This window comes from Festucalex cinctus, chromosome 3, assembly GCF_051991245.1.
Source record: "Festucalex cinctus isolate MCC-2025b chromosome 3, RoL_Fcin_1.0, whole genome shotgun sequence".
Lineage (NCBI taxonomy): Eukaryota > Metazoa > Chordata > Actinopteri > Syngnathiformes > Syngnathidae > Festucalex > Festucalex cinctus.
In genome coordinates this window covers 12,495,240-12,704,932 of record NC_135413.1, presented here as the reverse complement: position 1 = coordinate 12,704,932, position 209,693 = coordinate 12,495,240, and the positions used below count along the sequence as shown (strand labels likewise).

The 209,693-nt window shown below is 40.6% G+C and overlaps 6 protein-coding genes and 1 long non-coding RNA gene across 14 annotated transcripts; 2 read left to right on the top strand and 5 right to left on the bottom strand.

The window, feature by feature from the left end:
* Window positions 1-18,391: 18,391 nt before the first annotated feature.
* LOC144016207 (uncharacterized) lies at window positions 18,392-19,812 on the bottom strand. Its single transcript, XR_013282860.1, has 3 exons — window positions 19,672-19,812; window positions 19,412-19,595; window positions 18,392-18,681 (listed from the first exon to the last, which is right to left on the bottom strand). It is a non-coding gene; the product is annotated as an uncharacterized LOC144016207 (long non-coding RNA).
* A 9,037-nt stretch (window positions 19,813-28,849) lies between these two features.
* Window positions 28,850-143,098, top strand: reln (reelin). 5 transcript variants are annotated; one of them, XM_077515881.1, is made up of 65 exons: window positions 28,850-29,361; window positions 53,151-53,258; window positions 74,578-74,716; window positions 88,539-88,609; window positions 97,863-97,895; window positions 97,997-98,075; window positions 98,150-98,246; window positions 98,675-98,726; window positions 100,416-100,521; window positions 100,635-100,875; window positions 102,106-102,251; window positions 103,793-103,944; window positions 104,030-104,145; window positions 105,385-105,593; window positions 105,769-105,897; window positions 106,898-107,007; window positions 107,170-107,236; window positions 107,358-107,591; window positions 109,042-109,203; window positions 109,558-109,794; window positions 109,894-110,086; window positions 110,728-110,840; window positions 112,043-112,180; window positions 112,259-112,445; window positions 113,872-114,077; window positions 114,156-114,327; window positions 114,395-114,601; window positions 114,678-114,913; window positions 115,949-116,106; window positions 116,192-116,399; window positions 116,482-116,558; window positions 116,639-116,797; window positions 116,886-117,080; window positions 117,487-117,760; window positions 117,846-117,986; window positions 118,069-118,246; window positions 118,324-118,408; window positions 119,342-119,524; window positions 120,792-120,960; window positions 121,118-121,223; window positions 121,332-121,558; window positions 122,560-122,783; window positions 122,869-123,019; window positions 123,124-123,382; window positions 123,476-123,725; window positions 123,816-123,984; window positions 125,601-125,741; window positions 126,052-126,229; window positions 126,302-126,495; window positions 126,581-126,831; window positions 126,932-127,086; window positions 128,270-128,484; window positions 128,692-128,869; window positions 129,572-129,747; window positions 129,850-129,956; window positions 130,039-130,281; window positions 130,357-130,532; window positions 130,622-130,695; window positions 130,765-130,926; window positions 132,674-132,831; window positions 132,995-133,214; window positions 134,852-135,049; window positions 135,958-136,056; window positions 138,403-138,529; window positions 141,812-143,098. In XM_077515881.1, the coding sequence occupies exons 1-64, from the start codon at window positions 29,109-29,111 to the stop codon at window positions 138,521-138,523; spliced, it is 10,452 nt and encodes a 3,483-aa protein (XP_077372007.1). In that variant the 5' UTR covers window positions 28,850-29,108; the 3' UTR covers window positions 138,524-138,529; window positions 141,812-143,098. The 5 variants fall into 5 exon arrangements, with proteins under 5 accessions (XP_077372007.1, XP_077372006.1, XP_077372009.1 ...); XM_077515880.1 differs by having other exon boundaries at window positions 132,995-133,220; XM_077515883.1 differs by lacking the exon at window positions 138,403-138,529.
* Window positions 143,099-143,614: 516 nt separating this feature from the next.
* Window positions 143,615-146,702, bottom strand: LOC144015673 (H/ACA ribonucleoprotein complex subunit 3). 2 transcript variants are annotated; one of them, XM_077515886.1, is made up of 4 exons: window positions 146,572-146,702; window positions 145,321-145,628; window positions 144,379-144,444; window positions 143,615-143,901 (listed from the first exon to the last, which is right to left on the bottom strand). In XM_077515886.1, exons 1-4 carry the CDS (start codon window positions 146,580-146,582, stop codon window positions 143,888-143,890), a joined length of 399 nt encoding a protein of 132 aa, XP_077372012.1. In that variant the 5' UTR covers window positions 146,583-146,702; the 3' UTR covers window positions 143,615-143,887. The 2 variants fall into 2 exon arrangements, with proteins under 2 accessions (XP_077372012.1, XP_077372013.1); XM_077515887.1 differs by lacking the exon at window positions 146,572-146,702 and having other exon boundaries at window positions 145,321-145,469.
* Window positions 146,703-147,562: 860 nt separating this feature from the next.
* LOC144015670 (uncharacterized) lies at window positions 147,563-148,469 on the bottom strand. Its single transcript, XM_077515876.1, has 2 exons — window positions 148,356-148,469; window positions 147,563-148,211 (listed from the first exon to the last, which is right to left on the bottom strand). Exons 1-2 carry the CDS (start codon window positions 148,418-148,420, stop codon window positions 147,761-147,763), a joined length of 516 nt encoding a protein of 171 aa, XP_077372002.1. The 5' UTR covers window positions 148,421-148,469; the 3' UTR covers window positions 147,563-147,760.
* Window positions 148,433-151,345, bottom strand: LOC144015671 (small integral membrane protein 29-like). Of its 3 annotated transcripts, none has more exons than XM_077515878.1 (4): window positions 150,936-151,345; window positions 150,839-150,864; window positions 150,642-150,747; window positions 148,433-148,472 (listed from the first exon to the last, which is right to left on the bottom strand). In XM_077515878.1, the coding sequence occupies exons 1-4, from the start codon at window positions 151,050-151,052 to the stop codon at window positions 148,464-148,466; spliced, it is 258 nt and encodes an 85-aa protein (XP_077372004.1). In that variant the 5' UTR covers window positions 151,053-151,345; the 3' UTR covers window positions 148,433-148,463. The 3 variants fall into 3 exon arrangements, with proteins under 3 accessions (XP_077372004.1, XP_077372005.1, XP_077372003.1); XM_077515879.1 differs by having other exon boundaries at window positions 148,442-148,469; XM_077515877.1 differs by lacking the exon at window positions 148,433-148,472 and adding an exon at window positions 149,645-149,874.
* Window positions 151,346-152,703: 1,358 nt separating this feature from the next.
* On the top strand, window positions 152,704-172,487 carry pik3c2g (phosphatidylinositol-4-phosphate 3-kinase catalytic subunit type 2 gamma). Its single transcript, XM_077515874.1, has 34 exons — window positions 152,704-152,802; window positions 153,183-153,322; window positions 153,873-154,317; window positions 154,393-154,472; window positions 155,197-155,354; window positions 157,203-157,317; window positions 157,399-157,510; window positions 157,975-158,045; window positions 158,190-158,253; window positions 158,330-158,455; window positions 158,591-158,621; window positions 159,212-159,395; window positions 159,495-159,617; window positions 160,310-160,438; window positions 160,532-160,646; window positions 160,716-160,849; window positions 161,025-161,213; window positions 161,316-161,409; window positions 161,496-161,590; window positions 162,619-162,799; window positions 162,874-162,981; window positions 163,061-163,153; window positions 163,318-163,447; window positions 165,601-165,737; window positions 165,831-166,000; window positions 166,088-166,244; window positions 166,533-166,642; window positions 168,625-168,793; window positions 168,924-169,042; window positions 169,116-169,212; window positions 169,317-169,380; window positions 169,699-169,778; window positions 169,872-169,997; window positions 170,429-172,487. The coding sequence occupies exons 3-34, from the start codon at window positions 153,931-153,933 to the stop codon at window positions 170,579-170,581; spliced, it is 4,101 nt and encodes a 1,366-aa protein (XP_077372000.1). The 5' UTR covers window positions 152,704-152,802; window positions 153,183-153,322; window positions 153,873-153,930; the 3' UTR covers window positions 170,582-172,487.
* On the bottom strand, window positions 169,991-188,506 carry LOC144015668 (1-phosphatidylinositol 4,5-bisphosphate phosphodiesterase zeta-1-like). Its single transcript, XM_077515873.1, has 13 exons — window positions 188,364-188,506; window positions 188,208-188,268; window positions 187,464-187,659; window positions 186,541-186,742; window positions 184,829-184,973; window positions 183,002-183,154; window positions 180,268-180,471; window positions 179,979-180,135; window positions 178,899-179,015; window positions 177,157-177,329; window positions 175,119-175,245; window positions 174,468-174,617; window positions 169,991-172,687 (listed from the first exon to the last, which is right to left on the bottom strand). Exons 3-13 carry the CDS (start codon window positions 187,651-187,653, stop codon window positions 172,605-172,607), a joined length of 1,701 nt encoding a protein of 566 aa, XP_077371999.1. The 5' UTR covers window positions 187,654-187,659; window positions 188,208-188,268; window positions 188,364-188,506; the 3' UTR covers window positions 169,991-172,604.
* Between the last annotated feature and the right edge of the window lie 21,187 nt (window positions 188,507-209,693).

Genomic DNA, 209,693 nt, shown 5'->3' with positions numbered 1-209,693 from the left:
CTTTACGTTATGTTTACGTGTCCAATTACTTTTGAGCCCCTGGAATAAGGAGCATTTGCATAAAAATAGCTACAATATCTACATGCTTAAACATATATTTCTGATCAACCTCTTGAATTAAAGCTTAAAGTCTGCACTTCAATTGCATTGCAGTTGTTTCTGTTTAAATCCAATGTGGTGGTATGAACATTGTGTCACTTTCCAAATACTTTTGGGCCTAACTCTAACATCACACGGCAATAAACAGTTACTGTATATAGTATGTGACCAGCAGAGGGTAGCCTACTACAAGTCAATTGTATAGGCACCATCACATTCTGCAGTTAGTTATACAATCATTATTTCGCACAATGGAATTTAAATTAAATCTTGATTGAAGAGTAGAGTTTTAGCTTTAATTCAAAGGGTATTAACACACGTATCACAAAACTCATTTTGGGGGCTTTACAGACAATGCCAAGTCAGCTGCATTGTCCTAAATTTGCTCCTTTCGCGAATTGCCTCTCATGGTTTAACATTTGGATTTATAGAGAGCATTCAAGCAAAGATATATTGGGAGTCTTTTCTCCTGAAACTTCCCACATATACTTGAAATAATCTTATTAAAAGAGCAACTATCTGCAGGGAAAGACTGATCTGAACAATTGAACAAGCATGAATGCACCACTGCACATCAACAGTCAAATTGTACGAGCATGAATAGGCTATAGTGCTGTCCACAGTCCATCCATAATCCATTCATTCTCTATACAGCTTGTTCTCATTAGGGTCATGAGTGAGCTGGAGCATATCTTAACTTTCGGCGCACACACCCTGGTTACCACCGCATAGAAACAAACAAACAAACAAACAAACAAAAGAAACAAACAAACACCTGTTTACATAGGAAATTGGACAATTTAATGTTCAATTAACCTGACAAGCATGTTTTGAAATATGGAAGAAAGTTTGAAAAAACCTGCACAAGGAGGCGAGAACATGCAAACTTTACAAAGGGCCCTGAAACTAGCCACTAGTCCAGCATGCTAACACTCGGATTCCTTTTTTAAACTCCACACAGGAAGGCATGCTTTGAGATTCAAACCCAGAACCTCAGGACTGTGCGGCAGACCTGCTCGCCACTATTACTCCTTTTAGGTGGATCATTATTAAATAGGGGATTTGACTCAAGGCTATAAACTGTGCACGGTTTACAGATTATCCTCATGAGTTTAAAGTGCAAGACATTTGCATTAAACCCATATTAGCTGTTATGGCAGATGGAAAATACTTTTTCTACCTCAATGCGGATGTTTTCACAGGAAACACAGGCATTACTAATGGTATTAATAGTCTGTCTATAGTGGAAAAGCCTTCATTATGTGATTAGCAATGCATATTTCTTTCCTCATTTTGTGTCTTAAATGACTGAGAGCAAGCGTGTTTTGGTACGAAAAAGATAATAAGCCTGTGAAACATAAACTGAAGTCTTTCCAATCAGCTTTTCCCGCCAGTTACTTGACCACGCCCATTTATTTCTTTTCAGACTATCAGGAACCATTCTATTTGATTACTTGACTGTCACTTAACAAGTACTGTACTGTTACCACTCAATTTATCTTGGAACACCTTTTCCTCACTCCATTGGTAAATGTATTTTTATATAGTTTCTGCCAATTTGATGCCAGTATTTGTATCGCATTCTCATGTAATGTCGTCAAACCGTCTCGTAACAGGCCAAATGGGGTGCAAAACATCTTGTCTCATGTTGTAGTAATGCAGTTGGGCAACAGGGGTCAGTGTAAGATAATCTTAAACAGAGCCGTATGTAGAGTCTGGCCAACTGAAAACATGGACGCCATATTGTTACCCTCGGCCGCATAACCCTCAGAAAGAAGGGAGTTGCTATTACTAGTAGGTATATTTTTACTGGACAAGGATTATGATTTTCAACGTTGTGAATGCTGGAAATGTATCAGTGTGTTCATATATAATAAATCACATGTTAAAATAAGAGATCTGATTCCATATATTTGCTTTATTTACATCCATCCATCCATCCATCCATTTTCTTGACCGCTCACTCCTCACAAGGGTCGCGGGGGTGCTGGAGCCTATCCCAGTGGGCTTCGGGCAGTAGGCAGAGTACACCCTGAACTGGTTGCCAGCCAATCGCAGGGCACACAGAGACGAACAACCATCCACACTCACAAAAACACGTAGGGACAATTCAGAGCGCCCAATTAACCTGCCATGCATATCTTTGGAACGTGGGAGGAGACCGGAGTACCCGAAGAAGACCCACACAGGCACGGGGAGAACATGCAAACTCCACCCAGGAAGGCCAGAGCTCGGACTCGAACTTGCGTCCTCAGCACTGGGAGGCGGACATGAAACATGGAACATGAAAATGGAAACACTTATTGCAAAACATTATGAAATCCCAGCAGCAGGGTAACAACCATATGTCACGTGACCAGCAGTTGACAAATCACAGCGGTCTGAAACCAAACTCTCTACGGCTCTCATCTTAAAACTAAGGCTAGATGAAAGTTTCCACTCAAAGAGATACTGTACATACAGGTTGCCGATTCAAGACCATCATTGGAATGAACGTCGCAAAATACGTCACTACGGGACACAAGAAGGCAGGCTAAATTACTGCAGTATAGCATTCGGTTTCTCGAGTGTCATGACTGTGTTTTGTTTGTGTTTTGTTTGGGGCAAGGTTTATTTTCGGGTCATGACTGTGTGGTCAGGTTTTGAACTGATGCAATCAGCATGTAACCAGCATCTAGTTTCAACTGGTAAGAAGCTATGTGAAGTCAGAAGCTATGTGATGTCAGGAATCTTTAGTCTCTTTATCTGGTCAGAAGCCAATCAGAGAAATCCATGTCAGTCCTGTTACCCACATGTCTGACCACAGCCAATCTGATCCATTCGCTGTCTATATAAGTCTGACCGAGAAGTGTGTTTTTGTCGGATTATTCTTCTGCTCCTCTGTGCACCTCCACAACCCAAGTTAGCTTCGCGTCTCTTGATTCTTGATACATTCTTGTTGTTTCTGGTCTAGTCAAGTTAGTTCCACGCCTCTCGACGTTATGCGAATAAAGAGTTAAAATATTATTTGTGTCTGCGTTTTTGGGATCCAATTCCAGAGCGTAACAGAGAGTGCGTCTCCGAGAGATAGTGGTCACTATAGGGTTGTTGTTGTTAACCTCAGAACTGAAAAGCTTTTTAGATTGAATATGAAACATCTTTCACAAATAAGAGGAGTCCAATTGCCTCGCTACAGTCCTTAAAGGTGTGCTGAGCAAGTGTCATGTTTGTGCATACAGCATAATGTCATCTAAACTGTTGCACTTGCAAAGACATGAGGGGAAAATCACAAACACCTTGGGAATTTTAGGCCTTTTACATTGGTGCCTAAATTCCTTCCTTCCTTCCATCCATCCATCCATCCATCCATCCATCCATCCATCCATCCATCCATCCATCCATCCATCCATCCATCCATCCATCCATCCATCCATCCATCCATCCATCCATCCATGTCTAACCAAATGAAGTCAGCAAATGAACGTACCCCAACCAAGTTTTTAATAACATTGATGATAGTTTCTCCCTCATTCGTAAATATGCATTCATAACACACTGCCTCGTGAAGGCCACTGACTTTGCATGGCTAAATGTGAATCGAACGTATTTTGTTGTCTTTATTTTAGAAAAGGAGACTGGACAAAGTCGCAAAGCGGAACTGCTCTGTTTTTGCCAGACTGGAGATTTCAGAGGCCGTGTTGGGACCGAGGAGGGAACAGTGGCTCGAAGAGTTGAAGAGGAAAGAATGGTTGGGAGAGGATGAGAGAGATTTGCCTTCATGAATTTGGAGATGAAAGACAGGCCTGTGTGTATGTGTGTGTGAATGCCAAAGAGAGAAGGGCTGCATGTGTTGAGATAAGCATGGTTTGTTGTGATTTTTCAAATGGACATAATGTGTGTTTATGTGCATGTGTCAGTAATAATTGTCTTTTTGTAGTACGCCAAATGTTTCTGGCAAGTCGAAGTTTGCTGAGTTACACTAATAATCACATTTCTTTTTTTTTTTTTTTTTTTTTTTCTTTTTTTTTTCTTTTTTTTTTTCTACCTCTCTACCTCTCTTAGAAAAAAGAAAAATAATCACATTTCATACCAACTTTACAATAGTTTACTGACTAATCTACAAAGTTTAGAGATTGAAATCATCATATTTTAGAAAAATGACACAGTGCTATATAGTAGCTGGGGCGAGTTTTACTCCACTGCAGAGACTACCAGGACTGTATTTTTGGTAAGGAATTTACCCAATGGGGTAGGTACTTTGTATAATCCTATTTTTATGCATTTTAATAATAATGTAGAACAAATAGTCTTTCCATAAAGAAATAATATTCTGTATTGAATTGCATCTACTGACAGTCATTGGTTAGAGCTCTGTCACTTTGTTCATCTTTCTTTTATTTTTGTTGACATTACTCAGTTTAATGAGGTAAGATGTCAATCAGAGCAGAGGTCACTATTTGTGGAAATGAATTTTTTTCTTTAAAAACAAAACAAAACAAAAGCCTTAGATAAACGTAATAAATGTACTGTACTTCAATCACTAGCACAAGGCCTATCAATTGTTCTGCCATTTTTTCTGTAACAAGCCAATTTCCAACTGATTAACAATAAAATCATACTTAATTACATTCCTAATGTATTATTCATTCATTTCATTGCAACCAATGAATAAACGGACAAACAGCTTGTCATTTTGCTGAACAAAGAAAGCTTTCTCGGTGTATTAGTCGCCATCTATCAGCATCAAAATTGTGTTGACACAAAACCAACCTGCTGAGTGTCCCCTCACAGCCCGACTGTCTGAAAGGGCTTATTTAGATTGTGAGGAAGTTTCCGGACTTTTTGTTCCCCAGTTGGCACTCGATTTTGTCTTTTGTGGTGCTGAGTCCAGCTGTGACCCACAAATATCGCAGGATTCGTCACAATGTGAACACTGACTCTCAGTCTCGTTGTCAGGAAGCCTTGTAATTATGTATTTTCATTGTAATTACACTGGCATCTATTTCCAAAATGCCCTTGTTTATCCCCTGATGGTGCTTTTGTTCCACCACTGGGAATCAAACAGAGCTTCTGCCAACAATTAGTTTCCCTAAATCATGGAAAATAAAACCCATCATGACACAGAATCCAAATAGTCAAATGAAAGCACAACAAAAATGATTTTGCAGTTGTTGAATGAATAGTTGGTTAGTGGTTTGCTTGCATGGGTAAATGTTTACATGTGTTACCTCTTGTTAATGAGAGTAAGGCAGTGTACATGCATACAGACTGTTCACTGATTTTTAAAACGTGATAGACCCACACACGTATATTCCTTCTGCTCTAATAGTTTGTGGTCTACTGTACTTAAGATTACAGAGACAGTAAACTACACACATTATAGGCCCACTGACAATTCCTTCCTGAACCAGAAGTCTGGTGTAAAACCAAGAATGACTTTTTTTTTTTTTTTTATTTTTTTTGTTAAGGTAGGGCAATGACAGGTACTCTGCCTCTGCTTTCCCCATTTTGATGATGTGCTTTCTCCCTCAAGAGGACTAAGGCCCTGCTTTACACTAATGAGCTTCCTAACAACTTGCAATTGTTTATTGATTGAATGAATGTAAACACGAGTTCATTAATACTGATGATTAGCATTAATAATCATGTTTGCCCTAAAATAATGCAGGCCATACGGTGCTCAGTGCATTTATTCTTCTAAAATAATTAAATATTTTATATGATGAAGTACATAGTGAATTGTCATAAAAATGATTGGAATGGTGTGAATGAGTAGCCTGCTTTCGAGGATTCATTGAAAGGTTTGGCTCTAGTGAGTCTTAGGTAAACACCATATCTACTGAATGTCTTATAAATCTGCCACTAGGTGGCACCATGAGAGAGGACGAAGCCTTCCTCACTTGGGATACATCGAGTGATACATTTAAAAATGAAATAATTTCTATTAGACCTCCTATAACATAGATGTTTTCAGTAACTTGAAATGACTTTAGTCTAAAGGCAAAGACCTTTGAATGTAGAATATGCGGAATTTCAGCAGATGATTGAGATTGATGAATGTTCTTTTACAGCGGCAAATATATACACTGTGTTGTGTGAAGTGTGTGTATGTGTGTGCAATGTTTGCCTTTGTGAGCGGGACAAGCCAGGTTCCGTTTGCTGTGCGTGACTATGAACAGTTATGCGTGTACACATGGGCCAGACGTGTGGAAATGTTTCACACCATGCAAGACCACCTTTGCTCTCTTACGGCATGCCTCTACTTGTATAACCTTTAAGTCGGCAACTCCTAATCCCTAACTTTTTGTTTCTCCATTCATCTATTCCATCTGTCCATACAGGCGTCACCTTTTCTGTCAGTTGTACAGTGCTGACTCTTTTCTGAGCAAATCTCTCATTTATTATTGAGGCTTGTTTTTTCCCCCATTTCAGAATAAAGAAGGGGAACGGTTCTTTTGAATGATTAATACCGTACATGAAAAATGTATCATGAGTCATTTTCAACAATATGAACTAGTGAAAATTTAGCAAGTCAGTAGATGGGACAGAAAAGTGGTTGTTGGGTCCCGATAGGGAAAAGAACAGTTGTAGCATTCTTAAGATGAGAAACAGTAGGTGTGCTAACAAGGCAATGCTACATGCACACCCTGGGCTACAACCTGAAACTATAAATTGTCATAGAAGGGACAAAATAATGTGAACACTATATGACTTCTTAGTCAAGCCCAACAACTGAATACTGTATGTATATTCTTTAATAGTCTAACTGCTCTATATTTCTGACCCACCTGAAGCAAAGATTGTGCTCCCCAGCCCTTCAAACTGCAGCCAGGCCACAACCTTTATTCTGAAATGCTTATAACATTTAATTAAAACAGTACTTAAGTCTTGTTTGCACATCCTTTCACAGTGAAACATTTCATACATTTAACATTTAAGTACATGGAACATTGTTAAGATGTGGCAGACTGTGTTTGTGTCCATCTTGTGATCATGATCACAAATCGGACTCTAAAACGCTTCAGCATAACACCTTCATGTTTGATCCATGCATATATTTGAGCTCCAAGCGGGAGAAGAAACAGAAATGGATCGATAGCCGGAGGAGGTCATACAATATATTCATGCCACGGGCATGCAGCATGGCATTTATATTTATGCACTCATTTAGTTGCTTGTATCTGCAATTAGGCAATAGCTTGTCACAGCGCAAGAGAACTACCAAGACAAATTTATGCAATAATAAATAATGTCATACATACTGTAGCTCCACGTACACAGTCTTGAATAGATGTATGGCCAAAATAAATGACTTCTTGAGGGAGCCTTGGAGAAATTGTACTGTTAATCTTTTATAGCACTCTGTAATCATCATGAAAGATACACTGCACTCAATGGTTGGTTTGAAACCATTTTCAATGTGTAAGGGAGGGTTGTATTAATTTTAGTGCTGTCAAAGTTAAAGCATTTACTAATTAACTCATTTGCTCCCAATAACGTGTAAATACGTTTTTGTTTTTTATTGTTGTTTTTTTATGTTCTAAGTGTCCCAAAGACGTATTTACATGTTTTTGTTGTAGTTGTTTTTTTTATGCTAGAGCATACAGAAGGCTTTGATGCAGCCTCTCAACTGCAAAGAACGGTTGCAGAAATGGTAGTTATTACACAAACGGGTTCCATGCTTTTGTAGCAATAGAACACAATATTCTGTGGGCCTTGCAAAATCAGTCAAAATCCAGTAAAACAGCCGGCAGCGAACGGGACTGCTTCTATGAAATGGCTGGGAGTGAATGAGTTTTAATTAATCACAAAAAAAATTAACACATTGATCATGTATTAACGCAGATTAATCACATTATTAATTTTGACTGCAGATGATCCTATAGCTGACAGCGGATGTTATGTTAAAAATAGCACAGGTTGTGTTTGAGCAATAAACATAATTACGTGCATTAAAGTAAAGCATTTAATAAATGTTTGTGTATGACATTTAGAATATTTGTTCATGTCAAACTATTGCAGTCTTTTTTTTTTTTCATTTTAAATTACACCAGTAATGAACTGATAAGAAAAAGAGGAGGATGAGCATGTGCAGTGGATCAAAAAATGTTGAAGATGTCCTCATAACATTAAATGTCGAAAAAAATTAACACATAACAGGTGCTCTTAAAATTTGGCAGGCAAAAAAATGTTGATTAAAAAAAAAGAAGCCTTTTTAATTAAGCGATTAATCGTGATTAATCTACATTATAAGATGTGATTAATCTGATTAAAAAATGTAATGGTTTGACAGCTGTATTTAATTTGTAACCGGTGTTTATATGATGTTCATTTACATCAACAGTGGTTTGCTTTTAATGCAAAAGATCATGTAATATCGCCTTGGCCTTCTTCTTTGTGACTTATAGAGTGCGAGAGGCAGAGACATAGATGTTGTTCAGGACAGGGACAGGATGGGACCAACTGCCCTAGTTTCATGGAATAGCAATGTTTATGTCACACAAACCTTGGCTACTTGTGATCGGCAGGCGGATGCATGAAGGACCTGCCCTCATCTAGTATATGGTCACCTCTCTGTGAACCCCGCTTAGCTTGAGGCGGTGTACTTGGAACCGGCAGCAACATTTGAAGGACATCATCAATGAGTTCACAATGAAGACTTGTGGTAGTCTCAAGTACTATCTTTGCCAGTTGAAAGCATTTATGTTGTGGTCTTCAAGAACAAATGACATATTCTATGAAAACTAATGCTGGATGATTTATATTTTTTCCCCAGTTTGAGCCCTTTTAATTGAAAAATGTTGGCCATACCACTTGCTGAGTATCCAATTAAATGATGATTTTAATGATACTAATATATACTGTAGCACTTACTATCAATTTAGATTACTACTGCAAACACTGACTTAGATTTATAATAGGAGTGACAGGCATTTTTTTTAAATTATAATTAATTGTATGACTTCAATAGTTAACTCACAATTAATTGCAAAATGTATATATTTTCTGAACGTACAATAAAACATTTTTTTTCTAAGTTTTGTACTCTTGTTAACACAAGTGGAAAAAATGTTAAACAAATAGAAATATGGCTGAATCTTTTAGTCATTGATACAGTAATTTCATAATAACTCATAAAATTGAGTTAAAATGAAAAAGATGTACTAAAGGCCTACTGTAAAAAAATGAGTGTAATATTGATTTGTGTTGAGGTCATTTTTTTGCCACTAGATGGCATAATTGCATTTGTAAGATGGTGACAGCTCTGTGCATTTTCTTTTCATATTAAGGTCTAGCCAATCTTTATCATGAAGTAACTTGTGAAATTCTGCACATTTATAAAATTGTAAAGTACAACTTGACCGCAAATATATGCATTGTTATAAAATTTAATACTGCTACATTTTGACGTGGACATGTCTGCTGCGTTGCAAATGGAATTCCCCCAGTACAGGCTTTCCAAGTAAGGGGCGTTAAAAAAAGTGAGTGGCGCTAAAAGAACTTTAAATGAACTCAAAATTAATGCACTAATTTTGACACCCCTAATTTATATACTGCCTTTCAAGGGATGCTGGTACACCCGGCTCTATTCTAATGTCATTCCCATGCTACTAAAAGTCCCAGTATATAGTACTGTATGTACATAACCAACATTATAGTCTTCAATGTTTTCATTTATCTGTTTTTTGACATGATACCAGCATTAATAAACCTTTGCACAAAATTTGGCAAATTTACCAATTTCAAATCAAAATCTTCATGTAGCCTAGAAAGAACTAGTGCAATAGCTGTGTATTAAAAAAAAGTCCTATTTTACAGTGTGTAAAGCAAGCAGGTGTTGCGAATGTGGGTTTCATGTACAATATGCAGAATGTATAGCCCACGGCGATAGACAGAAATAGAAGCAACAGCCTGTCAAATGAAGTGTCAAGAGAACAAGGAGCAAGAAGTTCAAATGAGGAGGAGGAAGAAGAACGGTGCAGGAGCATCTAATGAGAGAAGGACTGAACCTGTGAAATTCCTCCATAACAACAGGAGGCAAATGAGCCATAATTCATAATCATACCTGACAAAGGTGAATGTCTTCCATCTTCATTTAAATGCTATTCTGCTCCTCCTCCAACAGTGATGACGTTTTAATAAGGAATTGATTTTTTTTTTTTTTTTTAAAGCATGACCTTCTGACCTAATCGCTCATTGGAGGCTGGTACCCATCTCTGAAAATCGATGCAGCGGACCTTTAAAAAGCACGCCTCCCCCTTGGCTGATTTCACAAGCCCAAATGTGTCATTAATGTGTCATTGAGTACATGTCTTCGCCGGGGGCGACAGGATGTTCCTCACCCAGCCCCTCGTCGGATGAGAGGGCGGAGAGAGCCCCCCAATTCTGTGAAATGGTGCAGAAAACAGGAGAAGGGACACGCCTCACGGTGTCTATCAATCCTGACCTCCTGTGAAACTTCATCCCGCTGCCCTCATCTGTCAGAGAAGGGGCTAAAAGAGGAGGGGGTGCTTCAGGGATGCATAATTCAGTGTTTCTCTCACAACAGCCTGAGCTTGGTCGGCTCAGCTCCCCCAGCCATGATGCTGGCAAGTCTGTTCATATGAAAGAGGCTCACAAGCCGCTGTGTTGTTCCTTCAGGCTTTCTGGCTCCTCACACTCCCAGTTATACTAGCATGATTTATTCTGCCTCTTCATCCATGGCGTGTGGCTCGGACCCCAAGGGGATGACTTGGAAAACATTTTTGTCCTTGTCAGGATACAGTTGCAAAAATTTGGCACAAGTCATGTGCCAGCATCACCGTGGGCTGTTGCAGTGACACTGCAGGAGGCCGCCGCTCGGCCAGTGAGCAGCAGCCTTTGGCCTCAATAAGCAACAGCGGAAAGAACTGCAGCGGGTACATACGGGGCATCTACATTTAGGAACAGTCAGTGGCTTAAAGCTCGGGATGGTCCAATGCTATCCACTGGATCAGTATCAGATCGGTATATTTTTTTTGAGAACCAGTCCAATCCATTCTATGAACATCCATCCATTTTCTTGACTGCTTATTCCTCACAAGAGTCGTGGGGGGTGCTGGAGCCTATCTCAGCTGGCTCTGGGCAGTAGGCGGGGGACACCCTGGACTGGTTGCCAGCCAATCGCAGGGCACACAGAGACGAACAACCATCCACACTCACACGCACACCTAGGGACAATTCGGAGCGCCCAATTCACCTGCCATGCATGTCTTTGGAATGTGGGAGGAGACCGGAGTACCCGGAGAAGACCCACGCGGGCACGGGGAGAACATGCAAACTCCACCCAGGAAGGCCGAAGCCTGGACTCAAACCCGAGTCCTCAGAACTGGGAGGTGGACATGCTGCTAACCAGTCAGCCACCGTGCCGCCCAATCTATGAACAGTCCCAGATTATTATTGTGGAGAACTCCATTGAGTGATTCATGTGATCCAATCTGGTTCTTGCCAGGCTAATAAGCAACATTTAGAGAGACAAAAAGAATCAGATCAACAAGCCATATAACTGAACACGACATGCCGCTGCCACTCTTTGTTTTCTCCACCCAATGAGAAATATGCTGACTGTAGCCAGAGTATTTTCCTGTATGATGGCATCAGGTCATTTGTGGTTCAATAAAATGATATAGGCACTGTAGTGACAAACTTTGTTTCCCGATAGAAATGCCAGTTGTCACTTTATTAATGGGATGATTTGATGTGTGCTTGGAGGGTAAAGTGCTTTGAGGACTTGTGCTATACTGTTGTGATCTACAGGCATCAAATGGCCAAACCTCGTTTTATTTGTTTGGTTTGGCCTAAGGCGTGTCAGTCTGTGGTTGTTCCCCTTGTGCCAGGTTTTATTTGTGCTTCCTAATGATGTCAGCAAACTTCACAATCTAGTCTAGCTTGAACCCAAAAGGCTATGTCCTCGTGACCACCTTACCCACGTCATGAGACAGCATGATGACTTGTTAAATAGCTTGGCGGGAAATGGTGGTGAGCAGAAGGGTGGGAGAGGTGAAATACAGGCCTGCTGTTGAAAACGAGTGCGGGCTCATGACCATAATGTGTCAGCTTCTGCTGATGAGGAGAGAGATGCCCAGTTGACATCCATGATTAAAATTGCTACTCAATTGCATGGAACGTTTCCATCTCACATGAAACTGATTTGAGCTCATACTGAACAATTTAGATCAACCCTGGTGATCCCTCAATTTTTTCCTGCTAAATATAAAGTGTATTAAAGGGAACAGCTGAACTCATTTTGGCATGGCAAAACATGCCTCTAAAATCTGTGGATGACTTTAGAATCACAGCCAAAAACCTAAAAAAGTTTTTAATGGCAATTCAAGAATATTGTCACCTACTAAGTAATTGATATATCTCAGCCCTGTAGCAGCAGATATAACATAATTGCCAAAACATTTGAGAGATTACACTGGCTTTCACACGAATCTGAGTTTATAATTGTAAACATACATATATAATTAAAAAAAATCTAACTTTACACAAGAAAAGCCAACCAAACAAATAATATGTGAATAATACAGATTTCTCAGTGAAAACAATTCACAAGAGGTTGGCAATCAAGTGCCACTTTCCAAATCCTGCGCATGCTTCAGTCTTAAATGTAAACAACTGTAAAAGAAGACCATCATTATTTTCAACATAAAAAAACAAAATTGTCTGTACAAGAGCTGCATGTTGTGACTGTAACAATTTGTTGAGTTCACTTCCTGTTTCAGTAAAAAAAAAATAAATAGAAATAAAGTGTCAGTACAAGAAAAGCACTATTTTCTCTTAGGGATGTAAAAAAAAAAAAAAGAAAAAAAAGTCAATGTTGCGATATTGTGTTATTAAAATTGCCACAATATTGTCCACGATATTAAAAACAGAACATCGATTAAAAAGGCCAGGTTGTATTCCATTTGTGTAGTTCTAGCACCCTCTAGTGGTTAGTTTATGAATGCAGTTTCGTTTTAATTAGGAATGTTTCGGCCACTGTGGCGGGTATCACACCCATAAATCAGTTATTCCAACAAATATTTTTCAACATCTCTGTCAAAAACATTACTTTTTGCCTGCTTCAGTACAAACACAGCATTGTGAACTACATAGACCAGGATTCTTTGTGTCGCTGAGCCAATAGGAGGAACATATGCCATTGACATGTGACATGACATGGCGTTACTCATTTTCAATTAATACACTTCGACTTTTTACTCATCCAAATCTTTCCAACTGTTCTCAATTTGTGTCTTTTTTCAATTTACGCTAAACATTTTGATTTGATTTTGGCTAAAAAGGATGATATCGTCAACATTTGAAATACATGTCGAAGCACTGACAAATCAGTGATACACCCATGTTCAAGTATTTGCAGAAGGTTTTGTTGTGTATTCACCATCACTGAGCTGCAATCATTAGCTGGCAGTCATTAGCGTCTTGTCTAATTGAACATCATTTACAGGCTGCGATGATCTCCTGAGGTGACCTTGATCCAACATCTGTGTAATGGTTATGCCAGTGCAACAGAGTGTGCTTCTCCCGTTTATGCCGTTATGAACACAAATTACAGTCAGGCCCATGTTTGGCCATAAAAGTCTGCACTTCATTAGTCATAATTACACAGCTGTTGCCAGGAGTGTCGATGAGTTTCTTTGCTGTTTGTCGAACGACACCAAGAGAAGGAAACTCATCAGAAATGGCGCCAGAGGAGCAGAGACCTAAAAAGTCCTGGTTCTCCTCTTAGTTTTTCATTCCTCTTATAATTGCTCACTACATGAACGTCGCCTCCAATCTGATGGTGAGAAGGGCATCTGTAAATCTGAGGTACTCGGGTGAGACAAGTAGCAAATGCATGCTGGAAAAGGAGAGTGGAGGGGGTGATGCTTGTTGCTGTGATGAATTAATGAGGCATGGCTTGTCCGTGTGGGCTTTGTGGTTTCTGAATACAGGATATGTTCCTGTGACTGATCCAAGGTTTTGGGCGTCTGTTGTTCATTTAATTTAAGACACTTTTGCTTACATTAGGGTGGATGCTGTGAAAGTGTATGTTTGATACAGGACTGGTGTATAGTGAATTAGAAGAAGCAGAATCAGAAGCTATTTGAAATTAGAGAGAGTCCTTTTGACATAAGGGGTACAAGTGCACCCCCCCCCCCCCCAAAAAAAAAATAAAATCAAAATTAGAACAAATATGAAGCAAATGTGTGTTTCTGTAAAAGGTGTTAATTTGTGGAATAATTTTGGTACTGACTTGAAAAGATCCAAGTCAACTGTTGAGTTTAAAAAAATGTTTAAAAGGAAAGTCCAAGAGCATTATTGAAATCAGACATGAGCTAGTAAAATTGCAGAAATGTAATCTCTCTTTTTTTTTTTTGATGTGCCATTATGAGTGTAATGAAAATTGTATATGTGAGTATGAGGATGTATTATTATTGTGTATGCCTATGAAATTCATGTACATACACTATTGACAAATGCACGTATGTTAAAGTGTAATTGTTTACACGAGCAGGATTACACATTTTCTTTTATTGTAATGTATTGACCTATTGTATCAATAATGAAATAAGTTAAAAGATACAAAGAATAAGGGGTAGGACTAGATATGTTTGTAACTTTTTCCTACTCCCTTTGGACATGTAAACTATCATGAATGATTGCTGAGTTTATTCTTTTTTTAAATTTATATCTGCTACTCGTTTATGTTTATATATTTATATGTTCAATAAACAAACGAACAAAACAAACAAACCAACAATTACACTGCATTGATAAAACAGTGATACACAGTAAATTCTGTAGTGTAAATTTGACTCTATTTGGAGTAAATTTGTCTATTTAAATAGAGACCATATAGACTCAGTTTTAGCTTAAACTAAGATTTACACTAGTAAGAGAGTAAAAAAAAAAAAAAAAAAAAAGAAAATAAATAAATAAAATAAAACTCACTTAAGGGTTGAGGTATGAACTCACAACCTTCAGCTTGAGAGACTGCCACTCTACCACCTGAGCTATGCCCCTCCTACTGTTTGCGTTTCTTCAAGAGACCAAAGACATCATTTTTGGTCTCGGAGGAAGATTCCATGCAATCATGGAATCAGCTGCAGCAGACATGAGCGATATACTAGCAGGATGCAGGATATGCGTAGCTTAGCGAGTAGATTGGCTGTCTGCCAAGCTGAAGGTCGTGAGTTCATTCCTACCTTGAGTCTCTTTTATTTTTCACGTTTTCCAATTCTTTATTTTACTCTCTTCCAAGTGTAAATATTTCTCTAAAACTGAGTCTATTTGGTCCCACGCTAAATAGAGTCATATTTACTCAACAGAATTTACTGTGTACACGTACTTGCAACAAAGGCCGCATGATATTTTTCCTCAGCAATTTTATCCTGTCGAGGAGGAGAGCTCCCCCCCGGCTTCAGACTTTCATCATGCGATGTGAGCGTCTGAGGAGTCAAGGTGAGAGAGCATTGGAACAACAGTGGATGAGCGTAGGAGAGTGCCTGGAGAGGTGGGCAACCATTGAAAAAGGCCAACTGCTGAGATGTGTGGTCATCAGATGAACAACACTAGCAGAAAAGATATGTTATAAACATTTTGGAGAAAAAAACCCCCTACTCATTTAGTCCGATAAAAGTCAAAGATTAGCTTCTCTTATTTGTAGAGTCACTCTGAGCAGGCTCGTGAACATACAAAGGCACGTGATTGGCAGACACATTTGTGATGGATACGGACAATGAGCTCAAGCTGGATGAGCACACTCAATGGCTATTTAGAGGAGATGAAGTGAGAAATGACAGCTGAGCAAAAGGGTGTGAAGGCGATGAGTGAAAGAGCAAAATGCTAGGAGGATGGGGGAAGAGAGTGGGAGGTCCTATTGTTGATAGTGCTAGGTAGGTCTGTCTTGTGACCTTTGACCTGTAATTGGGTCGATGAATGTGTGAAGTAAGGTTTTGCCATATTGTAGTGTCCACGAGAATACAGCTATCATTTTTGACACTACAGAAAACCGTATAAGATGCCTAATCGATCTAAATAGGAAAAGTCTTGCAGTATTTGCATCAAGGAAATGTGCTTAGCCAGGGAAGCTACGAAAAGGTTTTTGCCGCATAGAGTGTGTCCATTACTCATGTTCCCCCCCCCCTGTATTATTTGCAGGAAGGATCGGTCCGAATACTTATACAGCCAGAAATCAACAGAGCATCGCTGGAGGGCTCACATTTCAGTTCACGTATGAAAAGCAAAGCAAACGATAGAATATTGATGTAGTTACATATTGTTTCCACCCTGAGGCAGGATGGCCATAGATCAATACAGTAGTGCTTATGTTTGCGGAGTTTATGACTTTATTTTCCTCTTTGTCCCTGTTATCTTCATATATTTAATCATTATAGATATGGTAGAGATAGGCTGATATGTTTTTTGTTTGTTTGTTTGTTTGTTTGTTTTTTTTCCAGGGCCGATACAGATTTTTAGTAGTCAGCTGATATTAGCTGAAATTAATTTTCACTAAAAGGGAAAATATTGACGTCAAAATTGAAAAAAGAAAATCCAAACACCAACACCGACATTTTTTTTTTTCCTGACAAAAAGTTCAGAGACGCTTCCTGGGTCATTAGTATGTCTTAAAAAGGTAAATACAAACTTAAACAAGTCTGCAGTAAATAAAGTTTTACAAAATTTCAAATATCTGAAATCTTACAGTACATTTTTACTTATCTTAGTTTTAATTTCAAACAAATACAGAAGGTGCAGAGACAAGGGCCAGCCAGCCGCATCTGTTATAAAGTTAACAGAAAATTTCAGTAGTTAACACAGTATTATCAGTCGTATGATTCTTCAAAAAGGCAGATATCGATGTTCATAAAAATGCTGAATATCGGCGCCATTAATCTGTCTATCCCTAATATATGGGGTGATCCTCATCGATCCACAATTTAATCCAGAAATGTCTGTGTGTGTCTGTGCATTTGTTTGACTGTTTGAACCATGTCAGAACATTAGTAAGAACCTTGCGTGCTGACCCATGTAATTAAGTCCACCCTCCATTTCTTTGTTGCTCCAAAGATGAAGGTCACATTATCATTTGTATCATCTGTCTGTCTGTCGTTACTACGGCTCCCCCACGTGTGTGCTTTTAGTTTCATGTTAGGCATGATGCTCATCTGTCTGTCTGACTTTTCATACCAAAGCATCCATGATTCCATGTTTCTCTCTCGCAAACCCAAACCACATGACACTCATCCATATAGCCATTTTAGCTATTATGTTTTGGGTCTCGAGGACCCAATTTCAAGTGAGAGAACAAATGTTAGCTTTGCACCCTCAAACTTGGAGCCAATAAACAATTAAAAAAAATAAATAAAATGTTTTGGTTATTTGCAAGTAACACCAAGCACATAGTCAAAATGACCCAACATTCTCATCAACAGATTAGAAGAAATGGATAATTTCGACGTATGTGCAATGAAAATGGTTACTAATAAGCTATAACAATGTTAAATGTGTTGGATTTGGAATGGGAAACATTACGGGTCAAATTGACCCGTAGTATATTTTTTTGCGATGAAATATCTCATCAACAGAGAATTAAAATTGCTCCCATGGACATTTTCAATTAAATGTTAATTGGAATGCTTTTCGAACATTAAACAGCCTGGGTCAAACTGACCCATTTTAACACTGAAAATTATAAATTTGTTTTTTGTTTTTTTGTTTTTGTTTTTGCAATGAAACCTCTCACTTAAAATTATTCGCTTTGACATTTTTTTAATTAAATGTCATTAAATGTAATTAAATATTTACGGTAATTAAATTTAATTAAACGTTTAGTTGGAATACTTTTAGAACATTGAACATAGTCCGGTCAAATTGGCCCATTTTAAAATTAGTAGTTTTTCGCAATGGAACTTCATCAACACACAATTAATATGGCTGATTTTGATATATTTGCATTCAAAACTGTTATTCATGAGCTATAATTCATTATTGGGGCACTTTTGGAACAGCCCCGGTCAAACTGACCCATTTGAATGTTAACCCGTGGGTAGTATTTTATTTTTGAAATAGTCGGGTCAGAACCATCAAACAGCCCAAAACAGGTGCCAATACAGACCAAGAACTACAAATAGTATTCCATGATGAAACTTGTTAAAAATGTTTCATTAAAAATATTTGCAATGAAAGCAGTTAATGTTTATTAGGATACTTTTTTTTTTTTTTTTCATCATCAAATATAGCCTGGGTCAAATTGACCCGGGAACATTATTGCAGATCCTGAGAAACCAACTTACCAGGAGGGTCAACATCATAATTATTATATAGATCCAGCACCAATCAAAATTGAAAATGAAGCAGTTCGTGGTTAAAAACGTGGTCATAAATAAAAAGTGAAAGGTGCCAAATGTCTTTCAGCTGCATTGCCGCACTTGTGGTTTTCTCTCTGGAATTATTTTCCCCAAATATTTCCAGACTCCAGCGCAACGGTGGAATGAGAACTGAACCTGTATGAATTCCAGGTCCCACTGTCGGCTGACTGTCATGTGTCACTTTGTGATGTGGTCAGCTCCTTTCTTCAGGAATGCGTCCCTGTCTCTGGAGGAATACGATAGGTGAGATGGAAAGAGATGAAGAGATGGATACTGGGCTAGCTTTTCTTTGTGCTTCTCTAGAATGAAACATGGGCACATGGGAGGGAGGCAAGGGGGGGGGGGGGGGGGTTGGGGGGCTCTGAGCCATGGGTTCAATATGAGATTTTCACTTATTTACAGTATATATTTAGTTGGTTTTCCAGCTCGAGGCTGTATGCTTGCTTTTTGTTTTGTATGTTCTTTGGACTCACTGGCCTCCTTTCTCCTCCCTCCTTCTTCCTGCGTTTCGATCAGTGTGTGAGTGAAAATGTGTGCACAGGCTCATTTACGCTTCTTCCACTATGACTTGTGATTCTTTTAGTTTCTATACATTTGAACCATGGGTGTCAGTGTGTATCTGCATGTGCCCTCCAGTGCGGCTGAATGGTAATCTTTGAGTTGGACTTGTTTTTATTTTGCATGTGCCAAACATGCTGTGCATCATTACTGAGGACAATGCCTGAAAGCAGACAGAAACCACTGTTTTGTCACATATTCATGAATGCACCAACCACAGTAAAATCAATATTGTATTCATAAGGTTAAAAAACACCATATGAGACCTATCCATATCATTTCTTGTATATAAATTCAAAAAGAACCCTTTCATTGCTTATGATAGAGAAGTACTTTGTAAAAGAACACATAAAAAAACATTTAGGAGAGATTTTCACACATTCTGTTCTTATACTTACTACAATTGTTTGCATGCTGGAAGCTAAAAAAAAAAAAGAAAAAGAAAAGGTTGCTGGAAAACCACAGAGCACTCGGTCCGCCTGCGCGACAATGTGGCCTTGTGTCGGTCATTTTCCGCGTTCATATTTCTCATCTTGTTCTTTCACAGCTCTTGTTACCATGACGGCCATGTGAGAGGGGGTGCTGTGGTGACAGGGAAGTGAAAATGTGGAATTTAGCATTCTGTCTCTAACAAATGCAAAAGAAGCACGAGGCCAACCGTCTGTGCATGCTGTAGCAGCCCCGAGCGGCGCACTTTGTGATGCTCGGAGCTCGCGACGGTGACTCACAGCTGTTGAAAAATGTATCACGCTTAAATGGTGCCAGGCCATGTGTCTTCCCCATTTAAACGCATCTGCTGTAGGCTCTGTAGACAAAAAGGCCTTGCTATTTGACTGATGTTAGAAAGCACATTTTTAGTTACACCAATCAAGTGATTGCGGTGATTATTTTCCACATGGACTGTTAACTGCAGAGCAATAAGCGTGAGCCAAGAGCGTGTAAAAGACACAAAATGTATTGGCTCATTTCACACCTAAAAAGAAAAATCAGTAGGCCTATAAATGTGCCAAAGTATAACTAGGAGACGCCAATCTAGCTGTGTAAGGTTTCGGTGGATCCCCAAATCAAGGACAAGTGAATTTACAAAAAGATTTATTTACAAAAAAAAAACAAAAAACCTAAGCACACAGGCAAAAGTCCAACATAAAGAGTTTGTAATGGCAAGAGTAAATTTAATAAAAAACGCACGCAACAGTACGTGGAACCAAAAACACAGTTGAGCCAATCCAAAAGCGCAACAAGGCAAAGTAGTAAGTACAAACGGAAATCTTCAAGAACTTACAAGAATCAATATTTGTAAGGCAAGATTTCGGTCGAGGTCGCAAAACGATGTCTAGGAGTTAAAAGGACTCTACACTGTCAAAAGGCAGGAGCAGAAGCTGCCGCTTGAATACATAAGACATAATTGCTAATGAGCAGCAGCTGTGCAGAGTCTCATGGGCGCCACCGCAGGTCAAGCTCAAACTGGAATTACAACAATAAAACAAGACTGAGAACAAAGCTTAGAGTCGGACAATGTTTAGCATTTTATGCAAAATCGGTGAATGCAATGTCTTAATTTGCCCGATTCATCAATGATGTAATTCATCGGCTCCATGAAATAAGACATTCCATGTTACAATTTATCTATATCAACATTGTTTTGAAAGTTATTTTTTCCTCTACGCATTTCAATTGACGTTCATTATGCTTGGGTGGGTTGTTTTCACTAGTCGTGGGCCGGGTCAGCCACTCTATCCCGCAAATGGTGGCGTTCGACTGCAGAGTAAATAAAAACATTTTCTCATAGATACAGTATATTGCACCATTTTCTGATCAAATCAGTTATTGTTGTTTTTTTTTTCCAAACTCATTGGTCTCTGTTTATGTTAGACTAATTAGCTCTTTTCATATAGCCTAGCACTGCTAGCTAGAACAAATTGTAACCCCCACCCCCATCACTTCACTGAACATCATGGCTCTCAGGTTCATCCCCACCAAAGTCATTCCAACATGACTTCATGGCCCTTGCTTTGTTCAGGGATTCAGTCATGCTGGAACAGAAAAGGGCCTTCCTAAAACGGTTCCCGCAAAGTTGGAAGTTAGTCACTTTGGAAGTTACAATTGTCCAGAATGTCTTGGTAAAATGAAAAACGACTGAAACAATGCATAATGTGATGTTCAGCATTCATTAACTAAATTACAGGTTTCTAAGCAGGCCTGACCACAAAAACAATTCTTATTTTCAAATATTTGAGTGTCTAATTTAGTTAGAAACCACAAGTGTGAAGAAAAACATCATCGCTTGTGCTCGCTGCCGGTCTGACAACCAAACCGCGTGGTTCCTTGCATGCCACCAGCACCTCTATGTGAGCAAACATTGCGTTTTTAGGGGGCTACTAGGCATGTTTATTCACATATGACGAGCACCCTTCTCCTTATACATCTTTTTTTGGGGTGGGTGGGCAAATTTCTTTTCATGGGACTAATTGAAGTGTGCAAACCATCACAGCTGAAGTGCTCCCGCAGGGCCTCTCTTTTCTTTTTACTTGTTTCCTCCCCTCCTCCAACACCAGTTTTTATTATCATTTGCCATATCTAGTAAACAACCTGTTAGTGGAAATTAGGGTCCAGTGAGTGATGAAGCGACACATCATACCTCTCCGGCCTCCTCATCCTCTCTATCTCTTTCTCTCTTTCTCTCACTGTCATACTCCATGCATCCCTTTCAGCTCTTTCCACTTTTGTGCCCCCACCCTCTGTTCTGCCTTGTTTGGCACGCAGCCTGTATTAAGAGTGGTGGTGATGGTGGTGCGTGTGTGTATATGGATGCAGGCGGGGGGTCTGAAATGAAGATTGAAGTGGACAAAAAAGCCCTGGCGCAACCTGGAGGTGGAAATTAATAATGATAAAAATAATTACTGCCCCATTCCTCCCTGACCTAGTTTTTATAATGGAGAACGATCGCCCCCAGTTGCACACTATGTATGTGTGTTTAAGTATTGGTGTGTGTCTGTGTGTGAGTGCATGGCCAAGAGAATGGCCCTGGTGTAATCGGAATGGATGTAGGACAGGACCTACATGGAGACAATCATCACCAAAACCTGGCACACGCGCGCGCGCACGACCGGGAAGTCGGTCTCCGCGTGCCTGCTCCACAGCTGCCGACTTGACATCATCTGCAAGTGGAGATCTTCTTGCACTTCCTTTTTAATGTACTCTTGCATCTACATGCCATGTTCACCGCACGCTTCTCTCTGCTCTGAATTGAAAGAGAATGAGAGAGCCGCTTCCTTTGGACAGCAAACAAGTCGGACAACCGCGCAAACACCCCCTTCTAGCTGCGCCCGTCTAGGAAAAATACCAAAAGAAAGAAAACTCTCCCAAAGCACGACTACAATTTGTACTTGACTTGCGCTGAGCATGAAAATAAGGCCCAACGTCTTGAGCTGGTTTGCTAATTCCTTTTTGCCGGTCAAAACAGGGTAACTATAAATTTGCATTTCAGTACAGAACTATATTGATTTCAGATTTTGTTACTCATGAGGCAGTTTTATTGTTTATGGTACACGTGGTTGTCATATGACAGCAATCATTGCTGTTTCAATTAAAAAGATCCGTTCGGTCTGGGTCCATGTAAAAAGGCATCTGATCATGGACCTGAACAAGCCTATTATTATGTAGAGTAATCAAATAATGTAATGCATATTCTAGATGGTCAACTCTAAGTTTAGTCTTTTAAGCACCACTTTTTCCATTAAAGGAAGGCTCCTTTAATTTTACATGTATGGCTTGATTGGCAGTAAATAGTTAGTATAGCTACGAAACATGCATAAGAGCTGAAGAATACACTCCTATATTGATTTATTTAACTTTTTTCAACATAGAAGTACTTCCGTGTTGCAACGCCCCCAAGTGGTGACGTCACTAGTGTGTATACTCGCTTGGGGAACAGTAGTTCACGCAGACATAACAACGAGGAGGACACAAACTGTCACTTATGCCTTACTGTATTGCAAAATTTTGCAAGGCGTCGGCAAGGAAAAACCCGCGAGACCCCCCCCAAAAAAAAAAAAAAAAAAAAAAAAAAAGCTACTTGAGTAGACAATGGTTTGTTTGCTAAGTGCTGTCAACCTCCCGAAGGACAAGCAGGCGTGCGCGCAGCGAACATTTCAGGCATGAGGACTTCGAATATATGTTACAATTTGAGATGGGGTACGCCACACGCCTAATACTAAAGCCCAACGCAGTACCGAGTATCTTTAAAGAACCAGACGTGGGAAATAATCAAGCCGATGGAGGAGCCGCAACTGCTAGCAACACGGAGCCTTCACTCTCACAACAGCCGGCACAAATCGAGGTCTTACTACGGCCACTGAAAGATCTCGGAGAAGCGAAGCAAATTTAAAGCGAAAGGTAGGCATGTTTCGGGGGTGGGGGGGGCATTGGTTATTATACTGCACGGACTGTTTTATTTCATAATTCATTTGAAGGTGGCCAACGCAGGGGCACGTCGGCACGTTACCGTAATGCACAGTATTAACAATCGTTGGGGCGGCTGGCTTGACTTCGTCTTTTCGAGTGGCGGCTGGCCTGACCGCAGTGGGACGCTACGCAAAAAAGAAAAAAAAAAACAGCTAGGGGAGGTTGGGTGCTGTAACGACGATACATTTAATTTTACTATTTTTTCTTTTTCCTGAAATATTTCGTCAGTTCCACACGTTTTGCATTGCTCGTACTGTGTGTCACTTTACCTGTTGGATATTTGCTCCTCCAAGACTTTTCTTCTTCACATCTTTCATCGCAACCAAAGCTATCCTGAGAATGTCTATTTAGTATTGCCATGTTGAATGTCTGATGTTCCAGGATGCAGTTGAGATTGTCCGCAAGGAACCGATCCTCGAGTTCTTTCATTTCCAGACAGCACACATTCATTAGCGGATTGTCCATTCCTGCAGCTCCCGCACGAGCACCACTCACCCCCCGCCTGATTCACTCGTTCGTCAAAGTTTATTTTGTGCCCGAAAAGACCATCTGGCGCCACAACTTTCACATCCAAGGCAGACTTTCCTTCGGTAGTGTTATTTTGTCGTGTTGGCTCGAAGCGATAAGGTTTAATCCTTCCGGGTTTGACGCTAGATGCACGGCTGCGTTGCATAGTGCTTCCATAGTGTAGCGTTTACACACTAGTGACGTAAACATCCGGGTTATTTAGTCACGTGTAACAAACATGCCGGCGTTCGATTCATTTTAACAATGGTTTAAAAGTTATTAAATGTACATAAAAAAATAATCACGTCACCAAATTAATTATTGAAAAAGTAGCAACTTTTTGCTGCTAAAAATGGATCAATAAGTAAAGTGTCCCTTTAAGCTTATCAATTGACTTGCTTATCAATCTTCGTGGAAAAAACAAGCCTCAAAACAGCCCATAATATTACCAAAATAAAAAAACAAACAAACTAAAAACTGGGAGGGAGGGTGTTATGTGTGTGTGTGCCATCATTTTGTCTCATCCAGTTTTCATCTGGGTTCTGCTCAAGTTCCAAAAGTCCATGGTAGCAAATATGTTGTTGTTGTCAACTTTTTTATTACACAGCACAAGTCATACTTATGACTCCATTATTTTTGGGGCTTTTGTATCAGAATCTTGACATTGTCTATTTATTTCTCTCAAACTCAATGCAGGCTACCGGTAGTATTTTTGCAGCAAACCAGGGCAGCAGTAAAAATGAGTGAAACATTTCATGTATTCTTTTTAAATGTGCTGCTTATCATGGCAAATTTGAAACATAAAAGTACTCTAAAACGAGGCAAGCAATATCCCGTTCTATCAACGGAATACGTTCCAGACCCACCCACCATAGTTGAAAAACCACAATACAGAGACACCATATAACACATTTTTTATGTAATTTTAACCCTCCCAATCACGTTCAACACATTTAAACAGACTTCCTAAAGTATTCCTTTGCTCCTGTTCCCACTCTCTTTCTCTCAAGAAATATTTGAGAAAAACTAAAAAACGTGAAACTAAACTGAAGGCGTGCAACCCTAAATTGCCTGAATACAATAGAAATATGAAGGATTGTTTATAAATGTGCGATATATTGCATCAGCTGCAGTGGCCTCACAACAATAGACCTTGAATGATGTGTGTGTGCAAATGTGCAGCGAGATATTTAAAAACTTCTGTCAAATGTATGCTCCTAGTAATTGGCACTTCACACTGAATCTTGCTGATAAGAAAAGTCTAAAACTAAATTCTATTTTACATGGTGTTCTGTTCTCCATCCTGCTATGGAGCATGGCAACATGACAGAAAGGAAGAAAGTGCATTCAAAACTTCCAGCCTGAGCTCTTTAAGAAGTTTGCCAGCAAGTTAATTAAAAGTACTAAATGATAAAGAGCTTTAGAGCTGGTTGTGACTGAGATAACCATTCACCTCTCTCCTCAATCTCGGCACACTGGTCCTCTAACTGACCTTGTAGGACCTCTGGGAGTATATACATCCTTGGAAAAGTTAACGCCTTGCTAACATATGCTGCTTGTCGCTTTATCATCACAGCAAGCAATGCAGTGTTCATGGTTAACATGGACATAGTAAAACAAACTTGTGAAATAGTCGCACACCTGCCACTTATCATGCTTCTTTGCATCGCTTCATTTAGTCTGCTGATGTCATGCAGCAAGGGCCTGGATTGAGTCTGAACTTCATGTACAAATGACATGTTAAATGATCCTCCAATACCTGAAAGAATTCACCTGCTCACTATATGTGACTCCTGCAGCCAATCTATCACAGTTGTGAACGCGCCATGCAGAGCAGCTTTCTGTCATTCAGAAAGATTGGAAAAGTTATGTGCCTTGTTCAAGGGCTCCTAAGCTATGCTTGGAGGACCATTTTCTTAAAACCAATCCAACATTTGTATTTTTTCACAACATATTGACTTATTTCATAATAAGTGAACTCCATGTTAGAATAGAAAGACAGACGAAGTGAAGCTTTTATAAATATTTTCCTGCCTGCCAATCTTCCTGTGTGTGTGTACACATACGCTAGCTTGTGTTGGTGTTGGAGAAGCAGCTCGTCTGGCAGGTGAATTGCTTCACTTGAACCGAAAAAACAAAACAAAAAACACACCATTCATGCTGTCAAACGAAAAGAAGCAGACATGGGCAAGGTTACAGTGTGTGGTTTGTTTGAGATTACATATGCATTTAACCTCTGTTTGTCTGTGTGGTATGCGGGGGTTTAGCCATGTGAAAGCATCTGGCCTGAATGTGCTCCTGCTGAGATTCAGGCCGTCTGTTTGGACACGACACAGCCAGTCAGAGTGTGAGTCCAGCTTGATGTTTTGTGGGCGTGTGCGTGCGTGTGCGCGCGTTTAACCACATCGTACAGAATCAGCACACACCGACCTGATCTCACACATAGTTTACAGGTTATCCAAGCTAACATTAGGCAGTGTAACTTGTTTGTAAACAAACGTATTCTTTGGCGTCTTGGAAAACCTTGGATAGCTTTTCTTCGAGGAATTTTCCCGGCCATTCGGGTTTTACATAATCGATCGAGTTGGACCTATGTGCAAATGTCCATGGCAATGAGCTTTAAACAAAAGGTGTGAGTAAGAAGTGTGTGCAATACATACATACATACATACATATACATATATATATATATATATATATATATATATATATATATATATATATATATATATATATATATATATATATATATATATATATATATATATATATATATATATATATATATATATATATATATATATATGGGCGGCACGGTAGTCGAGTGGTTAGCACGTCCGCTTCCCAGTTCTGAGGTCTCCGGTTCGAGTCCAGGCTCGGACCTTCCTGGGTGGAGTTTGCATGTTCTCCCCGTGCCTGCGTGGGTCTTCTCCGGGTACTCCGGTCTCCTCCCACATTCCAAAGACATGCATGGCAGGTTAATTGGGCGCTCCGAATTGTCCCTAGGTGTGCGTGTGAGTGTGGATGGTTGTTCGTCTCTGTGTGCCCTGCAATTGGTTGGCAACCAGTTCAGGGTGTCCCCCGCCTACTGCCCAGAGCCAGCTGAGATAGGCGCCAGCAGCCCCCGCGACCCTTGTGAGGAATAAGCGGTCAAGAAAATGGATGGATGGATGGATATATATATATATATATATATATGTATATATATATATATATATTTTTTTTTTAAGTGCGTGTTATAAAACTTTAGACCCTTCACCTTAACCGGATACTTCAGAGTCCCTCCAGTGTCATGAAGTTGTTGGGAGGACGGAGGGAGGATCAAAGGAAGGAAAGATGAAGCAAAGTGAAGTCCATCACCAACCAGGCACTACCCTCCACCCACAGAGTTACAAATTTAGAATCTTTCACCAACCCCAGATACGTCTGAATTCAGGATTAGGAAGACATCAAGAGACCAGAGCAAAGACTAAAGGAAGGAAGGAAGGAAGGAAGGAAGGAAGGAAGGAAGGAAGGAAGGAAGGAAGGAAGGAAGGAAGGAAGGATACCTCCCCTGATTCAGTGACCAGTGGGAGAAGAAAATTATTTTTGAATTTCAGTAGATGCTGGTGTGGTGGATCCTGCATGCATGAGAACCTCCACCAGAGGGTGGAAACGTCGACCTCAGCCTGAGTAATATATCAATTTAAACAACTTTTATATTTGATATTTACTCTACAGCCTGCTTGCCTGCACTTTCACCTTGTCAAATCCACAAAAATCACGTTACACCAGCGCCACAACTTAGACCTGCTGTCACTCCTTTGACTCTTTGGAATGCCTAGCAGGGGGCAGCGTAGTCTGCCAAATTCCTAAACACGCTAAACCAGACTTATAGATACTCCGTACAGTTTGTACGCTGTCTCCAAAAATATGGCCCTTGGAGTCTTGTCTAAAACCGCAACCCCCATTTGGGAAAGGTCGGAAATAAAAAGACACTTTTGCCTCTCTCAACTTCCATTTGAAAATTTTACATCTTTATTTTACTTAATAATTCTTATTTTTCGGTTGAGCCAGAATACATGAAATCCAACAATGTAGCCATTCAAGCAATGATTTCGTTGACTGACTTTATTCTTGGCATAGGCTGTTTGAGTGCTTATTGCCGTGACTCTGATGTCTGTGCATGGCCTTGAAGTGAGCAGATCCTCATTTGGGAACATGCGTGTAAGGATTAAAAAGAGGAAGGGGAGATGCATTGGGTGTGTACAGTGTGCATGTGAAATGCTCATCTCTCATCCAGACCCAGTGGGGGTTACAAAGCGACATAATGGCTGGTGTCTGTGCTGGAGCGATGGGAGGGGGGAAAAAAAGTTGGAGAATCCCGTGGAAAAGGAGATTCTGATGGAAAGACGCAACAGAAGGGGGAAAGGAAAAACAAACTGTAGCGTTGCCGAAGAAGGGAGGAGATATGGAGAGGTTGCAAAAGCGGGAGATTGAAAATGGGGAGGGATTGTGGGAGGAAAAGAGGTGTGATAGAGGCTGGGAGAGGAGCAGGCAATCTGGTGGATGGGCAAAAAGACAAAGGCAAAAGAGAGGAGAGTGGGATCTATCAGGGGGGCTGGTTCGACTTGCACACACTAAGCTGCATGCAGATTTCAGGTTTTAAGAGAGAGTTACCAGGCTGCCAAAGCGGTGCTTTTGAGCCTTGAAGACGCCGTGGAGAACGCAGAACCAGGAAGAGCTTAAGGACAAGCCAGATTGATAGACAGTGAGGAGAAGGAGGAGAGGGGGAGGCCGTCTCGGAGCTGGTGGTGAGCGCAGAGAGGGAGGAGAGAGGGAGCCGCGCCACGGGGAGGGGGTGAGGTATTTAAACGCTGGAGCAGGACAGCGCAGCCGAAGCGCTCAACTCCCTGAGTGAAGGTAGGACAGGGAGAGGAAGCAACAGAAGAACCCAGCTTCTTCCACACTTTTTCATACTTTGACTCCATATCACAACACACACAAACACGCACTTTTGGACTTTTTGCTCATCAGTGGACTCTCAAAGCTTCTCCCTGGAATCCTGCTACCTGTATCCTCTTTGCTCGTTCATTCAGCACTCCCCTCCAATCTACTCTCTTGCCCTCACGCTTTGAGGGCAAGATGGCAGCGGCGCGGGCCTCTCTCTGGGGCGCCTTCGGCTGTGCCCTGCTGGCCCTGGTTTTGGGGAGCGGCAGCATGGACTTCGGGGTGCCCCCTGCGAGTTTTTACCCCCGGTTCAACCCCTTTTTCTTCCTGTGCACACATCACGCAGAGCTGGATGGAGTTGGGGTGGCTGAAGGTGGAGGCGAGGTGCTGCTCACCCTTCAGATTATGGGCAACCCCACCGCCTACACGCCAGGACAGGAATACCAAGGTGTGTTCATCTTCTTTTTTTGAAGTGTAATAAAACATACGTTTTAATGTTTGTAGTTCAGGCTTCACCGATTCTGGTCCTTGAGGTCTGGAGTCCTGCAGGTGTTAGATGCTTCCGCCCACTACCAGCTCATCAGCATGCCTGATAACCATCCTAATCTTTCGTATCAGGTGTGTTGGTTGGAAGAAACTAAAATCTACAGGACTGCGGACCTCGAAGACCGGAATGGTGAACCCTGTTGTAGTTTGGATGTACTATATTCTCTTTTTTTGATTGTGAATTTTACTTTTTTTATTTAATATGAATTCATGTTTTCTCTATTTTTTTAATACTGAATTTCATTTGAAAAACACCATGATCAATTTAAAAAAGAACAAAAAAATCATTGGAGGAGTGAAGAAGTAACATCAACAAACCTACATGTCAAATTACACTTATTTGTGTTTATAGTCCAAAACACATATTTCAATCAAGTAACTTGCACTTTTCTGTGTGCGAAAGTGCAGTTTAGATCATGTTTTTATTATTTGGAAGTGTTGTTTATGTAACTGTTTAAAAAAATAGTGATACTGATTTGAGCAGCTTTAGTGTTTGACTAACCTGTGATCCGGATGCTCCGTGCGTAGGCAGCTTCTCCAAAGCATCAGAGAACTGAACGAGAGAAGTAGAGAGAGAGAGAGTGTGCAAAAACTGTGAGTGGCAATAGACAAAGAGAGAAAGGATCCGTCAAAAAAAAACATTTTGGTTTAATTAAACCGTGGTTGGAGTGCGAGACTGATTAATTGGGCTTTTCCCACGCTGATGCACTTGCACCTGGTTGTGGAAAAGTGATCCCCCACGATCGCTGCAACTGTGTCGCCTTTCACTGGCTCTCGTAACTTACTTAACACTGCGGACAGTGACCCTCGCGGGCCAGCACGCTTCTACAGAGGTCACGTTCCCATGCTACTCTCCTCTCCTCAAGAGTCGTGTATACAACTTTGATTTATATTACGGAGTTGATCTCACTCTCAAAGTAAAACAATATACATCATTTGTGTGTTCTTCTCCGGTTTCATTTCATTTTATGTGGCTGAGTTCTAACACTCGTCCTCTCTTGATTAGCAATGTTGTGTTATCTGAACAAATAAACTTCTTGAATTCAAATAGCATCTGGTCAGCTCAGTTTATTGTGAAAGAAATGATGAAGGCCAAGAAAAGCCAGTAGTTTGGAAGAATCAGTTTGAGCCTTTTTCTGGAAATTACCTAAGGATCAAGGCTTGAGTCAAGCACCTTTTAACTGAGGCCGGGCTTCGAGGGGAAGATTTGAATAACTGGCTGCTGGATGGGAGGGATGGCGCGCACTGAGCGGTTTAGATAATTAGCATTAGAAACGTGGTGGACTGGGAGGAGGGAGAGATTTAAATACGACCACGGAGTGAGGGGGAGATTTGAATGACGATGAGAGGATTGAGCCGATAAGATAGGAGCGGCGTGGCTTACACGGAAAAACGACAGGCTTCCAAGCTGCTCACTTTTCTTTTTCCGCCTGTGTTTTGGCCCATGATGGCGACTCATTGTTACATTTCTGCGGGTTTGACTAGGGAGGGTGGAAGACTGAATGGCAAGTGAACAAGTGAAACATGGCAGGCTTTATACCAAGTCAAGCAATATTTTTGCTTCTTCTTACTTACACATCTGTGCACATTCGCGCTTCCAAATGGAAGAGTGGAAGAAATATTGTGGTTTGAGAGCGGGGATAGAGTGATTATCGGCACTGGTATTTGGCTTTTTGACGAATAGCGGCATCAGCCTTTTTTTTTTTTTTTTTTTTTTTAACAAATAGGAAAGACGATCAAGCTGATTTAGCAGTTTTTATTTGTTGCAAACAATTTTTCTTGTCGAAAGAAATTTTGAACACGGTCAGACAGTTTTTCACTGTCTACATATATCTTTGCAAATAAAGTTGACTTGAGTAAATATTAATTATCTGCGATTGGCTGGCAACCAGTCCAGGGTGTACCCCACCTACTTCCCAAAGCCAGCTGAGATAGGCTCCAGAACCCCCCGCGACCCTTGTGAGGAATAAGTGGTCAAGAAGATAGATGCATGGATGGAAATATTAATTATTAATTAAATTAAAAATGTATTTCAGCATTTCCTGTAAACACATTACACAGAAAAAAACGAGTAGTACATTAAAGTATACCTAATGTTTTTAATTAACTGCAAATAAATGAAAAAAAAAAGTAAATATAATTATGAAACCAAGGTCATACTGTAATTACAAGGGCAAAAAGTCATATTTATCAGTGTGCTCTCAAACCACAATATTACTTCCACATTATATTTGGTAGCGAGCAAGCACAGATGTGACCTGTTAAATAAGAAGATGCAAAAATCTTGCTAGACTTCAAATACATCATGTTCCACTTGTCCATTTGCCATTTAGCCTTCGCGTCCTGACTCGTCAAAACTGCAGAAATGTTTGGTGCCATAATGAGGCAAAACACTGGACGGGGGAAAAAGTGATCAGCTTAGTGAGATAGCAGCTTAAGAGGTCAATTTAAAACTGGCCTTACTTCACATAGCTTTTCATTTATGTATTTATTTAAATTGTCACTAAATTTCATAAAATATGCCGCTGACATTGGGAACAGTGCACTTTTTGTATTTTGTTTGAAATTAAAAATAAGTGAAAGTTTAACATTTCAGTTATGTATAAACATTTTGGAAACTTGATTGACTGCATATAGAAAATGTGGGCATTTCAACAGTTTTTAATTTTTTTATTTTGACACTAGTATTTTCTCCTTTACTGCAAATAAATATTGGCTAGAAATAGCGGTTATTAGCCGTGAAAAAGATACTTTAGTCAATCACTATTTGAGCGTTTCATCCAGGTGTTATTCACACATGCACAATGAGCCCCATTGCCTAACTTAATATTTGTTAATTTCTAGAAGAATAACTGTCATTTATTTGGCTTGGCTTGATCTAAATTGCTTTTACGAGATCAGTGGCCCTCACTTTTGGTAAACGTGGTTTAATTAATCTCCCAAAAGCAACATGTGATCTAACCAGAGAGCGAGCTCCATGAGGAAATGGTGGGTGGCAGGCATCAGAGATGTCGGCCATGTGTTTGGCAAAGGTTTGTACAACAGAATGTCGAAGAAATGCGATCCCAGCATGTTTACAGAGGATGTTTGATAGCCACACTGAAATGGTGAAGCATTTAAAGGAAGATGGAAAGAGGTGAAAGCCTAACAAAACATCCAAGCTTTCAACACCAAGCAGAAGTAAGATTCTGCACGGCCCGTTTGCTTTACAGTAATTGAGTTTCTGACCTGACCTCACTGCCTCCTCCAGTGTTGCTGCGAAGCGATAAGACTGGGATGTGTGGGCAGTGCACTGTGTGTGCGTGCTGTAGATTACTGTATTAAGTTATCAGAATGCAATGGTCAAGAAAGGTTACTGCTAGCGCCGCAACTGCTGCCAGAATTGTGGTGGGAAAACAAAATGCGGAGAGAAATAGAGTTTTTGGAAACGAAAGAGAAGGAGCAATGAAAAGATTGTGTGCTCTTCAGGTCTGCGCGAGACAAAAGCAGGTGTCACTCACACGAACAATCACGCTGCCCACGTCTGCACTTATCTTCAGGAGGGTAGCGCAGGAAGGTCACGTTGGGATCGGAACTGTCCTCAAAATAACCAACAGGTCATTTGCAACACTTGGGAAACAGATTTCTTGGTTGGTTAATGAATTTCCAGCCAAATGGATGGACCAAGGGACGAGATCTGGATGAAGGTTCCCATTGAGAAATTTACATTTTTATTTTTTTTTTACGTCATGAGGGCACTGTGGCATGAACTGAAAAGACAACCATTTAGTCACTGTACTAAAGATCAATCTACGTTATCTCTTGTTGACTATGATATCATCACTGTAAAAATGTTCCCTATACAGCAACATGTTTGGAAAAAAACAAAAACAAAAAAAGCTCAAATTTATTTGATAGTAATTACATTAGATAACATTGCCCAACTGATTTTCATAAGTCATGCAGTACAATTTGAAAGCCCATTGGAAACATTTGTGGGGAAGAGGTGTCCTGTAAGTCAGTAGTGAATAAGCTGGAAAAATGGATGTGCTGGAGCAAGAATGGGGCCAGATGCTTTTTGTTACGTTGATGGATTTGCTGCAGTTTGTTGATTGCACCCTTGTTTGACATGATGTGTTCAGTTGTTGTGAAAGTCATAGTTGTGTCAGCTTCTTCAAAGCCGGGTTATGTCAGCCCAGTGCGCCAATATGACGTCATTTTTGTCTAAAGTGGTTTTGGTCTTTTGTTTAAAATGTCACTTGGCATATGATGTTGGCCTATTTTGTACTCATTATCCATCATGCATAATAATGACATCAAAATTTGTTTCTACACACAATTTAACTTTGTCACCCACTGGGGAAACATATTGGATTCATCGTTTTCAATTTCAGTTGGCTGTCTCTCACTCCAGAAATTTCATTTTGTCCGCACGGCACAGATCACAGTTTTTTTTGTTTTGTTTTTTCCTCAAGATACTCAAATATTGTGGGTTTGTAATAGAATCCAAGGTCTTAAAGGCCAAAAATGTGATCCCTTTCTCCAATTCTGGTGAAGTTAGTTTTTCCTCATCGTATGAATGTCATTGAAAAGACAGTTAATAGTTTCAATTGAGCTGACCCTAATATTGAAACCTGATTTGGTTTCACAACTTGTAAGGTACAGTACATGCTATATCATAAACAATGTAAGAATGTCTGGAGTTATAGTACATTGTTGTCTTGTGCGATCAGACATTCATTTCAAGCTAGTCAGCAATGCGTCTTTAATATAGAGCATCTCAGAAGATATTCCTTGGGCATAACTACTCTATTGCTGCTTTCAAACATATGTTCAAAAATGATAACTGGAGGAGTCGCATGTTTCAACAAATGCTGGAAACAGCAAAAGACTCTATTGTTTGTGTCCAAATCATAAACAGACCGGGTGACCACAGAATAAATTAGTGCTTACCCTGACGACGCCTTGCAAATACAACAAACATACAATTTCTGGTGTGTGAGAACATGTCTGGCATGGACATTCTCCTGATTTGTGCTAAATATCTGAAAGGGACAACAACGCTGGCCCAGATTTTCAGTCTCAAATGAGAAAGTTGCTGGTCAATGGTTTCTGAAGGGATCCAGAGTAAGTTAATAGACTAAATTCAGGATTAGAGGAGTCTTTTCTTTTTTTTCCTTTTTTCGTTAATTAAACAAGTTATTAAACCAAAACAGGTGTACAGTGTTTTCTCCACTTGTAAAACCAGCTTCCGATGATTACCTGTCAGATGATAGTAAATCTTTTCGGCTGTTCACAAGCCCGCCACCTTCATTACAAGTCTTTTCCAATTTTTTTTTTCTGCAAACACTGTTGATTTATTTCTGTAGAAGAACACGGCAGCCATGTTGAAGCAAAGGTCAGCAGCACAAGGCCTTGTTTAGGCTTTGGAAAAGCCGATGTTATCAGACCAGGCACTTGGCCTTATCAGTAAAGCAACACAGAGATGTCATGGAAGCACTGCTCCCATCTTCAAGTTGTTAGTTGCTACATGCCAAAATGGCACTAGTGTCGTCTGTTGTCACTTTAGTTTCGTGTCTGATGTCATGCTCACCCAACAGCACCTCACAATCTTGAGAGCTGTTAAGGGTTTGACTTCGGACCCTTTTTTATTTTTTTATTTTTTTATTTTTGGTCAGTTTTTTCCATCTTTTTTCTCCCTCCAGCTTCTCACTTCTCTGTAGCGCATGCTTACTTAAAAGAGTTGTTGCAAGAATTGGTCTGTGAACCAACAAAAGGCTGGCCTAGTTTGTATGCAGTCATCCAATTTTGGGGAACAGGGGAGACTGAAAGGGAGGCAAGAGAGACACAAGTGGAGAGGGGACAGGGGCTAATGGTTTAATGGGGCTCTCCTGTGAGCAAAGTAAAACCAACATGCGGCGCGTAGTTGCACTTTAAAGTGTACCGAACCCTTTGAATTCATTAACTTCGCAGCTCTTCAGTCACTCAGCCTCCCGCTGCTTTGTCTGAATAGGTCACTTCACTGAGTTGAGGGAAATGTGTCAAGTGCAGTATGTTTGCATGGGCGTGCTACGTGTGTTTGGGTGTTCCGTCGATGTGGACAATGAATGGCGATGAAGCATTTAAAGAGCATTGTGTTATCTGAGATATGTCCGTTTCTATTGTGTGGAGGAGCAGATGGGCAAGAAATGAGAATGGATATGCACTTGGAATCTCCCCTTTGTCACACATGCGTGCTTGGCCATGCACGCAGCTCTCAGCTCATAGTGGGTGATCCATCATTATAAAGAGACAGGTCAGATGTTTTGCGAACTAAACAGATATGCCCTGATTATCAGAATTTAGAATTCGTTAGATCAGTGTATAGCAGGAAAATGACTCGGCTTTTATTCCCCCCTTTCCCAATAATTGGCAGGTGATTGACATTTACTGTATGTAAAGTGGCAGTCTGTAGGTTCTGCTGTGAAAAGGTTTGAGAACTGAATGTTGCATTGCTGAAAGAATCTTCCCCAATCATCCTTTTTTTTTTTTTTTTTTTTTTTTTTAAACCAGCTTGTGTGCTGCAGGTTTGCTTGAAAAGCAAGAAGCCATCGAGTGCATCTCTGTGATGAGGTGTGTTCCTCTTCCTGTCTTATTTAGGCAAGCGGCACTGAGCTCTGCCTCTTACATTTTTTATTGTCCGTTTCCTCAATGGACTCTTTTTTTCCTTTTTTCTTTCAAGCCAAAGCATGCAAGCTCTTAACAAGCAAATGCAAATTGTGTTTTCAGTAACTTTCATTAGTGGGCAGATGAGTGGGTGTAAGTACTTTCAGGATGCGGAAGAGCATGCGTGTCTGTTGATTTACAAACTGGGCTGCACACATAGACGCAAGGCTGCTGCGGTTCAAGCATGCACTTGCTTCCCCTGTGCCTCTTTGTGGTTCGTGAAGGATTATGTTTCAGGCAGCATAAGCATCCACAAAAATTTCACTAAACAACCCATCCAAAATATTATTTTCCGCACTTTGCAGCACAAAAGCATTGCTGTTTTTTTTTTTTTTTTTTTTTTTTTTTTTTTAAGAACATCATTCACATCTTCATATACCCAAGGTCATTACTTTTCAGGAAATAATACCAAAATGTTAACCAAACAACACATCATTCAAGTGAAATGGACATCAACAGAACACCAGCCCAAAATTATGTTGAATTGCTAACTTAAAAAAAAAAGAAAAAAAAAAAGGCAAACTTATTGCAGTCATTGATCACAGTCTGCACTCACACCGACCTCTGCCAAGACAAAAAGCAGCTTTCACTACATCACAAAGGCAAAAGACTGTGGTTACATGTTTTCAAATCATCTTCCAAAACTCTTTTGCACAACTCTTAGAGCAATGAATGATGCAATAAATAAAATGATGAGTTGTCTAAAGCTTAAATGAATCTGCACGCACTTACTTTCATGGTTGACAAGTTCCTTCTGCACCAAAGTTTTAGGGTTATCCATTTTTAATGGCATACTCAATTGTAACTAACATCGCTATCTTTACTCATTATCATCTAAAATACATTTAGATGTAAAATCTTGAGGCAACATAATGTCACAGTGATGAAGGAGGCAGAGTTTTACGACACTTCACAAAGAGTGGAGTTAATTAGTTTTCAAGGTTTTTCAGTTTAAACAGTTTTGAATTGTTTAACAATGTGTATAATAAACGTAGTGGGGACATACCATTGGTATTGATTTGTGGAAATTCAAATTTATCATATATGGACATGAGAGGCTTCAGAATGTGAACAGAATGTATGTACACCACCACTCACACAAATTCAGCTGCGATCGGCTCCAGTCAATGAGAACAAGTAAAAAAAAAAATAAAAAAAAAATAAAAGGTTGATTGATTGATTGATTTATTGATTGGTTGAATGATTGATTGATACAACTTTACAGTGAAAACTTGAATTTAAAATTTTGGTGCTAAATCTGTCAAATAATTGCCATTTCTGATTTGCATTTTTACAGTTTCTTGAATAAAAAAAAAAGATAACTACACGTACACTATATGAACAAAGGTGCTCTGACTATATAAAATCTGAAAACAGGGTGCTGAACCCCACCTGTTTCCTATTATGCACATTCATAAAATCCTTCCTTATTGTGAAATAAAATGGGTTTTGTTTTTTTGTTTTTTTAATTCAAAACATAATGTAGGTATAGGGATTACTGGTGGGCAAAATGAACAGGAATAGTAGCCTTTTCATGATATCTGGTTCTCTTCACCTTGAATTAAAAAAAGAGTTGTAGTCATTGTTATTGTATTCTTACGGAGCCCCTAAGGTGACATGGTAGAAAAAACAACAACTTTGCGTTCCCTCGCAAAACATTTTGCGTTCCCTCGCAATCTCAGCATCTAATGTACACTTGAGGTCATTCTTTGTGAATCATCATAAAGCACGTGCACAATACAATTAATAGTAAAATTAAGAAAAATTAAAGCTATATTACGGCAAGAAATTTGAGTCCCCAACGTTTGGTTTAAGATAGAACCCAAATACTGTGATGACTCGATTGAGTCGATAAAGAATTGATCCCAAAAACGCAGGCTCAGAGGAGGAAAACAATCTCGTTTTATTCCTTTGGATGAACCGAGGGAACAAAGCTTGCTCGCAGGCAAGACCACGAGGTTAACAGAAGTGCTCTTGCACACAGGCAAGGAACACGGAGGTAACACAAAACACTTGCAAAAGGCAAGGACGGAATAGAGAACACAAAACACTTGCAAACGGCAAGGAACGCGAACGGAACAAAAAACACTTGCGACAGCAAGGAGGAATAACATAACCAAAACACTTGCAAACGGCAAGGATAACTAACGTAACGAAAAACACTTGCAAAAGGCAAGGACTAGAAAAACTCAAAACACTTGCAACCGGCAAGGACTACTCGAAATGCACACGGAATCAATCAACACGGAAATACAAACAAAAGGCGACGCGGATATACACACGTGAATACAAACTAAACTAAGGACGACAGCAGATTCAAAACTTTACCAAACAGGAGAACGCGGAGAACACTTGGACACAATGGTGAGCAAATAATAATCCGACAGCGTGCAGTGCTGCTCGGAGTCCTTTTAAAGTCTTGATTGCCAACTTGATGCAGGTGTGGGGCTGGGAAACGCCCCCCTCGTAATTGGCACTGAAAACACACACACAAGAGCACAACAGGGCTGAGAACCGAACCATGACAAATACAGCAAAACAATGAAAAAACCAGAGGCCCCAGAAATGAACCTTGTGGAACACCAGACGTTCTGTTATACAAGTGACCTGATATTGCACATATTTGTCCGACCACTTTCTTGTTCTGCTCGACATATTATGAAAGGATTACAACAATAAAGGATGCACACAACGTACCATCACAACAGTCAAAAGTCGACTAGTGAGTCCACCAAATTCCCTGCAGCACAGATAGGCCAACCAAGTAAGCGTGATCAACTGCAGCCGGTGATGGCCAAGTGGGGCCTATCATCACAAAAATATTAGTTTTGACCTCCGCTGAACCCCTGGGACTAATTCATTGAACCCAAGTTAAGAACCAGTCATTGCGTCATAGTGTATCATCGATGACATCATCATGACAGCAAAATTGGTGCATCTTTCAGATAGTCAAAGAAAAGCGAGTTTTTCTACATATTAGTGCAACATTTAACATTTTTTTTGTTGCACACATAACCTCCCCTTTTCCTCCACACCATTGTTTTGTCATTTCTCAGCACACGTACGCACTACTGTGTGTTTATGCAAAGTCATGCTAATGCCTCCCTCATAACAATGGCCCTGTATTCATTTTCCTGGTGGCCAACTAAGTGTCCTTTGGGTGCACTTTGAACCATCTCCTCCTTCCTCGTCACCCCGAGTGATTGCCATGTTTTTTTATGCAGTAGTTTCCCAGTCGCTGCTGATTAGTGTGTCAACCATACCCACAGCCTCTTCCTCTCAGAGAATGGAGCTTCTGTTGGTGGATGGTCCACCTCCCTTTGCCACTTCTTCTCCCACTCAGGAACCTGGAACCTCCCCCTGGTGCCTGACAGCTCAGTAATCCCTACTAGGGGGGGCAACGTGTCGTCTGTGGTGATAGCATTCAGCGGGTCTTGTCGCGCCTCAGGAGACTCACTACACAGTAGGCGACGTGGTGCAACTAGCAGGGTGCTGGTGACTCGGCGCGTGGCGCTCGCGGATTAGCCTTAGCCTCACACCCCCCTTTTTTTCCAGCACCGGCCCCCTTCAAAAAGCCTGGCCCACTAGTGCTCGAATTGGCAGGCTGGCAGAGGCAGATTACACAGCCCCTCGCATGCACAGCTCAAACATCCTCCTGTCCAAAGTGACAGCATGGGTGAGGGGGTTGGTGTTTACAGGGGTCTGAAAATATCTAATTCTCCTAATACTCTGTGTGAAATATCCACCATCCCCACATAAATGCTATATAACTTCAGACCCCACAGATTTGTGTCATCAGTTAGCTTCATACAGTTTGGTTTAACTTTAATTGCCTGTATTACATTTCTGAGGTTGGTGGCTCGAATCCGTGCTCCGGCATTCATGTTTGGAGTATGCTTGTTCTCCCCATACTAGCGTGAATTACCCCAGGTTTCTTCCTACAGTCAAAAAACATAAATGTACAAATGACTAAATATGAATGGAAAATTACCTCTGAATAGTGAAAAGAAAAAGACAAGCGATGATGATGATGATGATATGTTGACTCAGAAAGGCTGCTAAATGAATAACACTGAGCTCTAAATAAAAAACAAACAAACAAACAAACAAACAAACAAACAAACAAACAATGGCCTACATCTGTGGCGGTGGCATGAACACTACAATTTGTTTGTTGTTTCTTTCGCAAAGCACAAAATTCCATATGTCTTTGCTATATAAACAAAGGAGTTTGTTTAAACACGTTAACGTATTTTAAAGTGAAACATTTTATTTAGTTGCACAAGTTTAAGTAGAGTTGCAAATCATCGACACTTCCTCATTGACTCAAGATGTACTTTCTACATTGATTCTGCTGACGTATTGTTTAGTAATAGACAGCGTGAAACTCGATTAAACCATAATATGCTGTATTTACATTCTGCCAGTTTATTAGTAACAACCGTTTTTGAAATGGGTGCATTTTAAGCATATAAAGGGCTCTGTTTATATGGGAGCGCCGTCATGTCATGAACACAACAGACATATATATATATATATATATATATATATATATATATATATATATATATATATATATATATATATATATATATATATATATATATATATATATATATATATATATTTGCAGTATATATACAATATTGCAAATAGTCAAATGAAATCTGATGAATTATTTAAAAAAAAAAAAAAGACTCTTAAACTAGGTTCGCAGCCATTTTACTTACTTTATCAGAACCACCCATACTGTAAGTAAGTATGTGCAACTGTCTCGTTCTTAATTTTGAAATGATGCATTATTTTCTGAATTTACTTCTCTGGAAGAGAAAATACAAACTAGTTTAGAATGTATAGTTCTTAACTAAACTGTACAGTTGCTACTTGGTTCACTGTAGCGAATAATCCAGATTCTTGCTTCTTGCTCTATTTTACTAAGTGTGTTTATAGAGATGATCTTACATGGTCTGGCTTGAAGAAAAAAGGCTGGGAATTAAATAGGCCTATGTTAATTACCACCACACTTTTCTAATTATCCATCCATCAATTTCCTTGATTGCTTATTCCCCACAAGGGTCGCGGGGGGTGCTGGCGCCTATCTCAGCTGGCTCTGGGCAGCAGGCGGGGGACACCCTGGACTGGTTGCCAACCAATTGCAGGGCACACAGAGACGAACAACCATCCACACTCACACGCACACCTAGGGACAATTCGGAGCGCCCAATTAACCTGCCATGCATGTCTTTGGAATGTGGGAGGAGACCGGAGTACCCGGAGAAGACCCACGCGGGCACGGGGAGAACATGCAAACTCCACCCAGGAAGGTCCAAGCCTGGACTCGAACCGGAGACCTCAGAACTGGGAAGCGGACGTGCTAACCACTCGACTACCGTGCCGCCACTTTTCTAATTGGTTCAATTAAATTAGAAATAAAGGAAAAGGCTTTTAAAAGGATCCAGCATCAGAAAAAAGTACCTTGTTGTCTTTAATTACTCCAATTAGTGCTTGTAATTACAAATCAATCCCTCCCCTCTAATTTATGCACCACATCTCCCTTCACATTGCTCACTTCAGCTTTTCTTCATTCAACTCAATTGTTTTATACCTAAGGGCTATGGAGGCACATTTACTCATGTCAATAGTTCACCAAGCTGGCTATGATCTGTAACCTTGACGCCAGAAGGAGCAAGGAGAAGAGAGGGGAAAAGAGATGCAAAATATTGCTTCTTCCTTTCCAACAAGCAGGATGTCTTCCACTTCCATTAAGAGCCAATCTCCTGTTGAGCTTCAAGATTGAGCAAATAAATTAGAGTCATCATTTAAGGCTGAATGACATCTGTGCACTGTCTCGAAGATGTGAAAATATTCATTGTTCTGACTAACCACTATTGAAACAGTCACATCATTATTGGCGGAGTTGTTTTTAATGGATAGTTAGATGACATCTGTTATTTGAGTTGCTGAGCTAAATGATTCATTGACTGTACAGAACTATAAATTACGCTATTTCCCCCACTGTGCTTGATTCAAGATGGAATACAAATTTCAAAATAAGAAAGTAATCTATACTGACTTACTGTGTAATGTTGAAAAGCCAGATACTGTATCGTGCCAGTTCTTTGTAGTTTAGACAAATGTAAAGTAAGCAAAACATCCTCATTAATTCTTTGATGGTGTCACTTCTCACTTAATTATTTGGAAAAGAACATATAGTTATGTCATTTACTAACATTAAAAAGAGCATTTAGATGTCTCATCCAATAAGGATGTGTAAATAGTTAACGCAAGTGCAGACAATGCTAAACTTTTCTGTTAAGCCTCAGTGAGCTGGACAGGGCTGCAAATACAGGCAAACGCAGTAAAAAGTAATACCCCAGGGATGTGTCTGAGAAAGATTTGGAAGTATTTAATGGCTTGGATTGATTGTTATAAACAATTGGAAGATACCTTGGGGATATATTTGTGGTCAACTCCAACCATGCATTTCTAGTTAACGTGTTTAACATTTCACTAATGACATGGACTGTGGTCTTCCCCCACACATGATTTAATGTATAATGTGATGTTGCAAAAGGGAATATCTCTTAAAACAATGGTGGCGTGAACCGAAGGGTTACAGTAAATAAACAGCCAGAAGTCATTCTTGCCATATCCACTAAACTGGAAACCTCAAGAATGTTTGTAGTACCAAAACACATACTGTATATTTAGTGAGTGTTGCAGTGGTGTCGATCTTTTCTGATAAATTTGGACTCAGATTCCCTACATTTGAGCACCAATACCGGTACTTTCTATTCCTTTGTCAAAACAGTGTTGTAACCTCTGTGGATGATGACACCAGGTAAAGTTGGCCCTGGATAAGCTCGTGATTGATTAATTGACTTCAGGCAAGAAAACAGACATAAAGCATTAACAATGATGACACAACAGATTCGGGGGAGAAACATATCCCTGGTGACGGGCTAAAACCTCATAAGTCGCAATGTGGAAAATCTATTTTTTACTTTATTTTTTTAAATCTATACTTTCAGTCAGTCCATATGCACGGGTGACTTTACGAATTATTGACCAATCAAATGTGTTTAAAATGGCTTGCTCTGCTTGATGATGCAATGTTACTGGTTGAACAAATATGCCATTTTTGGAGTCTACTGAAAAGTGATGGTTTCGGAGGTACAACGATTTGGCCCGACAACATTGATATTCCCCATCCATGGCTTCGAGAATATTTTGCATCTGGCACCAGTCATAAAAACCACATGCTCCTGGAATTAAAACGTTGTAGCTAATCTTTAGATTAGCTTGGAAAACTAGTGCTGTAGTCAAGACCACACCAACCATTCCACAAGCATTCAGCTTTCAAGCATTCCTACACAATTTCTCCAGAAATGGCACTTTATCTAGTTGTTTATCATTAGCCTAACTAATCATTAGCATTTTTTGCTAGTCAATTTACATTAGCAAAGGAAGGGGAACACTTTGTTTTGATACCAAAAAAAAAAACTTATGTCAATGCCAAAAAAGAAAAAAAAAAGCGGACTTTTTTCATTATGCTGAGTTAGCAAAACGGGTATTGTCTCCTGTTAATACCTGAGCTGAGTCATAATACAGTTTCCCATTCAGTATGCCAACTCCTCACTGTCGGGAGTTGTGCGGTCACGGCTCGCTAAGTTGTGAGGCAGCACTGGGGTAATGGAAGTTGGGGACAGTCCAACTGTGGGAAATAAAGAAAAGGAGGTCAAGTTGTTTAGCGTGGCCAAAGTGGGATTGCTGGGTTTGCCCCTTGGTGTGAGAGAGGCAATGAGGTTGTACGGTTGACAAGTTGGCCCAGATTACCTTCTTCTTGTTTCCTATTAGGGAGGCTCCCAGTGGAGCAGGTCATACGGGAAGGAGGAACACTTGGGTGTTTATCCATTTCTGTTTGTTTTGTACTTGTACAACTGTGCCAGCTTTTCATTGATCTTGAGGTTTTGCTTGCAATTGTACGCTTTGGTGTGCGGTACCTGATTTACACTAAAACTACTTAACTGATTTCACCAAACTTGGAGGAAGAGTGGGTTATAAACCAAGAAGATAAAACTTGAAATTTAGACAGATATCGCTGATGCTTGAAGCTTGAAAAATGAAAATTCATGAATGTGTACAAGTCGGTGTCGATCCAAATTCTAAATAAGGATTATCCCACCACAGCAGAAGTTTGTGCTCCAATGAGTATTATTCCAGTTTGAATGTTCATTTTATTTGTGGTATTTCCTCATTTGTGCTGAAATCAGTATTTCCACAGAATTTGTACAGGATTGTGGTTTAGTGTCTTAAGCCAATTTGCTACTTGACTGTGTTTGAGCATCCCTTCGGATTTTGTCTTGCTGCTGGTAATTTCAACTTCTACAGTATGTACAGTATGTACGTATACTGTTTGTTTTTTCAGTTTGTTTCCTGACGATGTCGCTTTTTGCAGTCATTTGACCAGTTCATTATTGCTTACATACAGTAAGTGAAGGGTGCTGGACAAGCTGCAATCTGAGGCTGTGTCTTGGTCTGCAGAACACATGGTGTTGATCATGAGGACAGCTCACTCTCCAGTCCTGGCAGTCACCAAGCGACAGAGGGAACAAATCATTGCGTTCCTGAACCCTAATCCAATATAACCATTTGCAACAACCGCTAATACTGCATCTATTGCTGAATAATATGCTGATTGTGTTTTGTTTCATGTGCAGGATATTAATACAGCAAATCTATGATCTTTTGTTGCCTTTTGGTTCTTACATGCCCTCTGCCCCTAATTTCCATGTCATCCTATCAGGATTTAAAGCGGGCATATGTAGAATTTCTTTTTCACAATTTCAAACTGTTTTCTGGTGTTTTAATACCATGTCAGTGACGTGTTTTTGTCAAAATACCCCAAGGATAAGAAATGACTGCACACTTTATACCAGATTTCTTTAAGCCTCTCAGAACTCATCCTATGCCACAGTTTTGTATACAATCATGACTGGGAAGTGGAGCAATGGGGTTGAATGAGGCTTAGGACATCGGACCCCGTAGTGTGAATGTAAAGGATAAACATGAGTGACCATTAAGAGAAAAGCATTTTCCCTCGTGGAGACACCACTTCAATAGACTCCATGCAGAGTCAATTTGTGTGTGGATCCATGATGTAGCAGACATGTCACAATCATGAATATAATTTAAGCTAATGCTAATATGTGCTTAACAAAATCTATGTCAGCTCTGCTTGACCTTGGGTTAAGTCAATTTTAAGCAGAAATGCAAAGAACTGTTAAAACCGCTATAACTTTCTACCAAGTCTTTGTAGCAGAATGATGTTAAACACTTGTGCTTACTCATGTCTGATATTTTGTTGCACAGCCTTATATGAATGCAGACAGACTTATGCATTTGCATTGTAGCACAACGAAGTGTGATTGTGACACATATTATGTGTGAAGAACAGAAGGCTTGTGACTTCACGGCTGTTGCAAGGGTGAAGCGAAGCCAAGTTAAGGAAGACGGGAACCTTGTTAGAGATACAGTAATGATGCACTTTGGAATCTCTGGCTACTGTTGCAAGAGCTTTTGTAAACTGGTCCTCTGGGATAAACTGTTTGGAGCCTTATGCAAAAAGTGTTGGACATGTTGTCATTAAGCAGACCTGTAGAAACTCGGTGTCCAATAGGTTGCTTTTGATTGAGTATCTCACAGCAGATGGCAGTGCCAGCAGGCCAAGATGGTGCCAGAAGGTTACGCAATGGAATGATGCCTCTAAGACCTGACTGGAACACCGCATGACACATACATGCAGGGAAACACTTCCCACGCAGGCCCTTGATAATATCACAGATACAGTACATCCATACTTAATAATGGATTTTATGGAAGTTGCTAAATACTATTTAGATCCTTCCATATGCTTAATGGTGCCGTGCACCGGTGAGTGACAGTTTGAAGCATTTGAGGAAGCTTATGGTGAAGTGCATGGCACCCTGACCCTGCTGCCATGGTCACACAAACAGATGGAATTGTAGCTTCCCCATGGCCCGGTCTTCATTTCCGGGTCCTCTCTGGGCACGTGCGGGTCTGCCTGTGGGATATGGGTCAGATGGTCAGCTATCTTTATCGAAAGCTTTGCCAAGAAAAGATCCATTCATTTGGAAAGGAAAAGGGTGTTCTCTTGGCTTCTCGCTTTTTTTGTGGTTTTTCTGTCTGAGAATATTTGGGTTACTATGCGGCTTGCTCTACATTGCCATCGCAGAACCTTTAGCGCGGCGACTGCGGTGGAGCTTATGAAAGTGGGCGTGTTTGTACACAAGAGCATTTAAAAAAGGAACCATTCAGGCCCCGCCAACCACGCCAGGAGGACTTCACTGAAAGCAAGCAAGGTTGAAACGTAAATCAGTTTTTCTTACTTTCCAGCGCCGCTCTAATCCTCCTCCATGCTGATTCCTAAGAATGAGCCCATGCCAGCAGGCTTTGCCAACCACGGTGGCGAGCAAGCTTTTCAACGCCGTCAGGAGACATTATTGTTGTTTTAACTTGCAAGTGGGCGCTGTTAAACTGGAGCCTAAAAATGATTGCTTACCCAGCATACAGTGATCCATTCACATTAGTAAAACACTCTGAATATATTTATTTTGTATATATATTTTGTCTTTGTATATTCCTATGCTCAGGTACATTCGTTAGTGGATTCATAACCACAGCTCTTATGAATGAGCTGGAGTCTATGATATTTGCTGCATTACTCTTTTAAAAGCGTCTTCCAAAGGAAGTATGCACATGCATTGCAAAAAGACATGGGATGAATTTGTTAAAAAAAAAAAAAAATGAAGTCATCCGTCACATCCATTATTTTAGCTTAGACTGATTTAAATAATTCATTCAGAACAACCTGAAATTTTGAACTTTATCAAAACCAATTTATTAAGGTGAAGCAAACGATTACTTCAATTGGGTGATCGAATTTAAAATGATTGAGTTTGCTTCATTATTTGCTGCAAATAAACATTTCCAGTTTAACTTGAAAATCTTGGATTTGAACCTGCAATTTATGAAACTAAATAATGCATTAAATTCAATTGTATGTGTTGGATCAGTGGCATGGTGACTGCCACGTGTTCACAGATTTTTTGGTGCAAATCCAAGATTTCAGGTTGATGTTTTGGTATGTATAAGCGAACATAATAATTTCAGCCACTTTACTTCCCCTTATTAAATTTCTTGATAGAATTACAATCCAAAATACTGAGTGAATTATTTCCATCAGTCCAAGCTAAATGATGTGACGGATTACTTCCATTTTTTAAAGACGTTCTGTGTGACATACAAATACATATTGAATTAGCATTAATATGTTATGCACCGTTGTGTAATGTGCTGGCTGGTATTTTATGCCGTAACATTACTCCAGGTGGTGTTGAAGAAATTTCAAGGCCCATCAATACTTGAGCAGCGGCACGGTTGTGCATGTCGGTAATGAGGCATACCACATCGCATCATCAATATTACATGCTAGCTTAGGGCCACTGGCTTTGCACTGTGCTGTGTTCAAATATAAAATAATACTTGCTGACCAGCATATATCCATCTCTGAGATTAAACTTTAACATTAAAGGAGACATATGCCTTTATAACAGCTCCCAGTTTTTTTTTTTTTTGTTTTTTTTTACTTTCTTCAGTCAAAAGATTCAAATTACTCAGTTCTGGTGAGCGGTGCTGTCTTTTGTTGTTGTCCCATCCCCTTTTCTCTGGGGGCAATCGGCTTTCATTACCATGATGATGATTAGAGGCTGGGCTAGTGCTTTTCTGACTAGGATACCTGTTCCACAGACTTGTATATGAATGGACCCTCGTGGCTGAGGCCAGAGGGCAGCCATCTTACGTTGCCACTGTTATTGACATTTTCTGTTATTTTTTTCCCCACTAAAATCACTAGTATAGTATTTTACGCTGCATCCCTGTTGAAGTCATGAGAGCCTCTCCAAGAGCGAACTTCACCGCTTGCATCAACTGTTAAGATTATCTTATCTCAATATCGTGAATAGTGACTCACAGAGGTTAGGTTTACATTTCATAGTGATTTTTTTGCTGATGGCCTAACTTTCATGTGATGGTACTTTACAAGAGAAAATTAAAATCTTTTTCTTAGCAATTAAATGTACATGTAACACTTCTCCCAGACTTATTGGTATAACCGAATGTTATGCAAAGTGGCATTTGAGCCCTAGAGGTAGAAAATTGTGCGAAAACGCCGCAGAAAAATTAATGTACTCAAGTTAGGCAAGCAAGTGAGTGGCGACGTAAGATGGCCACCGGTGGCTTCACTTCTCCAAACGGCAAGTAAACAGCATTGAAAGTCCAGTCATACTGTATACTAGGGGTGGGAGAAAAAAAACGATATCGCAATATATTGTTGCGCTCTCTGTTGCAATAAATTATCGATACACTGACGGTAGATCTCGATATAATGTGTCCAATTGTGCAGTGTTATGTTATAAACGTTTATGCACTTTAATTTGTCTCACTTTACAATGTTTACAGTTAAAAGGCTCAGAGGCAGTGAGGAACTATGCAGAACTTGTTGTTGTACATTGTTCAAAATTTTGGCATTGAATAAATGCATAATTAGGCATTTTCCTTTTTATGGGCATTTGTTGGCTTTTTCAGCCACATATCGTGATATATTGCTAAAATATTTTGACACTTTATAAAAAATCGAAGATATTGTGATATTATCGATATCGTGAGCCAAATATTGTCACAGTATCGAATCGTGGTTTACCCGTATCGTCCCACCCCTACTGTATATATAAGTATGTGACCTTCTCTCAAACATCCCAGAATCTGAAGTGAACGATGAGCAGAAAAAGAGCAGCAAAAGAGACATTTTCATTGGTGGAGGCCGTACTTCAGCACCAAACTTTGGAACACTCGCATATGCAAACTATCCAAGTTGGGTAGTAATGCGGTACATTTATTTGAGTAACTTTTTGGAAAAATTGCACTTGTTAGAATAGTTCAAATGCGACATGATTTTTACTTGTTTTGAGTATTTTCATACAATTTTAATTTTAACTTTTTATTTTTTAACAATTTTAACATTTTATACAATTTTTATACAATTTTGAATTTACAATGTACAGGTCTCTGTGCCGTGTTTAAATAAATAAGGGTGAGAAATTTCCCTTCCAGATTTCTGGTTGCTATGAGTGAGTCCAATGATTCTTTGTTGAAATCCCCCACTGCTCCAACACACACGTACTCACATAACTTGCCTCCTGTGTTGAATGAAAGTGTTAGCTCACATTCCTCCATTATGGCTCCTCCTTCCCTTCGGCCAAGTGAGCAGTAGTCAAAAATAAAAGTATGGTGAGAATGATAAAAGCAACCATCAAAGGCCGCCAGTGAAGATTTGTGTGTGCGTTTGTGTGCGTGTGTGAATGAATCATACCCCCTCAAGTACTGTAACTGGACTTGATCAGATTGGCTCATTTGATCGGCTACAAGTGTGAGTTGAGTGTTGATGAGGGTACGTATAAATAATTTATTTAGTTCTTGCATTTGTATTGATCAGGTAGCTCTGCTCTGCAAAGGTATCAATTCAACACTTTTCGTGGCTTTTGCCCCCACTCTCATTTTTTTCCTCGATGGTAACCTTGGTAACCCTGACACCTCCACATCAAACGGAGCAGGTACTCTGTTACATAGGAAAGGAAAGTGCAGAAGGGAGGGTTTTTTTTTTGGCCATGATTTCTCAAATGGGAAATGGCTGGTGGAAAGAGGGCAAATAGAGAGAAACTGTAGGGGTAAAAATCCTGTGTATGTGTCTATAGAGTAATGGAGTGTGTGTAACCTTGATGATGCAGGTCAATGGAAATGGAGATAAGCGTATTGTGTGTGTAGTGAGGCTGGTGAAGCCAGGGCTGACAGCGCATTATCTATTCTACCACGCCATTAAATACAACATACATGGCCTTGGATCAATATGTGAAATGTAAACACTGCCAATGTGTCTCAGTGCACTGTGGATTGCATCTGTTGAATGGATAATGTGTTTTGGGAAGCAAAAATAGCGCAACAAAATAAACACATATTCACAGTGCAAACACTAACATTGTGTATATGAATGAGGAGGCCGTTTTCTCTCATTTAGTGGATATAGCTCGAGAGTCACTAATAGGATGCGGCAGTTGCCAAGCAAAATGGACTGCACCTTTCTTTGTGCTATTCATTTTGATAACTAGTCCACATTCATTCTAACAAGAATGAGAGATCTGAGAAAACAAGAGTAGTAGAAAATCAGAAGCCATTTACAGAGTGTGACTGAAAAGTTCAGGATTGATGAAAGAAAAGATATGCAAATACACAGTACAAGCTACGAATTTTAGGCTTTTGTAATGTTGGCGTTCTCTGTCGCACCTTCATATACTTCAAGAAAGGTTCTTCTGGGATCTGTGCAGAGGTGCATAGCAACCAGTTTGATGTCGTCCTTGTCTTCAAAATTGGTCCCCTTAAGATAGATAAAAGGGGGGGTAAATCACACTGAGCCAGGTCAGGTGAGTACAGGTTACTCAAAAGTGCAGCTTTCTTGGCCAAAAACTGCCAGATGTTCAGTGTACAGTTGAAACAACTACAAGTTGCCACAACTTTGGCCTCTTCTTACACACTGAACAAAGCAAATACATGGTGATCATCTGGCTTGTATCGAAGGGGAAAACTTGTAGTGTGGGTTTGAAATAAAACGTTGGTGACACCAGCCCTGGAACTTTTCTGAAACTACATGAATATAAGCAGAGGTAAACGAGAGAACAGTTTGCGAGTCAAAATATTGTACCTCATGAGTTAAACAGCAAAACTGAGAATTCTGAAATATGGATACTGTTCCAAAAAGATTGGCTGGGCTGGACGCACGCTCGTTAACACTACCACAACGCGCTTACATCACCTACACATGGAAAGTAGTTAGTCAAACTTATGCCAGATCCAATTAGCTAGCAAGGAACTTAGACTGACTACAAGTATGGCTAAACCCGTTGCAAAGTCGGTCCCGAGTCAGTAATTGTCATCTCCACTTCTGAAAAAGCATCATTCTCATGAAGGATTGTGATTAACTGAAGACAGAGAAGCCATGCTAGTGATTGCTAAGATAATCTAAGATTGACGTAATCGTGAAAAACTGGAATTAAGTGCTTGCGTTAGGGTTAGTGCATTTTTTTTTATTTTTTTTTTATTTTTATTTTTTTTATAGGTCTGGCTGGAATCGCGCTAAACTGTATCCATCTTTGATCAGTTTTGTTGAAAAACTTCACAGAAAAGCGAGCCCTTTTGTTCGTCCTGTTTCATATTTCATTTTATAATTATTCACATTTGTATTCAATTTAGAAAAAATAGGCACATTTCTTCCAAATACGGGGCATATGAACTCTAGCATCATTAATGTATTAGGACAGAAAAAGAAGAAGAGCATTTGACATGTCTGCATAGAGCAGAATGAGTTGTGAGCTAAATTATTGAGGCTTTCATATAAAGGAGCGATGAGCTGACTCGACTCTTAAAAAGGGATGTAGTACATCAGACATTCACAAAAAACGTAGGACACACATTCAAAGCCACACACATATATACAAACATTAGGCGCCTTGTGTGTGCAAGTCTTAATGGAGTCACCCAGACGCACAGACAGGCAGGCAGGGTGGGAGACTGGGCCACATAGTCTGCTCCCACATCCAAACTCAGCAAGCCTCAAAAGAAGAAGCGCCTTGAGACCAAACTGACATGTTGCCATTCAATAAATGAAAACACATCGCCGCCGCGGGCGTCACTGCATTTTCTCATTCCCCGAAAGGCAGGAGGGGGATTCCAGGGTCCGTCATTGCTAACTGCAGGTTATTTATTTATTTATTTTTACTCCTCCTTGTGTATAAGTGTATTTTTGGGGAGTGGGTTCTTCTCGAGGTCAGACTTCTCCCCCGTGTTCGGCTCCGTCTGGCTGGAAGAAGTCCAGCGGCGGTGCTGCCGGCTCTGTGGTCCCATCACTCAGGGTCTTGGTTTACTGGGTGGATCAATAGTTAACTTGCTGCGGGTTACACTCAGCTGTAGATCTCAACCGCTGCATAAAAGACCTCTGGCAGATTTCTGCCCCGATGCCGAATTACGGTGACCCGAAAATGACTTCAGGCCCAACTCAACAGTCGGGGTCACCAAGCCAATGACTTTATCAGTGCTTTTGCTCTTAGGCAATGACCAAAGCACAGTTTATTTATGATATTTTTTTCTTGCTGTATTGCTTCAAGAAACCTATGTTTTTATGAAGGGGATTTTTTTTTCTTTCTTTCTTCTTGGTCTGTATTTACTCATGTTTCCACCCCACAGTACTTTTTTTTTTTTTTTGCTCAGTCAGGCCCTAATCTTTATTTGTTTTTATGGAGGGTTGTGTAGGTGGTTGTGGCAAATAGTTTGACACAGCGTAACCAGCTAATTAAATCAACAAAGAGGAGGCCTATTCAAAAGGACAAAAATAGATTACATCCATTTGTGAAATAAAGAACATTTTGTGTTCTTACAGTTCAAACTAGATAGGACAACTCTTTGTTGACTGATGATTTATTAGTAATGTCTTTGTCATGCTACACAAATCTACTTTAAATGGCTCCCAAATGACAAGGCATGAAAACCTATGAGTAATTAAGAATCCGAAGATCGAAGAAAAGAAAAAAAAAGAAGTAAAAATCGACATGCATATTTAGTTCTCCACTCTTGAGCCTGTAGGTTATGTTAGTTACTTGAAATGTTACCTAGTTAGCATGTGTGCTCATGAATAGCAGGATCCACAATCCGTGGTCAGTCAACCAGTTAACACTACACTATCTGTCATCAAGTGTCTGCCACACATATAATTATCTACATTGTGTAATCAGTTAACAAAGTCTTATACTTGATCAGTGGAATGTCAATGAAGAATTGGAATTTAAAATGAAACCAAATAATGCAATGCTCTTGTCTTCCCAGTGACCATCTCTACCAGTGTGTCATTCGATGGTCTGTTGGTGACGGGCCTGTACACCTCCACACCCGTCCAGTCTGCTCCCATCCCTGCGCCGGCTGCTTTTGGCTTCGGTAAGTCTGAGATGTATCCCGCAGTGTGATGTCCTCAGCGGTGATCTGAAGGCCAACATAAGCTCTTCATTGCATGCTCAACTGAGCAGACCCTCACTGATGACTGGAATGACAAAGTTTCACAGGCCGCACAACCCAGCTCAGTGATCCACATCCGTTCCCAGAATGAGTAGACCACTTCCTCACATATGTTGTGACAGAGTATGATAGATGAAGAGTGGGAAAAGCTGAACAAGAAGTCTGGACTTTTGAGAATTGAAGCATAGTGTAACTACTAGTGGTTAGCATGTTTACCTCACAGTTCTGAGGTTCCAGGTTCCAATTGTCAGTCTTGAGCATGTGATACGGTAACAAATTGGGCCCACAGGCTAAAAACTAAAAACTATATGTGTTTGAAGAGGTTTCTCTAAAAGGGGAACAGACCAAGTAATGAAAAAAGAAAAAGAAAAGAAAAGATGACCCCAAAATTGGGCCATTTAAGGGGTTAAGAGAGCCTAGCGCAGCGCTCCCACTAATTACAGCAATTGCATTCAGCATAATGGTGAGGGTTATTTTTAATCATTTGTTTGTCTTTCTTGAATATGTGGAAACATATGGTTCATCCATCCATCCATCCATCCATCCATTTTCTGAACCGCTTCTTCCTTACAAGTTTCGCGGGGGGTGCTGGAGCCTATCTCAGCTGGCTATGGGCAGTAGGCGGGGTACACCTGAACTGGTTGCCAGCCAATCGCAGGGCACACCAAGACGAACAACCACTCACACTCACAAGCACACCTAGGGACAATTCGGAGCGCCCAATTAACCTGCCATGCATGTCTTTGGAATGTGGGAGGAGACCGGAGTACCCGGAGAAGACCCACGCGGGCACGGGGAGAACATGCAAACTCCAACCAGGAAGGTCGAAGCCCGAACTCAAACTTGCGTCCTCAGTACTGGGAGGCAGATGTGCTAACCACTCGTCCACCGTGCCGCCCACATATGGTTCATTGATACTTAAATTATTGAATCATGTTTTTTGATAACTCATTTTGTATAGCCAGATTTCTACATTAAATCAGACTTACTACAATACATATTCAAAAATACTCGTCACTAGAGGAATTCGAATTGTTAGGCACAATAACCTTCACGTTTTTTTTTGTGTTTTTTTACCAAGCTTGATGTGTGTTAAAATTTTCAGTAATTTTCACACATTTAGACCACCAAAACCAGCATTTCATGGCAAACAGAACATCGCCATGTTAAAAGCATTCGAAAATATAAAGCTACAGCTCCCCAAAACTTTTTTTTTTTCTGTAGGTCTTGGCCTGTTCGTGTTACATATGTTTCAGACTTCTCCTACAACTGGGGCTGTATCGTTAAAACATTCTGGGGGCGCTACTAAGCCTTTTTTTTTTTTTTTTTTTAAAGCTAATAGAATATTGAATATTTTGCCAGGTTTTTGACAGTCAAAATCAGCTTCATTTTTCTTGGTAAACCGTGCGTCGCCACAGCAACAGTATTTGGTGGTCTCTGCTCGAAATCTCAATTATGGGTGGGAGCAGTCAACATTCTCATTTGGTGGCGTTGAGGTCACGAATCATAAGTTCTTCCACAATAAATTCATCCTAACATGCTTTTTAGGGTCATTGCATATTCATACTGGAATAGAAAAGACCCTTCTCCAAACATTCCAACCAAAAATTGGAGACAAAGAATTTGGCAAAATGCTTTGGTGAGATATGCACAACTAAAAAAAAAATCTGAACTAAAACGTCTCGCACTACCCTTGACTGATTGATCATTCGATTGAAGGGGTATTTTTTTTTTAAGGGTTTACGGATACTCTAACTGACTTTCTTGCAGCTAGCCTGATCCATCTGTATTCCTTGTCAATTCCCTATTGACAACAATGTTGTGATGGACGACTGACTAGTCTGCCCCAATCGCTAATTCAGCGAGGCAAACATCTTGTAGGGATGCACGAGAATATCGGTGGCTGCTAATTATCAGCAATTATCGACCAATTTGACGTCATACAAAGAAACCAGATAATAATTAATCCGCTAATAATTATCTGCAATTATCGGCCAATTGGATGACATACAGGTAAACCAGATAATAAAGAATTTTGCCGATAATAATAGACATGCCACATTGATCCATCTGTTGTGGTGGTGGCTAAGTTGTGCCCAACTCTGCAAATTATGGTAGCGTTGCATATTTGTGATGTCATATTGCACACGATCCCATGTTCACATAAGATGCATCATGGCGACATGACAGTTGCCGGTGTGGGCTTTTTTTTTTTTTTTTCAACACAAAACGAGTTACTAAAATTCAGCTTCATGGTGCTTTACACAATGTTTCAATGTATTTAACATGTTAGACCTATAGTAGGACTTGAAAGTATATTTGTCTTCAAGTTCATTTTGCAAACAATCGGCTTACTTATCAGGTATCGACATCGGCGCGTTCTAAATTATTGGTTTATCAGTATCCATGGAAAATAGCATTATCGTGCATCCCTAATTTCGTGATTTAGATGCAGTGCTGCTAACATGTTCACTTACTAAAATGTATTCTGCATTTAGTCTTGAGTATAAATGCATGTAATATATTTACACAGCCATAAAGCAGCTATATAAGTTGAAGCCCACCTTGACCTATTTCTGGATAAACAGAGAATGTTTAAAGTCCATCAAGTGTGAATAGATGAAGCCCTTGAGTGCAGTGGAGATTTCTCGAGGCCATTGACCAGCGAAGAAGTCCTTGGAGAAGAGGCCTACTGGCCCAGAATAGCTGCCCGTCGGGCTCCCTGCACTCAGAGGATGATTTTTACTCTGGCAAGTGCAATGTTTACTTCTTGGCGGCAATATGTTCTGGAAATGCATTAACTTGAGGCACCTTCACTCGCTAATTAAAAAAAAAAAAAAAGCCTATACATAATAGAAGTTTCCAAAAGTCCTGTTAGAATTTTTATTATTATTTTTTTTTATAATCATAATAAAGAGGGATTTTAGCTGTGTGCAATTTGGGTAGGTGTCACATCTTGGGGTGGGGTGGGGGGGTGTCAATATTCCTCAAAGCTTCATCTGTTTGCTCAAAGAAAGCTTCTGATGCATAAGAGAGCCAGAGACACTTTGAAGAGCAAGATGTGGACCGGGGGCCCGTGAGGGTCATGCAACTCAACAAGGGAATTTTACAATCCTGGTGTTTAGTGTCTCGGAAGGGGTGTGGCTCTAATCCCTCACAATGGAGGCATGTGAGGAACACAACTACACGGACATGCACACAGAATTCAATAGAGAAACGCACATCCACACTCCAGCTGTGTACAGCTGTTTGAGAGACGACTGGCAGGGGAGCATGTGGCTGACAGATGTATCAGCGCAGGAAGCAACATGAACCTTTCGGCACCGGCATTGGCACCATTTATAATGGTTCTGCATTTTTGTTTTTTTAATGGCTTGACTGTTTTAAGGTAAAAGTAAATCTATTACATCTGTTTACCACAGATGCACTTGAAAAACCAATGACATCCCAAGTAGACAACATGACGGACTTGTGGTTAGCAAGCCTCACAGTTGAGAGGCTCATCGCATGCTTGCAAGGGTTTCCTCCTGGTATCATGCTGAATTCCATAAACATCCATGCTAGGTTCATTGAAGACTCTAAATTGACCGATGGTGTAAATGATGGTTTATGTTCATATATTATCAAGCAGTCCGGGGTGTACGGAACCTCTCGCTCTGGCTCACCTGCAACTCTAATGAGGACATGCATCATAGAAAATAGATGAAATTAATACTCTGCAATTGGCTGGCTGGCCTTTTGCCCAATGACAGCTGGGATAGGCATCCAGCACGCCTGCGACACTTGTGAAGTTAAGTGGTTCAGAGAATGCATGAAATTAATAAGTGGAGACAAATGCCTGTCACCAAGTTCTTACTGATACCGAATGTAGCTGAACAATAGAATCAAAATATTAGAAACACGTTTCAGTATGACACAGTGTAGTTCAAATACAACTAGAAACAAAAAACCTCAAGAATAAACAAATTATTAGCATTATACAGAGGCAATTTCTGATTCTGCTCTTTGATTAGATTTCATTAGATTATGTACAGTCGGTAGGTAGGTACCTAATATTGTAGACTGAGTGTAGTGTAGTACATGGCAGACAGCAAGGCAAGGTTATTATAGTTCATGAAAAGTAAAAAAAATAAAATAAAAACAAGAATGCTTTAAAAAAAAAAAAATTCAGAAACTATATTTATGGTGAAAATATCCTTTGTTTTAATATTTTGTCAATTAATATTATACATGAGCTTTCGGGCTTAATTTTCAATGTCTTTCTTTCAGTGGTGCTGTACATCCAAAGCTACAGCACAAGTAAGGGCAGTTGTTTACTTTACTACACAATTCTTGGCGACCTTTTTTATTCTTGCAGTCATGTAATACTTAATATGTTAAAGAGAAACCTAAAACTAATACGAAAACTAATGAAAAGAAAAACAAAGCATTTTTAAAAAAAGTTAAATTAAAGTTAAATTAAACTAATAAAAACTGCTAGGTTTTGTGGGTGGTTTGGACCAAAATGCAGGGAAGCAATGAGGCAAAAATAAATAAATAAATAAATAAATAAATAAACCAAAATGAAAAGACAAACACAGTATTCAGGTATTCTAAAATAAACTCACACAAAAAACAGTAAAATGTGGGGTGAAAAGGTTGGGTCAAAATCTCGTCAAATTAACAAACACACAAGAAACAAGATGTGGCAAGCACATGACATTGACAATGTCTAAACGAAAGAACCGAAAGAAAGCAAGGAACTAAGGCTGTAATCGAGGCAGGTGGGAAGTCGGATATATCCCACTTTGGTTCTCCCCGTTCCAACCTCAGAGCGTTCGAGCAAATGTGAACAACAAAGATGGCTGAAAGAGGTAAATTATATGGTGTTCTGGTTAACAGAGTTCAAGGTTTTTTTTCCCGTGTTCACTTCCTTGTACGAATTTGGAAAAGACTGGCTTCCCGCTTTCCTAAAATGCAGCATAAATAGACACCAACCGACAAGACAACAAGAGACACCTGGACATGGCACACGTGACTGAGCGAGCTGATTGGATGACACAAGGGACCGTGATGACAAGCACAGGTGGACATGATAAAACATGATGAGACATTGACAAAGGGAGACAAGGAAAACATGACAACAAAAATCCAACCAAAACCAAACCAAACAAAACAAAACACAGATTATGACACTAACAAACTTTTTCTAATCGCTACAACTAAAACTAACTGAATATAACAGCAAAAGTCAAAACAACTAACTAAAATGAAAAATTCAAAATTATTGTAACGCTGCTCAGGAGGCGGCCATTTTGCCGCTTGTTGACTGTAAATGACATCACTGTACCTAATGCTGCATTCGAGCAGAAGTGGGAAGTCGAACTTTTCTGACTTGATACCAGTAAGTATTCATGGGAACGCCCCTTTGAATTTGGCAATCTGAGTTGCAAAGTAGGAAAAAAACACCCCGACTTCAATCGACAATGGTGACATAAAGATCACAGACCGTGAATGGCAAAACATAACTTACAAGATTTTAAACACGTATTTGTTCATCTTTATTGTTAATTTAATTTAGTTGTTTGACATAATATCACGTAACACAATGTAATTTGGAAAGAATTGCTGTATGAATCAGAACAGCAAACAATTTATCGGAATCAGCCAACTTTGTTTACATTTTCTTGAATGCTTTGGGGTCGGAACTGCAACACTCCAAGTGGAATAAATCCAGCTTCCCACCTTACTTGAATGCAGCATAAGGGCTCATCTTGTGAAAATGACGACCAAACCCACAAAACAGGTGCGTCGTGACGCTAGTTACCTGAGCCCTGTGTTGTCATTTCCAGTCAACAGCAAGTGGCAAAATGGCCACCCCCCTGAAATGGATAAATGATAAATGCGGGTGGATTTTGGTGCTTAATTCACACACACAGTATTAATCAAAATGCCATGTTTAAGACCTGTGGGGGCGAATAGAACATATGAAGAAAATTTTGAGCTTGAGTTCCCCTTTCAACAGACGAGAAAGGGTGTGTTGAGACTTGTGTTAAACTGTTGTTTAGTGGTTGGTGTGGTCAGACAAGTCATTCCCCAATCAACTCCTTAAACCAGTGCAGCATGTTGCACTGCTCTTCTTCTGTGTGCCTTTTATGTTTTTTTTATTGGCGGCTTCGCGGGCTCTGTCACATCGAATGGTAGAGAGACACACATCCAGACGCCACTGCATGGAGACAGTGAAGGGAACATTTTATTGGCTTTCTTTCGTTCGGAATAACAAGGCCCTTCACACTGCATTTGTAATAAAAGTGTGAGGCTTTGGGGGGTTGTCTTTTTACCGTGTCAGAAGAACTCTACGCCCACTCATTGTCAAATTAGCCCAATGGAGCAACTGGGCTGTTAGTCAGGGTAATGAGAACAATGTCACATTTTTCTGCTTCGAGCCAAGAGATTCACCACGAGCCGTCGGGTGGCTCACCACAGACCTTTTAGGCCGGTGTTATTACTCAACTATGGCGAGTGCGGAATCAGTCAAGCTGGAGATAAAAACATTGTGGGAGCCAGACATGGTTAAGAAAGGAGTGAGGAAGGAGAAAGGAGGAATTACTTTTTTTTTAAAAAAAAACAAAAACATGCCACCTCATAAAATTTGCTGACACAGCAGTTACATTCACAACATGCACTTGTTATGTGGCTTAGTGTGTAAAGCGGTTCATTTGGGTCTATTGTGAGATGAGATGCTGTTTCAAGAACAACGTCAGTGTGGCCTGACTCAGCTGCTGGAGAATTCCGTCCGACTGCTTCATGTTTTTCCCCTTTTGACATTTATTCCATTTAGAGCGCTTTGTTTCCATTCCAGTCTTTTGGCTTTCCCGAACGAAATTCACACAGTTGTCTAACCATTATCCTATGGGGATTTCTGTTGAGGACACCGGCAAATTGGTATGTTTTTCTTAAATCTGCATTTTACACACCAACTGTTAGCTGTAGTGCTGCACTGCAATGATGAGGTGATTACACCTCAGAGGCAGGAACCTTGATGGAAATAAACGTGTCCTGGTCCAACTGCTCCCGTAATTGCCAAATGTTTTCCGTCACGTTAAAAAAAGGCAAGAGTGCATGTCCCTTGTAAAAGTCTCTCTCAATGATAAAATTATGGGTATGAATCAGTCTTTATTGCAGAGATAGCTAAAATTGATGCGCAGAAAAGCAACGCAAAGTGGTGAGATTAAAGCGGGAGGGGGAATTTGGACAAAGTGTGCATGAAAAGTGGCAAATGGCGAGCAATGAGCAATGAAAAGGAGAGAGTGAAAGGGGTGTGGGGTGCGAGAAAGTGGATGGGATCATGATGGGATGGCGTTCCATCACGGCCGGTGTCTGGGTGGCTGATTAGTGTTGCCGTGCCGATGCTAAGCTTCTCAGAACACGGTCATTGATGGATGGCTCACTCGCGGGGTGATGTTTATTTTGTCTTTCATTTGCATATTTGTATGCATTTGCGACACTGCTCTCTTTTAAGGCCAGTCCTCATTTGGATATGATGGAACTGGCTGGCTGACAAACCGACAGCTTAGTGACAGGGACATCCAGCCCCCAGTCTGTCCTCATGACGGATGGCTTCCTGCTCGCACACGAGCTATTAGAGATGAAATTCGGTTGCACCTTGACCTGCAGTGGAGGGGGGCAACTAGGGTGTGTGTGGTCAAAATTGCAATCACTTCTGCATGAAAACAAGCAGAGAAAAATAGACACTCATAAGTAGTGGCCTTCATTTGTCATTACAGTGAACCTCAGTTTCCCATCTAAAGTTATTAAAAACAACTTTTTAAAGTATTCCATAAAAGAGCGACAGCTTGAAGCTTTAAAATTACATATTAACATACAATGGTCAACAACACATACAAACAAAGTACTGTGGTGGCTTGAGGTACAAGTGACCCAACTTTTTCCCCCCAGAACTTTCCAGAACAGAACATTCTTTATTTGAAACAACCACATAACCTCCACCATACATACTAACATACTACTGCAAACTCCATAGGCACACAGATTAACAATTCGCATCTGCGTGGGAGTGTTAAATGTTAAATGTTACCCTTTAAACCAGTGGTGTCCAAACTACGGCCCGGGGGTCATTTGCGGCCTGCCATCTATTTTTTAGCGGCCCTCAGCATATACAAAAAATTACTTTTGACACAGCCTGTTTTTCAAGATATGCACAGAAACTATTTAAATCTAAACCAGATTTTTTTTTTTTTTTGTAATTTAATTAATCAAGTCAGTGATTTCAGTTCCAGAAGCAAAACTTTTTCCTCCATGTTCCGTTGTCTGTGTCAAGGTCTAATTTGTGAACACATCACATTAATGATTAACTAAGATCCTCAAGTGATTTCAAATTTGTCATTTTATTACCGACTACTCTTAATTGGATTCTGAATGTTGAGATTGGTTCAGAGATGGGGCGGATCTATTCTTGTGGGATACAGGGGTGTGGGCCACCACAAAATCAAGAAAATTTCCAAACTGTCCTGTTTTAAAAATAACTAGCTAAACTATAGTACATTATTATAAGGGTTAGTTTTAGCGTGTTTAATAAAGTTAGACAATTTCAAAATGGCCCTAGCATCCTTCGATTATTCTGTATGCGGCCTTCAAAGGAAAAAGTTTGGACACCCCTGCTTTAAACAATGCATATCTGAAAATAAATGGTGAATGTATTTTTTTATCCTCTGCGAAGAAAGTCACAAGAGTTTGGTTTAGTTTGTTTTATTCATTTTTTCCTTTCGGACACCTTACAGCTTACATCGATCACATCACATCATTTGCAACATTGACATCCGAAAGAAGGGCTGGCGGGTAGAAGCCGAAGCTTATTCGAGACCCGTCCCCATCGACCCATTACTACAACGCATCAGTCATATACATTATTTAGAATGGTCATTAATTTTTATCGTTATCCATCCCATACTATCCCAGACACTGCTCGCTCAGTTCATCATGAATGTCCGTGCGTAGATTGTGGCTAGTCCCAGTCATTTGGAACTGCTGAGTGGGTTCCCAGACGCCACCAGCAAGCCCACCCCGCCAGGCGAGCAGCCAAACCAAGCGCAATTCTTCTCTTTCACCAGTAGCGTCTTCGCTAACTTCGGATCAGCTTACACACGTTGTGGCTTCCAGAAGAGTAGATCGGCTTGCATTCTGCCAATTGCTTTCAAGCAATTTTTGCCTCGATTTTGGCTCATCTCAGCACACCACTGTTGCTAGCACTTTGTAGTTCTTGATGACTCCTGAGCGCTACCCAGCCTAGCTCACCCAAAAGAGTAGAGAGCATATGATTGCCTTATACTGATCCAGGTGGCCGATAGTGTACATAAGACAACAACAATAAGTAGCACAATGAGCATTGAAGTGTGATAAAATAATAATAATAGATTAATGATGGTTTCCACCATCATCCATCTTATGACTGAAGGTCATCTGCATTCGCCCTCTCAAAAAAGTGATTGAATGTGGACTGATGAAAGATGGCAGCTCATCATGTCGCTGTTTACGCAAACACACAAACCTGCATTTTGCAGCCTCTACCTAGTCTCACGCGTATCTCCCCTGAGAGTGCAAGTGTGTTTCCTCATACGCAACATACCACCCCTACTAATACACCTCTCATCATCCAGCTCCCTGCTGCGTGTGTGTGTGCGTACATGGGGAAAGAGGAATGCTGTAGTGGAAGGGTGTTGCAGGGCGAAGGAAGGCGTTCCCATGGGGGAGTGAAGTTGTCAGTCCCTGGGAGACTTCAAACACATTGCCTCCCTGTGATCAGACAGCTTCCTGGTTCTCTGCTGACAGCTCCCTGACTGCGCCACTTACACTTCTTCGCACACACACATGCGATGTAGTAGATACACACCACCACGAGAGCGCCGCGCTCTCTGACTTATCTATTCATTCCACAACACATTCTCGCATTCAAGATGCACACATCTGCTCAGGCATCCTTCACTACAATAACCTTGAACGCTGACACCCGCTCTTGAGAGTCCCAAACTGTTGATGCTTGGCTCGCAGTTGAAGAGAGGGGAAGCAAGTTGGTGTTGGCAGCAGCAGCAGCAGCAGCAGCAGAGGTGGTGAGGATGTTAATAATGATGATGATGACTTATCTAAGCCATTACTCCTTCCCCGCTCAGGGCTGCGACTTTGCAAGGCGCAAGGCTCCTTGTGATGGATTCATTAGTGCAGAAGATGAAATGAGTTGTCAGGAACAGGAGTTATTTGTGTTCTCTGAGGCACAAACTTGAGAGTGGGAGATCGACTGGGATGGCTTGTTGTAATGCTTGCTGCTTTTCTGGCCCGCTCCTCATGAGTCTTCTTTCCGTCTCCTTTACGATGACAAGAGGCTGATAACAGGTGGATAAACATTGGGCACCTTTTCTGAATCCCAAGGACGCTTGGGTGATGATGTATTACAAGTCAAGTGTGTCCGTGTGCTCAGCTCCCTTGCCTGCGAGTTAAAAGCAAACCTACCTTCAAAGAATTCAGAGAACCGTCAGCATTATTAATTCAAACGATATCAAGAGCAGAGTCCAGACTAGTGCATTAGTGATGGCCATACCTCCCAGCACAATTGTACTCACCTCTCAGGTGTGATTGTCTTTGTCTGGTCCTGCGAGCTTGACCACAAACATGTATAAAGGAAAGTCAACCCACATTTTCTTTACAATGTTCTATGCCACCCCAAGTTCTCAACTAATCTAAACACGATATTACATTATTATTATTATTATTATTGGAGGACAGCCATTTTGACACTTGCTGTCAACTGAAAATGCCATCACCGCTCAGAGCTCAGGTAACGACCAATCACGGATCACCTACTTTATGAAGATGAGCCGTGATTGGTTGTTACCTGAGCCCATTGGCGTTCTGGTCCCTGGACAAGTCGATATACTTTAAATTACACCAGAAAAACGTCCTGTTTTAAAAACGGTGAGATGTAAGAAAAATCCGTTATCTACTTGCTCATAATAATAAAATGATCATAACTTAACTGCGATTGGTTGGCAACCAGTCCAGGTGTCCCCCGCCTACTGCCCAGAGCCAGCTGAGATAGGCGCCAGCACCCCCCGCGACCCTTGTGAGGAATAAGCGGTCAAGAAATTGGATGGATGGATGGATGGATGGATGGATGGATGGATGGATGGATGGATGGATGGATGGATGGATGGATGGATGACTTGATTAGAAGCAGTTTGTAGTTATTACTGGTAACACAAGCAGCTTGAATTAATGTAAAATGTATTTATGATGAGACAAACATACAATATAAATAATGTTACAAGATAGTCTACTTGAGCTGTCAAACGATTATTTTTTTAATCAAATTAATCACAGCTTACAATTTTGATTAATCACGATTAATCGCCAAATTTAAAGAGCACCTGTTATGTGTTAATTTTTTAGACATTTCATGTTGTGAGGATGACTTCAACATTTTTTTGATCCACTCTACTCTCATCCTCTTCTTTTTCTATTAAAATAATTACTTGCATAATTTAAAATGAAAAAAAAAATGTTTATTGCTCAAACTCAACCTGTGGTACCTTTAACATGATCATCTGCTCTCAAGCTAAAGGATCACCTGCAGTCACAATTAATAGTGTGATTAATCTGCGTTAATACATGATTAATTCTTTTTTTTGTGTGATTAATCAATGAGTTAACGCTTTAACTCTGACAGCACTGGTTTTAACTACCAGCCCAGATACTAAAAAATTAAAACTAGATCATGTTGGCTAGTGTGTCCACCCTGAGGATTGAACCCACATCATGAGCAAGTCTTCAGTGTATGACCGCAGAGCACATTCTGCAAACTGAAATTCGGGGCTGCCTTCAGAGCTCAGGACAATATCTGAATGATTTTTTTTAGTTCGGCAAGACTGCCTCTGGCTCATCAGTCCTCCTCATGCCTAAAGTTAGCCAATATAATCAGTGAAGACCAAGCACTACCAGACAGTCAAATGCAGAGAACGGTGGGTCTTGAAAAAAAAAAAAAGTGTTATCTGTATCACAGATACAGTATTACTGAATGGTGCGTATCAGTGGGGATTTACAAGTGGGTAATTGAGAGAACGGGTGGAATTTGCTGCTTACTCAAATTACACAAACACAATATGCTGTGTTTGAATGTTAACACAGAATACAGACACAGAATGTTGTCTAAACACAGAATGTGTTTAGACTAGTGGGGAAACATATAGCATATCATTCAGAACATTTTTTTTTGTGTTCTTCTCCTTTAAATATGTAAGGACATTTTAAACTTTACTGTGTATCCTGTGCGTAAACAAGGCAGAAGATGGAGTGCCTGCAATCGATTTCAAAGCAGTGTCTACGTGTGTAGTGTCCATTTTCTAATCTGCATTATTCCATTTCATTTCTTCTCCTGCTGGAAAGCAGCAGGCGTAGGCCGTGGCTGCAATGTGTGGTCTCACTTGAGCTGGAGTTATTTTCTGCCACACTGAGAGATTGGTTCCATGCCAGAAAGCAGGCGAGGTAGAAATATAGATGGCATTTGACTCCAAGACTCGTATTTCTATGCACACTGTCGAGTTTGCGTCAGTTTCAGCACAAAAGGCAAGTTGACTTTGAAGTGTGTCTTCTGTGGCGTCATGTTCCATACCTCCACAGGCACCTTTCAAAGTGAGTGGGCAGCCGTGGGCTCGGCGTGCAAACGCGGGAAAAGTGATTTTTACAAAGCCTTCTCGGCCTCTGAGCTCTATTCATATTTAAAGTTCCCTTCCAGGGAGTCTTAAAACAGTTGAAGTGGTCTTTGCTGCTGCGCGATGAGGATGTGTAGTGATTCTACAGATTTCTTCACCCCAAAAGGACTGGATCGAATCGGATCATCCATTCTTTGAAAGCCTGAAAGAACCTCTCTTCTCATCCAGATTCAATCTGACCCATATTTTGACAGTAAAAATAGTTTTTAACCTCTTCTGTTTTTCACTCTCCTTCAAAGCCAGGACGTAGTCATGATTAGTCCGCTTCCTCTCAGCTCCAAATCTCGTTCATATTCACAATTCATCACATTAAACCGCAATTAGCATGTCACATACATGCTGCGGTGGAAGGGCGACATGCTTTGCTTCCCCTTGGCTGTCCACTGGCCCATCACCTGTCGCCGTGGGTGTCATTCATTCTCAACATGTATGTCAGGACACAGCCTGCGAGAGTGCAGCCCCACCAGTTTGTTTATTTGCTGTCTGGCAGTGCGCGGACGTGGGTGCTAGAAATTAGCACAAGTCAAATCAGATTAATTAATCCCCGGCTCAAACTATTAGTCGAGGAGTCGCGTTGAATTAAAAATCAAATTAGCCTTGGCGCCTGCCGGTAAAGCTGCTGTGATGTGTGCCTGCCAAGCCACGGTGACACACATCTACAGAAGGCTCGTGGCTGTCACTGATGGATGGACGTGTAGCGGGATGGAGGAAAAGTGGGTGCACAAGGACAAGAGGAATGGTAACTTGGTGACTTTGCCACCCTGTGTGGAAAGTTTCTCCTCAGGCTCACAGTTGGCTGACCTCCCATGGGTGCTCCACAGGCTCCAGTCAGTCCACTAGCACCAAGTCATGTCACTCCAAGGTGGCCTTTTAAGTTACACTTCATCCTGATTGATTATATAATGTCCTTATCTTGAGCTTGACCTTGTCCAATGTAATAGTAGACTTTATTACACAATAAAATCAGAGTTCAAGCTAAGAATTAAAATAAGTTAAAATAGAGTATGACCTATGAGAAAGAATTCTACACTAACCTCACTGTTTGGGGGAGCAAGAGCGAACCATGTTTTTACACAGTGGTGGGCATTCCGTCGATACGGGCGGAAGGTCCGTCAATCCACCTGTTTTCTTGATGATTGACGGGAATCTTCTAAAATTGTGGGTTTTCATACATAACGTAATCAGTACCGACTGAAGGACTGTTTTGTGTTTATTGGTACAACCGTATGACGCGGTGGAGAGACAGAAAACGTAGGAAAAAACTAAACATCGGAAAAATCAGTGTATTCAAGGTAGGCGAGCTTAGTGAGTGGCAACGTAAGATGGCCACCAGTGGCTTTACTTCTCACTACGGCAGCATTATTAGTCCGGACAGTCTGTGCTGAAATACATGTCATTGTATTTCCCAATTCTTTGTTTTTATTTAAAAGTATGTAGACTGTTCACCCCAAACTGTTCTTGTTGAAAATTTATTGAAAAATAAATAAATTGTTTTCTACTTCTATTGCGGTGAAGTGTTGTTCATATGCGGTAGATGCTCTCTGCTGCCTCCTAAGGTCTGAGAGAATATAGAGCACGGCATGGACTAGCCGTGGGTCGAGAATGAAACACTGCAATCCGCGAAGAATGAGATGAAGATGAAGGAAAAAAAGAAGAATAACAAGAAGAACTCCCCCAGAATTGTGAAATATAAGACAATCTCAGTTTTAATACTTTGTCACTTAATAGTTTGATTATTGGAAAAAAAAAAAGAAAAAAAAAAGAAACGTATTTCAAACTTGCCAGTTTATAATAATGAGGGAGTGGCAGACTGGCGGACTGGTGAAAATATACTGCCGTCCTAAAATAGCAGCTATAATTTAGCGATGACAGAAGCACGGTTAAAATAACGTTGACGGATAGACAATTACAGTTTGGTTCGGCTTGAAATAATGACAGACTGACAATGATGGACTGGTGTCCTGGTCTAACGAATAACGAACCGTCAGAATTCATTGACACGGGCACCTCTGTTTTCACATTTGTGAAATTTCAGCTCTCAGATTAACATTACATGTAGAACTAATCACTGTAAAAAAAATTTCATTGGAAACTGAAGTTGGACTAAATCCTTTTCTGGGACACCAGTCACCCTTGCAATTGTACAATCTTTATGAACCGTGCAGGCAATGTTTTAAGTAACATTGTCATCTGAGGGTGGGAGATCACCAAAGTGCTTTGGAGATGATTCATATCAAAGACTATTTTGCAACTCAGTTTCCGATCTTCACTCCATCCTTTTATTAATATTGTTGACTTAGCTCCATTTTGCACATCTGCATTGTGAGCAGCCAGTGCACAGACTTATACCACTTTGCTGTCATAGCACATGATATATTTTCCAGTTCTGTTTTTTTCTCCCTATCCTTGTTTCTTTTGTTGGCCCTCTGTGGCAGCATCAAATAACGGAGATTATCTTACAACTGTAGAGGAATATTTTGCCCTCAAATTTTGGTAATCAGACTTCCACATTTTAATTCCTGTTTATCGAGCAGTAAAAGTGGAATGTTAGTGTATCTACTTGCATAAACACATATAAATATGCAACACATAACTTATTTGCAAGTGTGTTTGGGAAAATGCCTGGTGAGATGGATGGTAATGGCTGCACAGAGAGGTGAAAGTGTCATTCATCAAACAGGGTGCAGCTCCAAAACAACACTTTGATTCATTCAGAACAACATTAATTTCAATGATGACACATGAGTTCAGGGGGAATATTATTAAGCCTCACCTCGCTCCATTCATCATTTATGCTCGTAAGACTTGTAGCTCTTAAAAGAACACACCACAGAGTGGTGATAAGTATAAACGCTTGTTTAGACTATACATTTTTTTTTTTTTAGTTTGGTTTTGTTTAGTATATGGCAGTATGTTGGAAGAAAACTTGAAAAGGTTCAACTATCTATGGCTATGTTTGTATTGTGTACATGAATGACGTTGTGTTCAGGAATCTGTAAGACATGGAAGCCTCAATAAAAGTATTGACTTAGACTATTGTCCTTTCAAAATGTGTGCATATTAAGATAAAAGAACATTTTAGTATTTTTTTTTAATGTCTTAGACTAGATGATGCACAGTTAGCATATCACCCCCAGGTGTCCTTTTCTCTTGCCCCTCCGTTCACATTTTCCCACAATGTGCCATATCCCCTCTTTGGTGGACCACTGGCATCTTTCGCCACCCACATTAATGCACAGCTTCTTCCTGGCAACATTGCACCTCGCCACACCAGTGGCGAACCTTCTCCATGGTACAAAAAAGAAGGATGCCCGTTCCAGCCAATGGCACAGCAGAATCAAGTTCCCGGCCATGAGACTAAAGAATGGCTGAATGCCGCACAACGCACAAAGCCATACACATATCACATGGGCTCATTCAGCAGCACAAAAAGCATATGGGGACCCTACTGGAGCTGCCAGGGCTTGTGTGATGTATCATTTATGTCACCATTGTGTGGCCTTCTCGTCAAAATGTTGACAGGAGCCTTGTGCCTCCATGTTGGAGGATTCCCACACATACACAGTCCTTTTATGTATTAGAATGATCCATCAGGTTTTAAAGATTACCACATTAATTGTGAGTTGATAATGGGGTGCCCTGTACTTCAAGTTACCTGGGATTTTGTAGATTCAATCAGTGTGATCTTGCATAGACGCACATCATAAACGCACAAAGTGACCCTGGAGATATACATTTGCATCACAAAGATTAATCTTGGATTTTAAAACGAGCCTCTCACTGTTTAATCAAGGAGGGATTTCTATTAAAGAACTCAACTAATCTAATCTCCTCACAGCACATTTAATTTCTGTTTTTGAGAATGTGCATCTATGGTTATGAAAGCGCTCCTGGTTGTATCTACTTGTGTCCCATGTGATAACGTGTAAACAACTCAAACGTTTCATAATGATGACCTCTTAATATTAAGCTATTTAGAAATTATAAATACTTCACATTTTGGAGTTTACCTTTTCTCTATAACATCAGTGTGGGACAGGAGTTCTCCAAGTTCGGTCCTCGAGAGCCCCTATCCAACCTGTTTTCCATGTCTCCGTCCTTCAGCACAGCTGAATCTATCCATCCATTCATCCATCTTCTTGACCACTTATTCCACACGAGGGTCGCAGGGGGTGCTGGAGCCTCAGAACTGGGAGGCGGACGTGCTAACCAGTCATCCACCGTGCCGCCCAGCTGAATCTAATGATCAGCTAATCAGCAAGCTTAGCAGAAGCCTGATCATGAATCAGGTGTGTTAGTGGAGAGAAACATGGAAAACAAGCTAAATAGGGGCTCTTGAGGACCGAACTTGGAGTCCCTGGTGTAGGACCTTATAAGCTATTAGCTCCTAGCCAGATTCTGAATGGTACTTACTGATATAAATTGCATTTTTGCACATTGATTTGAACGTTGCCTCGACTCTAATGATGATTCCTTGTGCCAGTGCGCAAGCTCCTGCTGCTCTTGCAGCGTGAAAGTGCCAGGCTGAGCTACCATTCGCCCATCTGCTCCATTGGGAGATTCTCACTCCATTTAGTTGACTTGATTTGCGCTTGGCTGTGGGAAGCTTATTAGCGTTGCAAAGGGACACATTTAACACATTTAAAGGGAATGAATGAATTCATTTTAAGGCGGCTGTGACCACACCCACACTGGCGCAGACCCACCCCTCGCAGCTCCGCCAGCCTGTGCTTGTCTGCAAAATTACCAACGTTGGGTCTAACCCGCCTGCACAGGATCTATGCCAGTCACGGAAATAATTCCCAAGGTCTTAAACTGACCAAGGTGGTCTTACAAACTCTAAAAACATGTCCAATTTAACTCCCTAAGGCCAGCAGACATCCACGAATGTTCAGCAACGCTTACGCATGCCTGCATTTGGCAATGTGATTAATGCATTATTTATGAAGTGAGAAATGACGGAACATCCTCTTTGAATGTTGACCAAACAATCCTGTGTCAGCATCTTTGTCTGTGTCACACTTCCAGTAAATGAGTAGTTTACAGAAAAGTTGAAAGATTTCAACATCAGTTGTTGAAATTTGTTACTCTGTTATTGAATAGAATGAACAAGGGTATGGTCACAGGGGCTTAGCACTTTGTTATATATTTGCATTTCACAGTGATGAAAGCGCCAGTGTCTCCTCCTTTGCTCATCCGCCTGTGCAGAGCCAAGAGTGTCAGCTCTCCAAAGCGCATATTGTTGAACTGAAACATTTGCTGTTTGGATTTCATTGAATAACAGTGATCTTTTCTCCCACTCGCTCCTCAACATGAAAGAGGAATAGTTTGGTTATTTGCATTTTATGCCCGAGTGTGTTTTTCCAATGGGAAAAGACATTTTCTGAGTTGTCCTGGAGTGCATCAGTCTTCCTTTTCATCTTCACCTCACTTCTCTGCAACCATTTCTTGTTCTTTCTTTTCAATATATCTCCTCACCCGCTGGTGCTCATGTAAAGCTTTAACTATTGGCATTTGATCTTTTTAAAACCACACTTTATTTGTGTGCAACTCGTCCAGTGATTTTTCTCTGACTGGTACTTGTTACTTAAGATATATCATGCATGTGTTTGTGGATTTGTTTGTGACCGTTTTTTAAAATCCTCACTGTCTTAAATGTGACTTCTTTCTGGTTTGTAAAATACAACGTTGGAGTTTTTGTCTCTCAGGTGGAAGTCTCCACTACAGCATGTTTTCTAAAAGACATAATTTAATTCTGGGCTTCAGCTTCTCTTTATGCGCAACTACAATTTTGTTATTTTTCCAAATAGGGTTTGTGTTGAAAGCAAGTTCTTCTATAAAGTTCTCCAAAAATTGTAATGTTCCACAGCCAGTTTAAAAGTAAGAAGCATACAGGTACTTGTGTTTATGCACTATAAGCTTCCTAGAATGCTTGTTGTCATGGGTCGTAAATCACACATTGCATGTGCTTGCATAACATCACATATGGTAAATGGCACTCCATTTATATAGCACTTTTACACCTTACAAGTCACTCAAAGGCTTTACATTCGACAACTCATTCATCTGACGCAGTATCAGGAGCAACTGGGGCTTCATTATCTTGCTCAAGGATACTTTGACGTTGTCACAATAGTCAGGGTTCCATCCAATTGTTTTGAATTTTGGAAACAAATGTACTGAAAATGCGCAAAACAGACATGCGACATCTGCCCTTTTCCATCTGTTCTTCTTTTGCGAATATTGAGAGACTCCACCACTGTAGATGGCTGTATACACCATAGAGATGCAATCCCCATCAGTTATTTAAAAGAAGAAGAAGAACAGGAAGCGACTGTGCTGTGCGATGACGTCGTATGAGTTAGCTTTTGTAATTCTTGATAAACCGTAGCATTTCTTTGCTGTTATCCATCAAAAATTGCTTTAATATTTGCTTTTTTGAATAATTCCAAAAAGATTTCTGTTTCGTCATCTCCCCAAACATACTTTACATTATCATTCGCCATTGCTTTGTGACTACAAATGTACGCATGACGTAATAACTGGTCAAAATGTGCGACGTGTATCCGGTCTTGTGGTGTTTATTCACAAAACCTGTTTCCATCACCAAAATTCCCATATTCCTTTTTTTGATACACTTCAAAATCCACCTCCTTCAAGCGTAAAAACTTTTTTTTTGTGTGTGCTGATTTTGGGCCCTTTTTCGAATTTCTAGCATTTCCAGTCAGTTTTATTTTCGCATTTCTTGAAAATTTGAATAAAAATGGGTGGATGGAAACCCAACTAATGTCATGGGATCAAACCCATAACCTCCGGGTTGGGAGACAACCACTCTACCGCTGAGTCACACAGCCCCCAAATTTGTTAGTTATTATCACATGAACAATGGCATAAATCAAGTTTTGTGTGACCAGGAATATTTTGACACCAAATATTTGTACATAATCCATTTCAGAGTTGGTTCCTTTTTATACAGAAAAATTTCCAAGTTAGCGAATGAACTAAATGAATGCGAGGCACACGAGTAGAAGCAGCTGGTAGAGTTGAATTAGAACATTTGTAGTGCTGTCAACATAGCATTATTTACGTATATAAAGTGTGGGGGTCAATATTATTACAGGAAGCAAGGGATGGAGTGATTTCCCTTGAAGTCATTTGTTTGGAGTCGCACATGCAATTTTGCATAATGATTTGCACAGTGATTCGGGGTATATTACAGCTTCAGCGTTATTAATCATTTCATGATCATGATTATGTTCTCAGTGTGTTGAGTTACGACTGAGGGGTGCAATGGGGAAGGGCCGGGCCGCATGTGCAGGTGATGCAGTTCACAGTACGTTTTAACACTTTTTTTTTTTTAACCATCCTGTTTGCTGTGCACAAATGCTGACCTCCAAATGGCGACTTTGTGTTGTAGGAAGATGATGAATTCGCAGAATTATCACTGAATTATCTTTGCAGATGAATTATTTACAGCAGCTGTGTATTTACTGCAAGGACTCTCCGCTGACACTAGAAAGCCATTTAGTTTCGGTAAAATATTAACGCTCTCTAAATGTCTGCATCACCACTGATGAATCATCCAGTATCGCGCCTTTGCCCTGCGATATGAAGATTATGTGCATGATGTAATTTCTCTGGTGGAATCACAGGCAAACATGGACGCTCATAAACAAGAGCATTGTTATGTCAAGTGGCGCAAAAGGGGGAGAAAGGTTACGGCTCAATGAATGAGAAACGGACAAAGAAAGATAGAGACGAAAATATTAATTATCTGCAAGGGCGTATGAAAACATTTTAATAAAACATTGGGATACCAGAGGATGGGAAAACATCACTAAGTGTAGGTCAAAGACATCACCTGAGAGCAATAAAAGATAAAAAGAACAACTTTCCACATTCATTCTATGAGACTACCGCTTGTCTCATTCCGCACAACTGCTCAGTCGAGAACAAAAAGTGTAGTTGGAAGTTTAATTTTGATACTGATTATTATACATTCTTTCTGCTACAGTACATACTTGTTTCACATACATTAGTATATTGACAAAAAGCATGTTTGGCAAGGACTTTTGGCGGACATTTGCATACTTTTTTCTCTTTGCTATTGTGCTATAAATATATAACAATAAAAAATAAAAGAGCAGGTATGGCAGTACGGCATCTTTTTGTGCTGCATGATAAGGTACCTTTTTAACCCTGCTGCACACACAAATTGACTTTGTGCTGCAAATATGTTGAAACTTGTAAACCAGGACTGCATGTACACTGCTATGTTTGAGATGTGTAGTACTGTATTTGTTCTTCCTTTTGTTTTCCAACTATTGTTTGGGTAATATCCAGCTATGCTGGCCTTAAAATACAAATAATAATTTAAAAAAAAGTGCAACATGGCACTGATGGCACAATGAAAGGCTACAGGTGCACAGATCATCACACAGTGGTACATTAATGTGATGACTGTATTCATGTGTTTTTTCCAGGTGTGATGCCAGAGCGTCAGTTTAGTGGCACTCAGTTTGTTTGCAGTGTGGTCGCTTCCCATGTGAGCCACCAGCCCTCCACCAGTTTCAGCTTTGTCTGGATCGCACCACCTCCTGGCACTGGCTGCGTCAACTTCTTGTAAGTCACTTTTTTGTGTACTGTACTGTTTTGGTGTGTGTGTGTGTGTTTTCAATGGCTGAGCGAGGTTTGGCAAATGAATACACAGGTTTGTTCAGACATGCGTACAGTACACAAACCAAGACAGGCAGACTGTACTATTCATCGCAGCAGTGTGGCCTTTCTTTGACCCAGCAGCTGTGGGAATACTTTATGAGCTGACAGTTCTTTCCTCAGTTGGAGCACAGACGGGATGCTAAAGAGGCTATACAGTCAGTTGGAGGGCACTGGACTAAAAAGCACCTCTAATAATGATGTATATAGTAGGTTTGCCAACTCCCTGTATTTTGGACTAAATTGTTAGTTCCGTTCCGTACGGGACCTCAAAAGTCCCATAAAATAATTCTCAATTCTTACACGAAATTCAGCAAACGGCAAAGTGACAAGGAAGTTGCTCGTAGCCAATAAAATGAGTCGCTGGGTGTGACGTTATGTGGAGATCTCGCAAGGTAAGAGAGGCAACTAGAGAGAGAGAGAGAAAGAGAGAGAGAGGCACTTCCTGGTTTCGTCACAGCTTCATGTCGCTTACACTCTAAACGCCGATCTTAATATGTCGGCTGCGAACGTATCAGTGGGAGCAATACAAGATGTATTCTCATACTATTTATGAACAAATACTGTGAGAATTTAGCTTGCTGGCAAGTTTCGCAATCAGCGCTTAACACAGCAAACCACACTCTCCAGGTCCTAGATCAGCTAAAACGGCAATGTCACAAAGCACCTGTCAGCCAATCACAGGCATCAGGCATCGTCACGTGCATTTGTTGTAGCGGTTTATACTGCGGAAGTGGCTAGAAAATAATAATAATAATAATAATAATAATAATAATAATAATAATAATAATAATAATAATAATAATAATAATAATAATAATATTATGTAGTGTTGCCCGGTCGGTTAGGAAGAGAGAATGGATAAACCTGTAAGAAAGAAAAGACTGTGCTGTTACAACATGGAAAAAGTAAATTTGGTGAGTCACACTCTCCTCTTTTGCATTTTTTTTTTTACCTGTTTTTTTTTTTTTTTTTTTTTTTTAAAGGGGCTGTCTGCTGGATTCACTCAGGAAAATGCACCTTTTAAATACAGGATGTACACACTAACTTTCTCTCAGTCTACACATCTGTGTTTTTGTTAATCTTTTGTGGTAATTTCGTCCTAAATCCCCACCGCCCCAGCCTGTATTTTGCCATTTTTGTTTGTTTTGTAAACAGCGGGACGATTCTGTGAAATGACAGTGTTTACAACTCTCCAGCCAATCGCAGAGCGGGGGTTGGCGTGTCGCAAACATGTCAGCTGCGTGACGTCACTCCCGCGGCAATTTGAAAGCACGCATGGATTTTTTTTTCTTCTTCTTCTTTTTTTTTTCTTCTTTTTTTTTCTTCACTCACTCATTCACACACATAAGCTTCTGTGCAGTACAGTTAATCCGCTAATATCAGTTTTATGCTTAACATAATGCCTGTTCACAATTACAGATAAAGTGCAATTTGCAGTCATATGTATTTATAACATTTATGCATCACTGATTAAATTTAAAACATGTAATAAATTGGCTAATAGGAAAGTAGTACACGTGTCAGATGGGTGGGTTTGCATGGTGGAGTTGGTGGCAAAAGGTGGAGTAGTCAATTGCTTTTGTTACTACCACAAAGAAAAAACAAAAAAAACAAAAAATACAAAGTATCCATCCTGGACTGGTAGCCAGCCAATCGCAGCAAAATACAAAGCATTAAAGAAAAAAATAAATAAATAAATAAAAATAAAATATAATAATAATAATAATAATAATAATAATAATAATAATAATAATAATAATAATAATAATAATAATAATAATAATAATAATAATAATAATTAATACTGAATGAAAATATTGCGATTGTGAATGAAATATTATCTTTCACCTTTGGTGCACATGCAGTCTTCTCTCATGGTAAACACATGTGTACTGTATTCCATTCAGTAGGCCTTTCAAGCCACTTGTCTTTTGATAGTCAGAGGGATTTAACTGCTAGTGCTGGAAAAAGTGTGGAATGAAAAGATTAGGACCAGACAAGTACTTCGTCCAAAGTGCATTCTATCAAATAACAAAGATGTACTTGCTCAGATGAGAGAAATTCCGTACAAAGAAAAATTCAAAAATGTCACTTGAGCCTGTTTGAGCCTTCATAAACTATGGCGCAATAAATCCCTGATTTGTTTTTCTTTTGTCTTTCCTCAGCAGTTGTCCTCTTGAAAGAAAGAAAAACAAGCCAATTGCAAATCAGTGTTTCACAAAAAACTCAACAGAATGAAGCATTTTGGCATTAATAGAAAAAAAGCCCAAATGAATGCAGACTCTCTGACAGAGACTTTTATGGTCAGACTGACAAAAAAACAAAAAAAACAACAAAAAAAATTCCACGAGGGAAATTGGTGAAGCGGAGCTTCTATTTAAACAATATTTACAAAGCCAAACAGATTTACTGGATTTCTCTGTCTGCCAGCAAACACATTTACTATTGAGCACGTCAGCTTATGAGGATGATGCATTTCCAAGTATTTTTGTGTTGGTGTGTATTGTTTGCTCCGTGTCAGTATATATGACAACGCAGCGGCGTGTCACTGCTGATGACAGAGGGCCACGACTGTGTGACGGCAGGGGCCCCCTGCAGTTGACCTTATCAAAGTCAGCCTGTCACACTCTAACCCAGTGTTTCTCAACCCCCGTCCTCGGGGCACACAATCCTGCCTGTTTTTCCATGTCTCCCGATTCAAACGCAGGTGAGGATCGTTATCAGGCTTCTCCAGAGCTTGCTGATGAGCTGTCATTGGAATCACCTGCATTGAGAATAGGGAGAAAAGGATAGTGTGCCCCGAGGACCAGGGTTGAGAAACACTGCACCAACACACACCCAAGTTCCAGTTCATAACGTCCATCTTTCTCCCACTATGACGTGTCCCTGGTGTGCATTGATGCGACTCTTGGGAGGAAATCAACAGGCGACCTTGGCGACCGCGTCGTAATTTCCAATTCTGAAATGACAAATTTTCAGGTTTGTTTGATCTACGAATGTGGCAACCTGGTCACAAGACACCTCTCTCAGACTTTATGACCATTTTAATCAAACTTGAATTTGATTTGTCAATGTGTAGAATCCTGAAAGTTTCTATGGCCGTATAGGCGCTGTATTTTTTTTGTTTTTTTTTTAAAGGAGGCATACAAATGGTGAATTTTTGTAATTTGTTCTTGAAACACACAACTATCCATCCATCCATCCATTTTCTTGACCGCTTATTGCTCACAAGGGTCACGGGGGCTGCTGGCGCCTATCTCAGCTGGCTCTGGGCAGTAGGCGGGGACACCCTGGACTGGTTGCCAACCAATCGCAGGGCACACAGAGACGAACAACCATCCACACTCACAAGCACACCTAGGGACAATTCGGAGTGCCCGATTAACCTGCCATGCATGTCTTTGGAATGTGGGAGGAGACCGGAGTACCCGGAGAAGACCCACGTGGCACGGGGAGAACATGCAAACTCCACCCAGGAAGGCCCGAACCGGAGTCCTCAGAACTCCGTCCAGGAGAAATGAAATGATGAGGAATACATTTATAAATAATGAGCCATGTTGTACTTAATGTTGTAAACTTAAATTGTTAAAAAAAAATGGAATTTGCGTTACAATTTTTTTTAATTAATTATATATATATATATATATATAAAATTGTTTGACATTGAAAAATTGATGTGCACAAAAATAATGAGGAATTCATTCATTAAAAAATGAGAAAATGAATCACACATTCTCAACCACTATTAATCATCATAACTGCAAACAAATCTTACGTTAAAGTCACATTTACAAGCAAAGTAAATGCAAATGAAAATGAGATGCGCAAAATAATCACTCAAAAATTATTTGAAAAAAATCAATGATACAATCATTTACATTTTAATAAGTTTTCATATATAGCTACTGTGAATAAAAAGTTACACCAAATATTGAAGAATAAATTAATTTTAAAATATGTTGGGAATTTTAATACATTTATTGATTATTTGTATTTTAGAATTTTCCTTTCATTACAAAAAAATTGTTGAAAAAAAATGACGTGAGAGATAGAGGAAAATCAGATCACCAATATATTTAACGGGGAAAAATGTTGTAGCCACTATATAATATTGTGTGATATAAAAACATAGTAACAGCATCATTCAGTTTAATGTAAAGAATTTTATATTTTACAGTCATAATTAATTCATTGCAACAACACCTTTTGATGTTCACGACGTCCGGGTGACACAAACTAAGCAGTTTCACAACTTCCGTAAGCAACTCATTAAACTAAAGTAATATTTGTCAACAAAGCAGAGGACAAAGAATATATGCCAATGAGTATTGTTATGCTGGGGTCAAATGCGTGTTTCCATGGTGATAAATAAAAGGTAATTCAAGGGTTCGTTTAAGTTTATTGCGTCAGTGAGAAGCAAGGAGATTTGTACGTCTGTTCAGACACAGAATGTGAAAAGCCTTGTCGAGTGCACACCTGGGATGAGAATGAGCTCAAATTGTTTAAAAAAAAAAAAAAAGTCCTCTGGATGTAACACAAATTACACTTGATCATGTCCTGCCCTTGCCTGTAGCGCTTGGGTTGTGATTGAGTGTCCACGCAAGCGTCCGTGAGTCTTTGAATTAAAGCCACAGACACCCAGCGTCCTTCAAAAGGCCAAAGCCGGTCTGTCACTGCATTAAAATGTGGCTGCCGAGCAATTTTATGGCCGATATTGTGGGAAGGTTGGTGGCAACACATCACTGTGAGGAGCATGATGGAGTGCATGGACGTGGACATCCAGAAGAACTCATTTTCTACGGGGCTGTAAATTATCTACGGAAGGCCTTGGAGGAGAGGGGGAAGATGAACAAGGTGTTCGCATACACAAAGATCACTACACAACTCACACTACTGGAACTCAAACTACTTTTACAAGTCAAATGTATATATCACCTGATTTTTAAGACAGATGCCAGCATTATAGTTTTGCTTGAGTTTAAAGCTTGGACAATAAGAAGTTGTAATCAATGTGTCTGTCCATGGCAGCACAAGAAAGCACAGCTGTGATCCATATTTGATCCTTTGTGCTCAGATGTGACAGCCCACACCTCTTTATATTGTGGCGAATGCTTGGCTGAACACCACAAAGGTGAAAATGGTTCATAGTTTCTTCTGTTGAATGTTGCGACATCTGCTGTGTCTCCTCCTGTCTGTGCCGCTTTATTCTGCTTCACTTGCAGCCCGCAGGCAATCACCACTGTGTCTCAATGTATACATGTGTGTCAGTATAAAATCTCATAATCTGACATTATAGCATCTTAATCCACCATCCAATGATCAATTCTTTGGCTAGAATTCATTTGGCCTTTCATTAAAGAATTTAATGTAACAATCTCCTCTATCTGTTGCGCCCATGAACACACGGCCAGATTGATAATAGAGTCTCATGTCATTCAGGGGTCAGAGTTCAGGCCTCAAACTGACATATGACCTATTGCACACTTAATTGCTGCTGGTGATAGCCCGGTTATTGATTTCGTATGCATTCAAATCAATAACCTAGTCCATATTAACAGGAAATCAGTGGTTAGGGAGCTCCCCTCTTCATTAAAGCTCCTGGCTTGTCGTCACGTAACAAATCCACTGAAAACAATTTGATGGTTAAAAGAATCACATTAAAGATGCAGAAAATCGGATCTTCTGTTTTTTGAATCTCTCATATAATCAGCACCTACTATAGATGTCACATAGTTATGAAATTAAATTAAACGTTTAGGCTTCATCTTCCAATTTTCCTACAGGAAATACATTCATTGAATCCATTTTAGGGTCAAAGTGTCACATATCAATCCTGTGATCTGTACAAAATTGTCTTTACAATAAGCAATATTTCAAAACATACTAATAAGGATGGGCGAGTAGCGATACCGGATATCATTATCGGAGACTGTGTGAAGTATGCCGATGTCTTGCTCGATATACAGCACTGATGTTTTTACATCACATTAGGGAAATTCAGTTTTATATGACCTCGGGGAATTTCTATTTCCCAAAGGTGCTGATCCATGACCCCAGTAATTGTACATAAACATCCGAGACACACGCACATAGATCCACGCATATGACATCTCCGTGCTGTGATCAATACTGTTGCAAACCTCATCCACACTGCACCAACATCACACAATCTCGCCAGGGGGTCGCCTCCCCACCTGCTGGGAACTATGAATTCCAGATGAAATAGAGCATGGAGATGGGGAATAAGAACCCCACTTCATTTTAAATGCAACAAAGTGACACACGGGATGACGAGTCGGCTCCAGCTGAATTTTGTGTGAAATGATCCATTGTGGGATGCGTGCTGCCGCAAAATGTTGCCCTATTCGGAGTGACAAGATCAATAGCAGATGTGACATGTTTCTGTTGACACTGCGGAGAGGCACTTCTTTTCCCCACTTGTCCAAATCTAATTTTCAAGCAAATTGTGAGGCTGAGGAGGAACCCTTCTTGGAAACATATTTGTAATATTTACTTGCACCTTTCCCCAATCCTGATTATTACTCAGACGGGAAAGTTGGTGGTGCTTATTGCGGCCTCGTTGGAGCTGCGACTCTCTATGACCTATGTTAACAAGCAAGTAATGGGCCAAATAGCTCCCAAAGCTTTTCCTCTGTTGAGCTCCATTACATTTACAGTAGAGTAGATGGGCTCCTGGAGCCTTCACAATTAATTTAGTTGCATCGGGACGGGAGGAGAGGCCAAATTCGGCTCCACTGTGCCCACTGCACCTTCTCAAGGATTTCTCCAAATATCGTGGTAGTGATGAAATTACAGGAAACCCACTGCAATTTTCAAGTGACTGAACTCTTATTTCCTGAATATTAATAAGAACATGAAGTTGAAATGCCAAACACACGGAAATATTCTCAACAAAATATGGGGTGTCCTAAAATATATTTGAAATATGAATATCTGAGTAAAAGTGTCAAAGGTAAGAGAAATTTAAAAGGTTTAATGTTGATAATTATAAGATTCATTAATCACAGCAACATTATTCAAACATGTAGTCATAACCAGTTTCCCCAAGTTACTGATTTACTTGAAAGTAGCTGCTATGTACTGCGATTTTGTCTTCAGAAAACATGAAGCTTTAAAGGCAAACTACTGCCAGCCCTTGTGAAAACATTGTAGCCTACTCTAAATAAGACTGCATTCTGAAATAAACAAACTATTTGAGCAATCTCTGCCTCCTTGTTATGTGATATTGTGCTCCAGAAGTGACGTCACAACTCTATTAACACTTTTTCCTACTACACAGTTTAGCAAGCCTGGTTTGTTGAAAAAAATTGATTGGTAGGAAATGGAAATGTGTCAGGTGGTACCGTGGTTAGCATCAAGGGTGCAGATTAATTTTAAACTGCCTTCTAAAAGTATTCTGCCGACTGGTACGAGTCTACCAGGCACTCAGTGCTAGCAGATAGCTGCTAACCACTAGCGATAACATTGACAACTGCCACTACAATTATACAACTGATGATAGCATCATTAATTAGCATTTTTTTTTTCAAGGTGACTAGAGCTTTTGGACATGACTTTGGGATGGTGTTGTGTTGATGTTGGTGGCATCATTACAGTTGTGTTCATCAGTTTATATACCCTAAGGGGCATATTCACTAAAGGTTTGCGTCGTCTTTGCACGGCGCTAACCGGTAAAAATGGATCAATCTGGGAGCGCCTAATTCACTAAATACGCGCAGATGGGGAAATCCTTCACGAAGTGTTCTGCCAACCATATTGCGCCCCGGTGCGCCATTGTTATTTGTGCGTATGTATATTAGGTCATTTGCATACATATGATGCAAAATATGCCCACCCCAATGCAAATGAGACTCATTGATTTGCGCTAATAGCCACACGTGACGCAAATAACGTTTATGGAAAGGATGTATAAACCTTCCGCAACCTCGATCCCGGGATCATGACGGCAGTGCATGGAGACGCATGTTGCACGTCTCTCTCTGGCTGATCAGAGAGAGAGAGAGAGAGAGAGAGAGAGGAAGAGAGGGAGAGGTACATTTTCTATGTTGGTTTAGGACACATAACGTAACCCGAGCTGATCGGCAATGGCGGGGAGGCATTTTACGATCATTTTTATATCCCAATGCATACTGTACGCCCGCGCCAACCTCTGAAAATATATTTTCAAAAAACGATCGCACCAATAATTTGTACTTTATGATTAAATGACGTCGTTGTCGTCCTCTCTGCTCTGTACAGCTTAATGGCGCTCTAAACGCTTACCCTGGCTTTCTGATAATGTCATCTTTCTTGCAACTGTTACTATATAACAACCATTTTCTTGGCGCAAATCCATTGCCATGTGTGGTAAATCAGGTGCAAATTTGCTCCAAGCTGTCAGTTTTGTGGGCGTGTTTGTGCCGGTATATGATTAGAGCAATATCCTTAGTGAATAGGTGGGTCACTGGTTGCAGACTGCGGGTGCAGTTGAGGTGCAATATTTCGTGCTATTACCGGACGCAGCACATTCTTAGTGAATATACACCTAAGTTTTGACTGCTCGGGTTTAGTTCACCCCATTACATTAGGGTTAATTTTTACACACCTAATTATGAATGAGAATTACAGAAAGACTTTGAAATTATGTCAATTTTTTGGGCACATAAATGTTTATTTCAAAGTAGGGCATTACATAAATGTAATATTGACTTTAGACTAACAACTGCTGTCAATTTTGGACTTTGAACGTCACGAGTTTTGATTGGACTTGGATTAAATCATAAATTAAACGGTACAACTCCAATACAGTAGCCCACTGTCTATTTGGATCGAAGCCCGTACTATCTGTGTTGTGCTCCATATAATTCCACTCCCTTGTTTTGTTTTGGTGCCATAACCACAGCTGGTCCCCAGCATGAGAGATAAATAAATCAACCAGTTAGGGTGTATTATTTTGCTAGAGTTAGTCCAAATGCACTTAATTCTTGTTTTAATCAACATAGCTAACAGCTTTGGGAATATGATTGTGATAATGAACAATAGTCAAGTAGAATTGTGATGAATGGAGGGAGGATTAGGGAATTTGCATGCATGGTCTGTATGTTCTTGTGCAATGTTTACCTGCATGTGCGTCTTGAGAATAATCTGGCTGTCATCGGCACATCAAATGGCTAGCGTGTGCGCACATATATGCGGGTGTGCGCGTGTGCGTGTGTGTGTATAGCTGACAAAGTGGGTCCTGTGGGATGCTTATGGCCGACAGCAACATGTAATCTAACATGGAAGACATGCTTCGTAATTACCCACTACAGGCGCTTTTGGGAGCTCTTTGAGCGACAGGCTGTCCATCTGCATACATGTTAAAGCTCATATATGCCTTGGAGTCTGTGTGTGCGTATGTGTGTCAGTTAATTCCCAGATTTTATATATGCTATACATATTTGACATTTTTCTATCTAATCTAAATCCCAAACATTCTCTCTCATGCTCCTTTGTTATCCTTTCCCCCTTGCATATTCCGTGTTTTCTCTTTACCCGTCTCCCTTTTCATCTCTGACAATCTCCTTTCGTCTAATGAGAGAGGGAGAAGATGACACTTATTTTCACAAGATGAATGATGCCCCCGTTTAAGGATGAAAAGGAAACATTTAGGCCCCTAATTGCTTTTTTCTCCCCAGCAAAAGTCCAATTAACATTTAAATGTTCAATACATGTGTGTGTGAAATGAGGGACACACACACCCCCGCACGCAACACAGGGGCCCGCTGGACTCTGATAGCAGGGCAGATGCCAGTGTCACACTGAAACAATCACACACATTTGTCAACTAAATGTTCTCCTTTTTAGTAACGCTTTAATGAAACACATGACATTAATTCCGTATCACACTCCAATTAATATCAATTTAATAAATATGTCAGGTGATGGTTTTAAACTAACCAGTGTTGGTTTTGTATGTCGGCAAAGTAGCACAAGTATTTTGGCAAGCAAAGATTATCATTAGCTTCTGACAATTAAGTCGGGGTATTTGTGTTGGCCGATATACACAGTTTAGTATGGCGCAGAAGTGGGTAATTAATTTTCTGATGGGGCCATATATATACATATATATATTTTTTAAATGATTGCTACTTATATGACTGAACTCATGCTTTTTAATAATTTTTTTATTGTGCCAAGCCAAACCTGATCCTAGCAGACTCTCTGACTATGAGAACACCATTGCCATCTACTGTAGTGGATGCGCAATTACACTTTATTCTCGAAAATAAAGGATAGTGTTATGGTTCGTGGAGTATGGATGGACCCAAAGGCAGAGAAACCAGGCAGGGAGAAAGGCAGGAAGAAGAATAACTTTATTGACTGAATAAAGGACTGGACTGAATGTGGACAGACTGGTCAAGACATGGACAGACTTGGCAGGACTGACTTGGCAGAACGTGGACAGACTTGGTGTCACGTGGAGACACTTGGCTAGACGTGGAGACACTTGAGGTGACATGGAGACACTTGAGTTGACGTGGAGACACTTGAGGTGACATGGAGACACTTGAGTTGACGTGGAGACACTTGAGTAAATGTGGAAACTTGAGTAGACGTGGAGACACATTAGTAGACGTGGAGACACTTGAGTAGATGTGGAGACATTTTAGTCGACGTGGAGACACTTGAGTTGACGTGGAGACACTTGAGTAGACGTGGAAACTTGAGTAGACGTGGAGACACTTGAGTAGACGTGGAGACACTTGAGTAGACATGGAGACGTGAGTAGACGTGGAGACACTTGAGTAGATGTGGAGACTTGAGTAGAGGTGGAGACTTGAGTAGACGTGGAGACACTTGAGTAAACGTGGAAACTTGAGTAGACGTGTAGACACTTGAGTAGACGTGGAGACACTTGAGTAGACATGGAGACGTGAGTAGACGTGGAGACACTTGAGTAGATGTGGAGACTTGAGTAGAGGTGGAGACTTGAGTAGACGTGGAGACACTTGAGTAAACGTGGAAACTTGAGTAGACGTGGAGACACTTGAGTAGACGTGGAGACACTTGAGTAGACGTGGAGACACTTGAGTTGACATGGAGACACTTGAGTAAACGTGGAGACTTGAGTTGACGTGGAAACTTGAGTAGACGTGGAGACAGATGAGTAGACGTGGAAACACTTGAGTAGACGTGGAGACACTTGAGTAGACGTGGAGACACTTGAGTTGACATGGAGACACTTGAGTAAACGTGGAGACTTGAGTAGACGTGGAAACTTGAGTAGACGTGGAGACAGATGAGTAGACGTGGAAACACTTGAGTAGACGTGGAGACACTTGAGTAGACATGGAGACGTGAGTAGACGTGGAGACACTTGAGTAGATGTGGAGACTTGAGTAGAGGTGGAGACTTGAGTAGACGTGGAAACTTGAGTAGACGTGGAAACACATGAGTAGACGTGGAGACACTTGAGTAGACGTGGAGACACTTGAGTAGACGTGGAGACTTGAGTAGAGGTGGAAACTTGAGTAGACGTGGAGACGTGAGTAGACGTGGACGAGAGAATACTTGAGAGAACACTTGGCGTGGACGAGAGAACACTTCACCTGACGTTGAGAAACTACTAACACAACAAAGCACCCTTAACTGGACAAGACAAGACAGGACACGACAATGCCCCCACGACGCATGAACAAACACCACTCACTAAATACAACACCAATGAGACACTAACAAGACACACCTGGGAAACATAGCAGGCAGAGGGCACTAATTAGCAACACATACGGGGAGGGGCGACACACACAGGTGGACGAGGTTAACTATGACGAGACTAGGGGAGACAAAACCGGACAAAAGCCAACATAAACACCCAAAACTAAATCAAAACCCAATCCCCCCAAAACTGAAACATGACACATAGGGCATAAAAATTAAGCGTAACTAAAGAATAGCTATTAGCCCATCCCTAAACCTAACCCTGTTTCTACAATGCTTCCAACAAGCTTTCGTGCTTTCATATTTAGCGAACCTCTGGTAAAAATAAATATTTAAGAGGCTCGTTCCTACATTGCAACCTACTGTTGGAAATGCATCATCTTTTATTCATAGATACCAAACTCAAATTAGTTCTTAACCAATTCTGAAATATGACTATAATTAAGTATGTTTCCCCCACCTGGCTCTGCTCCGGCACAAGAGCTATTACTAAGTAATGAGGGCTGTATTCATTATTCATCAGTGAAGACAAACGTAGCCATAAAAGGTTTGCGTGCTGGGCCAGGTGAACATGTTGCAAAATTCCTTACAGAACATAAGAGGCTGCTGAAATACGAGCATTAACTAAATTTAGCAGGATATCAATGATTCCTGACTGTTTTTTCGCTTCGTAACCACAAGTGGGAACTTTTTCTATTCTGCCTGCGTGATGTATGCCAAAAAAGAATGTTGCAGCCAAAACCATGAAACAGCTGCCACTGGAGGTTGCATTAAAGGATGGCTATAATAATAGTTATTATTTAAGATATATAATTACGAGACTAAAATGCTTTCTTGATGTCTGATGGACAACTGAGTCAAATTTGAACTTTTTCACTGACAAAAAAAGAAATAGTGCTAATTTATAGTAGTAAAATAATATTATCTCTGGCACAAGCAAGACTTTTACAAAAGTTTGCAAAATTGCCTGTTTAGTTTCTGCAAGTAAAGACATCAATTCACCCATTCACTGACTCCACCGTGAAGAATATTGCAGAACTGGATTTTATTTAACTTTTGAGAGAGTTGACAGTAGTCACTGATGAATTTTTAAGTAGTAACCCTATTAAAACAGCAATGGGCTTGTAACACATTGCAAAAGTCAGTGGTACTACTTTTTGTTTTAGTCTAGGGTGAGGCATTCCATTTTGATAGTATTACACTCATTATTACATTACATATGTATTTTTCCTTTCTTCCGTAGCTTACGTTTCTGTTTAATTCACTTCTTTGTTCACGATCTGACTGTCCTGGAATTTTTTTTTTAAGATGCAGCTCTTGCAATCCTTGAGCATGTCAATTATTTAATATGTACAAGATAACATTATGTTACACAACATTACACTGTGTATGAGTTCATGTGTTTACAGTAGAACATAGCAGCTGACAAGTAAATAGTATAAACATTTTCTGTTTGTTTTGGTACAATGAATGAAAAATGAAAAATAATTCCTAAAGACAGGATGCGGCGTCAAAGTAGACCAATAGACCAGGATAAACTCTTCAATGACTTGTAAATGTTAATGAGTTTTGCTGTTTGTAGCTACAGTGCACTAGGACTTACAGTATGTATGTAAAAAGATCTTTACATCTTATTATAAATAATGCACTTAATGTCTGGGGATTCATTTTGTATTCCATACATGCAAAATATGTAGTGTACAGTTAGCTTTCTCTCTCATGCAACAATTCAACAATGTGGTGCTGGAAATTTGACACCAGAAAATGTTTTATCTTCTGCACTTTTTTTCAATTGAAGTACCACAGGTACATTGCAATTACTTAATCATTAAAGACAACATTACAATGTCACAGCTTGTATTTTTTATTTATTTATTTTTAATAGTTGCACAGAAAAAAATTGACTAGACTTTTGGGGAAATTATGCTTGATGACTACATAAACATAATAGGTGACCACAAAATTAAACCATTTTAGTTTAACCCAATTCATTCCTGCCATTTCTTCCCTTCCAATCCCTTAGAGCGACTGCCACACACCGAGGACAGATCCTCTTCAAGGATGCTCTGGCCCAGCAGCTCTGTGAACAGGGAGGTGAGTACGCACACACACAATCATGCACACGCACGTGCACGCGATTCTCGGACGGTACATTTTAAAGTGGAGTGATTTGATTCGGTTCAATTCAAGTGATGGATGTTAATAACTTCCATCCATCCATCCATTTTCTTGACCGCTTATTCCTCACAAGGGTTGCGGGGGCTGCTGGCGCCTATCTCAGCTGGCTCTGGGCAGTAGGCGGGGGACACCCTGGACTGGTTGCCAACCAATCGCAGGGCACACAGAGACGAACAACCATCCACACTCACACGCACACCTAGGGACAATTCGGAGCGCCCAATTAACCTGCCATGCATGTCTTTGGAATGTGGGAGGAGACCGGAGTACCCGGAGAAGACCCACGCGGGCACGGGGAGAACATGCAAACTCCACCCAGGAAGGTCCGAGCCTGGACTCGAACCGGAGACCTCAGAACTGGGAAGCGGACGTGCTAACCACTTGTTAATAACTTAATACCTATAATTTTCATTCTGTAGACTAATTAAAAAATAAAGATTATTTACTTTCAATATATGCCAAAACAAAACATAAAGGTATACTGATTTTCTTTAGCCAATGTAATTATATGTACATAGGTATAATGCTTCAAGGGGATCGAGCTCAAAAGCTCAAGTCCCGTGTAAATGTTTAAATAATGAGTGCATTTTCTTTCACTGTCATCCTTGAATCTTGTGCGAACAGGTCTCCCAGCCGTAACATTTCTCTCATGAGCACATATTGTTAAAGGATATAAGGATTCCACTTCTTCATTCCAGTGGCACAACATCACAGCTGTAGCTCAAGATACTTAGAGGCCCTATATTTCCAGCTTAATTTCAGCTTATGCTCAAGTCAGCTTTTTAACCCGCTCCCTTGTTCTCTCTTGCTGTCAGATTTATACTTTATGGCAGATACTACTTGTATCCACTTTCGGTGACAGCCTTAAGTAGCAATTGACAGACAGCGCAGTCCAATTCTGCATGCTGAGTGAGTATAATCGCTTGTTTACAGGAATGAAGCCCCTCGCTTACGTGCAGTCTCCTCCTCAGTTTAAATTGGACTTTCAAATAATTTGAGAGGTGTAGACATTTCACTCTTAATGTCTTTTTCTGTGCAGGTTGGGGTGGTAAATGAAAGAATATTGTATACAGTAGTGTCTAAATGACATGCCTACTGAAGCACTTCATCTTATGTGTGTTAGTTAACTCCTTGCCCAAGAGATTTATCACCTCACCATCTAATCACCAATTAGAAATAGCAACATTTTGAATCTGTCCAAATATGTCTGGGAAAAATCTATCTCAAAAGCCACATCAGTTTTTGACTTCAAAACAATATCATATTTGATGCCAGGTTTTAACAGTAAAAACACAAATGATGCATTGAGAAGAGTGGATCAGCTTCTGAGTTTTTTGAGATATGAGCCATTGTGCGGATATTTTTTTGCTTTGGCTTGCGAGCAAAAACTTGACACACGAGCGTTCAACTCAACTCAACTCAAGTTTATTTATATAGCACTTTCAAACAGCCTCAGCTGTCACAAAGCGCTTTACAGAAACACAAAACAACAACAACAACAACAACAAAAACTCAATTCACTTCACAAAAAGTGGCGTTTCTAACATCTTAAATTGAAAAAAGTGTTTCATTTGAAAATAATTGCTGCAAACACTGACCTACTTAATACAGTAAATATTACCCATTAAAAATATTTACCAATACATGTATGTGATAATATACTACTAAAAAATTATAACCTCATCCCCATCACAATAACCGACTAAATAACTAACTAAATAAATAAATACCAGTTCCATATAATACTACCTATTTTTTAATTAAATAAAAAATTGACAAAAAAAACCTATTTATTTATGTATTTATTTTATTTTAATCAAGCCTGGCCACCACAGAAAGATACCAGTTATCTATCCATCCATCAATCTATGCATCCATCCATCCATCCATCCATCCATCCATCCATCCATCCATCCACCATCCATCCATCCATCCGTCCGTCCGTCCGTCCGTCCGTCCGTCCGTCCATCCATCCAGCCAGCCAGCCATTTTCTTAACCGCTTATTCCTCACAAGGGTCAGAGGGGTGCTGGAGCCTATCCCAGCTGGCTTTGGGCAGTAGGCGGGGTACACCCTGAACTGGTTGCCAGCCAATCGCAGGGTGTACCAGTTATTGCAAATATAAAAGATCTCATGATGAACAAAGGACTAGTTTTACACTTTCATGGCAGTTGAGAATGGTAAAATGTTACTTAAAACATCACCTGCAGAGTTTTATGCTAATGTATTATTATGGCGATAGGTTGAATTTGCATAATATCCTATTGATAACACGAGTTTTGACACGAGTTTTGAATGAATTGGAAGTCAACCAAGATCATAGTCGTGGATTACATCTGACTTTGGAAGTTACTCTGTATCTAAAGCGAACATCCATCACTTTAGTGCCAAGGCCTGCAGCATCCCACTAATGAAAAGCAGAGTGGACAGGCAGGGTACAAAGATTTAAACCTCGAGGTCTGTAAATGTTCTAAGTGGCAGCAGAGCAACAAGCAGTGATGTATACAGGGTGATCTGTAATAAACAAATATAAGTGTGACACTGGTAAAAAGGTGGATGGGGGCATGAAGAAGGAATGCGGAGCTGGAAATGACCGCTAACACTGATGACAGCTTTTCTCAAGAGGAACGATGACAAAGTATACATGCGTACAATTCGGAGAGTGTGCTAGCATTTCAGTGATGACCTCTCACTTCTTGATAGGATCATATTTTCAACCACTTCGACAGTGGGTGTCCTGACAGTGTGAGCTGCTTAAAGCCAGAAGTTACTTGAAATATCAAGATTAGCATTCAAAGTGGAATAATAATTAAAAAAAAAAAAAAAAAAAAGTACAAGGCCAGCACGAGCATCTTCATACGCTTAAGACTGACGCTTTGAAGAGCCGCAGAAACGAAAGCTATCTAAAGGGCTATGATCCGTGCAAGTGGAAAGAAAAGTTGCAGGGAGCCAAGCCTGCCTTGAGAGGTAATTAGCCAGGGTGACAACTTAAAGAACACATATTCAGATTAGTCAGGTGAAAAGTTGTAGAGAAAGCAAAGAGGTATCAAAGAGTTCCAAAACAGTACCGACATAAAGAGCGGTGTTTGTTTGTGTGTAAAATAATGCTGTTTATTAAGCCGGTAGTTCTCAACCCCAATCCTCGAGTACCCCTATCCAGCTTGTTTTTCATGTCTCCCTAAACCAACACAGCTGAGGATAGTTGCCAGACTTCATGCAGAGCTTGCTGATTGTTTGAAATACCTGTGTAGGCTAACTCATTTTAAAATGGGTCAATTTGACCAGGGCTCTATTAAATGTTCCAAATGCATTCCAACAAACATTTAACATTTAATTACAAATATGTCAGTGAAACACATTAATTGAGAAGTTTGGTCGCAAAAAAACTACTATTTTTTTGCGACCAAACTTCTCAATATTTGTAATTTACAATGTTACGATGGGTCAGTTTGACCCAGGCTATGTTTAATGTTCCAAAAGCATTCCGATAAAAGGTAATTGAAAATGTCAACGTGTACAATTTTATTTGTCCGTTGATGGGACTTTTCAAAGCAAAACAAAACAAAAAACAACTAATTATTATACGACAGGTCAATTTGACCCAGAATGTTTTATATTCCAAAACCAACGCAAGAAACATTGTTTTAGCTTATTAGCAACCATTGTCATTGCACATACGTCAAAATTAACCAATTGTAATCGTCTGTTGATGTGAATTTTGGGTAATTTTGACCCAGTTTATACTCAATGTTCCTTGCAAATATCTCAAAACGTTTTTTATTCTTTTTTGTCTGTTGGTGCCAAGTTTAATAGTGCAAAGCTCACATTTGTTTGTTAACTTGCTTGTTAACTAAAAATCTTGTTCAGTTCAAATCTTTAGTGAAGCACACATGGTCATCTTGCTTAAAACCACTTGTGTTTATTTATGTCTTACGGTAAGATTGTCAGTTTTTGTTTCCCTTTGTAGTTTATTTATATAATCTAAATGTTTTGCTCTCAAGGCCGAATTTTAATGTACAGTCAACTGAGTCGCTGTTCACAGGTTCACATATTTCACTTTTTTTCTGTGGAGCTGATCCTCAATTATTCAACTCAACTAAAACATTCTCAGTTTTGTGTACTCAGAAACACTCTTTAAATGCCAAAATATGGCACAAAGGAGCCTTGGCTAATCGAAAACTTGTACTTTGGGTCTTGGTAGTATTTTGAAAAGATTTTCTGTAGCAGATATGCATAGAAATATTATGAGCATATTAGAGTAGTTCAGTAGGATATTTGAAGAAATATTGTATTAAAAAGTAGGGATGTAACGATAATGGCAATATTGTGATATTGCAATATTAAAACTGCCACAATATATCATTGTCGTCATGTCACGATATTAAATGCATCACATCTGTTATAAAAAAAAAAAAGTCAGGTTGATTTCCATTTGTGCAATTCTAGCACCCTCTGGTGGCTAGTTTTTTTTAAAGTGCAGTTTAATTTTCACAAGGCATGTTTTGCCCCTTCTTTGTTTAAAATCCACACTAATGGTCAGATGAAGGGGCACGTAATATGCTTGTGAACCGAGTCAATATGTGGAGGAACTCAGTGTGTGCTTGCATTAAGTGCCGATTGTAGGTTGTTTTGCATTGTTTTTTGCATTGTTGTAATGTACAAAAGCACAATATTGTGTGTTTTTTTAGTATGAGCTCTTTTTTTTTTTTTTTTTACAATATTGTGATTTTTTTTTTTTTTTTTTTTGCATCGCCAACCTCCCCACAATGTTGTGATAATCATCGTATTGTGACCTTCATATCGTGCTAATATCGTATTGTGATGTTTGGATATCGTTTACATCCCTATATTAAAAAGCAGGAAGCTAGCTGAAAGAAGTCCACCCCCACTGATTTCATACTAAGTAATCCAGATGAGAGAAGTCTATGTCAGGGGACATGGAGGACTGTGGTGTAGTCTGAAGGTTCGAGCGGTTGTGCCTGCAGAGCCAGCAGGCCGTCCATCAGCTCTACCTCCTGACAACCGGCCCAGCAGTCCCGGCGTTCTGCCCAGCGTTGTTGGGTCCTCATTTCCAGTAGGGAAATAAATCTGCACTTTATGAGCCCGGACCAGTACACTGCAACCCAGATGGATTATCACGGGGACTTATAACTCATAGAGGTCACTGCTCCCAGAGGGATGCTTGATCACGGTGCAAAAGAGAAGTGATGGAGGGCCTCGTCTCTCGCGTCACCTCACTCATACCCGCCCTGCGTGTTCACCTTCAGAAGAGCTGAAGTGATCCTTGTCCGTTATTTGTCGCTGAAATCCTTCAAAATGAGTATTCAAACTTTCTCAGCTCAAGACCAAAATGCAAACTTGTTTCCTCCTGGGAACTTGGACAATCTGAAATGCCTTTCCTTAATTTAAGACGTTCACCCCCTTCAATACCCAAGCACAAATAGTCCTATATCCTGCACCAACACTCAAAAAGTAAAAAAAAGCCAATTTAAAGGCCTAATGTGACAAAATAATAATTAAAAAAATGAGCAAGACAGCGCAAACCCAGATAAAGAACCAATGCTGCAGACACTTTAATTATCCTGAGGGAAATTCACAAAACAGTCCTGGCAACAATGAGATTCAAACTCACGCCACTGAAGAGACTGGAGCCTTAATCCAACAGCCACCCTACCGGTATGCAGTTGCTAACATGTGAAGAAATCCAAATGCATTGCTGGAGGACAATCTTTGTTTCCACCTGAAAATTAGGATAGAACTGGAAAATATTATCATCTTCTCGTGGCTTCTGCACCTCCACTCACATGTGTGATTACTGTAATGATGCCAATTGAAACCCACTCAGAGGCCCCGCTTTTCGCAGAGTGGGGTGGAGAGGTTACAATCTGACCCTGGAGAATCATCTCATCTCAGTAATTCATCGAAGCTAAAACAACAGCATCCTGACTCCTGGGGTGAGCATAATTGTGACCGCCAGTTAGCGCGACTTCAAACGTGGCTCGCCTTGTCGAGGATGTGAGTCAGACGAAGTTAAAAAGTGGAGGGGGCGAGTAGGGCGGATGGCATTTACAGAGTGGCGAGGAAAAGCCAAGAGAGAGGGGAGATTAAAGTGTGGATTGGACTTAGAGTGGAATAGGGGGAGAAGATTCAGGACGCAAGTCATCTATCTGTGCACAGATGTCAGTATGCCAAAGCTTTTGCTCGCTACCATCATTCAACCTCAAAAATACTCATTAGCACTACTTCGCTTTTAATTCTAATGCAACATCCCCTCCCAAATTTCTATGTATTTTCCTGTTTATGTGTGCTTGTGCAAATCATCAAAAAATAAAAAATAAAAAAGCAAAAAGGATTGGGCGTGTGTGCCGCTGTGTGTGCATGCTCGATTATAAGCCCTGGCTCGGAAGATACAGGCATTAGCAGAGATGAGCTGCTAATAGAGGAGGCAGTAATTGAAGTCTTTAAGGAAGTGAGTGGGGATTAATCCCAGTGAAATGAGCTCCACTGTCTGGTCCGGAAGCGCTGAGGGTGAAGCGGCTCTGCGTGATATAGGACAGCCAAAGAGAGTTTGATGAAGCATGGAGAAAGAAAACAGTAAATGAGCCCATTTTTTTCAAGAGAGAAAGGATTTACCCCCCCAAAAAAATTCTCGGCTTCACTGCAGCCAATTGAACTAAGTAGCAAGACCAAAGGCAATTTGGAAGGGTTGTTAAAGAGAGCAGAGTATCAACCGAACATGTGCTTGACAGGACTTTCAGTGGATGGATTAGTAGGAATCTCTCTTTGCATGCTTTTGTAAACTGTTTACACAACTATTTATTCCCTTTTTATAACAGTTAAGGACGGACGTAAACAAGGCGCACCAAGAATGCACGGATTGCACATATTAGGAATCTGACGTAGATGCTTTGAGTGTGTTTAGAATTAGGAGACGTTGCAGGATTAGAAGCAGAGAACAAGTAGTGCCCGGGGATGGCTTTGATCTGCTTTTAATAGGCTTCTATGTAGAAAGTGTGTTGTCACTGTGAAGCTGAGCAGCAAACAAATGGCAGGAGCAGCACTTCCTTAACTACTCTGCATCAAATTTTAGGACCACTGGGTGATTGTGTAAATCCTTTTCTAATTGGAAATAAAAAAATAAAAAAAAATATAAAAGAGGCCTAAACCAAATATATACCAAATATACTTGCTGAGCGGTACATTGTTTGTCTCACTCATTTTGGACTCAGTTGATTATGACCAGTTTTGAATCACTGTGTCATGTAACATAGTTATTTAGCTTTAGATTCCTCATTTGCGTCTCTGCACGTGTTTTATCAGAGGGGTAAGATAATCTTGGATTGAAATATAGGGAAGATTATCCTTCTCTTCAGTCTTAAGAATGATGGATTTATATCAGAGCAGAGCAAAGAAGCTCAACTGGTTTCAAGCCTGGCATTGTTCATCGAGATCAAAATTACTGTCACACTTAAAAGTTCCCGAGAGCTTACTTTTTGGGCCCTAAATTTCAAGTATATAATGTATAGATAGAGATCTGTTATTTGCACAAATTCTTCTCAGTTTCCTCAAGAAAGACAGACTAAAGACATGGTTTACTTGACACATGTCCTGTGGTCTGATGAGACCAAGATACACTTACTTGGTTCAAAGAATGTGTGGCGATAACCAGGTGAGGAGCACAAAGACAAGTGTGTTTTACCCGCAGTCAAGCATGGTGATGAGAGTGTCATAGTGAGGCCTGCCGGCACTGGGAAGCTACAGTTCATTGAGGGAGGCTTTGACTATGTTTATATGCAGTCAGCATTTGGGTTAAGGTCAACATTCCGGATGCTGCCCTACTAAATGTCTGGTTAGACATAATTTAATGCCCGTACATGTAACTACATTAAGTAGCACAAGTCAACGATTCTTCCGCCTTGGAAATTGCAAAGTAAAGTAAATTATTTTGAATCTTATATAAACCGGTCAAATATCAATCCTGAATTCTACACACACAAACTTTTCCATCCCATTATTTACAACCGCTTCAGCTTTGAAACACAAAGGACGCATATATGCTCTGTAACTTCAAGACGTCACAAAGTGGAAACGATATATTTAAAGCTGTTTCTAAATAATCATATTTAATTCATTAAGTCTTAATATTTATAGTAGAGTGATTCTTTAGAGTGTTAGCTTGGCCCGGGCCACGGATTGCAGCTTTAGAGCACGCAGACACCTCGAGGGAGGACAGCAGTTAATTGGCAGTGAACTGTTAATCATGTCCGCCCGGCCCTTCAGGACTGAAATGAATTAACATCAGTGGCCAGGAGACCACAGCTGCGGCCGGCCAGGACATCACCAAAGTTTGTTCTGCCACCACATGATTGACGACGAGGCCCACAAAAATGTATGCACTTAGTGACTTCTTGGACACGGAGTATGTTTGCCTGCCTGCAGCATTAAGCAGCATGAAGCATTTCAAAGACGATTGTTGAGCAACTTGAAGTAGACCAGAACAATATATTAAATACATATATCTTAAATATAGTACATTATTGTATCCCGTTGTGGGAACCCTGGAGATACTATAGTTCATCGCCGTCATCTGTCTGGATTTTTGCATGTGTCACAGTTTGATTTGGATCAAGTTCAAATTTTGTTACGGTGCTTGAACAGTACATCTTTCTTCAGTTTTTTTTTTTTTTTTTTTTTTTTTAAAGTTATGACTTTTTTCCTCACTGACATTGACAATATTTCTCTTGAATTGTTAGTAGTAGTGTTGTTAAAGCCCTGGCCCAAGATAAAAGCAAATCAGCTTTGCTAAACAACTTTGTGACATACTGAATGCAGTATGATACATTACAAATGCCATGTGGTCTGATGAGACCAAATAGAATAATTTGTGATAGACGAGGCAAACCTGCAAACATTTTTAACGTGTCTTTATGAATAATCTACTTCCTTCCGAGTGCGTGAACCCCATGCATTTAATCTATACACAACCTATCAGTAATTATTTAACTAGAATGAGTATCAGCCTCTTTCATATTGATTACATGTGGACAGTGCTAACTGCAACAGTGTGTAGGCCTAGAGTGTGTGAATGGGGCAACAATGTTAACAGTTTACAGGAAGAAACATACTTTTTTATTTCTTATGTTTGGATTCTGATATTGACTCCGTTTCAGCTCCAACAGAGTCCCCACTGAGACCAAGTCTATGTGAGTCTGAATTGTTTTTTCTTGTCTTTAAAGTTGCAAACCTTCAGAGTAGTGCAAATAGTGTCTAACGTTGAGGAAATGCTATGTGTACGCATGTGTAGTGGAGGTCCACGCCAACCATGCTGTGCTGCGTGACGACTTTGATTCAAACCTGCAAGGAGAGCTTGACCCAAGCATCTGGTATGTAATTGGTCCTCTTGCAAAATTCATGTACTTTTTTGATCGTATTTGTCTTTGTTATGATTCTTTTGCAGGTCTGAGTGCACAAACTGTGAACTGGGTGAGCAGTGTGGGGTTCTGATGCATGGCAGAGCGGTCATGTTCTGTGAGCCCCTTGGAGAGCGTGAGTTGGTAAGTGATTTGTGAATGCTACTGGACAGTTTTGGACCCATTTGTTGCTGTTATTTGCATTTTATTTTATTTTTTAAATGTGTTTTTTCAGCTCAAGCCTTCCTCTGTGAAGTTTGAATGTTATCCCCGTGTTTAAGTGGGTTGCTCCCAATTCTGTGGGGACCTACCACATTCTGAAAACATGCATGTTAAATTGTCCATTGGTGTGAATGGTTACTTGTTTAAGTGCACTTTGACCCCCATCTCTCGCCCAAAGTTAGCTGGGATAGGCTCCAGATCACCCACAAATCTAAAAAAGACGTGCTATAGAATGGATGAATAGATGTTTTGGTAGTAGAATGGGAAACAAAAGGAATTTAGAAATTCATAGTGTTCATTTGACAGTGATGCTATAATGTCCTAAACCCCCGTTTCTCTATGTCCGACAGACAACTGTCCCTCTCAACACCAGCACAGCATCTGTCCTTCAGTTTGCCCTGGGTGAGTATTAAGTGCAATCGGGGGATTCCACCAAAGATATGGGGCCCCTGTAAAAAAAAAAATAAAAAAAATAAAAACTCTGGGCTTCAATATCACAAGTTGATACTAGCGTTGTTCCGATACTGTTTTTTGGCTCCCGATACCGATACCGATACCCAGCTTTGCAGTATTGGCCGATACCGATACCATACCGATACTTAAGGTATTTTTTTCCTCAACATGAAAAAGCTGTCCTGCCATTGGTTCAGAGCATTCAAGGGCCAATAGGATATCTTAGATGGGCATGCAGTGAACATGTCACATACCAGTGAATGCCGTGCACGAGCAAGACACAAGATGCTGCATCCAAAACCCTATATTAGCGTTGGAATTAATGGTATCGGCATGTTACTTGTGAGTAGTCACCGATACCGATACCACTGTTTTAATGCAGTATCGGCACCTCTGCCGATACCAGTATCGGTATCGGAACAACACTAGTTGATACTTCAATGAATTTGCTTTGGCCCCTTTCAGTCATAGGCCCTTGGCCCTTACATTGGTCTGCACACATTTTTGGTGTCAAGAAAATTTCGACAGTTAGGGTTGCTGAATCTGTAAATAGCATTGGTTTTACCTACTTGGGTCTGTTATTGCGTTATTCCATATTTATAACATATGTAATAATAATAATAATAATAATAATAATAATAATAATAATAATAATAATAATACAATCAAGATTTTGGAATATTTTGTATTTATAACAAGAAGTTTTATATCATGTGTAATATATATGTTATAAATATGTTATAATATATTTAAAACATATATAAATATGTTATGAATATGTAATATCTCATTAACTAGAGCCAATTCTCAGCAGTCCAAAATTACCCAGAAACCTTTAAAATTAAATAATTATCATCAGTTTTCTACCTCTTACTGGACCCCTGCATGCATATTCAACAAAATACTACCCAAAATCACATTTCATTTTGAAAAAGCTTGTGTGCAAATCCTTTTAACATTGTCCAAACACCGGACACACTGCGTGCGTCAGTCTTATCCAGTCTGGAACAATAAGTGCCTGTGTAGCTCCAGGAAATAGACATCTTTTGCGCTCACCTGTCACTCCGCCAGTTTGTACACAGTACGGTTCTGCTCATTTCACGCTCTCTCTGGTCCGCGTCACTTATGAATCTTTTATATGAGGCCCCCAGTAGGCCATGGTAGAGTTTTTAGAGGTGTTCTATTTTTCATGACCATTATATGCATTTGGAGGTTCTCATAGGAAGGTGCGGCTGAACACACCGTTCCCATTCTCCTCTTCCTTTCTCGAGTCGTATTGTCTTATTTACAAATGTTTTGTCATACATGTGAATTCATACAGTCAAACTTTTGCAGTTAAGTGATGGTTGATTCATGCTCGGCTGTATCCAAGCGAGGAGGGCGCAGCTCAGTACTTATACACATTGACAAAACATGCAGACTACACTATCGGGAGTAAACAGTTGGGGATGCAGGCACTGGCATGCTCCATTAACGACCTTTGAACCCACATATCTCAAAGCATCCATGCAAACACATTATAAACGCACAGTGGTCTCACGCAAAGCTTTGGAAGATGGAAAGCTATTTCATGATGAAAAAGCACTTTCAAAATACATTTACACAAAATGGTCACTATTTGTTGTTTGTGTTCCCCAGGTTCAGGCTCCTGCCGTTTCAGTTACTCAGACCCCAGCATCATCGTATCATACAGCCTCAATGGAAACGCCAACACCTCTGACTGGATCACACTCGAGAAGATCAGGTCTCTCTCAGTCCCTTCCCTCTTCTCATAATCCCTCCCCAATAGTTCTGTGAACTGAATTTGCAAATATAGCCGCCACACACAAATCTATCAAAACCGCTTTATCCTTCTAGAGCTCCTACCAACAGCAGCACCTTCGTCCACCTTCTTCCAATGCCACTGAGGTCCAGGGCCGAGAATGTTCACCTCCGCTGGTCTCAGGAGGCACCTCAAGGCCCGGAAGGCTACGAGTCCTGCTGGGGGGTGGACAATGTGCTGCTTCTCAATGCTGCTCATAAAACTCCTCTGATGGAGGACAACCTGGACCCCCCGGACACTGCCAATTGGCTGTTTTTCCCCGGTGCTACAGTCAAGGTATGTTAACATTGACACCACTTTTATTTCAGACCGATACCAGTATGAGTACTCAACCAGGGTTTCTGCGGGTCATTAACCATTAAGTCATTTAATGGATTTTGCTAAAATTAAGGCCTTTAATGGCATTAAATGTGATATTCAGAGGCATTAAATTTTTTAAACTCTTTTACCGCCACACGTTATCCAAAAAACAACCCTGACTTCGAGCATTTTAACTCATCTTTCAAGCCAAACAGAATATTGTGTGCTACATAAACATGGTGGGTACCACATTAAAGATCACGTTCCATTCTTTCATTAGAAAAAAAAAAGAGTATTTTGCTACTTTATTCGGTTCTTTAGTAATCACCATTTGACAATAGGTAATTTGAGTGACAATCAAGCAAAAATGCAAAATTAAGGAGAAAACAAGCTTTTCGTGAAACAATTTCTCCACAACAGCGAATTTGACACTAATATTTTTTTTAGTGACGCTCTGTGAATTAGATTTGATGTGACAAAGGCTTTGATCATTCGCGTCATCCTTGAAAACGTTCCATTTCATCAGATTCGTCACGTTTCATTGCAATTTCATTCACCGGCCCATTGAAAAGAGATACAATGTTGCCATCTGCTGGCCATAGTTAGTGGGTGTTTTTGTTTTCACAACTCCATTGAGCAGGCAGCGCTGTACAAGACGTTGCACTGCCCATTGAGAAAAAATCAAACAAACAAACAAACAAAACACAATTAACATCAATTAAGATTTATGGCGGCATTCATCATGATTTTAGTAATCGTGTTTAAACGTTTTTGGCAGTAAAAGAATTAAATGCAATTTTTGTAAACATTAATGCTATACTTTACTTAAAACGTTGTGCAAGAGTCAGTATAACAATTTATCAATAATAAAGGTGATAATTGCTCCGAATTCGAAAAGAAAAATGTACTGTTCCTTTCACCAACATCCAACATGAAATACTAATGTCATCTAGTAGCAGAAAAATAACTCAAGACAAATCTATGAATGGATGTTTCACACTCTTTTTAACCTCTAATATCTTGAATGGATGCATTTCTATAAAATTCATGTGGCTGTTGTGGGTGCCAATACCTTGAAATAAGGCCATTTATCGACCTCATACTGATACCTGCTATTGGTACTCATCCATCCCAGGTTTATATGAATCAAGGCTCTGTATACCTTCTCGTACATGATCATTTCATCAAATATACTGTGTTTTGTAGCATGCTTGCCAGTCAGAAGGCAACTCTCTGTACTTCCATGGTGGTGAGGCAGTCGGTCAGAACTTTGCCTCCAGCAGAGACATCAACCTACACCGTGAGGAGGGAAGAAGCTACTGGGAGGAGGATTTTGAGAGCCCACCCTCAAAGTAAGTCAACATAATGGCCATACGTAACCCTTCCTATCAGGTGATGGATATTGTGCAGTTTCCCAGAAAATGACATCATCCCGTAGTCTATGGAAACCGAGATTCCTCGTACAACTCTTTGGCGTGTAGTTAGGAAAAGCTTGTAATGGCACCCTATAAGCTGCAATTAGAAGTTAAAGAGCTCGAAAAACACATTTTTCCCCCAGAAATTAGGTCACATTTCATATGAATGCCAAAGTCGACAAGACAGAAACCGTGATCTATATCTTGGAGATGCTCAGATATTTATATTTAAAATGATGCCAATTTTGTTGGAACGCCCTGTACGGTATTAGAAAACACAATCATTAGTTGCTTTGATTGCTATGCACATTATTTTTTTATAGTGTTTTGTTCTTCACCTTCTATTAATTCAAACCACTACGATGGTACTGAACTTGAATATACCATGTGACAACATTTAATAGCACAACGAAAGAGCCAACAAATTATTCTGAATAGTTACTTTGGTTTTCTTTAACTTTTGAGACCTGAACTGAATCAAACTGAAATCCTAATCCAGCTTCCGGGCAAAGTCAAATATCAAATTCTGTATTAATAAAAAGGTACTAAAGTAGCTGATGTAATTCTTTAAAACATGCGTATGACAATCACAATGGTAAGAGATATTTTTACACAGCTAAACCACCTTGGAGCTTTAAAAGTAATCTTAAAGACATGAGGGGCACTGCAGGAGGATCATTTTTGCCCTCCTGGTTTTATAGCTGGGAACTTTTGTCACTCACTGTGATAAAAGAACAATGAACCAGGAAGCACACTGAGCTCTCCTTAGCATTGTGTTTGATTAACACCATGCCCACCTGTGTGAGATCTTAGATGACTCTTAACTGCTAAAGTCGAAAAGACCTAAAGATGCGTCGTGCACATGCACATGTCATGTGACATGACATGCAGGAAGCTATATGCCATGCCACTGACTGCTTCACAGACAGCAGTCCATCTGTTCACGGTGAGACGCGTTGTGCGCACAATAACACAACACGGGTCTGCAGTGAGCACTACAACTGCCATGGAGAGCGAAGAATAGAGATGATAGATGTGTTATCTACCTGTGCATTTTTCCATAAATGAGGCAAGTATGACACCAGTGTGGCTTTCCGCTATCGTGCTGCGTGCCGTCATGTCACACAGCGGGCCTGTCACACCAGTCAGGTGTTGGCGGCAGGCAGAATTTTTCTGGTAATGATACCCACCACCATTATTATTTACCCCAACATGGTGACACACAAACATGCAGGATTTTTTTTTAACATTCTCACAAGGGAAACGGAAGGGATAAGGACACCCAGGAGAGGGGTTGACACACTGAGTTAACTTCTGTCAGTGATAATGAGGATCCTCTTTCCACTGTGCACAAATATGTCTGCATGTACTATACGCCTCTTATTTCTGCTATACAGTCCATGACAAACAAAGCTTGATAGATTTGCCTAGTTTCCAACTATGCTCACCAAACTGGCCATTTGTTTGGTTTCCCTCAGCTGGGACGTACAGGGAGCTGTGTACGGGACCCAGTGTGGCGAGATTGAGTCGGGCTTGGCGCTGGTTTTTGAGTTGGACGGTCGGAGGAGAGTGTGCACGCCCTACATCGACACCACCTCATATGGAAACCTCCGCTTCCACTTCTCTATGGGTACTGAAATCAACCATCGATTATGTAATGTAGCTTTACATTCTGCGCTCATATGTACATGACTGAAATTAGTGCTCTTCCACAGGTGGTGGTGAATGTGATCCCGGAGAGTCACATGATCACAATGTCATTCTGTTTGGAAGGTCGGAAGGCAGGAGGGAACGTGTGGTTTTAGACACCCTTCCATATTCTTCCTACAGGGTGAGATACATACATTCTAAAACTACTATAACTTCAGACAAGGTGACTTTTCATAAGTGTGAGGTACTTTTAACCATGTTTTTTTTTGTTAATTGATATCCTTCCAACAATGTAATTTAAATAACATTTTGCCATAGATAATCACATTTAAAATTCAATTAAGTTCAGCTCAACCAGTTAATATAGACCACAATGCATTGCGAACAAGAAAACAAAAGGTGTGAGCAACAGCGCAAGCTTGAGCATCAGTATGTATTACCTGTATACTTGGACCAGGTATCAATTTCCTCAATCGATTCAATTTTGATTCACGGGGGTTCAGTTCGATTCGATTTGGATTTTTTCCGATTTGATTCAATCCGATATTAAGTAATTATGGGATATCAATTATTTAAAAAAAAAAAAAAAAAAAAAGAAAGAAAAAAAACGCAGCTAATTTTCAATTGCAATGTAAATTTGCGTCGGCAGTATTTGTTCAAATAGTTTAGTTTATTGAAAGTACCACCTGTTATAATCACTACAGTGTTAAACACTTATTAACATCAGCAAGGATTAGATGAAAATATTTTCTGAATTTAATTCAATAATTGTAAATATAATTTAAAAAGATTAGGAATTTTCTTCAAGTGCAAAAAGTCAGGTTTTTCATAAATTTAAGATAATACTTTTAAATTCATGTGAACAGTAAATTTCAAGAAAACAGCAAGATACAAAAAAAATGGCCTTTATTATAAATTATATATTTTTTTATGAATTTATGCGGAAAAGCGATATTAAAATAATCGATTCATGCATTGATATATCAAGCTTAAAACGATTTTTTAAACCCAGCCCTACTATATACGACAGAAATAAATAATTAGTTTTAATTGAAAAAAATGTCCCGTGACCCTTGTAAGGGATAAGCGGTTATGAAAATGGATTTTTGGCTGAGATTGAAAAGAAAGAATCGTCAAGGATCATGAAGTAAACACACTTTATTTGCTTTAGTGGGCCACATAAAGTGAGGTGGCTGGCCGGATGTGACCCACAGGACTTGAGTTTGACACCTGTGGTCTGGATCTCGATTCAACTTTAATTTTACCTATTGTGCGTCCACATCATAACTTCAAATATATTTTAGCCCTGGCAGTTATGTCCTATAGTAGTCATCCTCAACTTTCCAAATTTTATTCACAAAATAAACCATTTCCGAACCACATTTAGTAACCTTGTACTCATTATCTCCCCATCTGTCAGACACCTGCTGTGGTTTCAGTGGCGCTGCCCTCTGAGCTGCAAACACCAGTCACCCAGTTCTGCCTGGAGCAGCACTCGCACGGGGGCGCCAACCGCCACGTGTGGGCCGTGGACTTCATGCAGCTGCTGCCCGTGCTGCCTGGCACGCACACGCACGTGGTTCAGTTCTCCATCAATCTCGGCTGCGGCTCCTACCAGCCTGCCAACAGGTGGGACTCAATGGACAAAAATAGGTTTTTACTGTGGTTTTAAGTACAACCTAAATATACTTAGCTGTGCAAGTAATACCGCTAATATGAGCAACATCAAAATATAGTATAATTGGACTAAGTGTTAATCAAAAATAAGGCAAACATTTTATTAATATTAATCCTACTGTTTCAGTGTCAGTCTGGAATTTTCCACCAATCACGGTCGTTCCTGGTCTCTGCTCCACACCGAGTGTCTACCGGAGCTTTGTGCAGGACCCCACCTACCTCACAGTTCCATCTACTCTTCGGACAACTACAGCGGGTAGGGCTCACCGTCCAGTTGAATGAGCGAGGACCAGATGCAATTCTAGGATCAGAGGTTTAGGGGTGCTATAAAGATGTTTTTAGGGGTGCTTGGGTACTACAAAGAGCGAGGGGCGTAGGGGTGGGGGCGAGATAGTTTGATATGGTTTTGGGGTACTTCCTCCTCCAAAATTTGTGTGGGAATCTAATAAATGTTATGCAAAGGATAAAATGACTGTAATCGTAAAATATAAACATATCCTAACTTTAATTTATGGGGAAGGGTACTCTTTTTGATACAACAGCTCCTCTACAAACGCATTAACAGTATGCATGTTTCTGGAGTAAACCAGTTCCCCACAGTTTACAGGGACAGCACAAATGGACCTTGGACTTGTTTGTTTTCTGACTATATATATTGCTTGTCTGTGCTATGTCATAAAAAAATATATACATTAACATACACATTAAAAAAGAAATTCGCTTGAATCTGCAAAATAATAATATTGCATGTACAAGTCTGTATGGGTGAAGTGCAGACACAATATAAAACATTTTAACAAAACAAATTGACTTTAGCACTCTGCCTTTTTAACCTAGTCTTTAATACAAATATATAAATAAAAATACACTTAAAAATGGAGCTTTTTGGGGGAGGAGGTGAGGAGACTGTATTGTTGTTATTTAAATATTACTTTTAAACTATATGGTTTATATTGGTTTATATAGTATATAATTTTATAGCTTCTTAAAAAGAACACAGTAAAAAAAAAAAATAATATATATATATATATATATATATATATATATATATATATATATATATATATATATATATATATATATATATATATATATATATATATATATAGATAGATAGATAGATAGATAGATGCCCTAACATTTTGTGGGTGCTATTGTTCATTTTGGGGGTGCTGAAGCACCCCAATAATGGGCTAAATACGCATCTGGCGAGGACTCCAATGCATCACTTGGAACCGTGTTGTGCATTTCTGCAGATGGACCAGGATTTCGATCCCTCTGCCCAATGCTGCCCTGACAGAGAGCACACGCTTTCGCTGGAAACAGTCTGGCACCGGTTTGGGCAACATGTGGGCCATTGACAACGGTCAGAATTGTATCCACATCCACCCATTATTGTTTATTGTCACAAGTGGTTGATTAACTATACAATAGTCTTGTCTATGTCTCTTTATGACTACAATCAAGACACATTCATTCATTTATGACTGTAGTAAAACACCTTTCAATTTCCACGTGTATTCTTCAGTTTATATTGGTCCAGCCTGTTTGCGCTTCTGCTCTGGGAGAGGACATTGTTCCCGCACAGGTTGCAAGTAAGATCTCCCCTCCAGAATGTATCATCCCGTTACCAACTTTCTCCAGCATTTATGATGTATGAATTAGTCTTCATTATTTTCCTTCTTATTTAATTTCATTGAACTTGTTTTTACCCAGATGTGACCCGGGTTTCAGTGGTCCAGCCTGTGAGCTGGCCTCCCAGACTTTCCCGGCTTTCCTGTCTGAGGGTTTCTCCAGCCCACGACTTTCCTCCTACCACAGCTTCTCCTCCCTACGTGGAGCGGAGGTCAGCTTTGGCTGCGGGGTTCTAGCAAGCGGCAAGGCGCTGGTCTTCAACAGGGACAGCAGGAGACACCTAGTCACTGCACCGCTGGACAGCTCTCAGGCCAGGTAATTGATGAATTGGTTCTCGATGCACAGACCTCCTCCAAGGCTGAACAATTCGAGTATACGAGCGCAGTAGTACAACTCATTTCTCAGGTGTCTTCACTTGTGATTGATCCAACACATGCTCCTGTCACGCCCTCTTTCAATCATATTTATTGCGCTGGGTGGGGAATGGGGAGGAGAACAATTGTGATTATGGGCTGGACTGCGGATGAGAGAGCTGGCAGGAGAGGATGAGAGAAAACATTTGGTCATGATGAAGTTCGAGATGGCATCTGTGTCAGATTGATTATGCCTTTTGTGGCTCTCTTGTGTGCCACCTGATGGCCATTTTTAATGCCAGTTTTGTGACTCATAGAACATCTGGCTAAAAGAACAATCAGCTCTGCTAATGAAAGTCCACATCAGCCAAGGACATAGAGGTGGAAGTCTGCTCTGCTGGCTTTCGACTGAAGATTAGATATTATAGTAAATATTACCCAAATAGCAGGATGATTATCTCTGATCAAATGGGAACTTCATATGAACTTGCTCACTTTAAACTTGTCCCTTTGCCTTTGCTTTGCTCCTTTAATTTAGTCCTCATTTATTTAATCATCTCATCTATCATTTCGATGCTCCACACAACCTCTGACTTTCTGTTTATGTAACCACCTACTCCCTGCACCACACTCCATCTCGAACAACTTTTCCCTTTCCTGCCATTTAGCAACTTGACTTTGTCACTATTTGTGAATTTTCCTCATATTTTACACTCATGTTCTGCATACACATGTGCTCTTAACAGGTTATTATCATTACTTCCACCCATCCATCCATTTTCTTGACCGCTTATTCCTCACAACGGTCGCGGGGGGTGCTGCCGCCTATCTCAGCTCGCTCTGGGCAGTAGGCGGGGGACACCCTCGACTGGTTGCCAGCCAATCGCAGGGCACACAGAGACAAACCATCCACACTCACAAGCACACCTAGGGACAATTCGGAGCGCCCAATTAACCTGCCATGCATGTCTTTGGAATGTGGGAGGAGACTGGAGTACCCGGAGAAGACCCACGCGGGCACGGGGAGAACATGCAAACTCCACCCAGGAAGGCCGGAGCCTGGACTCGAATTATCATTACTTTGTTTTTTTAAATTAAAATAACGATAAGTCAAAAAGGTTGTTGTCTTTATTTTATTTTTAATAAAAACTAACTTTATTAAACGTTCTTAAACGTCACTGAAAAACACTTCCCATTAAGAGGCAAAACTGGGTGTCATATTTATGTTGAGCAGAATTGTGATTATCTGCTAAATGTAACTGTAAAGATAACTAGTAATCAAACCTTTCAAAGCAAGTAATCATTAAACTATGTTATTTTTTAAAGCAAGTAATCAGTAAAGTAACTACTTATGAAAGCAAATAATCAGAAAAGTTACTTTTTCAAGGCAACCGTGGCTCTCATCTGTCCAGATACCTCCAGTTCACCCTCCGACTGGGCAGCCGGAGTACCCTGAGCTCCTGCCCCGCTCCCGACCAGGCAGGAGAGGGTGTCCTGTTGCATTACTCCACGGACAACGGCATCACCTGGACTCTGTTGCAGCACTACGCTTATCAAGGGTTCCATGAGCCAAGGTTTGTCTGTTTTTAGGATTCCAGTGGGATCCCAAGACTTAATTAGCACTCATATCTGCAGTACTTATGGTGTGCTGGCTGTGTGGGCTACCGGGACCCATTGAGGCAGTTAGTGCCATCTATGTTTGCAATGAAGACAAAGTAGGGCACTGGAATGGCCAGAAAAGGGGGGAGTGTGGCTGACTGATATGTGCAGTGCAACAGTGAAAAACATATATGCCTGGAATTAGTATGCTTCCGTCTGAACTGTGCTGTTGCTAAAGTTACATTAATGTTGTAATTGTTGTTACTGTGGCTCACTCCCTAAGGCAAGAAAATATTTAGAACTACAGCACACTGTATTTTTCTCTCTAGGATCGTGTCTGTCGAGCTCGCAGCTGGTGCTCGAAAGTTTGGCGTGCAGTTCCGCTGGTGGCAGCCTTACCATTCCGGTCGCGGTCATGACGTTTGGGCGCTGGATGAAATCAGCATGACCTCCGTGCTCTTCAACACCATAAGTCTGGACTTCAGCAATGTGTTGGATGTTACGCAAAGTCTTGGTTTTTACCTCGGTCATGTGCAGCCCTACTGCAAGCATGATTGGACGCTCAGGTAGGACGAGAGTTTTCCTCGAGTCACCTTGTAACCAATCAGCCATGAAAAAGGCTGATGAGGATTGATTGATCTGTTTTCCTTCATGTTGCCCTCCAGTTTCTCTGGTGAGCCAAATCCTGGTTCCAGTATTCGCTATGTGGAGACTCAGTCAATGCAGATTGGCGCCTCCTACAGTCTGCAGTTCTCACTGGTGATGGGCTGCGGTCGAGAGTCGTCCCCTCACATTGACACGCAGGTCCGCCTGGAGTTCTCCACCAATCACGGCCTCACTTGGCACCTGGTCAAAGAGGTAAGAAAGAGGAGTCGTGCCCACCCTTAATGTCATTTACTGGTTTTTAGAATTATTACATATTGAAACAGTACCTGAAGGTGTCGTCCTTCATTCTCCTGACTCCAGCTCCCTGAATGGGATAAGCAGGATAGAAAATGCATGGATGGACTTAATAAAAGCCTGTAGAAGTATCTTGGAGGAGCAAGGAAATATATAATGTATTCATGATAACGAATGTGGGTTTCTCTAATAAAATATTGTTTAAATAATGAGATGCAGCACTTTGTGTTATCAGAACGATCGCTAATGACTTTTAATGGCTCTCCTTTCAGCAAATACGTAAGACTTTAATCTTTAAGTAGCTTATCTTCTCATATGCGAGTAGAGATTTTTCTATATGATCACATTTGATATATAAATATTCTATGTCTTAAAAAGCTCAAAATCTCTGTGCTAAGCATTTTTTTCCTTAAGTGCACAGGGACAAATTCCAATTGTACAGTAACAGTGTGTTCAGGTGTTAATTGCTGCTTGATTGATGCGATTAGAGACGCTAGTGTTAAAATGAACCAAAATGGAGAGACTAATAGATACTGACAGTGCTGTCTCTTAGGAATAGTTGTGTCTTCTCTTTTCAGCGCTTGTTCTCTATCACTTAGGCTTGTCTGCCTGGCATGCCAAGCTGCTCTGAGTTTACGGCTCCCAGCGTGTATCACCCGTCAGAGTTCACAAAATGGAGACGCATCACTCTGTCTTTGCCTCAAAAGACATGGTAACACAACACACCTCTGCGTGGCCTTCACACACTAGGAATAATATTAGCACTTTGTAGATCTAGTAGCAGTTCTTTCTGCTTAATCGTTGTAATATGTACATATTCTACATAAAGAATACCTTAATTTTATTTGTATTTGTCACACTTACTCTTCATTCGCCTCTTTTATAATCAAAAGTGGTAAATAAACCAAAGAATCAGTTGATTACTAGCTATAGTGTGATTTTCAACAACAATGGTACCAAAATATAATTAAAGCAGAAAATCAGTTTGAGGCAATATGCATGTTTACAAAAATGCTGACTGAAATCAAAAAGTTGAAACATGTAAAAAGCAACAAAACTTAAAAGCATCTATCTGCACGGAATACTAAAGTAGGAATTCTGCACTTTAAATTCTGACAATTTCTTTAAGGTTAGGTTGGGCAGCCATTGCCACATCAACAAGGGTCATTTGTTTAATAGGCTGACCATCCTTCACCTATAGCCAAGTGTTACACTTTTCAGTAGAACTCAATTTTTAGCCTTTGTTTTTTTCTTTGCTCACATCTTCTTTGTATGATGTCACACTAAATGTTGTTGCCTCCTTATGTCCAGGGTGGCTCACTCAAGTAGAGTTAAAAAAAACAAAAAAAAACGAGTGCCAACATATATTTTTGCAAGGTTATCAACATGTCACGAGAAGCCACCTTTGACCCTGCATATAACTTTTAGCCCGCAAAGCATTCCATTACTCACACAGTTGACATTGCCGAACACATTGGCATCATGAGCCTGTCATCCCTCCCAACATATGATGATTGCCTGCACCATCAGCTATAGGTTGCACATACAGCGACACACGTAAACAGCTCACAGATCACGCTGACCTTCACACCAATCTTACTTCTAACTTCTAGATAAGCATCCTCTAATCTCCTGCAGTGTGGTGATAGGTCAAAGGGTCATGGCTGTAATTTGGTCATAAAACAGTCATGATCAGAAGTGGGTCCGAGGTGATTTTAGGGCCGTTTGTCACGACTACAGCGGCACAAGCAAGCACAAGCACAATATTTATCACTTACTATCAATGTAGTTCGTTTGATCAAGTTCTGCTTTCAGTATTATTCCATGAAAATGTACTTGACAGCTCCTAAAGCAATTCTCGGTCTCAAAGCTTACTTTTATACAACATAAAGTATGTTTTTGTACTGTGTTCAGGTCCAGTGCCACACGCTTCCGATGGATCCAGAACTACTACGGAGAGCAGGACGAGTGGGCCCTAGATGACATTTATATCGGCCAGCAATGTCCTAACATGTGCCACGGTCACGGCTGGTGTGACCACGGACACTGCAGGTCAGCCTTCAAGGTCACAAAATGTACATAAATTGGACTTGTTTGTATTTTTGATACATTAAAGCTCTTCCACGGCAGGTGTGACGACAGCTTCTCCGGAACAGACTGCTTGCCCTCCTCCCCGCTCTCGTCCAGTGTCCTCTCAGACTTCGAGTCCCAGGATGCGCTGCTGGCCACTTGGCAGGAAGTGATCGGCGGGGAGGTGGTCAACCCTGATGTCGGCTGCGGGGTGGTTTCATCTGGTTCGTCCCTGTACTTCAGCAAGGTAGAGAATAGCCAAATTTTATTTTTAATCACTTCCAAATTTGGTCCTTGAATATTTTTGCTTTTGTATACTGTAATAAAACAAACCCTGGTTTGTATTATAATAACATTCACAGCAAAAATGTGAGTGTTGAAATTTTGGCGTTAAACATTTCAGAGTTGATTTCAACCCTCAAAGTGTATTTTTAACACTGTCGGATTTAAATTGAAGTCAGTGTTGTAGTTATTTGACAAAGTTGATTCATTAAGTGTTAAACCGACTCTTCAGAGAATTAATCAAGGCATGCTCAAAATATAATCAAATGGGCGGTGCATGCTTTAATTAACTCTCTGCAGAGTTAAGTTAATAAATCATCCCAGTCAAGTAACTCCAAAACTGACCTAAATTTTAATCAACTTAGACAGTAGGCCTATTAAAAATACACTTTGGAGGGTTGAGATCACTCTGAAGTATTGAACACCATAATTTTAACACTTCAATGTTTGCTTTGTTAATGCATATAACAGACTTAGATTCTCAAAACAAAAAAAAGAACCACATATCACATTATCTGTAATTTTTCACATTATCAGTTTTAATAAAAAAAAAAAATATCCCCAATAATGTAATGAGGTATTACATTATTGGTAAAAAATATTATATCAGTCATCCATCCATCCATCCAGCCATCCAGCCATCCATCCATTTTCTTGACCGCTTATTCCTCACAAGGGTTGCGGGGGGTGCTGGCGCCTATCTCAGCTGGCTCTGGGCAGTAGGCGAGGTACACCCTGGACTGGTTGCCAGCCAATCGCAGGGCACACAGAGACGAAAAAACCATCCACACTCACAAGCACATTATCACAATCATTGTATTACCACAGATTAATCACACTATTAATTTTGACCTCAGATGATACTTTTTAGCCGACAGTGGATGGTAGCTGTTGGAATTTGAGCAATAAACATAACTACATGCATTAAAGTAAAGCATTTAATAAATGTTTACATATGCCGTAGGTCATTTTTTCCCATTTTAAATTATGCAAATAATTAATTGATTAGAAAAAGTAGGATGAGCGTGTGCAATGGGCAAAAATGTTGGGGGAAAAAAAAGCTTTTTTAAGACAGTGATTAATCATGATTAATCAAAATTCTATGATGTGATTAATCTGATTAAAAAATGTAATCGTTTGACAGCTCTAATTATTACATTATTAGGTTTTATTTAAAAATCTCATTAAGTGCAAATTTTATTACATTTTCAGAATAATTATTATAGTATGGTCCAACCCCCACAGTGAGTTTCTTGATGGGTGCTCATTTAAAAAAAAAAAAAGGAAAAAAAAATTCTATTTTAAAACTACAGCAACCCTAACCGGAACCCTCAATGTTGCATGGCTACAAAGAATCATTTGTCATGTTAAGTTTGTGTGTGTGTTATCAGGATGGCCTGCGGCAGCTGGTGAGTTGGGACCTGGACACGGAATGGGCTGAGTTTGTGCAGTTCTATCTGCGTGTGGGTGGAGACTGGGCGGATTGCAACCAGGCTGACAGCAGGGAAGAGGGAGTGCTGCTGCAGTATAGCAATGACGGAGGCATCAGCTGGGGTCTCATCGCCGAGATGTACTTCACAGACTTCACCAAGCCTCGGTGGGAAGAACAGCGCTTACGTTTAACTTAACACAACGGCTCCTTTCAAGTTAATCATTGCGATCTTTTCCTGAACAGTTTTGTCCACTACGAGCTTCCTTTGGCCTCGAAGACCCCCTGCACGAGATTTCGCTGGTGGCAGCCTCTTCACTCTGGAGAGGGCTATGACCAGTGGGCAATAGATGATGTCATCATTTTATCTGAGCGAGAGAAGCACATCATACCTATGGCCAGCCCTACTTTACCACAGGTACAGTGTTACTACATTACATTGAAAGATTGAAGCGCTGTGAACACGACGAAACCCCTTTTGTTAGAACTTCTATGAGAAGCCGGCTTTCGACTACCCGCTGAACCAGATGAGTGTGTGGCTGATGCTGGGTAACGAAGGGATGGAGAGGGACAGCAACAACAGCTTCTGTGCTCCGACTGCATCTTCCATGGTGTTTGGCCGCTCTGATGGGGACAGGGTGGCGGTCACCAGGGACCTTGCCCTCCGCGCTGGCTACACCCTCCAGTTTAAGGTGAAAGCAACAACACCTGACATAGACTGCTGTTAAATATGTATTAACTGATAATTTGTCATTATTCTTCTGTTAGTTAAACATAGGTTGTGAGTCAGAGTTCAGTGCGTCTGCCCCAGTCCTGCTGCAGTACTCCCATGATGCAGGTCGCACTTGGGCCTTGGTAAAGGAGGGCTGTTATCCCGGATCCCCGGGAGCAGGGAACTGTGAAGGCAGTGGCCGGGAGCTTCGAGAACCCACCGTGTACAACACAGGGGACTATGAAGAGTGGACCAGGGTCACTGTGGTCATTCCGCGCAATGTTGCAGCCAGGTACCGTATTGTCCGCACTATAATGCATACCTAAAAGCCTTCAATTTTTTCAAAAGCTGACCATGCGCCTTATAATCCAGTGCGCCTTATATATGGATCAATATTGATGAATCTTGACCGCAACAGGTCTCGCTGTCAAGACGCTATTCGGTGACCCTGCACGATCGGTGACGCGCATGTGCAGAAGATCCCACCATCTTGGATCGCTAGCTAATACTAATACTTTACCTCAGAGAAAATAATAAAACAGCTGTTTATTCATTTTGGAAGTAAATTGAGTTGTCAGAAAGCTGGTTTCTAATCTATGAATAAAGTTTGACTGACCTATCTGACTGTTTTGTTGACATTCCCTTTAGCGCAGCACTATCTAATGGATGCATAACGTAACCCCAGCGTCTACTATAGCGCCTTATATATGGAAAAAGTTTTAAAATATGTCATTCATTGAAGGTGCGCCTTATAATGCGGTGCGCTTTATAGTGCGGAAAATACGGTAGTTATGGTAACAAGTAGAGGTGGGGAAAATTGTGGCCCTAGGTGTTATTACATTATCAAGAGTCTTGCAATATTTTTATGCGTGACTTTTCCACCCCATAGCTTTTAACAATAACATTTGTTTAATAATTAATAATTGGTTAATTTAGTTATTGTAAATAATGAAAAATATTAGTAAAATAATCCATTTTACATCTGACTTACGTTAGTCCAAAACCTTGTACTTCGAAGATAGTCACTTTTTCAACCATGAACATTGCATCATCAATGAAAGCAAGCCATTTTCAACACTTTAGATTTGTTAGATTGGGCCAAGTCAAGTCAAGTTTATTTATATAGCCCTTAATCACAAAATAGCCTCAAAGGGCTTCACATGTCCACAGTTGACAAATACTAACGACATCCCCTGATCGAACCACAAGGTGAAATTGAAACCACCTTGGGTCTATTTTGCATTTTCATATATTTTTGATATACATTATGGATATTACTCTGAACTATTTGTGTTTTTCTAATTGACTATTTCTTCCATTACTCCAGTAAAACCCGGTTCCGCTGGTTCCAGGAGAGCAGCATTTACAGAGATGCCCCAGCGTTTGCGCTGGATGGCGTGTACATCTCTGAGCCGTGCCCGAATCATTGTGGCGGGCATGGTGATTGCATTTCTGGAGTCTGCTTCTGTGACATGGGATACACAGGTAAAGCCATTTATAGAGATATTGAAGTTGAAGTGTTTGTCTTTGGGTAATCAACTTCATTTGTTCCTATTTTTTCCCCCCATAGTGGAACAGGATAGTTGTGTCCCAGCCGTAGCCGGTCCCACTGAGCTGACTGAGGGCTTTGAGGGCAAGCTAAGTCCACTTTGGCAGAGCTTAAGTGGAGGGCAAATAGGAGGTGGTTGCGGCATCATCAGTGAGGGGAAGGCTCTTTACTTCAGCAGCCCTGGAAGGAGGGAGGCTCGCACAGTGCCCCTTGACACGACCAACACTCGGTGGGTGGAATCCATTCTCATGCCTTCAAGTTTTTGAGCCAGTCGAGAGCATGATTTCAAATCTTCTCTCGTAAATGTACAGGTTGGCGCAATTCTACATTCGAATAGGCAGTAAAAGTTTGGGACCCACTTGCACCAGGCCCCGATCACGCAATGAAGGTACACAGCAACAATTGTATAGTGTTGGTCATTTGGATCATTCTGTTGTGATGAGTTTTTTTTTGTTTTTTTGTCATCAGGTATCCTTGTACAGTTTTCTACCAACAATGGCGTCCAGTGGCATTTCCTACGTGAGCTGGATTTCAGCTCCTTCTTGGAGCCGCAAGTGGTGACTATTGAATTGCCACCACATGCCAAATCGCCTTACACAGTGTTTCGGTGGTGGCAGCCCCAGCAAGGTTAGTGGAAAGGGTACAGTAAACTAAAGCCATTTTTTTTTTTCCTTCTTTGATTTATTGTGTTGTTTTTTGGGGGTCATGTTTTCAGGGAAACACTCAGCCCAGTGGGCTCTGGATGATGTCTTAATTGGTATGAACGACAGCTCCAGAACTGGTTTCCATGACAAGTTTGATGGCACCACACCTCTGAGGCACAACTGGTACCGCATTCAGGGCGGGGAGGTGACTGTGGACTGTTTGTCCCTGGACACGGCAATGACTTTCAACTCTGAAGCCATCGATAGTGAGTCACACAAACAAACACACCCAAATTGCACGCGTGCATTAAGAGTTCATTCCAATTACATTTTCTATTTATGCGGCATTGAGAAAGACCAGCAGTGAAATGGCCTCAGCGCAACATAACTCACAATAGGCCAAAACTGAATCACCCATTTACTGTGGCGCCATGAATGGCGCATTATAAATGAGGGCAAACTTGATTGAGCGTCCTGCCTGTTTTTTATGAGCGCACCAAGCTGTGAGCGCATTTACTTCCTGTAAATAATGCGTTCAACTGGGCTTATTCTTTTAGAAGTACACAGCATGAGTTATTTGACAAGCACTGAATGTCACCTTGAATGAAAGTTCTCATAACGTGCTTTGAAATGAATTCATTTTTTCATGGGAATTTTGTACTCGCCTTGCAGAAAAGCCAAGGTACGCGGAGAGCTGGGACTTCGAGGTGTCGGGTTCTTCCTTCCTGCAGTTTGAGCTGAGTATGGGCTGCAGCAAGTCCACGTCCTTTTCCCACGGAGTGCGCCTGGAATACTCCACAGACTGCGGACGTCACTGGTCCCTCATTACCCCGGAGTGTGTTCCCCCAGCTATCGGTTGCGCTGCTTACACTCAAAGTTCCATCTATACGTCGACACAGTACAAACACTGGAGGAGGATCACTGTGTACCTGCCAAGTGCTGCTAAGTATGAACGATACACAACCCCTAATTACGACTCTATTTACGTAAATATATTTGTCAATGCTTAATTGTTGCTCTTGATACCTCAGTTCTCCAAGAACTCGATTCCGTTGGATCCAAACCCATTTTACTCCGGGGGCTGAAGGTTGGGCTCTGGATAACGTGTTGCTTGCCCCAGGTTGCCCTTGGATGTGCTCTGGTCATGGTCTGTGTGACAATGGACGCTGTGTGTAAGTCAAACATGAATTTTCAATTGGATATGCTTGCTTTATGTCAGTAAATCCATGTTGAGAACTTCTCACCCTGTCTCAGGTGTGACAAAAGTTATGAGGGTGCACACTGTGTGCCCTCCACCCCCCTCCCGTCTGTTTTGAGGGAAGATTTCAATGATCACCTACAGCAGGAGACTTGGCCGGAAGTTTATGGAGCTGAGAGGGGAACTCTGAGTGGGGAGCCCCTTAAATCTGGAACTGCCCTCATTTTTAAAGGGGTAAATGTCTTCAAAGTCAATTTTGCATTTTGACCCTTGGAAGGCTTTTGTCGTCTGAAGAATTGTTCTCTTTGCAGGATGGTCTACGTATGATAGTATCAAGGGATCTGGATTGCACAAACACTCTCTACATTCAATTCTCCTTCAAGTTCATCACAAAAGGTTTGTTTTGTCTTGTTAATTGTGTGAATGCTGAAAACCGTCATACTTGTAATTCCGATGCTTTATCATACATTTTCATATACAGTATTCTGCTCACTTTTTTGTCTTCTTTCAACTTCCGCATACAACATCCAGTTTACACCATTCCAATTTCAACTTGCTCTAAAGATTCACACCAACCTCATTCAAGATACGTACAGTTTTCACACAATTTAATATTAAATATCAAACATTTCCAAATCATCAGATATTCAACTTTCTGTCAGCATTCCACTCCCTTAAATACCACTCAGCATTATTCCCAGGTGTTTGATACTGATACGGTGGAGCAGTTGGTCAAGTGCATTGTCCAGTTACCAAGAGGTTGAGGGCTTGAATCCCACCTCTAACTGTAGATACCAAATGTGTCAATTTACACAATGCAGTAAATGATATGCATATACACTAAATATCACATCATGAAATGTATTACTTCATCACCTAAATGTGGATTAAAGCCATAAAATCCACATTCATTTTCAATGACACCTTTCAGTATTATTCCACTTTATTCAATACAATTACGTAGTGTCTCTTGGCTTTTACCAAGTCAATTAAAGCACATGCCTTAGAAGATTTCAGTCCAACTTCAATTTGATATAATAATCATTGTCCAATTAGTAAACAACCATTACATTTAGTGCCATTCCACATTATTTCTTTGTTTTATTTTTTCAATATTGTTCCATATAATCAGTAACAAAATTAATTCATTCAACATCAGCAAATTCAATGACAGCTTTCAGTATTGTACCACATTATTAAATACTACAATCACACACCATGTCACTGAAGTTTACATGTCAAGAATAGTCCTGCGCAATCACACGCAATTTCACCAGAAATTTCACGTCTAGTTAATCATGTCACTGTCATTTTCATGGTATTTTCTAGGTGTACCAGAGCGCTCCCACTCAGTGCTGCTGCAGTACTCAGTGAATGGGGGAATCAGCTGGCTGCTGTTGGACGAGTTTTACTTCCCAGCTTCCACAGACACTCTGTTCCTTCACCTGCCTCTGCCCGCCAGTGCTCAGACCAACGCCACTCGCTTCAGACTATGGCAGCCTTACAACAGTGGTGAGGAGACACATTGGCATTCAAAAATCTCTCCTTTGAAAACAGAACGATCACCATCATCATGGTCATCAAATCCGATGAAATTAGAACATTTTCTGTGTGTGTCACATTCTGCAAACACAAACCAGTTTCATCCAACTGCGATCCAGATCCATCCACAAGGGTCACTGGAGCCTATCCCAGCTGGCTCCGGGCAGTAGGCGGGATACACCCTAAACTAGTTGCTAGCCAATTGCAGAGCAATTAAAAATTCATATAGAAAATTGATTTTCAAACATTCTATCATTCCTCATGGATTAGGTTTCAATTATTGTGCCTTCCTTAAACTTACTACCCTTTGGATGTACTTGCAAGTGGCAATAATTTTACGAGTTGACTATTTTGGAAAAATGGTTGAATATCACCACTTCTCTAAATGAAATGATGACATTGCAGAAGTCTTGGCTTTAGACTCGAATGGCAGAGAAAAAACAAACAAACTGTGGTTTTAGTAGAAGTCAGTGAGGTATTTTTTCCCGTGAACATGTCCAGAAGGAAGATTTAAAACTTTTAAAACTAAACTAAACTAAAAAAAATATGAATGCCGTCAAGTCAATTTTGTCGCTAATCTTTGACATATCCCACTTACACAGTATATCATCCAACTATGGAAAACAATTTCCTTTTTATTTTTTTTATTTTTTTTATTTTTGTAAAAAACATACAATAATTCAAATAAGAAAACTTCATTTCAAATGATTAAAATCCTAAAAACAAAAAATATCTCACAGCTGTATAAACAGCAGTATAAACACAGCTGTATATATATATATATATATATATATATATATATATATATATATATATATATATATATGTATATATGTATATGTATATATATATGTATATATGTATATATGTATATGTATATATATATATATATATGTATATATGTATATATATATATATATATATATATATATATATATATATATATATATATATATATATATATATATATATATATATATATATATATATATATATATATATATATATAATATATAAACAGCCGTGTTTTATGTGTATACATTTTCAGCCATGGTGTAAAAATTATGCAAAAGTAAAAGACCTCAGACTTTTTTTTTTATTACTAAAGGAAACATCTGCGAAATTGCAAAAAAAAAATTGCAAAACAAAAAAAAACACACAAAAAAACATACAAAATGCCAGAGGATTACATGAGGATTAATTTGTTTAATAATATAGTTCATTTGTTGTCCAACAGGTAAAAAGGAGGAGGTGTGGGTGATCGATGATCTCATCATCGATGGTAGCTCCTTGCATAACCCATTAGTGGTCATAGACAGCTTTGAAGAAGGCCCGAATGAGTCCAACTGGCTGTTCCACCCGGGGGGCAACAGCGGCCTCTATTGCCCCTACCAGAAAACTGGCTTGTAAGAAAAGTCTTTCACTTTGAATGTTTACAAATACTAAGTCTCATTTTGCATATCCACATTTCCCATTTAATCAGTGGACCCAAGGGTGATATGAGCCACAAAACGGATGGTTTTAACCTTGACTAATCTTTTTGTTTGTGTGTCTGTGTTGCAGAGAGGAGGATGAGTCAGCTATGGTGTTTGTCTCCAGCGAGCTGGGGGAGCATTCCATCACCACCAGGGACATTGACGTAAATGAGAACACAATCATCCAGTTCGAGGTACGCGAACAGTCTTGATCACTTCTTTCCCAAAGTAACAATCAGCACACTGACTGAAGGCATAAATCAGGGCGGGCAATCCTGGCTGATGTCTTGTTTTCGCCACAGATAAATGTTGGCTGCACGGCTGAAAGCTCATCGGCCCATCCGGTGCGACTTGAATTCTCGCGGGACTTTGGTGCCACGTGGCACTTGCTGGTGCCGCTGTGTGCTGGTGGGCCACAGCTATCTTCCCTATGCTCCACCGAGCTCCACCCGGCCAGTGTCTATTTCCCAGGCACCACACAGGGCTGGAGGAGAGAGGTCATACATTTTGGAAAGCTGCGTCTCTGCGGGTGAGCACCAGTTCAGCCTCACCAGATAATTCTTCTTCTTCTTCTTCTTCTTCTTCTTCTTCTTCTTCTACTTCTTCTACTTCTTCTACTTCTTCTACTTCTACTTCTTCTACTTCTACTTCTTCTACTTCTTCTACTTCTACTTCTTCTACTTCTACTTCTACTTCTACTTCTACTTCTACTTCTTCTACTTCTACTTCTTCTATTTCTACTTCTTCTACTTCTACTTCTTCTACTTCTACTTCTACTTCTTCTACTTCTTCTACTTCTACTTCTTCTACTTCTACTTCTACTTCTTCTACTTCTACTTCTACTTATTCTACTTCTACTTCTTCTACTTCTACTTCTACTTCTTCTACTTCTTCTACTTCTACTTCTTCTACTTCTTCTACTTCTTCTACTTCTACTTCTTCTACTTCTACTTCTACTTCTACTTCTACTTCTACTTCTTCTACTTCTACTTCTTCTATTTCTACTTCTTCTACTTCTACTTCTACTTCTACTTCTTCTACTTCTACTTCTACTTCTTCTACTTCTTCTACTTCTACTTCTTCTACTTCTACTTCTACTTCTTCTACTTCTACTTCTACTTATTCTACTTCTACTTCTTCTACTTCTACTTCTACTTCTACTTCTACTTCTACTTCTACTTCTTCTACTTCTACTTCTTCTACTTCTACTTCTACTTCTACTTCTTCTACTTCTACTTCTTCTACTTCTACTTCTACTTCTTCTACTTCTACTTCTTCTACTTCTACTTCTACTTCTTCTACTTCTACTTCTACTTCTTCTACTTCTTCTACTTCTACTTCTTCTACTTCTTCTACTTCTACTTCTTCTACTTCTTCTACTTCTACTTCTTCTACTTCTACTTCTACTTCTACTTCTACTTCTACTTCTTCTACTTCTACTTCTACTTCTACTTCTACTTCTACTTCTACTTCTACTTCTTCTCCTGTATTTTCTTACCATCTATTTGTCCTTGGACTTTGTCCCTAAAGGTCTGTAAGATTCCGTTGGTATCAAGGCTTCTTTTCAACTGGATCGGCTCCTCCAACATGGGCTCTAGACAATGTCTATATTGGCCCTCAATGTCAGGACATGTGCAGCGGTCATGGAGCGTGTGTAGGGGGCACACATTGTATGTGTGACCCTGGCTACTCTGGAAGTGACTGCTCTGTGCCTGATATTCCAAACCCTGACTTCCTCAAGGAAGACTTTGAAGGTACACTGCCAAATAGCAACAGTCTCTCAGGAGCTGTGTTGTAGTTAAAAAATGTATGTAACAAAACAATATTAATTACATGTAGGCGGAGCAGTGGATGTTGACCTTTTTAGGCAGCTGAGTGGTGGTAAACCATCCAGAAAATGTGGCATCATGTCCAGTGGGAACCATCTGTTCTTCAGTGAGGATGGGCTACGCATGTTAGTCACCAATGAATTGGACTTGTCGAATGCCAGGTATGTTTAGACTTGTCCCACAATATCCCTAATTTGTTACATATTTTTTCAATTTTACGTGCCTAAGTTGGAAGGACTGTAATCACGATTGTCAATTGCGCCAGGTTTGTTCAGTTCTTCCTCCGTCTTGGCTGCGGTAAGGCAGCACCGGACCCTCGCTCTCAGCCAGTTCTGCTGCAGTACTCTCTGAATGGAGGTCTGACATGGGGTCTCCTCCAGGAATTTCTCTTTAGCAACAGCAGTAACCAGGCTCGCCTGGTGGCCCTGGAGATCCCGCTGCGCGCTCGCACATCTTCTACTCGCCTGCGCTGGTGGCAGCCTTCTGAGAACGGGCAGTTTTACAGTCCATGGGTGATTGACCAGGTACTGTGAGGCGAGGGGGGCAACAATGGCTTTGCCTCAGTCAACCAAATGCAACTTAACACTTTATGCATTTGAACTTTCTGCATACATCAGGTGGTGGTTGGTGGTAGTGCCAGTGGCTGGGGACCTTTGGAAGATGATTTCTCCTCTATCGATGGACGCTCATGGCTCCTCCACCCAGGAGGAACCAGAATGCCAGTTTGTGGCTCGGATGGACCCGCTTTTGCTTTCATAGAGAAGTCCAACACTCGCTATGCTGTAACCACAGACATCAGTTTGGGACAAGATGCCTTCATCCAGTTTGACTTTTCTGCATCCTGCTCTGTAACCAACTCCTGCTACTGTAAGTAACAAGACATAAAGATAAAAATATTCGGTATGAAAAGGTGAGCCTCAACATTATACATGTTACTGTTTCTGTGGTTTATTATAGCTGTGGAGCTGGAGTACTCTCTGGATTTAGGTCTAACATGGCAACCTGTTGTAAGAGACTGTTTACCGACAAGCCCCGACTGCTCCTCCTACACCTTGCAGAGGTTGCTCATTTCGGATACATACAACAAGTGGGGTCGGGTGACCCTACATATCCCATCGTACGCAAGGTGAGTGCTGCTCCTTTCTTGTAACTAGGGTTGTCAGTCAATTACAATTTTTTAATCGGAATTAATTGCATGAGTTCCATTGTTAACTTATGAATAGTTGCAAATTAATCACACGTTTGATATTTGTTCAAAATGTACAATAAAATATTTTGTATGTATTTCTGTGTGCCCCAGTACCAAATGGCCCGCAGAATGATATCGGGCCACGGACCATTGGTTGGGGACCACTGATCTTGTTAACATGCAACTGGACAAATGTTTATACAAATCTAGAGTATTTTTTTACTTTTTTGATACAGCTGTTTTGCAGTAATTCATAGTTGAAGTTAAAGAGATACATTCTTAAAAAGTGTAAAACATTGAGTACTTTGATGCTTATTTCCATTGACGGGTTTGATCTATTTAAGCACTATGTTGCATTTTTAATGGACGAAGAGTGCTATATTGATAGGCCTACTAGACACTGTGGAATTTCTGGAGAAATTTCATGTGAAAGCTGATTATTATTAAAAACTGAACTTGGACAAAAGTCTGTTCCAACCAGACTTTCAACATTCACACAAAAAATGTAATTAAGTATAAGTGGTTCATAAATAGAGGTTGGATTGATTTAGAGCTAAATGTGAGTAGAAATTTTCAGTCACGAGGTGGTATTGGTGTTTCATGGTGTTTCATGACACCTGAGTAAATTATGAATGCTCACCATATCCAGCAGTCCAATCTTCCTACGTCATGCGCCCCATGGTCTTGAAGAAGGAAGAGATGGCAGCATGTGCAGAGTTAAAATGGCAACGCCAACAATGTTGTTGTCTCCTCTAGACTTCTCCCATCCTCTCTATTTAAATCAGCTGCAGTACAGTGCAGTTCTGGATGGTAATTTATATGTGGTTGTGTCCGCTTACTCTGCTACACTGTGACCGCAACTAAGCCCAAATAAGAGGGCACGTATGTAATCGTTAAAAAAAATAAAAATTAGTGGCGATAAAGTTTTAAGTTAACTCAATAATAATATGCTAATTTTGACACTACTATTCGTAACAAATGATTTTTAGTGTGCAGTATAGTAATTCTGCAAATTGTAAAAATCCTCAGTATTGAAACCCCCCCCCTCTAAAAATATTTAAAATTGTGCACAGAAATGCACATGCTGCAGACTCTGAATTTCCACTAACATAAAAAATCTGAGTCACTCAATCGAGATGTATCACTTCAACAATACTTCCTTGACACCAATTACTACTTCCTGTCGCCAGGGCTTTGGTATAATCTTGAGGCATTAATAAGAATCACGCCTATATTTTCACAAATCATATTTTACTTTTGTATATGTATATATATATATATATATATATATATAAAACATATATATATATATATATATATATATATATATATATATATATATATATATATATATATATATATATATATATATATATATATATATATATATAAAACATATATATATATATATATATATATATATATATATATATATATATATATATATATATATATATATATATATATATAAAACATATATATATAGAATTTTTTTTTTATTTATTTATTTTTTTATTTTATTTTTTTTTTTTTAAATGGATAACTGTTTGTAGGTCTCCAGCCACAAGATTCCGCTGGTTCCAGCAGGCTCCATTTGATAAGCAGCAGACCTGGGCTCTGGATAACCTCTATATTGGAGATGGCTGTCCAGATATGTGTTCTGGACACGGACGGTGCCAACAGAGCACCTGTGTGTAAGTAACATACAGTATGTCAGTCTTTGTTTCTAAGCCTGGATTTACACTGAATGCTTCATGTGACACAATTCAGAGATTCTTCCTCTTCAAAAGTCATGGCAATGTGAAAGATTTAAAAAAAAATGCATGGATATAGGCATTAAATTGGAAATGGGCACTTGGACCTGCAGTGTACAGAGAATGAGACGTGTCACATTGTCATATATTACTCTACAGTGGATGCGTGTAGTTGTTTTCTATTTAATTATTATTATGAATCATCCATGACTTTATTATCCTAATGAACCACATGTTGTATCCTCATCAGGTGTGATCAAGAGTGGGGCGGTGAGTACTGCGATGAGCCGGTAGCTTTGCTCCCCTCCCAGCTGAAGGACAGCTTCAGTCGGGCTCCCTCACTGGGTCACTGGCACACACTCACTGGTGGGAAACTCAGCACCGTGTGCGGAGCTGTGGCCTCTGGAGCTGCGCTGCACTTTAGTGGTGTAAGTATTTCCTGTCTCGTATTGTTTTCTTCATTTAGTATGCAATGTTGTCTACTCTGTACCTCGATGCAGAGTTGCAGCCGTCAGTTGGTGACGGTGGACCTCAACCTGACCAACGCGGAATTCATCCAATTCTACTTCATGTACGGCTGCATGATCCCACCTAGCAATCGTAACCAGGGGGTGCTCCTGGAATACAGCTTGAATGGAGGAATCCACTGGCATCTGCTGACAGAGATTTTCTATGATCTTTATACAAAACCTGGGTGAGTGCCTTTAAATGTAGTCATTTCTATGAGTGGAACCAAGAGGATCATGTGTGCAATCTGTTATTTGCCATGATGTCTTCAGGTTTGTGAATGTTCTGCTGCCTCCTGCTGCCCGACAAGAAGGCGTGCGTGTGCGCTGGTGGCAGCCTCAGCACGACGGAGTGGACCAGAGCGACTGGGCTCTGGATAACGTCCTCATCGCGGGTTCAGACATGCGGGCACAGATTTCCGACACATTTGGCGGCGTGGCGCTGCCCAACCATGAGAGAGCTCCCGCTGATGAAACCTCAGGACCAAACAGTGACCTGACCGAGCTAGAGGAAACCCCAATTGGTACGACACAGTTGGTTTGAATATCTCAATCAAAGCTTCATTCTAACAAACGAGAAATAAAAAATCAGAATGAGAACATGTTGGTTTGTTTTGTTGTCAGTGAGCGACCATTGGTTGTTCTCAGAGGACTGCTCAGTGCAGCGTTTCTGCAGCTCCCCTGATGGAGTGATGGCGTGTGGCAATGCTGATGGAAGAGAGGTCTACGCTGTCACGCACGATATAATCCCTGAGAAGGGTTGGGTCATGCAGTTCAAGGTAATTCATAAGAAAAGAATACACATGTTCACTCTATGGCAATGCTGGGTAAACTTTTGTGCTCAAGGGACACGTTTGATTTTTCAATGGGCCACATCAATTGTATGTACAGTAAAATATATAAATAAAATGTTCAAATTTGTATGTAAAATTAGTTAATAAAATAATGCATTATCATTTTATTAATGTGATTATAATTCAGGGATGTTAGATAACACTTTTTTCAGACCGATACTACTACAAGTACTCAACCCTTGAGTTGTCACTGATACGATACCAAGTACTGATACCACTACTACTTTTGCTAAATAAAATTTCCCCAAAAAACAATGACAAATAATTTTAAAGAACCATCTATATATCCCAGTGTATAATTTGTCCTTGAATTTGCATTAAATTAATGGAAACTTTCTATTTTTCTAAGTTCTAGTTCTTGATTCTAAAATGGCCACAAGAGGGTGGTCAATGCTGGTACTGGCCGCCATCGTGGGTACGATACCTTGAAAAAAAGACCAGATATCGGGCCGATACTGATACCTGGTATCGGTACGCTCCCAATCCGAATTATAATTTATTTCATTTAAGTCAATTCACAAAAATAATAGAATAAAAAGCTAAAGTACAAAGAGTAAATGTCAAATTATAGTTGAACTTTTTTTATTCACAATAACTATATTTATGATGGATGGATGGATGGATGGATGGATGGATGGATGGAATTTATCACATTTTATCATGCACAGAAAATTAAGCAAATAAATAAGTAGTACAAAATCATCATGAAAATCAATATACCAGTAAACATTTTACTTACCCACTTTACTGACATAAATACATTACCGGTACATGCATATTTAAAATGTTTATGTTAATGTTTTTATACTATTGTTCAGTGAATCAGTTAAACAATTCATGTTCATAATACAACAATATTGCAGGACTTTGATAATATAAATGCCCAATGGGCCGAATTCAAGGATGAAGTAGGTCATTTTTGGCCTGCATCCCATATTCCGATATCACCAGATTTAAGTATTAATAAAATGGGGGGACGATACCCAAAGTCAGTTGTGTTCCTATGAGGACAAACATTAGAATATACAGGTAATGTTGATTACATTGCGCAGGCCGTGGTACTGATGACCGAATGTTGCGGCAACAATTTTTCACACGTGTCCTACAGATCGCGGTGGGCTGCGTCGTGCCAGATCGTGCCGCGGACAGACAGGTCCATGTTCAGTACTCTGCAGACTATGGAGTGACGTGGAAGTACCTGGTCCCTCAGTGTCTCCCTGCCGATCCCCGCTGCGGAGGACACGTCTCGCAGCCGTCAGTCTTCTTCCCCGCGGAGGGATGGAAGCGGGCTGTCTATCCCCTGCCTGACGGCCTCGCTGGCACGTAGGTCAAGACATTTCGAAACATGCAATGCTTCTCTTAATATTTCATGCGTCATGCATGAGCTACATTATTGATAGATCTATTTATTGTTACAACATCAATGATTTAAACTTGTGTCATATAAATCTTGGAAAAGGCAGATGCATGTTGTTTGACTAAACTCTTTACATGACCCAAAGGATTCAGCCTGCTTCTCCTGTCCTTTAGTTCAGTGCGCTTCAGGTTCTACCAGCAGCACTCAGACGTTCAGTGGGGTGTGGAGAATTTTTATATCGGGCCAGCATGTGAGAGCCATTGTGGCGGGCACGGAGACTGTTTGGATCAACGCTGCCTCTGTGACCCAGGATTTACCGGACCAAACTGCTACGCCAGTACAGCACTGAAGGTAGTGTCTGCCTTTCAAAGTGGCGTTTTGAAGTTGTTTCTCTTATTTTCAAACTATTTTCTTTTCCACCATGGGATCAAAATTCTGTTCATATGAAAATGCTGGCTTCCCAGTCCATGTCAACAATGTGTAGCCCTATAATCCGAAGGATATGTGTATTTGATCTCTCAAACCCAAAAACGTGTAAATACGGTTTTCAATCATTTATACTTCACTCCCAAAAACGTATTTACACATTTCTGTATGTTATTTTATTTTTATTTATTTTTTCTTTAATGCAAAAACATACAGAAGGTTTTGATGCAGCTTCTGACATGAAGAGGTGGTTTAAAGCACTGGTTGTTATTACAAAAAACATCCAGTAGGTGGCAGCAGAGTGTAAGAAATCAGCCAGTGCCATGTTGCAACAAGCCCTTTTTGATTGGTGTTTTCACCAGGAATGTGAATTTTGATTAAACTTAGCTATATTTTAATGCTAATTGCTGGAAAACGGACGCAGATACAAATATGTTTTTTTCCTGATGAAAGAGGAGACTCTAATCTTTCTTTTGTCAGGTTCCATATTTTTTATAGCAATAGAACACAATATTTTGTGGGTCTTTCAAAATTAGTCAAAATCCAGTAAAACAGCCAGGAGCGGAGGGGGTTGCTTCAGTGAAAATGGCTGGGAGTCAATGAGTTAATCAATCTTTCCCCCCGCAGGCATCTTTGAAAGAACGTTTTGACTGGGAAGGAGCAGCCGGGCCTCAGTGGCAGGTTCTAGAAGGAGGTCGACCCTGCACAGACTGTGGTGTGTTGGTCGAGGGTACAGCCCTTTATTTTGGAGGAGCTGACGCCAGACAAGCTGTTACCGCCGACCTGGACCTTCGGGGAGCTAAGTCAGTATTGGAGTCTGGCAACATGTTTTGTGGTTGCAAACTATTTTCCTTGTCATTTTTAATGTGGTGATGGATTTGAGATGATCTTTTCTGTGGCTTTAGATTTGTGGAGTACTGGGCCAGGATTGGAAGTGAGAATAACATGTCCATGTGCCACCGTCCAACATGTCGAAAAGAGGGAGTGCTGCTAGACTATTCGTCTGATGGAGGTGTGCTTTAAAAAAAAAAAAAGGTTTTATCGTTTGTCACCTTTTTTCTCCCACTCTGCGAACGTGTCCGTATGCTCCTCAGGTGTGTCGTGGATCCTACTGCACGAGATGGACTACCTGAAATACGTGTCTGTGAGGAGAGATTACATCGTCCTGCCGGAGGGAGCCCTGACTAACGCCACTCGCCTACGTTGGTGGCAGCCTTTTACTATGTCCTCGGGCTTGGCCTCTCCCAGTCTGGAGAGAGCTCAGTGGGCTATAGACAACATCTTAGTTGGAGGGTCAGACATCAATCCATCAACCTTGCTCGACACCTTTGATGACGGTAAGTCTATGAAGTGAAAAAAAAAAAGTTTACTGGGCAAAAGGTAAGCAGGTCCCTTTCTGTTGTGTTTTTCAGAGGGTGTATCTCATGAGGAAAGCTGGAGCTTTTACCCGAATGCTGTGCGAACTGCTGGCTTCTGTGGAAACCCCTCGTTCCACCTTTACTGGCCCAACAAGAACCAAGACCGGACGCATAACATCCTCGCCACTCGAGAACTGATAGTGCAACCTGGATATATTTTACAGTTCCAAGTATTTAAACAATTCTGCATCTGCTTTAGCAACTCTTGTCTGTGTGTTTCATTGGTGTGATGTTTTATGTTGATCTCTCATTAATGTAGATAGTAGTTGGCTGTGAGGCGGACACATGTCAGGACCATCATTCTGTCCTGCTGCAGTACAGGAAGGATGCAAGGTAGCTACTGATACATAACAATGACAGTGTTTAATATGGAACTGAATATTTTCCACGCTCCCCTTTCAGGTCTGACTCGTGGCAGTTGGTACAGTCTGAGTGCCTCCCCTCCTCAGTCAACAATGTGGGCTGCTCCCCCTTCCAATTCCACGAGTCCACCATCTACAGTCCCGTCAACAGCTCAACATGGACCAGAGTCACCGTTCAACTGCCTGACCACGTCTCTTCAGGGTAGGGCTGGGTAATTTATTTCATTGAACAAAATGGATGCAAACAGAGAGGGAGAGACAGAAGTGTACAAAAGCTAAGTCAGTATTGTTCCAGGATTTTTTTTTCCCAGACCGATGCAAGTAAGTGTACTCTTACTCTTGAGTAGTCACCAATACTAGGGATTAATAATAAGGGCAATATTCTCATATTAAAACTGCCATGTCATGTGCTGATATTAAAAGCAGTTCATCTGTTTAATTGATTTCCATTTGTGCAATCTAGCACCCTCTGGTGGTTAGTTTATTTATGCTGTTTAATTTTAATGAGCCATGTTTCGGCTTGCCAACGTTTAAGACCCACGCAAGAAGGGGCCGTAACATGTTTGAGTTGCCCCACAAAGACTTGATTCGCAATATTTGCATGCACCAGCAAGTAAGTGTCAATATGACCTCAGCTAATTAGAATTCTGTCGACGAGACAATTAAAACAAAATGAATGGCCAAGCCTATTTTTTGTGACTGCTGTCATGTACAAAATCACAATATCGTGCTTTATGCGATATCTTTTTTTTTTCTTTTTTTTATATCGTGAGCTTTTATTATATATATATATGTGTGTGTGTGTGTGTGTGCTGTCAAAGTTACAGTGTTAACTAATTAATTAATCACAAAAAAATTATCGCATTAATCAATACCACAGATTAATCACACTATTCATTTTGACCGCAGATGATCCTTTTTAGCTGACAGCGCATGGTTACATTAAAGGTAGCTGTTGGAGTTTGAGCAATAAACATAACTACATGCATTAAAGTAAAGCATTTAATATATGTTTACATATGCTGTAGGTAATTTATTCCCATTTTAAATTATGCAAATAATTGATTAGAAAAAGCAGGATGAGCGTGTGCAGGGGATATAAATTTTTGAAGATGTCCTTGTAACATTATATGTTGAAAAAATTAACACATAACAGGTGCGCTTCAAATTTAGCGGGCAAAATATGTTGGGGAAAAAAAGCCGTTTTAAGTCAGTGATTAATCATGATTAATCAAAATTCTAAGATGTGATTAATCTGATTAAAAAATTTAATCATTTGACAGCTCTAACATTTATATATACATATATATATATATATATATATATATATATATATATATATATATATATATATATATATATATATATATATATATATATATATATATATATATATATATATATATATCGCTAACCTCCCCACAATATTGTAATGATATCATATTGTGAGGATCATATTGTGGGGAAAAAAAACAATCTAGCAATGTAGCATTTTTCCTTAAAATTGTATGACATTAATGACAATTTTTTATTTGCTGTTTTTTTTTAATTATTATTATTATTATTATTCCTATTTCTACAGAAATACTTACATTAATTGCATCTTATTGGGCATCTGTCAGACATATATGCCTTTAGTTCCCGATGGTAAAATGGCCAAGAGATGGCAGCTGATACTGATATTGGCAGCCTTTATGAGTACCATTACCTTAAAATAAGGCTGGTATCGGCACCAATAACTGGTATCGGTATTCTACAAAAAAAAAAGTCATAGTCATTTGTTTTCTCTGTAAGTTTTCCGTAAGTAATATTACAAATGACATTTTTTGTGAAACAAATCAGAGATTTTATTTTGAAGCCATACTGATTTTTTTTTGTCTTGCATTTGTATTTCCGCACGTCAACAATATAGTTCTGTGTCCCCTTTGTCATGTGTTGTCTATTTCCAGGGCAACGCAGTTCCGCTGGATTCAAAAAGAGGGGACGGGGGAGCGTCAGAGCTGGGGGGTGGACCGCGTTTACATCGGCGAGGCCTGCCCAGGACTCTGCAGCGGACACGGCTACTGCACAAGTGGAGTGGTCTGCATCTGTGACGAGGGATATCACGGTGGGCCACTAACTGGAAAGAAAAAAAATCTGCTAAATACAAATTCACCTCATATGACTGTCTACGCATCGTGGATACAAAAACATCAATTTTTATTTTATCTTACAATGTGATCACAACAAACCAATTTCCATCATTGTCCCCTCTCCTCCCACCTGAACAGGTGATGACTGCTCCCTCTCCAGCAGAGACTTGCCCAGCTCCATCAAGGACAACTTTGAGTCGGGCAGCGTGTCTCCGGAAAGTTGGCAGCTGATTCAGGGCGGAGGAGTGGGGAGCGGATGTGGACAGCTGTCACCGCATGCCCACGGAGACTCGCTTTATTTTAATGGCTGTAAGATGAGGCAGGCTGTTACTAGACCGCTGGACCTCACTCGAGCCAGGTACAGGTACAACCAAAACACAAATCACACCATGCTGTGCTCACACTACAGACTGCTGTGAAAAAGGATTGCCTGCCTTTCCTGATCTATTTTTTTCCCCTTTTTCCGTGCTTATTTATTGTGGCCATCTTATTCGGATTTTTATTCTCTCAGGTGATCTTTATTCTGTTTTTTGTCCGAAAAACAACTCCCACATAATGCTTCCAATTTACATCGTTCAAATATCAACTTGCCTAAAAAATGCATGCCTGTGTATATATATCGTCTGATTCCACATTACTTACAGTTCTCGCACAATTTAATGTTAAATATCAACTTTTCCCCATTCATTTTCAATGTGAATGACGTTGAACTTTTTAAGTCCCACGCCCACTTCCATACATACAACTGATCATACAATTGATACTGATTAGTGGCCTACTTGGTTAAGTGCTTATCCAGTAACCCACAGGTTCTGGTTTCAAATCCCACCTCTGACTGTACATTGCAAATATATCCATGGCAATTATGCTTTGTGATATAAATGTATATCAACTGACTATCATATCATGAAAAGGCATTACAATTTCACTGAAATGACTAAATGAATGTTGGCTTGCTGTTTCAGATGACACTTTTCAAAAAATACAAATACGCCGTTAGCCATGTATCTGAACAAGGCAAGTTATCTCAGTCCTTGGCTCCCCCACAGAGGATTTGGTTCAAACCCCGCCTGAACCACATTTCAGTACATTTGATGGTTCGATACCAACTGACTGTCGTGTCAGGAAATGGATTATAATTTCTTTGAAATGATTACATCCCACCTTTGTCCTTTCTTTTTATGCATTTATCTTTCAACTTCATTTAAAACTTTGTAATTTTCACATTATTTATCTTTCAATTTACTTCATAATCATTCATCTTAGCATTCGCCTATTGGCATTCAGCTTTCAGCATTCCCACGCAATTTCGTCAGAAATTGCACTTATTCTAGTTACAATTAGATGTTTCAGATCATCACACTAATCTTAAATTGTCCCTGTGTAAAAAAAAAAAAAAAAAAAAAAAAAAAGTAATTGTTTGTGCCACACTTTGAAATCAAGCATTTTCAATAACTAGGGATGAGGGTTTTTTTATTTTTATTTTTTTAAATATGTAAGGTGTACCTCAGTCTCAAACGGATTTAAGACTGGATCTTGTTTACCCCATTGCCTCCATCTAGTTTTTTTAATCATTCAGCGGTACTTGCTGGTATATCTGGTTGTTATTGTGCTACATAAAAATACAATAATTTTTCCATCTCAGCAAGTCCAACTTTTGTCCTGGCAGTCCTCTAAATATTTCTCCAAATTTCCTAAGGAATATTAAGCTTTGTTTTATGCAAATGTGAGATAAGATCTCAATATGACTTTTGAACTTTGCCACTTAGGTCATTTAGTCATGTCCTTCTTATGGTTAAGCATTGTACTTACCTTATTAAATTGGTTATCTAAAATGTTGAACTTTGAATAATATGCAAATAAAATCTTTAATCGGGAAGGGGGCAAATACATGAAGTGTTTCCTCCATTTTAGGCATGCTAAAATCAAATGCACCGACAACTCTGAGATTGACGTCTCCCTCTGACCTTTGCCATCCCTTCTGTCTCCCTGCAGTAAGATCATGTTTGTGCTGCAAATTGGCAGCGTGGCACAGACAGACAGTTGTAACATTGCGCTGGACCGGGCCGACACGGTCGATCGAGCGGTGCTGCTGCAGTACAGCGTCAACAACGGAGTCAGCTGGCACGTCATCGCCCAGCACCAACCCAAAGACTTCATAAAGGCCCAAAGAGTTTCCTACAACATTCCGCTGTAAGTGACCCACACTGAAGCATTACTATCTTTTCAGATGGAATATTGTTGTTAGCTCGTAAAAGCTCATTAAATTGTGCAGCTGAATCTAATAATTGGCTTAGTTTATGTTATAATAATAATAATAATAATAATAATAATAATAATGTAACCATCCTGTTTGGTTGGTTTAGGAACAGTAATAATGTTCCCGGGTCAATTTGACCCAGGATATATTTGATAATTAAAAACACATTCCAATAAACTTTAATAAACCACTTTCATTGCAAATATTTCAAATGAACTATTTTGAATAAGTTTCATGATGAAACACTACTATGTAGTTCTTTAACTTTGAAATGGGTCAGTTTAATGTTTAATGTTCCAAAAGTGTCCGACTAACAGTTTTCAATGCAGATATGTCAAACTGAACCATTTTAATTGTCTGTTGATAAAGGTTAATTACGAAAAATGGGTCATGTTTAATGTTCCAAAAGCATTCCAATAAACATTCAACACGTCATTGAAAATGTCAGAGTGACTACTTTTAATTTCAATTTCAGTTTTATAACAAATAAACTAATTATACTATGGGTCAATTTGACCCGGAATGTTTAACCATCACTACAAATATTGTTATAGCTTATTAGTAACTGTTTTTAGTGTACATACGTTGAAATTAACTGTTTCTTATAAACTGTAGATGTGAATGTTGGGTCAGTTTGACCCGGTATATGCTCAATATTCCATGTAAATATCTCCAAGTGTTATTTTATTGTCTGTTAGTGCCAAGTTTGATAGCGAAAGTTAACATTTTTTCTTTAACTTGAAAGTGGGTCATTTTGACCCACAACACAACAGGAGGCCATTACGATTGACACAGAATAAGCAGTACGATCTTGAACATAGTGTACTCCTGTTTTCTCCAGAGAGGCAAGGGTTAAAGGAGTGATGCTGCGATGGTGGCAGCCACGTCACGACGGCGCAGGACATGACCAGTGGGCATTGGACCATGTGGAAGTAGTTCTGTGAGTACCCAAACTATCGGCACTGGCCCAACCCCCCATCAGAACCCAGATCTGTCCTTGTCTGATCCCGCATCACCCGTAGATAACCCCCCCTCCACTTTTACTCCACACATACACAGGAAGCGTGCACACAGATCGTAAGCGCATCGCCACACATGTGTACACCGACAGTGAAGTTCATCACTGCTTCCGGTGTCAGGCAAGCAGGAACATTACTGCATTTGCTTCGCTTTGAAGGGTTATGTTTGTGGATGGCTGGCAAATTGTCATCAGTGTCTTGTGGAAAAGAGACAAAAGAAACAATGTTTCATTCAGTCTGCTGTTTTAAAAAAAAAAGAATTACCCGCAACTCCACAAGGCACTGATGATATGGTTGTCTATTAGCAGTGTGTAAATTAATGTCGGTATCCTGAAGCAGTTTAAATGCATTTCCTGCATGTCGCTAAGGGTCTTACTCGCTGCCAATGTGGGTGCTCGTTGTTTATTCAGACCTAAACCTGATGCATTAAAAGTTGCTGTGTACACACTTTTGCCCAGTTTCGTTAAAACGATACAGTCCAGTTCAGTTGAGCATAAAGGGTACAATAATGGTGTTTCTCAACCTTGAATGAGCAAAGGCGCATATTTTAGAAAAAATTTCAAGGCAAAAAAAAAAAAAAAAAGTATGAAGACTGAAGTAATGATGATCGTGTCTCAATATACTGACAAATCTACTCCACTGTGAAATCTGGGCCTGTTGAGCCCGGATAGATTTGTCTCAAAATGATTCACACCAATATATTTGTGTGTTTTTCAGATACACAAACATATTCACCATTTTCACCTGTTTGTTAATATCGTGTATGCATCGACTGACCATTTGTAAATGCACAATTCTGCTGATGGGTTGTTGTTGAATGTGCATTTACATCAACACAAAATATGACTGTCATTTGTTTCCCTCCCATTCTTCTATTATAACCTCTTTCGCCACGGCTGCACACGATGTTTGTGAGTTTTTGTGAATCACTGTTGCCATGGCAAGTTTGCCAAGAAAGCAACACTGATTTTGAGGGTCTGAATATTTATTTATATTACAAAAACCTGACATTTCACCAAGAGACGTTTTAAATCCACTGTGTACTGAAATAATGATTTTGTTATGAAGACATTAAAAAAAAAAAAATCTTCCTTTTCAGGTTTTTTTTTTTTTTCCTTTTGATGTTTTACAGTATCTGTCTTCACTCTTCGAGGAGGGTGTTTGGTGAATACGCTAGGTAGCATTAGCTAACAAAATGCTACTGGTATTAAAATATAAAATAAAATAAAAGCATCTATAGCAGTAGCTCTGTCACAAACGAATCTTTTTGTAATCCATTAACCTATCGATTATTCCATCGATGAATGGAGTAATCGCCGCCACCGTTCCGACAACTTCCGGGTGCCACAAATATGTTTTTTTTTTTTTTTTTTTTAATTATTAGAATAACTTAGACGCATGCATTTTACATCCGCCAATTTTCGTGGTCGACCCAACTGACTTGTTCGAATTTGTTTCCCAGCCCTACTTCGCAGCTTAATATAATAAAATAGAATAAATCATCTTTCGAGACGATTTGATGCTGGAGGGAAACAAATTACGGTCTGAAAAACATGAAAATCACAAATATATTTGTGTGAATAATCTTGAGACAAATCTCTCAACATAGTTTTTTGAATGGAGAGTGGATGCACGGGTTACCTTCTGTCTCATGGGAGAGTGTGTAATTGTTCTGCATGATCACTATAGCATCGATAAATGAGCAAAGGTACATTATTTATTTCATCAAATTGGATCATTTTCTACGTGTCCATAACATATTTAGATGCCAGAGTGGAGCTAGTCAGGCATTGAAGAGGATTCAAAGTCATATGCATTTGTTGTTTGTGGGCGTGTCAGCTAGCATCAAGTCACATCAGCATCAGGTGTTCCAACTGAACTGTACTGTATGGCTTGGTGAAAACCTATTTTTAGTGCCTAAACCTGAGCTGCCCCCTGGTCTCTGTGGCCGTTACCCCTCCCCGCTCCCTATGCACGCCGTTCAACAGTGTCTGCTGACAAATGTGACCATAATCCTCACACTCTTGTTTATTTCTCTCTGTTCACCACTTCTCCACTCCTCCAATTTCCTTTTTCTTTTATGCCGCTTCATGTGCCGCTTTCCTTCCGTTCATGCCGCATCGTATCCAACCTCATCGTCCACTTTCATGCACTCTTCTTTTGCTCTACGATGGATGACTCCTCAACTTCTGACTTCCATTTATTCTCACTCTTTCTCTTCTCCTCCTCTCCCTCCTCCTGTGGGCCCCCGCCCCATCCCTCCCCAGGCCAGGGCTCCCACCCCCACTCACCTTTCTGCGAGACAGCAGTCCCCCACACCTGCCCCTCCCCTCTCGCGCTCTAACTTCTGCTCTCTTCTGTATTCTGCTCCCACTGGCATGGCTGTAGCGTCAGGTAAGTTCACCGCCTTGTCCCCGCCCACATCCACCCCTATCCCACCCCTCTCTTTTGCCAGCCTTCCTCCTCCTCACACAGCACACGCACTCTCGCTCGGTTTACACTGCAAGCCTCGCTCATCATCACCGCAATCATCTCCACAACCTCGCTTTTTTTTTTCTCGATTCCCACGCAGACCGGCTGCTCACACAGTCCAGGTGGAAGCTCCGTAACATGACAGTCACTGAAGTCAAACCAAATGAAATGAGTTCATGAGCTGCCAATTTTTCCAATATTAAGTTGACGAACACAAAATGTCTGTGTGGTGTTGTGTTGGTGTGTACAGTATGTGTGACGTACTCCATCACTGTGATTTTACCTGTTGTTGTTTTTATCTGGCTGCTTACTTGATGAGCTGACTTTTGTGTTTCAGGCGGCTTTTAAAAGATTAAGCGTTCGACGCGGAGTGTCTGGAACACTCTTTCTTATTAGTCCGCACACCAACCTCAGCTTTTACTTGGCTCAATTTTGTTTGTCCCTGTTTGCATGGCTCAATGCATTGGGTCAATCTCATTGACTTATTTGCAGATTCCAGTTTTCTTAACCCTCTGTTTTCATCTTAGCTCATCCCCCTACCACAGGGATAGCCACATGCGACCTGCTCTTCTCTTTAACCCAGCCCACCCAGCATTTAAATGATCCGAAGTCTATCTATGGGAATATGAATTAAGCACCAAAATCCGCCTATTTTGATCCATCACAGGGGGCGACCATTTTGCCACTTGACTGAAAATGACATCACATTGGCTCAGGACTCAGGTGACGACCAATCTCACAGCTCAAACTCAGAAAACGTCAAATGAGCCGTGATTGGTCATTTCCTGAGCATCTGTGATGTCGTTTTCACTCGACAGATAGTGGCAAAATGGCCGCCACCTGAGATGGCTCAAAATGGATGGATTTTGCTGCTTATGTAGTGTTTCACCATTCTGCGACTCCAAATGAATGGTGTTGATGTGAAATTAACTAATTTTCATCAAAGTCAGTTAAATTATCAATGGCGGAACTAAATACAATAATCCAGCTATTGTAGATTATTTGTTATATGAGGACTTACAATTGTGTGAGAGCATCTTCACTGAGGAAGCAACGAGAACCGCAGGAGGGTGCAAATAAGACAAATGAGATGAACCCATTTTTCCCCTTTTTCCGTGGCTTTTGGCTGTTTGTTCATCCATTTACGACATATGCTCATCCCTCCATCATCTTGGCATCAAACATACAACCTCCCGCCCCTCCCCGAGCCACCCCGCTTTGCAGAAAGCCCTCTAGCTCACCCAGGCTGCACAGCTGGCTCACTGGCGCCACCCTGCTGGATGGAAGAGGCAATGAACAGGCCAAGCGAGAGCGACGTGCCACCATCTCGTTTCTACTGCTTGTCTGCTCAAAACCATGAACTTGCGTTGATTTTCTTTTTTCCCAATCTTTACTCTGACATCAAACATTCGATGTCTGAGCGTGTGTGTGTTCCATGTCTTGTCTTGTCGGTCAGTGGAAATCTGTGTATCATCTGTTCTTTGCATTTTCAATTGGTTATCAACATCAAACAATTACTGATTATTTTTATTTTTTTTAATCTGACACACTCATTCATGATTACGTGTATTGCGTCTCATAACTGTCCTGGACACGAAAATGTGACATTTAAAACCTAACTAGACGTATAAAAGAAAGAAAGAAATTCACTGGATTTGATGATATTTGATTCTATACAAAGTCAGATGGGGAAAAGCAACCAGTTACATTAAGCTGCCTTACCGTATACTGCAAACTGTTAAATAAATTTACATATTTGGTAAATACACATAGAACATAGTTAGATCATTTCTGCTTAAATAACCAGAAATTTTCATATTCATACCACACACACACACATTCAATCACTAACGGAGATAGTTTATTTGCATATTAATTGAAAAACCTACAGCTACGTTCACACTGCAGGTAAATGTGACCCAAATCAGATTTTTTTTTTTTTTGCCCATTATGTGACCTGTATCTGATTTTTTTTTCTTTTTGCCCATTATGTGACCCGCATCTGATTTTTTTTTTGGGGGGGGGACAGTCTGAACAGCTCAAGTCCAATTTAACCCCTCCGGACCCATAAATGCAGTAGACATGATATATTTGCGTGTCTAAACCAATTAAACACATAATTTGGATGATGTCAACACTAATGGTTCATGACTTGATCCTAGCTAACCAATCACAATCCCAAGATGATTTGCATGATGTTCATGTTAAAAACGAACATTTAAGATTGGTAAGTTTACGACACGTTACAGTCATCCTGGCGTCTACTGTAACAAATAAAAGCATGAGATAACCCTTTTTTTAACCCATGTTCTTACCTGTATGGGGAGTCAAAGTCAGCAAAAAAAAAAAAAAGTAAAAATAAATAAATAAATAAAAATGCCCAGCCAAAAAAATGCAGGCCTGAAGTGGTTTTAAAAGCATTAAGTGTGGTGATAGTAGCAGTGTTACCAACTCCCCAGGAAGGAAAGTAGCTTTTGGCTGCCCTAAAAGTTGCTAAATGTTGCCATTGCCTGATTTGCATGATTGGCAATTTGCATGTAATTGTAATGGATTCTATAAGGAGGGAGGAATAGTGTAGTGGGGGAGGCAAAAAGTGAGTCAAAGAGGGCTTTAAGTAGTGATAGACAAATGAAGCTTCATGAAGCAAAATTTTTGACTCTTCTAGATAGTGCACTTGCTTTAAAGATAATGCAATGAAAATTGATTACATTTCCACTGCATCATTAAACCAAGAGTGCCATCTAGGAATCAAAAACATCTCAAGTGCTTCATGAAGCTTCATTTGTGTCCATCCCTAATTAAAGCCTTTCTCTGTGCTTTGAAGGAGGACTTCAAAAGACCATATCTGTGTGTGATGGTCAGTTTAGACAACTCGTGGGAAAAAAACGCAAGTAAAGTGCATGTTTTCCCAACCGATTTTGACAGTGAGAGAACCCATTCAAAATGGAAGTAAGGAATGATATACAAATTGTCATGTTTTCTCACCCTGCAGAACATAAACAAATCCACTTTTTTGAGTAGTAGTGTTTGAGGTCGTGACCTCGACATGTATGACACCAAAGTTAGAGCAGCAACACTGGACCGTCACCACATGTATATGTGTGTGCGTGCGTGCGTGTGTGAATGAGTGTATTTCTGACTTTCCTTTCTCACTAATCACACGTGTCCCTCCTCCTCTCTTTGACTGTGTTTGTATCCCTGCAGCACCCGTAAACAAAACTACATGATGAACTTTGCCAGACAAAGCGGCATGCGTCACTACTACAGCCGCAAGCGGCGGGCACTGCCGCGGCGCGCCTGAGCCTCCCGAGACGGCATTTTTGCCCCCCTTTGCCCCGCCAATCACACACTGACCCGCCCGCACTCCTCCCTTTGCCTCCTGACGACGTCAACACCAAATCTAGTTCATGCTTTAGCCAAAATCTGCCCCATCTTGTGCCCGCAATGCTTTGGCGTGGATGAAGCTCAGAAGACAGGAGCGTCGTGGCCATTTTGTTTACTTTCTACCATGGACGGTCAGGGTTTCCAATTGTTTTTCTAAGTGTTGCTGTGGTTCCTTTTCCCACCTGGCTCCATCTCCTGAACTCCCTGTCCCTTTCCGTCCCCCTTTTCCAACCACACTGTGAAATTGAGAGATAATATATCACTGCTGAACTGACCAGCCAATTTGGTGACCGGCCTCCCAATTCCACTGAGCCGCCAGGGGAGGACGGCTCCAAGCCGCCAGCCGGTACGCCAGGAGAAAGACCACGACTATGATACAGACCATGAAGAGGAACAAACGGTTCTGAAAGCCTCGAGTAGGGGGGGTGGGTACAAATATAATACTGTGTTCTTGCTGTTCTTGTGTGTCTGTGGGTTCTTTTTGTGCTGAATTTGACTGTGGTGTTTGTTCATTTGTTTGTTTTCTACTAATTCATATGCTTTTAAGAGGGGGCAGGGGGCGCTGGGTTCTGCTACCCTTTTCCTCAATTTTCTGGATCGGGCCTGTGTGGACACAGTGGAAATTCCACAGGGCAGAACGAAAGATGGGGAAAAAATATTTTTAAAAAATGATGGACTGAACATTTTTTTGTGTGTGTGTTCAATTTAAAAAAAATAAAAAAAAATCATTTTATATATGTTGGCTCCCGAAAAATACAGATATTTATGGTATATGGCTCTTCATGTGACCTATTTAAGATGCACTGTGAGTGTAATGTATGTTATTTTCAAATTGTTAAGTTATTAGGCAGTCCAGTCAAGTTGTTCTACTGCATCATCTCCCCTCTTCTCTTGTGCTGTTCCCCCTTTTTGCTCCATCCTTCTCTAATTCCTGATACCTGGAGATGAGGCTCTTTATGTGTTGTTTTTTGAAGTCTGTGTAATATGGACCCTTCGCCCTCAGTGTAACTCCAGTCTAGCAAACTCCTGTACATACATGTATATCCACTATGGGGAGACCCAGCAGCCTTATAAAAGGGAAATAAACTGCCCAAACCTCATAATGTACACCTTGCCTCAATTCTTCATTGACTTGCTGCCAAACATTTTAATCATGGTATTTTGCTCCATCTAGAGGCCAAGACTTGTGGTTTGAAATTCTGCTAGAAGTCGCCATTTGTATGGATAGTTTTGAACACGAGTCAAGTAAATACAATGTTGCCAACTTCCATGCATACAGTAATTGTGGAACAGAGCAGGCCTGTAGTGAGTTTGGCACCAATTGTGATCTGTATGATATAGGCTGTTCAAATTGTCAGGAATTTTTTTTATTTTTTTTTATTCCCTTGGAAAAATTCCAGTAAAATGGCTTGCAAATTAACACGTTCACACTAATTCTAAACTCAGGGAATATTTGAATTGAAACCATCTTCATGTGCCACTTTGCTGCCAATAGCTCAAGTTGACATGTAGTCAGTGTTAACTCTCATTATTCAATGGCTGCATAGTGATACACTATTCTTTGTTACTAAATAGACAGATGACACAATAGCCTATAATAGACACAAATAAAATACAAATTGCTTGCGAATGACCAATATTTATATAAAACAAACAAAAAAATAAATATATATATGAAAATAAGTGAGATCTACTCTGGGCACTCGTTGCACAGTAGCCCTCTCTCCAGTCCTTCATCCATGCTGTCATGCGTGATCTCCTGTCCTTGGTCACAGGACAGGTCTCGGCTGCTGGGTGAGCAGAAGTCCAAAGCGTTTCTTCAGGGTCACCCGGTGTCGAGAAAATCTGTCATCTGGGGAGAAACGAGCTGGGTGGGCAGAGCTGGTGGGCTGCCCGTTAGGCGCCACTTTCTGTCAAATGGGAAGAAAAACAAATAGTTTTTACTTAAAACTTGACTTTCTGATCTATGAAGTTAGGATGAATTGGATACGTCGATTATGAACCTATCAACATCACTGTATAAGGTGACGTTTGTCATTTGAGCAAGCGTACACCAACTAGTACATAATAGTTTGGCCGAAGTTGATATTTTGCCGTGACCGGCAACTCAATAAGCACTATTTAACCGTGAGTACAAAATCTGTGGCCGTTAGCATACTAGTTAATAATGTGGAATCACGGGTTCGAAACCCTCTCGGTAGTTTATGAAAAGGGGGTGACATTAGTATAGGAACCGCGTACAGTGCACGACTCGTCCGACAAATCTCACGGAAAAATAGCCACTGTTTTATATGGTCAAACATTTGCTTGTCAACCAAGTAGTTTTTACACATCGAAAATTAATTCTGAAGATGATGGGTCACGCTGCTAGAAAGCAAACTTGTTACCTTCAGCGTGTACACTCTGTCTCCGTTCTCGTCCAAATAGTACTGCAGGAACATGATGGTCTTTGCCTCAGGGGGAAAAAAAAAAAGCACAAACGCTTTAAACTGAAGTTACATCATTTGTAGTGGCTCTTTCTCACGACAACAAACGCGTGAGATTCGTTCTCTCCCATACGCTCGTGCAGTGCGTAACAACTAAACAGGATATCCGCTCTGCTGAGCATGCTGGGAAATGGAGTTTCTGCTTAGCACTAGCAAAACTGATTTGAATTCAGAAAGAGCTGGTCGAGGTGAAGAGCAGGAAGAATGTTAAATATCAAATTTGCCAATTGCACTGAATTACAATTAAATTAAAGAAAAATGAGAAGCTGAAATAATTCGTCCAAGTCGAGGTATTATAATCAAGAAACCTGCAATAGCAAAGCAAACTATTGAGGGTATATCATTAGTCTAAATTGTTCCGTCAAGCAGGCACAACAATCTGATTATTTTTCAAAATATACACACAGAAAAGGTGGTGTCTGTATGCTAGCTTACTGCTCTTGTAATAGGCTTATATGGCATAGATTTTACCAAATATACACAAAGCTATTTTATCTTGAGTGTACTTTCACGTCACAAGCACTTAATCTAGATTGGTATAACTTTACACACTTTTGTCATTTAGAACATAATTAATGGATGTCATACACATTTGTGGCACAAACCATTGTTTATTGAAATCTTTAATTTCCTGGGAATGCCTATATTCTAAAATCAGATGTATTAAAATACCTACAAAACCTGCAGCTCAATGCCTTCATAGTCTACTACGTAAATCCATGCTGAAACATGGCACCAATTAATCTGAACGCTTCATGTTCATCTGACATCACCCTCCGACCATCCCTGCAACAGTCACAAGTGTTATGGTGATGATAAAGGCGTTGGCGAAGAGGCCCGCACCTGTGTTGCAAAGTGGCCGGTCACAGCAAGTGTAGCTCATCTTGTAGAAGACTCCTTTGAAGTTGTGATCGCGCTCCAGACCGCAGTCCCTCTTCGGCATGCAGCCGCTTGCGGTTAGGGCGATGGACGTGCCGTAGCGACCCACCGCATTGTAACACACCTCATCCGGGGGGCACTCGGTCACCAGGGGGTCAATTATCTCACCCTTGCCCAGGATGGGCCTGAAGTGGCAGCGTAGGTTCCCACACAGCACAGAGGGCACGAGGAAGAAGAACACGGCAACGTGCAAGAGCTGCCGCATGCTTGCCCTGCAGCAAGACCATACAAGTTTCTCAAAGCTACTAGAAAAGTTTCTGTCATAACTGAAGATGATTTAATTGTGTGTGGGTTCTGCAACTAGTTGTCATGACCAATTAGTTTTGCTTCAATTTGAAGTTTTTAATAGCAGGCAAGTGGCACTGCAGTATCATAGATCTAACAGCTAATCAAAACTGCCAAGTTGTATCATGAGGTATACTATTGGTGAAAAAGTGACATGAGTAGAGTCTCACCAAAATGCACGGGAGCGATTAGTCTTATTTCTCACCAGTTTCCTCTCTTTAAGCTATAACGACGAATTTACTCCCCCAACTATTAGTTTTATTTGTAGTTTTTTTTTTTTTTTTTTTGTAAATAAACCACACACAAAAAAAACAAAGTACCTGTACAATGTATGTTCTTTCGTTTCAAAACATTGTTTCACTATAACACCACCAGGGGTCGCAGTTTTTCCCCATCAAGTTTAAGAGTAAATCTAAACTGTCACTCGATGGAACACAATCATAGCTAATATTGCTATCGAATGTGGTGCATTCTGCGATTTGTAATATCAGCTATGTGTACTGGTCATTTTGCTTTTTTTTTGGGGGGGGGGTGGGGGGGGGGGTGTTAGTGTAAAAAGGAGAACACACAACCAGATTCACAATTTGATTCCCAAACAGTGGCAGACATGCTAATGCATATGCAATTCTGCCAACAAACAAATCAATCATTTATTTTCCCCTCTATCATAACAAAATCATTTTGTCCAGTGTGAACATTTTCCTCAATATGAGAAAAATAAGCTCACCATGCCCCAATAATTAATTTAGCATTCATGAGTAAACGTTTGTTAATCATGCGTCTCACACACAGGCATTAATGCTTCCCAATGAGTGTTACTTTAAGACAATTAATGTACACAGTGACATAATCTTTACATACAAAACTCACCTGGTGGTCATCTTCGATGTGGTACTGGAGTTGGGAAAGCAAAGCTTGGCAGAGCTCGCCTTTGTCACTGTCAAGCCTGGCGCACCGCAACTCTTTGTGCAGATTCCACACCTTCACGTTCACGCGCACACCTGCTTGAGTTTAAGCTTAATTACGTTTTTTTTTAATTGGAAAAGCAACCAGTGAGATAGTTAATCAGATACTGTATGTTGTATGCACTCACGTTTTTTGATAACATTTGCGTGAGATTATGTGTTGAACTCAAGGCCAGATCAGAAAAAATATATATTTATAATTGCAATTAACACACATTAACAGATATTCCAAGCATGTTAATGTAAATTGCGCCGAGAACTAACATGGACTAACTACAGTCATTGTATTGATATAAATATTGAGAGATCGGACAGATGTTTTGACTTTGAACTAAGGAACAGCTGTAACATTTAAAACCTCTCTCCTGCAAAATGACAGAAATTAAGTTAGCACACTCTAGTTCTTGCTTCACAATTTAATACTCATGCTGGATCAGCTGTGCCATTAACTATGTTGCTACTGCTTTAAAAAAAAAATAAAATAAAAAATCCAAATCTCATATTATTCAGACTCCGCAAAATTACAGTATTAAGGAAAAACAATTTGTGCATGGCAAAAGTAATTAAGTAGATGTATTTTTTTTTTTTTTTTTTTTAGTAATTTTGTTATATTGAAAGCAATGCTACCAAAAAGTCATGTTTTCACAAAAGGAGGTGAAAAAAAAAGAAAAAAAAGCATTTATTCTGTTAGTTGTCAAACTCAAGGCCTTGGGGTCAAATCTGGCCCACCACATTTTATTCCAGTGCATAAACTTCCACAATTCTTGCCAAAAACTTGTTTCAATAGGCCAAGTCATTAAACCTAGTTTCATAATGGTCCACTGCATTAAACCATAATGAGGCCAGTGACAAATCCAAGTTGTAAATTGTCAAAAGACATGGAAACGCCAACAAAGTTGAAGATTAAAGGGCTTTTTAATTAGTCATATAATCCAGGAGGAGGGTTGACAAATCCACCTCTTTCTCTCTGGAGCAATACATAACACACATGATTGTGATCCATGCTAAAACAAACACATGACGATGTGATGAGACACAGGTGAGCACCCGTGGCTACCAGGCCTCTCCTTTAGTCAAGCACATGGCAAACGTGCCTACAAAACAGAGGACGAAGGCTCGGTGCTCCCAGGGTCACCTTCACAAGACCCCCAGAGCTTCTCCCTCAGAGCACGAGTGGCGTTGCCGTTCCTCTCCGCCATCACGCTCAGCAGCATCTTCAGTATGTCTTGGGACGTGGGTGCCATGTTGCACTTGTCCTCACAGCAGCAGCTGTGCCTCACGCGGTACTCCACCCCCATGTAGGAGACTGCTGGATGGCTGCTGCACAGACTTGCGTCCACACAGCCCTGGGCGGACAACGCGTGTAAGGTGCCGTAGTAGCCTCTGGAGGTGGCGCAGCGCTGGCCTGGCCGGCACTCCGTGGTTATGTTGGGGCATGGGGACTCTTTGTCCTGCAGGGGGCAGAAGTTACACAGGAGGCTTTCCAGACGGGCCAAGGATGAGAGGAGCAACACGACGGTCAACAGGATGGGAGTCAGAGTCAGGCTAAAAAGGAAGAAATAGTATATTAGTGACATGGATGGTCAAAACATTGTGTGGAAGGGGGGGAAAAAAAAACAACCACACTGATTTAATTAAATTCACTCCTCCCTAATCAATAGATCAATCACATAGCATCCATTTGATTACCTCTGCTTTCTTTGCACTTCCATGTTATTGTGACGGGGTCCTGGGGAAGATGCTGCTGCTCTCATGATGATGGTGGTGTAAGTTGATGTGCAGCCGCCTTCAAAGGTTTTATACCTGCTGATTGCAAAGTAGCAACAGGTGTGTTTCACAGCTTACAAACGGACACGTGATGTGCCAGATCGTTTCTAGTCGGGATATCCATCCATCCATTTTCTTGACCGCTTATTCCTCACAAGGGTCGCGGGGGGTGCTGGCGCCTATCTCAGCTGGCTCTGGGCAGTAGGCGGGGGACACCCTGGACTGGTTGCCAACCAATCGCAGGGCACACAGAGACGAACAACCATCCACACTCACACGCACACCTAGGGACAATTCGGAGCGCCCAATTAACCTGCCATGCATGTCTTTGGAATGTGGGAGGAGACCGGAGTACCCGGAGAAGACCCACGCGGGCACGGGGAGAACATGCAAACTCCACCCAGGAAGGTCCGAGCCGGGACTCGAACCGGAGACCTCAGAACTGGGAAGCGGATGTGCTAACCACTCCGTGCCGCCTAGTCAGGATATATACGTGTAAAATATTTATTTTGTTTGACTTATATATTTTTTTTAATGATTTACAATGAATCAATTGGCCAATTAATCAGAGGTGAAATTGTTTAAAAATAAAGAATGCATTTTAATTAAACTAAATATTCAATACAGTAAAAAAAACTCTTGTTTAATGTTTACTGTATATAGCCTATATATATAAAAACAATCCTGTAGTGATTTTATTCTATTATTCCTAACAAATCAACCAATTATATAAATAGACAACTGCTTAACTTTTTTTTTTTTTAATTCTACACATATTTTATCTGTATAAGTTAAATAAATTACTTAAATTATTATTTTTTAATTAACCTATTCGAGGCGGGACAGAAAATAAATAAAGATATTTAATGCAACAAATACGACAGGACCGCTTCACCGTTTCAAATTGAGCATTCTTATCGTGTGCTAACGGCGCCACCTGGTGTCCATTGCTGCAAATGCATTACATGGACAAAAGTAATGGGACAGTGTTTTAAAATGTTCTTTGAGTTAGTATCTTTTCATACAGAAGCCCATTTGTAATGGGAGACTTAAAATGAAGTTGAGCCTAGATTTTTTATTTATTTTTTTATTGACATGCATTCAAACAAATATAACATTTTTGAAGAGACTTGAAAAAAACATTTTTACATTTTTACATGGATCCACTTTAAAAAAAATTAATAAACATTTTAGCTCTCTTCATAGACAACTTTGAATTCCTGTATTTTTCAACCTTTGTCCTAGTATGTATGCCGATATTGTATTATACAATTTTCGAGGTGTGATGTTGAAGCAACGCAACATTTGACATATTTGACCTTCAGCCTTTGGTTTAATTTAAAGGAAACAATTTTATTGACATTATGAATGATCATTTGCTTAGTTCACATATAGCCGTAATTTACAGTAAATGGAGTTGTCCTTCCTTGTACAATGGTTCCTGTAAGAGGAAAATATTGTCAATGAGCTCCAAGTTTCATACTTTACCAGGCCACTTTAGTAAGTAAAGTACACATGCCCAAAATCCAATTAAAAAAAAAAAAGCTGCATCAATAAACTGTTTTTACAAATATAATTGTTTGATTAACACTGTAAGAAGGATCATAATTTGTACATTAGTAAATTGTTTAGAGCTGTGCTGCAACGTACTGAGAGATGTGCCTAAAATTGCATTAAGAATATGTATCATAATTTGTGTACAAACTAGTGTTGTTCTGATACCGATACCGGTATCGGCAGAGGTGCCGATACTACATTAAAACAGTGGTATCGGTATCGGTGAGTACTCACAAGTATCATGCCGATACCGTTAATTCCAAAACTAATATAGGATTCTGGATACAGCATTTTATGTCTTGCTGGTGCACGACATTCACTGATATGTGACATGTTCACTGCATGCCCATCTAAGATATCCTATTGGCCCTTGAATGCTCTGAACCAATAGCAGGACAGCTACAGCTACAGACAGAGGAAAAAAAACCTTAAGTATCGGTATCGGCCGATACTGCAAAGCTGGGTATCTGTATCGGTATCAGGTGGCAAAAAAACGGTATCGGAACAACACTAGTACAAACTGTTATTGGTTAAATGCAGGATTTTTAATGCAGCTTTCATATTACATTTCATTTGATGCCAGTGGCCATAATGTTGTGAATACATGGAAATTCCCATGAATTGTTGCAATTAATGAAATTGTTTACAAACCTTCAGCTCTTCGTCACTCTCCAGTTGACCATCCAGCCAGTGGTGGTCTTCCTCTGCAGGGTCGTAGCTGTACACAGGAATCAGCCGGTGGCGCAGCTCATCTAATCTGACGGAGCAAACCCACAGACTGACAAATAAATATTCAAAATAGTAAAAATCAAGACCTCGAGTTAAAAAAAAAAAAAAAAGAGTCTTACCTCATTCTCCTCTTGATGAACACAACCTGAGTGTGAGCACAACACTCATGTGTCATGTGACTGACAAAGAGAAGGAGAAATGTAGACAATTCCTTACCAAGGCTGCCGCGCTCACGAGCAGTGTGAGGATGCCGAACGGGATGAGAGCGTAGACAACAAATCCTCTGTTAGCATTTGTGGGCGAAACGTGAGAAGCAGTTTGGTTGTAATACATTTTGATCTCTTTACTCTGCTGCCAGGCGGCCTCACATGGCACCTTTGGGACACATTCAGTGGTGTGCACGTCGCTTCCGTGACACTTTATTGTATTAGGTGTCACCAGCCTTTTTGAAACTCTACCGATTAATAGAAAGGGCTGTCTGTTTGATACACACTTCTGAAATGACAAAATATGCTCAAATTTATAGTTACCACTGGTGTGCAGGCCCACAGGTTATAGCAGTTAGCAATTATTAACATTATTTTATATTTATTTTTTAAATGTTAGATCATCCTGTGGAGTGAAGTAGTGCCATGCGCTAACTTGTAACCTGTTAAATAACATTCCTGTGGGAGGAGTGGATGTCAGGTAGCCACCTGATTTTTTTTTTTTTTAATACACACATATATAAACACACAAAGGATGATGTGTGTGCCAATGCAGGATTTTCACACTTATATTGCTTTACTGAAATTCCCTCCCCATCCAAACTTGTTATAGCCTACGATTTAAAAAAACTTCATCAAGCTCGTTTTCCCATTACAAGTATCAACATCAGGTGCAACAGCATAATCCTAAAGGATCCAATTTTACACAATAAATAATTTGATTGACATTGTCATAAACGTAGCACTAACAGAGTGAGAAAATCATTTCCCCTGGTCTATGCCAAGCAGCTGTTTGATTTCATCCTGGTACTGAAACACTAATATCATCATTAGCATCCTGAAACATCCACCAAATATTCTGGATGTTCACACCACAATGCAATAATAACCTTTAATTTATTCTATTAAGAAAAAGACATGTAGGCCAGGGATGCTATCTCTCGCTAGCTAGCTAGCAGATATCCAGATAGCTAGCAAGCTAGCCCTTTTACTGGATCCTAGACATATTTGGAAGTATTTACAAGCAACCAAATTTAAGTGTTCATTCTAATGAAAATTCTTCTTCTTCTTCTTCTTCTTCTTCTTCTTCTTCTTCTTCTTCTTCTTCTTCTTCTTCTTCTTCTTCTTCTTCTTCGGAGCCATGAACCCAAACCTCTACAGTTGAATCAGTAAATGAAATTTGGTAGCTGTTGCTAACAAACTTGTAGGGTTGACAACTGTCCCGTATTAGCCGGGACTTCCCGTATTTTGGGCTAAATTTATATATATATATATATATATATATATATATATATATATATATATATATATATATATATATATATATATATATATATATATATATATATATATATATATATATATATATATACCTTATTTCGGGATGAGAATGTTGGCAACCCTAGTATCAAGGGTCCATGCAAAAAGACACGGAAAATCAGCCATTTTGACCTGAGGTGGCCATTTTATGGTGAATTTGGCCATTTTCAATGGCCCTTCAAAGAGAAACTTCATCTAAAAATTTTGTCCAAATGCTACCAATTTTGGACAGCGTGTTATACGAGGCAGATGACTCATTAAAAATTATAGAATAATTGGTAATTTCATAATTACGAGTGGGCTGAACATAGGGCAGTCATGTGTAATGGCTCACACAGTCACTTCCACAGGGTCAAAGTATGAGCAAACGTCTTGTGTGTGATAGAGATCTTGTATACTAACCCGGGATTTACACCGGATGCGGCTGCAGTGCGGCTGCGGTGTAACTCTTGCGTGTGCGTTACGTGTCGACTGCGTCTCAGCTGTGGCGTGCCGCAGCCCTTCCGCAAGGATAGACCTATTGAAGTTTTTGGTCCATGGATCGTCATGATGAACATGTGAGGGCTGGCTTTAATTTCTATTTTTTTTTCTTCTTCACATATTTTCCCCTATTCTGGGTCACAGTTATGGCATAGATTTTATGCACCAATGCCATTCTTGACCTTTCTGGAGTTGGGACAGAGGTGGGCTGACTGCCACTCCCCAAATAGGCTAGATTTTTAATTAGTATTAATTTAATTAAGTTTTATTCTTTTATTGTTATTACACAAGGACAAGGAACCAAATTATCACATGTACTATTTAGTAAAACTGTGTTACAACTCCCAGCCAATCAGTGAAAAATGTAATGAATGAACATTTTATATAGCCTACTATTGTAGATTACCATTATTTCTATATAAGCTTCCTCATTTTGATAATGTGTTCCATCCAGCAGAGAGCGTGAGGGAAGTCAGGAAAGTGCAAATAGTGGGAGGAGTCAATGCAGAGTGTCACCAGCAACTGTTCAGGTCTAACTCGCTAAGCATGATGGCCTGAATTTACAAGAAACATGGGACCACAACAACACTTCTGACGGTAGGTCAATAGCAACTTTATTTTTGTTGTTGTGTGTGTGTGTTTTATTTACATTACAGGCACATTTTTATTGCTTTTTTTATATACATATTTATTAACATCATACTGGGTTGTAATTCTATTGAATTACATTAGTGAGTTTGAGTCAACTTCCTCCTTTATGACAATAATGCCCAATATTGTGGTTATAGTGTATTTCAGTAAGGTTGTCATGTTTTAGCTTGTGAAGCTGGCAGGTCCTGAGACATTGTGGCGCGATGCAGCATTTCCTGTTAGGATTTGAAAGGCTGTTAATGATTAGGTTCAACACTAAGCTTAAGTCACATACAAAAAGTTAGTTATTGAGTGAAATCTTGGGATGAACCTAAAATGCATTTTAACATTTACAAATGTTAATTTGACCTTGTCGAAACTTTTGAATATGCATGTCCCACTATTCAATATGTCTGTACTTTTTGCATTACTTTCTGTTTGCTAACAAGGAACTAAATGGCACACCTTAACTCTTTGTGAGTAGTGAATGTGTGACAACTATCCTGTCATTTTGCAGTGTGCCCTGTTATGACTTGACATACTGCAGCATCAAGAAGCACGAGTGTTACAATGCGATGGATCGCACTGGACCGCCCCCTTTACCGGCACCTCGAGTGCTCCACCGCCAAAATGCAAACATTGATCTCTCAGCTTCTTTGACGGAGAATGAATTTGAGTCTCACCTTTACGAGGACATTGATGCTTTTGTTGAAAATGAACAATTACCGCAACACAAGACTGTTTCAAAATCTCAGTCTGAACCATGGACTCACGGCAGACGTCCATTAATACCCCGGCGTGCCGCCCCTCCGGTCCCGAGTGCAAAGGCTCCAAGTGGACAGGACCACATTTCCCCACCTGTACCCCCCAGGAAGCACGCGCCTTTCGTAAACAGGTTCTCCTGTGACCTGACTGTCCCCGTCCACAAATTGACCCGTTCCAACACACAAATAGATGACCTGGTGAGTAACTGCCACAGTCTGACGATGAGGTGAAATTGACAGTGTGAAGACCTAAATGATTGTCCTTCACATTAGGATAAATGGCTCATCAAACTGAGAGATGCTCCAGAAGGCAGCACAACAGTGATGGCTGCATTCTGTCAGGCCACATCCAAGTAAGTTGATATTTGATATGCAATACATAAAATACTGCAAGACAAAAAAGTTTTTGAGTCAACTCTAGCATTGTTCTTTTATTTTGCTCACTTTAGTCCCTATAAGTGAAAATGAACACATCTTGTAAATTTGACACCACCATGAGAAGTGTTGTGACAGCCATTTTAAATCTGAGTGGTTAAAAAAAAGTTTTGCTACTATATCCTGAAAAAATGAACACTACTTCCTACTTTATCGACAGCTTTCTTATGCAGAATGTATAAGTACACGTTTGAGCCGGGACAGTATATCCACTTTAGAAACTTACAGTGGCTGGAATATAACACACTGGGTTGTTACCAGGGTTTTCCATGCTGTGACAATGAGGCGCTCTAAAACGAGCACATCGACCTGAAACTCCGTCCACACAGTGGCTGTCAAGTCAGATGCTAAAATTGTTTCCCCGCTTCTGGTGCTTCGGCCTTTCTCACCATGACATACGCACACTTGAGGTTGACAATGAGGCGCTCTAAAGCAGTCCTGTCAGCGGATTATCCAAAGCATTTCTATATTGATTAAAACAGACACGCCCTTTAGGTGTGTTGGCTGGGTTTTGTTTGTCCATTTATTGTAATTAGGACCTGATAATCTCCTGTAATTACTATAATTGAAACTTAGTAAACTGAGAAGAATGTCTTTGTTGTGCCTCTGAGCTTTGATGTGTCGTTGTGCCTCCACCAACAGTCTGCTGTCGCGCTACAAGCACACACAAGTCGTTAACAACTTGGGTTTGGCGGGTGCTCGAGTGTCACGCATCCATCCTGCGCTGCTGCAGCAGGTCGAGCTGACCGTCACTGTGGCGACCGAATATAAAAGCCAACAGCTTCCAATCCCAACCACAGGTCAGTCAAGCTATAAGAAATACACTATTCATAAAAAGATAAAGATATTGGGTGAAATTTTAGGATGTTAAAATGCAGGAGAATGCACACACATATAATAGATAGATAGATAGATAGATAGATAGATAGTAGGGGTGTTAAAAAAAATCGATTCGGTGATATATCGCGATACTACATCGCGCGATTCTCGAATCGATTCCAAAAAAAAAATATATATATTTTTTTAAATTTATTTATTTTATTTTTTTTATTTTTTATTTTTTATTTTTTTATTTTTTTTTAAGAGCTCAGAATTGTTCATCCGGTAGTCTTACCGATTCAACGTCTTATCATCATTGCCTTCTTTTTTTTTTTTTTGTGTGTGTGAATCGATTTTTAAACTTCCATTTTTAATGGAAAAATATTCAACAAAACGTCTGACTTCGGGTTAGGATTCACACCTTGAGCATGGAAGAATGTTATATGAACGGAACATTAAGCCTTAATATTTTATTTTAATGCTGTTCAAACATGAAACAGATTACAACCGCTATAACCCCGGGTTTTCACCGGTTGCGGTTGCGGTGCGGTTGCGGTGCGGTTGCGGTGCGGTCCGGCGACGCAAGCAATTAGATTCCATTCATTCGAATGGTGCAGTTTACACCGCTTGCGTGTGCGTTGCGTGTCGACTGCGGAAGGCCTGCGGCGTGCCGCAAGCCTTCCGCAAGGATAGACCTATTTTCTATTTTTGCCGGACGCCGCAGCGGTAGGCCTCCGGCAAATGGCAAGCTAGCACAAAACACATCGAGCGGGACAGGAAGACCGAGGCAGTTTCAAAATAAATTTCCGGTTACCTTTCAGAATAAAACACTCGCCAGCTCCTATTTCGCAAGCTTTCAGCAAAACGTGACGTGGGCGTCGCCGGGCCATGTGCTCATTCACGGTTTAGACACCAGCGAACATGGAAGAGGAGAGGTTTATATTGGAGGTGGAAAACCACAAAATAATATATGACACGGCACATCCTTTTTATAAGGACTGTAATGTATTGTGAGTTTGATGTTCGCGATTGCTTGTTGTGCCCGTCTCGCTTGCCGTACTGAGCGGCAGCCGGACGGTGAAGACAGAAATAAAGAGTGGACCCGCACTGACCCGACTCTCGTTATTAATATACTTTACAAGGACAACCAAAAAAAGGATGCTGCATGGAATCTCATAGCAGAAGAAGAAGAAAAGGTTAAATCAAAAGAAGTCCACCTCTCGTTGTGAAATGCCACATGATATCGCGCGCGCGGTCCCGCGAGACACGTTGGGAAGTGGGCGGCGACGGAGCTGCCGGACCGCAGCTGTGCGGAGCCGGTGTGGATTGACAAAAAAATTGACCCGTCCGGAGCACGCAGTCAAGACGCACCGCACCGCAACCGCACCGCAACCGCATCCGGTGAAAAACCCGGGGTAAGACTGAAATTTCAGATAAATAAATAATACATTTTCATATAAATCTTACACTCTACAAGCTTACTGATTAGTATTTTCTAAATTTGAATGAAAAAAAATCGCAACAATCGACTTATAAATTCGTATCGGGATTAATCGGTATCGAATCGAATCGTGACCTGTGAATCGTGATACGAATCGAATCGTCAGGTACTAGGCAATTCACACCCCTAATAGATAGATAGATAGATAGATGAAAGTCTTTGGATTCAAAGTGTCAAATTATGTTGCAAAAATGCAGAAAAGGGATTCAAAAACTGACATTTTTTTGTTTTGTTTCTTTTTTTTAAATTAAAAGTAATAAAAAGTAAATTGATTTAATCCAAAAGTGTGATTAATGTATGTGGTGTTGAATTTCCATCATTTGTCTAGTGAACAGAACGGTGCAAAGTTTAATCGACGAGATCGTCCGGCTGTTGGAGCTCGTTCCCAAATCCACCGGCCATTATGTTCTCATGTTGTGCAACTCTGAGGAGTATCTCATCAAGTAAGTGATTTCGTTGAGAAGCGAACTTCTTATTCTATATATTGTATATATATACACAATGACGCCGCACCATCTCATCAGTGGCGAGCTGCTGGGTGCGCACGAGGTCGTTCAAACGCACTGCAAATTCAACATGGACCTTCCCCTCCGACTGCTCCAAACCAGCAGCCTGAGACGCCGCCTGGCCAGGGATGTGAGTCACTGCCATCTTTGTCAATCGTTAATCATTGACCAACTGCCCTGCAACATGATGTCAGGGTCCATGTGGGTGGGAAAACACTACCTGCATTCCTGCATTTGTTTTTTTTAACTTTGTTCTGTATACACATCGCATACCAGCTGCTGACATTTAGGGGACAGGCAGAGAAAAAGTAACTCAGAACTACTATTTAAGGGGTTTGTGTAGGTTTTCAAATCCATCCATCCGTCCATTTTCTTGACCGCTTATTCCTCACAAGGGTCGCGGGGGGTGCTGGCGCCTATCTCAGCTGGCTCTGGGCAGTAGGCAGGGGACACCCTGGACTGGTTGCAGGTTTTCAAATCAACATTGCAATTCATTTTTTGCCTGTGAATTCCTAGAAGTGTGAACGTTTCCCCACGCTCAACAAATAAATAATAATAACAAATAATAATATAATTGTCACTTTTCTCCTTGAGGAAGGGGACGACAATCCTTCGGGTTATCTCTATGAGCTGGTCCGGCCCGTCTGCGTCTTCAACGCTTGCAAGTAAGATAGCAAGCACTGCAGTTATGCCCTTCAATTGGCTTTGTTTGCTGTTTAACACTACTGTCGTGATGACATGTCACTAGCTGTGTGTGTTTACAGCAAATATTGAGTAAAGGTTCCAATGTTTTGTTTTGTTTTCCTCAGGTTGAGTCTGCAAAATGTGCTCACAAGCTACAGCAGGGAGGAGGCCATGCTGATGAGAAACAAAGTCAGTCAAGATAGGTCACTACTCATGTGTAAAATATTGGTGAATGTAGCATTACAAAGTGTATTGATATACACAGTCAGGGATGAACGTCAACGTCATGGTGGCCCACGTTCGAACCATTACCGACCTTCTGTGCGGCCTCTCAAGCGTGGAGCTGGAGGATGCCATTGGGCAGCTCAACAGAGTCAACCCCATACCTCTGGTAGGATGGCACATCCACGTCAGCCATCCTCACATTTTCATCACAATCTGCTGGATGTTTATTTTACCACATCACATCTTCCGTTTTTCATGTATGTGATGCATGTGTTAAGTGTGCTCTTATCTCTTGTTGCAGAGTCATGAGGAAATGTCAGAATGCGAGAGTGGTGAGTAGATGTTTTGCATCTTTAATTTTGCAATTGTGATCAAGCAATGTGGGCAAAACAAGCAGCAGATAGATAGATAGATAGTAGGGCTGCACGATATTGGAAAAAAATGATGTTGCGATTTTTTTGGGGTCTATATTGTGATATTAAAAATGGAAGAGTTTTCACCAGATGACTTGAATAACAGTTTGGGATGAATTTGTTTAACTCACCATGACACTATTGTATTAATATAAATGGACTGCTTTTTATATCGCGCTTTGGTGCCCAAGTCGCTTTACAATGTTAAACGCGCATTGCATTTGGTCTCCATTGTAATGAATGGGGGTAAGTTGGGGGGGCGGCACTGGTGACTGATTAGCAGAAGGGAGGGGGGGAGCGCGAGAGGTAGCTTGCTACCTATATGAAGCAAAACAAACGTTTGCTTGCTCTAAAAAAAATAAAAATATTGCGCGTCTTGCGATGTGCCTTGCGCATGCGTGATTGCGATGTTCAAACGATATATCGTGCAGGCCTGATAGATGGATAGATGGATGGATGGATAGATAGCTCAAGATGATTGCCACTGGTGATCATTGTGTGTCTTGTAGCCATGCGGGTGCTGCACAATTCCCTGCTGAAGGTCATGCAGAGCTTCTTTGACAACTTCCTGTCCAACTTCAGAACTCTGGACATCGCCAGCAAACCTCCGACTCACGATGTGGAGCAGAACAGTGAACTCTTACAATTCAACGTGGCCGCACTCTATAAACTGCAGCCCAGCTGGCTGACCACGTATGACATCATCTGTACAAAATGCACTTTTCACACTAAAAAATGTTGTCCTTACGTGTTCTCTTCTTCTTCTCCTTTTTTTTATTTTTTATTTTTTAGATTTGATTGCTTTTCTATTTCTTGTGAGCTGACATATGGTGAACTGAAAATTTGCTCAGCTGTGGCTTCTGAAAACATCAGCAGTGGCTTAGCCTTTGAGAAAAAAATACGTTGTAACCGCATGTGAGTTCACGTTCCACTTTTGTTACATGGCACACGATAGTGGAGCCTTTAAGGCAAACATTGCACATTTTCCTTTACATATATTAAATCTTTACTTCACAGACAAATTTGTAATGAATGTCTTGGTCTCTCAAGATTTGCTTTCACCTTTTGTGACGTCACCCATTGACGTCTGTTCAACCTCCAATTTGTGTCTTGACTTCTGAGTAATGCTCAACTTATGGGGCGTGTTTTCAAATTTCATGAGGTGGACAACCTTCCTCACATTTTATGTTGACTGAACTTCAATTAATGATTATGGAAACAACCAGCTATTTCTCCCTAGTTTGATTCATAAATCGGTTCAAATCTTTATTAGTAAATGTAAATGACACATGTGAAAGAGTTAACTGAAGTGCCTTTCATACTGTATATAATATATGCATATATATAATATTGTTGAAAAATATTGCAGAAATGTGAAACTCGTTTTTATTTACGTGTTGGAAAATTGCAGCCTAAATGTATGTATATAAATATATGCAATAATGCAACATAAAAGTTTGCACATAAAAAAAAGAAATCTGCATGTTAGGGTTTAGGCAGTTTTAAGGTAGCCCCTAACTACCTAAATGTAACTCTTTGAATAATATGGTTTCAAACATGCTGTAAATGCAAACACAAATAGTCATTTTTGTGTTTTTGAATGTCAGGATGGCATTTCCTGTCCCCGTAAAGCAGTTGCCATATGAGAGCATGCTGACCTTCCAGCTGATGGGCTCAAAGCGAGGAAAGAGCCCCGAGCTACTGGCATGGGCTGTTCTACCTCTTTACAGCAGCAGGTACATCTCATAAACATCAAACCACATTTTTGACTAGTTTGCACTATTGTCCATTACAAAGCACAGCAAATGTTGACTAAATTGCGTGTTTAGAACCCTGGTAAGAGGGACCATCCTGCTCAGTTTGTCCATGCTGGCCATGCTGTCTTCACCCCCCTCGCCGGCCCTCTTTGACAGCCACAGACAAACAGTGGGGGTCATCCTGCAGGTGAGAAGTATCAGAAAGCAAAAACAAACAAAATCAACAGCAGCTCTCATCACCCTCTCCTCCATGCAGCTTGACTTTCCAGATGAGGTGCAGTGGACGTATCAGAGGCCTGTCGCTCTCCCCGGGTCCTTCATTTTCTCTTCGCCTTGCGAAGATCTGGCAAAGAAAATGTTACGAGTGTCCAAGAAGCTCTGCCTTTGCTTGTGAATCTGAGAATGGACACATATTTTTATTAAATTGCAGTTACATTGATTACTTATGAATGTTCTAAAGAAGCCATAATGAATGATTTTACATTTTCATTGCTAATGTAGTGGAATGCCAGTGTCACAAAGGAAACTTATTAGACAACTTATTTGCATTTGCTTTTGTCTCCAGTCTGACAGAAAACGAGAAGAGCTTCCTTTGGAGTAAACGTCACAGTAGTGACAAAGCAAGCACCTTCCTCCACCTGGTGTTGGGTGGCGCCCCCAGGTGGCAGGCCGAGGACCTTACAGAGATTTACACAGTTGTGGACCACTGGGCCATCCATCTTCCCGAGGAGGCTCTCTTCCTGCTCACCGATTAGTAGGCAGCAGCCCAGATGCCTGAAATGATTCCCACATTGCCAATTTGCTGAATTGAAAAATAAAAAATAAAAATGAAAAAAATCACATTTTTCTTGTCCAGTTTTCCAGATCAGACAGTGCGTGAGGCCGCTGTGCAATATTTTATACAAATACCTGATGATGAGTTGGAGCTGTTTTTGCCCCAGTTGGTCCAGGTGAGCACCATAACAGACACACATCTCCTCCTTCCCAACTTCACTGCTATTTAGTGCATCATTATCATCATCATCATGTCGTGCAGGCTCTGAAGAATGAGTGGGAGCTGGATGGAGCTCTGGTCATGTTGCTCTTGAAGAGATCAATAAAGAACATTCGGATCGCCCATCAACTCTTCTGGTGAGTAACCGAACTCAACCATGGATTGTCATGTTATTATACTACCAATACGATAACAATCATCATGGTCACATAGTTGGAAAATATGAAAAATAATGAACACTCAATGGTTAGCACGTCCGCTTCCCAGTTCTGAGGTCTCCGGTTCGAGTCCAGGCTCGGACCTTCCTGGGTGGAGTTTGCATGTTCTCCCCGTGCCCGCGTGGGTCTTCTCGGGGTACTCCGGTCTCCTCCCACATTCCAAAGACATGCATGGCAGGTTAACTGGGCGCTCCGAATTGTCCCTAGGTGTGCTTGAGTGTGGATGGTTGTTCGTCTCTGTGTGCCCTGCGATTGGCTGGCAACCAGTCCAGGGTGTCCCCCGCCTACTGCCCAGAGCCAGCTGAGATAGGCGCCAGCAGCCCCCGCGACCCTTGTGAGGAATAAGCGGTCAAGAAAATGGATGGATGGATGAACACTCAAATTAGGTCATGCAGCTGGGCAGGGGCAGTTTTTCCCTTAATTTATGATAGGGATTTAAGATGCGATTATTTTGCCTCTTCCTTTTCCTGTGTATTTTTTAACAAACACAACCAATACATTAATCTGTATTACAATATTATATTCATTATAAATACATCTTGTGGTTTGGCATAATCTAAAATATAAGTAAATGAACCATGAATTAATCTGAAAGACATTTTATTTGTCTATACTTTTAATTATAGTTGTTACCTTACTAAACAGTTTGGGCCCTATTTAGGTGCCCAGTACAAGTCTAGCGCAAAGTGCAGTCTAAAACAATTGTGGGCATGGGTGAAGTTTCCTTTCTTTTGGTATTTAGCTTAGCTAGCGCATATTGCATTGGGAGATTTGCGCCGTTGTGTGATGGAATGCAGCCAACTCCCAGGCTAATCGAAGCGGCTCCCCTATTCCCCTTTAAACCAGAGTGGTCGAAGTGCATTTATTAATTTTTAATTAAAATAAAAATATCTATTATACACAAAAGATTACTTTGTGTTAATGGCCATTACTGCATGTATGGCCAGGCTGCTGGAGGATGCTTACACAGATCCATACTACCAGAGCTGGTTCAGTAAAGTGCATGCGGCCCTGCGCTTCTGCTGCGGCCGAGCGCTGAGGGAGGAACTGGACCGAGAGAGTCGCTTGCTATCAACGCTCATGCAGGTGGCGGAGAAGGTCCGGACGTCGGAGAAGACGCGACGGAAGGTCTTTTAAACTCATCCATGTGCTCGGATTCAGAAGCGAGTCCACGTTTTACAAGCATGTTGATTGCTTTACAGACTGTTCTGAACAAAGAAAAGGGGAAGATTGAGAAGTTCTTCAGTGATGGAGGAAGCTGCTGTCTACCTCTAGATATTGCCGTCCATGTCAAGGGAGTGGACCTGGATGTAAATGCTACACAACATCATCACAATCCAAACCGTACATCTTTGAACAAGTGTTTACAATGTCAGCTTTTATTTCCAGGCCTGTAAGTTTTACAACTCCAATACGTCTCCTCTGGGGGTGTCCTTCATTTGCACTGACCCGCTGGCTAAGAACATCACTGTCATCTGCAAGGTTGGTCATAAAGCAGCACTTTATTGATCCTCATTGACTCTTTAGTTGTGACCCGTCAAGGAGAACTGTGAGCTAATGGGCGTTTACACATCTGCTTGTGCAAACACACCACTTGGAGCTTTTTACAGTGTTTTCCATCACTCAATTGGAGGTGCTCTCCTCAGACAGGTGACAGTCTGCGCCAGGACATGCTGATACTGCAGATGGTGCGTATGATGAACAGGGTGTGGCTCCAAGACGGGCTGGACTTGCGAATGGTCACCTACAGATGTCTCTCTACTAGCACAACTCAGGGTGACTTTTCTTCCATTTCTTTAACTCACTAAAAGTATGGTGTCTTGAAGATTGGAATGTAGCGCCACTTCACCCCTCCCTCCCCCCTTCGCATTGGAGTGCTGCTAAAAATGAAAAGTTACTGGTTCGATGGTGTATTTTATTGAAAGTACAGTCGATTAAAACATAAGAGAGGCAACCAATTAACCTGATCTGATAGGAAGAGCCACTTCTGCATCAGTGGTTGCAGTCGTCCATGTGCAACCTCAAACAACACTTTTATGTCCCTTAACATGAAGCAGAGAGCTTTACAATTCCTTCAATTTTGTTGTTAACCAGAGTTAAATTACCAACCACAAAACTATAATAGCTTCTTTTGCTAGAGCCCTTGTGTCCTTATGAGACTCGGTGAGCAGGGATGCATATGAGCAAATGATTGACACATCCCTTGGTCATGGCTTCTGTCTCCACAGTCTCTGATTGGTTGGTTTTATTCATGCTGTGAAAATGTAAGAAATGATGATTAAGAATTTAGTCACAGGCATAAGATGGGGCCAGAAAGGGATGATTTTCCCTAAAAACATTTGAATAATATTCTACTGTCAGATGGTACAGACAGTATAATGACACAAAAAACGGCAAATTCCAAATGTAACGATAAGCAGCAGTTTGGAAAATATTAATTAAAAAAAAAAAAGAATCAAAAAAGAGTCTTCAAGCTGTTTGATCCCTATTTACTGTCAAAATAAACGTAAAGCGAAGAGAATTACATTCTATATTTAAAATAAACAAACAACATTGCCTTAAGAATGGTTCGCTAGCTTAATGTTAAACTATAATTAAAAAAAAACACCTTTGACACTAACAGTTAGCATTGCTTGTCAACATTGAACACAAGCGCTGGAACAACACGTGTAGACAATGATTATATAAAGTACCACTGATTGTGATGCCCATCAAAGTGGGGTGAAATTTGTTCTCCGTCCATATTTGACCCATCCACTGACGGAGCAGCAACAGGGGCTTGCACTCGGGGATCATTTGGTGATCTAACCCCGCAATTCCAACCCGTAAAGTTGAGTGTCAAGCAGGGAGGCAAATGGGTCCCATTTTTATAGTCTTCGGTAGGGATTAAACCCACAACCTCCCAGTCTCAGGACAAACACTCTACCACTAGTCCACTGAGCTGAGCTGGTGTATTTTTTAGCCTCTAAGAAAAGATTAATAGTACAGTGTCTTACTGAATCAAGACAGCCATCGGAACCTGCTTCAGCCCCCTTACGAGGGGCCCTTCTGGGTGGTGGAAAGACCTAAGAGCTTTGTGGTGAACAATTGGTGGTAAACCTGAGCAAATGAGCCGAGAATCACGTCGGGGTCACCAATTGTGCACATGCAGTAAATGATGAGACGACGAGGCAAAAGCAACACGTATTTCTTTACTTGCCACACAAAACTGGCTGTCTCCCAAACAAGCAACCACCTTTTTAGATCTTTCATTTCTTATCTCTAGTGGTAGTAGATGTACAATACTTTTTTGTTTGTGTCTGTATGACTATTGTACAGTCTGCTAGTGGCCATGATGGGCACAGTAGAAGGAGAAAAATAATGACACAAATTGTTTACTGTATTTTTCGATTATAAGTCGCAGTTTTTTTCATAGTTTGGCCGGGGGTGCGACTTATACTCTGGTGCGACTTATGTGTGAAATTAACACATTATTATATCATTTAACATGTTATTTTCACACTAAACCGCAAGAGGGCGCTCTAGGCATGTGTTGATAAGTTCAACATTGCATCATCGACAACCAAATAAATTTCCCCCAAAAATGCGACTTATACTCACATACATATACACATACATATACATATACAGTGCGACTTGTATATGTTTTTTCCTTCTTAATTATGCATTTTTTGGCTGGTTCGATTTATAATCCGGAGCGACGTATAATCCGAAAAATACGGTAATTCTTTACATTCTATTTAACAAAGAGAGCAGTGTTGGACACAAAACTTTTTAGAGAGCATTTATTCCTTGTGGGACAAAACACAGCTGTAAAAATAGTGCTAAACATAATCGATAATAGTAATAAACATAATCAGAACGACATGAGGAAATAAAGTAGCATAATATCTTGTGTTTGATTATTGTTTATATTTGCCGGCTGACAGGTCTCATCGAAGTGGTTCCCGAGGCGGTGACGCTGGGGAAGATCCAGCAGGAGTGGGGTCTGGGTGGGACTCTTCGACAGGACACCCTGGAGAAGTGGTTCCACATGTGGAACAAAACCAAGGAGGACTACGAAAAGGTCAGCTGACCTCCCGAATCGCTCATCGAAGTCGACCTCCAGTACTGATTGTTAACCTCTGCTCCTGTTTGTTTGTTTACGGCTTGTTTTCAGGCTGTGATGAACTTCATACACTCATGTGCAGGTTGGTGCGTGGCCACCTTCATCCTGGGCATCTGTGACCGTCACAACGATAACATCATGCTAAAGCATAGCGGCCACATGTTTCACATTGACTTTGGCAAGATCATGGGCAACGTGCAGAAAATAGCTAATTTTAAAAGGCAAGTTGACTATTTGAGAAGTCACATGGGATGGGATGAAAATGCCGGAAGAAAGCTTTCACATTGTTCTTATTTTTAACAATGCAGGGACCGATCACCGTTCATCTTCACATCGGAGATGCAGCATTTCATCACAGGTGGTGGGCAGAAGCCTCAGCGCTTGCATCGCTTTGTGGAACTCTGCTGTGAAGCTTACAACATCATCAGGCATAGATCTGGCCTCATACTAAGCCTGCTGGAGCTAGTAAGATCAAACATTGTTTTTGTTTTTTTTGTTAACTTGCCACTATATCCTCAACTACTACAGTAGTTGTGAAACTCTTCTTAGTTTTTGTCTGCCTGACTATATTATACTGCCCCTCGGTGGCCAAGTTAACCAAACCAGTAGAAGAAGAAGCTGCCATGAATTAATCTTGATGCCCAAACTGTTTACTTATTTACATTCTATCTCATGATTTGTTTTAGCAGAGTTAATGAAATACATTAGAATACATTTATTAATGGTGTTTGTGTGTGTTTTCGTTGTCCCCAGATGACCAATGCAGGAATGCCCGAACTGAAGGACATTCATGACCTGCAGTATGTCCAGAGAAACCTCAGACCTCATGACACTGACCTGGAAGCCACATCCTACTTTACCAAGTAACTGAACACACGCACACAACACACTGCCAACAGCAAATAAATGTGGATAATTTTGCGTTATCAGTGTATGTGGATGAGCCAGTTCTTTTTCTTGGCACAACATAATGCTTTTCTTTGTGAATGAGTACCTTGAAGGATGAGTGGTGCTATATGGCTTGCAGCCCAGTTAAACTTGATTTCATTTTATTCAATTAAATATATTTTAATGTAACCATCCAACCATTTTATGCTGCTTATCCCATTTATTGTCGTGGGTGTGCTGGAGCTTATCCTAGCTGATTTTTGGCAAGAGGCAGTGAATACCATGGCCTGGTTGTCGGTCAATCCCAGGGCACATACATTGTTAACACTTTACTATCCACAGATTCCACACTCAAATTCAGCCCTATGGGCAATTTAGAGCCTTCAGTCCACCAAACGTATATTTTTTAAGGGTGGCTTGGTGAGCATAGTGGTTAGCATGGTAGTTTATATCTTCTTTGAAATGAATGCAATTGTTTTCACACCTTTACCGTCTTGAAGAAATGCTGGAAATTGCTCACCTGTAATTTAATGAACCCAAGTATTGCGCGATTTTCTTCTGAAGTCCCAGGCACAGGGTGAATGACAGGGGTTGAGCAACTTGAATGATTGAGGGGGCACAATTTTTCATCAGTGCTACTGGGGGGCCACATAGGACCACACGCTTACTAACCAGATGTAGGACAAAAATGCTTTTTTAAATATGAATAAAATGCATGCATACATTTTTCAGTGCAAAGGGCTTTTGCTTTAAAATGACCATTTAAGGATGGCACAAAACTGGTGAACAGCAAACCAACATTAAGAGCATGAAGACCTTGATTTGTGCTTTTTTTTTTTTTTTCAACAAAAATGTACTCACTCAAAATTTTGATATTTTAAGGTTATGTTTGTCCTGAACTCGTCCACCTTCCAGTACTGAGGACTCGGGTTCGAGTCCAGGCTCCGGCCTTCCGGGGTGGAGTTTGCATGTTTTCCCCGTGCCCGCGTGGGTCTTCTCCGGGTACTCCGGTCTCCTCCCACATTCCAAAGACATGCATGGCAGGTTAATTGGGCGCTCCGAATTGTCCCTCGGTGTGCATCTGTGTGTGGATGGTTGTTCATCTCTGTGTGCCCTGCGATTGGCTGGCAACCAGTCCAGGGTGTCCCCTGCCTACTGCCTAAAGCCGGCTGGGATAGGCGCCAGCACCCCCGCGACCCTTGTGAGGAGTAAGCGATACAGATAATGGATGGATGGATGGATGTTTGTCCTGCAAGTCAATCCAAAACCACTAAAAAAATATATTAGGCCTGCTCATTCGTGTTGTAGTGTAGGGCAGTATGTCTGTCATCTAGTGCTTAAAATGGACACCCCGAGTGTTTTTTTTTTTTCATTTTATTTGTGATTTATTTCCCCCCTTTTCATCCCTTTTCATGGAACATGTATATTGAATGTTTATTGGCGAGTTTTTTTTTTTTTTTTTTTGTATAATAAATGTTTTTCTTAAAAAAAAAACTTTGGGGGACGTTTTGTTTTAGCCAAAATTATATCAAAACAACTGTTTGACCCCCCCTCCCCCAGTCCTACCCCCCAAAAATTAAAACATATATTGAGAATACAAATCTGTGAATGGTGCTGAGCTTGAGTATTGGGGATTCCACTGTAATGGGAAATGTTTATAATCCCAGTTGCCCATCCGTGCGATACAATTTTTCTATACATGTGATTTTCACCCTTTACTTTGTTTGCCTGTCCCTGTGGCTTGTTAGTGTTGTGCTGCAACAACATCAGTGTGACTTTCCCTGTTATATAACCAGTGAATTGCAGAAATATGATATGTCCAGACCCTGGAATCCCTTACCAAGTCTACACAGACTCTTGATTTGCAATTGTTACTGAACTGGATTCCTCCTCGCATGTTATTTTCTGGAACTGTCAAACTGATCTTAAGTCAGTATGTGTCGCGTCTGTTGTTTAGGAAGATCAAGGAGAGCATGGGTTCTGTTGCGGTCAAATTAAACTTCCTGACACACAGCATGGCTCAAGGGAAGAAGCCAGCAGCGGCCATCCGTGATGGCGTTCCTGCTCCGAGTACCAACATTCAAGGTGCTGTCATCCAGGACTTTACCATTAAGGACAAAGTCACGGTGAGACCGACTTTTAAGGAGTCCTGTTGTCTCCTCAATTCTGTCCGTTTCAACTGTCAATGTAGAGAAAGTTGCCTCATTCTTTTTTTCTTTTCTTTTTTCTTCTTTGTTGCTCCTTTTGGATTGTCAGATTTATGCCCTGAGAGTGACCATTGACGACGGCTTCTGGTATAACGAAATGACATTTGATGACTTTGAGCTGATCCACAAGCAGCTGCAGAAACATTTCATTGAATCTGCTATGCCTCAGTGAGTCCACAGACGAGACAAGCGTCCATCACACTCGCGCTGTGTCCTAACACTCTGTTTTTTCCTTTTCAAGGTTCCCGTCCTGGTATATGATGTCATTCACCCCCAGCAGGAAGATGTCTCTGCTGAATAAATACCTCAAACAGCTTTTTGAGGGACCTTGCAAGGGAGTATGTTTGCGGGATGCTGTCTTTTTGCTTGATGTCCTCCTGGCTTAAAGTTATAGTACTGTATGCTAATGCTTATATGTGGATCTGCTCTTGTCTGATTTCAGAATGAATTTGTGTGCAGCCTGTTCTTGGATGGGCCCAAAATGGCTAAAGAATGTGTGGCAAATGGTAAATATCCTCTTATTAGACACAACATTAGGTACACCAACACAATATGAAAGATGTGCATCAGCAGTTTTAACAATGTTTAATCTAGACTCTATACTGTCATAATGAAAGCTGTTTTTTTTATATGTATCTGCCACTTTTTTGTATATATCTGTCACTTTATGAGGGACAAAATATCAGAAATCCAACTTGGCCGATATTATCTTCAAAATTTCTGATACAGCATTTGCCTTGCCTCTCAGTCGATTGTGCTCATGTATCTCATTATAAGATGAACTGTGTGTATCAAAGTGTCAACTTGTGATTTCCTCATTACAGGAGCTTGTCCTCAAATCCAGCTGTGCATTTCTTACAAGGAGTCTAAGCTCTCGGTCCTGGTAAAACACCTCAAGAACATTGTGAGCTTGCCACATGGGAGGAAAAACACCGCATGTTTCATGTTCCGTCTCATCAATTTAAAAGCTTTTTTTTTTTTTTTAAATTTTAAACAGAAGATGGCCAACGGCTGCAACCCTGATGCCTACGTGGTCACGTGTCTCAGACCGGACCCACAGCGGAAGTCCAAGAGAAAGACTAAAGTGGTGCGGAATAATGACAACCCTACGTTCAATGAACTGGTACAAGATATTTGTTTTATTTCTTATGCATTATATTATGATGATAGTGTTTTACAAAAGGACATAGTGTTGTGAACAGGTTTTATGGTGTTACACTTAAACATAAATGCACAAACTACACTGACATTCACATCTATGGACAATTTAGCCTTTAACTTAACGTTGCATGTTTTTGGAATGTGTGAGGAAGTCCAACAATTTTTGACCTCATCAATTATAACTACATCAGACAACTGCACAGGATGAATAAAAAAACAAACTAACTGTACATTAAATACCACAAATACATAATATTATAATACCTAATATTAAAATATTGTAGGATGGCAGAACAAAGCCTGAAAACCTACTGCAAAACCTTTCCAAAATGACATAAACATACACAGCTGCTGGACTTTTGACATGTGCCAAAATGTTTGTGTGGTTGACAGCTGGAGTACGCTAATGTGCCCCTGCTGTATGGGATGGTGCTGGAGGTGAGCGTTAAGAGCAAGAAAACGTTTGTGGCTGCCACCAACATTAAACTGGACGAGGAGCTGCTCGACAAGGAGATTTGGTTCACACTGGGCAACTTGGCTCTGTGATATGAGTTGCTGCACTGCGGGCATGCAGCCGACAGGGGGCGCAACCACAATGTCACTTGGATGACGTTACAACTGAGAACAACCTCATGGAAGGACACTTATGTTTCTGCAGTGATTGAAAGCACTGAGTTTAAAAAAAAATAAAATGCAATTAAATGTTGAAATCATGAAGATAAAGACAATCTAGTAAACTTCCCCCCCTCAAGTAGATTTTTTTTCTTGTAATGCTGGAGAGATAAAAATATTGAGACACATTTGTAGGAAAAATTTGCACGCAGAAAGCACTAACTTTGTTTTTAGACAATGTGATGGCCTGACTAAATGAATCTTCTCCCCTCACCTCACCACAGTTGAAGATGCAACAAGATGGAACCAAAACAATCGATCTATATTACATAGGTGAATATATGCGGGTGAACACTGTCAATGTATCGCTAGGCATGTACAAATAAGGTATGTCAAAAATCACAACTTGTTACATCTTTTGGTTTGAAGTTCAGACTCGCTAGAGTGCAACAAAACTGCTTGTTTATACCAGTGATTGTCAAAGTGGAACATGAGCTGCCCCTAGTGGTAAGCAAAGGAATCACTGACTACAGTAGGATCGGCTCTGTTGTGTTTAACTTGAAAGCTCGATACATTTGGGAGTCCTCTAGTTAAGGCGCACTTGACTTAAGGCGTTTCAACTTTATAATGGTTAGGCCCAGTCCGCCATTTTGGCTCCTCGTCCGCCATATTGTCCGCAGTGTTTTACCCTTGTCCGCTATTTAGCCCTCAGCTAGTGCGAGCGCGCCGCCTGTGCACTTGTGGGAGTATCTTTGGCTTTTTCAGCCTCCCCCCTTCTTTTTCATCCACCTCAGTAATGGTAAGCACAGCATCTTATTATCTTATTATTTTTATTTTAACAGATTTTTATGCAAATAATTTTAATGTAAATATTGATATTAATGGGGAAATTCGACTTAAGTCGAAATTCGGGTTGCCTTGCTCGAGGACTCCCTGTTGAAAAATGAATGAGTGTTTATGTACAATCAGAATTTTGATCAGAATTTTTATGCTATACATTTTAATTGAAATACAGAGGTTGTTTTCTTTTATTGAAGTGAAAACTTTTTTTCATACTGTACTAATTCCATTTTGTGCGACGCAATCCCGAAAGAGTTAACAAGTTTGATGTTCTTCCGCATCTACTATCCAGAAGTTGAGCTGCACTGTGTTTGTTTACGGACTTGGCATGTGGATATATCATGAGGCTGTCCCTTGCCTATAATGTAATGTCAAGGGACTTTTGTGCGTGTGGGTGAACAAGAGGGGCGGTAGGGGGAGCCCATCTCTGACCACTCACTGGTCACACAGGTCCTCATGTTATCTTAATGGCATCCTCCTGCTGACAGGCCCGCTGGGCCCTCCTCTCACCATCTCGCTTATTGGATTTGGTGATGACGCCAGACTAAAATAGACTTTTCTTCGCTGGATTTACTTCAATAATGTATACCTCTGTGGATGCTATTTATAAGATTCCCTGCTGGATTCCTCACGTGGGAGGAAAGGAGTGATGCTTGGGGAGGGGGAAGTAAAAACAAAAAGCCTCTCTTTCATAGTAGAGGCAATGGAGTGTTACTGACTAACCTGGCGTCATTCGTTCAGTCTCAGCCACAGCAAAAGCGTCGGATTTATTGTTTTGAGAGGGAAAACAACTTTGCTCGCATTAACTGAACTCACATCAAATATTAATTTTGTCACAAGAAGCTACAATCTCACTCGAGGGATTCTGCCCTTCAGTTTATACAAACTGCAAACAGATTTTCGCAGGCCCGCTTGTTGGAACGTTCCGGTCTTTTCCCCCGTGCAGCACTGGCAAGAATATAGCACATCTATTTTCACACAATAAAACTGATATTTATAACTGAGGAAATGCAATTGCTTTGATTTGCTTGCATCCTTTTGTTGTTGCTCTGCCACACTCGTCTCTGTTGGTGGTGTATGTTTTTCTATACGCAAGTGTGTGTCGACTCGAGCTGTTTTAGGAATACCAGACAAAAACGAAAAGAGAGGCTGGATCCAAGCTGCATCCGTCTCGGGACCGAAGAGGTACCCAACGATAGCCTGGAGGTACAAAAAAGAATGCGGAGGGAAAACAATGTTTAAAGGAATGCTTGACTCATTGAGCTATTTTTAACAGTAAAAAGTTCATATTTTGTCCAGAATTAATTTGATAATTTCATTAATTTTCATGTACAATAATACCTTTAAAAACTGAGCCATGATTGGTCATTACCTGTTTCCTAAGCACTGGTGATGTTATCTTCAGTCCACAGCAAGTGGCAAAATTAGTTTTTAAAGGTATTAATTGTTTATGAAAAATAATGAAATTATCATATATAGACAAAATATGAACTTTTTACTAGTGTTGTCCGATACCATTTTTTTTCTCACCATGAAAAAGCTGTCCTGCCATTGGTTCAGAGCATTCAAGGGCCAATAGGATATCTTAGATCGGCATGCAGTGAACATGTCACATATCAGTGAATGTCATGCACGAGCAAGACACAAGATGCTGCATCCAAAATCCTATATAAGCGTTGGAATTAATGGTATTGGCATGTTACTTGTGAGTACTCACCGATACCGATACCTAGGGATGTAACGATATCCAAACATCACGATACGATATTATCACGATACGAAGGTCACGATACGATAATTATCACAATATTGTGGGGGCGTTGGCGATATTTAAAAAAAGATCACAATATTGTAAAAAAAGAGCTCATACTAAAAAAAAAAAGCACAATATTGTGCTTTTGTACATACAAGCAATGCATATAAACCACCTACAATCTCTAATAACAATACTGAGGCACTTACTTGGTAATGCAAGCACACATTAATCGCTTCACAAGCAAATTGTCACGCCGCCACGCTGGTCATGCTTTTATTTTTGCACTCATGTTTCCGGTTTATTTTGAAGTCATTAACCACCCTCTCACCTCAGGTCACTTGCCCTTCCTCCTGCACAGTAATCACCGGTCCACGCCCATGATTGTTTCCACCTGCCACCAATCACCAGGTCTATAAAAGCCATCACCCACCACCTGCAGTTTGCCGAAGTGTCACATCTCAGTGCATGGAAGCGTCCTCACAGTCCTTGTGCCACAGTCCTTGTTCGATGTCTTGCCTTGCCTTGCCTTGCCTTGCCTTGCCTTGCCTTGCCTTGCCTTGCCTTGCCTTGCCTTGCCTTGCCTTGCCTTGCCTTGCCTTGCCTTGCCTTGCCTTGCCTTGTCTTGCGCCCTTAGTTTGCCCCTTGTTTTCCTCCCTAGCGGAGCGCCTTTAGTTGTCCCTGTTTTTGAGTGCCCTTGTTTTATCTCCAGTTTGGAGCTCCTTTTGTTCTGCCTTTTTTCCCTCCTCGATAGGTGTTTTTTGGTTCAATTGATTAAAGCTGCAGCCTTGTTGGCCAACTGTCACTCTGCGTTTGAGTCCTACCTCCTCGCTTCGTGTCACAAATTAGGTTTCCCTTCATCTGACAATTAGCATAGATTTGAAACATAGAAGGCCAAAACATCCCTAAAGAAAATTAAATTGCACAAATAAAATAGCCACTAGATGGTGCTAGAACTGCACAAATGGAAATCAACCTGACTTTTTAACAGATGTGTTCCTTTTAAATATTGTGAGCATGACGACGACGATATTGTGGCAGTTTTCATATCACGATATTGGCTTTGTCGTGACATCCCTACCGATACCACTGTTTTAATGCAGTATCAGCACCTCTGCCGATACCAGTATCGGTATCGGAACAACACTACTTTTTACTGCTGAAAATGGCTCAATGAGTCAAGTACCCCTTACAGCTAAAATGCAATAAACGGGAGTTTTGACTGACCTTTCTTCAAGCTGTTGAAGGGAAGAGTGTACTGGCCCACGAAATCACTGGACAGGAAGCCGGTCTGGTCTCGGACACAAAAGCGGATGAGACACAGGTCGGGAATGCTGATGCGGAAGTTCATGTCGGAATCCCAGTAAGGATTCAAAGCTGCAATAGTCAACTTCTTTACTCAGTTTTACTGGAAAGTGCAATTGATGTGACAATGATGACTTAGGCTCATTATAAAAGCTTTTTCCACAAAAAACTGGTGGCATATATATATATGTGTGTGTGTGTGTGTGTGTGTGTGTGTGTGTTCTCAACACAAGCCACATTTTGTTCATTGAATGCATTTCAGTTAATTGAGCAACAGTGCTAAATAATGGACATTTATTGTTGAAAATTATTGCATGATGATTTAATTTTGTGAACTATCAACAATTCTGACTTTTCTAGCAGGATTGAAAATCATACCATAAAATCGGAACAAGCACAGAGTGCAAAAATGAGACAGAAAGCTCTCAGCTGAATCAGAGAGTTTGTCCTCAGTCCTGAAATGAACGTCAAGGCTGACAAAGTGATGATGAGTCATTCAAGATGTGACTTACCCCCAACCCCGCCCCCCTTCCACACACACACACACATACACGATGGTGCTGAAGTACTTACAGTTGTTTTTGACAGTGCTTGTGTTTTTTCTGTTGCAGTCTGATCCAATCCCGTGGATCTCAACTTTGACAAAAGGATCCAGAGTTTTGCCACTTCTGGGAACCGGTAGGTTGGACCCACAGATCACCTGTTGGCAGCCACATATGGAATGTACATGTAGTTCCAGCTCAGACTGAACTTTTGGCCATTAAAAAAAGCATGCCACTACATCTGGTTGCCAATTTCATGCTAAACTCATGCGAGAAAGCACAAGAGGAGATATTTTTCCTGACCCCATGAATAATGTACACGTTTGTATCACTCAATGTTATTCACAATTCCCATGGAGTTGACTCGGCCGACACCACAAGTTTTCCCCTGAAATGATCAAATAATAAATGGTGACAATGTGAATAAAGGTGATGCTCTCCCCCGCATCCCCCACCAGCACCTCCATTCCCCCAACCCATATCCTAGCACAGAATGCAGCACATTTATATTTCATCCATGCAGCTGAGAAGATTTCTTCTTTGTGCACGCTCTGCTATGAAAAGTGGTCTCTGGCGAGCTTTTTTCGACACCAAAAGGATCAGTTAGGCTGTTTGTTTTTAAAGATTCGCAATGTAGTGAATGGGAAATTAATTGGGTCAAGGAAGTGATGGCAATTAGACGTCAAAAAACTTGGTAACACGCTGTGCCATGATGGACTACGTAGACACAATCGAATAAATTGGATGTACATTCTCAATTTTTTTTTGTTGGTGGGGAATTTTTGACCCCTGTCAGGTGGATGCCCTTTGTAGGCCACTGACCATCTCCATGGACCATGGTCAAGAACAAATGTGAAAAATGTATGTTAAAAAAAAAAAAAAAAAAAAACTAAATTAAATTATGACAAATATGGCGCCCTCTGCACAAGTTAGTGATGTGCGATACTGTAAATTTTTGTATCGATCCGATTCCAAGTAAATACAGGGCCAGTATCGCCAATACCGATATCAATACCGGTACTTTTTGAAAAGTATCATTCATTTTTTTTTCCTTTTTAAACAAAGGACAAAATTAGGACAAAGTTTATCGATAAATATAAAATACTTTGTCATAGTTTTATTCTCAGAAACATTACAACCAAAAATGTGTTTTTTGGTGAAGTGATCATAGGAAAAATGTAAACAAATTCGTTATCATATACTGTTCAGAAACTATAAATAAAAATTAAATAATAAATAAATAAATATCTGCATTTTTGTGGATTTTTTTCCAACCTAAATCAACAAGCTGTTAAAGATAATCATGCAGCAACAAATATCCATCCATCCATCTTCTTGACTGCTTATTCCTCACAAGGGTCGCCGGGGGTGCTGGAGCCTATCTCAGCTGGCTTTGGGCAGTAGGCGGGGTACACTGAACTGTTTGCCAGCCTGGTTCGCAGGCAGCAACAAATATAAAACACAAAACAACTGAGAAAAAATAATATTTTTAGTTCAATACTGTATGTGTTTAGGCAATCTACTACAAAGATGAGACGCTAAATCATGTGACGGCACAGGATCAAAGCAGGAGGAACGGAGGGAGAGCGGGAGCAAGGCGACCTGTGCCTGCTATGCCCTGACAGACAGAAGTGGGGTGTATGGCGATTGTACCTGCTATCTGTTTCACCAAACGGCAGCAGTGCATAAAAGAGCCAAACTGAAACTAAACTACGAGATCGATATTATAGTGCCAGTATCGACTCTATATCGATACTGACTTGGTATCTATAATATTGATATTTGGATCGATCCGCCCACCACTAGCACAAGTTCCTCCTTATTGGCAGGCTGGTAGTAGGAGAGAATATTACTTTCCTAGTCTAATATTCATTTTCTAAGTCAACTTGTTTCAGTGTGTCATCCGTGGCAGATCGCCCCACTGTGGCTACAAGATGCCCACATGCCAACTAGCCAATCAGTAGCATGTAGCAGGAAAGCATCTGGGAGGAAGAGTGTGATTTGCGCCTCTCTCAATGACCCAAATTAAAAACACACACAAGACGCTGAGTGTCGCATAGCAATATTACCTTGAGCAGCAGGTGTGTTGGTGGAACGCCACGTTGACTACAGCCTGGATCAAAGCTCCGTTCTCTTGACATGAGCGCGGCAGGCTTCAGGACGTAGCCGCAGCCCCCGTTGTCTTGGAAACGGCCATCGTTAAGGTCCATGGGCAATCCCAGGGACTGGAAATTGAGGGCCACTGCAAAGTACAACAGGGCATTACATTAGTACGTTCATGAAAAGCACACACACACAAAATGTATGTATTCAATTTTTTTAAATGCTCAAGGGATCGTATGTTGCATCAGGGAGACATTGGAGAACACCAAATGTGCAACAAGTGCTCGAGTGAACCAGATGAATGCCAGCAAATAGATGTGATCTTTTTCAGAAACTTTCTAGCACGTCCTAATCCGCCTGGCCAGTGCTAAGCATCCGTCTGCATTACTTGAGCGAATGTTCTGCTGATTTAACACTGATTGATCCATTCCAGCCTGTCTGCTGGCACTGCGGCGTCTTTTCCGCATATCAAAATCTCACCATCTGCACAGTGGGGCCCCGGTGGTCTGCGGGGCTTCATGTCGCGCTCACTTTGTGGCAGATAAGGACACGCCAGGCGGCAGACGCAACACAAAACAAGTAACACCCGCATCAAGGCATCAATACTTTTTGCCTGTGTGCAATCAGGCACTGCCAGGATCCAAAAAGAAAATTGGCAGAAACAAAAAAAAGGAACAGAGGTGAATGGGTTTGAAAGGCTTCAGGTAAAACATTGATTATGTGGCCAGACTGTGGATTGCAAGGAAACGTTCTTTTCACTGCGAATTAATGCAATCCCCTTTTGATGTTGGACAAAGTCCTTCACCACATTATGTCTGTCTTTTCCTCCACAAACGATAACAGCTCGTCTCTCAACGTGCACCTGATCCAATATTTATGAACCATTTAATGTGGCATTCAAATTGCAGTTATTCTTAACTTATGAGTTAATTACGGGTTCATAAGTGGACACTGTCACTGTGTAAAAAGAAGGTTTCTTTTTCTTATGTAAGACAAAATGAAAAAGTGTTTTTCGGATGAATACTAAAATATGTTCAATTCAACTCATTCCACAACAAGCAGCAGTTTGGAGAGAATTACACAGTCTGTATTGAAAGGAGGTCAACCTAAAACAATAATAATATTGTGTTTGTGGAATATGAATTAAGCAGCAAAATTCATTCTTTATTATCCATCTCAAGGGGCAGCCATTTTGCTACTTGCTGTCGAAAATGACATCAAAGTTGCTCTGGGTTCAGGCAGAGGCCAATCACGGCTCGACTGTTTTCTTTGGTCACGTGTCAATTGAAGCAATAATTTAAGTTGGTTCAACAATTCTGTTTTTAGAGTGCAGATGGATTTTACTACTTAATTCATATTCCATAAACGCAATATTAATCAAAATGCTGTTTTAGACTCTGTGGGCACATCAAACATATGATGTCAAGACATTTTTTTTGTTAGTTTGACTTCCCCGTTAACATACATCTTTGTCGTTCGCCAGCATAACGCTCACGCATAATGCAAGACACCATAGTGGGGCTAACAAATAGCATCGGCAACACATACTTGAAGACAAACAGTTCGACAGCATACAAAGACAGATATATATTCTTTATCCTCTGCGAAAAATGACTGACTAATATGAAAGCAGCAACATGTAAGTTCTTGTGCTTGTGCGTCCGGGTAGATGTCACACAGTGCACACTCGCTTGTCTCTCTGACCCACCGAGCTGCGAGCCGACGTTCCAGAACTCTTGAGGGTTGTAGTTGGACGAGGACGTCCTGGAGCCTGCTGGATAAATCCTGCTCAGGAACCTCTGGTTGTGCAGAACAAAGTCTTTACCTGAAGATAAAGCACATACTGCATTCAAGAAGATGAAACAAATTGTCAAGCAGGCAAATATCCTGCAGGGTCATGCATTCTAGCACAGAGTACAGATACAACTTAGTAATCGACCATTACGGCCATACCATCCAGCGATACTTAAGACAATAAAAAAAAAACTGACATCAAGAATTAATCAGATGTACTGCAAAGGGTAAGACTACTTTGACTTTGCTAATATTGCACTTATTAAAATGTGTACACTGTAAATGATGAGACTGGTTATAAAGGATTTATTCCTGGCTTATTACCTTATTAACTATTTTTAAACAATTTTTAAATTCTTAATATGGGCATTATTGCAGCATAACAGTAGAACATTGTTATTCTGCTTGCATTAATCACAAATAATTAGTGTCTACAATTCTTTTATTCTACGCACTATTTTCAAATATTTCGACTTTTTTAACAAAAAGATCAAATGTAAATGCCGTAGACAGGAAAGAACAGATGGCCTCTTGCTGTACAAGAGATATTATCAAAAAAAATCCTCAATTAATTTCTTTGGCATTTAGTCTTTAAGGCATTCCATATTTCTGAAGGAGCTAAAAAAGTGCCGTGAGACTGCAAATTGACTAAACATCTCACAAAGTCGCTGCGGGAAGATTTACTTGTAGACAACTTCACAATAGGCAGCAGCAATGGCGACACTTGAAATGACAGATGATAAGAGCGTGTGTGGACTCCTTTCACTTCCATGACAATGACAAGGCCAACGTTTGCCATTTTTCTCCCTAATGGATTCTCAATCATATATGTCACGTTCAATATGGTCTTTGCAGAATTATGACCCAATATAAATGCATCAGTATACCAAAAAGCGTCCTGTAGGGACTTCTCTTTGAGCTCAGCATGGCTGTAAATTATTCAAATGTGACAGCTCACTGTGGCGCGTCCCTCACTTTTTGAGTGTGACGATACCTGAAGCTTTGACCAGCTTGCGGGCTTTTTTCTCAGCCAAGGACGTGTTCTCACAGGAGTTCTGACTGTCTTTGGAGTGGCCGAAGCTGATGAACTTGACCGACACGGTGTATATGACCAGGTTGGACAGAGCGTCCGCCACCACCACCTTCTTCTTCTACTCGTTGCGTTGAGGTAGACAGAGAGGAGAGAACTTGTCACGTCTTAGCAACAAGAGACATCATGCTAGCTTAGTAGCGTCTTGGCTTTTTCAAATCAGCTACAACCTCCTTCAAAATCCCTGACTCACTTTCTTCTTTGAGCCTGCCTTTCTGGGGGACCAGAACTTTGATCTGCTCTGTTGATCCTCCTCTTCCTCCTCTTCCTCCTCCTCCTCCTCTTCCTCCTCCTCACCCTCATCTCCACTGCCGTATGCCTCTAGCCCTGTTGCGCTGTCTATCCTAGTACGAGGCTTTCGCTTTTTATTCTTGATCAGGATCTTATACTTTAGGTCCTGTGCGACCATTTACACAAAAACACACACACAGGTATGGAGGACAATGTCACTTTACACACATGCACACATACATGCACACAAACATAAATATAGATATATATTAGGGGTGTATCAACAGTAGATTTGAATAAAAAAAAAAGGTTTTGGTTGAACAGCTGTGAGAGCATTGATATATGTAATCAAAAAGTTAAAAATCGGTATGAATCGGTTTAATGTTGCTGCTGATTTGTTGTTCCTTGGAATTAACTAATGTGAATAGTTTGGGCTTAGGAGAGCTTATACATGTTGTTACCCATTAAGAAACATGACAAAAGCTACAAATACTGAACACGCCTTTTTATGGTAAATGATACTTCATTTATATAGCTCTTTTCCACCTTACAAGGCCCTTTTTAGTAGGGATGGGCGAGAACCGATACTATACGTGCCAATTAAAGTATCACTATTTGTGGAGGCTGCCAATACCAGTATTAATAACACACGTCGGACAGATGCCCATGTCCAAGATGCAATTTCTCTTTTGATTATGAATGGTTCCACTTTAAAATGTAGTCCTCAAATCGTACGTATCGTGACCCATGTATCAAAATTTGTATCAAATCATCTTTTGCTGGAGTGGCATGACTGGTTAGCATGTCCGCCACCCAGTGCTGAGGATGCAAGATTGAGTCCAGGCGTCGGCCTCCCTGGGTGGAGTTGGCATATTCTTCTCCCCGTGCCAGTGTGGGTTTTCTCCGGGTACTCCGGTCTCCTCCCACATTCCAAAGATATGCATGGCATGTTAATTGGGCACTCTGAATTGTCTCTAGGTGTGTTTATGTGTGTAGATGGTTGTTCGTCTCTATGTGTGCCCTGCGATTGGCTGGCAACCAGTTCAGCCTACTGCCCGAAGTCGGCTGGGATAGACTCCAGCACCCCCACGACCCTTGTGAGGAGTAAGCAGTTAAGAAAATGAATGGATGGATCTTTTATTGGAGAGATGCACACCCCTAATATATATTTATATATGGCTATATCCTATAGCCTAATACATTATACCTGTAAATGAGTTTATTGCATATAACATGTCTTAAAAACTGTGAGGGAAGATTTTTCATTCATAGTATTCACATTTAGTGAAAAGGCCATAAAAACCTCCTAAAGTTGGCTTCTTTCCTTTCTTAAAATCTGCAGGTACTCTGGCCTCCACATCTACAGTATTGATGATGGATCAGCTTGGTGCAAGTATATGAGGTCTGCTAACTTGCTAACTTAAAGGTTGCTTGTTTCACCATCCAAACAATGAAATTGCCTATTATTGCACTTATTTCCAAAGGGAACATTCAATCTTGCATCACAACTTCAATATGCAACACTCCAAGCCTTGTTTTTGCCTGTGCTCCTCCAGCAGGTAGCGTTATGCATCCCAACTCCCTTGACGCCCAATGGTTACTACATCTAATACAGTAATTATCAATACAGTGGTGCCTTTAGATAAAAGTGACTTGAGAATTTTTCGAAATATGAACCGTCATTTGACTATCACAGTGTGACTGTGCGAGTGTGTGAATAATGCACAAATTGTGAAATTTGTTTTGAAATGCGCCATATCAATCTGATGCATTATTATTATTATTATTATTATTATTATTATTATTATTATTATTATTATCATCCATTTTTTTCTTTTATTTTGCTTCGCTTTGACTTGCGAGGGCAGACTTGAGATACAAGCAATTTAAGGCAACAGTAAACTCAACTCTATAATAATAATAATAATAATAATAACTTATTGTGGAATTAAAAGAACCACATAACGTTGCCTTTCAGGCAGCTAGACGTACTGTTAACGCTAATTAGCATCTATTTCAGTGTTTCAACAACAAAAAAAGTGCAGCAACAGCATAATGACAATGAAACAGCCATATTTTCTTGATCCTCTGCATAGAACGACTAATATTAGTGCCACACTGATGGGCTAAGAAAGGAGCTGAGCTGTCTCGATGAAACATTATTTAACCCCTGCTGCCGAGCAGCAGCAGCAGCAGGACATGTTGCTTTCCTTTGAACTCACTGGTAGTAAATGAAGAGATCACATATTTTTTTTTCTCACCCTTCATTCGATAAAGAAGACATTTCTTGAAGAAACTTTGAGAGCCGTGAGTCAAGCTCTCACTCTGTGAAAATACTTTCTTGCAATAAATTTTAAATGAGAAATGCATGGAGCTCCGAGACGAGAAAGCGCACAAAGCATCCACGCTAAGAGAAAAGCCCTTCATCCAACACATATTGGCAGTAGGCTGAAGTGCACGTTATTTGTCAGTCTGCTGTACAGTAATGGCTGACGCAATGTTTCCACTGGAGGAGTCGGAAAAACACTCATATAGTTTGGACCACTAAAAACTGACAAAGAATTAAATATTGTTTAAATGGGATGCATACGACTGTCAAAACTGTCTTCATGGATCTTAAGTGGTTTATACTAATGCCCCAATACCACAAACAAATAAGACATTTGCCGGTATGGCTTGTTTCCACATAGTCTTACATTTGGGCTTGGGAGGTCTTCTGTGGTTGAGTGATCCAAGCGCCCATCAAGCAGCATGTCCCCCAATATGGAGGTGAGGTAGCTGGCCATGACTTCCTGCTGCTCCTTGGAACAATGGTTCTCCAGAGACAAGATTACCGGGTAAACAGACGCCTGCCAGAAAACGATCAGCACATGGAATTTGATTGACAAAATGGCAATTTGCAAGTAACCCATCTATTAGAGATTCTTTAAATGAAGCTAATGTAGCTTAGTAGGGGGAGGTGATGGGGAAACAATAGGAACACACCGGGGGTCCATTTCACAAAGCAGGTTTAGTGAGAACCCTGAGTCTGTTAACCCTGAAATGCGAGAAACTGTACGTTTTCCGTTTCAGAAAGTGAGGTAACTGAAACCAGAGAAAGACAGGTAACGCTAACCTGTTTCAAAAAAAGAGGTAACTTTAACTCTCGGTCAGTTACCGTAGTAACAGCCTGTATGAACCTATCCTGGTCGGTAGCACATATATCACAATGAAGCTCGAGGTTTTGGTGTAACAGTTCTGCCGTCTGTTATTTTAAAAAGACAATAGGCATAAGCCTATATTAAAAGTCGACTTTTTTTGTGAACATGGCATGTCCTTTTGTGATCCCGTTGATGAAGGTGCACTCTAAAAAGAGAATTGTTGAACAAAATTAAGATTACAAATTGAATTGTTGACCAATTTATTAAAATTGCTTCAATTGGTAACTCACAAATGAATTAAATTGATCCAAAGTGAGTTTAAATTAGATTAATTATGAGTTCTTTAAATTAATCATTTTTTATTATTTTTGGATTAACTTAGTTCAAGTGAATACAATATGTTTAATAAACTCATAATTTATAAAACTTAATATATTCACTTTGGATTAACTTCATTCAATCATGTGTTACCACTTGAAGCAATTTTATGAAGTTGATCAACAATTCAACTTGTAATCTTAAATTGGTTCAACAATTCTCTTTTTAGAATGTGCAGGCAGCATTACTGTGCAGGGAATTAAATATTCGCCGTGAGATGGTTATCAGGCCACCGGTAGATGTTCTAGCATTTTCAGAAAATTATCTTTTTGAACGCTACCCTTTCATATCACAGTCCATCATCTACATACACAACTTAATCCGTCCTTACATTTGCAATATTACCAGCCATATATGCGCTCACATCCCCGCATATATTGTGTTCCACTCTGTTTTTTTCCCCTTAACTGTTTGAACAATGTTTTTATATTTTAAGTCACTGTCAAGTGCATTCTTCTCCCCCGCAGAATTGAACCAAAATGAAATCAATTAATGAGCTACCATTCACGCACGTTTCCCCTGTAATATTGTGATTGCAAAGGACTACCCGAGCAGCAACGTTCTCCCACTCCGCTTCCCTCCCTTTTGCAGATGTTTTTTTTCCTAAATACATGTTCAAATTCATCATACAACCTCATTAAGATTTCCAATTTGAGAGAGGTTAAAAAAAAAAAAAAAAGTGTGTGTGTGTGTGGGGGGGGGGGGGGGGGGGGGGGGGGGGGGGGGGGGGTTGGCAGAAGGCGGTCCCCGTTGCCATGGTGACTTGTCAACTCGGGGCTCCATTGATGCGGTCTTTTTAGAGTAATGCTGCACAAGCTTAACTCAAGGTGAAACTATTCTGTGTTGATCAAACTAACTCAAATCAGCTGTCCTGGAACCGGAAACGCAGAGTTTCCTATCTCAGGGTTGGTCAACTCACACTGCAGGGTTAGTCTGAGTTTGTTGAACCTGCTTTGTGAAATGGAACCCAGGGGTTGGACTCTACTTAAATCTATTGAGTGTTACCTCAAATGCATACTGTTCCACAGTTTCAATGACATCCTTGAAGAGAATCTTTGTGGTCAGGGTGTAGCCATGGTAGACGATGGGCTCCATACCTGGCCCATCCCAGCAGTCTATCTCCAGACAGCGGCAACCTTTCCTCAGAGCACTGTGAATATAATCACTCATTTACAGTACCTGGAATGACGACGGCATTATGCTCAGGGTAAAACGGGCGTAATTTCATTTTGGTGCCGGCACAAGTTTAGTCTCCACCCATGCGCACATTTAGACTACGCTTTGCGCTAGACAGTGTAAGGCTCTATAAGCTATCTAGGACCAGCTTTAAAATATTGTATCTGTCATTGTGCATTTTGTTCAAAACCCCAAGACACCTTTCAGAGTACAATCTGTGCTTTCACTTTGTGCTTTATTAAAAAAGTAACAGGATTGGGCAGTGGCAGAAAGTGGCCTCAAAGGAGATTAGCAGTGCATCCTCCCGGAAAAATCAAACGGCAGGACTTTTATTGAGAGTAAAGAAAGACACTCGTGGCTTGGCTGGATATTAAAAATGGTTTTACCTTTTGTCTGTGAGACACAGGATGCTTGTTAGCTCCTTAGCATCATGCATATTATTCACTTTTCTATTTGTTTAACCGATTGGCCAGCAATCCATCCATTTTTAGTGCATAGTTTTTCACAAATCACATTCTGTTTTGTTCTCAATTCTTAACTTTGCCAGCAAGACGAATTCTCGCGGTATTTGTGAGTTTACAAACTCCGTAGAATACATCTTGTACCGCTCCCGCTTTAGGCGATGAAACCAATAAGCGGCGATGGCGGTAGTAACAAACAAACCTAACTACTAACGAATGGACGCTGAAGTTAAAGTTCTCGTAGAATTAGTCACCGTTTCCTTGTTGAATTTGAATAGCGAGAGGCGCTTTGTGCATTTTTATCTGGGAAAGATATCGGTGCTTTCCCCCCCACCCTCTCCCTAAAATGAGACGGAAGACGGCATTTTCATCCGTTCCCTTGATTGGTCAAAACAAATGTGCAACGATGCCGCATCATCCAATCGTCTCGAAGTATTGTACAGCAAGTCCTACCTTTCCCAAACGGGTGTGCCTAGTGAATTACCAGATTGATGTGAAATACTCCCTCAAGTGAATCACAATTATCAATCTGGCTGGCAAGGTTAATCAATTCTAGCGCTTTCCCAAATGGGTTGGTAGAGCCGTTTAAAGTGGAAGTCAACATTTTTTGTCAATAATTATATGTGACCTCACTAGTCTAAACCTGACATTCTGACATTTGTGGAATACGAGTTATGAAGCAAAATCCATCCATTTTTATCCATCTCGGGGGTGGCCATTTTGTCACTTACTGTGTGTAGATGACATCACAGTTGCTGAGGGCTCATGCAATGACCAATCACATCTGTTATCTGACGCTGTACTGTGATTGGTTGCTACCTGAGACATGTCATCTTCAGTTGACAGCATGTGGCAAAATGGCCAACGCCTGATATGGATTAAAAACGGCTGGATTTTGCTGCTTAACTCATATTCCACTAACACAATATTAACCATAATACCATATTTACGGGTAGACTAATGGGACTGCATAGAACATATTATTGTCTTTTTTTTTCTTTTTTTTTCTTTTTTTTAATGGGTTGATGTATAGCAGATTTAAAGAAGGCAAGTTGTAAATGTATGATGCCACAGACTCACCAAATATATGCATCCAGGTGGCTTTTGCCTATTAGTTGGTCTCCTGTCAAGTAGGTGTTGTGTGACGAAGAGATGAAGTAGCTGCTGAGCGGCTGGTTCATGTCCTGGTACACAAACTTGTGGGCCTGATTGAAGATACAGCAGTCTTTGGACTCCATGTAGCGGAGGAAGCCTTCAAATGTCATGCACTGACTTTCTATGGCTGCAAGGACATGAGCAAGCAAAGTCGCCATGAATTCAGCCATACTGCCAATCATAGGGCCCATGTAACATCCATCCATCCATCCATCCATCCATCCATCCATCCATCCATCCATCCATCCATCCATCCGTCCATCCATCCATCCATTTTCTTAACCGCTTGCTCCTCACAAGGGTGCTGGAGCCTATCCCAGCTGGCTTCGGGCAGTAGGCGGGGTACACGCTGAACTGGTTGCCAGCCAATCACAGAGCACCCATGTAAACATCATTATGTAATTCACACTCATATCCACATTGGCACTGAGCAGAAAGAGAACCCATGCTGCCCACACAGAAGTCATGCTTCAACATCAGTGTCCCAATCAGGGTTTTCCAAAATAGCTTTACAATATTGTAACCACACTACCACTTTGCTGCACCCATGAGACAGTTAAGGCTCTGTTTTTGTGATGGTGTAAATCTGCAAAGAGGCATATTAGACTGAGTGTTGGTTATTTCACACAAGCCGGTTTGATCTCCGAATTTTCACTGTATTTTTTTTTTTTTAAATGCATTTACTGGCTCAAATTGTGCAAGTGTACCAAATATTGTGATCAGTGAAGTGATGTGATTTTGTGGTCTACAACAAATTACATCAAAGCTTCCCAAGGCTATATTTCTGTCACAGAGGGCAGCTTTCACCCGACAGCAGTCCGACACGTCCCACAACTCTCTTCACTCACCTGCCGCCTCGATTTCATATCTCTGGATCAAAAACTCGGCCGTGCCCTCGTCGGAGGAGAGCTCCAGCTGCTCCTTGTGGAGAAACCTGAGCAGGGAGCCGGCAGGTAGCGTGGTCTGGACTGAGGCGTAATTGTGGAAGAGGTTCTGGATCTCTCCTCTCTTGGTGGACGTGGGCTTGCTTTTTCTCATTTTGACCTGAAAGCAACCATTTGTACTCTTCTAATCCCCATCTGAGCCTTTTCTACTATTATATTGTCATATAAACTCATAAAACTCCTGTTTTTTGTGTATTCGCCAGTGACTTTTCCCCTGTGCTTGTTATTCTTCTCAGTCATTGAGACGTGTTTGTGCTATTTTCACACTCGCTCCTTCTTTCCTCCTGTGTTCTACAGCCCCTCACAATTGTGACACGGGCTCAAACTAAAACTGTTAATGGGCGCCCAGCAGTGTCCACCCGGTGCATCTGTTCCCCGTGCAGTGCACACAAAAGAACAGAATCTGCTATCATCTTCATTACCACATAGGACAACTGCGCCTGCAGTGCACGTGAAGGAACGGGCGGGCTCTGCTGTTCAAAGGAAATCATCCAGTTGCCACTTTACACACTGAGGTTGCGTTTTCATGGCACCACTACACTTTTTTGAAGTCGGGAAACAAATGTACAGTGTGCTACCTATGGGGCATAGTGTTTTAAAGAAAATGAAGGCTTGAATGATAATTGCCTGCCTCAGGTGTTTTCATACCTGCAGCAGTCCCTCGGCTTGAATGAACAGGCGTTATTGACATCTTCAGACACAGTGAAAACTAAAGATGGATGAAAACAATCATGTATCATTAGTTCCACTTGTTACTATATTGCAGAAGATATAGTACAACACACCCTTTCCTTTACAACATACCTCTTTAATTGCCTAGGGTGCTGATTTAAATATTTGCTCAGCTCTGCTGTGTTTCCATTTTGATTGCCTTTTCAATTCAACTAAAAAAAAAAATTAATAATACCTACACTGAGCATTATTCTTTGTGACATCACCTTTCAAGTTTCCTCATGTTGACATCATCATAAAGTTTTTGACATCATGTCAAAGATTTCTCCACCAGTTCCTGTGAAAATGTCCAAAACAATGACAGGATGCCTGAGTTCAAATGATTTAATATTTATTGTGACAATTATGTTATTGACACGTTCGCACATGTGTTGCATAGGCTACAAACGGACACAAACATCATTGTAACAGCAAGTACATACTGGATACTATAGGCACTACTGTGGGAATCACTTCCTGCATGACAAATTATGAAAATGTAAAGCATTTTTTATTTTATTCTATTATCTTCTATTCTACTCTATTCTATTGAGAAAACCCCTTGAATGCAATGCTTAGTTTGAGGCAACATAGGGGCATATTCACTAAAGGTTTGCGTCGCCTTAGCACGGCACTAACCGGTAAAAATTGAGCAATCCGGGAGCACCTAATTCACTAAACACGCGCAGATGGGGAAATCCGTCACTAAGTGCACTGCCAACCAGATTGCGCCACGGTGCGCCGGTGTTATTTGCGCGTATGTAAATTAGGTAATTTGTATACATTTGACGCAAAATATGCCCACCCCAATGCAAATGAGACTCATTGATATACAGCGTCTAATTCACTAACACCAGCGCAAATAGCCACACGGAGTTTGCGTTACGCAAATAACGTTTTTGGAAAGCATGTATAAACGTGCCGCAACCTCGATCCCAGGATCATGACAGCAGTGCATGGCATTTGCGGCACAACATGCTTGGCCCTCTCTGGCTGATCACGGAGAGAGGAGAGAGAGAGAGAGGGGTGGGGGTGGGGATTTTTCTATGTTGGTTTAAGACACATAACGTATATGCCAGATGCATACTGTACGCCCACGCCAACCTCTGAAAATATATTTTCCAAAAACGATCGCACCAATAATTTGTACTTCATGAATGAATGATGTCGTCGTCGTCCTCTCTGCTCTGTACAGCTTAATGGCGCTCTAAACGCTTACTCTCGGTCCAACCTGGCTTTCTGATAATGTTATCTTTCTCGCAACTGTTACAATAACAACCATGTTGTTGGCGCAAATCCATTGCCATGTGTGGTAAATCAGATGCAAATTTGCCCCAAGCTGTCAGTTTTGTGGGCGTGTTTGCGCCGGTATTTTAGAGCAATATCCTTAGTGAATAGGTGAACTGGGCGCAGACTGCGGGTGCAGTTGTGGTGCAATATTTCAGACGCAGCGCATTCTTAGTGAATATACCCCATAGTTTGTTAAACAAACAACTAGCATCTTCTGAATGAAGAAAGTTGAACAAAATAATTTTGGCTTTTGTAATACTCAAAGTGAAAGTTGTCTAATGATTCATCAGCAGAAGGAGAAAATCTGTTACCCAATTAGTCAATGCTGAGATACCATATAAAACAGGATGTTCTCACATGCAACATTTTGACAAATGATTGTTACAGCACATTTTTAAGTCTGCAAACTATTAGTGCCAGTGAATCGTTACCACACATCTTGGGCAATAAATCAAGATCAACTCAAGCTCTTCTAAAGATTAAGATATTCCCATCAGCACTATTAAGCTTCTTTGCTTCTCTGTCTCTGGAGAAGGCTCCAAGGAAGGTGTTATGGAGCCGTCTCTTCTCAATTGTTGGTTTTCTGTCAAAAACAGATGTACAAAGGACATTTTCCAGTCAATAAAGTACACTTGAGTGTTCTGAGGCTTGATGATGATTCCTGCTCATTTCAAGTAAGAATCATTGGTTACCGAGTTTGGATTTAGTGTAGCTTTCTTTGCATTCTACTTCTTTGACCTAATCCTCATAATGGTTAGTATCATTTGTCAATGTTATAAATTAAAATTTTTCTTGCTTTCCTTCCTGTGTCATCATCTTTATGCTTAACTCAAGGTACTGCTTGCGTTTCAATGGTGACTACGTCTTGGGTGACACCTTGCGAGATTAGTGTCTCGCTGCTGCAACCCCAACCAAAAATAGAGCTGTGCATATAATGTTGTCATCAAATCGTTTTCCTTATAAAATTTGCGACAAAGGACATCTGATGGAATTATTTTTACCTTTTGACCAGGTTGTGCCCGAATAAACCACATTGGGTTTTCATTCTATTTTCACCTGATATTCAGTTGATTTATATCTAAATCTCCTCTGACATTTCAAACACAAACACTGTAAATTAAAATGTCAATAGAACTGCAAAAGATCATCACTTGTAATATTCCATATAGGCCTATCTGCAGCCATGGCATAAAAACATAAAAACAGTGTAGTAAAGCAGTCTTTCCTTGCATGAAACCAGATGCAATAGCAATTAAACAGTCAATGTTCATAAAGAAGAGACTGCTTACCTCGTTCTACTTGCCAAATACAGCCAATTTAAAATATAATCTCATTTCTTTAGCCTTGCGCTCCACTCCCAAAAAGAGCTACAGTGCTAAACTATATGACATCACCTTTAAACTTTTACAAGCCTTTGCCCTCACATCATCTATATGCGACTCTCTCATTCTAAGGATTTCTATTGCAGTGTTCACAGTGCATTGTAGTAATACCGGTAATCAAACTATTGTAATGAATACATTCAAGGTGCAAAATAATTGGATTTTATGGATTATAGTGCTCTGACTTTCTCAACACGTTCATGGGGAACACCGTGCAGTCGTTACCATAGCGACAACCATTCCTCATCCAAAGCTGTTTGAAGGAGCGATTCATGTTAAATGTTGAGCAACCATATCTCCTGCAAACTCACAACTGCACAACTGGGCCAAGACAAAAATAATGTTCAGTTTTGATTACAGCTGTCAAGACAGGTATTGCTATATATAAAATATGTAATTATTATATAATTATAATTTTTGTGCTTGAGAACTTTATAACTACTATATTGTGAATTAAATGATCCGTACCTCTGATATGAAACTTATGATGCTTCATACAGACAGATTTTTTATTACATTATGCACAATTTATTATTTTTTGGGTGGGGGGGACTTTGCGAGATCTGCAAATGATTTTGCTGAATCTCATCATTACGTGCTGCCAGTTTGACAGCACACAGCCTTTTGTTTTTCAATTCACTGTGATAGTTGGATGAGAGCGTGCACATTCTGCATGAAGCCTACACTGAGTCATATAGTGGGTGGCAGTTATAATAATATATCCAAAGTAAACCCAACATTCTATACAGTTTTTGACTCATTGAATTTATGCTGCATTTGGCAGCAATTTATGTTTATACATTAATCTGATAACATGAGTAGTGGTAAGCACATCTGCCTTTCAGTCGAGATGTTTCATATTCAAATATCACCCAAAGTCACCTGCCCTAATGAGGACATGCTATAGATAAAGTGGATGGATGGCTAATTTTTTTTGGTAATATTAAAATATCTTTAAGATAATAATGATAATTCATTACCTCGCTGATGTCATATTTATGAATGAAATACAATGATATGCTCGCTCCACACACATTACAGTCTTCATTACACCACCGTGCCAAAATTTAGACCTGCTTTTAGGTAGTCTAATGTAGTCTACTTTTGGACACCAAATTGCAAAATGTGTGCAGGGGTGTGCAATAGAATATGCCGGAACGCCTTTCTCGAACTAGACAAACGCAAACTAGACTTGCCCCAGCACATTTACGCCTCGAAACGAAACAATGCTGACTTTGAGCAGCACTACTTTCACTGAAGTCCACATTTAAAACATCTCAAAGCCAGCGCTAATGAAAATCCAAACAAATCACAAGCGCTCATGTGTGCAAATGTCAGTGAAGCTTAAACAACAGATGATCGCTGACTGACTGTTGTTTGTTGATTCAGCATGCTCGGCAAGAACTTCCTTCCGCGGTTTGCCTGTCAAGCCGAACGTTATTGGTATGGTGGGAAATCACTGGTGCACAACGCTGGTCACAGTGCTCGCTTTACAGCGGACTGTAATGGCTCAGCTCCAAGCCTGTCACAACCATTGGCCGTGCATGTTTGATGTGATAATTCCCAGTCAGCGAACATGAAGCAGGGCAGGGGTCTGGCCGCCGTATCTGCATCAGTGCACCGCCGTCCGCGGCGGCGCAGTGTGCACGTTATCCAACCCTGCTACCGTGTACATCGCCCGTGGCGCCGGATAAACAGCAGCACTCCAGATGTGCTTTCGTGTAAGCATCGATACGTACGTGGAGTTTACGTGCACTTCAATGCAGCCGTACTCAAAGTTGAATAATATGAGATGAGAAGGATGGGAATGAGCTCAGGCACCGGTTTACTTTCCGTTTTCCAAAGTGGACATCAGGTCAGGCCATGTTTGTGAATTATAACGAGCTCATTTGTTACTTACACGACTCATTGGAGCTGTGAGTCAGACGTGCAGCCAAATTACAGTGGCAAAGGATGATGTTGGATAATCACTCGGCTGCCGGCGTGTTTACACAAACACAGCACGGTGTTGACGTGCGCCTTATGCGCTTTTGGCCGATCACCATTGTGTTCTTCTGAAGCAGGGATGGGCAACTGGCGGCCCATGGGCCACATGAGGGACAAACACTACATCAATATTTTTTTTTGAGTGTATTGATATTTGTGGGGAAAAAATGCAGAAAAGGAGCTGTTGCACTCAATGTTGATTTGCTGTTCAGCAGTTTTGTGCCATCCTTGAATGTTAATTTTTATGTAGCATAGAATTCTTTTACACTCGAAAATAAAATCACAGTATGTGGTTATTTTTGATTGGTGAAAACCTTTGCTGTTGAATAGTGTGTAATACCTCTGTGTAGGAAGTGTGTGGTTTTATTTATTTTATTTTATTCATGAAGAAATTTCAAGTGAAATGTTAAAGTATTAGAACTTTTTTGTTTTCAATTTCCTGGCCTGTTTGGGACTGTTGTTCTGTTCCATTGCCATAGCTCTAGGCAAATGGCCATCATCAACACAAGAAAATCTAAATCTAGCAGCATACACGCTTTTGAAGCATCACGGTCATCATTTTTTGACATTAAGTTGCTGGTGAGGAAGGCCGTTATAGTTATTGGGAGATAGCCCAGCTCAGGGAAATGTCTGAGTTAGAGTGGCAGCAAGAGATATTCCTTTGCTATTCAACCGAGATTGGATAGAGGAGACAATGATCTGCCTCGCACAGTCATTATAAAGGACGTACAATAAAAAGAATACATGCAAAAGCCTTCCTCATGTGACAGGTCCTTTACATCATCTCACTCGCCTCAAGACACATTTGCTAGTTACTCAGGCATAAATAACAGAACTACGAACACAATAGAGAGAGATAACGTGGTGTCCCACTGGCAGCTCCAAAGTAAAACAAGCAGTCTTTCTTCAGTGACTGTAATTATAACTTTTGTCACTATTTTGGCAGGAGAGACATGCAGTAACTGACTTTCTGATGAGCCATTGTCTCCCCCCCATCCTCATTATCTTCTGCCGCAGTTGTCAAAATTCAGCAAAGCTACTTGCGTTCAGCTTCTGTGAATGAATCAGAACAATGTATGGGTGATAGAAAAAAGGAGTGTGGCTATAATTGGAATGCAACACTAATTTAGTGTGTTACAGCATAATCAACAATCTTGCTGACGATGGTTTTAATTATGGTTGACTTGAGGCAATGTGCTGGAATCTTCTGTAAACACTAATCCTCCCATATGTCTCAATGCTTTTTCCCGTGCCAACTCATCCAATAATTGTCAGTGCTGGAGATTCACTGCTATATTGTGACAATCAGACATGGACAATTGGACCACTTAATTTAGCATTAGCTTCATTCACATGGCTCAGATAGCCCCTGAGATGTCCATATACTTTAGCAGTTTAGATTGCAATACACTAGGAAACAATGAGATTTGCTGGAGTAAATCAATTCTGACTTCATGTGTTTCTGTGGATCCTGTTCCTGTGAGATTTTAGCTGGATTTCATAATTATATTGCACTCTATGAAATTAAAAATTAAAGCCTTTTTTCCCATTACTTTCTGAAAATGCATTCGTGCTATCTTAAGTGAAGACTCAAAATGTCCCATAGGTCCTAACGAGGAAGCCATTTCCATCTTGTTTCGTGAATTAAGATTATGTTGCAAAAAAAAAAAATGAAGTGAGGAACACTTTACAAACTCATCAAGGATTATTTATGACGACTGAAGAGAAGTATGAAATCTAAACAAAAATCTAGGGATGTTTGATTCCACTATATACAAGTACTCAAGTATTGAGTACTCACCGTTACCAAGTTTTTTTTTTTTTTTTTTTTTTATTTATACATAAAAAAACTGACAAGTCAGTTTTAAAGATCTGTCATTTCCCCCCTTTAAAATTGCATGAAATTAATCGCAATTTTCTATTCTCCTAATTTCTAGTTCTTGATGATAAAACAACAACAAGAGGCAGTCCGACACTGGTATCAGCCACCATTGCAAGTACTGACACCTTAAAACAAGGCTGATACTTGACATCGGTACTCACCCATCCCTACAAAAGTCACACTGCAATATTTTGAACCTTTTATGTTTTTTGAGAACCAGTTTTACACCTGTGTGCTAAATGAACTATTATGATAACCTGTGCTAACTCATGTAGCCTGCTGTTGTAATATGTGAAAATGTCATATTTTCAGTATTCACCTATCATTACTTTCTGAGAAAACGCACGATTGATGACATAAAATTTAACCTCTTGGTAAAAGCAGCTCGTCACAAATTCTTCCAAAACACGTTTCACTAGCTAAAGACTTTTTTTTTTTCAAAACCTTATAAAGAGTGTACATGAATACTAATGAGCAGCCACAGAAAAATCAATAAGGTGACTTTGTGTCTGGTGTAATTTAATGAGAATGTGTGACTGGATTTCAACCCAGAAATGGTTCTTGATTTTTTACACTGACTGAAAATGCACAACGGCATATAAAACAGTCAAGCTCTTAAGTGTTTCGCATACGTTACATTCAGTGAAGACTAAATTTGGCTTTGATGTGAATGTTAGCATAAATGCTTGCGTGTCCAAATGTGCCCTGTGATTGACTGTTACCCAGTACAGGTTGTACCCAAATTCATTCGGAATATAATTCACAAGATATTTCAGACCATTTGCAAATGGTTCTGTGTAAAAATTTGTAGTTGCGAGTGCTACTTGTGTTTTCTCTTTCCTGCCCACTCATATCACAAGCTGTGACAGCGCTTAAATACCTCCCTTAAATCACATCAATTTCACTGCAGCTCTGCAATGCCTGCTGAACTCTACTGTGTCACACTCTGGAGAAACACATGCAGCATAGCTCTAAATCTGACAAGCACTGATGTATTGAAGGCAAACTATCAGCCTATAAACACTTGTTATGCCAAATACTGTTGCGGAGAGATGGATGGAAGTGAAGTTGAAGTCATTGTGCAGCCCATTAAGCCTGTTGTAATTCCTGGCAGCAACACTGAGCTTGACAACGACATTTGCATATTCAGGCAGCCTTAGTGCGACAATGTTTCAACTAGAGTCTTATTTAGATTTTCTGCCACTGTCAGTTAATCAGATCATATTCTGTTTTGGGGGGGAGCAAAGGCCCGCAAGACATTAATATTAAATACCGCAAAACTTAGTGGCTTAGTAATTGTTTTCTTTTTCAATCCGTCTTTACAAAGGAGTCTCTAGTTATTTGCTATCAGGCAAGCAGATTGTCTGCGCCCTCCCGTGACACACTTGACACCTTTGCAGTGACGTGAACCCTGAGTGAGTATTTATTGCACTGGCAACTTTTATGAAAGGCATTTTGTTCATCTTACATCTGAATTTACATTTCTTTGACTGTGCCTTTTCCCAAATGGCCACAGACTGACAAACATTGACTTCCTAAAGTCAGAATTAAGTGTTGTTTGCTGAACTGCTGTTTTGCTAAAGGGACCTCATTCATCTCGGCTCAGCAAATTAGGCAGCAATCCATTAATTGAATTTCACAGCAATCAGGATCGTCACATTAGGAACTGAGGAACTCATTTAGTGCACACGATAGTATTTGCATGGTACTTACAAATGCAATTACTCTGTATGCTTCTTATCCCTGTGTGCTTCAAATATTATTTAAGTGTTTTTATGGCGCATTCTGTAAAAGAGCACAAATACAGAGTGAGATTTTACTGTTTACCGTAACGTTCCAATTGGAACATTTAACTGGCCATTTGTTCAATTGCTAGCTTCTAATCTTTTGAAGTGGAAATGATCGATTTTATGGTTAATGAGGGTGCTTCATGACCGCATCAGATGTGGTAATGAACACAAGAAATGAACTGAAGTATTTGGAAACTACGAAAATAGGGAGTTCCATTCATCTGGGAAGACTTTCTTCAACATTTTGAAGTGTGTAGGTTTCCATATCGTGCATTTGAAATAGAAATCGGATGTTGTGTAGTCATTGCTGACATCATCTATTTAACAGTAAGTAAGCGTTTGGACACACCTACTAATTCATAGCATGTCCAAGTCCGTCTTAACTTCGTCTCATGTATTGCAAATTGAAGTGAAATGTAAGAAAATGTTTTGTAGTGTGACGCTATTCAAATATCCGATTTTTGGTGTTGTTTCCCTCTCAAAATTCATAACACTGTAGGGATTTAAAAAAAAGCACATACATTTAAATGCAAAACAGCTGTGTAAACAAGTATTTTTGGGGGGGATTCAAAAAGATTTTTTTTCACTTCACATTTTTAAATGTTACCTACCTATACAGGACTTTGTGTCATCCTCACTTTTTATTTTGCTCTTCCAATGCATTTATCATGCGTCCAACTATGTATACATCTACCTGCACCATCAGCTGTTTGGGATCACAATTTGCCTTTATTGCATTCTTTTAATAACATATTTCACAGGAGTATAGAAAAAACATCAACAATATGACAGATAAAGTCCACATTTTGTAGATTGGTAACCCATGGGCCAACAAAGAGCCAGTTAATGGGTTGAAGATCTGGTTTAAGCTGCTGATACATAAATTTAGTTTCACCATTATGTGTTGAGTATGACATGAATTGCATCATCCGCTACACAGAAACATAATGGTATGGTTATGATTCTGCTGGCCAAATATCATCTGTTCATCCTCCTCCAGGAAGTATTAGAATGACAATCATCTTTGTTAGCAAGTATGTTAAAACACAAGAAATGTGTCTGTAGTAGTTGTAGCCTCTCTAGTACTACAAGAAAGTAACTGAAATAAAACATTGCAAAAAAAAAAAAAAACTCATTTGATGATTGTTTGCCACACCCAAGTAATAAGTAAGTAATAAGTAATAGCACTTGTCAATTCTCATTGAACCGCAAAAACGTGGCGTGATTGTCAAGGAGGAAGCATAGTGCCACAAAGACAGGAAAAGGGAGACGATAAAGGACATAATGAATATTTTGAGAGGCTGTTGAATGATTGTCATTCATTGATCACACCCGTCCATTTTGGTGACAGAGACTCTCCACACTTTGCTTTCCTGACATAGGTCCATAGTGGATGAAAATACATTTAGAGTAATTATTGCGTAAGATACATTTTTAGGAGGTCCCAACAAAATATACATTTAGGACATAAAACCTGTGTTCAAAGTTCAGAGAGTCATTTTATCAAACATATATATAAATCAAAATTGACAAGAATTGGGGGGGGGGGGGGGGGGGGAAACAGCAGTCAACTATTGTTTTTTTTCTTGCACTTTCATGAACAGATTGACCTTTGTGAAGCACGACTGTTGACATTCCGGTTAAATGGGGTCCGAACAAATCTATTGGTCCTAAGATTTTTGCAGTGTACTCCATAAGCATCCATATATCTATTTATTAGGGGTGTGCGGAAAAAAACGATTCATAAAAGAATCGAGATTCTCATTTATTAATCGAATCGAAATTACTATCCAAAAATCGATTTTATTTAAATTAGAAATGAAGAAGGAGGGGAAAAGGCAGTTGTACATATGCTGGTTCTGTGGAAAAAGGCACTTACAATACAAAATTAATAAATGTTTAACCAAAAAAAAACAAGCATTTTGGCTTGCAATGCTGACTGGAGTAGAGCATGACAATGTTGTGCATATCTGTAAATTGAAGCAGAAATCATTTGTCAATTTAAATAATTTTCAATCGAAAATCGTTTGAATCGAGAATCGAAAATCGCTTCTGAATCGAATCGTAGACCCAACAATCATAATCGAATCGAATCGTGAGCCAGTCAAAGATTCCCAGCCCTACTATTTATGCATCCATCTATCAATACTTCACCACACCCATAAAGCTGTCACTTTAAGGGTTGAGTCACCCGCTATCTCGTTGCTTTGCTGAGATCAGCAATTGCAGTGCATGAGATATACGCCAACCAAGCTACAAAGCTCTGATTAATTATCTGCTTGCAATGAGATGAAGTGAGAGAGGAAGCTGAGGAGAATGGGCGTGGCATAGTTGAGCCATTTAGACCAACAGTTCCACTAGGAACTACGTTCTCCCCCGAAGTCAACTTGTTATGAATGTTTAACCTTGGTTTTCACATCATAGTGCTTACTCGGCTGGCATCCATTCCCGGCTTTGCCCTGACTGCAGGAGAGCACGCGTCTGACATCTCATCAGCCAGGCTGCCTTTGAGATAAGTGAGCAATCAATACGTATTGATTTCATGGAGTCACCACAAGAGAGTCTTCTCTATCCCTGCCACTTTTACCTCACTGTCCCAGCACAGGCAGCAGATGGCCTTGTGTACTCAGCGGTGTGTAGCACATGGATGTGTTTAGTTGCCCAGGGACAACTTCTCCACAGGACTCAGCTGTCTTTTCCAACAGAGCCATTGATTCTTGTCCAAATACACATACACCCATTTTCTCATTGAACGTGCTTCTCGGCCTTTGTCAGGCATACTATACAGGTGCTTTCAAAAAACTGAAAATAGAATCCACAGGCTAATAAACATTTAGTAAATTGGAAGGGCTGTGATGCAAAGTTTGTTTGTGGATTCTGTTTTTCTCTTCTAATTGTGTGGGTGATTCTGTGAATATTCCATAGTTTTAGTTTAGCGTGCTGTTTAATAAAATGTTGGAATTATAAGATCTCTATAAAGATTTCATAATATTAGATTTGATACATTTAAAGTCAGCATAACAAGCAGTACAATATACTTAAGTGATCAATAATGGATCAATAAAAACTTCACAGGATGCAGACATTTTAATTTGTTTTTGTGTTACCATAATGATTCAGTTTCTCTTTATTTTTTACAATCTGAATAGAACAGTCATTTAACAGTCACAAGAATAAATCAATCGAACAAGAAAACTTTTTATTTATTTTTTTTAAATAATTTTAATAATCATACAGTAAATGCAACTCAAATTGCTTTACATCAGGCATGTCAAACTCATTTTTGTTGCAGGCTACTTTGCTGTTACAATTTCCCTTGGAGGGCTGTTATGACTGTCTAACCACATAAATTTGTAACCACCTGCTCATATTATTACACATATATATATATATTGTACATACATAACAAATAATAATATGAGAGCATGGTGTAATAGTAAATGGCAATTTTTTTTAAATCAGAAATTAAAAATAATAGTTTGGACTATGTTGTTCAAGTTACTGTAATAACAAAATGCTTGCAATATATCCCAATGTTATTATTTGTATTCGTATGAAAATTTGAAATTACGGTACAGATTTCTAAGCAAGTATTATAGAAGCTGACATTCAAAATGTTGTGGCGGGCCAGATCTGGCACCCGGGCCTTGAGTTTGACATCTGTGCTTTACATAGTTAAAATCAGTTGCCTCCAACCACACGAATGAACACAGAAGCTCTTGTCAAACAAAAACACATAGGTAGAAACCCAGGATTTCACAATGGCTTCTGAAGTCATTCAAACAAGGACATTGTGACTTAGATTGTGTCACGATGTGGGGTGTTGAAGGCAGGACCCAAATGCAGGAGGCAACCAAAAAACAGGGCAAGGCAGGGATGCAGGTAAAAAAGGGGATTTAATTAACAAAAACTATAAACAAGGTACTATGAAAAAATTAACAAGATCAAAAAACAAACACAAGGCATGGCATGGAACACAGGGACAACAACAGGCACAACAGATACTATGACTCCACAAGAACCGAACGGAAAACAGGGGACTAAATACACACAGGCTAATGACAATGACTAGACACAGCTGGGCAAGACACAAGTGGCAGGGGAAGCTGATTGGTGGATACACTGGGAAGGGAAGAAACACTCAGGTGGACGTGGTTTGACATAACGGGACAAGGGAAGAAACAAGGAACACATGACAAATGACCAAAAGACAACAAAAACCCACCCCCACCAAACCAAAACATGACATAACCCCCCCCTCAAGGGACGGCTCCCAGACGTCCAACATAAAAAAGTCCAAAAACAAGGGCGGGCGGAAGGGGGCACGGAGGAGGGCACACGGCCCACCCATCCGTCCCAGACAAAAAGCAGTTCAGGAGGGCGTCCTCGACGCCCGACAAGAGAGTCCCAGCGGGGCCAGTCAGGAGGGCGTCCTCGACGCCCGACAAGGAGCCGAGGTGGCGGCGGGGTGTTCGCCGCCAGATGAGGAGCAGGAGACGGCCGCTGGCCGGGCGCCGCCGGAACTGGTGCAGGCGATGGCGGCCGCTGGCCGAGCGCCGCCGGAACAGGTGCAGGCGATGACGGCCGCTGGCCGGGCGCCGCCGGAACTGGTGCAGGCGGTGGCGGCCGCAATCCATGCGCCGCCGGACGAGGAACAGGAGGTGGCGGCCGCAATCCATGCGCCGCCGGACGAGGAACAGGAGGTGGCGGCCGCAATCCATGCGCCGCCTGACGAGGAACAGGAGGTGGCGGCCGCATTCCATGCGCCGCCTGACGAGGAACAGGAGGTGGCGGCCGCATTCCATGCGCCGCCTGACGAGGAACAGGAGGTGGCGGCCGCATTCCATGCGCCGCCTGACGAGGAACAGGAGGTGGCGGCCGCATTCCATGCGCCGCCTGACGAGGAACAGGAGGTGGCAGCCCAGGCGAAGCGGCCAGGGGCTGCGGCGGCGGCGGCCCAGGCGAAGCGGCCAGGGGCTGCGGCGGCAGCGGCCCAGGCGAAGCGGCCAGGGGCTGCGGCGGCAGCGGCCCAGGCGAAGCGGCCAGGGGCTGCGGCGGCAGCGGCCCAGGCGAAGCGGCCAGGGGCTGCGGCGGCAGCGGCCCAGGCGAAGCGGCCAGGGACTGCGACGGCAGCGGCCCAGGCGAAGCGGCCAGGGGCTGCGGCGGCAGCAGACAAGGTTCCGGAGCGAGAGGTTGCAGCAGACAAGGTTCAGGAGCGAGAGGCTCCAGCAGACGAGGTTCAGGAGCGAGAGGCTGCAGCAGACGAGGTTCAGGAGCGAGAGGCTGCAGCAGACAAGGTTCAGGAGCGAGAGGCTCCAGCAGACAAGGTTCAGGAGCGAGAGGCTCCAGCAGACAAGGTTCAGGAGCGAGAGGCTCCAGCAGACAAGGTTCAGGAGCGAGAGGCTCCAGCAGACGAGGTTCAGGAGCGAGAGGCTCCAGCAGACAAGGTTCAGGAGCGAGAGGCTCCAGCAGACGAGGTTCAGGAGCGAGAGGCTCCAGCAGACAAGGTTCAGGAGCGAGAGGCTCCAGCAGACGAGGTTCAGGAGCGAGAGGCTGCAGCAGACGAGGTTCAGGAGCGAGAGGCTCCAGCAGACGAGGTTCAGGGACTTGAGGCCTGTCTGACCCGTCACTCCCGACGCCACGGAGCAAAGCCAGTACCTCCTTTAGCCCGGCAATGGCTCGGTCGCAGGCTTCAAGCCCCTCCTTCTGCCCGGCAATGGCTCGGTCGGAGGCCTCAAGCCCCTTCTTCGCCCAGGGCTCCCATTCCGCCATTGCCCCCGCTGGGTGCAGTTCTGGTGGAGTCATTCTGTCACGATGTGGGGTGTTGAAGGCAGGACCCAAATGCAGGAGGCAACCAAAAAACAGGGCAAGGCAGGGATGCAGGTAAAAAAGGGGATTTAATTAACAAAAACTATAAACAAGGTACTATGAAAAAATTAACAAGATCAAAAAACAAACACAAGGCATGGCATGGCATGGAACACAGGGACAACAACAGGCACAACAGATACTATGACTCCACAAGAACCGAACGGAAAACAGGGGACTAAATACACACAGGCTAATGACAATGACTAGACACAGCTGGGTAAGACACAAGTGGCAGGGGAAGCTGATTGGTGGATACACTGGGAAGGGAAGAAACACTCAGGTGGACGTGGTTTGACATAACGGGACAAGGGAAGAAACAAGGAACACATGACAAATGACCAAAAGACAACAAAAACCCACCCCCACCAAACCAAAACATGACAGATTGTACATAAGATGTGTCAAATATGCATGTATGTATGTGTTTGTGTTGGTGTGTCTGTGCACTGAGCTCGTTTTTGTGTGTGACCTTGAATTGTTAAAACATCCATGCCTAAAATAGCATCAGTAACAGATGTACATACAAAAATATGTGTACTCCAATGTCAAAGTGCACGTCGCCTCTTTTCATTGTTTCTTGGAGGGAGTTCCACTTTTAGGATAAATTAATTATAATGTTAGGTGAAACTTGTTTCACCCCACATTCCCCCCAGGCGGTGCATACAAGTGACAGCTGTCTTGGGAATTCTGCAACTATCAAAAGAAAAAGAAAAAAAAACTTTCGCTGTGTGAGATCAGGTCTTTGGTGCAGTGTTGGCACCATATCAATCCTTTTTTTTTCTTTTTAATTGGTGTGGAGCCCTCACAGAATGTAACAAACACTTTTGATTTGTTGAATTAGAAGATAGTTAGAGTAATATGGGATGGAATAAATATTGTTACTCCATTTTCCCAAATTGAGATCCCTATGTGAATATTCACAAAGCCCATGAGGACTTCTTCTGCTGTCAAATTAAAAAGACGAATGTTGGACAACAAAGCCAACCTCCTGTTGCTCACATGACCTCGTTTGCTCTCGCAGAAGTTGGTCATGACCCGTCTGTCACACAGCTTCGCTTTCCCATCAGACACAGGATGTGTGCGTCAACAAGGGAGGACTGCATGGAAGAAAAACAAGCAGATGTTGCAGTTTCACTTTAAACTGCATGCCGCCATTCCCCCTTTTCAGTCCATGTATTTTTTAAAGTCACTTGTCACAATGCATTGAAATGGCATGACCTCATTCACTAAGAATTGATTTCTAATCTGCTACTTAAGTGTAGATACACTACAGGGTGGAGGCATACACTTGTGATAATGAAAGTAGGAGGTGGTGCGCACTGGAATTTGTGATGTCAGCAGAAAGGAAAACATTGATGATCTCTGCATATTAAAGAGTCATACTCATGTACAGTGCTGTCCTGTTTAATGTTTTGCTAACATGTTGGACCCTGAGCAAGGTCAGTGTAATGGCCCTTTACTCACATGCGGTTAGAGCTTATTTGCATTGTATAGCAGTGCAAATACCCATATACTTACTGTACACTCATTTATAAAGCAGACAGTGGAATGGAATGGAAAACTTCATTATTTTGCAACTAATGTAAAATATTTATGTGGCAGTAATGAGAAATGCAGGCAACCTTGTGATTATCATGTTATTTTATTCCAGACCTGATTTCTAAAATAAGATAGAAGTTAATCTCTTTGGTTGTTAAGATTGATGGTCCATTTTCTAGTACTGCTTACTCTGTTGTTCAGGGTCATGATGAAGTTGGAGACTATTCCAGGTGATTTATTTTTTATTTTTTTGCAAGAGGTGGAGCTCACTCTGGACTGGCTGTCAGTCAAGTCACAGAGCACATATAGACAAACAACCATTCACACTCACATTCACACATACAGTACACCCGATTTGGAGTCTTTGATTAACCTAACTTGGATGCTTTTGGAACGTGGGAGGAAACCAGAGCACACGCGAACCCACACAAGCACAGGGAGAATGTGCAAACATGGAATGGACCGAGCAAAGATTCAAAAATCTAGAACCACTTGACCGTGAGGCACGAGCACTGAGCTGCTTGATGGGTCATACAACCCCAAATATGTCATTGAGCATATACACTTCAGAATTAAAATAATGATGGGAGAGCCACGCATCTAAAGTACGCACGCATAAACTATTTATAAAAAGGCGCTATAAAATCAGAATCGCTCAAAGGGAAGAGTTGAAATTAACCATTTCACAGAATAGCTGGTTAGTTTTTCACAGGTCTTCTGTTCCTTTAAACGACTTTGCAAATCTTCTTGCTGAAATCGTGCTGAAACCATACTATGGGGCACTTTAATATTAACGTGTGTTGTTCTGAAAAATCATAAAGTTGAGTTGAGTACTGTTTATCCTCGTTCGTCACTTCCTCTACTTGCCCCGTGCGCTGATTCGCTAGCTAACAGCCAGTCGCAGTAATCAAATGCCCTGATGCCGATTTAACATGTCGAATTTGCTGGACCCCCCCTCACTTTCTCAACTCGATCTGACGTCGCAACGGTAATTTATACACTGATCAGATGGTGTATGCCGTCGGCCCAACGTTGTCCGACTCCCGACGTCAGATTGGTGTATCCAGGCCTTACGAATGTTAAAATGTGCTCCTTTTATTGCTGTATACGACTTTATGATGGCAACAGTTAAACTTTGAACTGAATTAGTTCCATTCTTTTCTTTGAGTGGCATTGTTTTGAAATATCAATAAACCAGAGAGCGTCTGTGAACACATTGTTTGACCTTAGAGGCTTCATTGTACTTTTTAATCAGTTGAACCACAACAAAGCAGCTGTGGGTGCATAGTCTGTCGTTTGTCATGGCCGTACCACAGCTGCAAAACATTTCATGTCACAATCAACTGACTCAAGCTACACCCACCATCCTCTAATTACACAAATAATACCAGCACATTCAGACTTAATGACACATATCACTTGTTGAAATCTCGTAAAGCCGAAAACCAAAACTGTTTTGACAGCCTTCAGAAAATGCCATGGATCCTATTACATCATCACTGTGGTCGATGAAATGGACCACAAAGGTCCATTTGAGTGAGTCAGAGGTGAGAACTGTTAGAGCCCTTTTGACAAACATCTCCAGAAAATAGTGACCTACACCGCTTATTTAAGCTTCCTGTGTTCCTCCTGCCAATTAGCCTGTGGCTTTTTCATGTTGGTCAAATGATACCGTGCGTTGAAATTGGAGCACAGTTTAGCTCATACAGTGCAATCTGTGAGGTATTTGCTGAACTACAGTATAATAGGATATCAATGAGGTTAGTACCTTCATAGTCTCTCTCTCTCTCTCTCTCTCTCTCTCTCTCTCTCTCTCTCTCTCTCTGTCTCTCTCTCTTTCTCTCTGAAGCTGGATGTGTAGATGAGATACTTTTGTTGTGTTTAGCTCATCACATTCTCGTGGGATCAGTTCGATAGCTCCCATTTGCAATCATAAATGCTTTTAATTCACAAGTAGAATCTGGTTGATGTCTCCATAACATATTTAATGCCAAGCAGATGAGAGCAGCAAAGATGCCAAGTGCTGAGTGTGTCCTCTTACAACATGCACATGTTACTTCTGGGCTGGCACCAGAACAAAGCAGTTGCTTGATGATGTGCAATCATTAATTACTTTCTGATGTTGCAAGTCTGCTCTCTGTAACTGAGCAGAGAAGTGTGGACTAGCTGAGCATGAAAATAATTATGTAAGAATGCCTTATGCAAAGTGAATCAGGCACAAGACTGTTGTGGTTTTGTTTGTATTGCTATATTTTTAAACCGGTGCTCGCCTTATGTCGATTCAGTTTGAGATACATTATGACTGTTTTTATGCTATTAGAAACAATCAGTTAATGACATGTGTATACTTCATATTTCTGCAAATGGACAATCAGGACCACATGTACAAATTCACTTCCCCCTCGATATTTTGCGACTGCTTTGGCCCACTCTTATTTACGCGCCCAATTAACCTAAATGGTACTGGGTTGCTTCAGTGTTATTGGAAATATCTCAACGATACCATCATGTATCATTCGTGTTGGCAAGTGAAAACTGTTTGGCTGCATTTAAAAGATGACCTGAACTGGCTTCCTGTTAATGTTTGAATGAAACAACATGCAAATATCTCCCCATGCTTGCATTTTTTTTCTGCTTGTACTGTGTACTCTGCTTGTACTCAGAAAATGGAAGGATGGGCTAACATTCTGAGTCACATTTCATTTTCTAGACTTGGCAATTATCTCTTGGCATACAAGTACTGGTTGTAGTTGTTCGATGTTAAGAAACAAGTCCAATTCTGGCCAAATGCATATTCTAAATTTTCTGTAAAGAATGTGAATTACAATGACAGGTTTCCAGACATTACAAGTACCTCCATCCAGTTCCCACGAGTGTACAAGTACAAACACACAGGTATCAGGCTCTAATCCAATTATTTCCAGACAAGTGGACCTACTTAGTTGATAATATGAGTAAAAATAAGCATGAAGACACAAACAGATTGTTTTTACTGCATATATTGTCAAAATGTACCCCAAGTTTTGGCCAGGAGTTAAAAGTTTAGCAATTCAGTAATGCAGCTCCTGCAACTCTGATCAATATAAGGTTAATTAGAGAGACATATAACGCTTGGCTTGATGAAAATTGTGATGTCACACACTATTGCTTTACTGACCTAAGGCAAAACAGAGAAGTACTTTGTTTGCATAATCAGCTTGCTCATTGCTTTTTCTCTTCTGACTAGAAGGACATCAGTGTCCTGGTTCCCCTCTATCTACAGTTCTTCTAAAGCGGATGACCGAGCATTTGGTAGCTATATCCCCTTCCATCACCAAACACCCCCTCCCCTTCCAGCAGCAGTGTGGTACCATGTGTCCAGCACACAATAGAAAACAATGGGAACAAACAGGCGAGGGACAGGCCAGGGTGTTGGATGACTTGTCTTTGTTTGGTGTGAAAGGCTGATGCGACACTTTCACAGCTCAATGACAGAAGACGGCCGACAATAACCTGAAGGTAGCATGAGTTGAAAGAATGTCTGTGCACTGTGTGTACAAAGTATGCCAAAGTCTAAGTGAAAGCTAATACCGTCAGATCACTCATCACCTCTGTCAAGGGCTTTGGTGGGTCCTATGATGTACTTTCGTGTAAGACTCAGGGCTCGAGTTTTGTGACCGGTGTAAGTCCTGCGGGGCGTAACTCTGTATAGAGGAGGGTTAGATGCGATTAGGGGTGTGCTCCAAAAAATCGATACGGCAATACATCGTTGCAGGCCTCATTACAGTACACGTATCGATACGCAGGCGTCAGAATCGATATTGCTTGTTAACTTTAAATAGGCAGTTAAAGCAAGGTTGCTAGCGCAGGAACAGCGGCCTCTGAAGTTTTGCTCATGCACTAGCAGTAGGTGTGTGTGTGTGTGTGGGGGTGTGTGTGTGTGGGTGGTGGTGGGGGGGGGGGGGGATTTCCATTGTACTTAACAAGCAGTCTTTGAAGTCAATTGCTGTCAATTAGTACACCTAGTGTCTGCACAGCCTACTTATAATAAAAAATTAAAAACTTTAAAAAAGTGTACATGTGAAGTCTGTTTTAAAAAATAGCAGTGATTGGATACTGTGTCTTGCTAAGAAAAATTAAAACAGAGGAAGAATAAACATGTATTTGCTTATAAACTTATCATGGTACATGTTTCTCAACGTACCAATTTCTTGATATTTTATAGGAAAAAAATGCTGTTAGTATTTCCCCAAATACTGTATTTTCCGCATTATAAGGCACACCGCATTATAAGGCGCACCAATAAATGACATATCTGAAAACGTTTTCCATACACAAGGCGCACTGCATTATAAGGCGCACCACATTATAAGGCGCACCTTCAATGAATGACATATTTTACAAATTTTTCCATATATAAGCGCTACAGTAGAGGCTGGGGTTACGCTATGCATCCATTAGATGGTGCTGCGCTAAAGGTAATGTCAACAAAACAGACAGATAGGTCAGTCAAACTTTATTAATAGATTACAAACCAGATTTCTGACAACTCCATTTACTCCCAAAATGAATAAACAGCTGTTTTATTATTTTCTCTGAGGTAAAGTATTAGTATTAGCTAGCGATCCAAGATGGCGGGATCTTCTGCGCATGCGCGTCACCGATCGTGCAGGGTCACCGATAGCGTCTTGACAGTGAGACCTGTTGCGGCCCAATATTGATCCATATATAAGGCACATTGGATTATAAGGCGCATGGTCAGTTTTTGAAAAAATTGAAGGCTTTTAGGTGCGCCTTATAGTACGGAAAATACGGTATTTCAAATAAGCACATTTTAGAGCTGTAATTTTAATACTTTGATATTTTTACTCATATCGGCCCATGCTTATTTGTAAAGTTTCCTGATGTGTCTGTGAAAGTGGCTCCTTGCTCTGCAGTGTGTGCACATTTAGACCAGGCATGCTACTTGGTGGTAAACCAGAAGAGCTGCTAACAAAAACATTTTTGTCATCCAGCATCATAAACATATCATTTAGGTATACATATGACTGTTACAATAAAAATGCAAGTACATTAATGTTAAATACGTGATATGTATCACCTTGAAGATCATATATCTGGATACTTCTGTATCGTGATATGTATCGTATCGTGAACCCTGTATCGTGATACATGTCGTATCGTGAGGTTGTTGGCAATACCCAGCCCTCGATAGGATGTTGTTAATTTCTTAGACAAATGCAGCCCGTGGATCTGATCTGTGGTCACAACTGACTCCAATCATGGCCAATCAAAGTGGTTCCTTTAATTCCGTTTAAATGCTCGTGGTGCACTAGTCTTGACATGGCGGAAGCACATCAGCTGTGAAGTGGACACTTGGAGATCGCCCCCATTCCTGATCTTTCATGTGCCTCCTTCAACATACCTGTAGCTGTGGCACCCAGTAGGAGGATTTAAAAAATAAAATGATTCACAAGGTTTGATGTCCACTGTTCACATAATTATGAACAAAATACGTCACGTTAAACCTGCTGTATACCCAGAACCAATGTTAAGTTGTGATCTGAGCAGGTGTAAAGTTTAGATTGACTTTCTGCCACCAAATTTTCACTCCGCCAGGCGCATCGCCAAGACACGTCTTCTGTTGCGTCGGGCCGCGCAGTTTAGCCAAATTGGCGAACATGTGCAGCAAGCTTTGTGCTGA

Coding starts and splice junctions, on each gene's coding strand:
- LOC144015670 (XM_077515876.1), bottom strand. CDS start 148,420: ATGAGAGCAGCAGCATCTTCCCCAGGACCCCGTCACAATAACATGGAA. Junction 148,212..148,355: donor GAAGTGCAAAGAAAGCAGAG/GTAATCAAATGG, acceptor CTTCCTTTTTAG/CCTGACTCTGACTCCCATCC.
- LOC144015671 (XM_077515877.1), bottom strand. CDS start 151,052: ATGTATTACAACCAAACTGCTTCTCACGTTTCGCCCACAAATGCTAAC. Junction 150,865..150,935: donor TCGTGAGCGCGGCAGCCTTG/GTAAGGAATTGT, acceptor GCTCACACTCAG/GTTGTGTTCATCAAGAGGAG. Junction 150,748..150,838: donor TTCATCAAGAGGAGAATGAG/GTAAGACTCTTT, acceptor TTGCTCCGTCAG/ATTAGATGAGCTGCGCCACC.
- reln (XM_077515880.1), top strand. CDS start 29,109: ATGGCAGCGGCGCGGGCCTCTCTCTGGGGCGCCTTCGGCTGTGCCCTG. Junction 129,748..129,849: donor CTGGACCTTCGGGGAGCTAA/GTCAGTATTGGA, acceptor CTGTGGCTTTAG/ATTTGTGGAGTACTGGGCCA. Junction 130,533..130,621: donor GATATATTTTACAGTTCCAA/GTATTTAAACAA, acceptor TCATTAATGTAG/ATAGTAGTTGGCTGTGAGGC.
- pik3c2g (XM_077515874.1), top strand. CDS start 153,931: ATGGATCGCACTGGACCGCCCCCTTTACCGGCACCTCGAGTGCTCCAC. Junction 160,439..160,531: donor CTACCTCTTTACAGCAGCAG/GTACATCTCATA, acceptor TTGCGTGTTTAG/AACCCTGGTAAGAGGGACCA. Junction 166,245..166,532: donor TACTAAGCCTGCTGGAGCTA/GTAAGATCAAAC, acceptor CGTTGTCCCCAG/ATGACCAATGCAGGAATGCC.
- LOC144015668 (XM_077515873.1), bottom strand. CDS start 187,653: ATGAGAAAAAGCAAGCCCACGTCCACCAAGAGAGGAGAGATCCAGAAC. Junction 180,136..180,267: donor AGGCAGGCTCAAAGAAGAAA/GTGAGTCAGGGA, acceptor CGCAACGAGTAG/AAGAAGAAGGTGGTGGTGGC. Junction 174,618..175,118: donor AAGCACTGTCAAAAACAACT/GTAAGTACTTCA, acceptor TGACTATTGCAG/CTTTGAATCCTTACTGGGAT.
- LOC144015673 (XM_077515886.1), bottom strand. Junction 144,445..145,320: donor CCGGCCACTTTGCAACACAG/GTGCGGGCCTCT, acceptor TTTCCCCCTGAG/GCAAAGACCATCATGTTCCT.